Source organism: Xyrauchen texanus, chromosome 3, assembly GCF_025860055.1.
Source record: "Xyrauchen texanus isolate HMW12.3.18 chromosome 3, RBS_HiC_50CHRs, whole genome shotgun sequence".
Classification (NCBI taxonomy): Eukaryota; Metazoa; Chordata; class Actinopteri; order Cypriniformes; family Catostomidae; genus Xyrauchen; species Xyrauchen texanus.
Window position 1 is genome coordinate 13,405,186 of NC_068278.1, and position 288,358 is coordinate 13,693,543.

Below are 288,358 nucleotides of genomic sequence, written 5' to 3' on the forward strand. Positions count from 1 at the left end.
CGAGTACGGTCATAAAAACGCATTTGTGCATGGAACTATAACCAAATGATGCGTCCAAGCCTTAAAAAATGTCACTTCAGAAATAGTATCACAGCTTTTGCTGTTTCGAACAAGTTATTGAATGCGGTAGGGGAGCGGTAGTGTAGCGGTTAGCGCGCTGCGCTACGAACTTGCCGACCTGAGTTCGATTCCCACTCAGCCGGTCCCGGGCCTCTCCTAGGTCAACTCAGCCTAAAATGAGTACCTGGTGCGGTGTGTAAACATCGCCACTGGGGAGACAAAGCCGGACGGGCGTGGTGCTGGCCACCCACCCCCTTGTGTACCGTTCCGGCCTTCATAAGTGCTGGCTAACAGCACTTGCCCCTACAGTCTGTTAAGGCTAAATGGGGGATCTTTGTCTTTGTGTGAGTAAGTGAGAGAGAGAGAGAGAAGGAACATGTGCAATCAAGAGTTGATCACTATAGAAACTATAGAAATGTTTTCCACCATTTTAAACAGCACCCATTGTGTAATTAATCAGTCTGTTGTGTCTCTCAGCTGTGATGAGCCGTAATGCTGAAGTTGTTCGTTTAAAGCTATTTCCTAGCTTTAGTATTGTAGTAGTAATACAAGTGATCACAAAGAGCTGTTTTATGTAGACATTTTGCATTAGCAATTTTCTTTCTCAAGTATAGCGTTAAGTATATATATATATATATATATATATATATATATATATTGAATGTGACAGTTCTTACTAAATAGTATCACGTGGCAGAGACTCCCAGCATGTGAAGGCTAATGCTACTCTCTGCGATCCACGCACAAATTCCCACGCCCAACACTGTGAGCAAGAACCCCTAATCGTGACCATGAGGAGGTTACCCCATGTGACTCTAACCGGCCAATTTGATTGCTTAGGAGACCTCAGCACACCCACTATTCGAATTCACGACTCAAGTGAGGGCATGCCATCTGTTGCAGGGCTCCCTGTTCTTCTGTTCTAATCTATTTGCCACAGGAATGTTTGGGAATCTAAAATGTGTATTTTACAATTTATTATAAAAATATATTTTATATTGACTCACCAAAGCAGAAGATAACCTTCAGACAAATATTTTTGAGAAGCATCTGATATGCCTAAGACTTTTGCACAGTAGTGTATACTGCAGAAATGAAGAGTAGATTGGTAATATGCTAATCCAAAAATATCCAGTAACATATTTAACCTCTTTTTCCTCTAGAGGCAAGTCATGTTGAATGCTGTCACACAATACTGGGAAAAATAATGTTAATAAAACCTCCTCATGTCTGTTTGTTTACACTAATCATCAAATACATATCATAATAAAATAAATACTTAAAATGACTTTAACACCTACCAATGTCAAACACAGTCCCTCAAGTACAGGAGTCTTAATATAATAATGGATATACTGCAGCAGTTAGATCATACATTCATGATTTAAGGCATCCCTAAGGTGTATCCTAGGGAAGGGCAGTTATTTTAAATGAACCTAGCCAAACCTGTTTGCTGTGCCCAATGATTGACTCGATTATATGATTGCGTCTTGCTTCGCGTATTTTCCCATCCCAGTTGTATCCAGAGCATTCTGAGTCTTCCATACACCTGGACTCTTCAGAACAATATGTTGGCTGTACTCTTCATCCTGGGGGCTTTGGTTTTCCCCCTAAACCTAGCAGGTAAAGAAAGAGACATCGGGGATGGGGTGAAAAAAGAAAGTTTAAATGGGTGGGAAATGAAAATATTTCACAGCATAAAAGAGAAAGCCCTTTAAAAAGAATAACTTGATGGAACTACTGATGTGCTGAATGAATGTTGTCAGTAAGTGATATTTAACAACTCTTATTAAGCATTTATTTTCAGAGGTTTCTTGTTTTATATTTGCTTTTTAGAATTACAGATTAGCTTGCTGAATCCTGCTTTAGACGGGGTGATGGCTAGCAAATTCCCAAACTCTTTTCTACTTCGTCTACCTGATTGTTCCACTTATGGAAACAAGATGGTTGAACTGCTGTACCAGGAACGGTCCACCAGTCAAAACAGTATGCATTATATTAATCTATCTGGCATATAAGCTATTAAATGTGGTTAAATGAGCTACAAAATATGAACTCTACATAACATGCAGTGGCAAAGTATTTTTTTGTTCATCACTATGATGGAATAAAACATTAAGAATTATGACTTATTCTTCCTGGTTATTTATGTGTCTGCAGATACACAGTCTTTCAAGGTCCCATCCTGCACCTCTCAAGTTTTGGGTTACCCTCTGAAAGAACTAAAAAATGGAACAACATACAGGTGAACAGTGTGTGTGTGTGTTTGTGTGTGTGCGTGTGTCCTCAAAAGTGAGTTTAATTTGACAAAATCTCCCTTTGAAGTCATCCTCATTTGCATAAATAACTCTTAATGGTTAAATAAAACTTTTTTATTATTATTTTGCAAAGGGTTGCAAAAGGTTAATCTATAGTGATTTTAATTAGCTTTAAATATATATATATATATATATATATATATATATATATATATATATATATATATATATATATATATCATTCTCAAAATGCAAAAGATTTTCATTTAGGGGTAAGTTAAGATTGAATTAGGGTTAGTCTATAGCATTTATAATTATATTTACATAAAAACAAAAGGTCAATTAGATGATCTCGCAAAAGTGTGATGCTTTGTCTCAATAAAAAAATGCCCAAAGTCAAGTGTGTTTCTCTTTCAGCATGTGGTACAAGATTGGAAATGAGATCAGCATAGTCTTGACTGATACGACTACAAACGGTAACAATTTACATTACATTAAAAATATTTACAATAAGTTTCCATTCATTAACATTAGTTAACATGAACAAACGTTTATAATTCTTGGCTAATGTTAATTTCAACATATAGTAATACATTTTTAAAAACAAAAATTAAGTATATATTAACATTAGTTAATGTCAGATATTTCCCCACAGACTGGAGTGATCTAAATCACAAAACATCATACGGTGTTATTTTAACCAGTAAATGGTATACTTCCAGTGATAATAATGGGCAGAATATTCAGGAATCACGTGAAATAAATATGCATGGTGTTTTTCTTTTGGAGCATATAGTAAAGTAATTATACATTTTTTAACTTAAGAAAAATATTAAAGTTGAGCTGGCTTGGGAGTTATTGTGATATGACGGTCTTTTTGTCTTGTCTTTTTCCAGCAATTGATTACCGTCAAATAAATGATGGTCTGCCGGCCCGCAGTGCAGCGATGGTGGTTATCACAGCCATTTTGTCTACGGCTATGGCTCTCCTCCTCATTGGCATCATTGTTACTGTGTTTGCCTCAAAATGAGCTGGATACAATGCACTTTAGATTAAATCACTCCAATATCAAAGACAGATATTTTCAAAATTAAAAACATTTCAGATATACTGAGAACATTTCAGAATTATAATCAAAAGTTACAAATTGTGCCTACAATGTATAAATATATATATTTAATCTACAGTGCATTTCAAATAAATCCTGTACCTGAAATATTATGAAATCATGTCTTTGGTTCTTCAATCTTCAATGGGGTTTGTTTGCATATTGGGGAGACCAGGGCTAGATGTCACAAGGGTAACATCTCAGAAACTATGAGGTTTTAAGTCCAACTTCACAAATGCTTGCTTTCTTTTGTATGCTGATTTTAAACACCTTAAACCTGTTGTTGTATAGCTTTTGGGTTAGAAAGTGAACACAATAAAAACCACATTAAAGCTGAATTATGTAACTTTTCTTTGTTAAAATACTTTGTCCTATCCCAGCTTAATATGCAGCAACAACTATTAGTAAACCAATCATAGGTTAATTTTCTCGAAACCTATAAACGCATTGTGAACACAAATTCAGGAACTGGCAAGGGTGTTCATCAACTGAATATTGGGACACTTAAGACCCTGGCACACTTCCAAATTCCAAATACATGCTTCATACTGCAACTGGGTCACGTCATCAGTAGGAGTTACCAGGAGCTACACCTACTTTTATGCTAACAGATTTTTCAGTTACATTCAGGGTCTGAAATTAACTTTTTAGCCTACCAACCAAGGTGGCTGGTGGATGAAAAAAAAAAAAACTAGCTTGTCAGATTTCCAGCAGGACCATTTTTTTAAAATGAGCAGCTTTTTTTTTTTTTTTTTTAAGAATTTGACTATTATATTATTTATTAAATATTGAAATGGCTGAAAGGCCCTTTAGATATTTTCTTCACTTTCACACCTGAATGTGAAAGTGGAGATTTATAGTGGAAAAAGGATTACAATTTTGATCTGTTTCTCACCCACACTTATGTCTCTTCTGAAGTTATAGATTTAACCAATGGAGTCCGTTTATGCAGCTTTTATGTGCTTTTTGGAGCTTCAAAGTTCTGTCAACATTCACTTGCATTGTATGGACCAACAGAGCTGAAATAAAAAATGTCATTTGTGTTCTGCAGAAGAAAGAAAGTCAATCACATCTGTGATGGCATGAGGGTGAGTAAATGATTAGATTTATATTTTGGGGTGAACTATTTCATGACAACTGTAGCAGGGGTACATTTTATCCAAAGGTTAACCAATAATTTTCATGTCAGGTTGGGAAGGTTGTCACATTTATACTGACACAAGCTATCACAACAGTGTTTTAAATGTAGTTATTAATTACAAGTCATTAATTACAACTTCAGTTGGCCAAAACAATGGTTTGATGTTTGTGTATGTTTCCTTTTATGTTTTTGCTGTTTCTTGAATTGTTTACTAAATTCCTTACTGTAAAAATTTAGCTGAAAAGTCATAATGGCTATACTTTAAATTCAGATATGTTAGAAAGTTTTAGATGTTTTTTTTAAAGATAGTATTTCATAAAAAATACAAAAATAAATATATATATATATATATATATATATATATATATATATATATATATATATATATATATTTTTTTTTTTTTTTTTCTTAAATCAGTGTCAATAAACAGCAAGTTCCCATTGTGACAACATGCTCTGCTAGGGCCACAAAGGTCAATGTGTGTATTATCGCCCTGTGCAATAATGGTGGAAATGTTCCATTTATATTTAGGAGTCGATACAAAAATGTATTAAAAATAAACCTCAACTCACTTTCATTGTCACTACGCCATTACACAAGTGAACAAGTGTGAAAAGCTAATGTGCAGACAGGTCCAGACACTGCAGCCATACATGTACATACAATAAGAATAAGTACAAGCATCCATCTAGCAAATCTCCACTCTCTTCCTAACAAAACGGACTAATTACTTCTCCTCACCCGCACAAATAAGTACTTTGCAAATTCTGCTGCATTGTACTTCATGGAAACCTGGCTGGGTGAAGCCATCCCCGACAGTGCATTCCATCTACTGGGCTAGCAGATGTTTAGAGCGGATTGCACCACGGATTTAACAGGTAAAACAAGAGGCGGTGGAATGGGTTTTAACATCAACTAATGTTGGTGTAAAGATGTAACAATACTGAAGACGATGTGCTGTCCTAACTCTTTATCAACTGTAAACAGTTCTATTCGCCGCAGGGGTTTTCCTCGTTTAAACTGGTGAGTATTTACATTCGTCCACACGCACTGCAACAGCTGGCTGATCACATCACAGACATGGAGCAACAACACCAGGACTCACTTATTATTATTCTTTGAGATCTAAAAAAAGCTAACCTCATCTGTGAACTGCCAAAATACAGACAGCACTTTACATGCCCCACCAGAGACAGGAATATACTGGATCATTGCTACACAACAATAAAGGATGCATATCCCTCTGTCCCAAGAGCAGCTTTGGGACTCTCTGATCACTGTCTGGTTCATCTTCTTCTGATCAGCAGGTAGGTGTGTCTTTAAGACTCAGCCTATACAATCTAGAGGGGGTCCAGTAGAATCAATGTTTCATCTTTCAATCTACATGCAAAAACTAAAATCTACTAAACCTGTAGTAAGGACTGTAAAGCGATAGACCAATGAAGCAGAGCTGGATCTACAATGCTGTTTTGACTGCACTGATTGGAGTGTTTTTGAAGCTGCAGACACTAATCTGGATGAGGTCACAGATACTACGATCATATATCAGTTTCTGTGAGGACATGTGCATTCCTACTAGGACGTATTTAACACAACAATGACAAGCCATGACTTACAGCAAAACTCAGGCAGATTCTTTAGGCCAAAGAGGATGCTTACAGAAGTGGGGATAAAATATTGTACAATCAGGCCAAAAACTGTCTGACAAAGGAGATTAGAGCGGCTAAAAGAAGCTATTCTGAAAAAACTGTTTGAAGCTGCATCAGTGTGAAGAGGCCTGAAAGACATTACCAACTACAGGACACCATCCCCCAACACTGTAGGGAACCAACAATTGGCTGATGGCCTACAGGTGCTTTAGTGTAGTGTTTTACCAGCTGTGTGTATGGTCTTACGTAAGTTGGGATAAAAATTCACAATAAGGGCCAAGTAACTTCTAGTAAGTTTGTAGTAAGTTAGTGCTTAATTTGGTTGCACCACCTGTTCTTATGGCAAGACTTAGCTAGTAGGTCGTAAACTCTCTGTAATGTAGTACATAGTTGCATAATAAGACGTTTACCTGTATTGATCCAATAAGCAGCCTTCAAATTTGTACACAGAAGTGTTAAAAAACCGTGAACTTCCATTTGATCTTGTTACAGTTGATGTTCAAACCTTGTTTGCTAATGTAACTGTCTGCTGTAATAAACTATATCCCCATTAAAATACGTACACTACCATCTCACAGGACCTGAAGTGGGAGATCCACATAGACTCAATTTTGAAAAAGGCCCAGCAGAGGTTGTACTTCCTTCGCCAGCTGAGGAAGTTCAACCTGCAGGCGCTGCTGATCTAGTTCTACTCAGCAGTCATTGAGTCTGTCCTCTGCACTTCAGTATCTGTCTGTTTTGGTTCAGCTACCAAGTCAGACATCAGAAGACTTCAAGGGATAGTTCAGAGAGCTGAGAGGATTATTGGCACTCCCCTACCCACCCTGCTAGAACAGTACACATCCAGCGAGACAGAAAGAGCTGGTAAAATCACTCTTAACCCCATTCACCCAGCACACTTCCTCTTCAAACTGTTGCCTTCTTTCCAGCGATACACTGAGCACCAGAACAGCCAGACACAGGAACAGTTTCTTCCCTAACACCCTTGTTGACCGTTTTATGCTCTTTTCTATGGTAAAAAGCGTAGAGGTTCATATCCCTGTGTTGAGAACTCTGACAAATGCATTCAAAGTTTTACCACAGTGAATCACTGTTTGCAGATACCATACAAATGAATAGGGAGAGCCTGAAATTTGATATCACAGTTTTTCTCAAAATAAACAATTTACACGGAACAAGGAAATCCATTTCAAAATTTTAAACGATGTTTATCCTTCCAGTGAATTTGTACGACAAAGATTTGGAATTGAAACTAGTAATTGTGTATTTTGTGATGAGATTGAAACTACTGATCATTTATTTTTTCATTGTATGTATGTAAATGCTTTATGGCTTGATATTCATGAGTGGCTTTACCCAAAGGTTTCTTTTCTTGAAGTCTTCTCTCATAAGGACATTGTCTTTGGACTTATGAACAGCAACAAAGACGATTTTCTGGTTAATAACATCCTTATTTTTGGGAAATTTGATATACACAAATCCAAATATTTGAAAGTGAAACCCAGGTTTTCTGTATTTCACAATGCGTTTCTTTCTTATACAAAGGCCTTTAAAATTATGAAAAGTAAAAATGCACAAAAACGTTTTGTTTTGGAAAACAAACCCTAACTTTTTGGTTTTATTTTATTTATTTATTTTAGTTGATCTTTTCCTGCAATGCAATTTTGCACCTCATTTCATTGTTATATTGCAATGATATACGATTGTTGCCATGCTGTTTGTACAATATATTGTTCAATAAAAAAAAATTAATAAAAAAGAATGGGGAGAGCCATAAACTGACACGTAACTGTCGCAAAATTGACCGTGTCTTCTCTTATAAAATAGCGATTTATCGTAGTAAACTCCACACACAGGTCAGTCTAAATGGACTGTTTAGTGTAAAACATTGTGAACAGGTGGCCGTTTTATTAAGTGATGAATCGTCTCTTCATTCAAAAAGAATGAATCGCCAGTGACGCGCTGTGTTTTGCTGAACTTGACGGTAACTTGACATGGCGTCTAAATATCGCAGACGCTGAATAGACGTCGAAGAGGCCAGTGTGTTCACAGCACAGACGGACTCAAAAACGTGTTCACGTCCACCTGATTCATAAAATATACCTTGAGATTATTTATTTTTTCCTATTAAGCTATACTGCAAAACCATAAAATGTACAAACTGCACAGATTCATGTTTAAAACCATTCGCGAAGACTCCGATGCACTGTTGAAGCCTAATAATGAAGCATAATGATGATCACCTGCCACGATAATGAGCGAAATCTTCTTTATTGATATGACGACAACAGTTCGTCGAATAAATGCGATACTTATACAGTCCTTTAGGAGTCTACGTGTAGGTGACACAATGTACCTTCAACTTCAATCCAAAAGTAAATTTCTCGGCCTTCATTTAGCCACCGGTTTGCATGACTGGGATATGAATGAGGAAATAAAATTAACGACAACTACCGACCAGTTTTATCACGGTAAAAATGATTGAATATCTCAGTCGAGCATGAAAACTAACTGGTTTCTCAGCATCATAAAATCATCCTGGTTTCGCAGATGACAAACGGAGTGACCAGTATTTGGCGCAGTGGCATTACGCGAGAATCTCGAGAAGATCATTACCTGGAACTGACAGCAACTATCAGCTCCCTCACAATGCCACAGGTGCGTTTCTCTCTAGTGGGCTCCCATCCCAGTCCTAATGAGACTTACTGAGGATTACAACATTAAACAAAAATCTCCTGTATGATTTTCAGTTTATTCAGTAGGATTTTATTTGACCCCCATTAGCACTCTGATAAGTGACTAATTAAATCACAAAGGAAAACATATCTAAATATTTTGTATGTATTTTCCTCTCTCTCTTTCCACATCTGTCAATTTCAATAGAAGACAAAAGTGAATATTTGTGGGACTTGGTGCATCATCAACTTTTGATGAACATGTAGAATTCTAATGAGGACAGTCATATAAATATATAGGGTCAAGGGTCACTGATGGTGGCGTGGATGTAACATCACAACCTGAATGGTTGAAAATGGCTTTTAAATATATCTAGTGAATGCACTGTTTCAAATTATGACAGAAATTCCTATACAAATTTAGGATTTTTTTTTTCTTTAATAGAAAGCTTTTCTCTACAACAATGTTGTCAAACTTTCAATGTTACACACCTGCACACTTCAACTGTAATGTTTCTGTTTCTTATAAAGAGCCTGAAATACAACCTAATCTATGGTTGATGGTGAATCCCAGTTTAGCCTGTCCTATAAAGTACCCTACTAGTTACCCCAAAACACCAACACCCCCAAAACTGGCAACTCTGGGAGCTGTGCCAAGACTCACCACACCTGTTCTCGAACAAAGTTTGCGCCCAGTGATTCTACCTGATGAAACCTGCCTGAATGAGTCAGTGCCCAACACCTCCCTCTCCAGCGAGTATCAGGTATGAGTAAAGCCATTATATATAGATCTCTGGTAATGCGTTGTTTGCAAATGGATTTTTATATTACAGTATGTCATGTTAAAGGCCTGTTTTGGCTCCAAATGAGAGATGATTTGTGTCAGGGAGAAAGGAGCTGAGCTTAAAGTCAACATAATGTCAAAATGGACCCTGTATTTACTTATATACACTCACTGAGCATTTTTTAAGAACACCTGTACACCTAGTTATTTATGAGACTATCAGATCAAACAATAATGTGGCAGCAGTGCAGTGCATATAATCATGCAGACAAGGGTCAGGAGCTTCAGTTAATGTTCACATCAACCATCAGAATCCAAATAACTTTACAGATCTTTATTGTAAAGGATATAAACAATGTTTTCCATGCTTGTTCAATGAACCATAACCATGCACCTGTGGAACGGTCGTTAAGACACTAACAGCTTACAGACGGTAGGCAAGTAAGGTCACGGTTATAAAAACTTAGGACACTAATGAGGTCTTTCTACTGACTCTGAAAAACACCAAAAGAAAGACGCCCAATGTCCCTGCACATCTTTGTGAATGAGCCTTAGGCATTCTTCATGGAGGCATGAGGACTGCAGATGTGTCCAGGGCAATAAATTGCAATGTCTGTACTGTGAGACACCTAAGACAGTGCCACAGGGAGACAGGAAGGACAGCTGATTGTCCTCACAGTGACGGACCACATGTAACAACACCTGCACAGGATCAGTACATCCGAATATCACACCTGCAGGACAGGTACATGATGGTAAAAACAACTGCCCTAGTTACACCAGGAACGCACATTCCCTCCATCGGTGCTCAGACTGTCGGCAATAGGCTGAGAGAGGCTGGACTGAGGGCTTGTAGGCCTGTTGTAAGGCAGGTCCTTACCAGACATCACCGGCAACAATGTCGCCTATGGGCACAAACCCACCTTCGCTTGATCAGACAGGACTGGCAAAAAGTGCTCTTCACTGACGAGTCGTGGTTTTGTCTCACCAGGGGTGATGGTCAGACTCGCGTTTATCAACGAAGGAATGAGCATTACACCGAGACTTGTACTCTGGAGCGGGATCGATTTGGAGGTGGAAGGTTCGTCGTGGTCTTGGGCGGTGTGTCACAGCATCATCGGACTGAGCTTGTTGTCATTGCAGGCAATCTCAACGCTGTGTGTTACAGGGAAGACATCCTCCTCCCTCATTTGGTACCAATTCTGAAATGACCCTCCAGCATGACAATGCCACCAGCTATACTGCTCATTCTGTGCATGATTTCCTGCAAGACAGGAATATCAGTGTTCTGCCGTGGCCAGCGAAGAGCCCGGATCTCAATCTTATTTGAGCACCTCTGTGACTTGTTGGATCGGAGGGTGAGTGCTAGGGCTAGGGCCATTCCCACCTGAAGTGTCCGGGATCTTGCAAGTGCCTTGGTGGAAGAATGGGGTAACATCTCACAACAAGAACTGGCAAATCTGGTGCAGTCCATGAGGAGATGCACTGCAGTACTTGATGGGGAAAATGATGTCAACCGATAGTCAAATAAATAATGCTGTAGGTAATGCAGCCTTACTAAAATGTTGCCAAGATATCAAGTGGTAATTTAATGCCAGGTAGCCGTATATTGAAGCTTCCAACAACAATAGCAAATCATACACTTTAAAAAAAATTTCCACTGGGATGTATCAAGATGCTCTTGAGGATTTTGACATCAAGTGTCCAGGCCACCAATTTGGTTCCCAACAGATAAAGGCTCAAAAAATATGGTGACAAAAAATGTCATCCTCTTTACTATCGATTGCAAACACTCATTCAGGTCTAGGTGCATTCTAGAATGAAATGCCCACTTTCCAAATCAATTCTAATATTCCTGATGGATAAAATCAAGTCCTGCCCTACCTTTTTGTATTTAATCACTCAGAAATGTTGCGAGTACAACAGAATTTTCATATTTGGGGAAACCAATCCTTAGCCATGATTTCACAGAATTAATTCACTTTTGCCATTTGCTTTGGCAATAATAAAAAACAAAATTAAAATTTGTTTAACTGGTCTGAAGAATACCTTGTCTCTTGTCATAGCTCACAGATGAAGACGACGCTTCCTCTGTAGATGTGCCCGTTTGTCATAAGGTGAAGGGTGCTCGAAAGGTGAAGACACCAAGACAGACCACTCGCAAGCTTGGTCTTACACAGAACCGACGGCTTCAGAGAGCCCTGCAGGACAGTATGAACCTGAAGAGCGGAGGGTGGCCTCGGCCACCTGTTAACTACTGCATCCTCATCGCCGTGGCGCTCAGCAGCAGCCGGTCCGGGAGTCTTAACGTGCAGCAGATCTATAACTTCACCAGGTCCCAATGTTCTTTTATATGATAGTAGTGGATGCTAAAACAAGAATCACTATTACTATTGTGAGAAATACTAAATTGGGGATTTGAAACATTTATGTTTATTTAAAGCGACTTTCACACTGAAATTGTTGCATCCATCTGCTCTGTTTTTCTATGTTATCTTTCTCAAAACAGACGTCTTTGACTGTTGTGCCACATCTTGCTGGTTTTTCAGTGTCTTGAGCTGGAGCGCTGCATTTTTTAGATGTCATGTCAAATTAAAAAGAACCTTTGAAAACTCATCTCAGAACACCTGAGATTGCAGAAGTGTTCCACGATTCATAAGGGAAGCCTGTTTTATTTTCCGGCATCCAGTGTTTTCACTTTTAGCAGATAATGTGATGTAAGCTAAATAAATATGTAAACATTTTGTGAAGACACAAGTGGCTCCCTCCATCCAAATTCAATACTTTACTGAGTCACGATGACCGTCTTTTTCGCAGTGCCTTACCCGAAGAAAGCACACAAAGTACCTAAGCTACCACCTAGCAAAACGATGGCAACATCCTAACATCTAGGTGGTGACAAAATCCCTTTCAAGGCAAATCAGTCCACTTGGCGGCCATCTTTGGAATGCTCCTTGGCAGCTATTTTATGTGAATAAGAGCATAAGAGTACAGCTCCAATCTACGGTACTTGAATGGGGAAAAATCTGACCACATTGGTATCATAAATTGCGCCATTTTAGCTTGGGTGACGCCACAAAAACCGCTGTTTTCCAGGCTGGTTTAGCTGAGGCGCATGTGTGTTCTCAACATGACTAACAGGAGATGTCTGGATCTAAAAGGTGATTGGCTCTTTTACCTCTAAGGCGGGACTTCCTTTTCCACAGCCGTTGGGTGTTGGCCATTCCGTTTCTCCCATTAATTTTTACACCAGTGGTCCGTCTCTGGTAGTGAACACCGCTCACCTTGTCTTTACTGTTTTCCCATCCATTCTTAATCTAATGACATGAATAATTTTTTATTTAGTGTTTCTCAGATATTTTATTCATTGTTTTCTCTCTCTAGAGAGCACTTCCCCTTTTTCATTACAGCTCCAGATGGGTGGAAAAACACAATCCGCCATAATCTGTGCTTCAGCAACAGTTTCAAGAAGACCCCACAGCAGGTGTCTGGAGATGGGAAGAGGAAGTCGTGTCTGTGGCACCTCACACTGGACGGCCGACAGAGGCTGAGAGATGAAATCCACTCGCTCTCAGGAGATTCCTTCAGAATGCTGAAGAGAAGCATGAACTATCCAGGTGAGGAATTGCAGCTTGGAATATTAACCCTTTTACACTTATCAATAGAAAACCCTGTTTCATCTGTTCGGGTCAAATTTGACCCAAAACATAAAATGTGGAAACCCCAATATTTTTTAACGAAATGTAATAACTAAATCACTTAAGTAATGTTTTACATCACTAAAGTAAAACATTAAAGTTGTGCATTTTTGGGGGGATTTTTATGGTATTTTTGACCTTATTTATCTCTAAATATCTCTAAATAATGCTCCATTCATGTTCATATAAAAATTAAGCAATTTTTTATTTATTTATTTATTTTATATACACTCACCTAAAGGATTATTAGGAACACCATACTAATACTGTGTTTGACCCCCTTTCGCCTTCAGAACTGCCTTAATTCTACGTGGCATTGATTCAACAAGGTGCTGAAAGCATTCTTTAGAAATGTTGGCCCATATTGATAGGATAGCATCTTGCAGTTGATGGAGTTTTGTGGGATGCACATCCAGGGCACGAAGCTCCGTTCCACCACATCCCAAAGATGCTCTATTGGGTTGAGATCTGGTGACTGTGGGGGCCATTTTAGTACAGTGAACTCATTGTCATGTTCAAGAAACCAATTTGAAATGATTCAAGCTTTGTGACATGGTGCATTATCCTGCTGGAAGTAGCCATCAGAGGATGGGTACATGGTGGCCATAAAGGGATGGACATGGTCAGAAACAATGCTCAGGTAGGCCGTGGCATTTAAACGATGCCCAATTGGCACTAAGGGGCCTAAAGTGTGCCAAGAAAACATCCCCCACACCATTACACCACCACCACCAGCCTGCACAGTGTTAACAAGGTATGATGGATCCATGTTCTCATTCTGTTTACGCCAAATTCTGACTCTACCATCTGAATTTCTCAACAGAAATCGAGACTCATCAGACCAGGCAACATTTTTCCAGTCTTCAACTGTCCAATTTTGGTGAGCTCTTGCAAATTGTAGCCTCTTTTTCCTATTTGTAGTGGAGATGAGTGGTACCCGGTGGGGTCTTCTGCTGTTGTAGCCCATCCGCCTCAAGGTTGTGCGTGTTGTGGCTTCACAAATGCTTTGCTGCATACCTCGGTTGTAACGAGTGGTTATTTCAGGCAAAGTTGCTCTTCTATCAGCTTGAATCAATCGGCCCATTCTCCTCTGACCTCTAGCATCAACAAGGTATTTTCAGCCCACAGGACTGCCGCATACTGGATGTTTTTCCTTTTCACACCATTCTTTGTAAACCCTAGAAATGGTTGTGCGTGAAAATCCCAGTAACTGAGCAGATTGTGAAATACTCAGACCGGCCCGTCTGGCACCAACAACCATGCCACGCTCAAAATTGCTTAAATCACCTTTCTTTCCCATTCTGACATTCAGTTTGGAGTTCAGGAGATTGTCTTGACCAGGACCACACCCCTAAATGCATTGAAGCAACTGCCATGTTATTGGTTGATTAGATAATTGCATTAATGAGAAATTGAACAGGTGTTCCTAATAATCCTTTAGGTGTGTGTGTGTGTGTGTGTGTGTGTGTGTGTATGTATGTGTAATATATATATATATATATATATATATATATATATATATATATATATATATATATATATATATATAACCTTCATTTCCATTGTCAAAACATCAAACTATGTCATGCATTGGGGGTCTCTGGTGACATCTGCTGGAATAACATAACAATTACATGAAACCATAACTATGGCCATTAGATGGCTTCAGTGCTCCATGCAGTGGTTGATTTCTATAAGCCAATGTTCTAACAACAAACTTAATTTTATTAATCATAACTTAATCTTAATTTATGTATTGGATATATTTAGACAATTGTAGCGTGTGTGTGTGTGTGTGTGTGTGTGTGTGTGTGTGTGTGTGTGTGTGTGTCCCATTAAGTTTGATAAAACCTGAACTAATTTAGTCCAAATTCTTAGCAAGTTAAGTAGTCACCAAGCCTTGTACCACTCAATTAAGGAAACCATTTTTTAAAACCAAAAATGACCCGACCATTAATAAAGGGTTAAATCAGGGTTTTTACGCTCATTTAATTATCAGGGAATTTTACAGTGGTGATTTACATGTATTGAAAAGTCATTGGAATTTAATACAATTCTATGAAGCAATGGCAAATTCATGGACATTTCAATAGTGAATATATTTTTCTAGTTCTGCTCCGTTTTCATAGGCTAGAAATTGCAATTTGTGATTTTACATGGAAATGTATTGGTTTAAAGAAGTGGAGACCCATTCAAAACGCCTTGAATTGTAATTTGTGTGATTTCACTTTTAAATGTGCCTGTTTTACAGATCTGATTCTAGCACTGTTGGAGCTGTGATCCAGTTTTGTCCCCTGACGGGAAATCATCAGGCTGGACCACTGAAACCGCCATGATATAGTTTTCCTTCATGAACTTAACATAAGCATTTTTTTGTTCCTTGAATTTTGTCAAACTATTTTCATTATGTAGTTGTTTTCTGTTCGTGGGTCTGTTTGTTTCCTTTTTTCACTTCTTTTTCTTGTAAATAAAATGCACGCAAGCGTTGCAGATTTGTTCACTTTTCATCCCAACCACAAGCGGTCAGTGTTGCACACGTGCTGTCTTTCACCGCCACACAACGTCACTATTTACAAAAATATCACATGCGGAAAGCCTTTTGCAGTCTCTGAATACTCACGACCAAAGCAGACAAATGGGTGCATTTTACTGTTCTGTCTGCAGAAAAACTGATTTTTCAGGAAAAGGACACATCTATGGGAAAAGCCACAAGAGCAAGCTTAAAGTCGTCATCGTCAAATTCACGGAGAAGGTAAGTGTGGTAACGTGATAGCAGCAGAAACAGCCACAGAAAAGTGAAGCTGGTATTGACAATCGACTACTGAAGTTTTGGTGTTGTGATAATTTATAGCCTTTATTGTACATGGTAGATCTTCCTGCAATAAATTATGGCGATGGAGTCTTTTCTTTATACGTGACATTGAAAAATGATCATATGACAATAGCCTCTTCCCCTATCCAGTGCAGTTTACATTTCAAGTTCAAGGAAATCCACCGTTAAAAATAAAAGTTTTTAAAAAGGTTCAATAAATGCATGTTGTTTCCGAAGTCCATGAGCAATCGTGTTAAATAATCATGATCTCAATATTGACCAAAATAATCGTGTTTATGATGTTCGACATAATCGAGCAGCCCTATAGTCATTAATTCTTGTGTTTTTTTTTTTTTTGTTTGTTTTTAAATATTTATTTTTTTTGGGGGGGTTCATTGGGACGGGGATGATGGTGGGGTGTTTGCAGCAGCTGGGAATTTAGGTCGGAGCAGGTGTGGGGTATGAGAAATCTACACTAAAACACATTTAGGTCATCGGCCAATTGTTGGTTCCCTACAGTGTTGGGGGATGGTGTCCTGTAGTTGGTAATGTCTTTCAGGCCTCTCCACACTGATGCAGGGTTGTTAGCTTCAAACTGTTTTTTCAGAATATCTTATTTTAGCCACTCTAATCTCCTTTTTCAGACAGTTTTTGGCCTGATTGTACAAGATTTTATCCCCACTTCTGTAAGCATCCTCTTTGGCCTAAAGAATCTGCCTGAGTTTTGCTGTAAGTCATGGTTTGTCATTGTTGTGTTAAATAAGTCCTAGTAGGAATGCACATGTCCTCACAGACATGATCATAGTATCTGTGAGTTCATCCAGATTAGTGCTGGCAGTGCCAATCAGAAGACAGGACACAACACATGTTTTTTAGGGATGTGTAAAGATCCAAGAATTTTGGTTGGTGGTTCAGAAGTTTGTGTGAGGTATCAGACACTGAATTTTCATTTAGCCTCAGTGTTTCCTGGGTGATGGACTGATGTTAATATTGTGGACAGATATTTAAAAAGTTGGGTCCTAGCCGGAGTCATGACTGGTAGAAAAATCATCCTCCTGGGATGGAAGTCGGCTGGGGCACCCTCATTTAGGGAGTGGTGCGGGGAGATGGGCGAGGTGGTGGCGTTTTAGATGGTTTTTTTTTTTAAGAAGGCTGGGGAAATGGGATTTGTTTGTCAGGAAATGGAGGGGTTATTTGTTTTTTTGGAGGTTTCTTGAGGAGGGGCTGTGGAGAGGGATTTGTAGTTTAGTTGGGTATTTGTTTTATTGATGTTTGAATATGTAGCGCTTTTTTTATTTATTTTTTTTTAAATGATTTTTTTATATCTAGTTGTTTGTGACCACAGTAGTACATGTTTGTGGTGGGGATAATTTATTCTGTTTTTTTTATGTTGTGTTTGTTTTATGTTTGGAATCAATACAATTGTTAATAACATCCCTATTGGACAAACTGCACTGCATGAACCGTAAGGATTTTTTTTCTGCTGGCCCGGTCTGACCAGTAGTACAGATTTTTAAATAGTTGAGGACAAAGACTTTCATTAGTTAGTACACTGCCTCTTCTTTTCTTAAATATGCAATACCTTTCTATATCTCTAATTCTATTCATTAATAAAAAAATAAATAAAAAAAGATGAAACGCACAGTGTATAGAGAGTCCCAAAGCTGCTCTAGGGATAGGGCGATATGCATCCTTTATTGTTGTGTCGCAATTATCCAGTATATTCCTGTCTCTGGTGGGACATGTAGTGCTGTCTGTATTTGGGCAGTTGACGTGTGAGATTTGCCTTGTTAAAATCTCCAAGAATAATAATAATATATCTGTATGTATTCGATAGGATGCATGTTATCCAAACCATGCCGTTTACAATAGTCATCATTTAAGTTTGTGGACCAATGGGTACAAACGTGCTTAAAATAATATTCCCAAGTGTTATTGCAGGTCAAAGAAGCACGGCGGACCATCAAAAATCCTCAGGTGGAGAAATACAGTCCCGATCATGATGTTAAATTTTGGTGTTATTGTTGCGGGCTGGAGGTGCAGAAACACGTGTCTGACAGTAACATCACTGTGCTGCATGGAGGACTGCTGGAACATATGAGCACGTAAGATCAGACCACACATGAGGAAATAAACAGACATGCAGTTTTTAGACTGAACTTACTGAGCTCTTCTTATTTCAGGCCAGAGCACCGGAAAAACACACACAAGTTTTGGTGGGACAATAAAGCAGATCCTAAACTGAGAGACAAGTTCATCACAACAGAAGAGGAAACTGAGAGGTAGACTGGCACATATTTGTGCAGAGCACAAAATAAAATCACTATAACGTGGTACTGACGCCGATAAATAAATGAAGAATGCATGTGTTTTTTGTAGATTCAAGTCTGAGGTTGCCAAGGCTCTTGAACAGTTTGAGGAAAAAGAGGATGTGTTTATTAAAGAGGTAAAAGTGTAATTTCTTGTAGTACTGAAAAGTAGTTTGAGTCCAGAATATTAAACATGTTTAACCATGTCGGACAATTCTGTTTTGTTTATCCTCAGCGAGCTGCAGTGATCCGATCTCAGGAGCAGCACAGACTGGAGGTCCTGCAGGCATTATCAGAGGTTTGTTTTCCTGCGATGCTCCAAGTGTATCCATATCTCAGTACTCATCCGTTTGGTTTGCTTGATGAAAATGATAATTGGAAAATGTTTGTGATGTTATAAACTTTGAAGGTTCTGAGTCATCTTTTGAAAACAGACTGTATTTGTCCAAGTATTTCTCTTTTTGGGAAAATTATGTTAAAAAGACTTTGGCCATTACTGTTGACTTTTCCTGAATCAAACTTAGCCTGATCCAGAACTGCTACAGCCTGCTGAACTGGGCCAGCACAACAATGAACATACTGCCAGGTAAAATAACTACATGTTTTGTCTTTATTTGGGATGCACTGATATCAGTACTGTCATTTACTAGTACTCAAACTCTTTATGCTCTGATACCAACAGGGTCTGAAATGAACTTTTCAGCCTAGAAATTTACCAGCCAGTTAGATTTCTTGCAGGCTTTTTTTTGTGTGGATTTGATAGACATGAGACAAATCAACTATACTGTATGCATGTTAAAAAGGCAGTTCACTTTTAAAATAATTGTATTTATACATATACATTTTATTTTTTCCAGATTATATACTTAATACAACAAAACTCAATGTATATTTTAAACTACATGTTTGCATATGAACAATCATTAAGTAATTAAATCTCATGAGCCGTAATTACAGTAAAGGGGCGGTCACTCTAGGGTTTGAGCACGCACATTTTTATTGTGCAACAGGCCAGGATATGATGTCATGTGGGAGGACTTCTGGTGTAAAAAAAAAAAAAAAAGAAAATCCCATAAACAAATAATATTATATTAAAATATTTTGTCTACTCACTTTCCTGCACCAATAAATCTCACAGCTTTGAAATATGTATCATTTGAATTGAGCCAAGAGGTCAGCGTGTGACGTTTTCATCTCCTATTGGTATGTGTGCTCTTTTGCAAATTCAGAGTTCACAAAGCTTGAACTTTGGTACGCAGTGCAGCATGACATTTCTTCGCGATGATTTTGCGTTTCCACTCGTTCTTCCACTCGTTCCGCTACGTTCAGATGCGTTTGAATGGTGTGCAAAGTGTAGTGTGACCGCCCCTTAACAGTTCTTGATTTATTTCAGTCAGCTCCAACTGATGTCTTTTTTATTCACTAAAAAGAGCCGACTCAATCATTCCTTTGGGAATAAGACAACACTGATAGTGCTGTTGATTCTCTAAAAATAACCTCTAACAACCGCTCGAGTCATGCATTATTTATCGTGATGTAAATTCAAAAGAACCGGCTCAAGAGTCATTTGTATGAGAATCGGATTACACTGATCACACATTATTTCACGTGCTGTAAAATAAAAAATTACTGGGTTAAAACAAGTAATTTGTTTGGGAATCAGGCTGCACAGATTGTGCATCATTTCTCATGCTGTAAATTCAAAGAACTGGCTCAAGAGTCATTTGTTGGGGAATCGGACTACATTGATTGCTCATCATTTCTCGTGCTTTGTCTCACGCTTTAGATTCGAAAGAACTTGCTCAACAGAGTCATTTGTTTGGGAATCGGACTATAGGGATCGTGCATTATTTCTCATGCTGAATATTCAAAAGAACCGGTTTAAGACAGTCATTTGTTGAATCGGATTACACTGATCGTTCATTATTTCTCATGCTGTAGATTCAAAAGTACCAGCTCGAACGATTCATTTGTTTGGGAATCAGACCACACTGCTTGCACTTTGTGTCATGCTGTAGATTCAGTAGGGGTGTTGCAGCACTGAAAAACACTGTCCGAGTATTTTAGTCCGGTTTTCTGTCCACTTCGCCAGAAGCTTCTGGTGACGTTCAAGAACTATTAACAGAACCGAAAGTCATGAAAATCACTTATTTCTGGTAAAAGAATGCTTTTTTTCTTCTTTTTTTTTACCAGAGAATTTGTGTATGTGGGGGTGGATAATTAAAATAAATTACATCAGAGCCCCATTAAGGACAAAACTGGAACGTTTTCCTTTAGCTGACACAGACACACGTTGATTGAAAGGAAAAGGCAACCGCCACAGTGGCGGGTAACACTGTGAAATTCACCGGCCAAATAGAAAATTTACCCACATTTGGTACTTGGTGGGGGTTAATTTTGGACTCTGGATACATTTGTGAACCCGATTAATTTGAGGGCAATAAAAATAACCATCTGATATGATTCCTGTTTTTATTGCTATATCAATTAGTTTAGGAATAAAAACTACTTAATTAATCAAAACACATTCTTAACTTCCAAGGCCGAAATATACTCAAGTATGTGATGAAGACTGTTCTAGCCATGCAAACCCAATTTCGTGCATTGTTGCAATCCAGAATTTGTCAGACCACAATGCATAACACAACACAAGTACATGTTGCATTCTCACAGTTGTCACAAGGGGCACTATAGTGGACATTAGAGGTAACTGTCCACTTCTGCAGTGTTTTCTACATCAAATCAAATGTCATGGCAGAGCAAAATTTTGAAGAGAATACTGAGTGAGGAAATGCATTTACAGCAAATTGCCAGAATGATAAAACACCCAGTTTAATGGCACTGACTATTGACGGTAACTCCAGCGCCCCCTTGAGTGTTGAGGTTTGTTACTGCCACAGTAACACAAACATACGTTTTGTATTTTGAACCGGACCGCTCATTGGCCATGTGCTCGCATCTTCATGTGTATCATGGCCGTGATTAAGGGGGGGCTTGTGGCCCCTCTCCCAGAAACTTCTGATGCCCTCCCCCTCAACTCCAGACCGACGGTAAAACGCAAACTAGGGGGACCGGCGAAGGGCAACCAGTTGCCTATCCTAAAAATAAAAATGCCCACCAAAGTTCACATCCTTGTACCACCCCTTGTATGCAAACTTGCGTAAAGAAGTTTTCTGGCCGTAGTGTGCAGTTATGGCTTCCTGTGATGTGTAGCGATGTTAAAAGTGGAATCAGTTGTTGATTTATTATAAACATACTGTCTTAAGCAGTTAGTTTCATCGTACTTGAATGTCAGTCTGTTTTGGATCTAAATCATTTTTATGATTTGACTCTCTAAAGTATGATTATGTTTAAAAATAAGTTCCCACAGGGGCACTTATGAAATGGAGGCACGGCCAGAGCCAAGCCATGACAATCTGCCATCACACAGTCAATGGAATGAGGCAGGACTGGGATTAACTTTAATTGGTTACCAGGTAATCTCTTGTCACTATGTGAAGGCAGTAATTACTGATTGGATGAATGAATTGGATCAGACATGACCTTGATTTGGCCATTTGCTTCCCTTATTTGTAGGATTCTTCCAGGAGTGGCAATGTCCATTCTGGTGAGTAAAACTGATTTTGTATGGTTTTTGTTTTATTCTTTGAGAAGATGCTGACCAGAAGGACGTGATTGTGTTGTATGTATTATAGGAGCTGTGCCGCCATGGCTTCTGGAGGAGCCAGATGAGGGTTCAAGCAGTGTCCAGCAGGAAATGGGTCCCTCACTTCAGGAGTTTCTCAAACACAGTATGTACTTCTCTAATTGTGATGCTGTTTGTATGTTTGGCTTTTTTGACTGTGTAGAACACTTTCAGAAAAAAATTGTTATCCTCCTGAGACCCGAGTGTGACTGCTTTGTGCATTTTCCATTTCCCTTTTTGATTTGGAATTGGTAGCAACTACAACAACATGCAAACAAAACAATTTTGTTTTGTTTTTTTGGAGCAAATAGTTTTACTAAAAATGTTTGTCCACATATGTGGAGAGCAGGACTAAGTTGTGAAATTTTAAATGATACCAAGCTATAGAAAGTCAAAAAATGAAATGTCAAATTATTTATTTTGTTTCTAGGAGTGTTGGTTATTAATGTTTTTCAGATGTTACAGACATTACATCCAAATTAATTCAGATTCAAAGTAACGGCCATCAGCATCCAATCACTGCCAACCATGTTAAAATAAATGTATACATTATAAATTCTGAATCTATGTACTGATCACCATTGTCACATGTCTGCCAAACACGTTGAGTGTTCCAAACATCATCTGCAGCCTGAAACTGAACCTTGGGTTTGATTTTAGGAGTAAATGCACTAATTTGCATTGGAAAGCTCCCTATTTAGTGAATGACTTATCCTCCAGGATGCTGTCTATCTGCACTGGTCTAAGAACAGTTCGAAATGCACCTTATTTTCATCCTAACTTCATATAAAGACATTTTTCAGCTTTTGAAAGAAACCATTGATCCTCGATGTGATAATGCAGTTAATATACAGGATTTCTAAGGAAACAATGCGCTAAAGTACACAAGTGTACATTGTGTTTAGCAGCGTTGTGATTCGCGAAAAATCCCTCAAATTTAAAAAATGTCATATCGGATTAACCTAGAAACTCTCAAAGACAAGCTGTCATCGGCACCATGTTGTTTTGTCACATGACCGTGTACGTAAAAAGTTTAACTCTTAACTGACATCAGTCTCTTGAACTGAGATCAGTCGGTTTAAATGAAATTAAATTATGCGTTGTGTATAGCGAAGCCCAAATACATTGTCCACGCATGTGTACGAGGGGGTCAATACTAGATTACTAAACGGTATGTGAAACAGTATGATTTATGCAACACTGTTCAAACGGAGCATTCTACATTGATAGGTTTCCATCCAAATTGAGAAAAATCATGAAAACAAAATTTGCAAATGCAGCAGCATTTCCGTGCCAATTTGCACAAAGCAGAAATAGAAATGGGTGAACCCATCATTTAGTCACATGACTTGTTTAGGCACATCTAGGGATGTATTTAATCAATTCTTGTTTTAATATTAAATTTTAATGCAATATCCCAAAATTTGCATACAAATATATGGAAGTTGGCTACTGTCACATGATCTCATTATGTTGCATGTTTAATGTATCTTGTTAAAAATAGAAATGTCAACTTTTTGGTGCTCTGTTGTATATTGCACATCTTTGTAGTATGATATTATGTACATGCAATGTATTGGCATGAACTTGATGGCAATTTGAGTTTTCTGGCCATTGATTTGTATTTCAGTTGTGCATATAAAGCTGCTGTTTTTCTTTTTCTTCCACAGAGGAACGAGAGAAACTCAGGAAGCTTCCTCCCAACCGCGTGGGGGCAAACTTTGACCACCGCTCGCACACTGATACCAACTGGCTGCCATCATTTGGACGTGTGTGGAATAGTGGCAGGCGCTGGCAGTCTAGGTAAGCTTTTCCTCCAAACTACTGCAAAAAAATAAATAAATGCAATTGCCAAATTTCTTTGTTTCTGACTTTTTTTTTTATCCCACAGGCATCAGTTCAGAGAAGAGGAGGCCAAAACCAGGGGCAAGAGAAAGTGGGGAGATAAGAAAGGAGCCAAGAAACAAAAAGGCCTCAGTAATGGAGATTTATGAAATGTTAATTTTGTTTACTCCTGCAGTCCTTGAATGACAAATGTTATCCTGACTACAGCCAAGCATAGCATCTTAATTTAACAACAAAGGACTTCAGTTGTGGCAGGGAAAGTGTTGGTGTATATTGCTTATCTCATATTGAGAATTACTATATAAAGTCATTAGCATACATTCATTTAGCTCTAAAGATTTGAACGTTGTAATATTTCAATTTAAGCTCATCTTAGTGTTCACAAAGTATCGATTTGGACAAGAAATGAAATACAACGTTTGTGTTTCCAGTTTATTGAATAAATTTGCTACAGATGGAGTTGTGTATTTTCTTTTTTGGTCATAAATCCAAAACAAGTTATCCTCCCAGCTCAAAGATAAATGTGATAAAATGAAGACACAATGTGCAATATCTTTCCACCTTGAACAATACATCAGTCAAAATTTAATAAAATCTCATCTATTTAGAGCTATTCATGTTCTCAACAGAAAGCCAAGACCATATTAATAATGCTCCATAATAATATAATAAAATAGCTCAAACGTCTAGACAGATAATAAAAATTCAGATTACATTAATATTAAAGAATACCTTGCAGTCTCTTTATTTTTCTTTTTTTAGTAGTTTCTGTTAAAATAATACATGACTGAATGCTTTAGAAAGCAAAAGACAAAACAAAATCGGGTCTCTGTAAGAGATGCAGTGTTGGTCATAATTGTACAATACATTACATTTCAAATAGACCCTCAAGAGTCTATCAAGTTCCTGCATTGAAGCTTCCATTTAACTTCATTCTCAAAACCAAGGAAATCCATAAGACGGGTCAGGCGGAGCCCAACCAGATGACATTATGAAAGGTCCAGTTTTCTCAAAGCCATAAGCCAGAGAAAACTCTTTCAGTAGCTTCATTTAATAGAATGTGGTTTATATAAAGAGGAAGAATGAGGAGCACAACAATCCTCAGACTCATTATGATGTCACAATACTAGCATTATGCAGAGTTTGGATTTTACATGCCTTCAATGCCAGACAGCATTTTACTCAGCATCATGGCAAAAGCATCAGCCAATCCTCTTGATTCTCCCCTAAGAGATGTCTGATTTTAAGAAAGCTCATGATTAAGATTTTCGACACAATTGGTAGTTAATGGTATCTAAACCTTTACCTCGCACATACCGCATGCAAATAGTTTTTTGTTTTGTTTGGCACTCAGTTTGTGTAAAAATCGAACTACTCTGCCATCTTTATGAAGCGTGGATGGCTTTGAATTCACTTGAGACAAGGTTAGGTCAAAGATCTGTAAAAGATACCACGTGACACAATACATGCTGTATTTTCATTGGCTAATATTGAGGGAAATCATGGAGAAGTAGAGGTTTAAGCTCTATCATCTTGAGGCTTTCCTTCCTTATAACCTTCAAGAAAATTCTAGTTTGGGCTAAAAGGAGGCTTTCTGAAGGAATGATGCATATGGTTGTGTGAGAGGCGATGACGTTTCCTTAAATGGCAATCACTGTTGGAGTACCATGATTTTCTCTGCTGATTTGGGCCATCCTGTGTTGCGAGTGTGCAAATAGAAACTCCAGATCTCCTGTCCATTCAATCTCTGTCTTTGTGCATGGCTGGTGTACAGCATTAGCGTTGTATGAGGACTTTGCTGGAGCAGGGCTGTGGAACAGCACTTTCAGTGTCTGTGTGTCTCCTCCGGTCTCAATTAACAGATGAGAGAGAGAGAGAGCCCCACTTCACTAACGTTTATCTAAAAGAGAGAGAGAAAGATGGTTATATTTTCTCAAATGTGAGTGGTGCTTGCCTATTTAAAATTTGGCACCACAATGTTCTGGGTGGTTGCTAGATGCTCTGGATTGTTATTTTGTTTTTTACTGTCTAAGCTGAAAGAGCCCACCCCCCACAATATTTTATATTCTTGTCTCTAGATATGGCTTGGGTCCCTCCTTCAACGTAAGTTAATATTTGTTGTTTTGTTGTCATTTTATCATCTGCCAGGTGATAATCATAACTCCTAAACAAGCCACAATATTTGAGGCATTGATGTCTGCAGAATAAGCAGAACAGGAAAAGCTGTGCTGAAATGTAATACTCAGGAGGGGTTTGTTCAAACCCTTAGCCCAAAGTATGAGAAATAATATTTGTAAAGCTTGCCTAAGAAAGCATATCTAATGAACCTAAATAGTTTGTGTAACATTAAAATACACTAAACCTACCTTTGTTTTCCTCTGTGTCAGTAGCCGTTTCCTCTGATAGCCTTTGGTGTTGTTGGTTATACTTGATTTCTATATCCTGAAAAGCATATAGCATTACTTCAATTTGGTGCAAGAGAGCTGCAAGTTTGAAGGTACTGAATCTATTTTCTAAGATTCAAGGCCAATTTTTTTTTTCACTGATAAGGGCATTTGCACCTTAAAATGTGATTTGTACAACCTAGTCTCATAGAATGAACGTTACTATAACTACATATTTCAAACTTTGTTACTCATGTAACCCCAGTTCTCTGATAACACGGGTGAGGTATCTCACTATGGGAATTTGCCTCAGGCGTATCCGACACTGGAAAGAATGACACCACGTCTGTCAGATGACAGACCATTAACAGCAGTGATAAGGGAGCCCCAACTCCCTATACAAGACACCGCCATAGGTCTCTTCTTCATTCACCGCATATCTCTTCTCGGTGCAACTGCAAGGAGGGAAGTGTGCCAAGATACCTCACTCCTGTTATCAGAGAACCAGGGTTACACAAGTAACCTAAATGTCTCCTAACATTCATTCGATATCTCACTATGGGATATAACCAATCCCATATTGCAGATATACTGTCCGAAGTAGACCATCAACCAACTTTTAGTGTCCAATGTACACCCACCTAATCAACTTGCAAAGAATGGATGGGGGGATTGAGTACACATTGCTATACTTCCTTGTTGTTGATTTGTGCATGTATATTTTTACACGTCGGCAGTTTGTCTACCTACACCAAGGACTGAATGAGCCAATGACGGCTCTGTACCATCCAGTCTGTAAAATCGGACAAAAGTGAGGCGACGCCCAATTTGCAGCCGCACAAATGCCCTGTACTGAAATACACTTAAGCTGCGTTCACACTGCCAGCTACTTTGTTGCTGCATATTGGCTGGCGGTTAAGTGTGGTGTGTATGGAGAGTAACCTTTCCTCCATCTTTCCATCACTGCAGGAGCTGAGAGAGAGAAGGATCACGTGAGCTATACCATCTTCTCTCGTATTGGCTGTTGTGCCCAAAAGTCGCTCATCATTTGCATAAAGTAAAACATTTCTCAAATTTCTGGTCCACATCTGGTCGCAAACAATCGCAGTCGCTCATGTCGCCAGCTCTCATTGAAAATTAATGAGATGAGGTCGTTGTGTCGCTGGCAGTGTGAATGCAGCTTTAAACAGCGCCCATGAGGTAGCCATGTCTCCAGTAGAATGAGCTCAAGCACTCCGGAGGTCACAACCCCAACTATACTCACTTAATATAATAGCTTCCACTACTCAATTTGCCAGGCGCTGTTGTGATATGGGTCTGCCTTTAACAAGAATCAGCCCAAGAAACAAAAACTGATTACTCTTCCTCAATGCCTTCGTTCTCTCCACGTACAAACGTAGAGTACAAACTGGACACAGACAATAAAGTCGTTCGTCCTTCGTTCTGTCCATGTACAAAGGTAGAGTCCAAACTGGACACAGACAATAAAGTCGTTCGTCCTTCGTTCTGTCCATGTACAAAGGTAGAGTCCAAACTGGACACAGACAATAAAACAGTTCGTCCTTCGTTTTGTCCACGTACAAACTGGACACAGACAATAAAGCCGTTCATCCTCCGACGAGGAAAATGGCGGCAGGTGAAAAGCCAGCTAGTCCAGCGGCTTGCAACTGATCGAGGAGTCATTCACCTTAGGCACAAAAGCTAGATTCGTTTTAAGAGACACTCTCGACAAATGCAATGCAAAGACCATACAAGAGTGATGTACTGACAAAGCATGGAGTTCACTAACTCGCTTTGTGGTCGTCAGAGACAATAACAAAGCTGTCTTGAGCGAAAGGAGCTTCAAATCCATACTTTCAACTGGCTAAAAAGGAGGCTGAGAAAAAACATCAAAGAGGGCCAAGCTCAAAGAGCTACTCGGTCTGGGTGAAACATTTCACCCAGTGCTTGCGACAGCATGCCCCTGTGCAGCAGGAGGGGCAAAGGCTGGCTGTACAAGAGTTGTAATATTTCTGCCAGCCACAGTTTCCCCGGCCAGTACAGGGCGATCAGTATGACTGAGTGACCATATTCTCTTACTCAAGATTTGGAATGATTAAACTCAGTGGGGGAAACAATTAAAGTGGTGCGAATGGCCATGGATGCACTAGAGCATCCCACACACATAGTCTCTAGGACGAACAAATTTAGAGAACGTTTTGAGCATGAGCATTTTGAACTTGTACCGTCTGAGGTGTCTGATGAGGTTCCGCAAATCCAGAATGTGACCCTCTCTTGGGGATGATGAAATACCTTAAGTAAAAACCCTGATGGCTGTCCTTCACCGCCACCACCACCACCACCCTTATAGCTCTTTTGCTCAGCAAATTGGCTATTTCTTCCTCCAAAATTTGAGCGGACTCCCCCTCTGCTGTTGCCATTAACTCCTTGTTGAAGAGAGGTTGCTTTACAGCGGTGTAAAGGCGATAACCCCATTCTATTGTAGATAAAACCCGGGGGTGGTCTGTGCGTGCGTGCCAAATTTCTGCGTGAGCAGAGAGGGGCCTGCTGTAGCTCTCGCTCACCGATGGTGCTGTGGCCCCATCTAGCGGCGGAGCTGGGGATTGCAGCTCTAAATTGGACATTATTTGGGAGCTTTTTGTTTATTTTCACACATTGCTGAACTTCCTCGAATTGCACTTCTGCCGCATCATAGAAAATGTAGCCCCGAAAAGGGCTTATGGCTCCACTGGGGCGTCCAGGAAGTCTGTATTCTCTCTCTCAGGCAAACTTGACAAACATCCATCATCCATCCTATGCACATCTAGCCCAGAGAAACCTTCAACAGGCACTCTGTGAGAAAATGGCTTGTCCCAAAAACGACGCATCTCTCCGATGAACACTGGGACGCCATTTACCGTCATACAGGTCTCTCTCTGCACACTGGCCCACCTTCTGTGATAGCCAGTCGATGGAGGGTTTGGCTGCTGCCGTCTACACATTTCAACTAGGTCCATCTCTCCCTGGACTGTTCACCTTCATTTTTTTACACTACTGGTTATGTTTAGTTTAAAGTTTTAGGTTGGGGACGTCCATTTTACTCATTAAAACATCCATCTAATGTTCCCCTTAAAAAGTTATGTGATTACATCATCCTTTCACTCGATTTTGGTGCCCCCCGCTGGACATTTATCTTGGAAACTGCTGCCAAATGTTTCTGAAGCACATCATTTTGGTTTGCAAAAATGCTGACATTGTTGCATAAATTTCATGAGATCAGGCTGGATTTATATTAGTGGCAGACCAATATGGGTTTTACCAATTAATCGTTGCTGATAGTGGCTTTTTGGAACTTTTGGTTAACGGCACAATCTATGCAAATAGTTTTTTATATTTTTTTATTCCTCCATGTTCCTCTTTGTCCAGCGCTGAAGGATTCTACAGTTAAAACAGCTTGATTCGACAATATAACAGTAGCCTCTAGAGATAAAACAAAAACAAATCACTGACTGATTTGCTGTATCAAAATGATATATTTTGCTATTTTGATTAGATAATCAAGTGTTCTGAATTGAAGCGAGGGCATGCAAAGAAAAATTCGACTACATGGAAATGTACCCCATCAAGACATACATCGCATCTCCAACTTCATATCTTGTCAATAATAATAAACTTTACTCCACATAAACTCTCACCTGATGAAAAATCTATTTTAAAAACCCTTAATCTGAATCTATAGGCTATAAAAACCTTAATTTGGTAAAAACTTAAATATAGATCATTGTAATGGAGCCAAGTCTCCGTCATCTCAAACGGAGTCCCTGGTGTGTTTCTGGCTCTTTTAAAGTTAAAAGTCCCATGTTATGAACATCATCATTTTTTATGGTTATTATTGCTATTTTGGTTACACGATAAGTAACCTTATAGTCTTAATGTCTGTGCCAGTCATAGTAAAGAAAGACTAAGACAATTTTTTAACATTCAATCAAATCAATTTTAAAAACTATCAGTGTCTTTTTCACCATTTTATAAAATCTAATATTTGTCGACCTCAAAATTGTATATTGTAGCTAGCTCGGTTTTTGTTACCTTCAGGTGCAGCAGGCTGGCCTGTAGTAAACGTATGTGAGTCATAATTTGTCTGTTGAGGTTTGGTCCTCCACTGCTCTGGGACGAGGAAGAGAGCAGCTTCTTCAAGTCAATGCCTGAGTCTCCACCGGCCACTGGCTCCCCACTGCTGCCATGTACATCATCATCTGTGCTGCTCTCACCAGAGCCTCCGTACACCTCCAGCACCATAAAACTGCCTGCTGAGGCGGAGAATGAAATAGTTAGATGATATGGCATATTGTTACGTCAACAGTTAAAGATGCACAATAACAAAGCTCCATAGTACTAAATAAAGCTCCAAGTATAACAGCTCCATAATAAAGTAAATTGAACAATAGAACTGCATTTTTTCTGTTTGATTGTAATGAGGAAAAACTGATATGAACTCACAATTTTCATGTTTTTCTTGAGAAAAATGTTTGTCAGCACTCAAGTAATTTAAATTTGTATATCACTTTTCACAATAAACAGTTTCAAAGCAGCTTTATAGAAAGTCATGACTTAATGTCTTAAAGCCCCCAGTGATCAAGCTAAAGTGACCATAGGAAGGAAAAAACTTAATTCAGTGTTATTTAGTGGTGAAAAAAACCTCCAAAAACATGAGGAACCTGACCTCTGTTTTTACAATATATATACATAATCCAATATTATTTAGCAGCTTGAGCAAAAACCAGTCAGCACACGTAATTTTTTTTGCCTCTTCCTACATTTCACGTTGTATGTAAACTTTATCTGCGTTATTACCAGCTTAAAAACATGTGTTGTGCTCATACCCATTTATATTTCGACATCAAAACCAGAGGGAAAAAGTGTCATGTATTAACAGGTTTCTTACGTTATCAGAATTTTGAATAAACTTACAAGTGTCTTGCTCAGTGTCATGCTCTAACTGTCAGTTTATGCACCAATGTTGTTTCATCAAATATCTTGGCCTCTGAGTGGACTAGAAGCTCAATCTAGGTGTCATTAGAAAGCGGAGATCCTCTCCATTGTGATGATATACAACATGCTATCAATAGTCAATAGCATACAGTATATTGTTAATAACATTTTTAGCATGCTTTTCCTGCTGGACCGCACATTTTGTTCTGGACATTTAAGATATAACAATGGATTATTTTTATAGACAAGTAAAAAATGGCTAATCTTTTTGAAAAATCCCTAAGGTAAACCAGATATTATGTTTTAAGCTATTTGGGGCTTACAGCAGCAGTGATCGGTGCATAAAATAGACATTTGTATTTCATGACTTAAATAAATTATATTTCACTTTATGATTCTTTTGAAAATCTTATGAACTGTGGTATTAATCTATTTATGTCCAATTTGAAAGTTTTTTATATTCATATTTCTACCACATAACCTGTTTTTTGCAACACAAATGTTTTGAGGCCTTATTTTGTATAAATGCAGAAGTTATGGATAACTATAAAAAGTTCAGATTCTGAGCTTTCAAACGATATGTCATATGCCTGACTTATGTATTCAGAGACTTCAAATTTTTAAGCGTAAACTTTTTTTGTGACATAGCGCCCCCTTCTGGACCGGCCCGTGGTCTGCAGAGTTGAAGGGGTTAAATCAGCTAGTGTCTCTATTTACCATACTTTTCCTAAAATACTGTTAATACAACTAAAAACTATATTTTCAATGTGAATTAAGTTATTATGAAGAGGTTGTCACAAGAGGACAACCACACACCACAATCCTCAGGCGTCTCAAAGAAGCCGGTGTCTCCAGAGGGCAGTTCCTGTGCGTTCTCTAATCTGTTCTCGCCTCTGTCTGTCCTGTCGGAGCCGTTCTCAACTGATGATGCATTTACAGCGTTGTCCTTTGTCCCCTGCTGAGAGTCTGTCCTCTGCACATGCTGCTGCTGCTGCTCTGCTCTTTCAGTGCCTCTATCTGTGTCCTCCTGACAGGACATGTGGTTGATCAGGAGCTGTCTCAGTGCTGCCACTAATCAAACATGAAAGGGTGAGAAATAAATGGATCTGAAGGGTTAGAATGTACTTCAGTATGTATTTCAGTACATCTTCAGTAAACATAAAAAACTAAATTGTTCTACTTCTATTCTACTAGCAAAAAGATTTTTGGGGAATTTAAAAGGGATATTTCCTATTGACACTAAATCAGAAGATATAAAATAACCGTCTTAAGACAAATATTTTTGTGAAACATCGTATGTGCCAAAGACTTTTGCACAGTACTGTGTGTCATGATTCCATGGTGGTGTTTTGCACTCACATGTTCTGAGAGATTCATCCGCTCTGAGTGGCTGGAGCTCAAAGGCTTCGGCCTCGTCCTCATCTATGGCGATGCCCAGTCTCGAACGCTGCTTCAGGAATGTCAGTCTCTCAGTCAGATCAGCCACTACGAATGCTTCATCATCTTCACCCTGATCCTGTTGTGAGATTTCTTCTTCCTCCTCTTCCTCATCTGATTTGGTCTCAAAGGGATTGGTGCTAATTGGCGGGGTTTGCATGACCTCTGTGTCATCTTTTTCTATACAAAGGAAATATACAACAAAAAATATTCTGAACAACTACAGAAATCACTCTATTTGCACAAAGTTTGGCAGGTTTAATACATTTTGTTAGAGGCACTTAGTAAGCAAGTAAACTAGAGAATGTTTTGAATTATGCTTGTGAAATAAATAATATATATTACTTCGGATAAACAGAAGTCTACACACACACTGTCGACAAATTCTTTGGTATTGACTGTGCGACTGTACATGGAGACTGATGTGCCATTAGTTAAATTAGCAGCCACTTCATTACTTGCCAGTCTATCATTGTGGTGCCATTTATTTCAGATTTATCTTTATTCTTTTAAAAAATGATGTCATTATTTACTCACTCTCATATTCAAACTCGATGACTTCCTTTTTCACTTAACACCAAAGGAGATATTGTGGATGTTATATTGTAATAGCAAAAATGTTTGAGTTTTCCATACAATGAGAGTAAAAGGTGATTTATACTGCCTATATATATATATATATATATATATATATATATATTGACCTAAAGATTGTCAATGAATAATTTAAATTTGATTAAATTCTTCACACAAAGCTAATGAATGAAGACCCATTTGTGAACTTGTTCGAATGAATAACAATAAAAATATAAAATAATGATATTATTATATATTGCTTTTTGGTTTGTTTTGGATTATATATATATATATATATTATTTTTTGTTTTTTATTATTATTTTTTAATTTAAATCAATCCTAATGAATCATTCAGATAATTTTTTTTAACCAGTCAGACCTATTCATTTATGAACTGGTTTGATCCTTTTATTTATTTTTTTATTAAAAAAAAAATAATAATATATATATATATATATATATATACAGCCTCAGACGGCACAGACCGCCCACAGTGCTCTCATTAGTTAAAGGTTTAGTCAAAGTTATGGCTATGCAGACTAGCTTGAAACTAGCAAAAGATGAGAACGCGTTCTTGTGTTCAAACACAGCTGGACGGAGTGCGATCCCGAATGCATGGATCTCGAGACATGATTTTCTACGTTCTACGATACAGTAACCTAAAAACACTGTATTTTATGTGACACAACCAAAGAGAGATGCGAAAAACCATCCATCTGATGTATGTGGACATTGACGCGAATTCAAAGGACCCCTTTCACACTTCCGGGTTTTGGAATGCGGAAGTAAACAATTGCAGAGTGAATGGGAGACCACGGCAAATATAATTTTTGCATACACATTAGCTACAACTTAAAAAGAAAAAGCCAATAGTAAGTTTCCACAACTTTCCAAATCAAGAAAAAAATATAGAGTGATGGATTATGACAGTCAGAAAAGTTACTGTCATTCCCCAAGCAGCTGTATTAGAAACCTCATTGCATCTGTGGTAGGTGCGGTATACTAATTATAATAATTATAAAATTGTAATTATAATAATTACAAAATTACAAAAAAAGTGTGTTTTTACGGTGCTACATAAGGCGGAAACGTGTTATCACAGTCTGTGAAAAGGGTCCAATACAAAAAAGATGGCTGTGAACTGTAGGCCAATAAAAGTCTTACATTAATAATATGGAAATAAACAATATATTGCCTTCTAAAGCATTTTATTTGTTTCATCAATGTTTTATTCATCTGCCACAATCATTTAATGCATTTAAATTGTTTGAATTATAATATTTTAGAATGTACATTACATTTATGACCAAATTAATTTGATTAATTCATCGGCACATCATGTAATTCATTCTATTAATTTTAATCTATTGACAGCCTTAATAAAAACAAAACTGTGATTGTCAATCAGATGATTTTTTTTCTATCCAAGTGGACAGAATTATTTAAAGAAATCATTCACCTGGAGTTTGAATGCTCCCTAAGGAAATGGGCTCAGAGTCTTTAAGTTTCTGAACACCAGAGTTCATCAACTCAACCTCTTCACGTTCCCCACTGTGAAAACATGTCAGAAATTATCCCGTTAGTAAAATAGATGGCTTTAAAGTTCTCTCATGAATGATGGAGGGTACTTAAACTCACTCAGTCTGAGGTAATGGAATGATGTTTTGTAGTTTGGTCTGCATGCAGTCTGCTCTTTGTGTTATAAGACACTGCCACCTAGTGATGAGAAAATCAATCAAAATTCAAAAATGTATTAGGTTTTTAGAGGCTTTTTATGCCTGTAACAGCAGACCTAAACTCTTTACAATCCCTTAAGATAATATGCAGAAGTCCAAAACATCAAATCTTAACGTAAATGACAGCTAAAAGGGAATCATGGCTTTAAAGTGCAGCACTTACGTCCTCTGCTCAGATACAGTCTGAGCCATTAGCTCGTAGATCTGGGCTCCGTTATCAGACATAGAGATCACAAAGAATGACCTGTTGTCTGTAACACATTCACACAATACATTTAGTCCAACTACACTCTTAAATGTGCTAGCCACTGAGTCACATCATCTTTACACACAGCTGTTTGAGTGTTTTCTGAAGGCAGTGCTGCTTACCAGTGGCGACCGAGCGCACCATCACTGTGCTGAGTTTGATGATGGGGCTAAAGATGTGTTTGGTCTCAGCAGTTCCTGCCAGATTCTTACTGTGGCATTTTAAGATCAACTTCTCATCTTGCCGCTGAAGTAGCACCAAGATATCCTCCAGCAGCAGTGTATACAGCTCTGAACACACACACACACACACACACACACACATTAGTAATTTAATATTATTATTAAATTAAAGGTGCCAATTTATAAACTTTTTTAGCATTATATGGCCTGAATAATTGTGATCATTTTGTTTAGGAGTGGTTCACCCAAAAATTCTCTCATAATTTTCTCTCCTTCATGCCATCCTAGATGTGTATGATTTTCTGTCTTCTGCAGAACACAAATTATGATTTTTAGAATAATATTTCAGCTCTGTAGGTCCATACAATGCAAGTAAATGGGTACAATTATTTTGAAGCTCCTAAATGTGCATAAAGGCAGCATTAAAGTAATCCACACGACTCCAGTGGTTTAATCTACTTAAATATTTAGCTGTTTCTCACCCACACCTATCATATCGCTTCAGAAGACATGGATTTAACTACTGAAGTCTTATAGATTACTTTTATGCTGCCTTTATGTGCTTTTTGGACCATCAACGTTCTGGTTACCATTCACTTACATTGTATGGACCTACAGAGCTGAAATATTCTTCTAAAAATTCTTAATTTTTGTTCAGCAGAAGAAAGAAAGTTAGACACATCTAGGATGGCATGATGGTGAGTAAATGATGAGAGAATTAAAATTTTTGGGTGAACTATCCCTTTAATATGTGTAATGAGAACTAATGGCCCGATCAAGTAGCTGAATAGTGAAGAGGCGCTAATATGTAAATGTGGGCAGTCATAGGTTAATGTGCACATGTCAATGCGATGACGAATGACCCCGTTTTTGCAGCGTAGCCTCCATTAATGGCCATAGTACAACAAACTCTTTAATTTCCTGTTTTCCATGAATTTTTAAATTAGGTTTGGTCTATTGTGAATTCTGAGACTAGGCATACCCACCAATGGTTTTGTCTTTGTTGACTTTCCAGGATAGGGGTCCTTCATGCACCATTTTCCTCTTAGTCAAGTCCAAGTTCTAGAGGGAGGGTAGAAAAAACATTTATTGATAACAATAGCTCACCGACAGATAATGGTTAAGACCAAGAGTAAACATTCACTGTAAACAAGACTTTGAATTGAAACAGTCATGTACATTGTGCATTTCTTTGGACAGGGATGAAATTCAGATACATTCAGGATGAAAACAGAATGGGTAGTTTTTTTTCTTCATCTGCCAAAACAACTCACTGCCCATATGACATGATCATTATCACTGTGAAATTTGTGTTATTAGATTATACTTTACATTAAGCATGTCAGATTTGTATGGTCAGATTGGCATTAAAGAACAGAATGACCAGGTCGCTTTGTTTTTTGTTGTTGTTAGTGTGAACAGGCCTTTTCGTGTCTTATATGTAATCTTTAATCACAGAAATGCAAGGTCTGACCTTAAACTCAGCGATCATGGGATTCTCGCTCTGCTTCAGTGAGGACAGGTCCAGTCGTCTCTGGTAGTCCTCTAACCTCTGAGGGCAGCGGAGAACAGTGATCAGCCCAGGATGCTTTAGTTTCATCACTGATCTTTCAATCTGACCCGAGGCCACTTTTCACTAAATCACTTTTATTTACTGACCTGTTTGTTCTCAGCTTCTTTCACCTCCTGGTTGACGTGAGTGAGAATCTTTCTGCAGCACTCACCAGCCTGTTTCACTTTATTTCTCTCCTCTGGGTTCTCTGCAGTCACAACACATGACCATCAGTCACACATTTCAATAACAACATATACATGAGTGTGTAATTAAACCTGTCGCAGTTATTACACAATCGCCCGATCGTTATTTGATCCAGGGGTTGTTAACTGTTAATTCTCCATCGTTTACCAATTTTTGAAACACCGATGGATAATTCCAAATGCTGTTTGTCATTGTGACAGATAAAATAGAAACAAGAAAACCATTTTAACTAGTGCATCAGTTTTGATTTCCCTCTATCTCTCGCCGTGTGTGCGCCATTTATTGCATGGTATTAAAGATGCGTTTCGGGCCAACCGATCACAAATGGACAGGTGCCACTGCCATACTGTAGCAGGTAATATGAGTCTCTTTTGACCAATTGTGTCCGGATTTCAAGATGGTCTCTGATTTCTTGACTGCATTTATCAATCATTAAGTCAGTGTGTAAATGCATTGTAATATAGCACAAAAAAGTATAAGAACAAAAAGAAAGCAAAAAAAACTTTCTGACAATACTTGCAATTAATCTAAGTGCACACACGTTATGTTAGAGCAGACATGTCAGTAATTTTAGTGGAGTACCTGTAACTGAGCTTCAGAAATGTGTGTGCTTCTCATCTGTATCACTTTATGTTGATATCACGTACACTGTAAAAAAGTTCCATGAACTTGTGTATGCATGTATGCGGTTTAACCAGCAAAGTTTAAAAAACTTGTTTGAGTGCAGCGGTTGATTGACAGGTAGAACTTTCACCCTAGAACTCACTGGTTTCACCAGACTTGCTGAGGGAGTCAAAAATCTATTTTATATTCACTGTCATGTATATACCATTATTCTATGGCCATGAATGTTGCCCTAGTAAAAAAAATGAAATGAAAACCAGTATGACAGATAAAAATAGACCAGGACAGAAATGTTACAACTCAGTCCCGCAGAATGACGGATAAAGATTTTTTTCTAGCGCAACTCTAATTTGATCCAATTATTATTTAAGCCAAATAAGACAATTTCAATAATTTTGGTGCATTTAATTTGCTGACAGTGAATTGCTGCTAAATGTAACAATAAAAAAGCTCAATTAACTAGCATAAGAAGGGCCAACGTGGAAGGACCAATGCAACAATCATTTTGTAATTATTATACGAGCTGAAGACTGACAGTTTGCGACGTCACAATGTGCATAAAGATAAATCGACATTGCTCTGCCAGCTACTCTATTATTATGTCTTGCTCTTAGGGGCTATATGCAACACCTGTACAATACTTATTCATGCAGTTATCTAATCAGACAATCATGTGGCAGCAGTGAAATGCATAAAATCATGTAGATACGGGTCAGGAGCTTCAGTTAATGTTCACATCAACCCTCAGAATGGGGGACTAGTGTGATCTCAGTGATTTGGAGCGTGGCATGATTGTTGGTGCCAGACGGGTTGGTTTGAGTATTTCTGTAACTGCTGATCTCCTGGGATTTTCATGCACAACAGTCTCTAGAATTTACTCCGAATGGTGCCAAAAACAAAAAATATCCAGTGAGCGGAAGTTCTGTGGACAGAAACGCCATTTTTATAAGAGAGGTCAACAGAGACTGACTGGTTTGAGCTGACAGAAAGGCTACAGTAACTCAGATAAACACTCTATACAATTGTAGTGAGCAGAATAGCATCTCAGAATGCACAACACATCGAACCTCGAGGCGGATGGGCTACAACAGTAGAACATCATGTCGGGCACTTTATTAGGACCATAGTGTTCCTAATAAAGTTATAAGTGAGTGTAATTCTCTATAATATTATTTACTCTTCTTAAGGTGTATGTGTCTTAAGGTTACAAAAAACTAAAAAAAGACAATCAATTGCCTAAACGATTCTTTAAATGACAATTAACCGGTAACAAAAAACAAAATAATTTAAACGTAATATCAGCGTTTAATAAAGTGGCTGCAGAACCTGTGTATTTGGCGATGTTCTCCAGCAGAAGAGGATACTTTGTGAGTCTCTGCGTCTCCACAGGAATAATATCCTTCAACTGCAGCCTGCGGCAATTTCGGTTACTCTCCGCTTCCTGCAATCCAAACATCATTATATTAAAATGACATTTACTCTCTTGTTCACAGATATGCTCTGTATTTCAGGCATCTAAGTTTGTGGAGAGAGAGAGAGACAGAGAGAGCGAGAGAGCTGTAATTGGATATTGGGCTGGCATGGAATAGGGTTTGGGGCAACACTTTCTTTTCATCTCGTACACATCAGTTAATACATTTTAAGTAGGGCTGTCATGATTATGAAATTTGGCTGAAGATTAATTGTCAAACAAATAATTGCTTTATAATAGTTTTAGGGCTGTGACAATTAATTGTCATATATATTGTCATATTTCTTAAGGTGTATGTGTGCTTCATACAGTACACCTTAAGAACGCATGTTTAAATATTTAACTTATAAATCAAATAATAAAATAGGGATATATAAATTTACTTTTAAGGCTTTAACAACTTATGTCATCATTCATCAAATATACAAATATTTCTAAATACTTCAAATATGTCTCTCTTTTTGGTCAACTTTAGTTTTGGTCAATTTACATGTACACGGTTATATTTTCACGGGAAGATTTTTTGATGAGAAATCTTTGAAGTAGTTTAAGAAGTTCAGGGTTAGGGTTTCAAATTGTAATAGTACATTTTCACATCATTAATGTCCTGACTATACATTGTGCTCAGTTGAATGCCACTTTGGTGAATAAAAGTTCCAATTTACTTCCACGAGAGCAAAATCTGTACATTATTCCAAACTTTTGGCCGCCAGTGTATATTTGGCCATTAAAATGTGATTGGAATTTTAAGTGCACAATAATTGAAGTTAGACCAACTAACCGCACGATCAGATGATTATTTAATAATCACAACGGGCCTAATCTTCTAAAGCTTACACCACTCCCTGGAAACACTTTTAGATTCACGCATTCAACAATAGGACTGTTGGCACCGTGATGCATATATTTTGGGACGACCCGCCATCTCTGTACTTTGGTCCAGTGTAGCCTCAGCTTTATCTGACACTTTGGGCCACAAAATCATGTCATCACCTTCTCTGTTCTTATTAAATGATAAATCATTGTTGCAGCTCTTGATCACACATCGCAAACTTTTCTCCATGCATGGTTTCCACTAGAAAATGCATGACTTTGAATTTGTAATTTATTTTTACTTTACTTTTACCATACCCTGGATATATAACACACCCCATTGACCTTTTTTTTTTTAATAAAAGGAAAACAATGGTTACCAATAAAACTATATTTACAGGTGGATATTTACGCTAACTCAATCCATTAAATAATTTTGTTCGAACAACTAACTGTTAAACGGTTGACACACTGACCTGTATGAAGGAGTTGAAGCGCTGGTCTTTCTTCTGTTTGCTCTTGATGAGTTCCAGTGCAAAAGGCTGATTACTGCAGTATGTGCCCACTGCTCTCTTGACCTTCTCCTCCTCTTCCCCACTGAACTGTGTGTAAAGACAGGAGTGAGTGTGGAACTTCCTTCCTAGAAAATCTAAAGGTTTTAGATGGTTTCTAGCATCAGAAACAGAAACAAGCTAACTATCATGTTCAAAACCAACATGACCGACTACTACAAACTATTTTCTCCAGCTGGAAATTCTCTTCAAAGAGCCCATGAGATCAAAATAGGCCTTTTATTGCTTTAAATCCATGTCTGTTAACTTTGAGGGCAACTATATGCCAGTGTAAACATTGACAAAACTATCATGAAGCAAAAACAGATGTTTCTATTCTACATTCTTTCTATTCCATAAAACAAATATGTCAAAATACTGATGACTCATCTTGCATTCATAGCATTATGCAAATCTTTGTCCAATAAAATACTCTTTAGGATGATACCACCTGCAAATAATGGTTCATGGCTGTAATGTAACTAAAGGCCTTCAATACATCCTGCTCCAACTTCTTGTTTCAATAGGAAATACATCAACACAGGAAAGAAATATGCCGTCCTCAAGGGAGTATTTAATACATGTATTTTGCTGAATATTTTTCTAAAATCTTTCTTTCTTACCCAGGACAGCAGATCGTCTCCTATTGAGTCAATGACCACAGTCTCAGTCTTTTTCCGAACTGCTGTCATTTGTTCCATTAAGGATACTGAAGACAGGCAAGAAAGAAGAATTTGTTTAGGAGAAATGTGTGTTATTTCAGACATTTCAAAAATGAAGTGTTTAAGTAAAGTTCTAATGAGTTTTACTGTGCAGCTGAAGGATCTCGTCGAGGTTGGTGAAGATGTTTTTGATGTCTGCAGGAGGCAAAATGGTCTCTCTGCTCAGCGGCTGGTGAAACACACTATCCAGAACCCTCAGCATCCTCACATGTGCTCTCTCAGTGTAGAATAACTCTGTGATGAACATGAGACAAAAAACTAATTGTATTCTCATATGGGTATGCATGAGTGTGACTATGTTTACATGGAAACCAGAAAGCGGCTTATTACTTTAAAGTAACTTCCTATCTCAAATTCCCTCTTACGTCAAACTCCGGGATTCCTCCAGGGCACTTAAGCACATATACACGTGCGTGAGGGACAGACAATATTTTACATTAGTGTTTATAAATTAGTATAGTTTATCCACCTTATTTTCCAATGTGGAAGTGAGCAGCAGCTGCATTTCCAGCGATTGTGTAAAACATCCTCTGTTATTGACTACAATGTAAATAAATAGAAGGATAATAGTACCAGAATTTAGTGATACAAGTTTAAAAAATATCCCACAACCACAGATGTACAGCAGAATGATGGCCCAATGTTTGATCATTTCTAACTTCAGCATTTATAGTTAAAGTAAATCATTCACATGTTGCTGTGTGTTGTTGTACTGAAAAGAAGGTAATAAATCCTGCTTCTTACTTTACCAAAATTGTGATGATGCAGTGTTTCTTGTCTCCATGTAAACCTCCATTTCGATAATTCCCTACATTTATATAGTGCTTTTCTAGGCACTCAAAGCACTTTACATAGTATAGGGGAATCTACTCAACCACCACCAGTGTGTAGCATTCACCTGGATGATGCGATGGCAGCCATAGCAGGGTATATGCAGGAATCTTGAAGTTAATTTTAATACCTTTTCAAGACTTTTTCAAGAACTTCTCAATATTTTTTAATACCTCACCGCCACTTCAAGCTGTAACCATTTACATCAGTGATACTTTTAACTTAACAGTTTTAGTTTGCGATAAAGACTATAGACCACTCTGATACAAAAATATCAAATAGGCTGGGATAGTAAATCAAAGCAAAGTTTATTAAAAAACAAAACAAAACTTTGCTCCACCCTCAACAACAATCGTGCTGACATGTGCCTCAGTTCTTCTGATTTTGTTCCCAGCAGCTTCTCAGTTTGGACCAATTCGTTCCGTTTTTCTTTACTACGTCTTCTGAGGATGTTGGACTTCGTGATCAGTTGTGCCATTAATGTCCCAAATTTCCCCTCTGCCGTTTGAGTTCAGTGAATGGTGTTTCTCCGTTGTGTGGAGACACCACAACACCTCAGCACGCAGTGTTGCTGTGCCCCCCAGAGCCACTCTGATGTCGGCTGCAGAAGATGAGGAAGCAGAGACAGCCCGGGTCGTAGCTGTAGCTTCAGGTGCGACTGCCGGTGGTGTAACGACGTTGGCACTAGGTTGTGGTGGTGCAACGCGATTACCACAGAAGCCAGCGATGGAGAGCTGCCACTCTCGGCGTCTAGCAGCGGCTTTGTGGCTAGCACAACACATGTGGGACTTTAACGAGTTAATGCCCATTGACACAATACTTATTTTTTCTTGCATAATGTACAATATGCCTCCCTGACATTCCCTCGACTGGCTGCAGCCACTCTTTGAAGTCCGGCATTTCCATCCAGGACGCTGCAAATTTGCACTTCCCCATTCTGTTCGTGAGTTCACCAACCTTCTCTTAAAACATTTCGGTGCGTTGTAATACGCACTGGGAACGCCAGAGCGTACATTGTGCTTTTGAACTTCCGCCCGCCTGCCCTCTCTGGTGCTCTCAGAGGCAATTTACGAACACACCCACAATAGCCTAGTTTTTTATGTACCTGTTCGTTTTTTTTAATAAAAATGACTAAATTCACACACTTTTATGATGTTTTTGGGACTCAAACTGTTGGACAGCTAATTCAGAAAAAATAATTTCAAAATTTAAGACTTTATAAAGCTGTGATAAGACTTTTTAATACTTTTTAAGGGTCTTAATTTTCCCAAAATTGATTTATCACCTTTTAATACTTTTCAAGACCCCGCGGATACCCTGCATAGTGCACCAGGACGCCCACCGCACAATAGCTATTGGTGGAGAGGAGAGCGATGTAGCCAATTCAGGGATGGAGATTATTAGGAGGCCATGATAGATAAGGGCCAGTGGGGGGAATTTGGCCAGGACATCGGGGTTATACCCCTACGCTTTTCAAGTGACCTAGGATTTTTAATGACTACAGAGTGTCAGGACCACGGTTTAACATCTCATTTCTCATTCATTCTGCCTGTGCAACAGTGTGATACAACGATGGCAAAATGCAATATACGGTAAAACTATATGCATTCAAAACCAATGAGTTTATGAAAATCATAATTAATGATGATATGACGACATACATTGCCAGCCTGTAATATAAAGCAGCATAATGTAGTATTTTGTATCGATAAAATAGCTGGAAGTGGATGATACCGGAAATGGTACAATTTCAAGGTTGATAAATGGCGGCGCCCTAGTTTCTCTGAAAAATAAAGTGGATAGTCAGGGTCCGAAATGAACACCCTCTATTTGGCCAGTGAGTTTTGCAGCATCATAGGCCACTCTGGCAGGTGCTTTTTTCTTTTCAAGGGGGCTCTGCATGTCTACATTTCTGAATTTCCAGTGGATGTGGGTGTAATGTGAAATTACCCACCAGCACACATTACAAGTTCTCTGGTAATGATCGCTTTATAATTCAAACTGAATGATATTCATGACATTTGATTTCGATAACGGTTCTATAACGTTCATTCTTCCAGCAATGCGTACAGAAAACCAGACTAAAACATTTTGTGTCTCCTGTATAACTATTAAGCACAGCAGCAACTATCAATGCTACTGTATCTACAGCTTGAGATGAGACAAAGTGCTACTCACTCCAAGTTAACAGAGAACCGCTACTGTGTTTAGTATACTTTAGACTCATGAGACCCACTCGTTCATATGACAACATATAGTTTATAATACTAATTTAGTTATCGTTGTATTAAGTGAATAATCTGAAAATGTATTCTAAATGGACTATCTGGTAATCAAATATTTCATAAATAATAAAACAATAAAATTCTTAAAAAAAATAAATAAAAAAAATCACTTTTAAACAATTTTGTCTCCAACCAATTTTTTTTCCAACCAAAAAAATAAATAAATAAAATTGGCTGGTAAGAAATTTGACTGGTTGGTAAATGTTTTCATCATCTAACAGCCACCTTGGCTGGTGGGGTAAAAAGTATATTTTGGACCCTGTTTATAGTGTATGTGCTTCTCCCCTTTCCCACTGCACTCCCAGTAATGTTGAATTCTTTGTGATGTATTGACTTGTTGATATGATGTATGGCTCCATCCTATGACGTTTGTTATTCGGTCTGTTCAAGCACATGCACACTCTTCAAAAACCTGTAGGAACGCAGCTTATGCGTTAACATGACCACATAAGCTGCATTCTCCGGGAGAAACCCAGGTGTGTAAAATCGCTTTCTCTTAGTCCCTTAAACGGCATAAGAAAATCTACGTTCTTGTTCCAAAATGCCGCTTTCTGCAAAAACCCTAAAATAAAACTGTATTCTTATGGACATGTAGATGTGGTCAGTGTGTAGTATAAACATATTACTTCTTCCCTGTAATGATGGAAGGACCTGCCCTACATTGTTTCAGTAGTCCAGTTACAATTGCTGTTCTCTTGTTAATTACGTTGGTTCATTTAAAACCTAAATTAGTGTATTTTAAACGGTTAAAAGGCTGATATAAATTTGAGAGATTGTGTGATGAGATTACTGTTCAAACAGAGTAATTAGTGTAATAAATAATTCCAATATAGTCTAGAAAGTCATTCGTTGCTTATTACATTGTTTAGAGTAACAACTTCACCACTGTTCATACAATGAACCACACGTCTCCACAGCGAATGCTCAGGGTGTCACTTACCATTGATGACTTCCTGTCTCTTGATTTCCTGAGGGGTGAGTGTGGCCAACACATCTCTGCTCACCAGCGTCTGCCAGTGAGGATGCTCCAGCTCCACCTCAGCTACCTGATCATCTTCACTCTGAACATCTCCAGAGCTCAGCAGCTCCATTCTGCTGTACAAACACACTAAATAACTAAACACAAACTAAAATGAACACATCAAAAATCCAAGTGAAGAAAAGGCACAAAACCGAAAAACACATCAACCCTTTACAGTAAGTGAAAAGTGACAGTCAAAGCTCTGCCACATAGTTCCAAAAAACTGACGTATGGTTGTACATATAAGAGTAGTGATAGACCAATATATCAGTCAGGCCAATTAATCGGCCATTTTTGTATGCTTTCCCATGCAAAGTTTGGAGATTAAAAAAAAGTGATAGATTCACCTGATTCTGAGAAAATATTTAAATGTCAAATAAAGTGCAATAAATGTAATCATACAATTTAAGCAATTTTGTGAACTTCCCATTTGCTGTTAAATACACATTGTTGTGTAATGGAAATATTACAATTATTTGGCCTATGGGCCATCTTGCTGTCCTGATATTGGCATTGGCAATATAAAACCCCCAGATAAATTAAAAGGGGATGAAACACCCCACTCATATATTTAAGGAGATTTCATTATTTCCACATTTAAGTAGATAGGAGCTGTACTTGCATGACTGAAAACATTGTAGCGGCCCACACACGTTACAAATATGGCCCCCGAATTACCTAAAAAGGTACTCAAACTCCATATCGATAAACCACTCAAAGAGATCACTCACCTCCGGTCAGGCCTGGGGGTCCCTGTGTCTTGTGTCCTGAAAGGTAAAACACAGTCCGATTACCCTACAACACTACCAACACCTTAAACAAACCTTCTAAAAGCCCCGTGTCATCATCGTTACTCCCTCTGTCTCCTCCAGAGCCCCAGTCATGAGGTAGCTCCTTACCATCCATCTTTACAGAGTGTCTGTCCTAATAAGATCACTTATAGAGGAGAGCACTACACTACAACCCTTTGTTTCAACCTCAGAGACAGAGAGAACAGATATAGCTGTGAGGCCTTTGGCATGGACGCTGAGAGATAGACAAGACTGTTCTTACTCTAAACAGCATGATTTTCATCAGAGAGCAGCTGCTTGTCAGTATCTTCTGCAGGAATGTTTAATGCAAATCCAAAATAAAGAAAAGCTTCCAAAATTAGAATGTTTTAAGGGTATGAATTCTGCCAATTACAAGGATGGATTAGGTGACTTAGTCTGGGACATTTAAATTTATGCAATTAATTGTGATTGTCACCCGAACACTTCAAACCAACAAACGATATAAGGGCACAAAATGACGACAACCAAGCTAGAATATGGTAACGTTAACAGATACGCTTACAATGGAGCAAGAAATGTAAACACCAGGGGCCTGATGTATATACATTGGGTACGCAATTTCAAACATCCACCCCCCTGTACCTGATCCATTTTTAGGGGTTACGCCCACAAACCTCTTTAGTATTCCTCAACCTTTCTTTTCTGAATAGTGTAGTGAATTTTAGTGTATAGGGTCAATAAAGACCGGTGTTGATGTTTTTTTTGTTTTTTTTTTACACTTCCACAAATCAAATTTTTATGATAATTTCATATCTATATAAGTTTACTATCACAGGATATATATTTATTTGTTTATTACATGACAAATGAGTACTAGATTCATACAAATTACTACTATATCACATTGATTTTCTCTGTGACAATGTTGAATTTTCCAAACCATTTAGGTACGAGGTCAGAAATGTGATTGTAACATCAGCTTAGGATCAATGCCTTTTACATGCATCGATAATCGGAAGATTTTCCCTTTGATTATCAATTTATATATCAGGATATATAAATTTTTTCAGATAAAAATAGGGCTACCCATTGAGCAATAGTCTTTGTCTTTTCAAACATATTTATCAACACAACTTTAAATCTTGTAGAAAATTAAATCTGAACTATATAAAAAAATGTTTTTGTTAAAAATGAACAAATTGCCAGTACTGATCAAGCACATATACAATCAGTGTTCAAAACAATGTCCCTACTTTTCCCCAATTCACTAAGGTAAGCCTATAAAAATTATTTGTATTTTGAGCTGTCGGGTTCGATTTGGTGTGAAATTGCTGGCTTATGACGTTCATCCTTATGTCATTACATCATGTCCGCACACACAGGAAAGAAGTGTCGGTTGTCCCGTGTTCCGGCTGGAGAAACTAACTACACTGTTCAAATCAGTTCAGTCACACTCACACAGTTCAGGGAAGCATTGCTGCAGTCTAGATGGATGTTTATCTGTTATCCGTTTGGCAAAGTTGTTTACCTGCTGTAATGCTTGGATACGTTTTCTGGTAGGGTTGATGAAGCTAATATTGTTTGTCATGCTCTTATGAATCAAACATAACTCTTGTGTTACCCGATCGTTGTTGTCTGGTGAAGTTACTGTGACGTTTAATATGTATGACTTCTGAAATTGCCTTCTTGTAATTGTTATATTGCATATTTAAGCATATTATTTGTACATATAACAAAGTATATTTAATCCCCATCATTAATGAATCTTCATTTTTTGTTTTTAGTTTATGGTGTATAAAAATAATAAAGTCTTCCATTGAACGTCCTGTGCAAGGAGCTCTAAAATACCTGCCCTATGTTGTGATACCTGTGCCTTGTGACCTACTTCAGTAAATGTTATATCACCCCCTTGTGGTCTCCCAATGCTATTATGCCAGACATTTAACAGAAGCCAAACTGAGTGAATTGGACAGCATGCAAGTTATACTTCTGATTTAAATGTCATATATGTTAATATATCTATGCCACAAAAATATATTGATAAAATATCGTGCCAATCAATAATCGATATATTGATATTTTATGACATACCTAATTGTAACCAATGATTATATATCTATAGTTATTGACTAGTCTCGATTTAAGCACTTACAAAACAGTGAAGATTTGAAAAATAATTAGGAATTTCTGGATGCAGATTGGCTGACTCACTTTTCCATCTCAGGCTCCTCTTCCTGCAGATGTTCCAGGGTACAGGGGCTGAAGTCAAAGTGAGTGTTTGAAGACGACGTGTCCTGCGGGTCTCCTGAGACAGCACTCTCTCCCAGTCGGGGCAGTGCTGAAAAGGGAACTCCACCTGATCCACAGCCAGAGACACAACTCGTATCAGAACAACATAAGCTATCAGCTCTCAGAATTCAGCGCAGAGGAGGGGGAGCTTTGTAAGATAGACTCATCTTAAAAATGGCCTTTGCTGGTTATTAATGTTTTGACCATCAACATTGAAACAAAAAACACCAATTGCTTTATTTACTGATTCCAATTGTGCATTCAAAAAGAAAATATTAATATTACAACATCTAAGAAAAAAGTTCTCCATCTTAATCCAGCAAAATAAGACCTCCAATTTAAAGCAAATTTGAAAGAAAACAGGCCAATTATTTCCTGAAAAGGACGAGTTTGTGGCAGAGCAGAAATGCGCGCTGCCCCTTTAAGGATCCACCACCACAAACTAAAATGGCTGCTCGTCATATTAACAGGTGACAACAATAAGGCAACTATAAATGTAACCAGGAAGATGGTTGTTGACGGCCCAAAAAGAAAAGAGAGATTATGAGACTGGTTTAATGGGAAGTTAAAGTGTGCCAAGCTGAGGAAGGAGAAGGTTTGATTTGTGTACTGTGATATGGAATAGGGACGTGATCGGAGAAGAGAGGCCGAAACCACAAGGGGAGAAATCTAACAGTGCTTATCACCAGAGAGTGAGGCCTGGATTCTCTTCATAGCCGTTGTTAGCACTTCTTCAGTGAGAGTGGAGTGGCATGGGTTCGTGGGATCTGCAACTGCCGAAGAGCTCCACGTTCATAGTGTGACGGTGAAATAAAGGTCTATAGTGGAAGCGCCAGGAAATACCTTGATTTCTTCTGACTTGCCTTTATTCCCTTGTGTTGGACTCTCGCTCTGTGTCCTGCAGCATTGCCCACAGTCACCAAACAGGTACATGCAAAACTCTCCGTAAACCATGGTATGGTATTTTGTTTGAGTCTTTGACTCCTTGCCTATTTGTTTACTGTTTTCTTTATTTAAATACAATTATGCTTTGCTACACCATTTTGTTATAGTTTTATTTTATGTAATTGGTGGCTTTTAGAGCTATCTGGGGCAAGCTATTAATTTTGACAGGCCTAAACCTGTCTGGCACCCGAATTGTGTTATTTAAAATTAGTACAGGGGCCGCCACCGTTACAAGTTAGAAGCAGATCTGAGCGGTCGAACCGTGACCCTGAAAACAAAGACTAGGAGGGCTTATAACAAAGCAGACAAACAAATATGTCTTAATACATATCTGGAGATTGAGCTGAAATATGAAAGGGAGGGAGGGAGTGGAAAGAGAGAGAGGAAGAGAAAAGATTCAGGACAGTCAAGCCTCTATTAGCCCTTTGCCACCGACATGGTTCGGGTGCGGTATCCTGTGCCGGTGCGAATTCTCGAACCGTTCCACACATTTCCACTGCAGAAAAGGCAGTTCCGGGGCCCGAAAACCTGGTTTCACATTGACCCCAAAAGCATGCTGGTCTCTACGCAGGAACCGATTACATCAGGTGACAGAAGGCGAGATAATGTTTTGTCACCATGGTAAAGTTTTCCCGGACAACAACAGTAGCTACCATCTGCAGCAACGAGTACTTCTTCACTCTATAACAGCAATAAAAAAAGTCACATCTGACCACAACACTTTCACCCAGTTCTCCTCTGAATCATTCAGATGTTCTGTCCGGCGCTGCAGGATTTCAGTCCTTCACGGCGTAGTGCGTTACCAATTGATTTCTTGGTGACTATGGTCCCAGCTGCCTTGATATCATTGACAAGTTCCTCCCGTGTAGGTCTGGGCTGATTCCTCACCGTTCTCATGATCATTGCAACTCCACGTGGTGAGATCTTGCATGGAGCCCTAGACCGAGGGAGATTGACAGTTCTTTTGTGTTTCATCCATTTGAGAATAATCGCACCAACTGTTGTCACCTTCTCACCAAGCTGCTTGGCGATGGTCTTGTAGCCCATTCCAGCCTTGTGTAGATCTACAATCTTGTCCCTGACATCCTTGGACAGCTCTTTGGTCTTGGCCATGGTAGAGAGTTGGAATCTGATTGACTGATCGCTTCTGTGAACAGGTGTCATTTATACAGGTAACAAACTGAGATTAGGAGCAGTCCCTTTAAGAGTGTGCTCCTAATCTCAGCTCGTTACCTGTATAAAAGACACCTGGGAGCCAGAAATCTCTGATTGAGAGGGGGTTGAATACTTATTTCCCTCATTAAAATACAATTCAATTTATAAAATTTTTGACATGCATTTTCTGGATTTTTTTGTTGTAATTCTGTCTCTCACTGTTCAAATTAACCTACCATTAAAATTATAGTCAGATCATTTATTTGTCAGTGGGCAAACATACAAAATCAGCAGGGGATCAAATACTTTTTTCCCTCACTGTATATGTTTAAATATGTCCTCAAAAACAAGAGTAAAAGCTGTATACATACACATTGTGGCGCACCAGGTTTCTTTATGTTTGAGGCAGTCACGTTAAACTACCATGTAGACAGTAACCTGTTCGTCACCGTTCGGCTCTCAGGTCAGTGGAAAAGCACGGCCGGTTTACAATAGACTCCAGATTACCCAGGCCATGAACCAGCCGAGCACATGCTCAGCAAGAGAATAATCGCAATTTCGTTGGAAAAGGGTTATATGATATTATGGTCCCTAGTTATGGCTCAGGTTCCTCTCTCAAGGTTAATCTGTGGGACTTTTTCACCCTTTTTATATCGTCCACCGAGCAAATATCATAAATCTGATCTGATTTACTTTTTATCATTTAGCAGATGCTTTTACCCAAAACTAATTAAAAACAAGGAACATCACAAGCAATTTATATCATACAAGATCCAACAATATTTGTAGTGTCACACTGATAAGATTTAAGAGTAAGCTAGAAGCTGATGCTGGAGAGGAAGTAGAAATGCACAATAGTACAGAAAAGAGGGCTCGTTTAATTTATAGGAAGTGCTCTAGTCAAGTGCTCATGCATTCAGTTGCTTTTTGAAGGTTGTGAGATTGCTTAGAAAAGTAATAGCACAGCTCTCCTCAGCAAGATGCAGTATTTGAGGTATCAATCACAAATGGTATGGGAGGAATTTCGCAATGGGTTTGAAACAGATTTTTTAAATATCCACAAGCATGAACAATAGTAATAGTGATTTAAAAAAAATGGTGTGTAAAAGAGCACTTGAAAGAGTGGATGAGGAGGACAACAGATGGTCGTTACAGCATCTCACCAGTGTCAGAGTCTCGGCTGATGCTGTCTGTGCTCTGTGCTGCAGGTGCACTGTGAGGAGGTGATGTGATCAGAGCAGCGTTGCCATCTGAGCCCTCACTGGACTGACTGCCCCGTACCGAAGGAGATGACCCGTCTGCTTGCTCCCCAGCACCCAACGGCAGCTGAGGCTTCTGCGAGCGCTGTTTTGGCTCCAGAGCCTTGCTGACTGCAGCGACAGAGAGAGTGTTACTCTCATTCTGATTAAGTTATCTATGCAAAATCCAGAGTCCCCTCACCATTTGACCAATTACTTTCAATTTCCATAAGTTTAAAAAAATATTTTATAGAGAGAGCATACACATCTGGGACGGCATGAAAATGAGTAAATGATGAGATAATTTACATTTTTGGGTGAACTATCCCTTTTAAATATTATAAAGCCAAGAATAATGACTTTAAATTGAAGACAAAAATTCCCAATGTTTAAGATTCTATTCATTTCCATGACCATTCCAGGCCTGGAAATAACCATTTTAATATTCTTTGATCCTTCAAGCATTTCTTTGACCGTCAAAGCCGGTTACCCTGAAAATCTATATGTGTGTGTGTGTGTGTGTGTCTACAAGCTAAATGTAAACCACAAAAAGGGAATTGACACAATGCTTTCACAAAGAATTCATTAATGTCAAACAGAGATTTCCCACTAACAGAAACCAAACCAAAACTGCAGATGAGAGGCTTTTCATAAGAAATGATCTGGAAGAGGTCATATTGTGTATATTTTGTTATATTACACATCTTTTGTACATGTGTACCATGACTATTTCTCACCACTTTCTCTGACCCTTAGAATTAGAAAAACATATTGTGTCTACATAGTATATTGAAACAAAATCCTGTTTTCCATAACTAGTTCCCTTTAAAGAAGAGAGGTAAATAGCTTATTTATTTAATAACTCATTTAATATTTACAAGATAATGACTAAATAGCTGCAAAGACTTGGTGTACCAGTATTTACACATCATTTTACTATGCTACTGTAAGACTTTCAAAATGAATCGATCAACTTACGCGATGAAGCGTCAATCCTGCTCGGCCGTCTTGGAGGGAAGACACTAGAAAATCTTGGTTTCTTGGATTTCTCCTCGCTTCCATCTTTCTCAGGTTTTATACTCTTCTGTTTAGGGGACACAGAGACTGGTTTGATTTCACTGGTTTCATGCAGTCATGTGGAGACTGAGTGAGGATGTTTGCTGAGTTTGTACCTTTATTTTAGGGAAAAGGTTCATTAGTTTGGGCTTGTGATCCAGCCCTCGAGACTCCTTCACTTTTACACCCAACTGCTTCATATACGACAGTATCACAAACTGCATGGTGCTACTGTTAAGAGAAAATGCAAAAAAGAGACAGAGAGAGAAATATTTATCTCAACATTTCCCTGGTTTGTTTGCTTGGTGACAACAACTCCCTGACCCCAAAAAATTACTTTTGCATCATGTGCAAGGAACAGGCACTCAAAGCTATTGATATCAATGGTCTACTGATATAGACCATTTTGATATATACATTTTGCTTTCATTCAGCAAAACTATACTCAAACTGATGAATATTTGTGACTTTTTTTAATGCCACAAATTGCAGCAAATATTCCTCGTGGTTTTGTGTCACTTTGCTGCATTGCGCTTGGTATGAACAGGCCTTCAACAGTGCCAACAGCAGCACAGAAAAAAAATTACTTGCAAATCAAAGACAAAAACTTACGAAGACCCTTAGAGGATTTTTTTTTTCTGAAAAAGTTTTGCCTCGCAATAAGTTTTGATTGCCCTCTCAATAGTTTTGCGTTCCCTCACAATAAATGTAGCATGGTTTTACTATAGTAACCATATTTTAACCCTGAAATTGTAGTAAAACCATAGTGATAATAGAGGAAAATGAAAACTATGGAAATATAATTCAGAATTTTGTGGGTTTTATGGTTTTAATACAAACACCATAGTATTTGTAGTAAAGCCATAGTAAACACAAGAAATACCATTGTAAATCTACAGTAATTTAATACTAGAGGGAATGCAAAACGTATTGCAAGGGAACGCACACTATCGTGAGGAAACGTAATACTTATTGGGAGGAATAATAACTTATTGCAAGGGAACGAAAACTATTGCGAGGGAACGCACACTATCTCTATGCTCTTGTGAGCCATCTGAGAGGACATACAGCACCTTAGTCTCCGCTGTCGCCCATAAGGGCTCCTGAACGGTCACATGCTGCAGTAATTACACACCACTAAATACCTGAGCTACAGAGCTAGTATTTTGGTTTTTAAGCTTAATAATGCCTAATATACTTTCAGGGTTTCTGCAGGTTTTACATTGAAGACTTTAAGACCAACTAAAGAAATTATAAGGAATAAATTATAAGGAATATAAGGAATCAATTGAAGGGAACACAACACGTCAATATGTTCTTTAAATGTATTTGTCTAGAGTCATATATTTATTCACAACTAATTTTACAAAAAGTATCTTAAGGCTTGAATACCTCTGCTCCCAACCACCAGAATGTGGAAATAACTTTTACCTTCTGATCAGACCCATTCTATCAGATATATTCCTCTACAACACTGCTGTGTCACTTACTGACAGATGCAGCAGCACATAATACCACCTATACAGTATACTGTTCAATCAATATTTAGCGATCTAATGTAAGCTGTGTGGTGCAGAAGTTAGTCCTAGGCTTCACTCTAAAATAACTTAAACAGGGTGACCAGACATTTTGACACATATATTCCACAAGACAAAATAGTAACTGACTGTACACACATTATCCTGCTCAGAAGTTTACATTCCCTTGGTTTTTAATATGGTGTGTTGCTTTCTTGATGATCAATGACTGTTTGTGTAATAATTGTTCATGAATCCCTGCTTTGTCCAGAGCAGTGAAGATGTCCACTTTTCTTAAGAAAAACCCCCCAACTACTGTACAATTATTTGGTTTCTCAGCATCTTCTGCACATTTTAGTTCTTCAGTAGCTATATGATGAGATCCAGCTTTTGACACTTGGGACAACTGAGGGACTCATACACAACTGTTACAAAATATGCAAACAATTACTGGAGGAGGCAACACAAGAACCACCAAGGGGTGAACAGGATGATTTGGTGTACATAAGAGTACATTTTGTGTTATGTATCTTTTGAAGGGCAGTACTACATTAAAAATGTATAGATTGTATCTCTTAATAGGCTATTTGTATCCTTTCTGAAAGGGGTGTGGAAACTTATGCACTTAACTGTATAGGCCATATAGTTTGTGAAAATGTATATTTGATTTAAGATTTAACCACATTTTAGCTTTTTTTTTTTTTAAGTACAAATTTCACATAGCCTATTCTATCCATATGATGTCATATTGCATGTGTAAGTATGAAATTACTTGTCATGTCAGGTACATATTTTAACACACAATTCACAACATTGTAACCAAAAAATCAAAATACAACCCACACATCTCAAAATAGAAGTCCTTGTACTACATTAAAACTGCAGTGTATCTGTCTGAATCTGACATTGACTGATTTACCTCTGTGCTCATGGGGAAATGAACATTAACAGTGACTGAAAATACTCGCTTACAAATTCACGAGTTACACTAAGAAATTGATCGGTTTATTTCAGCTCATTGTTGAAAACAAATTTTTATTGGTGCATTTATTACTAGCGCTGACTGACAGGACGACAAAGAGCACGCGCCAATCGCATGATGTCATTGCCGTAGTAACCAGATACATTTCATTTGTTGAAAAACTAGAAGGAAAGTATCGTCAAATCAATGTGCATTGATTTGACAATAAATACATTGTTTAGAGAATTGTCGGGACACACCTGGTCAAAAAAATGGGACACCTGGTCACCCTACTTAAACACAAAGAGAAAACAATCCCTCATAACATTAAATGACATGACCTTATAAACATAAGACTTGTTGCTCCGACTGAACCTTTTTAAAGCCTTAATTTGCAAAAAGGGCGATTTAAGAAATTTTTTGATCTTTTTAAGGCCTGCAGATCCCTGTACTTTGATGTTTTTCTTTTATTGCTACTGTATATGAAATAATGATATCTCACTTTAGGTCAGTGTACCCTTAATTGAAAGTACTGTCTTGTTACCATGGTATCAGATTCTATGGTACTTTTTTGCAAGTGATATAACATGGTACAGAATATTTACCATATAGTACAATACCCCAGTATTACATAATACTAAATAATACAGTCTTTGGTTTAATTTTTTTTATATTATATTGAGTTTTAGTTTATGTGGCAGTAGTGTTTACTCTGAGATGATGTAATGTGTCGGTCGTGGACATGAGAATTCCCCTTACCACTTATCTTCCTCTGTGGCCTGTGACGTCAACCTGAAACAAAACACAAGCCGCCGTTTACCAAAGTATGAGAGATTACGCACACACACACACACAAGACTTTAAGTTCACAATTTTAGTACTTTCATGTATTTATTTTTTGCCCTCTTTTGATTTAAACCTGAACCTGAGTTTACTCACAATGCTATCATATTAGTCTGTTTAATCTTTTTTCCCCTACAAAATGAGTGCCGTTTGTGCCTCTCACATTATCAAAATATCAGAATGAAATACATTTCTAACAAGTACATTTTAATGTACTGAACTGTAATTGTGTCAACCCTGTTACCTCTCTAGAGGCATACATGCCAACATATATTAATACAGTATATATATATTGCTATAGTAATATTAATTAAGCTTACTGGCACAATGTATTTGTTTAGCAAAACACATCATTTTCAAAATCGAAAAGGTGCCCGTTTCATAGAATGACCCTATTTGATTTCTCGCAATAAAAAGCAGCTGATTGCGATGGTTAAATGTTATTGCGGGAGGTTAATGAATAAGATGCAGGTTCTAGTGCTGAAATACCATGTGCAACTGTTTAGTGAATTCACTCCAGAGTGCTTTCATTTGGTTAGAAAAACATACACCCAGGGGGCAAATATTGGCTTTATAGAAAAGTTCATTTCTGACACTGGTATATTCACACAAAGAGAGACGTCAGTGTGCATGTGTGCACTTACAATACGTCCTCTATCTTGGAGATGATATGCTCTGCACAGGACCGCTCTTTCTCCAGAGCCACCCGGTCTTTCATTCTCTCAGTGTCCAGACGGGTCAGCTCCGCCTCAGCAAGTGTCAGACCCATACTGCGCTTGTGCCTGAAACAACACAACAAAACATATCAAACAAAATACTTGAGAAAAGAGGTGACTATACATTCAGGGAATCTACCTCACTGGATGATTGACACTTGTGCTTGTACATTGATATTGAAGAGTGAGTGCGTGTGGAGGGCTTTGCCATGTTCTATATCACGTGTACGTGTTTTAGACGAGTTTATCTTACCTGAAGTCCTCTAGGTTTTTCTGGATGTCAGGTAGAAGTGTGTCCTGCAGCTGCTGAACATACTGTCTGTGGGTGTCCTCTGAGATAGGCTCGGGCCTCCTCCTTTCGGCATTAACCGAGTGTGCAGTCCGCTCTACATTCACATGCACATCCACAAAAGTTGTTCTCGTTACATGCAAAGCAACTAAACTGAAATGTCATTCTGCACTGACAAATGGAAATGAGATGCGTGACACTTAAGACAGGGATTTGATGAGAGCACATCCTAGATTCATTACAGACATATAAACATGTCTGGTGTCTAAACATTTCTATTGTTTTATACTGTATGATTTAAACCCTAACAAACGTCTTTGTGAACTTTGTTTTGCTTGAACAGTGTGCATGTTCTTTCTTTCATTTAAATAAAAGCCATTTGGTTTGAAATTTTGGTATCTTATGCAATTACATGTATACAATGAGGCTAAACGTCCTCTGTAAGATCAATCAATGATAAAGTGATTAAGGAGATAGCTGTCTAACAACATCAGATCAATACTGTACATCAGTTCAGAGGTCTAATCTTACCCAGGTCAGCTATGATCGAATCAGGCACAGTCACTTTCAAACTCTGTATAAAAACAACACACAAAGCTCATAGTTATAGACCATTTCATCTACACAAAGCTAAACAAGCTGAGACTTTTATAAGGTTCCTCACAGCTGTTTTGTCTACGAAGAAGGTATCCATGAGGATTCGCCGTGTCTCTTTGGAGCTGGTCTGCTTGTAGAGTTCAGCGTAGAGGTAGCACAGCTGCAGGATGAGAAAGAGAGATTATTGATGTAATTTTGTGTTTTGATGTCTTGATGAGGAAAAGAGACGGCTGCATGAGACAGCTCAAAAGAACTGGAACTGTAAATGATTTTGTGTTGATAAGGGGCAGACATTATACGTTTTTACTTCTTTCTGCTCCTTTTCATTCATGATAAATGCTGTCGTTGTATTTGTTTTAAATGAATGAAATAAATAAATAAATAAAGAGACACTTAAGTAGTTTGACTCGTCTGATCTGAGACCAGCATACATAAATACACATAAACAGCAGCCAGCAAAATAAATAAATGGCAAAAAGTAATTTTATTTCGTTAGATGGTTGGAACATACATGTCTTTGTGAGAGGGTTTGTGGGAAAGAGGTGGGATTGGTCTCACCAGTGGCGCAGGGTCAAACTGAGAGACCACATGATGGACGAAAGCTGCCAGGTGAGCAGGCCGAGATTTCAGGAGGTCTATACTCTGAAAACAGCTACACTGGCCATTCATCTAGAGAAACAAAGAGAACAAAGAGAAATGCATATATTATTCAACTTTAGGGCAGAACGTGTGAACATGTCAGGTACTTTAACACATTAAATTATGAGTAATCGATTACTTTAAATTTGATCCTGTTTTTCTTATTACAAACTGAGCACTATGCATAAAATACATCTTGATTCAAAAATGACAAAACATTTGCACTCACACATAGAAACACATTTTAAGTCTTCTGAAGCCATACAATCACCTCAAATACTGATTGAATTTTCTTTTTCGGTGAACTATTCCTTTAGTAATGTCATGCATCCACAGCGCCAACCAATGCATGGAGTTGTAATGACAAAATTTAGGTGAAAGTGGGGCCTGGGTAGCTCAGCCAGCAGACGCTGACTACCACCCCTGAAATCGTGAGTTCAAATCCAGAGAGTGCTGAGTGACACCAGCCAGGCTTCAATAAAAGCAACCAATTGGCCCGGTTGCTAGGGTGGGTAGAGTCAGGTGGGTTACCTTCCTCATGGTTGCTATAAGGTGGTTCTCGCTCACAGTGGGGCTTGTGGTAAGTTGTGTGTGGATGCTGCAGTGACTAGCATGAGCCTCCACACACGCTAGGTCTCCGCGGTAACAAGATGCATGAGGCTGACTGTCTCAGAAGCGGAGGCAACTGAAAACTCGAGTCACTGTGCAACCATGAGGAATTAAAACACATTGGGAATTGGGCATGCCAAATTGGGGAGGAAAAATTCTGTGAAAGAAGCAGTTTCATTGTTGCCCACAGCAGGCAAAGGCACAAAGACAAATCGAATTGCAATATTCGTGTAGTGATTTTACTAGACGAATATTTAAAGCTGAATGAGTATTTGATTAATTGATTACTCAGGCACATCCCTAGTCATATGTACTACTTAAACTCTTAAATGCATGGGTGTTTTGTGTATTACATACGCATCTTTAGCAACTCAGCATATATATATATATATATATATATATATATATATATATATATATATAAAGATATATCTATTACAAATGGATCTTCAAAATGCCAAGATAGTGAAAAAAATTTTTTTCAAGACAATTAGGAAAAAAGGAATACAATACATTCTGATATATTTTGATGTTTGATTTTTCATTCATCAAAGAGATGATGCAAGAAATATAGAAAAGGATTCATTACTTCAATGCCAAAATTTCATGAGGCGCAACTGGCTGTCAAACACGTATCGAGTTACACATAACACATAAGATACACATACTCAGGGTTGGGAGTGTTACTTTTTAAATGTATTCCTCTACAGATTACAGAATACATGCTGTAAAATGTAATTTGTAACGTATTTCATTAGATTACTCAAGGTCAGTAACGTATTCTAAATACTATTTTCAGCACTGGTAGATTTTTTCACTTGTTTTGACTATAAAAACTGCTTAGCATAAAGCTGACAATTTACTCAAGGTTTATTTTTATTACTTCTGCTCCAAACTTACTTGAAACTTACTTCTCTGTTTGCTCGTATGAATGTAACACATCATAAAAAGTGTTTCACTGCTGTTCAAATGCACTTTGGATCGCATCAATTATATCTATAAATGTTTTCCATCTGAAAGGACTAAATATTAAATGAAACAAATGACAATAAAATAAAAATACTTTTTGAAATGTAACTGTATTCTAATTACCAATGATTTAAATTGTAACGGTAGTGGAATACAGTTACTTATATTTTGTATTTTAAATACATAATCACATTACATGCATTTCATTACTTCCAACCCTGAGCATAGTGTATATATTTTCTCAGGCAATTATTGAGTCTAAATAACTTACATAATTTCAGTAATACACCAAAATGACAATAGTCATATCATACTATTCATGTGTTACACTTGTTATAGTTTACATTCACATTGCTGCTTTGTCAAATAGCAATGTTAAATGTAAATCAAATTGATCACTGACACATCAGCGCCACCTTGAGTAATAAATAGCATGTAAATTATGTTTGTGTACACGCATATGGGACACTGATAATTCAACACTGTCACCAGTGTTGGGGAAGCTACTTAAAAATAGTAATCCACTACAAATCACTCATTATTTCTATAAATTGTAATCAGATTTCTTTACTAATTACTTAATTGAAAAGTAGTCACATTACTTTTAAGTTACTTTCTAAAACATTTCCACTCAACAAATTCAAATAATGTCTCTATTCAAATTCAAATAATTTCAAATTCAAGCACCACACATTTCTCCTTCACAATGACTCGTTAATTCATGTATTCTACATAAATAATATATAAGAAATAAGCATAACCCTATAATGTACTTAAAAGTCAGTCACTGTAATCTGATTACAAGTATTTAAAATGTAATGCATTGCACAAATTTATTCAGTTACAATAACTAATTACTTTGTAATTGGATTACACCCAACACTTTTTGTTGGACAGAAAATTAACATGATATAGTAGTCATTTGTATGAATATGGTACTCATTTGTCTTGTAATAAACAAAGAAATAGATATTCTGTGATAGTAAACTTATACAGACTTTACAAGACTTTGATGTTAGCATGTTGCCAAGCTCCAATAATCACAAAACATACATAGCACACATAAATTAGGTTCAATAGTTCATTTCTAACTAGATGGAACTTTTTTCTATTAAACTTTTCAGTATGGAATAAAATATTATAGTTAACAGAAAATATTGAAATGTTCTACAACTGAAATGGTGCTCCTATGTTACCAAGGTTGATGTTGTCAAGGTAGATCACTAGGATTTGGAACAATAAAAATAAAAGAGACAGGAATATGGACACCCCTACCTGTTCCTGCTCTGTGTCAAAGTCATCATCCTCAGCACCAATGATACTTGGGACCACATGAGAGGAGGGGCTCCCCACACTTGACTGAGACTCCTAAATGACAAATGCACATTAAACGCACAGAACTACACATGACGGCACGAGGTGAAGAGGTTACTCACTAGGTCAGGCATGTCTTCAGCATCCGGTGAAGGGCAGGAGTTGAGGCTGTCTCGAGGTGTGGTCTTTGGGCTGTGGCAGGGGGTCTCTCTTTGGCATGAGCTCTCTGGGACAGGACTAGGAGTAACCTGCATGGATTCAGAAGAACCAGTATCAAAGCACATGTGTGAAATGTGGAGGTTAGGACTGATGAAGATCATTGGATCTGGAGGAGTACTGACAGGGCTCATTGTGTTGTCGGTCCATGACGGCTCTGCTCCAGCATCGCCCTGCAAGGAAGGGGTCTGATCCGAGTCCCCCCGTCCATCCTCTAGCTCCCCTTCACCTGGCCTTGGAGATAAGGAGCCATCCTACAACATATTTGGGAGATGTCGTCTCAAATCAGGCCACAAAAAGATGGCTTATGGGTTGCAGGTTGAGTACCACAGCAGTAATGTAAGTGTGTAAGCACTTGAACTTACCCTAACCAGAACAATAAACCAAACAAATGTTACCATTAAAATTCCAAAGTTTATATTAAGTTCACTCATTTCTTGAGACTTCTATAAACTGAATAACTGAGAGAGAGTCAGAGAGTGTGTGTACATATGTGTGTACCTGTCCAGTCCCCATGGGCTTGCTCAGCTGTTCCTGGAGCTGTGGAATGTGCTTTTTGGCTTCCTGGATTTCCTTCAGTAGTTTAGGAGTGGGGTTCCTGCTGTACTCCTCCGTCATGGCCTGTTAGTAACATCATAAACAGATTATGATCAAACATCACAGTGCGCTCTGAACGCTTATTCATTTCTTGTCATAGAGGAAGTGAGATCGAAGACTCTGAGAACTGTCACAATGTCACGTGGTTGATGTGTTTGCACTTATGCGAATGAGCTCAAGTCATGAGGTTGAGTAAATGATGAGAGAATTTTCATTTCTGGCTGAACTACCCCTTATAATGGAAGGGGTAGTTATAATGGAAGTTTAGCAAGCAAGTGGGCCAGAGGATTTAAAAGCAGAACTGTGAAACTTCTATTTTTGTGGAAGCACTTTACATTAATTCTTCAGTAAAAAAAAGCTCTTGATTTTTCACTACCAATGTGATTCCTGTGGGTGGGGTTAGCAGAGCTCATCTCCATGTAAACAGTTGCTTTATCCGAAATCGCTCACTTGCCAGTCACTATTTCCTGTATAGTGGATGTCAGTGAGTGCACTATTTCAGCAAGGAGTAAACGAAAATAGTGAGTGAATTTGTATGCTGACGTGTACACCGTGCTTCAGAGAGACAGAAACAACTGTCACAAATGTACTATTATCTTACATGTAGGATAATAATAATAATAATAATCATAACAACAACAATAACAATACTTGTTATTCGTATAAAATGATATATGCTGCATACAATAAATCATCATGATGTTTGTCAAGTTTAAAATATATATAATATTTATAATGATTAAAATAATAAAAAAAAACTGTCATAAAGAATAAATACATTTAAACAAGCGAAAATTATTGTATTTATTATTTTTTAATATCTTGACATTCTCCAATCCAAACTGGACATCATTTCTGAGCGCAATGAAGAGATGACGTGCTCATAGTGCCCTCATGCGACTCTAATAAAGTAATTAAGTTATCGATAACATAACATTAATTGGTAGATGAAGACGTAACATACATAACCGAATATTTGAAAAAGTTCCACTGTGCACTGTCCTCTAAATAAACGAATCCCTTGGCATTATCGGCAAAATAAAAATCAACATTAACCTCAACTAAAATCATTTTTTACTTATCTTTATAAATTGTCAAATTTATCTGTATAATTTTATAACACTACACTTTGTTATTTTAACTAAGTAATGATTTGTCTGATTATGAGCAATATAGTATTGGCGAGTGTACATCAGCTGTATACTCAAAATAAGAGTGCATGGTGGGTAAGAATGAGTTTAAATGTGCAAGGATACAGTTGCTCACTCTGAATTCGAATATCAGAACAAAATGGACAACACCCAAAAAAAAAAAGTGTACTTTATCGTGAATAGCGGGTGATTTCGGCCACAGCTCTAACTTTACGGATAGTTACATCAACACCACTAAAATAACAGATGATGTGTTTTTGCTTAGATTAAAGTTCAACTGCATCACCAGTTTTTCATCAAGTCATCATGAAATCAGAGATCCTGCCCTTGTTATCCCAACACATTTAGATGTATGAATAAATGGATGTACGCCACTAAGAAAATTGTGTTTTACACAGTAACGGCTGTATTTCTCACAAAGCATCACGGGATGTAGGAAAAAGGTAGATAGCGCTACAAAGACACCGTGTTTACAGATTTCAAATTGGCTTGCTTATAGTTTTATCTGCAAAATTGAGGTTGAATAAACATTTTCACTAAAAGCAGTCTCAATTCAGTACGGTATTATTACGGCTGTATTACTGGGTACTGTCAGAATACTATAACTACCCCTATAGAAATAAGGTGTTAATAAAATTACATTTATTTTGATTTTCCACTGCAACTTGAAGTAAAAAAAATAAAAACAACTTATTTGCAACTACATAACTACATCATTGCAATTATGTAATAAACCAACTTTGCACATGTACATCATGACCGTGTACATCAGCCACCATCAAAGACCATTTCACACCCAGGAAAAACTTTGGCTCTGAAAGGCTGGAAATGAAGAGGATATATAAAGGTAAATCAGCAGCAAAACTCAAGAGTTTGCATATTTGGATTGGAGAACTTGTACAAAAAATATTTGTACTTGTAAGTTGAAATTTACACTCACAGTTCTGATGTGAAAACTTGCTAAATAAAAATGTGAAGTTGAATGTTGCAATCTGCACTCACAGACAATAATTCAAAGCTTCTGTCACAAATGTGTAAAATGTTATTCACATAAATACAACTACAGACACAAACTTGTATTACACATAAACTTCATCAGCACTTCATTTTCGCAGTACAACCACAAATCGGCACTTACAACCTCTCAAATCTGGCAATACAACTTTAAATCTTCATGCCTTGATTTCCTGGCTGATGTCTTGAGATGTTGCTTCAATATATCCACATAATTTTCCTTCCTCATGATGCCATCTATTTTGTGAAGTGCAACAGTCCCTCCTGCAGCAAAGCACCCCCACAACATGATGCTTCGCAGTTGAAATGGTGTTCTTCGGCTTGCAAGCCTCACCCCTTTTTCCTCCAACCATAACGTTGGTCATTATGGCCAAACAGTTACATTTTAATTTCATTAGACCATGTCTTGATGTCAAGCAAAGAGGCACTGAGTTTGAAGGTAAGCTTTAAATGAAATCCACAAGTACACCTCCAATTCAGTACACCACAGAGTTTTGCTGCTAATTTACCTTCAAAACAAAAGGAAAGCAGACGGGGAAGAGAGAAGGAAAGGGCAATGTTTTCAAGGGAGACATACACAGAGGACGCTAAGGGGCAGATGAGTGAGTGATATGTTACAGAAATGGAGATTTATTGCCTGTTTATTGCTGCTCTTACCCATACAGACAGAGGGGCTGGTTTGCGCTCTGAGGGGCTGGGCGAGGAAGAGGAGCGGTCTGGAATGATGGGTCCAGGGGAATGAGGGGAGGTGAGCAAGGAAAGAGTCCCCTCTTCACCCTCACCGTCTGACAGGGGGATCTGAGGCAGTCCCGGTGGTCTCCCCAACACGGTCAGGGCTACATAGGAACCCGCTGTTAACACACAAATTGAGTAAGACAAATAAGAGGTTAATGGCAATTAGTGATAGGAGAATAATTGGATATTTGTTTACTAAAACTATCAATGGTACACTATTGTATTTCTTAAATGGCCAGTACAACAAAAAATTACATTTCTGTCATAATTTACTCGCACTCTAACTTATTTTTCCTGTGCAACATAAAAGATGTTAGGCAGTATGTTAGAGTCGGTCACCATTCACTTTAAATGTATGTTTTCTTCATTCAATGAAAGTGACTGGTGGCTGTGGCTAAAATTCTGCCAAACACCTTTTGTGTTCCATGGAAATAAGAAAGTCATATAGTAATGGAACAACATGAGAGTGAGTAAATGATGACAGAATTGTTTTAATTTTAAAACTATCCCTTTAACGATGAATTACTTCAGTCGAATGATTAAAGTGAAGGATAGGCTACTTACATTTTATTAGCTTTACGACTTCTACATGATTTGAATGCGTTACTAATGTCCCATTGACCTGTATAAAAAAAGAAACATGTAAAACACGCTGATCATATTAAATATATAGATGACACCCAACAGAGCAGAATGCATTAATAGTCCATTAGAGCAGCATTAAGGGTTTACAGAGAATCACTGCAGTATGGGATGCATTTATTTAAAGGTGCATAAAGTATGTTTTTGAACATTAAGTTTTGGCATCGCATCTTTGTTTACTCTAGAACGCATATGTACATAAACTGGACCAGCTGTGGACCAGTTAATTTTAACATAGAATAAACCTGTAAGAATACAATGGGAAGTTTTTCAAAACATTGGCTTTTTCATGAAGCTACATTGCTCCATGCAGCCAGCAGGTGGCAGAGCGAGGCACCATAGACTTCCTGTCCACATCAGGCGAGCCTGTCAGGAGAGCGAGCATCTGTGTATTTTTGCTCCAGGGCTTAAAGACACAAGCCCTTAATAAGAGTATCTAGGGATTGTCTGAAACAGTAGGCTGCACTCCTGTTGAGCTGAATCTTTGACTATTGACACTCTATTACATCTATTCCACAGATTTATAAAACTGACGATGACCGTGATGATCTTCACCTTTATGATCCGGTCGCCTGTCTGAACACCAGCTCGCATGGCAGCTCCATCTGTTTGCAAAAGAAGAGAAAGAAAGATCAAACCTTTTTGCTGGAATGAAAAATGTTAACCAGATAAGTGCATTTGTAAACAGAAAACAGACATCTTACCATTGCCATAGCATTCTGTAAAGTACCGCGTAAATACTATTACATATTAAAGGGATAGTTCACCCAAAAATGAAAATTCTCTCATCTTTTTCTCACACTCATGCCATCCCAGATGTGTATGACGAAGATTTTTAGAAGAATAATTCAGCTCTGTAGGACCATACAATGCAGGGAAGAGAAAAAGTAGTAAAAAAAGGACTTAAACTCACACCTATCATTTCACTTCTGAAGACATGTATTAAACCACTGGAGTCTTATAGATTACTTTTATGTTGCCGTTATTTGCTTTTTGGAGCTACAAAGTTCTGGTCAACATTAATTTGCATTGTAGATCTTTGAATCTTTGTGTTCAGCAGAAGAAAGAAAGTCATACACATCTGGGATGGCATGAGGGAGTAAATGAAGAGAACATTTTCATTTTGGGTGAACTCTGCCTTAATATGCTAATCAGTTAGTACCGTAGTATATGTCGAAGTACCTTGGTATATACATCTGATACCACCACAGCACTTTTGTGTAAGGGTGGTCACCAGTAACATGAATACAGTCTTGCACTGCCTTGCTGCAGTTACCAGGCAAAGTAACCATTTATTTAGCGCTGTTGATCATAATTACACTGTACTGTAGTCTTACATAACTGGCTAATTATCCAAGCCTGGGTAGTTAAATGAGACAAATGTGTGTTAATGTCAATCATAAGAATGATATTTATGTGTGATCAAGTTGCAAAGGGCCAAACAAGGACAACAGCAAAAAAAAAAAAAGAGAGAGAGAGATTTTCTTTCTTACCCTCTTTTACTAGCTGAACAAACACAGGGTTATCTCCACTCACTGTCAGCCCAAAGCCATTCTCATCTTTCTGGATGATAACACAACGCTGCACAAGCCCTGTGAGAGAGAGAGAGAGAGAGAGAGAGAGAGAGAGAGAGAGAGAGAGAGAGAGAGAGAGAGAGAGAGAGAGAGAGAGAGAGAGAGAGAGTGTGAGTGTGTGTCAGTATTAAAGGAATGGAAAGATTTGGAGTGCTCAGGAGAAAGGGTGAGGACTCTCTGAGTACCACTCAAGGAGCTGGATAAAGTAGAGTGTGCTATTTCTGGTCACACATAGTGGATATGTGGATGTGGACACACTAACACAGATTTTCCTAAAAGGCCTTGAGCATGCCATCTAAACTCTGTCATAAAATAGCCTTTAAATTACACAAACATTAAAACTGTTTATTTTCCTGTTCACAACCATGCTCATGACTTTGTGGGAAGTCTATGTAAGAAAACTATAAAACTGTTGTAAACATATACACAGCACACCCGACTTCATTAGGGAGTAGAAGAATGCTCAATAAAAGTGTCAAACATTTAGTATTAAAGTAAACATGAAAGGGTGTTCGAAGTGAAACAAGCTACTCAATGAGAAAAGGATTTGATGCATTGGAAATTGATTGAATCATGAAAAGTCTATATGACAGATGGTTTGAGTGTGTTTTTGTCATGTTTTTCCTTATTTGTTCCTGAAACATACATATAACACTGACAATGACATATCGTAACTTCGCAGACTATCCCGATTCAAACGAGCCCAAACAAAACATAATATGATAAGTAGATCTTGACATATTCCTCAAAGAGTGTACATGGAAAGACGATGCACAAAAGGGCGCTCAACACACGTTGTGTGTGTGTTTGTGTGTGTGTAGGTACATGTCCGAGGACTTTGTGTGTGCAAACACACACCCACATATGTGCTCATCTAAAGGATTGGGATGCTCCTGAACACTTACTATTTCTGTATTTTGTAGTCTAATCCATTCATTTCCAATGGACGGTCATTTCTGACCGGGAACACAACAGGTGTAACATAGAGAAATAAAACCAATAAAATGTAAAGAAAATGGTCCTAATACTTTTTGTGTTTTCAGATACCACATATGAACAAATTTAAAGAATTGTATTCCAATTGGATTAAGTAAACCGGAACACAACATAAGGGTTAAACAAGAATAATGTCATTATAATTAAGGGTTTAGACTAAAAAACATCCAAAGCATAAATGATACAACACATCTGCAGGAAAGAGCCATGGTGATGATCCCAAAAGCTTGTGAACTTACAAAAATTAAAGCTGAAGTATGTAATTTCTGCAACAGAATTTAAAAAATTATCTTTTTCTTCAAAATAATTTTCTGAATACGCCCCCCGTTGGCCGTTGACCAACCAAAGGGATAGTCCAGCCCCCAACTCACGCCATTGGTTGAGTAACGTTGTTGGGGCAGGTCTAATTGGGTTGCTCAAAACAAACAGAGCAAATTTCAAAGCCCAACAGAAACAGTGTTTACAGTTTTCGAGAAAATGAACCTATGCATGGCTTACTTATAGTTGTCTCTGCAAATAAAGCTGGGATAGAAGTATTTTAACTAGGTCTGTCAATCGATAAAAAAATGTATCGAATTAATTACATGGTGTTCCGATTCATTAATTGCGATTAATCACAAATATTTGCCGAGAAAGCCCCTTATTATAACAATAAATCAATATATAATGATTATACATATTTATATCAATATATAATTATCATTTTTTTTATATTTAATGTATATATATATATATATATATATATACATAAATATTCAGATAATTCAAATGCATTACATTCTTGTGATAGAAGAGTTCATCATTGATGAGACAATACTAAAAGCAGCTTTAGAATAAAATGTATTGTTTGCTACCATATTATTGATCATAAGTCTTCATATTGAATCATATTGATCATATTGAACTGTTGTCATTGGCAACAGTTCACAGCAATCCATTTCACAAGTGAATTTGTCAATCAGTGGGGGATTTATTATGAGGGCTTGTTTAAGGGCCCGTCAATTTACACCTAAGTCAGACGTCTCGGGTGCGTTTTTTTAACGCGCTATTTTTGTAAAATCAATCGCATTGAATTAATGCGTTAAATCGACAGCCCTAATTTTAACACAGAAAAAGTTAGCTTTAGATCTATTTTGTGCAGATCATGGTGTATCTACAGTTTTGTAAATCTGAATCTACACAGATTCTACCATTCAGGATCTGCCTACACAAATGTTTAGTCTAGAAACAATCAAGTTTAATGGCTGAGCTGACTGACAACTTAAAAACAGTTTTTACAGGGACTGTTTTTGTGAACAAGTATCTCACCAGACCAGACCGGATCAGTCTGCAGTATGTTTACATGCATAGCTTAAGAGTAGCTCTTAAAAGTAAGTAATTTATCGGTATGTTACCCATTACTATTACTAACACAAAAACACTCTTAACTGAGAGCGTGTGCATGTTACGTTGGGCTAGTGACAGATCAACAAATGGGGGATTTTTAGCCAATTTGAATTTATTGCACACACTGTGGACTCCAACAACTCCCAACATCAGCAACAACCTGCCCTTAGTATTGGAGCTGAGGTGTACCAAAGTTTGACTTCTGTTTAATAATTCGGGACCAAACCGAACTAGCTTAAGCCTGTGGAGTGTAGTAGTTATGTTTCTCTTTTTAAGTTCTTTATTGGAGATCACTCCAAGCAAATGTAGGGAAATGTGTTTCTTGAAATAATTAATTTACCTATTTTCAGAAAATGGGCAACCTACTATTGTCACAATCCATTGTACGTAAACTCCCAAGGGGCAAAGAGAAGTGGACTGTCACAAGGCTCCACCAATTCACCAATCCACTAGTGTTAATCTAATTTGTCTAAAAGAACAGCTTAAAGTGTGTTGACACAATCTGGATCACTTTTAAAATGACTCATTTTCTGCTTGTTACTACTTAGGATCAAATAGTTTTCAATGTACATCAAAAAGTGTTACATTTATAAACCAAACCCCCACATGGGCTATGGTGATGCCCATAGCCCATGTGATAAACAATACAAATATTACAGAACACTGGGGCAGTTACTCATCTCTTATATCCTGTATGGAAACTATCATGGAGCATGAATCGAGGATCTATTGCAAGCTTTGTAATAGGTAGGCAGAGCATATCTGAAGCATACAGTATATGAAGACTGTGTCTCCGTAAAGAAATGTCCAGCCACGTATCAAGTGTAAAAATTCAGTATAAAATGGTAAAGTGAGCATTGCTTCAAATGGAGCTGGAAACGTTTTATTTTAAAAGCAGCAAATTCTCAGACATTTTTCTTTCAACTCTGGATGCAGACCATGGTACCACATTCCTAAAGTGACTGGATGGGGAATTTGCAACAAGGGGCATGGATTTTCTAATAGAAGAGCTGTCAAGGTACCAAAAGTATATGCTTCTGTGAAAATACAGCACAAAATGAAGCTTGCGTACCCAACATCTGCGACAAATACAGTCAATAAAACAGAACTGAACTGCTCTATGGATGAGCCAAACTGGCATGACTCATACATCTTTTAAACCTCATTGCAGTTCATGGAAAATGTCCTTCTAAAATGTCCTTGGGAAGTCTGGTTCAATTTAGCGAATTGCTCTTTTGAATGGCAAGTTTCAACAAACTGGTTGAAAACTATTAACTAATTAGTTTGAGCCAACAATCAAAATTGCTCTTAGAAGTCAATTACTTCGATTTTACATATACAAATAATAATATTTGTAGCATTTTTAAGTCATGTTTTAGACTCTAGCATATAATCATGTTTTTGACTGAGCTATATAAATTAGTTTCACTGGTTGATTTAGGGTAAACTTATATGTTCTAGTTTGTTGCTGTCACTCTAATAAAATTTTTGATTGTGTATGTATCCAATAAACAACAGTTTAGGAAATGATGAAAAAAGTCCCTTCGTAGACCCACCGGGTCAATTTATATTTGGTTAATATAAAGACTTGCAAGAGGGTAGTACAGTTCCAAAAAAATACACTCATATTCACAATTGCACGCACATATTCATACATTCTGCTGCTGTGCCCAAATGATTTCCTCTCTCTTTCCCCCTCACAAACTCTCCATACACGCAGGCACACACACACACACACACACACACACACACACACACACGTTGTGTTTCCATGTTTTATGGGGACTTTCCATAGACATAATGGTTTTTATACTGTACAAACTTTATATTCTATCCCCTAAACCTAACCCTACCCCTAAACCTAACCCTCACAGAAAACTTTCTGCATTTTTACATTTTCAAAAAACATCATTTAGTGTGATTTATAAGCTGTTTTCCTCATGGGGACCGACATAATGTCCCCACAAGGTCAAAAATTTCGGGTTTTACTATCCTTATGGGGACATTTGGTCCCCACAAACTGATAAATACACGCACACACACACACACACACACACACACACACAAAGATACATACACAAAACGTTTTCAAATACCCAAAAGTGTGTTTGAAGACAAATAAAATTATATAGATGACACTTTAAAAATTTTTTTTTAAAAAGTAGAAATAACGCTAATTGAAGTTTCTTATGAAAGAGAAAGCAGGACTTGTTTTTTTATTTGCATACAAATATCTGACTTGCTATACATAAATGTAATGGCTGAAATATGCACTTGGAAATTTGTAATAAGTAGGTTAATGAATCATGACCAATTTTTGGTGGAAAAATGGCAAATGCAGATTTGCAGAAATGCAGTTGTAAATAATAATGGATGTCAGTTGACTCCAGCCAGGTCTCCTAAGCAACCAAAATGGCCCGGTTGCTAGCGAGGGTAGAGTCACATGGGGTAACCTCCTCGTGGTCCCTAAAATGTGGTTCTCGCTCTCGGCAGAAGTGTGTAGAGTTGTGTGTGGATGGCGCAGAGAATATTAGTGACGTCTCCGCGGTAACATGCTCAACAAGCCACGCGATAAGATGTGCAAATTAATGGTCACGTTGAGGCGAGTCACAACGCCACCATGAGGACTTAGAACACATTGGGAATTGGGCATTTCAAATTGGGGAGAAAATAAAATGGATGTCAGTTTGACCCGGTGAGGTCTACGGTGGAAGCACCAAGCAACGGTTAAATAAATTCCATGTTGTTAGCAATGATTTTTTTTTGTAGATTGTAGTGTAGCTCAATACTTTATCAAAAGACTTGACTTGGCTTGGCTTGACTTTGATTCTTTGACTCTGATTGGAATTTTCTGGGTTTTTCCAAGTTTGTTAGTCCAACTTCGCAAAAAAAGGACCGATCTTTAAAAAGATGAATTATTATTTCAGGATAAATTCAAACTTTAAAGTGCATGTGAACACTACTCTGAAGTGCTACTGAATGTGAGAAACTAATATTCAACTTTGTGGGGATTGTCAAAATAGCACATGAAAGTTAATATTCTTATTTTTTTTAATTACATTTAAATCTTAATTAACAACTTGGTGTACTTGATCAACTAACCACAAAGAATTGGCAAAATTAAATGTTTCAAGCATTGCATTTCTGTTCAATGATATTCAAACAGATGTTTACAAAGGCTTAACTTAAAATTGAACTCCCTCTAGAAATGATCTAAAGTGGCTAGCAGAGTGTGAGAGACACTGTAGTGAAAAGGTTAAGGTGTGTGAGGACAACAAGGCATGTTGTCAACAAGGGGCTTCCATGGTAGACAGCATCATTGATTGTTACTTACATCATGCATAAAGCTCAAGATGACCAATAATTAAACATGTCTCTGAGTGGACCCATTTAGTTCCTGCACTAAGATACAGTCTGCCACAGAGACATGCCACAGAATAAGTGCAATAAGTGTGTTTGGGGGACGGTGAATAGAGGAGAAAGAGAGAGGCGCACACACACACACACACACACACACACACACCACAGCAAAACCCCATAGCACCGGCAGTGACTCAATGGCTCTTACCACATGACTCTGGCCTCCCGTCGGCTACTACACTTTGAACAGTCAGATCTGAGAGCAGATAACATGCACATGTAAACACAAACAGCAGAAAAAGCAAAAGAAATAATATGATTAATGAAGAAGACCATTGAAAAAGAAAGAAGTATCTTATGTATACAGGTGTAGTTCATCACATTAACTATGGACTGTTCCACTAATGTTTTACCAGACTGTGTCTAAAAAAAGGTTGTCTTAATTTTGAACAGTATATCCATTATTCTTAATTTACAACAATATTCTTTCTGTAAAATGTTTGCCTTAACAATTGTGCTTGTGCTATTCTTTAAAAATAATGCCATTTTGATATTTTGTTATCTAATGCAATGGCTTTCAGATTTTTAAGTCTGAATACTTTTTGTGACCACTGTAGGTTGTATTACTGATGTAAATAAATGCATTGACACAAAGAAAAATAAATGTGCAAAAAAAAAAAAACATTAAAAAAATGTCAAATGTAAATGAATACAGTAATATTTTCTAGAATTAGACTGACTTTATAAACTCAAAAGATACTGTGTTCACGAGACACACAAGCTTCTACCAAATTATTAGATAATTTGTCCATGCCCAACAGACACCCATTCCTTTCCTCCTGAATCAATTTTTAAAGCGATGACTCAAACACATCTGAGGCACACCCTGTATATCCTCCTTGATGACTCAGCTAGATCCCTTGCTAAAACAAACGGCCATCCTCAACTGAGAATTCCCTCTGATCGTCGCACATCTGTGCATCCCTACAGTCTCTCCGCGGCAGGAAGAGTGAGAGAGGGATTACTGCCCTGTGACAACATCCGGAGCTTGGGATGGGTTGGGCCCCCAACATAATGGCATAACCATAACACTGAAATCATTTAAAGTCCAAAGCACTGGAAATTCAAATGTTATTCTGCCAGACCGCATAGCAACATGGGTTCTGTAGTGCTTGATTCAATCATTTCAGTCATGTCTAGTTAATCCTATCCAAGATCATAGATTAAAAATAAATCCTGACTTCAGATCTGGGTTTGAAACCCAGATACTAGATGTAGTCAGAAAAGTAAGGGAAATAGTTAATGCCCTATTTAAAGACATTAAAAGGGTCATGACATGAGGAAACATATTTTCCTTTATCTTTTGACATATAAGAGGTCATTGTACTATAAAAACCTACTCTAAGTTTCAGAACTGAAAACTTCCTCCTTATTAGAAAAAGAGCATTTATTTAAACCAAGCTGCAAAAACGTCTCATTTGGAATACGTTGAAATTGTGATGTCACAAGGGCCAAATACATCTGCATATGCAATGCATATTTTTCCGTCATTGCACCCTTGGGTCCTCAGTCAGTCACACAGGTGACGAGGAGAGAGATGGGGCTTTTCATGGGAGATTCATCCAAAGTGGACTTACACAGGACACCTTCATGTGCCTGTAAGGATTGAAATGTTTTTCTACATAACATCCACAGACAGACGTCTTTGAAATCTTGATACATATCTCAGGCCACTTTTAAAAGATGCGGTGTCAAGTTACAACTCTGAAGAGAAGCAGCTCTCTTTCTTGCTGTTTTGAGCACAAATGATTCACGGACACGTTCTTTCGCACATCTGCATTATTTTTATTTGTTGGTGTATGAAAACATGATGGAATGATACTGGAAACTGGATGTGTCTTCAGAGTATTTTAGAGTCGATTGAATGTTCGGCTCATATCATACCAGTCATAATATGATTCAAACTTTGCAAAGGAACATTTATTGAATGTGTTGGATGTACGTTATGTGTAAACCCTGACATTTTGGTGCTTATACATTTTCTTTCAACTGAGTTTAAAAAATGTCTCTATTCGAGGGGCTGCACAGTGTTAGCCAATCATAACAGTGGGCATTTAAGTTGAAGTTTTAAGGAGGCGCTTAGGACAAAACCAAGCATTTCAGACAGAGGGCCAAAAACACAGTTGAAAATGCAAAAAAAAATTGCTTTTAAATATTTCTTTAAACAAGAATCTAATCTATATTGTCAGATTAGTTGTATTTTGCTAGATCAAAGCATATACAGTATATAAGTGCAGTGCATTTATCTTTTCCAGCATTTCACTCAGTATGGATACTTTTGATAGGAATTTTTACCAGTGATTTTCGCTGCATGGATCTAACCATCAAAAGGAATCAAAAGTAACCTTAAACAGAATGCAGGTTTTACAAAATTCGGCTGCCAGAATCCTTACAAGAACTAACATACGAGACCATATTACTCCCGTTTTGGAGTCTTTGCACTGGCTTCCCATTAGGTTTAGGGTGGATTTCAAAATTTTGATGCTTACTTACAAGGCACTGCATGGTTTGCCACCTCAATATTTGACAGAGCTTTTAACTCCATATACTCCAAAACGTGATCTTCGTTCTTCAGATACTGGTCTTTTAACTGTTCCCTCAACCCGTTTGAGATTAATGGGAGATAGGGCTTTTCTTCATTAGCTCCAAAACTTTGGAACTCTCTACCGATTGAGATCAGGCAAGCCAAATCTTTTGGAATCTTTAAATCTCAGCTTAAAACTAATTTTTTTAGGTTAGCTTTTAATTGATTTATTGTCTTTTATGCTTGTTGTTTTTTATGTTTATTTTACTGTGTATTATGTCTATTTTGTGTGTTGTATCTTTGCTATTTTAATTGTTTTTGTACAGCGCTTTGAGATGTACATTTAAAGGCGCTATAGAAAATAAAGGTTATTATTATTCTTAACCAGTAACAATGCAATCATTTCAGGCAGCAACCAGCAAAATGTCTGTCCACAATGAGGATGAAAATGCTGTGCAAGAATCACTTTCAAAACTTGAAGTTTAATATACAGTTATGATGAGAAGGAATCCAGACCATTTCACTAGAGATTTCACTGTAGGCAAGGATACCCAGTGTGATGCTACATAAATAGAAACCAAGCAAACAAAATGTCCTGTTACTTGTCACAGTTGGTAAGGAGAAAAACTCAAATTTACATGAAAGAAGTGGCTTTTATTGCTTGTCACTTTATTGTGTAGAGTCTGGTTTGGACACTGTGTTAGTGTGAACAGGCCTTATGGGTTGCATTACTGAGCCTGATTCATGAACATGTTATTCAAGTGGCAGCCAAAAGTCAAAATCAGTGTTAAGTGCTTAAACAAGGTGCTATTCCAGCATATAAATGATGATTGAGGTCCCTGTGGTCGCTTTGATGTCACAGGCCTTTACATGCTCCTGGTGCAATTATCTTAATGCAGAAAGAAGTAGTCCAGCAGCAGCTGTTCATATATACATGTCTGGTCTGCATTCAATCTCTCAAAAATCCATAGCCATGCTGTTCTTATGCATTTCATGCATTGTCTTTAGAGCAATGTGCACAATATCTGCTAAATATACAAGCTGTCACAATCCAGAAACATGAATTTTGCTCTGAATAATCGAAGTGAAACCCTGTTTGTTGATTGTCTAAAAGGCCCTCCAAACAAATAAAACATAATAATTGTACATAGAACTAATTACAAATGCAAATTCAACAGTGACAAAAGGTATGCTCTCGCTCTAAACCATGCAGGCATGAGTAACAAGATCTCATTCAGTTCCATTTTGTGTCATTTGGGCCATCATTGAGTCTGTGTCATGTACTTGGCGTCATCTCCTGGTGGCCATAAGTAATTAGAGTGAACGATCCTCTCTGCTCATATTTGGATGACTTCCACCTCTGGTTGCAGCGGTCTTAATCCTAATACTATTGGTTTAGCATTCCATGATGGACAACATACTATATAATTTCTGATGAAGTCATCTGATCCAGGAAAGCTAACGTGTTTTTAGGCAGATAGCACATTATGTGTTGTTTTTACCGATTACAATAATATGTACAGTGCAAAATTATTAATAAATGATCAAAACGGTACACTTCTGATTTTTCTGCAAATTTCGAAGCACTTGTTCAGTTTTGGTTATAATGCCTAGATGCATTGTAAAGTACAGCTTACAAGCTTTAAAACGACACCTATTTTGTGTAGGTCAAGACTGCGGTTATTAATATTTTCATAAAATAACATTTCTCTGCAGGCTCACCCATGGTCTGAGCTTAAAGGGTTAATATTGAGTCTAATGATAAATGACATTTGGTGGATTTCTAAATAATTGCACCCAACACTGGTATTACATCACAACAGGAAACAATGTCCAAATGAAAATTAACTTAATATATTAATGTGTTGTTTGCATAAATTATTTGATGTAACAGACAATTATTCACCTGTTCACGCAAGAACTGGATCTGTTAGCGCTAAAAACAACTACAGTTAAAGAACACGACTGCTACTGTGAACGAGCTTCTCTCATTGCAGTTATGATTGCGTATTGGCCATGATTTTTGTTATTTCAATTATTAAACTTTTGGGTTGTTTCTCATCTAAACCTATTGTATGTCTCAAGAAGATTTGGAATATGACGTTCAAGTCGCATGGACTACTTTTAGGATTATTTTGGTACTTTTTAAGCTGTAAAGAGAGTCACTATCACTTGCCATTGTATTGAAAAGACGATCTTCTGTGGTCCGTAAATGAAAGTCATATGGGTTTGGAATGATATGAGGGTGAGTAATTTATGACACAATTTTCATTTTCTCTTAAATTGATGTTTTTATTGCTGTAGTGTATGATTGTTTAGTTTATTATTGTTTTTTTTTTCAAACAAAATTGTTTCTGCATATCAGCTATCGGAAAAAAATAGACGAAAAATGTCCTTTGTCCCAAAAAATATCCAGTTTTTGTCTTCACCAGTCATGACATGTTGCTGATCGCTTGGTTTTTATTTGGGCTGTGTTGTGCTGGGTAGCTCCACCCATGCTGAAATGTCATTGGCCCAAACATTATATTATTTTGATATATATATTGAATATTAAAATAAAAATGCTATTTTTGCGTCACCAATCAATTTTTCACTGTATACAGGCAAATTACTTTTCATTGGAAACATGTTACATCATGTTAGGTTAAGACACTGTGCAACAGTTTGTCAATTACCTAGAGCTTTCAATTCGAAACAATTGAAACATTAGGTTTTGCTTCACAAATGTTTTTTTCTAAATATGAGAGAGAGAGAGAGAGAGAGAGAGAGAGTGACAGAGAGACAGAGAGAGAGGGCTATGCATTATTTAAGAGATGTCTTCAACTTAGAAGTGCAGACAAACAGGCGAGTTCTTACCTGTGGGGTCAAACTCATGCGAGGTGGGGACTGACGCCTTGTCGCTCTTGGGCTTCTTGTCTGGGGGATGGTCCTTGCTGAGAATACTTCCTGTCCTGTGCGCACACACACACATACACACACACACACACACACACACAATCGGGAAAAAGGTCGCCATCAATGCCACATCAGGCTATTCTTATTCAGCAGCACACTAATACTAGACAGGAAATGTGGATCCACTTACAAAAAGGTCACACTCATGCCCCCTGTCCAAAAACAGGCCCAGAGAGACCAGACAAAACATTTTTGACCAACACAATGCAAACTATCATTCTCTGAGAATTCAACAATTTATTACAAAGACTTATAAATACGGGTGGGTGTTAGGAGCTAAATCTTACATTACGGTATGAGTAATTTTATATCACTGTAACTGTATATCTCAAATATTTATATATTAAATAACCATGTGGTAATGCCTATTTTTGGATAACTTCAAAAACATGGTCAATTTCCATATTTATGTTAAAACCTCACTGTTGTGGCGTTAATGTTGTGAATCTGAGCATTTAATTTCCCATTGTGTCACACTTATATCAGCAGCAGCATCAGTGTTGTGTCTACTCTCACCAGCCCCTATTTCTGTCTGCAGAAACCAGCATTAGATGTCTGTCGGGCGGCTGTGCTTTTTGTTGTAATGGCACTATGAGGGTGTTCAGATTCTTTTGCTAAAGAAAGAGTTACAAAAGGAGGCAGTGCACTCACCTGCTCGCTTTTTTGGGAAACCTGGAAGACAAACAAAGTTGTTTTAAAAAATGATGAAACAAATAATGCTCATATGCCAATTCTAATAAAAGTTCTACAATTAGTATTTTAAAGCCATGTGTTCCCTCTGGATTTTCCAAGGGTTTTTATCATGGCAGTTTTGGAATTAGGAGTAAAATTAGATATGTGGTATTAAACATTACTTTAAGATATTTGGACATGTTGTTCTAGAAAATGAAGTATATGCAGTCATACTCCAAATGTGAATTTTGAAGCTGCTGTTTTTGTATTAAAGGCGTTAAGTCATGAGGAATCAAATTTTCCTTGATATATTGACATATAAGAGGTTATTCTGCTATAAAACATACAGTACATTTTAGAACTCAAAACTTAATCCCCAAAGCAATAAAAACATTTATTGAAACCAAGCTGCAAAAAATGCCTCGTTCTCTACTTCTGCGACTACACTAAGACACAAGGGGTACATTAATTCATGACTGCCTCTACAGCAAAAACCTTAACGCACACTTAAAATCATCACACCTTTGGCCCTGCCCACTGGCGCTTCGGTTCGTACTCCAAGAAAGAGAGCAGGACAAATAGGCCTACTGTGGCCTCACTATTCCTGAACACCAAAGGGGACCCATCTGGACTATTCTTTATTATTTTTGTATATATAAATGCTCTAGACAGACATCTTTGACCGCTTGATGCATATCTCGGGCCCCTTTAAAAAGGTATTTCAGCGTGGACTGTATGATATTTTAGCTCATATCAGCATAGATTGCTAGTGAACCAGTCATAATACGATTCATTCTTTGCAAAGTAACTACTATTGAAGTTTAGGGCAATTGGACCTGGTGCAAAACAGTGTGTAAACAGTTACATTCATGAATTTTTCAAATGTCATGACTCAAGACTGTTTGATTGTTTATGGTACTGAGTGTTAAAAGATGTGCTTGAGATGAGCAGTTTAATATCTTTGCATGCAATATGTTGGATGTGCGTTATGTGTTAACTCTGACATTTTGTTTTATAATGTCGAGGGGCCAGAGGGGCTTGTTCATTCTCTTCCGATTGGGTTTCAAATATGTCTGATTTCGAGGGGCTGCACACTGTTAGCCAATCATAACAGTGGGCATTTATGTTGAAGTTTTAAGGAGGTGCTTCTGCCAAAATGGAGTGTTTCCGACAGAGGGCAGGGTGGGAAATTATCATATATTACAAAATTATTTTAGTGCAAAAAACAAAACTTAAAATTATCAGTGAACCTCAGGGAAGATAATAAAACTATTAAAAAAAAAATAGCATTTCAAGACTCCTTTAAAAGTATGTTGCTCACAAGTTGTCCCATCATGCTTGTGGTATATGTAGTCCTTAACTAGATACTCGTTAGCAACATACATTTTTGTCAAACATGGCGGCCTTAAAATTCACATTTGAGGTATGACTGTGTAATTTATGTTGTAAAACAAAACATGCAATTATTTTTATAGAAGGTTTACCACAGACCTTATTTTACTCATAAATTGAAAAAACTACTTTTTTCATAGGAAACCCATAGGAAATTCACGAGGGAACCCATGGAGAATTAGCCTTCCTGGTTCGCCTACAAATTGACATCATGGATTACCAGCTCTGCTGCAATTATTTGAAAGTGTGCATGAAACAATATTATTTCAAAATATGAATTTTTAAAGTGAGGTGTATAATTTCTGCATCACTAGTGGCACCAAAAACAATTGCAAAAATTGGTGCTTCCCTGTGAAAAACTCACTACGATGCTGCTAAGGTGTCGTAACAAAACTTAAACCCTCTCCTGTGTGTGGTCATGAGTGCATGAAGCTCGTTCACACATTTAAACAAGAACTTGCACTGTTTTTGCTTCTGTGAGGTTTAAGTGCGAGCCACTGTGAACCAGTTTCTCTCATGAATGAGCAAAGGAGAGCAATAGTATAAGAAAAACTATATTTTCACTGCTTAATTACTTAAACATTTATTTGTTATTTCTCACTACAACCTACTGTTTGCCTTCGTAAGACTTGGAATAAGATACAAGAGTCACATGGACCACTTATGACACTTTATTTAACATAAAAGTGATTAACCATCAACTGCTGTTTTCCTGAAATCAGCAAACGAGACATTTTTCCGAAAGACGGAAAAATTTTTATTGGGTGAAATATCCCTTTAATTTGCACTTCATTATCTGACCATTATGTTGCAACCACCTACAGTACACACTGGATGCATTTGGTGGTTTTAGTGTTGCATAATGTATTTTTGTTATCTCCTTAAACTTTCCCCTGCCCCATTCGTTGCTCATAATCAGTTTGGTGTGTCTTGCCAATGGCTTCATGTACATTTCCAGCTCAGGATCTAATTCTGCTGTCCCTCGTGACCTGACTTTATCTCTGTCAAACTTTACACTGCTTTCAAAACATAAGACAAAAGGGTCACACACTGTCCTAGCTTGTCAAACAAGTTTGGAACAACATGAGGGTAAGTAAATGATGTCAATAGTCATTTTGGGGAAAATGAATCCTTTTTATAAGTTAATATGGCTCTTGGGTTGGATCACTGCGATAAATCTGCCACCAAACATGCAAGAGCTGCAGTATCTCATCAGGCTACTCTTGGGGAAGAAGTGGAGGAGCCTCTTTACAGAAATAGCTCAGACTTCTTGTCCTCCCTCCCTCTCAGCTCCTTCCGAGGGTGGATTTTGTTTTTGTTGCTGTTCCTTCCCCTCCACAATGGAGCCCCGCATGGGAACAATGGCTTCACGTCAGAGCCGGCCCACTACACAGCAGCCCTGTGGGCCTGATTCCCGGAAACAGAAAGGGCTTCTGGCAGGGTCTCCCGCTTCCTGAATGTGTGAAGGAGGGGGTGTTGGGGTGGGCAGCAGTGAAGGCAGGGGGCAGGACTGGGCCAGAAACAAAAATTCTAAGGACTTCGCTCCCTCTCGTTTCCAACTTTTCTCTTTTTTCCAATGCATTGCTCTATCTCTGGAAAATTTCTTTTAAAAAGAATATTTCACCAAAAATGACAATTCTGTCATTACGTACTCACCCTCATACTGTTCCACACCTGCAAGTTATTGTTTTTTTTTAATGGACCACACAAAGATAATTTTGAAGAATGTTTATGCAGCTCTTTTCTATACAATGTCAGCTCCTAGTGGCCATGTCAAATTCCAAAAAAAGAACACAAAAAAAGCCTAAAAGCACAATAAAAGTACTCCATTTGAGTAGTTTGCTACCAAAGTCTTCTAAGAGAAATAAGATAGCTTTGTCTGACAAACAGACTGAAATGTCAGTCAATAAGATCGAACATGCCACCATAGATGTGTCTCGGCCGGTTTGATGTCAGTGATGTCACAAAACACACTAGAACCAATGATGTTGACTAGACTGTATGACGATAGTCAAAATCTGGCTCTACAAGACTACTCATGCCACACAACAATTTCAAATGAACTAAAACTGGAGAATTATGCTCAGTTTTTCAATCCATTCAAACTAGGGCTGGGCGATATGTCTTAAAAAATTATATCTCGATATTTTTCAGCCTATTGACAATATTCGATATATCTCGATGTATTTGCTCTAAAATGGCTGAAAAGTGTTGTTGTTTTTTTTAATCAGAGGAACCATTTCATCCAAACAGCCATTGTAGCCAAGAAGATTTAATATTATAAAGACATTACATAATTAATGTTTCATTAAATAAATTCAAGGGAGAATGAAATTCAATCATTTTCATTGATATGCACTTTATGTTTATATTTCATACACAATGATATCTTATATAGGTAGCTTATTTACCTTCAAATGTTTTTACTAATACATTTTTGTGAATGAACGAGGTGTGCAAAGCTACTTCACTGACTTATTTTTGAAACCCCAGTTGAACATTGCATAATACTAAATTATTACTGTGGAACACGTCAGGTTGATTATTATAATATAATTCTGAATTATCATTATTATTCTGATTATTAGATTTGCATTATACAAAAGTAATATATTTCAGTCCTGTTTACTTTACCTTCACACGCAGGCTTTTATTTTGACACTGAAAGTGCTGTCGTATTTTCTTGAACTTCACAAGGAGCTTTTATTGTGACAAAGAAAAGGCCATGTGTATTTGATAGTTTACAATGTTCAACATTTCCTGAAACTCTGTAATCTCCTCCTTTTCTGTTATTCTGTGCCACATTTGTAGATTGGTATAATAACTTCTAACTTTTACAAATGTTTGGAATTGCACCAATGCTTACTTTGATTTCACAATGCACGTGAACTGATCTGAGAGCGGCTCCATGATTATGGACAGGTCTTGTCTCTTTCTAAGAAACAACAACAGGACTCCAGACTGCGACTAAAATGGAAAGCAAATCTGTGATTTGGCGACTAAAAACAGCCATTTGTCTGCTGAATGTTTCAGTTTAGGAGCCAATGGCTCCGAAGTCATTTTTTCAGTCTGGAGCTCTGACTAAGCCAGCTGAACTTGGAACTGAGAAACAATGTTAATGACTCTACAATGGCCGTAGACTTGTAATATGATTCCAGTGTAATAGAGGAAATAACGATTAAGCAAAGCTGCTCAGAGCACATTTTGCACCTCATTTTCCCTCCATTTGACAGCCAACGGCAGTCTTTGGATTAATGTGTAATTTGCAGGTTTTTGGTATTATTTGAAACAATTTGTTCATCTTTGCCTCTCTAAGCTCTAAAGCTTGTTAGTACGAGACTGGAATTTCACCAAACACAAATGATCAATGTATTGCAGCAGAGGGAATAAGAATGTCATTATTGAGTCTATGCAGTTTAAAAAAGTACCATGCCATGTTTTTGGAAATGGTGTCATGGTAGCGGTGTATTTTGGACATATATATATATATATATATATATATATATATATATACCTTGGTAATACCATATTTTGGAGGGGGGAATATAACATGGTAATACCATATTTATTTGGAAATATAACAAGGTAATACCATGTTTTTTGGCCATAAGGTATACCATGTTATTTTGGACATGTATCATGGTAATACCACTTTTTTATGGAAATATATAATGGTAATACCATGTTTTTTGGCAATAGGGAATACCATGCTATTCTGAATATGTATCATGGTAATACCATGTTTTTGTACATTTATACCTTGGTAATACAATGTATAAATGTACAAAAACAAGTACCATGGTCTAGGCATGTTTTTTAGACAGTTTAATGGTAGCACCATGTTTTTTAGACATGTACCATGCTAATACCATGTTTGTTTTTACTTGTACCATGGCAATACCATGTTGTTTGGGCTTGTACATCTTTTTGGACATCTACCGTGGTAATACTATGTTTTTTGGACATTAATAGCTTGATTCTACCAGGTTTTCTGGACATGGTACTATGGTAATACAATGTGATTTGGGTATGGTACAATGGTAATACCATGTCTTTGGATATGTATCATGGAAATGCACTGTTTTTTGGACATGAACTAAGGTATCGCCATGGTTTTGGACATTGTAAGTCTGTGGTTTCTGGGCATGGTACCATGGTATTCTTTAAAGTACATTGGAGTACGATGTTAATACAACAGGTCTAATACATAAATATGGTAATCTTTCAGTACAAATTATGATGGTATTAACACCTGTACCATGACTGTACGATGGCAGCGCCTGTATCATGTACCATGGTATTATATTACACTGTACTATGGTAGTACTTTTTTGTCAGGCTAGATTCCATTGAAGTGATTTATGCACCTAATAAGCCTCCTGTTACCAGAGAGGAGGACATTTAGTCTAACCAATTGAACAATGAAGAAATCAGTTAATGAATGAGAAAATTGAGATCCAATTGAGATTTTTTTAGGTGCCTTTTGTTTCAAATCTAGTTTGTGGATTTCCTTAAATCTATTTGTTAGCAAGTTTTTTAATATGTATGATCATGGCAGAACACGAATCAAATGTATAATGTTAACAGTGGCCACACCTACTGCCCCATTGCCCCCCTTTCACTGTGTATCACTGTCTGAAAGTGCTTGAAGGATGGGGTCTCATCTCCAGGGCGATCTCTCCTTCTGCCCCAATAAACCCGATGAGAGCGACAGAATGGTGTGCTCAGGGATGCACATTTCTTTACGCTACACTGTCTCTTCACGTTTTATTATGATTAGGCTGGGCTGGTGGGGGCAGGGAAAAGAGAGAAAGAGAGGAGAAGAAAAATATACATGCATGCATCGTACATTGAGGGAATCTTGTTCCCCTAATTCCCTCAATCTATTGTTTTGTGGTAAAGGTTTTAAAAGGTGTGCAATTTTTTCAATGTTAAAATACTTTCTTCTCTTTAATGTGCAAAAACTATACAACTATAAGTTTGTCACCAAGACAAATTCCTTGTATGTGTAAGCATATTTGGCAATAAAGCTGATTCTGATAAGTAAGCAATCATGCATTTTTTTTTTTCCTGAGAGTGATTGAGCAGCATGACGTCAACTTCAGAATCAACCAATGGTATGAGTTTGGGGCAGGCCTTATTGTTTGTCCAAATAATGGAAGACAAGAGCAAGGCAGAAGGGTCCGTATGAATGTTTGGGAAGCTGTTTGGAAACACTATTTTTGCAATTCCATTTGGTGCCATTAGAGGCGTAGAAATTACACCATTTAACTTTAAATTGTATCCCTGATAAATTCACCACAGGGTTCAAAAACACAACAGTTACTAACCTATATTACACAAAGTGGGTAGAGAACAAAAAAACAACAACAATAAAAATCACTACCAATCTTACAGGTTACTGTCGTTCCTCTCAAATCAACTGTATTGAAGAATGCATCATTAAGCTAAATGACGACTACATAAAAGGTATAGGCCTACCCTGCTCATATGCATGCTCAAGTCAAGTATATCAAGTCCATGCCCTGCATTTATTTGAATACTATGAAGCAAACATCTTCCATGACACGTCCAAGACCGCTGTTAAGTCTACATCACCTTAATCTGTGTGGAAATTTGGAGTGCATCTGGACAGTGAGCTGTACTTTCGTCCTCTCCTCAATGAAGTGCGAGCTGAAGTGCTGCTCTCCTGCGTCATCATTAGCATATCAAAAGATGTCATGTTGTGTTAAATGGAATAAGATGACTATTCGACAACGAAACTTTTTTTTGACTAATCGTTTCAGCCCTATCCACCACCGCACCATTATCTGCTGAGCTGCAAAAAGATGCTCTGATGTTTACTTTTCAATCTGCTGCATTACTGACTGCACTGACAAACTATAGCTAGCTAACATAGCAAACAGACATGGTTGTCAGGGACAGGGTTAATGTTATAATAGTTATGTTGAAAAGAGAAAATGATGGGGTCATTTTTTTAATTAACTTTCCAGAATGTATTTCACAAACTAGTTAGCAACCTACTGAAAGACACTGCTCAACTCTGCACCGTTTAACTCCGCCATGTCTGAAGACTGCACTAATGGACTGATTTTTGGCAACTTTGTTCCAGAGTGTAGGTGGGAAAAAAAGTCCATACTGCAGCCATCTTGAGTTCCACAACAATGACAAAGAGAAAGCAAACCATTTTGGGCAGAGAAAAGAGTGGAAAGCAATTGGTTGCAGTTAGCTTCAATGTCAGCAGAACATCTGAGAAACACCACAAAAATCTGACGTCCCAAGTTTGGTTCGGTGTGCTAACGTGCACTGATTAAAGCACCCCAGATTCATTTTAATTGCATATTTGCATAATTTCTCATATGTCTGGCTGCAACAAATTACTATACAAATCTAAAACAACCCCATGACACTGGGTTTTTGTGGACAGAAAGGGAGCATTTTACTGCTTTAAAAGGCTGTTGTCAAATATATTTCTATAATAATTTCTTAACTTTATTATTACTACACTGCCTGTCCAAAAAAAAAAAAAAAAAAAGAGTAGCTGATTGGATTTAAATAAGCAGATCCTATGATTGGATCAATATTACAGTGATTAATATGTTTCAGCTGGCAAATTTTTTTTTAACCCTAACTGATGCAGTGTGTAGCTTCTCATTCTTAAACATTCATGTCGGAAGACATATCCAGTGATCGTGTAAAAGATGCTACGGTGTTTCAGAAGGGGCAAATTATTGGCCTGCATCAAGCAAAGAAAACAACCAAGGAGATTGTTGAAATCTATGGAATTGGGTTAAGAACTGTCCAATGCATTATTAAAGCCTGGAAGGATGGTGGTGAACCATCAGCTTCACGGAAGAAATGTGGTCAGAAAAAAATCTTGAATGATCGTGATCGGAGATCATTAAAACCCTTGAAGTCACATCATAAAAAACCGACAGTAGAACTCACGGCTATGCTTAATAATGAATGTAAGAGCATTTCCTCATGCACAACGTAACGAGAACTTACAGAATTGGGACTAAACAGCTGTGTAGCTACAAGAAAGCCATTTGTTAGTGAGGCTAATAAAAAAAAGAATAATATTTAAATCTTACATTTGCTAGAGAGCATTAAGATTGGACTGTGGAGCGATGGATGTGGTCTGATGAGTCCGGATTTACCCTATTTCAAAGCGATGGCCATGTCAGTGTAAGAAAGGAGCGATACACCCATCATGCATAAAGCCCACTGTACAAGCCCCTGGAGGCCGTGTTATGATCTGGGGTTGCTTCAATTGGTCAGGTCTAGGCTCAGCAACGTTATGTGCCGATAATATGAAGTCAGCTGATTACCTGAATGTACTGAATGACTAGGTTATCAATGGGGTTTTTTCTTTCCTGACGGCACAGGTATATTCCAGGGCAAATATGCCAAGATTTATCTGGCTCAAATTGTGAAAGAGTGGTTCAGGGAGCATCAGCCACCACAGAGTTCTGACCTAAACGCCATTGAAAGTCTTTGGGATGTGCTGGAGAACATTAAGGAGTGGTTTGATTCTCCCATCATCAATACAAGACCTCGAACAAATATGAATTAACCTCTGGATGGAAATAAATGTTGTGACTTAGCATAAGGTTGTCGAAACAATGACAAGACAAATGCATGCCATAATCAAAGCTAAAGGCGGTCCAACAAAATATTTGAGTATGTAACTTTATTTTTTGGTCAGGCAGTGTATATTACAATAATAAAATATTCAAGTTGGCTGGGTTTAAAAACAATTATGATGAAAAGTGTGCTGACCCTTTTAAAAATTGGATAATTTGATAGCAGACAGATGCAAAGTGATTGTGATACTTTTTTCCTCTGTGATTCATCAATTTATTTATTAATTTATGTATTACTCAAATGTGAACACTCTTTCCACAAACAGTATTTCCGGTCGCAAGTAAATAGTTTCATTTTTGTTAAAAGAAATCACACATTTAATTTTAATGTTTATCATAATCGCAATATTTTTTTAATTGAAATTTTTTACCAAATCGTTCAGTTTTAGCTAACAACCTCTATATTTATTCCTCAAATTATGCACCTCATACAAGCAAATCTGTTAGCAAATGCATTTGACTTGGCAAGGCATATTTTCCAATAACAGTGTAAAAGATGAGTGTCACTTTTATACACTTGGCTTTAGTCAAACAGTAGTCTCTCGACTTTAGATGTCACACTTATCTAAAGGCACGGTCACATTTCCTTCAGCATGGTGAAATTTCATGGAGAAAATACAGTCATCTCAATGGGAATCGGAGCAATCATGAAATTCTTTGGGATGGACTTCCGGTCTTGGAAGAATTTCTCCTCATAAATTTTGCATGTAGTTCAAGTTTAGTGAACACTGACAGACAAATACACTGCATTAACCACAAGGAAGTTGCTTGGTCTGGCAATGACCTCTTTGTGGGCGTTGCTTCGTATACAGCTACACTGAATATTCACAATGGACAAGGCTATAATTTTAGCAGTAAATTTCTTTCTAACTACTGTCATCGAGTATAAAGCACAGCATTAAAAAGAGGCTGCTTGGCAATTCGTTTTTTTGCTGGTTTCACACGCGCTAAACTACAGTCTTCTTTGCCCGTGGAATTTTGCAGTGCAAAGCTAAATGTGACTGCACATTAATGCATACAGTACACAAAAATGGCAAGACAAAATTACAAGCTCCAATCTGACTGGCTGGTTTCTACGTAACAGAAAAGCCAGGTTCCAGGGACAAGGTTTGAAAAGGTTTTTAGCAATCCACCTAGAAATAGCAAAGCCATGATTATGACTGGATTTGCCGAAAAATGCATTTATTCTGCTCTGAGTTAAGTCTGATAAAAAAAATGTATTGTGAACTGTTTACCATTTAGTTAAAAGTCTGACTATACGACTTAATCACTTAATCACTTAAAAGGAATGTTCCGGGTTCAATTCAAGTTACGCTAAATCGACAGCATTTGTGGCATAACATGAGTTTAGTTCCTTTGTTGCCATTGTCAACATAGGCAAATGCAGCAGTCAGTGATTTATACAGTACAACGCTCAAAACACATCCAAAGAAAGCTGAATAAGCACACTAGATGTCTCATGAAGGGATAAGCTGTTGAGAATGATTTATCCATGAAAATCTCAAGGATGACTGTCTGATTTCAATCAATGATGACAGTTCAAAGCTAGTGACAATATTGATGCTGAAAAAGGAACAGAGATTTAAAAGTCTGAGGATTTAAATAAGCAGCATAAGTCTAACCAAACAATATGAATTTGCCTTACGGGGCTTTTCCACTGCACGGTACAACTCAACTCGACTCGCTTTTTGGGGGTTTTCCACTGTGGATAGTACCTGGTACTTTTTTTAGTACCACCTCGGTCGAGGTTCCAAGCGAGCCGAGCCAATAATAAATGTGACGTCAAAATCCTGCAGATCACTGATTGGTCAGGGAGAATCGTCACTACCAGCGTCACTGGATTTGCGACTCGGGACATCAACCCGCTAGTTTTAAAGTTAGCTACTGCAATGGCAGTATCGTTTGTTCACTTGACTTTCGAATTGCAAAAAGAAATGGCTGTGCGCAAAACCACACCGTGGTCAATATACAAGGTGCAAACGTTCCTCTCGTTAGGGAAAAAAGAAACTAAAAAGTATTTCAGGAAGTGTCTCAGCTGTTGGATGCACACAGCTACCACCGGACCTGTGAGAAAGTTAAAAAATAAAAAATTAAAAGTGACTACAGAACCAAGGAAAAGTGGAAGTGGTTCGACTAAATGGACACTATCTTAACCGGTGAGCAATGGGAGGGAGAGTGCCCTGGACTCAGCCACAGCGTTGATGGAATCCACGATGGAGGATGATACGTTAACTCTACACTCTTCTTGAAAGCTTCACTTTATTTAGTTGACCAGCTACAGGAAAGCTTGCTTTTAAAACAACAAGGCCAATTTAACTGTTACACTTGTGTAAATCACCATGCAACAAATGATTTATGCAGCACAATGAGCTAATAGCTAACAGCTAGCAGTTGTGTTAATAGTTTTGGTCAGTTTGTGTCTTGTTTAAGATGTCACGGCAGTAGAGCCGGCGCAAATATGACGATCAGCCTATAATCCCACCTATGTTGAGGCGGCACTAAACAGCAGTGGATAGCAAGCTCAGAAAAGTAATGCGAGTAGAGTCGAGCCGTAACGTTAGTCACAGGGGGAAAAGTATAAAACTACTATAAAAAGGACAACGCGAACTGAACATTAGCGAGTATTTGTGCGATAAACCTGTACAGACTTTTGCACAAAGAAATCATCTCACTTTGTGCATCAATAAATTCACACTTAAATTTATTTTTAATGTACGATAAAATGTAGAACCAATTGACCCCACACATGCTCAAAATCCACAGACTGTCAAAAAATTTAAATAGATTAGAGAGTTGTGTGGAAAGTAGAATTTGACCGATAACCAATTCATTGGCTGAAATAATTAAAAAAATAGATTTATAGAATGTTAAAACATTTTCCTAGTCTTTCCTTACTATGATGGGCATAGATATATAGTATTCAACTAAAAAGTTATCACCTATAAGCCAAGACAAATTGAAAATTTGAAGAACACCACATATGGCAGGTCAGAGCCTGAGGTCAAATGTCAAAAGATCAGGATGAACACAAGCCGAGGCTAACAGCTGACTCACCAGACCTGCCCAGTCTCGAACCCACCGCTATCGGCTGCATTGCAGTACAATCCCAGACATGAGCTTCTGCCTCCAGACAACAGCATTGCAGTACTGATCACAGACAAGCGTCACTCACCTGAATTCTCACTTTTATAATTTTAAGAACGAGTGCAAAACTGCAGCGGGAGCTCCAAACAAACAGGATTTAGGCCTACACTTCTGAGGTTACAGACTGGCCACAGCAGTGTGAGAATGATTTATAATGTTGCGTGTGATTGTAGAAAGCTTAGTGTTCAAGAAATTCTTGGAAGCTCCCTCGGGGCAAATGCTTTAATTTCCATGACTGAAAGCATACATACATTAGTGACGTTTGACATCATTCAAGACTTGCTGTATGTGCCACTCAATGGAGAGTTCCAAAAGAACATGTATTACATTATAACTATAATAGTATATTACCACTTGAGATTTTTTTGCAAATTGCATTAAATTACATTAAACCACAGTTACACATTTCCATGTTAGCTAACCATGTTAGCCAGATGTTGTAATAGTATTCAAATTTCTAAACACCCAGAAGCTGGTTGTTGAACAACTTTTAATGACTGAAAAGAAAGAACATTGCTGTATAATTTTAAAATATGAGGAAACAACCGGTAGCAGCATGAATACAGTACATGTATGGGTAAAATAGGACTTGCCAAAAGAGACACAGAGGGCAACATAGCTAAAAAATTACATCTTGACATTTTTCAGCATTTTGATGACCTACTAAACTGATGTACACTGATGAGCCAAAACATTATGACCACTCACAGGTGAAGTGGATAATGTTGATCATCTCCTAACAAAGCCACTGTGACAGGGCGGAGGGTGGGGCCGGGTCGTGATTTTATACACCCGGCCCCTTATCAGGCTAATCAAGCCACCGAGAGGGATAAAGGCCGACTGCGGACAGTGGTGCGGCAGAGAGAGAGCGTTTACGGGCAGCTATCCGACATATGTGTGTGTTTGTGTTTTTTTGGTTTAAGTTCTTAATTAAATATAATGTATATTGTCAAGCCGGTTCTCGCGCCTCCTTTCCATTAATCCCTTTACAGCCACATGTTAAGGTCTGGGTAGATTAGATGGTAAGCGAACTATCAGTTCTCATATTCAACGTGTTGAATGCAGGAGAAATGGGCAGGAGTAAAGACCTGAACGACTTTGACAAGGGCCAAATTTTTAATGCTCAGAGCATATCTGAAATGACAAGGATTGTGGTGTGCTCCCAGTCAGCAGTGGTGAGTACCTACTGACAGCAGGTACAGGGTGTTGGGTGCCCGGCAACAGGGTGTTGGGTGCCCAAGGCTCATTGATGCGTTAGGGCAACAAAGGGTATCCCTTCTGGTCTGAACTGACAGAAGGTCTCGTCTGTGGCACAAGTCACAGTAAATTTGAATGATGGTTATGGGAAGAATGTGTCACAACACACAGTGCACCTGCTGCGTATGGGGCTGCGTACCCTGTCCACTGTCGAAAGCTCCTACAATGGGAACACAAGCGTCAGACCTGGACCCTGGAGCAGTGGATGAAGGTCGCCTGGTGCTGTTTTGGCAGGACGCAAAAGGACCAACAGCATATTAGGCAGGTGGTCATAATTTTGTGGCTCATCTGTGTATTTATGTATTTGCTGGGAAATGGCTTAAAGAGTGCTTATTCCAACAGCAATTTTCATGGCAAAATGCAAGTGGGCGAGGGTGGGAGTGTTTGTATGTAAATGAAGTGGCGCAAAGCACAATTTGCTGATTTCCTGAGAAATAGGTCACTGCGCCAAGATGTTTCAATACAACATACAACAGAGCGAAAGAGAGAGAGAGGAGCACAAGGCCACTTTTCAACTGAAATTGAAATATTAAATTTTTATATAATAATAAAAGCAAGTTAAAATAATAATAAAAAAAGAAAAAAAAAATCACATTGTTGGTTAATTTTACAACACCAAAATTGTTTATGACGCAATTTTGTGTATTTAATAACAGATGGCTGACACGCATTTCAATTACACACTATGCTGATACAATGACGAAACAATTAAAAAAAGAAAGACACGGTGCTTCCATACTCCAGCTCTTTGCCACAGCAGTGTTGCTAACTGTCTCTGTTGTAAGGCATCAGAGTTTGTGATTCCCCACATCATTTCACAGATCAAATTTTAAATATGCTCCAATTACACAAGCTCAATTATATCCGTCTAAACCCTATTCATCCAGACGGCTCATTAAACTAGTCTATAGTGCCCAAAATATTTTACAAATTCAAAATATTATCCAGATTATCCAGGCTTATACCTCCCAAACCTCAAAAAGAGTACTTCAAGAGAGAACTTTTCTTCTAAATGCAGAAACCTGACGTCTCTGAACTTGTTCTCTAGGTGAAAATACTGTTTCTCTATGCTAACAGCTAGCACAGCTCTATCAACAAGACACAGCACTGGAGCACTTTATGTCAACTCATTAGATTTATGGTAAACACTGAAAGTAGTACTATCTACCACAAGTGACAGCCAAATGCAAAATCATAGATGATTCTTGGAAATTAATTTAAGTTTCCAACTAATATGGCCATTTTTGCAACTGAGGTTTATATCAGAGATGCTTTATATCAGAGATGCCCACAACAAAAGATGCTGAAGACTATACCAATCTGTAAATATTTTTGGGAGACCACAGTTGTTTTTCTGCACCTGGCAACTTTAGTGAACAGAAGGGAAAACCCCTTCTCTTTGCATAGGCTAGAATAATATCTTTGCTATGGGAATTTTGAAAGAGAGATATGTGCCACCAGTCATTAAAGTTGCCATATTTAAATAATCTTTACATAAAGACTGGGAACTGATAATGATTTCCTGATTTGATTCCAATTCCCAAGCTCTCGATTCGATTCTGATTCATTTGGGTATATTTCAGTTATAATGTCCATTTCATATCTAAGAAATATATAACAGCTGACAGTAAAGAACAGATAGGATATCAAAACAGTAGTGCTGTCAGTCGATACAAATTTTCAATCGTGATTAATCAAATCATATTTTGTAGTTAATTGCGATTAATCAAAGATTTTAAAAGTGCTGATATTTGACACTATATATACTTATTTTCTTGTCAAATTTCATTAATTTCCATCTTAGAAAAGAAAACAATATGTAACAATAGCATTAACATTTTCCTAACAAAGCCTTCCACAATATAAAGACAAATGCATTTAAATATCACCAACATTAACATTAACATTAAATGTTTCCAAATGTCTAAGTAGGAGGTTGACTAATTTAAAAAACTAGTCCCACATAGGTTGCATATTCATTGCAATGGACATTAAATACCTTAAACTGTCATCCTCCACAATATTAATATATAATCTTATTGCTGTATTAAGACATCTCTGGGAAAAATCTGGGAATTAATGGGTTGAAATATGACATTAGTGACATAAAAATAACAAAATAAGCGGGCACAAAACAACCCTTAAATGCGCAATCTTTAGGAGATGTATTTGCTAAAAAAAAAAGCACTTCAAAATCAGCATAATATACACAATGTTGGGTAATTTTACGCAGCCATCAAAATAATATAAATAATGAGAGAGAGAGAGAGAGATACAGTGCATTCAGAAAGTATTCAGACCCATTCATTTTTTCACATTTTGTTATGTTGCGGACTTATGCTAAATTTATTTAAATTATATAAAAAATAATAATTCCACATCAACCTACATTCATTTTTGTGAGATTTTGTGAGAATGTGGTGGGTTGACCTAGGACCCTCTAGGGGTGTCTGGGGCATGCTCCCCCATAAGAAAGTTTTGTACAATTTAAAGTAAAATGCATCAATCTGGTGCACTTTGAGAGCAAAATTAAGAGGTAATATCTATTAAGAACTTTGTGCCCTAGTAAACAATTTTGTGCTCAAGTAGTAATTTAATCATATAAATCAGATAGATATGTATGGTGATGACACAGCAAACAGTTCACACCCACAAAGCATGGTAAACGAGACGCAATTCAGAAACTGAACTGAACCTACTCTGACCTACTGTCCCTTTCTCTGCGGTCAAAATAATATTTTAAGCTTATTATTATGCAAGTTTTAATCATAAATTGTGCTCTATGTTATGCTTGTGTAGGCTCTATAGGTATTTCACTAACAAAGAACACTTATAAAGGGACAGTGATGCATCTTATACAAAATATTATACTAATTTATTCACATTTTCTTTTTGACATCCATTCAGTGGCAATGCAAAGAACATAGATCTGCAAGTGTTTTAAGCACTCTCTTCTACAGTGTCCTCGCTCAAATGGCAACGGGAAGCCCATAAATAATTTCTTGTTTCAATGAAATATCAGAACGAACCAATTAATTATACTTCCCTGTGCAACAGAGGACATTCTGGAAGAGCAGGATCGTATCATCCATGTCTATCAAGAGGCATCTAACCTGATGTCAATCCTTTAATAAATGCATCATTATTTCTGTGTGCACTTCATCATTGGAAATAAAGAGTATTCCAAACTCCTGTTGAACTGCCAATGGATGAAGGTGATGGCAACAGGCAGCACAGAACACACTAGAGGAGACGATGCGCTTTGAATTGCACCAGTGCCCAGAATATGAATTTCATTTCATTTCTCAATAGTGGACCTAATTCTGTTCTATTTCTTAAGAGCTGGACTTTGGGCACCCTGACTTAGTTGAAGCACCTTTCACTTCGATTACAGCCTCAAGTCTTTTTGGGTATGATGCGACAAGCTTTGGAAACCTGGATTTGGGGATTTCCTACCATTCTTCTCTGCAGATCCTCTCAAGCTCTGTCAGGTTGGATGGGGATCATCGGTGGACAGCCATTTTCAGGTCTCTCCAGAGATGTTCAGGCTCTGGCTGGGCCACTCAATGACATTCACAGAGATGTTCATAAGCCACTCTTGCGTCGTTTTAGCTGTGTGCTTAGGGTCATTGTCCTTTAGGAAGGTGAACCAGTCTGAGGTCCTAAGCGCACTGGCCAGGTTCTCTGAATTTTGTTGCATTCAGCTTTCCTTCAACCATGACCAGTCCCCCAGTCCCTATCGCTGAAAAACATCCCCACAGCATGATGCTACCACCACGCTTCACTGTTGGTATTGCGAAGGTGATGAGCGGGGCCTGGTTTCCTCCAGACATGACGCTTGGAACTGAGGCCTAACAGTTCAATCTGTGTTTCATCAGACCAGAGAATCTTGTTTCTCACAGTCCTCGTGAGAGTCCTTTAGGTGCTTTTTCATATGTCTTGCACTGAAGAGAGGCTTCCGTCTGGCCACTCTGCCATTAAGCCCAGATCAGTGGAGTGTTGCAGTGATGGTTGTCCTTCTACAAGTATATCCCATATCCACACATGATCTCTGGAGCCCAACCAGTGATCATCGGGCTCTTGGTCACATTTCTTACAAAGACCCTTCTCTCCTGATTGCTCAGTATTGCAGGAAGAGTCCTGGTTGTTCTAAACTTTTATTATTTAAGAATTATGGAGCCCACTGTGCTCTTGGGAAACTTCAATGCAACCAAAAAAATGTTGTAGCCTTCCCCAGATCTGTCCCTCGACACAATCCTGTCTCTGAGCTCTGCAGGCAGTTCCTTTGACCTCATGGCTTGGTTTTTGCCCTGATATGCATTTTCAGCTGTGAGACCTTAGAGAGGTGTCTGCATTTCCAAATCATGTCCAATCAATTGAATTTGCCACCAGTGGACTATAATCAAAGTGTAGAAACAGCTCAAATATGATCAAGAGAAATGGGATGCAAAATCAGTTTTCTTTTTAATAAATTAGCAACGTTATCAAAATTCAAAAGATTGATGTGAAAAAAATAATTTAAAACATTTTAGCATAAGACTGCAACATAACAAAATGTGGTAAAAAATGAAGGGGTCTGAATACTTTCTGAATGCACTGTAGCTAGATATTATCAAACATCCCAGGGTGCGTTATAAAGTGAAAATACTGTGGCTCTATACTCACCACTAACACAGCTCTATCAACAAGAGACCACACTGGAGAACACTAAGAATCAACTCATTTGATTCATGGTAAACACTGAGAGGACATCATCCTTCATTAGCTACTACAAGCAGCAGCCAAATACAAAAACATCAGATGGCTGTTGTCTTTGAGGGTAGAGATGAACCTTACATGTTTTCCTGGCACTGTCAGCATAGTAACTGTGTTTTCTAAGTTGTGGAAGGTCAGAGAATCAGTTGAAGTAAAAGTCACTGAAGTATGCTTGTTTTATTACTGCATGTACCTGCGCCTTGCTGTGATTTGACCAGCTGAACAACAGGCAGAGTATGCAAAGGCTGCAGTTTCCCTCAATGATAAATGTAATCATACAATATTTATGGTGTTAAGTGGTGGGGAAGTTTATAAAGTGACAGCTCTGAGGTTTGGATTTATCCACAGTCATTGAAAGCTGACTTTCAAAGAACAGGGAAAAATGTTGTCCATTCTGGCCAGCGTGCTTTGAAACATTCAGAGCAAGTAGTTAAGAGCTCCGAAAATCTCTGGAAGTGTCCAGGAACCAGCTCTATTTATAGAAACTTGATTACAAAAAGAAGAAGAAAAAAAAAAAAAGGCACAACAACAATACTTTTATGTCCTGAATGCCAAAAATACCAGACAATTCCTGAGGGGTGATTCAATTGCTGGCGTTTTTTTGTACAGCCAGGCACTGAGTCATACAATTTTATCTACACAAGTCTAAAAGTATCTGATAAAACATACCACTAATGACTGAAAACAAGTAATTAGTGGTATGATGACTATTATCTCATTAGTGTCCTGAGAATAGCATAGGATTTATAGACAATTGGATGTGTTGTTGGGGTAGACCTGACCTGCTAAAAAGAGACGGTCTCCATCCCTCCAGGGAAGGTGCCGCTCTCCTCTCTAGTAGTGTTTGACTCACCTGGGGCCAGTTCAGTAAGGAGACCTACTGGCTAAACCGATTGTCTGCTAGCTGCCTTGAGATTTTAGACAGGGTATATAAACTACAACACATAGAGACTATCACCTAAATATCAAATCGAGACGGTGTCTGTTCCCCAAACTACCAAACAGAAAACCTTTTCAAACTCAAAACTGGCAAAAAAGATAATTAATACATTTGGGCTACTAAACATTTTATCTCTTTCATCCAAAACATTAACTGTAAATGAAATTATTACAATCATAGTTTTAATGTGCTCTGCTAGACAGAAACCTGGCTAAAATTTGGATGAATATATTAGCTTAAATGAGTCTACTCCCCCAGGTTATTGTTATAAACATGAGCCTCATCTGAAGGGTCAAGGAGGTGGTGTTGCTACAATTTACAGTGATGTTCTTGGTCTTACTCTGAGATCAGGAAGCAAATGTAATTATATTGAAGTGTTAAAGTGTAAAAATTTAATTGTCTATAATTCTTGCTACGGTATACAGACCCTCCAGGCCCTAATACAGACTTCCTTAGAGAATTTAGATCTAGTAGTTACTGTGGATAGAGCGTTAATTGCTGGTGACGTCAACATTCATATAGATACATTGGGATTAGCATTTAATGATATTAAATCTCTGTTATAGATTGGGTAGAACGATTTTTTCAACTAGGGATATTTGGAACTACCAGTTTCACTAAAGTTTAAATGAAAGTGTCGGAGTCGACTAGTCTAAAAAGAAAGAATCCCTCAGAAAACATTTAAAATAAAACATTGTGTTTATGCAACCCTTTTAAAATACTTCCAACAGCCAACTCCAAAGCTAAATTCAGCTGAAAACCTGATGAAAAACAGCTGACATTTATCTGTGACATGCTTGCCTTGCATTGTCATCATTGGAGGCTACATTAAATATAGAACATGACACATTTAACCTAAGCGAATACAGGCATATTTATTGAAAACAACTGAATGAATAGTGCAGGACCAACAGCAACCCTAATGGCCTGTTCTAAATGGAAAACACAAAGTAAAAGTTACTCAACATTTTAAAACAATAAGGAAATTGTTGAAAATAATTCAGGAGGTAAGTTATATCTACGAGAGAGAGAAAATGTGCTGCAAAGTTGCACGTATTTCACAACGTGCATTAGTCTATTATTACAGTAATATGACAGCTGTTTGGTAAAAACGTCAACCAATAACATCTATGGTGTAAAAAACAAATAGGTCTGTGAGAATTGTACAATAAACCTAATGTATTGTTCTACGAGAATTTAACCAGTTAAGCAGTCGGAACATCGTTGAAAATAGCCTTGTTGATTAGCTGGGTAAAATAATTTGTATACCTAGGCTAAAAAAGTAATTTTTTTTGTGATAACAAAATCAACATGTCAGCATGGTCCAGTGAAAGACGGTACTGGACTCACCCGAGGCGATTATCCTGCAATTGAAAAAGCCTGCTTGTCGGGAAAATAACTTGCAAGCAAGCACAGATTTAAATTAGACTCATATGTGAAAACATCCATAGCGACTTGTAAGCCAACATATCGGAAATCAACTTCCCGCACAACCACAGAAGTGATTTCTATTGCTACTTTGCTGGTCTTGCGAGAGAAACATTTCCTGCGCACGCCTCCAGTGAGAGTGGGAAGAAGCACTCACAGCCTGAGGTGAAATGACTCTTTGAATACATCTTCTGCAGATATGCTCTTTTTTAATAATATTTGTATTATTAATTATATTTAAAATGTGTAACATTAACATGACTGTCTTTTAAGCGCAGCCTTTGTAATAGCCAAACATAAATGTGTAAAATTGCTGAACAGTTTAATGGGAAAAAATATCGACGACTAGTAATTTCAAAGTTAACTAGCAGCATCAGAACCATTTAGTCGACTGACAGGTTTAGGTCCTTATTATCCGTCCGCCACCACTTTGTGTAAATGACGAGTTTTCAGATCATGTAGAAGTATGGAGTGCCACAGGGCTCAGTATTAGATCCTCTGCTTTTCTTCTTGAATATCCTTCCCCTGGGAGACATTATCAGGAACCATGGAATTAGTTTCACGGTTATGACGACATTACTCAGTTTGATAGACCTGATGAAATATCCAAATTTTCAAAGTTAGCAGAATGTATCAATGACTGGATTGCTTGAAATTTCCATCTGCTCAATTCTAACAAAAGAGAGGTACTAATTATTGGACCAAAAACCTCTACACAAAGATGCTAGAATACATCTCTCGATGGATGTATTGTAACATTATCTTCTACAGTTAAGAATGTGGGTGTTAGCCTAAGTTTGATAGCAATCTGTCCTTTGAAAAGCACATTTCCAATGTTTGTAGAATAGCATTCTTCCACCTCAGAAATATTGCCAAGTAACGACACATGCTCTATGTTTCTGATGCCAAAAAGCTAATTCATACCTTCATGACCTCAAGATAGATTATTGTAATGCTTTACTGGATGTACCACAGGTTCCATAAATAATCTTCAAATGATTTTTGGTTCAAAATGCAGCAGCTAGAGTTCTGACTAGGACTAAGGAATATGATCATATTAGCCCAATTTTATTGTCAATGAACTGGTTACCTGTTAAGTTTCATATTAGTCAATTAGTGCTGTCAGTCAATTAAAGCCAATTTAGCAGGATTAATCGCTTCATTTTTTGTAGTTATCACAATTAAATTGCAGATTTTAAAAGAGCTGAAATTTGACATTTATATACTTTTCTTTAAATTAATTTATTTCCATTATAGGAAAGAAAACAAAACAATATGTAACAATATAATGATTTATTTACGTTTTCCAAACAAAGCCTTCCACAATATAAAGACAGAAATGCACTAATATAGCTCAACACCTAAGACCATATGTTTTCAGCCCAAGTTGCACGGGAGATGGAATGCGGTGCGCGGTGGGACTTCATGTTTCAGGTCACAGCGGTTACGGTCACTGGCTGCGTGCCATACTGAACCCTGCCCATGTAAAAATATGCTGATTTTTCTATAATAAAAAAAACTATTAGGATTGTCCAGCAGCATAATTTGTGGGTATGCTAAGGCCTTCTTTTTCCATTATACTGTTAAAGTTATCATCTTGTATGTTCAATCATTCAGCAATCCATTCAAAATTAGTTTAAGAAATGTAAGGAAATATACGGTTATTCGTTCAAATGTTGATGTAATAACTATTGTTAAATATGCACATCTGTCATGAGAGCTTGTTTTGTTTCAACCAGTATAGAGCTTTGTCATTCCTGTTTGGTCATTTGTTTGATTCATGGCTTATCGGTTAACCGGTTATTAACAGGTTAATACTCGCTTAAAAGTTAGTCGGTTAAAATAATTTTCCAAAATTTGCATCCCTATTGGCATTATACTCATGCTATATAGCCAGAGGGGAACTGGCTCCCACAGCTGAGCTTGGTTTCTCCCAAGGTTATTTTTCTCCATGAACTAACATCTTATGGAGTTTTGTGTTCCTTGCTACAGTTGCAGTTGGCTAGTTCACTGGGGGCCTAAAGACTAAAAACATTTAAGGCATGATTTTCAATCAATTAAGCCACACAATGAAGTGAATCCGCTTGCAACTGTGCACGCGTACCTTCATGAAGCATGCTTCTAGCCTAAAAAGGCAGCTGCCTAAGTAGGCTGTAGACAGCAAGGCAGCTCAGTAAATTTTTACTCATTAGAGCTTTAGAGAGTGTAAGAATTTGAAGTCTTCCCTGTCTCATCAGTTACTGCAGTTTTCTCTAACACAGAAATGCCAAAAAGCTTTCAAAAAGCCATAAAACAACTGCTGCTCGATTTGAGTGAATGACAATTTAAGTATGGATGGAGAGAGAGATCAGAGCACAGGAGATAAGAATGCTTTCAAGACCAGATAAGCACTGCAGCAGGAATGAGATTGTGAACACAGAGCTATACTGAATACCAAAATCGCTTCGTTCACGTCTCGGCTATGAAGCAGTTTCCAAGCAACTCTCTGGTCTGTCAGTAGCCTCTGCCTCCTCTAGTTGATAGATTTCGGTAGCACAGTCATGTACCCAGTGCTGTAACACCGGGGGAGGTAGGCTTGTGCACTTTGTTGGGAGAACAAAAACAAAAGGCTGGGCTCAGCAGTTGCTTTTGTCACTGGTTACTTAGAGAGTGTGTTGAAATTTCAACAGCGCCCTACAGCTGGGGCCTATTCAGGTGTGGCAACATACGACTCACTCTCTCTCAGTTATCTGAATGGTCAGATGAAAAGAAACAATTAGGATTTGATGATTTCCTATATGTGCCTCAAGTCCGATAACTCCAATTAAATCTTATTAAAATATTGTTGAGAAACGCCATGTGAATGATCATACTATAACTAGCCATTTAAACTCCTAAACAAACCAAATTATTTATAATTTTATAGAGCTACATAGTTGACAGAGCAATATGGAAACCATTGATGAAGCTTACGATTACGCAATCTTGATTTATTTTTTACAAAAAATCTAATTTCAGAAGAAATAGGGGTCTTCCAAGTACAACATGTTCCTGGTTTAACATTTTGGTTGGTCCTGGAACAACATTCAAATCAAACAAACATCCTAGTCCTATTACCAAACCAAATAATTAACTACCTCTAAAATCAGAGAGAAACAATTGGTTGACAGGAATGTTGTTTAAGCCCCTAACTCCAGCCCTATTCCTAACTGTAAAATCTGATTGTCCCTAACCCTAGCCCTATTCTTAACCTTGACCATATCATCTGATTGCCCCTGACCCAAACCCTGTTCCTATCCCTTCTGATTAGTTGAGAGGAATGCTGTTCCAGAACCAAAATGGATGTTCCAAAATGGATAAAGGAATATGTGCTACTTGGCAAACAGCAACAACAAGCCGATCAAACCAAAAGCAGAAATTCACAATGACATTTTCTGTTAATTATGTGACACTGCACAATCTGATCAAGCCAGATGTCTAGTCAGGTCTGAATCCCTGAGTCATGCAATCATCTGCTAGAGTCCTCCATAGACAGAAGCAGGCAGACGTGCAGTGCCACGGTCCTGTAGTTGGGTTTGGTAATGGTCTGTTGAAACAGGAAGCAGACTGGCATGGATATTATGTAGAATGTGTAGCAGGGTGGAGTGGCCAAGCCCTTCTTATCTCCCTTACAGGAGCAGATGTTGCCAGCTGTGTAGAGCAGAGATAGTGATCGGGGTGTGTTGAGACTCGCTCCACTGGGTTGGAGAGCAAAGAAGTGAGGGAAGAGAGTGGGATGCAGGAAAACTGCACTGTAGGCCCTAGTGCAGGTACTTGCCTCGTGACCTTCTGAGTTTTCTGGGTCTCATCTGGCTAAATTGGGTACGCAAATCTCCCAAACTCAGAAATAACACAAATCTATTAAGCAACCACAGGAGACTTTATATGCTGTATAACTAGGGACAAATATTATGGATAGCAAATGGCATTATACAAATCCTGAAAAAAGCTATTTTCTATAGATACAAGTGGCATAAAAGTACATCTCCTATCTAGTTAAATGGGGAAAGACTGAAACGGTTCGTCAAGATTACGATTAAATAACATGTTTCAAGTCAGCAGTAAAATCTGACAACAATATCATAATTTGTGCTCCTTTGGCTCAGATCATGCTAAAAATCCCTATTTATCAGGCTGGTCCAGCTAATGCGCATGAGTGTTCTGTAGTTGATTGACAGGTGATGTCTCAATCTAAAAGGTGATTGGCTCTTTTACATGTAAAGCGGGACTTTAATTAAAAGGACTTTACGTGTAAAGTCCTTTTACCATTAATTTTAATACAAGTGGTCCATCTTGGGCTAAACAGTCTCTGACAAAACAGTCTCTGGCAACCTACTCTCAAGGGATCAAACCAGCAATCTTCCAGTTTTCAGTATGGAACATCAACCACTAAACCACCCCTGCTCTGTGCAAGTTGCACAGGGATAATTGACAGCAAACTGGACTGTGCTAATGACTACATTAACTTCTGTGCAGACAACACCATTCACTACCATTAAAGCACCATGGACCAGATCCTTGAAGGTTGAACTATATGTCAAGAAGAGAACCCTTAAGAAGAGGGATAGGAAATGTAAAGCTGGCAAAGGAAACATAAATGGAAGTTGAGGGAGAGCAAGGACAAACTGCAGAAGTACAAAAGGTTGAAGTATCACTGAAATATTACTGGCTTCATACAAACTGGTGGAGTGAAGGCTAATGTGTACTTTAGTTTTCTGATTGCCGCTATGGCTCACGCACCATGCACATAATGTAAATTTCACCATCAACGAAGTCCATGCAAGCTGTCCATGTGCAGCCACATTTTCTAGATATGCTGAAAATAGAAATTTCTTTGCACTTTATCTGTACGTGCCTTGATTTCACAAACAGGTACCACAAATGGGTCGAAGTGTGCATGCATCTAATGTGTCCATTCAGACTCACAGTCAAAAGAGTATACTTTTAAAGGCGAGAGCACTCGAAAAAGTATAGCCTAGTTCTATTGATTTGGAGATGGCCAACAAACTAAACCAGTTCTTCAAAAAGGGTCCTCTGTGGTTCACCACCCAACGACCTTCCATTCCAACTGACTATGGCCACCTATGCACCTGGAGCTACAGTTCTCTCCAGCCATTCTCATAAACAAACCTCACAGCTGTCACCCTCAAAAACCCTCCTCTTTTGACACTGGCATCTCTGATACTCCCAATGTTATGTTAACCAACTCAGTAGACCAGGTTAAGAGGGAGCTGAAAAAGCTCCAACAGCATAGGGCCACAACAATAGATGAATAGCACTGGTCTAATAATTTATGAAGACTCAGGAGAGGCTAATTTTGGCATATCTGAGACCCCTGATTGGCTCGTCACTATAGCCTCCTCAGTTTACCTTCCAGCCCCAGTATGGATGATGTAATCACCTACCTGCTACACAGGGCCAATTCCTACCTGTGACAGGGCTAGCTACACCATAACCATAATGATCTTTTTGTTTTCTGCTGGAAGAAAACCAGAGGTAACGCATGGAGATGCCTCTATGAACTTATCAAATTTCTCATGGGCAGACCAGCTTGTGAGACTTCAGAAATGTGTGTCTAAAAGGTACATTTACATAGGAGCTCTTCAAATGAACATTAGTCAACATTATCAACAACGTCGACAATAAGAAATTGTCAACAAAAATGTTCATTGTCGAATAGTTGTTTTATCCCATTTAACATAACATGAGATCACATCAAACTGTAATGATAACTCATGAGAGCAGCACTGCAAGACTGAGGAGAGGAAGAATTTCACAGATCACAGTCTAGATGCTCTCTAAATTTTCCAAACAGCTTCATCTTATGTAGATCACAAAGTATGAGGGAATTACACAAAAATACCAAATAAGTAAACACAGAAACACTCTCGTTGTGGAATAAGCGGAGTCGGAGCTCTTTAAAGGAAACACCCCAGCGTTACATCTTAAATGCAGTTATATTTAATATGTTATAGCTTTATTAAAGTTAAAATAATACAGAAGCAGGTCATGTATTTAACTTCAAACTCCGAAACTGGCATTTCTCTGTGCAGTCAGCGCCTCTTCTATGAGTTGCGTGAATGTCCCGATCTAAGGGGGAGAGATTGATACTGTATCTGATGCTGATACACTCCGTCACGGGGACGCTCATCCCTCGAGTGCGCACGCTTGCTGCAGCTAGATTATAACATGATGGCTCGCGACTTATTGAATCATAATACACTGTGCATTTCTAATCGTGCTTAATTGGCAATACGCAGCTTTATTAATAAGAGATAGGTTTTTTTTTTGTGAGTTAATGATGGATTGAAGTGAACAGAAAGGAGAGGAAGTCTTCTCCCCATTATACACTGCAATAAAATACATTTATGATTTGTTTTGGCTTGTTTTCCAATAAAAAATATCTAAAATAATGCACATTTACTTTAGGAACTATACTGCAGAAGAAAAAATTGTTATCTGAGAATGTTGAATATAATATTAAAAATACAAATATTTGTAAATATATATAAATCCTTTAATAAAAGATGCATTCACCTGAGAAGCAGCATAGAACATATTTATACTTGCTTTTAGAGAATAGACCTTGAATATAAGTATTTTTTGTCTTTACTGCACTCGCATATACAAATTACTCTTATATATTCTCTTAAATCAAGTCTAAATAACTTATATGTGGCTTCTCAAGTAAATGTATTTAATTTTAAGGATTTTGACCATTTTAAATGGTTTTTGCAGTGAATTCCTTTACTGAATTAAACTTAATAAAAAGTATTTTTCGCTTTAATTCAGTTAATGTCATTTAGAGGTATTTTTAAAAGATGATTTTGTCCTCTTTATTGTTTGTAAGCACGTTTAATACAACCTTTTAAGTCAGGACACAAGCTGAATAATCGGCTAAGAGCTAATGATTAATCGTTGCAATAGTCGCCAAATAGTTTAATAATCGGTCGAATAAATCGACTATCAAAATAATCGTTAATAGCAGCCCTAAATGGACAGTTCTATCTCCATTACTTTTCACCCTTTAAGCCGGCGTCTCACTAGCCAACTATAAACAACTCTATTTTGTCAGAGGATGTCACACTGACCAACTGAAAAAAGGAGTTGTGTCGTGGATACCTTATTTTATTAGTCAAACCGAAGGAAACTTTTATTAGCAATTTTTATTTGAAAGCATGTAACCACAATCCAACAGTGTCTATCTTAATGAACTCACTGTTACTGAACTCTATATAGCCTGACATAACACGACGCTAAGATCTCTTAGGTAACAAGACAGAGATTTTGACCTCTACCATAACAGTACAGCTAAAACCACATCATGCAATTAGTCAGTGTCATGAGTCTTTCTGGCTGCATATTGGCATTCAGAGGCACTAAAGTCTCTTGGCTTTGTCTGCACTTACTTCGGTCTCATATAGCATGGGTGACCTTTGCCAATCCATAAATTCTCTGACTCTGAGGCCAATGCTTCTAATGGAATAAAGCAGCAACTCAAAGCTCATTTCTCAAAAGCTAATTTTTTTCTTTCTAATATTCTTGCACATGTCTAGCCTATGTTATGTTAGACATTGAGTCATTCCATCCCTCTTTAATGACATACGCTTTCATCAATGCTTTATTGATTAGGACAACCTGAAGTAACTGTCCTTTCACAAGTCTGGCACTCTGGCACAAAGTTCAAGCATGACACAAAAATGATGAAAGCCTCATATGGACAACAAGGGAGCAAGATGTTTTAAAAAGTTGGTCTTTACAGTGATTATCCTTCTGAAACCCCAATATAAAGCATTCTATGAGATCAGCAGCAAGGGGCCATTCACACAGGACACATTCCTGTGTGAAAAAAATCAAGATGCGAAACAGAATGGAACAACATGCAAGTCTCAAGACGTGTTTGGAAAAGTTACACTGTTTTTAACTCAGCACGATGTTCTTATAACATGGTGAATGCGTCCTTTGTGAACAGCCCCTAAACGTTAAAAAGCACCTAATTTTGGAGACTGTAGTGTGGCAAATGTTTGCAGCAATAGGGAATGGTGAGTCAGCTGTCAACACGTCCCAAAGTCAGATGTGAGAAGATTTTTTTTCCTAACTACTCTTTTGGCATGGTAGGATTGGAAAGCTGCAACGACATTACTTGCAGTTTCCAAGGTGACGCAGCTGAGAGAGTCAAAGGGCTTATCACGTGTGTGTAGCACGAGGACTCTGTGTGCTGTTCTGGCCCCAATAACTCCAGCCTCCAAAAGCAGCTACTTCCTACTTTTTCAACACGGGTCTTTAACCCCCTGTCCCTGTCTCTCTCGCTCATTCTCTCTCACTCACCCTAGCCACACTTCCTGTGGGAACTGTAGGCAGCCAAGCTATTTGAGACATTAACAATCATAGTGTTTTCACTTTAAACAGGCCTACTACTATAGTTATTAAACTAATATTGCTCTATTAATAATTTTGGTACCACCAAGTATGAACATTGCCTATATTAAAAGTACATTCAAAACGTATGCTCAAGAACCATAGGAGTTGTGGTGGCATAGTGGGCTAAAGCACATAATTCTTAATCAGAAGGTCGCTGGTTCGATCCCCACAGCCACCACCATTGTGTCCTTGAGCAAGGCACTTAACTCCGGGTTGTTCTGGGGGGATTGTCCCTGTAATAAGTGCACTGAAAGTCGCTTTGGATAAAAGCTTCTGCCAAATGCATTAATGTCAAATGTAAATGTTATTTTATGTGATGGAGTGCACACTGAATCATAAATATAAACACTATATATGTATTATGATTTATAGTAATCATAATATCAGCCAGTATAATGGGATACAATATTATACATCTTCAATAGGCTTATGTATCCTAAAATGTACATGAACAACAAGGACTCATCCCTCATTTATTTAAAAACAAAGCAAAAATTGTAATGTAGCTCAAAGTAAATGTGGCTAGTCCATAAATGTTAATATACACACAGTTTCAAAAGTATAGCTGCAAGATGTAAACATTAGGCTAAATTAGTGTGATTAAATCTCAGTTCTACACGATTTTAGAATGATAAAATCACTTGCATCATGGCAAGAAGTTGCAATATTGGATAACACTGATAAGGCTAGAAAGCAATTTTATCACAAATAATGTTTACATCTTGTGGCTCTCCTTTTTGGAACATTATGTATTTTAAAGTTTATGGGCTGGCCCCATTCACATTCATTTTACAGTTAGTGCCTTACTGTAACTGATTTTTGAAATAAACAAGGGACAAGTCAAAATAATATGTTTGGTGGTAATAATCATTATACCACAAATGCTGTTGACTGAGCTAAACTTCATTTAATGACACAAGAAATGTGTGTTTCTGATGCAAAACCAACAGTAATCATGTCAGACATGTTAACAGTAAAAAAAATCACGGTACTGCTTTGCTCATATCCTTTTCAACAGTGCAGTGTGGAAGAACTGCAAGTAATACTGATCATATATAAACACTGGTGAGAAATCCCAGCCTATAATTTAGCCCAGTTTAATTAACCGCAACATGTAAAACAATGACATTGTGTCACTTCCTGGTGGGCACTAGCTCCGTTCCCTCCCCATCTATTTCTGTTCCCTGTGACCACAACGTGAGAGATAGATCTCTCTTTTTGTTTTACTAATCCTGCCCAACTCTCCTATAGTCAAAACTGGCCAACAGCCAATGCCTAAACAAACATGCCTAAATATAAAAAAGGTTACAGAATCATGTGTTTATTACTCACAAATGTGTGCTGCAGAACATATGAGAGTGAACTTTTCTCTTCCAGTGTCTTGCCTGCCGGGTGTGGTTCGTGATTAGAACAGGTTTCTATCAGCTTTGCAAGCCAGAGCATGTCAGACACACTGAGAGGGAGTATTAAATTAAATTACATTTGACAAGGGCCAAAATGAACATTTGAAATTGCTCATAAAATTCTTATCCTTAATCCTCAACACTTGTGTGATGAATGAACCAGAAGTAATATTGTTCTGGGATTTTTGTTCCGGGATTTTTACATCTTCATTAGACACATTAGCCTATTTGGTCATTTTTATTAAACACTGGACTAAACAGAACAAAACTAAAATAATAGTATAAAAACTGGACATCACTCGTGGAATTAAACATGCAAATGTAATAAAGGTCATGCGACAACAAAGCAACACAGTTGAAATGTATAAAGTTAAAGTTGAACAGGGTCACGACATACCACAGTTTTAAAAAGAGACTGTAATCAAACCGTTGAGATCTATAATTCACGTTACTGCATTTACAGTATTGCTTGATCATTTATTTACTAAAATCCAAGTAAAGGAATGAAAGTTTCCATTGTAAACATCAGATAAATTAAGAGAGAATCAATTAAATTAACAGAGCATCATATAAACTTAATGAAATAAATCTCTAACTTGCAACATCCTCCTGTTTCACTCAACCATCACTTTGTTTTAAAAGCCACACACGTGAACTGCACAGCCGTTCAAAAGCACAGACACAGAAAAGCACAAATGCTTGCCATAAGTATGTGAGTGGAGTGGCAACAATTTCCCCTCCGTGCTCAAAGCATTCTTTAATCACTCCGCTCCAGCTCCACTCCGGGTTGTCCATTTCCCGCTCCTCGCTCGCTCCTGGATTAGAGGAAACCCCGCTCCGTGTTCGCTCCATGGCAAAATTAGCGCCCAACTACCTCTCCACTGTGAAGTTATTTCAGTATGCTTCTTAATATCACAACCTTCCATGCAGAATGTGTATTAAATGAAAAATTCATACACAATACTAGAAGAAAAGCTACAGTGTTCTTTATTAGAACACTAACATTAGCCCAAGACTAAATTAAATCATTTTTATAGCTTACTTTTGAAACATATCGGCAGCATTATCTAGGTTTGATCAATTCAATAAATTGCTAGATGCAAAAAAACAACAAAAAAAAAGCATTACATTAAAAATGATAAATTACCAGAACAAAAACAAAACATTAAATTAAATTAATAAAAATATATATATATATATATTATTAGGCCTATGTATTATTGTCTAATTATTGCCTATTATTTTCTGTTATTGCACTTCTTATAATTAATTCTTTGAATGCGCTACACTTTTTTTTTTTTTCGCATCACAGATAGATTAATGAATGAATAGAATGCAAAAGGCATACTGTTTTACTCAAGACTAAAACATATAGATCTGTATTTCCTTAGGTAATTTTATCTTCATAAAGGAGCGTGTCTGTTATGTTATGTTATGTTATATCCTTATACTAAAATGCTTTAAAAAAAAAAAACATTTACATCAAGCTACATTCTATACCCCATAAATGGCAAACACCAGATTTTTGATAACTTTGAAAACTTATTAAAAAGAAAAAAACTTAAATATCACATTGACATAAGCAATCAGACCCTTAACTCAGACCGATAACAGCCTCAAGTCTTTTTGAGTATGATGTGACAAGCTTTGCACAACTGGATTTGGGGATTTCCTGCCATTCTTCTCTGCAGATCCTCTCAAGCTCTGTAAGGTTGGATGGGGACCTTCGGTGGACAGCCATTTTCAGGTATCTCCAGAGATGTTCAATTGGGTTCAAGTCCAGTCTGTGGCTGGGCCACTCAAGGACATTCAGAGTGTTGTACATAAGCCAATCTTGCATTGTCTTGGCTGTGTGCTTAGGGTCATTGTCCCATTTGAAGGTGAGGTCCTGAGTGCTCTGGACCATGTTTTCATTAAGGTTATCTCTTTATGTAGCTGCATTCAGCTTTCCTTCAACCCTGACCTGTCCCCCAGTTCCTGCTGCTGAAAAACACCCCCACAGCATGATGCTACCATCACCGCGATTAGCGGTGCATGGTTTCCTCCAGACTTGACGCTTTGGTCTTCAGACCAGAGAATATTGTTTCTCAGCTCTAGGAAGAGTCCTGGTTGTTCCAAACATCTTCCATTTAAGAATTTTGGAGGCCACTGTGCTCTTGGGAATCTTCAATTCAGCTGAAACTTTTTTGTAGCCTTCCCCAGATCTGTGCCTCGACACAATCCTGTCTCTGAACTCTGCAGGCAGTTCCTTTGACCTCATGGCTTGGTTTTTGCTCTGATATGTATTTTCAGCTGTGAGACCTTTTATAGACAGACGTGTGCCTTCCAAATCATGTCTAATACATTGAATTTGGCACCGGTGGACTCCAATCAAAATGTAAGCGCGTTTCACAAGACTAAGCTCAGCACCACTCCAGCCACTCACGAGGCGCTCACTTTCTGCTCCAAACAAAATGCACAACATTTCACAAGTGGCCACATTAATATGTGTGCTTCTACACTGACAAATGTTTGGTGTTGGTGGCTGTATTAGATCCAAGATTTTAAACAAAGTGGATTTTCAGAGATGAGGCAGAGTTTAAACTGTGATTTGAGAGCAGAGGTGCTGATTCCAACAACAGACTACAGTGAGGTGAGAGTGCAGTGGCAGTTCAAAACACAGATTAGTTTCCCGTATACGTCTGTAAAGTAAAATAATTTTATTAGGCTACCGTGGATGTCTGTAAGGTTTACTGTTGATTCGCACGGGATAAGCGATGTCTGTATAAATCACAGAGATGAGAGTGTTGACTGTATTTACACACTGCTGTCAAGCTTAACTGACCATCAGAAAATTTATGTTATTTAGCTGTGGTGATTAATTATGACGTATTAAACATATATCTGACAAAATATAACAGAACTGGTTACATTTGCAAGCCAGTAATGCTACAGTATACTCCTCAATTAAAAATATAGACAATCTTTTCACATTATGTAATTTTATCCGTCCCTCCAGAAAATATGTTGTTAAACACAGGGCTCAACACAATTTTTCCCATTCACTCCGCTCAAATCACAAAATTAACACTTGTGTCTTTTTCTAATTTTCCTAATCAAAAGAAATAATGTTTGTTTGTTTCTCATGCATCAGTCAAAACGCAACAGCCAGCGTTACATGAAGTTGTGAAGCGTGTATTACATTTTCTGGTGTCTTCTCAATGGCCAACATCCACTTCAGACACTTGGTGAACTTTAGAAACAATGAGTTAAAGGGTTCACAGGCTGGATAGTGCAGATTCACTGGCTTTTTATCAACATGTCAATTCACATGTGATAAGAATTACAGGGTTTATTTTTACAGAGCGTTTGATAGACAGAAGACGCTATTATCTTTACTGGCGCGGGAACGCGTAGCCCGTAAAAAGTACCCTGTCCAAATAGGGCAGAGATAACAAGGCTATTTCTTTTAAGCAGCCTACACGAAGGCATTGTTTGTGCTGTTGTTATTTGTGCAATTAAATATTAGGTCGTATGGCAATATGAAGAGGGATTTTTTTGTATATGATACAAAAAATAAACAAGAACAGTTGAAAAAGAACATTATGCCCAATTTCTTTTTCATTTCATGCCAACATCGCTCTCGCTCATGAGTGCTCGTAACTTTTAAACTTGAGTGTTGGAGTTGAGCAATCGCATGTCAACTTACTTCACTCTGATCACATGCTCAGGTCATATAGCAAAGGGTCTGAACACTTATGTCAATGTGATGTTTCAGTTTTTTCTTTTTAAAACATTTGCAAAATTATCAAAAATCTAGTTTTTGTGCTAAGTGACTCCAGACAGCTCTCCTAAGCAACTAAATTGGCCCGGTTGCTAGGGAGGGTATAGTCACAATGGGTAACCTTTTTGTGGTCGCGATTAGTGGTTTTCGCTCTCAATGGGGTGTGTGGCAAGTTGTGTGTGGATCGTGGAGAGGAGCATGAGCCTCCACATGATGTGATTCTCTGTGGTGTCATGCACAATGAGCCACGTGATAAGATGCGAAGGTAACCGAGTAGGGATGTTGTGATTACCCGACTTCAAAATTAACCGCATGTTGTCTATTTTAAAATAATGTACTGAAAGTGAGTCTTTCGGTGTGGGTCTAACTACTTGCCCCGCACATGTGTCATGGCCTCTGCCTGGTTGGTCTGTGAGGCTGTTAATATGGTAATGGAGTTCACAAGGTGATTCTCAAGGGTAAGGCGGGACCGTGAAGAACGTGAACTTTCAGCGCATGTGAAACTCTCAAAATGAAAACAATGCGATCTCCCAGAGTTCTATCTGCAGAAGAAGTGAATTAAATTTTGGTTATCTAAAAATTGACACAGGAGTTGTTGAAGATGGGTATCCAGTATGCAAAACATGCAGACGAAAAGTGTCAGCATCTAATATGTTCCAGCACCTGAGGGATCACCAGCCAGAGATTCAACTTAGGAGTAGGAATATGTTAACTGCATGTCCTAATGAATGCTGCAATAAAACTTAAGTTGTGATATGTTTGTGGAGGATTTTATTGTCGCCTAATCGGTCAATTTGCAGATAATCATAAAAATGTTGATTTTTTTTTTATCAGACAACAATCATACCTTCAAAAATTCACATCGTGACATCCCTACAACTGAGACTTGTCATCCGCCATCAGAACATTAAAACATCTAGATCAGATGACTTCATCGGAAACGCTGTAGTAACTTGTCCAGAGTCATGGAATGCTAATCCCTATTAGGATTCAGAGCTGGAAGTCATACAAATATGGGCAGAGAGGATCGTTCACTCCAATTACATATGGCCACCATTAGATGGCACCAAGTACATGACACAGACTCAATGATGGCTCAAATGACACAGAATGGAACTGAATGAGATCTCGTTACTCATGCCTGCATGCTTTGGAGAGAGAGCACACCTTTAGTCATTGTTGTATTTGCATGTGTAATTACATCTTATGTACTGCACAATTATTGTTTTATTTGTTTGGAGATGTTTTTGGACAGGATAAATTATTTTTGTAATGCTATAACGTTTGATTGCTTCGTCCTCTCAACACGAAATCGATACTCATGTACAGTTGACTTGACTGGGAACAATACAAAAGCAGTGTTTCGGAGCTACCTAATTTACATTCTGAGATATACATTATAAAATTAAAATAAGAAAAAAAAAAGTTAATTTTAGGCTAAAATTTCTTAGGCTGAGAGTCTCAGAATTTATTATAATCTATATAATTAAAACATATATATAATTTTTTTTAACAATGATAACAAAAACTTGACCATCCTTGATGTTGTTGTTTTGGTTTTGTTTTTTTCTTTGGTTTTTGTCAAGTTATAAGCCTTTAATTGTGGGTATGCCACTGAAACAGGAAATCTTTAAAAACACCTCCAGAGCTTAAAAGGGTTAAAAACTATGCACACCTTTTACGCTTCTGTCACAAGTCTAAAGTTATGAAATTGCCAATGACTGGTTGTAATACAATGTAATACAGTAATAATATTTATTGTTATTAGCAGGCAAAAATAGATGTAATTTAGATACAAATAATTAAGAACACATCAACCGCCAAGAAAGAGGGTTCTTCTTTTAACCACACAATTTTCCACTGGTTCCAATAATTAATTTTTATGCAAAAACTAAAAAGTAACAATCTTTTGATTAATTGTGCATTCATACTGTACATTTATTTTATCCCAAATGTGTCAAATCTGTGACATTCCGCATTTTATAGTTTATTCCTTTTTATGACTGGATTCAGCGATTCCGCTCGTGTTTTCCACATCATGAAAATCATAGGGCCCTACTGGCAGGTTTAAAATCATTGACCCTTCAATCATTTTTGCAGATCATTAGAGACTACTCTTACCGTAAGATTTCTATAGGAATTTTCTAATCGTAAAAGGTCTGGTAAACAGGTCCTACTGTCTTGATTAGCATCTTGTGATTTCAACAGAGCTCTATGCAGAGAGACAAGTCCAAACCACTTGAAATGAGAAGAAATACAAAATGACAATGTCATAAATAAAGCAAAGCAGCTTAAAGCCGTCCCATGATGCACTGCTGGTGGCCAGCAGCTCTGTCAGGAAGAGCTTGTGGCCTGGTCGAGTTGACAGACATTGTTTATTAGTGATGTCACCATTTCCCGAGAGGGCATCAGGGGTAAAAAAAAAAAAAGAAAGAAAGAAAAGGCCACAGATCAGCGAAATGCTGTGACAAAGAGCAAGCTACATCATGGCACAAGCTTTTGCAAATGCTCAGTGCTGTCACACTTGCCACATGTTTGAGAATCCAGATGCTACAAATAAAAATTTATACATTTTATGAAGTATATTCAGTAGTAGCATTTCAGAAATTATTTTTGGTGCTTGGAGGTATCGAGGACTCAAGCTAATGTTTGAGATAATGCTTCATAATATCCACTGAATAACAAAAACATTACAAACTATGTTAAGCCATGCAAAGCAGACTGAAACATAATTCAAGTCTTTTGACTTATTCTGTAACCTTAAAATAATTATAGGTAAGCAAAATTTTCCCTCAAAAACTTGAATTTGAGATCTAAACAAAGGCGTCGAAAGAATCTTAATTATCACTAAGCTAACAAATCCAACGCAAGTACGTAAACACGCAATGCATGGATTTGAGCTTGCAAGAAGTGTTTCTTTGGAAATTTCACAACTTGAATGGCTTCTTCATACTTGCACTATTTTAAAAACACAAAACAGCCTTTGTGAGGGCTTTGTGAGTAAAGTGATGACATACAAAAGATTTCCACAAGAAAAAGACAAAATATCACTGCTGTCAGAAAGACAGTTATGCAGAAAAATAATCAGAGGTGAGTGTAGAAAGCCTAGAGAGATTTTTATTCAAAAGCAGCCTGTAGATTATTCTCCAAAAATGTCAACATGCCACATGTCCTTTTTACTAACCACCAAAACTCCCAGACTGAGCTTCCAAATGCACAGCAGAGGAAACCATTCGATCAATGCATCACATAATGACCTTTGAAGCAACAAAACATTCACTGTCTGTCCATTAAATAAGCTTGGTTCTTATATTTATGATTGGAAAATATCCTGGTCATATTTAACCCCTTATTAATAGGTATATCATAAAAACATATCAATTAAATAAAGTGCCGATCAATAATCAATATATGATAGCCTATATTAACATTAGCCAACATTTAAATTATAAGCCTAACTTGCATGCTTTCCAATTCACTTAGCTGGGCTTCTTTTAAATGTGTGGCATAATAACGTTGGGAGACCAAAAGGGGGTGATATAAGATTTACTGAAGCAGGTCACAAGACACAGGTATGACAACATAGGACGGGTAGTTTAGCGCTCCTTGCACAGGATGCATACACACAAAGATGCAAAGGTTTTTGTCCTTCTAGAGTGAAACTGATGTTGATGAGTTTGCAGGTTAGTGTATGAAACTGGTGTAACTTCGCAAACTGAATGATTACAAATTATGCAATTTCTCTGTAGGTATCTTTGAAGAGGTTTCATTCAAGCTGTCAAACCACAAAAAGACATACTAGTCACTGAAAATATATTGTGTAGGCTATATGAATGATACATATACACAATATATAATCCAGTGATGCTAGAGTAATAATCTATGTCCTTTGATAATGATTTGGTACAAATTTAATGGAAAACTATGCAAGTTATGCTCCAGAGACGGCACTGTGTATGTACCTTCATAGAAAATAATTTTTCAACTTTAGAAAGCACCATGTCGTCCGTCCTGGTATATATTGATAATCACCGGGAAAAAAGGCACCGATCCGAAGCGTACAAATTAATAAAAAAATTAAGTACATAGCGTAAATGAAGCCTGCATTTAGGGCAATTAATATTTTTTGCATTGTGACATTATTTTAATGATACTTAAGCACATTTTATTGCCCAAATCTCATTACCATAATGCACCTGGATGTTTTACTTCTACTTTTCACATTGTTTTCAATTATGATTCTCATTACAGTAAAAAGATTATAATTATATTCTTTATTTCTTTTGATTTTGGAGTAAAATAGGACCAGGACATTTTCTTGACAGGTTTTGTGAGAATCACCCATATGTTTACTATGCACCCTGTTGTTCTATAACTGTTAAAATCACAGTTAAAATCTGATCTTGTGCTCAAATCTGATTGAAGTATATACAAAAATATTCTGGTAATCTTTATTTTTCTTACATTACATTAATCTGCATCCATATTAAAAAAAAGGCAAGAAAATACTGATTGTCACATTAGACAGACCTTCCATGGCACTGCAAACATATATTTTTAAAAGACTGTCTGTGCATATAAGCCAGGGTGGGAAATTAGCACCCGCCACCAGCCAATGGCGGGTACTTTTTCAAAGTGGCGCGTGACTTTGCCTTGTATACCAGCCACAGTGGCGGGTAGATTGTAAAACATATTTTTATTGGTTACTACTTAAAACATACCTTGTAACGGATTGGACAGCTTTTGTCAAAGAATGCTGTTGCTAAGTAACAATAATGCACTTTTGTCGAGTAACTAATTTGATTGTTTTCAGTGACACATATAGCTGAGCTGAGGTAGGCCTACATACAGTACAGACGAAAGGAAAATTAAAAAAATGTGGCGACATATACCCGGTGTTAAGAGGCCCACCGCGGAGTCAGCAGTAGCTGTACAAACTGTTGAGGGTGAAGTAAATAAAAAGAGAAGGTACTTTTCGAACAAGTGGCGCATTGATGATGAAGGGAAAACGAGGGAATGGTTAGCCTACTTTCCCGTCGAACAGTCCATGCACTGTACTTACTGTTGAACCTATGCGTCGTCCGAAAATGCAAACAATTCGTTCATTAGAGGAACAACTAACCTTAAAATAGAGTCAATAAAAGAGCACGAGTCATCCAAGTCTCATATCAAGTGCACTGCCATACAGCTGGCAAAGACGGGACCCCAGGAGCAAAGTGTGGCAATAAAGGCTATCTGCTCTATGCAATCTGCGCAGTTGGACCGAATGAGAATTCTATTCAGAAATGTCCATGCGATCGGCAAAAAGGGCAGACCTTTTCGGGACTACGTTTGGATGTGCAAGTAAGTAACGTTAAATTACTAACTTGAAGTTGTGTGTTTTGTGATGGCTAGATGGCTATCGTTTTTTTAGTTTAGCGATAGTTTTAGCAGCCGCGAGGATAGGAGCCGATAGCCTACCGTGGGTGCTCCGGAGCTCGATTGCGTGTCAGTTAAACTTTTCATCTCCTACCCCATCTGTATTTGCTTTATTATCGAGCTTTCATGGAAAGAGGAGCCAAGAAGAGCCAACTTGAAGATGAGAAGGAGACATCTGAAGATGATGATGACTCTGAAGAAGACTAAAGTGACTTTTTTCACATCAATTTTTATTGATTTATTATGTATTAATTTTTTATTAATAATAAAAAAATGATTGAAGCAATTCAAAATATGCTAGTGCACTTTCTTTTATAAATTTGAATTCCGGAAAAAGTGGCTAGTAAAAAATATAAGTGGCTGGTAAAATTGGGCATCCACCAGCCACTGTGGCTGGTGGGCAAAAAAGTTAATTTCCCACCCTGATATAAGCAGTCAATTTAATGTACAATATTAAAGAAAATATGTGCCAGCTTCAGAGGCAACCAGGTATGAAGAAGAATCTTCACACATGTGACACTAACTGATGATGCTCATCTGATCTTTTGTTTTCCAAAAACAAAGAGGTCTCTGATAAGTTTACGCAAACAGATGTGCATGTGTGTAAGCCTGATAGTAGATGGGTATGTTTACATGAGAGCAGGTGGCCTGTACAAGCCTGGGAAGGAGAAGGTAACCTGTCTCTCCGGTTCACCAACAAGGAGGATCACCTCACAAAACCAGAACAGACTCAGACACACAATAAACTGAGAGATAGCCTTTAGACCTGCTGGTCAATACATATGCAGGAGGGATATATAAAGTGCAGAAAATTGTTTTAACTTTTACACTTTAATCCTATTACTTACAAAATGAGGAAGGATACAACATAAGCGATTCATAATTTACTGTAAGTGATCCATTCAAAGTCATATTCCAACACTTCTGAAGTCCTACGATAGCTTTGTGTCAGGAACAGACCAAAATTAAAGCAATTATTCACTGATAATCTTTCCCATCAGTGGACTGTTAACCACTGATACAGGTTCATTGAGTCAAAAGGATCAGAAAACGAGAATCGTGAACGAATCATTCAGAGCCGGTTTTGTGAACTAGATCAACCGATTTGACTCAATAGAATGGTTAATACAAGAATAGTTTTGTGAACTGATCATATAATTCAGTAAGAACGATCTGAATCAAAAGAACAATTTATTCGCTAATCAGGCATGGCTACCCTTTTCATGAGCTCCACCAATGAATGCACCAAGAAGAAGCTAGGACAGATGTAATGGTCGAACAACAACCTAATGCCATATGAACCACTTTCTTTAGACTTGGATTGTGCTTTTTTGGAGCTTGACAGTCCAAGTCCTTATATACTTTCATTATATGGAAAAGTATTTTCATTTTAGAAATGGGTGTTACCAGTACACAGATTATGCCAGTGAAAACGATAAAATGCCAAAATTGTTAGCTTACACAGCATGCTCTTTGGGTCTGGTGTGGCCACTATAGTAATACAGGTAACAACTCAAGATGTGGAAAACCGCAAGAAGAGACATATCAAACCCGCAGGGCCTTGCCGGCATTACTAGAACACAGCAAGCTACCTGAGTGATATACTGAGCACATATCTACAGGGCTTCTGTCACAACAACAATAAACAGCCCATGATACACATCAATCAGTCCACTGTGCTCTGAATGACCAAATCACTGGCAAACAAATAGAAAACATATCACCCTTTCAAACAAAATTAGCTACTCTAAAACACATTTGTTTTGAAAAATGTTAGCACACACGTACAAATCGAAAGCAAAAATGACAGCTTCTTAATAAATACAATATTGTTCGACTGCTTATGAGGTAAAAGTATACTGCCAGGTCATAAGGTCATAATCCGTTGCCTTGTTTTTCAACTCTACAAATTGATGAGATTCTAATGGTGGGTAAACAATATATATTAACTTGAAAACGATACGACTGCACATGGCCAGAGATTATATTTAAACCGAAACGGACTTCATCATCACGCTTAAACAGAGCACCAAGTCACAATAAAAGCTGTCACCCATCATGCTCTTTTAAGATCAGCAAACACATGAAGTATGTGTTCTCCAGGAAAAACGAGGGGACATCTGTTCTGATCTTATACAGTCCAATATCATCAAGTGTATCTCTCTACATTTCAGCTCTTTAAAACACAATCACGGTAGCATTTTACTATTGAGACAACTGTACACCATTGGGTCAAGTTGATACAATGCTTCAAAACACTGACTTTCACAATAAAATATCTTGGGAGTAGGACAAGCCTGCAACAGTCAGTGTAATTAGTCTAACTGCCAATTACATAATTTGGGAATGATGCTGACCGTTATCTTTGGATTCCCTTATGAAGAAGTGACGGTACCCTGGTACAGTGATGGTATCAAATGGTAATACCATGGTATTTTTGTTTAAATATAGTTAACCATGGTTTTACTATAGTAGTAACATGATTTTACTAACCATGAGTGTTGTAACCATGGTTAATTTTGTGGTTACAATGGTTTTACAATAAATACCATTGTTAATGTAGCAAAACTATGGTTATGGTTAACTATGGCTAATCATAAGGGACATAATAATAGCATCACCCTCAAAAAAAGATTTTTATTGCTTGTTCAATTTACTTAATATAAATTAACTAATTAAAATTTTTCCACAACTTAGTTTCACTGTGTATATCCAAATACATTTGTAAATTGGAAGTTTACTTACCGGTAATCCATTTGAGTTGGGGACTACATGAAAATGTTTTGTGGTGTTAATGTAGCATTGATGAAACTGGGCAGGGGATTTCCATTTCCCAGATGCTTTGCATGGGACTCGATAGGTTGAGTAAATGGTCAAATTGATCACGTTTAATGTTTTATGTTGAGATGGAGAAGAGTTTTTGTTCTTTTGAGTTTTGGGGGTTACCATTATAGTGAATAGTAGAGCTTGAGCTTACGATGAGGACAGGTAGATGTCACACGTGAAACGTATTGCTCGTTCGTCACTCCGTTAACCAACTGCTGTGTTAACCATAACATAGTTACTCAACTACACTCTGTAGTGCTTCCAACCAGCATGTACTTAGCATGCTAACATTCAGTTTCACACGTCAGTTCATAAGAAATTAAAAAGATATATTTGAGTTCCATTGACTTCCATTGACAAAGTGCTTGTGTTGCGATTAATTTTTAGTCAGTCATTTTAAGTTAAGAAGACTCATTTCAAACACGTGGATTGGAACCACAGTCCACAATTAAATCAAGTTCAGCCAAAGAGCTATTTTTTGGAGTGCAAATGGGAATACCATAATACTCCGAAACATACCATGCTGAATGATCACCATACATACCATGGTATTACAATGGTAACCCAAGGTGTTTTAAAGAATGCTATGGTACAAATAATAATAATAATTTAGGAATTCCAAAAGGTACTGTGGTGGTACCAGAGTACCCCTTAGGAAAATTAACCATGGTTTTACTATAGTAATATTTTAGTAACCATGACTTTAGTAACCATGTTTTTGTTGGCAGAAACCATGGTTTTAATACAGTAATACTGTGGTATCCATATAGTTGGCAAGGTTTTACTATAGTAATATTTCAGTAACCATATGTGTCGTAACCATGGTTAATTTTGTGGTTACCATGGTTTGACTATTATTAAAATATGGTTATATTCAATTATGGTTAATCATTAGAGACATTGATAGTATCAGATGATAATAACATGATACTCTGAAATATACCATGCAGAATGATTACCACATTCACATACCATGGTATTTACATGGTACTCTAAGTACCATGGTATTACCATAGTGCATGTCCAAAAAACATAACTGATTTCCATATTCATATGCAAAGTTGTTTACATATGGTATTTCAAAGAATACCACGTTATTCCCATGTCCAAACATTATTAAACTGAATTGTTTCTGTGTGTATTATATTCCCAAGAGAACAGTGACTGTGTTTATGCCTGCCAGATCCACCTGAATAATACAATGTTTGGCAAATGGATAAACAGTGCCTTAAATCCCATGAGACACGTCACTTAAGCAAAAATTATAGTGTAAAAGATTGTCATCAATTACCTCTCAGCAAGCGTGGGCTGTGTGCCGCTCATTGGGCTTTCCTTTCTTTGATTTTCTTCAGCTCTTATCCAATCAGCATTTTACCATGGTAAAACACCTTTGCGTTTGAAACAACAACAACAACAACCGGGTGTCGCTTTGACAGTTCGTCTGTATATGTGCAAGAATGTCTTCTCCTCTTGAATGAAAGCACTGGTTTATGTGTTATATTCCCACGGATTGTCTGTCTTGGTTGTAGCCGTCTGAGTCATTTGCCTGTGGCCCTTCAGTGAGAGCACAAACGCAAAGGAAATCGATGCTAAACTCAAACACACATTCAGCAGTCTTCAGTCTGAATGCACACTCGTATTGCACATATATGATCAATGGAGAAAACTCTGTCAGTAGCCTAGAGAGAGAGAAGTTTAGTCATTTTCCCAGCCAAAATGCCTCCACACAGACCGACAGGCTTCCCCCTCGCCTGTGTGGATACAGTCGCCTTTGTGATCCCAACCGAGCCTGGAACTGGAAGTAAAGACAGCGGAACAATCTGCTGTTAATATTTAGCCTTTTCAGTTCAATTAAACAGATTGTCCGGTTGCATTTCGAGTCCAAATGGTGTTCGGTCACTCAGCGGAAATGTTGCCGTCCCAAATGTTACTTAGTACGTCTCTCGACGGGTTTCTCTCATTTCCCCCCACTGAAATACTCCGGCATTCCAAAACGGAACCTAATCCCATACGCGGAGTTCTCCGTACTGTAAGAAACACAGTTTGCCGTACTGACTGTCCCACCAACTCAGTTTGTACAGTAACACTAAAGTAAGTTGGTTAACTAAATATACATAATTTTTAGGCCCCTAAACACTCTGAATTCCCCAGGGGAATGTATCTGGCCAGTCCAATCTGTGTAAATTCACTCCAAGAACTGATTTAAACATTCACACGGTCCAATCTTTCATTGTATTTCCGTCCCGGACTAGTCCAACTTCCAAAAGTCCCACATTTTCCGTTAAACTTTCAAATCCTTTGATGTTTGCGCGAGGGACAGCGGTGTAGTTCCCAATTCAGGACTTCTGTTAAAAAAGGCTTTGTTTCAAAACCGCGATGGAATAAAAACCCGATTTGACGAACTTGCTACGCATATTTTCCTCCACCTTGCTTCTGGAATTATTTATTTGGAAACCTTGGCTCAGTCGGGTCCTTCCCTGCTTGTCTCCATGTTTTCCGAAATTCCGTAGTTTTTAGCCGTTCTTTTTTTTTTCACTAAAATTTGAAGACAACGAATTCTGTGTCCCTAAAAACGCAAAGACAGGAAACACACACATATGTGCTGTCACATGTGTCAGTTTCGCGCTATACGAAGATTAAACCCAATAAGGAACAGCAACAACAACAAAAAATCGCAAAAATCCAGATAATTCCTGACTTTCAGTAAAATTACATCCCGGATTCCTACGCGTGCGCCTCGCCGCCCACTTTTTGGGGGTATCCTTCCGCTGACCCTTCAGTACTATCGTCTCCCAAGTGTTTGCACAATACTATTTGTTGATGGCAATTTAAGATTATTGTTCACTTCACATAAACAAGTAAATCAAGTTGCGTAATGTATACATTAGAATCGGCATAAACAATAAATTATTATCATTATTAATAATAAAATAACACATGCAGATGATGTGTTAAAAAGCAGGTTATTAGTCAAATGAAAGAGACGGGATGTTTTGAGGATGTGTAAATATAGTATATAAACACGTTCAGCTGTTTTAATATCAGTATCTTGTCTTTAATCATGGTCATCTATATTGTGTTTTCCATCATGGAGCAACAGAGACAAGGACTAGATTTATCAGTTAAATGTCATTATCATTAGATAAGTATAACAACTATACAGAAATTAAATGGAATCAGATTTTGGAGAAATGTATGCACTGATTCAAACACCAGTAGAGCTGTGATTTATTTAGCTCAACATTTGAATCCAGTTTAAATCTATTGCTCCATCTAGTGGCTACAGCTTCATTAGATGAAACAGCCATCAGCCCTGTTTACAAGCTTTTCACATCTATGAATGATGATAATTGCAGTGTTTATAATGGTCATATTTCTCTAGGTCTGTGTAAAGGATGCTGTTATTAGATAAGATATGAAATAAATAAAATAGCACGTATAGTGATAAAAAATTAACACAAGTGAAAATATAAAGAATTTCCAAGATGAAGGCGTAGAGGATCTTTTAAAACAATATTAAGTCTTTACACTATAATTCCCTTTCCTAATAATCAAGCCAACAAGAATGAAGTAGTTATCAAGTAGCATAATCAGCTGCACACATATGTGTAAGTCAAACTGATTTGAACACTTTTTATCTGAATAATCAAATACACATGTATTTGCTTTTTAATGCAGCAATGCTTTATTCGTGTGGACTTATGCATATTTTACAAGATATCTGCATAATACTGAACCTCCTAATCACATTCTCATGTAAGTGCTGCCCGAGTCTGTTCTGTAAATATTGCCCTCAAAAAAATATAATATAAAAATAATATAATTAATGGAATACCATCAATTTCCAGCTAAAGTTTTTAAGTGTTTTTAAAAATCAAGTAATTATTGTAATTTTTGTTTTTGTTTAAAAAGCTCTTTAATAAAAAATCTTTTATGTCCATGTTGGTTTCATGAATTTTTGATAAACACTTAACACACATAGCATTTTCTACACAAAACAAACAAACAATATATACATACATACATATATATATATAGTCATCGAATTAATTACATGGTGTCCCGATAAATGAATCGTGATTAATCGCATATACAATTATTTACTGAGAAAGCCCCTCATATAACAATAATTCAATACATAATTATACATAGTTATCTTTAAATTTTTAAAAGTATTTTAATATTAAAAAGATTTATACACACACACACACACACATATATATATATAAATATTCAGATAATTCAAATGCATTACATTCCTGTAGCAGAAGAGTTAATCATTGATAAGACAATAATAAAAGCAGCTTTAGAATACAATGTATTGTTTACTACATATTATTGATCATAAGTCAATCATTGGCAACAGTTCACAGCAATCCATTTCACAAGTGAATTTGTCAATCAGTTGGAGATATATTATGAGGGCTTGTTTAAGGACCCGTTAATTTACACCTACAATAGACGTCTCGGGCGTGTTGCGTCATAAACTTTAAATGTTTAGGTCACTGTGTCAAGTTAAATATAGTTTAATACTCAATCTTTAAACACATCTTGAGATCCCTTAGATTGCTTTTGCGCTCAATCAAGTGTTTTAAACGCAAGAACGTAACCCATGTTTGTGTTGTTCTGCCTACTGAAGTGTTTTCTTCGCTGTATAAACTACACGTTGCTCATACAGCTGGAATTTCACTTACTGCCCTCTGGAGTAAACAGGTGGTACTACAAGCTTGAATTTCTCAGGAATCATCCTTATTGTGGTCCTTCCTTATACAGCCCTAATATATATATATATATATATATATATATATATATATATATATATATATATATATATATATAAATAAAGACTGGTGTTATTATCAAGTAAAATGTGTTAAAATACTTTCCTTGAATACATATGTGTATACACAACTTAATTATTTATTTATTTCCAAATATCATAATTTTTTTTTGTTGTTGTTGTTGTGTTTAGGGTTACTCCATTTGACCTGAACAAAATGTGCTTCAAAAATTTTAAAAATACTTTTCATACACACAAATGAGGGTATAAAGGGGTTTTTCTCTGTTTTTATTTATTTATTCAAATGTTTATATTACATTTTTATGTATTTAATTGTTTGTTTATTTTACACTTAATCGTTTTATTTTATTTTGAAGCCCCAGAATTTTTTTTTTAAGTAATCGAATTACTTTGAATTCAGAAATTAAAAACATGTTCATCATAGTAGAGGTGTATTCAAGTCATTTTGTATTAATTAACTTTTTGGATAATTTAATAGATCCAGATGGGGGAAAAAGAAGAGTGTCACGTCATTGACCTAATGCTTTTTCTTTCTAACAAATAAAATATGTTCCTACAAGCAATGTTTTTTTTTTGTTTGTTTTTTTTTTGTAGACCAAGTAAACATATTAGCAGGACAAAAACAAATCAACAACTGGCCTAAATAAGCTTACATACAAAATTCAGTAGCACTTTACAATAAGGTTAACATTAACATTACTTAACAACACTCGTTGACGAACAAACACTGAACAATAATTTTGAAGCACTTATATTAATCATGAATTCCAACATATCTAATACATTTTAAACATTAAAAGTTGTAGCCTATATGTTAATTTTAGTTAATGCACAATGAACTAATATGAATTAACTAACTTCCTAAATTAGCATCAGCCCAAATTAATAAATTGTGTAAAAAAATATTCTTCAGGAAACCTTGTGCATTAAATAATGTTAACAAATGAACCCTTATTGTAAAGTGTTACCCAAAATCCTTTTTATGTACTTTGGTTAGGTTTCGTGGTAATAACGTCTAGCTACACATACATCAACAGTTATGCAAATGTACAAACACAAATGCAGAACGACCTATTGCACTTTAGCAGCAGGTCCTCTGACATCATCCAGTTTGAATTGTTCTGTCCATCGCCTGTATTTGGCTCGAGTTTTCCGGCAGGCAAATCGTGCAATGTCTACCATGAAGATCCACGAGAGGGAGTAAATAGCCACCCCACCTACTTTCACAATTAGTGATGGCTTTGGGGAGGACAACTCACAGTACAGCATTCTGCTCCCAACACCGATCCTCACAGAGGCAAATAGGACAATGAAGAGCAGGTCCACAACATCTCCAGTCAAACTGTCATAGCGGCCCATACGCTTCAGGAACCAGCGAGCCTGCAAGAGCGGGTTGGTAATCTCGCTGCCGAAGAGAACGGCACAGGTCTCGATGCCCGACTCACCCAGTCCAAGAGCAAGCAGGATCCCAAGGATGCTCATGGTGTGGTGGGCCAGCATCACCGGACCCTCTGTCCGGAAGTACACACACCAAGCCATGTCAAAGAGGAAGTATCCCAGGCTGAGCACCAGAGCCAGGATCTGGTGTGATGTGTTTTCAGTGCCTGGTGGCAAGAAGTCAGATCCAATTTGGAAGGGTTTATTAAACCTGACAGACAGTTGTAATCAATTTAGAAATGAACCTTTTTATGAAAGGGCAATATTTGTCTTTTGAAAATGATTTTATTTTTATGAGCGCTTAGTGTTTCTCATACAACACACAATGTGTTGTCTGTCCATTTATGTCCAATATTTAATCATAAATATCAATAAAATGTAATCAATTCATTGAAATGGTCTTTAAAGAGACTAAAACAAACATATAGTGTAAATTGACATGCGTAACTGAGACCTAGAATAGATTATTATGAAAAAAAGGGTGTTTCTTCAACTACCGGCCCTTTCTGCCCTGTGAATTTCCCTGTGAAGTAATCATTAAAAAAAATAAAAACAATGACTCACACTCTCGCTAGTTTATTTTATTTGTCTTCTAGCTATGTCCAACATGTACATGCATCACAATACAGAATTTGTCATTTTGACAAATTCTGTATTGTATTTGATGGAATTCTGTGGTGAAAATGACAGTGATAGAAATTAAATAATTGTATATTTTTGAAATACAAAGGTAGACTGTCATGCTGAGGCTAATTACATAACTAGCATTTTATGTATCCTAAATAAACAAAATAAAATTATATTTTCACACTTTTTGTATAATTAGGCAAAATTACAGCTTGATCAACCCGATCTCAAGAAAAGTCGTAGATTTAGGAGGCGGCTATTTCGTGTGATGTCGCACGATTTTGTTCGCATAAACGCGTACGACTTCATCACGTGCAAGTTGTCGGGTGTCAAATGCGGAAGAAAGCGCGAATTTCGTGCACGAGGCGTTAATGACATGCGTATTAATATAATGCCCTTACCCAAACCCCTTATCTAAACCTAACAAATCAGTAGAGTGTATAAACATGATAGGAAGCTGTTGTGTGTGACAGAAGCATGTAATTTTCACGTATTAGATGTAAACGATGTCCAGCGACGTCATTGGTTGCAGTGAAAGGCGCGGGAAACGATGTAGCCGGATAGTCGCAGGATATCATACAAATTAGCCAAATTTAGAAAAGGCGTACGAATCCTGACGATTTCGCTGTGAGAGTGATTGGAAATTACGCCCAATAAAAAAAAATACTCAACACACAAGTGATATTAACCTTGAATTTTCTTTGCTTTCTAAGCATGCTCTTCTGTGACAATTTTGTCAACTTTGTTAACAAGAACACTAAGTTTTATAAAACGTTATTGGGGCCAAAAGTATTTGGTGTGGTGGAAATGATGCCACAACATGAGAGTCGTAACTTAAAAACATTTTTAGAAATATTTTTCACAAAAATATTTAAATGCTTTCTTTATTTGAATATTTCTTTAGATTATCATAGTTTTAATCTTGCAATAATTTGTATTTTGATATTATATTTTAATAGTTTAATATTGAAAGTCTGGGTCTAAGACAAGGCAGAACACATTAAAATATATACATAAAAGGTAGTTGAAAAGTACCCAAAGAAATACTGAAGCCCTGGTAAAGTTTCCAAATCAGTTTGAATAAATATTAAAAAAGAAAATAAGTTGAAATCTGTTGGTTTTATTAAAAATCACCACCTGGGACATGAAATTGTCTGAAGGCGAAGAATCATACTGTATGAATTCATTTCAGGGGCATTTTTGTCACTTTTGGAGGCATTTTTGCCCTAAAGTCTGCAATAATTTTGGACTCTGGTTGTAATGCCTTTACAGTATTATCAAAAAATCTTACATGGATAAAATAGCAATATGTGAATGCAAATCTTGCTGTCTATGGAGTTTGTCAGGGTGTTGGAACTGTATGTATGCATCTCTTTTGGATTTTTAAATCTGTTTTACAATATCATCCGATCAAGCCAACCCCACTTAAACGCTATAGGTCCATTGGGGAAAAATAAGTTTACGTTATAGTTTTAAAAAATAACAACAAATAAACCCACACTATAAGCAATAGTAAAAGTGATGCTTTCCATTAATAATTAGTAAAAAGCTTAATAAACATCAAAACAGGGCAGGAGAACTCACCTGGGTGTGTGAAAGGCCATGGCCCAGCAATAAACCCAATGTAGGCAGTCACACAGACTATCAGGATGCCATGGATCAGAGTTACCAGTCTGCAGTTCCACTCATTATCTTTCTCACCATTCAAATGACACAGCAACACATACAGAAAGAGCCAGCCAATGAGGCTGCAACTTGTCTCCACAAAGAATAAGGGCATCTCTGTACTGGAAATTAAATGTTTTCATGTAAAAGTCAATCAGACTGCACACAATCAATAGACTTGCAGATAAATGTATCAACAATTTTGACTTCGACACTCGTTTGACACTGATTCAGATGTAATATCTCAAACACTAATGAATATAATCTCAACTAGGTGACTCAATTGCCCATTTGTATATTGCAGAAATTCAGTTTACAAACCTTAAATAAAGTTCAATACATATATGAACCGAAACATCCTTCGAGCTCAATGCTGCATGTCAAGTCCATGAAAGTAGTTCCAGTTTTTACCTCATCTCTCATTCTGGCATTGCAGCATTGTCAAGTCATCCAGTTGCAAGTGACATCTCCAGACATGCACTCAGCAACCTATTTCAACACAAAACCCCTTCCTGTCTGAGAGTGGCCTGACACAGCAGACACAATCACAGCCTTACAATGCTTCTGATCGCTCACTTCCTCTTCTCTATGGAGCTTCAAGCAGCTTGAGCCTCTTATGAGATAATACTCTTTCCTCCCAATATACCCCATCCCAGCTAAATTCCTAACAACATGGAGCCATTCATCGGCCCATCCTATGAGCTAACAGTGGGAAGAAGGGTACTCTTCAAAACCTCCAAAAGTTTCATTTCATTCAAGCTCCAACGTAGTGTGGGAAATGGGCCATGTAAGGAAGTATTGTGCAATGTCATTGGCAGGTAATAGCCTTAGGAAACAGGATTAGTGTGATAGACAGCGTATTAACAAATGAGACTGAGATGCGCTTCTGCTAGTAGTGCAACACAAACAGGCAAGTAACATACACATACTATTATTTAGAAATGAAAATTCTCTCATCATATACTCACCCTCATGCCATCCCAGTTTTGTAAGACTTTCTTTCTTCTGCAGAACACAAATTAAAATTTTAAGAACAATATTTCAGCTCTGTAGGTCCATACAATGCAAGTGAATGGTGACCAGACCTTTAAAGCTCCAAAAAGTACATAAAGGCCACATAAAAGTAATCCATACAACTCCAGTGGTCACTTAAGTGATAACCATAGCAACACTGCAGCGTTTGTGCATGTGAAACATGAACGGCACCAGGTTAATCCGTTTTGTGTTTGTTGTTTTGAGTAAAGAGATTATCCACCACAGATATGTTATAATTTGAGAATGTATCATTAACTGCCGTTGACAGAATCGGCATGAAAAATTACTGTGTGCACCTTTAAGGTACCATGGTACATGAAAGGGAATCATTCAGTACCATCCTATAGTTTGAAGTATGTATACCAAGCTACTATACCGATCACTGTAACATGATACTGTTGCTTGCCACAGTACATTTTGTAAGGGTTGTTAAAAACAATTTGACTGAAAGAAAATTAGAAATAAAAAATTTATATTACATTCAATTCCTTTATAAACTTTACAAGATTAATATCTGGATAAGTGATATTCCATTAACACTTGTGCATCAATAAAAAACGTTGCTCAGATGACCTTAGAGGACAAAAAAGTCTCAGTCAAAAAAACTGCCATATTAATATTATATATTAATATTATTTTCCACTTTCAATTAGTTAATTTTTTAAGCAGCATTGTCAATGATCATAACTACAAAATATTCATTTTCAGGATTTTAACTCTTTAAATGCCAGTTTCTTTATATAATGCAACTGTTGTTTTTATACACACACACACACACACACACACACACACACACACACACACACACACACACACACACACACACACACACACACACACACACACACACACACACGTAGTGTTTCCATGTTTTATGGGGACTTTTCATAGACATAATGGTTTTTATACTGTACAAACTTTATATTCTATCCCCTAAACCTAACCCTACCCCTAAACCTAACCCTCACAGAAAACTTTCTGCATTTTTACATTTTCAAAAAACATAATTTAGTATGATTTATAAGAAAGGTTTTCCTCATGGGGACCGACAAAATGTCCCCACAAGGTCAAAAATTTTGGGTTTTACTATCCTTATGGGGACATTTGGTCCCCACAAAGTGATATACATCACACGCACACACACACACACACACACACACACACACACACACACACACACACACACACACACACACACACACACACACACACACACACACACACACACACTCAATACATCCATACCAACACACCCACACAATTTTAGCTGCATATTTTTTTCAATTGGACTGCAATGCTCTATAATACAGCAAACAGAAAATAGGAAAAAAGCATGTACTCCATAGGCAAAACAAGAGGGGGAAATGGCGCCATCTGGTGGATATATATATATTTAAATACAATTTGAGGCCACATTATAGGTGTGTATATAAGGTGAATTATATTATCATATAATTCATGATTTTATGCTTTGATGGACCTGGAATCATATTGCCGTTTAATGGGTTTCAATGGGGACATTTTTGTCCTTAAGGTCCTGAGTGTAACTATTTTTTGTACACAGTGTATTATAGACGTATTTAGGAACTGAGGTTGAAATATCAAACTTTCCCCCAAAATACACACTTTTGGCTAAATGTATGCCGTTGGTATTAACACAGCCAAAATGCAATGATAACGAAAAACACAAAAACGCCTTTAAGGTCGCACAGGGGTTAAAGTGTTTAGCTGGAAACATATTTCCAGTAGTTTCCAACCGTATGCTGGATGGCTAGGCGAAAGTTTGCTGGGGGAAACGTTTCATACAAATACAAACATAAAATGTTGTTATAATTTAATTAATGAGACATGAATAAGAAGTTGTTATTAAATGCTGCAAGAGTTGTTTCACGACGGCTGAAAGATAAAACAGCAGTTTAATATAGTTCATGCTCTACTGCTATGCTAACGGCGCGATAAAGAGCTCCCATTGTTATCAACGAACATCACTCGAGGTTTATCTGAACACAGATACTAACGTTTAAGGAAAATAAACAAAACAAAACGTTCAAAGGGAATGATGATCCAGTACAGCTTCATTGCTCGAGCTGTGTCTGAACTTAGTGACAGGTAGAGGGCAACCTTACTCTCTTTTTCTATCAATTATACCCAGTCTTGAAACAGAAATGTCTGACACGTTGAATTCATGCTAATTTTGACGTAATTTACTGTTATGAGTAACAGTGGCAGAATGTCAGTGACACAATCATGTTGTTTTATGTGAAGCATCCTTCTGCACATTGTGAACGACAGTGCTAATGTTTAATATACCCTTCACTGACATTGTGTGTGCATTGTGTCCTATAGACTATCAAAACAAACTTAGCCTACTATGTGACTAAATGGAACAGTATAAAATATAAGCTACAGACACCTTCAAATAGGCCTTGTAGTTTATTTGTAATCAAATAGTGGCTATTCATTACCATAGAAATGTATTTTAGAAATATAACACTGCAATTAAGCACACTTTAGAACATTTTATAACAATAAAGAACAGTGTATTCTGTGACATTGAATGACTGCAAATATATTCAGGCAGTGGTCTCAATAAAAGATACCATGGAAACAGCAGTGTAGGAAGTGTTGGACAGCTCACTTTAGCAGACTCTGTTAAAACACTTTTCTGCACTTCTGAATTAGTGCACCAAAGAAAAGAACTGGACAAAGAGTTGGCTGACCAGGCTTGTGTCATTTAATTTTCTATGGTTTCTACGGTATCTAAAATCATCCATCACAATTAATCTTTCCAAGAAGCCTGATACAGACATTGAATGTAACATATCTTTATTTGTATTTTTATTTATTGTTTTTGGCCAAAAAATGAGAAGCAAATATATATAAAAATGCAAGCATCAAACCACAAGTACTTAATTTACAACAAACATGAAACATGACATTACTGTGTTAGTGGACACTCTACAATGATAATGATAGTTTGCACTTTTAAAACATATTTTTCTCACATGGACAGGCAAGGAAAGGTCCACAGGCCAGTGTAATAAGCAGAGGCTTAACAGTGTTCTGACAATAGTCTCAAATGGCTCGCACTAATCTTTAGACAACACAAAGATTGCTAAAATAACATTTTAACAATGCAACTCATGCAAACAAAAAAGGTGCCTGTGTTTCTCTGTTACATCCATTATTGTAAAAGTAACTGTTGTTTTTAAGTAACCATGACTTGTGAAGGACAATAAGGTGAACACAAAAATGCTCAAAATCAGTCAACTTTTCAGATTTTTGGAATTTAACCATAAGATGTGCAGCTCAAACAATGCATGAGTCCAGCCATAATGAAATGTGGTTTGTGTAGTTTAGGGGCTGGCAACAACAGTCAAGTATGTGTTGTACTGTATTAACAAATTCAACATCATGTCGGTGAAACTGTATAAATTATGTACATGAAAACATAAGATAATAAGTAATGCCTGAATGACAAGTGAAACTGCCTCAAAAATGCACTTTTCCAAATCTAAAACAAACAAAACGACAACAAACAAACAAAAAAAACCCTACCAAAATAAAACACTATCGATCAAAAGATTTCTTTAAAGCGATAGTTCACCCAAGAATTATCTCATCATTTACTCATCCTCATGCCATCCAAGATGCGCATGACTTTCTTTCTTCTGCTGAACACCAATAAAGATTTATTTAAGAATATTTCAGCTCTGTTGGTCCATAAAATGCAAGAGTAATTCATGTCTTAAGAAGCGATAGGTGTGGATGAGAAACAGATCAATATTTAAGTCCTTTTTCACTATAAACTCCCTACCCAGTAGGTGGTGATATGCACAAAGAATGCAAATTGTCAAAAACAAAAGAAGTATGTGAAAGTGGATACTGACTGGGCAGGGAGGAGAATTAAAAAAAAAAAAGGACTTAAAAATTTATCTGTTTCACACCCACACCTATCATATCGCCTCAGAAGACATGGATTAAACCACTGGAGTCGTATGGATGACTTTTATGCTAACTGTGATTTTTGGAGCTTCAAAATTCACTTGCATTGTATGGACCTACAGAGCTGAAATATTCTTCTAAAAATCTTCATTTGTGTTCTGCTGAAGAAAGAAATTCACACATATCCGGGGAGGCATGAGGGTGAGTAAATGATGAGAGAATATTTGGGTGAACTATCACTTTAAGGGGTAAAACCTTTTCAGGCAAAAACATAATGCTTTTCTTTATAAAAATGTACAAATATTCAAGGCATTCTGAAGGAATCAAAAATTTCCCCTTCACCAAATACACAGAAATGTTGAAAACAAACAATACACAACACAAGCTTTCAGTGTAACTAACTTTGATGTAAAATGAAGACACTTATCCTCAGGCACTGCAGTTGAGGCAGAAATAGAGGGAGCTGCAATTCCCCTCAGCAGTCAAAACACAAAAATCTACAATTTCCTTTCCTACGACTATTTACAAAGAGTACATGAGCTCTGCAGTAGTTTGATGAAGTTGGATCATGTATCAGCTTGCTATTGGTTGAATCCCTGACTTGTTTATCTGCTTACAGGGTTGGACAGGGTTTCTTATTGTGAAGGGCTATGGGTATATGATATGTTGTTTGGGCATATCGATGTTATTCTCAATGTCTATTAGGTAATGTTTTCCCTTAAATTACAGCATTTATATTTAAACTAACACTGAACTGCTTTTTAGCTGTTATGAAAGAACATACACTAAAATAAATGCTGAATAGAGCTTAAAAAAAAGCACACAAAGGTCACAAGTAGGATCAATAACTAAATATATTTATAGTATATACATTTTTGATGTCTAAAACTGACATTGTGACATTGGGACTCATTCATAAAACAAGCAAATAGTTTGTAAAATCGGTCTTGCGTAAATTATCGCATTCAATTCAGTGAAAAAATTGACATGAAAATGGTTTTACGAACAATTTACACAGGAATTCCTTCTGCTTGTGTTTCATGAACATGGTCAAATGTCTTTGAAAAAAAAAAAAACATGTTGAGAATCAGTAGAAAAAGGAGAGCGATCTTCCCTTTTGGATCAGCTCGCATAAGTCCCATTTACTCAAACGTGAATGCTGCTGCTTACAAACAAGAAAAAGAAGTACAGTCCACTTTATCCAGAAGAGATGACTGCTCCACAAGAAGTTCTCCAGGTCAAAAGACTTGATTGTTGGGCCAGCAAGGAGGCACAAAATAGGGTCTTTAATCGCTGGTAAGCCTCCGTTTTATGAGCTAAGAGTAGTGGTCTTTACCCCAGGAAAGAGTAGAAAATAAGACTGTTAGTTCAGGTGAAATAAAGACAAAAGAAATTACCTTTGTTTTTCAGTTTAGTATGCAGTCAACTTTTAAGTATTCACATTTTAAGGTTGATTTCACCAAAAGTGAAATACTGTGGCTTTATCAAAACATTCCTCTGTTTGTTTGCGCAACCTATCCAGTCTGACACAGCAACACTGGTTTAACGAATGGTGTGAGTTTGGGGCGCGACTATCTGTTTGTCAACCAATGGAAAACAGGGGGAGTTTTATGGAATCTGTCTGAAAATTGATTATTTTGGGCAATTCTGTTGGCATAAGTAGGGGCAGAGAAATTAATAACTTCAGTTTTAAATAGTCTTTACCTATTATGATCATTAATCTTTGACTAATGATTTAGTTCTTGAAATCTCAGTATTCATAGTTACCTGGTCAGTGGTTGGTTTATTGTCACCGTTGACTCCCTTTAGTAGCACAGACTCTTCCATCTTTTTTGCCTTCATCTCTACCACAATGTCATCCTTGTTAGTCTTCTCCTTGGTGCTGTAGGCATTAATGCTGTAGAGATTAACATACTGATACACCAGAATGCAGCATTTGGTACCACAAATTATTCAATGATGTTTTAAGGAAAATATCAGTGCTTGCTGGGAAGAATAGAGTTTGCATTATAGAGGCTTTGCCGTGTCAGAGTACAGGAAAGAACAAACCCCTAATCAAAATGTTAGAGGAACATCAATGCAGATCTCCCTCGCAAGCACTGTAATAAAGACTATGCTATCTGGGAGTCTTTTCAAGTTACATTTACAAAAAGCACTGTGGCACTACCGTGGTAAAATTCTAGTTTTTGATGATAATACCATGGTACTTTGACGTCCCATGTTCTGAATGATTACCATATTCATGTACCATTTACATGGTTCTCCAAAGGTACTTCAATGTCATGTCCAAAAAATAATATTACCTTGGTAATTGTAATAAAAACATGGTACTTTTTGTAAGCTATCCTTCAAAGCCATATTCATTTATTGAACTGACACAGTAGGGATAGAAATCATAAAGAATTTAACAATCCCGGATTGTTAAAAAGAACCAGCTCATAACAGTCGATCATTCGGAAATCAGACTACACCGGTTGTGCTGTTTGTTTCGCGCTGTAGATTCAAAAGAACCAGCTCAAAAGAGTCGTTCATTCGGAAATCATACTACACCGGTTGTGCTGTTTGTTTCGTGCTGTAGATTCAAAAGAACCAGCTCAAAAGAGTCGTTCATTCGGAAATCAGACTACACCGGCTGTTCTGTGTGTTTCACGCTGTAGATTCAAAAGAACTAGCTCAAAAGAGTCGTTCATTCGGAAATCAGACTACACCGGTTGTGCTGTTTGTTTCACGCTCTAGATTCAAAAGAACCAGCTCATAACAGTCGATCATTCGGAAATCAGACTACACCGGTTGTGCTGTTTGTTTCGCACTGTAGATTCAAAAGAACCAGCTCAAAAGAGTCGTTCATTCGGAAATCAGACTACACCGGTTGTGATGTTTGTTTCGCGCTGTAGATTCAAAAGAACCAGCTCAAAAGAGTCGTTCATTCGGAAATCATACTACACCGGTTGTGATGTTTGTTTCGTGCTGTAGATTCAAAAGAACCAGCTCAAAAGAGTCGTTCATTCGGAAATCAGACTACACCGGCTGTTCTGTGTGTTTCACGCTGTAGATTCAAAAGAACCAGCTCATAACAGCCGATCATTCGGAAATCAGACTACACCGGTTGTGCTGTTTGTTTCGCGCTCTAGATTCAAAAGAACCAGCTCATAACAGTCGATCATTCGGAAATCAGACTACACCGGTTGTGCTGTTTGTTTCGCGCTCTAGATTCAAAAGAACCAGCTCATAACAGTCGATCATTCGGAAATCAGACTACACCGGTTGTGCTGTTTGTTTCGCGCTCTAGATTCAAAAGAACCAGCTCATAACAGTCGATCATTCGGAAATCAGACTACACCGGTTGTGCTGTTTGTTTCGCACTGTAGATTCAAAAGAACCAGCTCAAAAGAGTCGTTCATTCGGAAATCAGACTACACCGGTTGTGATGTTTGTTTCGCGCTGTAGATTCAAAAGAACCAGCTCAAAAGAGTCGTTCATTCGGAAATCATACTACACCGGTTGTGCTGTTTGTTTCGTGCTGTAGATTCAAAAGAACCAGCTCAAAAGAGTCGTTCATTCGGAAATCAGACTACACCGGCTGTTCTGTGTGTTTCACGCTGTAGATTCAAAAGAACCAGCTCATAACAGTCGATCATTCGGAAATCAGACTACACCGGTTGTGCTGTTTGTTTCGCGCTCTAGATTCAAAAGAACCAGCTCATAACAGTCGATCATTCGGAAATCAGACTACACTGGTTGTGCTGTTTGTTTCGCGCTGTAGATTCCAAAGAACCAGCTCATAACAGTCGATCATTCGGAAATCAGACTACACCGGTTGTGCTGTTTGTTTCACGCTGTAGATTCAAAAGAACCAGCTCAAAAGAGTCGTTCATTCGGAAATCAGACTACACCGGTTGTGATGTTTGTTTCGCGCTGTAGATTCAAAAGAACCAGCTCAAAAGAGTCGTTCATTCGGAAATCATACTACACCGGTTGTGCTGTTTGTTTCGTGCTGTAGATTCAAAAGAACCAGCTCAAAAGAGTCGTTCATTCGGAAATCAGACTACACCGGCTGTTCTGTGTGTTTCACGCTGTAGATTAAAAAAAACAGCTCATAACAGTCGTTCATTCGGAAATCAGACTACACCGGCTGTTCTGTGTGTTTCACGCTGTAGATTCAAAAGAACCAGCTCAAAAGAGTCGTTCATTCGGAAATCATACTACACCGGTTGTGCTGTTTGTTTCATGCTGTAGATTCAAAAGAACCAGCTCAAAAGAGTCGTTCATTCGGAAATCAGACTACACCGGCTGTTCTGTGTGTTTCACGCTGTAGATTCAAAAGAACCAGCTCAAAAGAGTCGTTCATTCGGAAATCAGACTACACCGGTTGTGATGTTTGTTTCGCGCTGTAGATTCAAAAGAACCAGCTCAAAAGAGTCGTTCATTCGGAAATCAGACTACACCGGTTGTGATGTTTGTTTCGCGCTGTAGATTCAAAAGAACCAGCTCAAAAGAGTCGTTCATTCGGAAATCATACTACACCGGTTGTGCTGTTTGTTTCGCACTGTAGATTCAAAAGAACCAGCTCAAAAGAGTCGTTCATTCGGAAATCAGACTACACCGGCTGTTCTGTGTGTTTCATGCTGTAGATTCAAAAGAACCAGCTCAAAAGAGTCGTTCATTCGGAAATCATACTACACCGGTTGTGCTGTTTGTTTCGTGCTGTAGATTCAAAAGAACCAGCTCAAAAGAGTCGTTCATTCGGAAATCAGACTACACCGGCTGTTCTGTGTGTTTCACGCTGTAGATTAAAAAAACAGCTCATAACAGTCGATCATTTGGAAATCAGACTACACCGGCTGTTCTGTGTGTTTCACGCTGTAGATTCAAAAGAACCAGCTCAAAAGAGTCGTTCATTCGGAAATCAGACTACACCGGTTGTGATGTTTGTTTCGCGCTGTAGATTCAAAAGAACCAGCTCAAAAGAGTCGTTCATTCGGAAATCAGACTACACCGGTTGTGATGTTTGTTTCAGCTGTAGATTCAAAAGAACCAGCTCAAAAGAGTCGTTCATTCGGAAATCATACTACACCGGTTGTGCTGTTTGTTTCGCGCTGTAGATTCAAAAGAACCAGCTCAAAAGAGTCGTTCATTCGGAAATCAGACTACACCGGCTGTTCTGTGTGTTTCATGCTGTAGATTCAAAAGAACCAGCTCAAAAGAGTCGTTCATTCGGAAATCATACTACACCGGTTGTGATGTTTGTTTCGCGCTGTAGATTCAAAAGAACCAGCTCAAAAGAGTCGTTCATTCGGAAATCATACTACACCGGTTGTGCTGTTTGTTTCGCGCTGTAGATTCAAAAGAACCAGCTCAAAAGAGTCGTTCATTCGGAAATCAGACTACACCGGCTGTTCTGTGTGTTTCACGCTGTAGATTCAAAAGAACTAGCTCAAAAGAGTCGTTCATTCGGAAATCAGACTACACCGGCTGTTCTGTGTGTTTCACGCTGTAGATTCAAAAGAACCAGCTCAAAAGAGTCGTTCATTCGGAAATCAGACTACACCGGTTGTGATGTTTGTTTCGCGCTGTAGATTCAAAAGAACCAGCTCAAAAGAGTCGTTCATTCGGAAATCATACTACACCGGTTGTGCTGTTTGTTTCGCGCTGTAGATTCAAAAGAACCAGCGCAAAAGAGTCGTTCATTCGGAAATCATACTACACCGGTTGTGCTGTTTGTTTCGCGCTGTAGATTCAAAAGAACCAGCTCAAAAGAGTCGTTCATTCGGAAATCAGACTACACCGGTTGTGATGTTTGTTTCGCGCTGTAGATTCAAAAGAACCAGCTCAAAAGAGTCGTTCATTCGGAAATCAGACTACACCGGTTGTGCTGTTTGTTTTGCGCTGTAGATTCAAAAGAACCAGCTCAAAAGAGTCGTTCATTCGGAAATCAGACTACACCGGCTGTTCTGTGTGTTTCACGCTGTAGATAAAAAAAACCAGCTCATAACAGTCGTTCATAAGGAAATCAGACTACAACGGCTGTTCTGTGTGTTTCACGCTGTAGATTCAAAAGAACCAGCTCAAAAGAGTCGTTCATTCGGAAATCAGACTACACCGGTTGCGATGTTTGTTTCGCTCTGTAGATTCAAAAGAACCAGCTCAAAAGAGTCGTTCATTCGGAAATCAGACTACACCGGTTGTGCTGTTTGTTTCGCGCTGTAGATTCAAAAGAACCAGCTCAAAAGAGTCGTTCATTCGGAAATCAGACTACACCGGCTGTTCTGTGTGTTTCACGCTGTAGATTAAAAAAAAACAGCTCATAACAGTCGTTCATTCGGAAATCAGACTACAACGGCTGTTCTGTGTGTTTCACGCTGTAGATTCAAAAGAAAAAGCTCAAAAGAGTCGTTCATTCGGAAATCAGACTACACCGGTTGTGATGTTTGTTTCGCTCTGTAGATTCAAAAGAACCAGCTCAAAAGAGTCGTTCATTCGGAAATCAGACTACACCGGTTGTGATGTTTGTTTCGCGCTGTAGATTCAAAAGAACCAGCTCAAAAAAGTCGTTCATTCGGAAATCATACTACACTGGTTATGCTGTTTGTTTCGCGCTGTAGATTCAAAAGAACCAGCTCAAAAGAGTCGTTCATTCGGAAATCAGACTACACCGGTTGTGATGTTTGTTTCGCGCTGTAGATTCAAAAGAACCAGCTCATAAGAGTAATTTTTTTCCATTGCTTCATGTGTTTCGCACTGTAGATAAATTAAAAAAGGCTTTTAAAAATAATTTGTTTGGAAATCAAAATACACTGGTCGCGCTGTGTATTTCGTGCTGTAGGCGTAGTAAAGGAGCAGCGCTGCTGCTGAATAGTGCTACAAGAAACTCTGTCAAGAGTATTTTAATCAGCTGAAAGATGTGTGCTCATGAAACATTAACAGAATAGAAAGTCATGAAAATCATTTGGTTCCGGTATTTTTTTAAACATGGAACCAGTTCTGAATAAAAACGGTTCTAGATTCCCAACCCTATGACACAGTGATATTAAAATAGATGAAAAGGAAAAGGAATACAGTATTACATACATTTCTTGCTTGCCTGAGCGTCCACAAGGTAACTTGCCCTTTTTGTACAGGAAGTAGAAGACGCTGCCCAAGATGGCCAGCAGCAGTATGCTTACAATAATCACCACAATAATCACACCACTATTATCCGCTGGAGAGAGAAAATGAAAGATTGAGAAAACTGATATCTGATAACCAATGAACTATTATCATTTCAACAAGAGACAATTAATCCATGCTGAAATACAATAAAAGAATACATACATTCAACATAAGTGAAATATCATACGAGATCACGTTAGGGTAAGGGCAATGAAGGACAAATTGTGCAGCACTTTTTTACATAAACAATGGCTGGAACACTGACATTTAAAATGTGTGCCACATGACAAGGACACATGACCTTATAAATAAAACAAGCTTGGTATGAACTACGTGAAACTTATAATTAGAGTGTTTTAGTAAGGGACGAGTCCTAAGAGTCATATAAAGCAAATGAGGAGCACAATTCTAAGGAAGCGTCATCAAATAAATATAAATAAACACATAAAGAGAACACAAACCATTGTCTGGGAATGAATTTTATGAGTTAAATCTACTCAATAAAACAGCAGGCCGCTACCACAATGTTGACCATAATTGTGGCTCCTGCACAGCACTTCAAAACATTTGTTAAATATTCACATTGAACTAATTATACATTCATCTTGGAAAAACATTTGGCGCCAGGTCTGGCCCCATTTTTCTGAAGTAATGTCTGCTTCAGTTTTTGCTTTTTTATTTTTTTTTATTTTGCTATATGACTTTTCTTCACACAGAATATTAAATATGCCCAGAGGCCAGCACGAAGATCCAAAGTAACCGAGTTGCTGCGGAGGCTTCTCCATATAAAACCAATGAATTATTCAAGTACATCAGCTGATCATTATTTGTTTGGTTGGAATGAGCTTTGGGATTGGTTTTAAACTTGAAGTTGGTTTAAAACTAGCAATCCATTCTGACTGACATACTGAACAGCAGATCAAAGAATTGTTACCTGAAGTTTTTCTCGCCGTTGGAGTCTGAGAGAACGGAACTGGGGGAACACGAGGGACAACATTAGCATTTTTAATTGACCCTTCGCTAAGCCCAGCCTTAAAAGGGTTTCTGACCAATCCTCTCTTAGCAACTGTTGCCGTCTGCAATTTCTTTGCCAAATATTAACAGTCAAATAAAATACATTTGAACAAACTCCTTTGTTGTAGCTGCATTGTCTAACCGACACCTTATTTAAAGAGTTTGTTCACCCAAAATGAAAATTCTCTCTTCATTTACTCTATACCATACCAGATGCGTATGACTTTCTTTCTTCTGCTGAACACAAACTTTTTAGAAGAATATTTCAGCTCTGTAGGCCCATACAATACAAGTGAATTGTTGCCAAAACTGTGACGCTCCAAAAAGCACATAAAAGCAGCAAAACAGTAATAAAAATGACTCCATTTTGGTCATTTGAAGTGTTGCAAACTCTTTGGGTTAGAAACAGATCAGTACTTCAATCCTTTTGAAAGTGGGAATTTATAGTAAAAAAGGACTTAAATATTGATCTTCTGAAGACATGGATTTAACCACTGGAATTTGATGGATTACTTTTATGTTGCCTTAATCTGCTTTTTGGAGATTTTACAGATCTCGTCACCATTCACTTGCATTTTATGAACTTAAAGAGCTGGAATATTCTTCCAAAAATCTTCATTTGAGTTCTGCAGAAGAAAGAAAGTCATTCACATCTGGAATGGCTTGAGAGTGAGTAAATCATGAGAGAATTTCCATTTTTGGGTGAACATTTTCTTACTTCCATGCAACAAAAATTGATACATTTTGAAGAATGCTCTTTTCCATGCAATGAAAGCGTATAGTGACCAGGGGTTTTTAAAAAGCTGAGATGTGAGAGCAATGACAAAGAAAAATATTTTATGTTAATAACAGCATATATTTTGTTTAGTTCCTTAAAAAGCTATCAAATCATATCTTAAATATAGTGCATGTACTGTAGGTTTGGAATGACTTGAAGTTCAGTTAGGAAACTATGGTGCAAACTTTCAAAGTAATCTTGGTAGCCAAACAAACTGTTATTTCAAATTACATCAAAGATTTAAATAAGCAAGGTGGTCTCAATATGCAAGCTATGAGAGTTTTCTTAGTGTTTACCCACCTCCACCCCAGTATCACTTATCTAGACCAGCTTCTTGGGAAACTAATGTGTGTTTTATTTCAGCTGTAGCAGCATGTATTGTATACTGTTCGAGCATGTCTGTGTATTTCTTAGCAGTACCAAGTCTTTGCACTAGACTTGCTATGAAGTCCTAATTTTCATACCGGTGTGTATCCACGTTCAAAACCGGTTATACCGGTAATACCGTTGGTTGGACACACAGTAGTGCTATGGTGTAATTTTTACAAACTTCAGTCCCTATAAGTTTTCATTGTATGGAAAAAGCAGCAAGAGCATTCTTCAAAATATGAAATTTAATGTTCCACATTTTTAAAAATGTTAACAGAATTTTCATTTTGCTATGAACTATCCCTTCAAAGTTAAAAATACAGTAAATGCTTTGGTAAAAGGCATCATAAATCTGATGATGATACATTTCCTAACGTTTTTTGAAACAATTCATATATATATATATATATATATAAGATAAACGTCTAGGTTACGTATGTAACCTCCGTTCCCCGATGAAGGGAACGAGACGTTGTGTCGGAGAAGCGACACTAGGGGTCTCTCTTGAGCGCCGATATAAACCTCTGTTCCATGAAATAAGGCCAATGAGAAGTTGGCAGACGGTATTTGCATATCCCGCCCCCGGACATACAGGTATTTAGGCAGGGCAAATATGGGAGTTCATTCAGGATTTTTCTGAGGAGCCGGAAATGGTCCGGCCACAAGAGTGGCTCGGCTCAGCGATGTGCCGGGGAAGACACAACTTGTTATGCGCCCCGCCTAAATCTTCTGCTAACTCCTCACTGGCCTTTTTTCATAGAACAGAGGTATATATCGGCGCTCAAGAGAGACCCCTAATATCGCTTCTCCGACACAACGTGGAGAGACCGACAGAAGGGGAACCAGAGGTACTCTCAAAAGCAGGCTAGAAAATAATAATAAAAAAGCAACAACAGACAAAGCCAAACTTTCAGTGTACATAAAAGAAGAACATCGAGACTTACTGCTTCTGATGCTGTACGTCTTGGTCTCTATTCCAAAGTCATTTGATGAGTTGCAAAATGCTACAGTGTCAGCACTGACTTTAATCGTCACAACACTGTAGATTTGATCCTCCGTCTCTCTTTTAACAACCTCACGCCAGCTCTGAGAATGCATCACACACACATTTAAGACAAAGGTGCAAATCCAAAACACCCTGTAACATGAGCAGAGGTCAGAGAGCTGATAAATAAGCTATGTACATATATTACCTGACTGCCAGTGATGCTCCAGGTTATGACGGGTTTTGGGTGACCTCTCACCTCACAGGTCAAATTGACCCACACCCCCACTCTTTCTATCAGCTCAATCTCCCTCTCTGCATCATTCATCTGAGGCGCACCTGGGGGGAAGATATCCAGTAACAAAGCTTTTTATATGCCGGATTACACAAATGAGTAGACTGCATTCTGATCCTGAATTTCATCTGTTTTAGATACTTTAGATCTCTTGTTTACCTTGTACAATGATATGGACAGAACCGCTGGTCTGCAGGCCTGGGAGAGACGGTACAGTCACCTCACAGTCATATTGTCCAGCTGTGTCAAACGTGGCATCTTGAAGCTGCAGTACATGTCCTCTTTCGACCTCAAGCCCATCCTGCACACGCAAATGGATGCAAACAAATATAGAGAAGATACTGTAGGATGGGCTGCAAAAAAGCTATTAACTCAAAGCGTAAACAGAAAGTGAATGGGAGTGTCTAGAATGCTGAATCGGGGTGTGAATCTCTGAATGGACAATCCATTGCAGTCTTACCTTAAACCAAACACTAGAGGTCTCTAAAGATGACAGGGCATTGCAGGTGGCTGTTAGACTCTCCCCTTTCAGCATGACCTCGGAGTCTTTGGGCACCACCACAGCTGGGTCCAGATCTGCACAAACACACATAAACAGTGGAAAATTAAGAGTAAAAACCTAGCTGTGAACCTTGACATGAATTATACCCAAGTTAATTTACTTAAAACCTTAAAATCAACTTTAAAGGATGTGTTCTCTTCTGACAGTGGATACTATCAATGCTTTTGTGTTAAGACCTTAATTCTCTTTGTATGCACTCCATAATAATATATAAATAAATATAATTGTGTGTTGGCTCTAAATAGCTACTTAAAGGGGTGTAAATATTTGCTCTGACAATAATTCAGTTCGATAATGATTCTTTGCTAATTGATGCGATGCAAGTCTGAAACTTGGTCACAATTTTGTGGCATTCTTCAGTGAATTATGACTTTTACATTTATTCACTGAGAATTAAATCCATGACCTTGACATTGCCAGCGCCATATGAGTCGAGCTACAGGAACAGTAAAATATTTTAGTATAATAACTAGGGCTGTCAATTGATTATGATTTTTTATTGAATTAATACCATGATGTGCCGATTTATTAATCGAATTTACTACATATAAATGTTTACTGCAAAAGGCCCACAAATAAATATAATTTAGTATATAAAACTCAAATAATTATAATATATAATAAATGTTATAATTTAGATAATTCAAATACATTACATTAAATATATATATTGTGTCAGCAGACAAGTTAAGCATTTAGACAATACAAAAAGTGGCTTAAAAGTATAAATACTGTTTGTTTTATTTCCATATAATTGAAAATAGCGCTATTATTGCCGACTTCCCTCTGAGCTATTTTTAATTGCTTTTGGAGCATCTTACTTTAGTTGTGTTGCATCTCACTAGTTTTCAGCGCCTCTAGTCAATCAGATTGATTTATTTGTCCTTGGTGGGTGTGATCTTTAGGATATGTCCCGGTCGGGGCCTTCTAGCTGGCCTTGAGTGACGCAATCACACTTTAAGAGAAAGTGTAAGATCAAGCTGTCTGGCCAGTCGACTGTCATAACATTGAGAAAGAGATCCTTATGGATTTAAAAACACGAGATGTTTTGCATGGCCGTGTGTATGCTTAATTTATTAATCAGGTAAGGAGGACTGATTTTCACTTCAAGTAAATTGGTAAGTGCTTTTTGCGTTGTTATAGCAACATCAGGAGTTTTAATTAGGCTGCTTGAGCATTCAGTATCAGTTTTGAAAAGTAGTGCTGCATTCCATTCAACTCGGAAAGTCGGATTTGACAACTTCCTACTAGGAAAAGTTCAATGGATGCATCTTGAAGTCAGAATTACAACTTGTAGACTTGTGCAGAAATTCTCAATTCTGATTTCACCGAGATGCAGGGGCATGATGTCACACAATTATGTCAATACTCAGGAAGATATACAAAGTAAGTGATAAACATTCACTTTATTATGTAATATCGATAAATGAGTTTGTTTCCACATTACATGATTTTAAAGCTTGTTTAACAAATGCCTGCATTAACTGGTTTTATAACAAACAAACATTATAATCTCTTTTGATAATCGTACACCTGAAGCACAAATGCTCGCGCTGCAGCATTGTTTATCAGTTGGGTTGCTAGGAGACATCTCTAATGAGACTCAAACCTCTGCTAAGCTAACGGGAGAGTTGCAGTTCCAAATATCGGGGAATGGAACACATTTATGGTCGGAGATATCAAGTAGAAATATCCCAAATCCAATTTTAAAGGAAAGCAGCATTATCGTGTATCCTGACAAATTAAATTTATTGCAAGCAACATTTAAATCGCAAATATTATTAGATAGATTTTTCCAGGTATTATAGACCTCCTTGGTAGATTCATATGAGAAAATATGATTTTGAATGTCTGTTCGGGAGACGCTCATTTCACAAAACAGTCATGCTGCAGTTACATTTAGGCTTGCTTGTGCTTTTCATGTTCTTGCTTTCGTGCGTGGACGTGTTTATAAATGTAAATTGGTATTATTAGTTTGCTGCGACATAATTTATGATGCCCAAAGGCACAGGGTGTTTTATTCATTGTGAAACTGTGTTTTCTTAATGGCATGAATCACACTGAAGGCCTAGACTTTTAATGCACGGCCCGCCACTGATATATATATATATATATATATATATATATATATATATATATATATATATATATATATATATACACCATGGTTCATGTTCATAAGGCTAAACATAACAGGAGTCTAATAATTTCCATTTTAGGCCAATAAATGTAAAACAAATTATGTTTAAAATTACAAATGTTTCCCAAGAATTTGCAAAAGAAAAATCAGTTTAATAGAGGTATTGGTGTTGGTATCTGCAATATTGGTCTTGATAATACTTGGTATCATATCAAAAAAGAAACTAAGTAGTTCCACCATCCCTAGAAGGTACACTGTAAAATGTAATGTTTACTTTAACAAAAGTGAGGAAACCATTTGCATTAAAACATTTAAGTAAATATACTTATTTGGCTCAAGTAAAATTGACTGTTAGTTCACTTTACTTGAGCCAAATAAGTACATTTACTTCAATCAAATGGTTTACATGCTTTTTTAGATTTTACCGCGCAATGTCACCCGGCTCGTTGGTTTGAAGTGGCTTGTTGCCTGTACAGCTAGAGCGCTGACTGCCCCCTACTGCCCCCCTACTGAAGCTGTTGTGTGCGATAGAAGCAAGAATTTGTCATCTATTAGATGGAAACGATGTCCAACGACATCACTGGCCGTAGTGAAAGGTGCGGGGATTGAAACGAGTGCAGTCGCACGATATCATACAAATTAGCCAAATTTAGAAAAGTCGTACAAATCCTGATGATTTCGCTGTGAGAGCGTGTTGCCCTTTTCATACAATAGACCTTTTTCAGGCTCCGGGTTTTGGAACACGGAAGTAAAAGTTTGCAGGGTAAACTTCGACCGCGGTGAATGGTAGTGAATGGGAGACCACAACTAATATTATTTTCACTTACCCATTTGCTCTATGACCAGAAGAAAAAATACACTATTACATTTTAATGAAATTTATTGTCACTCTCTCAGCAGATGTAATAGAAACCCCCTCGATGCTGTGGTAATTCATTTTTTAAAACTAATTCCAGGGTAATATAACACAAAGCATAATGTTATAAACTTGCATTCAATGTTTCAAAAAATTATCATATAAAAAAGTTTGCTAGATTTGTATAAATAAGGCAGAAATGCATCATCACATTCTGCAAACGTCTGTTAATCCATATATTTAATAACCACTCTTCTCGCATAATAAAATTATTTAAACTCAAATCAATATTGCATGTCCATTTATTTTGTAACTAAGGAGCCATGTAATTAGCAGGATAATGTACAGTCAACTGGTCATTATTACGGCTGACCAATCAGAATCATGTACTCCAGAGAGCCGTGTAATAATATGTCATGATGACTGTCCAAAATCCTTACCTTATTAAATTCATATACAAGTGATTATACAAGTTAAATAACTCACAGTGTACAGTGAGCTGTATGGTTTCCACCACCTCATCATGATCCAGCGCATCCAGGTCCAGAGAGTGACATTCATACACACCACTGTCTGCCCGAGACACCTCTTTCAGAAACAGCAGACCCTGATCGGAATCCAGCTCCACATTGGACTTTTACAAACACAAAACACACAGTGTGAATGTCTATTGTACTGAAATTAAGATGCATTCAATCTTTTGAGGTTCCCTTATAGACCCTCTAAACTTAATGTTTTCTCCCCAAATTGGAATGCCCAATTCCCAAAGCGCTCTAAGTCCTCATGGTGACTTAGTGACTCCGGGTGGCGGACGAAATATCTCAGCTGCCTACGCATCTGAGACCCCGGAGACCTAGCGCACGTTGAGGCTCACGCTATTCTGTGCGGCATCCACACACAACTCACCTGAATGGAGTCACTCTGCACACCCTGATTTACTGATTTAAAGTCAGTTGCATGTATCTAAATTGCACCTAAAACATGCCACAATGTAATGCAGGCTTAACAAGAGGCTGTTATTTAAGTGTATTGGAAACAACAGCAAACTTGAAACCCGTGAGCAAGCATTGTTACTCATTTCATATTGTTACAGCATTTTCATATAAGTTTTAAGTGGACCTCAATGGAAAAATGATAAGAAAATGTATGACATAACCTTTTAAGTTCTTCAAGGAAGTCAATATGCTAAACTAATCATTTAACGGCCACATTTAGAAGTCATTTTACAGTCATTTGCATTTAAGATACGAAACGCACACATAAAGTTGCATTAAGTCAGTACTGGTACTGTTAACTCTGTGCATATCAAGCACATTGTCTGGGCCAGATGTCGCCTATGCATGCTTTTCTCAATGCTTTACAGCTACCCATCCAGAAAGAAAATAGTCAGAATAAAAGGAGGGTGGAAAAAAAAAAAGAGCCCATTCTCACTTGTTCTCGGTTGAAAGTGATGGGTGCTGGGGGGTTCCCGTTGCCTTGGCAACGGATCTCCACTGTGTCCCCCTCTTTGACCAAGCCCTCGGGCGATACTCTCCATAGCTCCATGCTGGTCGTGGGGTCTACAGGACATACGCACATACACAAAGACCCAGAGGCCATGAATCATAGTGTATTCAGACAAGTCTCACTAGGGCAACGCAATTCTCACAAACAGTTATTTAGTCAACACTGACTAAGTAAAGTATTTTGTAGCCATGTCATGACAAATGCAACCTTTAATCCATCACATGTGACATAAAACATGAAACTATTCAGAAAATGCAGGTGCTATTTTGTCAAAACCAGACATGTTGCAAACTTTCCAGTGTCAAATCAGTTTTTAAGTGGAAATGCTGTGCGAAGTGACACATCACAGCCGATCAGAACATTTTTGATGGATCAGGATCACTGTGCACAGAGCTACCTAGCGCAACGTGAAAAAACAAAAAACAACTGACCAACAATACTATATGTCTTTTTGCTTGTCGTGGTCAAACAGGACACAACTCAGATTAACATGGAACACAATGCTTTTTGGGGTTGAGACTGGTTAGAACACGGCGTAACACGTTTTGCTAGAACATATGACTGACAGAGAACATCCAACCAGAAAGGGACTCACAATGAACAGTGATGTTGACGCCTTTGGATTCGGCTGTCCTGACAGCTTCTGGGACAAAGTAGCTGACCTCACAGGAAAAATGGGCATCCTTGTCTTCCTTAATCACTTTATAATGCAGATCACTCTGAACGTTATACAGACCACTGGATTCCCTCGTCACTAGAGTTACAATGTTCACCACTGAGATAATCACACACACAAACAGACAAACACATCAATGGCAACATTAAAGAAGTAAGAGCTTGAAGGGTTAGTTCACCCAAAAATGAAAATGCTATCATGATTTACTTACCTTTAAGCCATCCCAGATATGTATGACTTTTTTTCTTCTGCAGAAACAAAGTGAAGATTTTTATAAGCACATTTGTCCATACTGTCCTTCAAATGAGATGTTAAACCGAGGCCTGACTCTCTGGTAATTTAAAACCCCATGGCACTTCTTGTAAAAAATAGGGGTGCAGTCAATTGATCGACTGGAGTTGTGTGGATTAGTTATATGCTGCCTAAATATGCCTTTTGGACCATCAAATAGCCAGCAGCTTGATGGCACCCATTCACTTGCATTTTATGGAGAAAAAGAGCTGAAATGTGCTTATAAAAATCTTCACTTTGGTTCTGCTGAAGAAGGAAAGTCATACACATCTGGGATGGCTTAAAGAGAAGTAAATCATGAGATCCCCTTTTTGGGTGATTGGGTGGGAAATTGTGATATAAAGGTGGTAAATTCTTTTTTTTTTTTGGAGCACAGTAGCTGGTTTTATGCTGGTCCAAGGTGAATTACCAGATTTAATGAGATTGACCAAGACCAGCAGTCCAGCTCATGAACCATCTAGACCAGCTTGAACCAGCTATTGACTACAAATGACCAGCTAGGACCAGCTAGAAACCATGTAAAACCAGCTACCACCTAAAAGTCAACATGAAACCATTGAAATATTTTGAAAAAAACATAGGGTGGGATTTGAATTTCTGGATCATGGTTGTATATTGGAGGGGAGGTTGAAAAGTGAAAGGGCTAGTGAGTTTAGCAGAGCAAGTTTTTTTTTACATTTTTGATTAAAGTTTTACATGCATCAATAAATCATTCACAGTAAGACCATGGGATGTGTATTAAAAAAGTAAATTGGGTCAATTCTGATTTCATTTTAACTTAAGCTTTTAAGTTTTTGCTTGATTTTCCAGCAGGGATCTTTGAACAGCCATAGCTGTTTTTGGGTCATGCATATTAGCTTTAATGAGATTGACCAAGACCAGCAGTCCAGCTCATGAAAAAAATACATTTTAATTTACTCATCCTCCTGCCATCTCAAACTCGTATTTCTTTCTTTCTCTTGTAAAACAAAAACAAGGATATTTTGAAAGATGTACAATATGATGTGTTTTTGTCCATACAAAGTCACTGAGGGTTCAAAACGTTCAAGCTCCAAAAAGGACATAAACGTAATCCATAGGCAGCATAAAAGTAATCCATATGACTAAAATAGTTTAATCCATGTCTTCTCAAGCAATGCGATCACTTTGGGTGAGAAACAGACCAAAATAAAGACCAAAAGTCTTTATTCACTATAAATCTTGATATCTTGCCCGACTGAAACAGTGCAGGCTTCAAAATAATAATGCTTTTACGCTACATGCAGTTAACTGGTACTCAATCCCAGGATCATTACACATTAATAAGCAGTTGTCATTTTCATTTTTTTGTGTTTATCATCAACATTGTGGTAGCTGCCATACATTTAAAAGTATCCCCAAAAAAAATCAAACACTGACTCTATCATTTTAACTTGTGTCTACATTTTCAAAACAACCCAACTGGATGCGAAAACCATGAATCTGGCAACATTGTGTCTAAATTGTGTACAGCGGTCAGTGCATGTATCAAGCATTAGGAAGTGTGTGAATGAGCTATAAATAAACACAATTTATAGTGAAAAAGAACCTAAAGTTTGGTCTGTTTCTCACCCAAAGTGATCATACCATTTCAGAAGACATGGATTAAATTAAATGGATTCAATTAAATAGTATATGATTACTTGAGTCGTATAGATAACTTGTATGCTGCTTTATGTCCTTTTTGGAGCCCGAAAAATTTGGGTCCCATTGACTTACATTGTATGGACAATGTCATGCATCCTTCAAAATATCTTTGTTTATGTTCCACAGAAGGTAGAAAGTCACATGAGTTAGATGAAAAATATGTAAATTTGGGGGTTTAAGTTTAGGACAAGGTCCATGCAAAACATATTAATGTTACTCACAGCCATTCACAGGGTGAATGGGGATGTGATCACGGTACCATGTGATGTTTGGTTTGGGGAAGCCATCTCTGGTCTCACAAGATGCAATCTAACCAAATAAAAGACAAGTCAGCTTAAACTCACCATACTGTATACATTAATGACTTGGCTATTCATAAATATGCTCATATGCTCGTATGACTTACCTTAGCTGGAGAGTCCTCAGACACAGAAACTCCAGACAGAACACCTTCAATCACAGGAGGCTCTGGAGGGGCTGAAAATGAAAAGTTGTTGTTTATGCTATATGAGCATAAGGGGGAAAAATTGCAAAAAATAAAAAACTTTTTACACTGCGTCTTAAACAGGAATGATGCATCAAGTTTTGAGCGAAAAGTAATTTTACTGTCCACACTGAGAGCGAAAATGCTGTGTGATGTGACAAAATCACTCATATCACAGTTAATCAAATCATATTTGATTTGGGAATTTGGGCCAATGAGATTTTACTCCGGGTGGAGCTATAAAGAACGGTAACCAGAGGTAATATTAGCCATGTTTTTCCCTTTCTTGACTCATTATTTGATTGGACTTCCAAATGTTAAAACTAGTGCCATCAGTCGATTAAAAGTTTTAATCACGATTAATCGCGATTAATCACAGATTTAGAAAGTGCTCAAATTTGACACTAAATATACTTAATTTCCTGTCAAAATGCATTTATTTACATTTTAGGAAAGAAAACAAAACAATATGTAACAATAATAATAATAATGCTTTATTAACATTTTCCAAACAAAACCTTTCAACAGTATAAAGATAGAAATGCACTAAAATCACACCAATTCAAATAACAATAGAAATTTCCTAAAGTCTAAGTAGGAGTTTGACTAACTGAAAGAACTAGTCTCCCCACATAGGTTGCATGTTTATTGCAATGGGCTTTAAATCTCTTAAACTCTCATCCTCCACAATATGAATCGGCCAGGTGACAGTGGCTATCCCCTTTCCTACAGCAATCATGAAGCTGCGTTCATGATTCATGTCAGGGTGTCAACACCAGTGTCAAGCCACATGAAGAGCGCTTGCAGACAAAAACTTCTCATTCTGCATTTTGAAGATAGATAAGATTTAGTGTGCTTCAGTGGTAATTAAAATGAGCCTTACATAGGCTGAAAAATACTTGATCCCAAGTCCCATCTGGGCTTGTTTTTTGCATCAAATAGTGCTAAGAGCTCCTTTCACCATAATTTTATCACTTACACAGAAGACCTGTTTTGTGTGTGTTTGTGTTGTCCATCAATTTACACTGCATTTCAGTCATAGTTAGTTAGGACAGAATCTCTGATTAACATTGAAGTTATTGGACTTTTTGTTTATTTATCACGTCATAACTGGTTAGGACACAGTGTTAGGGAGAATGTTCTGAAACACAAGGAAGATCCTTACCAAAAACCTTCAGGAGCGTCTTGCCCTCACCATTGCCTGCTGCCATCCCACTGACCTGGCAGAAGAACTCTCTCTCATCAGACAGTTTAACATCCTGAACCGTCAGAGTTTCTCCATCACTGTTTGACCTGACAGTGATCCGATTGCTATAGCTTGTGTTTGCATCCACCTTCTGCATAGTCAGGTCACTGTAGGAGATCCTCACACGATTACCTCCAGGAGCCCGCTGAGGATGACGTGAAATGGAATTGAATGTGGCTATGCATTGCCCACTCATAGCAAGCACTACTATATAGGCAGAGTGTACAGACTGAAAGCGTGTGAGAGGTTTTTGGACTCACCACAAACCACTGCACCATCACTATACTGGGGTCCTCGGTGAAGGAGTACAGGCAGGGGATCTCTGCAGTCTCATCCATATAAACCTCTACAGTGTCCTCCATCTTCAGATCCACCAGCGCCCAAGCTGCCAAAGACAAATACATTGAGCATTGAGCAATCACAGTGCTTCAGGCAACATTAAAACAAAGGCTGCATTATAAACACAACATTAATCTAGCTTTCAAAGCATTTCATTCAGAGTGTGTACTATTGTTTAATTCACAGCCTTTAGAGTAAACTCAATTACACCTCTATTAATGAGGTAAGCACCAGTCAAACACTCTTTCTGTTGAAGTTACCCAGGGTTAGTTGACATCTGTAAATAATGTCTAGACCCACTGAGAATCTGTGCAATTATTTTCATATTTTCTGCACTGATTGTAGGGAAACATCTGTGGAATCTTGCATAATTTCTTTGCGTAATATGGCGTAACAGAGCTGAGACTACTACACTTTTATTGGTAACTGAAAGAAATGCATTCAAAACTCTTTTAAAATCCAGTTATAAGAAAAAGCACATTACTTGAAACAGCATTTTAAAACCCATTTAAATTCTGTAATGTGATGTATTTCTGAAACAAGCTATTCAGCGAGAAGGATTTGATCAATAATTAAATTGATTTGATCATGAAAAGTGGGCATTCCATACCAGTTTTCAGTTAATTGTGAAGGAGTACTCCCCTCCTTAAACACCACTAGCTGCAATTGGCTGAAATTTAAGCAGCCGAAAAACAAATTGTCGCTGCGTTGCTTGAACAACGCTTGAAAGTCGACAGAGAAAGTCCTGTATTTTTAGGCTGGTTTCAGGTTTCACCTGACTCTGACTGGACCTGTTTTATGGGGGTTTCTTCAAGCGGTTAAAGGGGTCATGATATGCCTTTATATTATTTTAATATGTTCCTTAAGATTCACTTATAACATAAATATCCACCCTCATTCTGACCATCTGTCAGAAACATTGAGTATAGGTACTGCTTCTCTTTAATACTTGACAGTAAATGCCCACTGTTATGATTGGCTCTCTTCTCTTGACTGACTCTCTATTTTTGCCATCTCACTGCTCAGCACTTCTGGGCGGGCTATAGAAGCAATTAAAGGTAAAGTAGGCATTGATGTGTTGTTGTTAGGGGTGTATTTTTGGAAAATTTCCTTTGTGAATGGGAGACAAAGGAGACATTTCATCTTGCATGAATCCTTACTAACTCCACTAAAGGAAAATAATTCTGAATAATAATACTCAAACCAGCTCATCTGCCATCAACAATCATCCATGCGGTTATCTAATCAGCCAATCGTGTAGCAGCAGTGCAGTGCATATAATCAAAAATGTGATCTCAGTGATTTGGACCGTGGCATGATTGTTAGTGCCAGACGGGCTGGTTTGAGTATTTCTGTAACTGCTGATCTCCTGGGATTTTCACGCACAGCAGTCTCTAGAATTTACTCCAAAAGGTGCCAGAAACCAAAAAACATCCAGTGAGCGGTAGTTCTGTGGACGTAAATGCTTTGTTGATGAGAGAGTTCAACAGAGAATGGCCAGACTGGTTTGAACTGACAAAGTCTACGGTAACACAGATAACTGCTCTGTACAATTTTGGTGAGAAGAATATAATCTCAGAATGCTATTCTGAGATACGGGTTGGCACTGTTTTGGCGGCACGAGGGGCACCTACTTAATATTTGCAGGTGGTTTTAATGGTGTTGCAGTGTATATTAAGAAAGTACTTGGGATGTAATAAAACATAGATATACTGATCATTGATCAGCACTTTATTTTATTGATGTATGTTTGAGGCATTGATATATTAAATATATTTAGCTAACATTTAAATTAGAAGCCAAATTGGTGTGCTTTCCAATTCAGACATGTACCAAGTCTGTTTTATCTTTTCACGTCTCAATCATTTTCATGACTTTATATGAGAAATATGAGAAAGTCAGGGAGTCACTGGTCTTTGTTGTTATCCTGTGGTGATTGCTTTCAGATAAGATTACTTAAATCAGGCCTGCATCCAGCTCTAAGACACAAGGTGGGTCAAGTGCTGGACAACTGAGTTGGTTGCCAGGTGGGTCAACCTCATGACTGGGTGGGCCAGAGGAGGGTCTCTCCCTGTGGAATGGATGCCCCCTGAGAAGCTGGAACTGCACAGAATAATTTTATGGTTAAATGTGCTCAGTGGAGCTGAAGGTTCTAAACTCTTATTGGTACCTGAAAGCATTACCTAATTAGGCTAGTCAAAGTCTATTTACTAAACAAATAATGCTGTTGAATTTTATGAATGCCAGTCATTCAAATTCAGCTGCGGGTGAAGATTCCATGCAGGTCTACTGCTGACTCACATTGATCTTGCAGTAAGCTCTGGCACAACTTCACTAGGCTGGCAATATTTGGTTAAATAATGTACCAGGCCACCATACCAAATCAGCACTGACTATCACAGAAAAATACTCCATACAAGTTAGACAACCACCAAAAAGATCCAATCTACACCAAGCTGTTGAATATTATGACTTTCAAACTCATTTTCATGGATGGGATAAAACATGGACCATTAATTTGCTTCATAACACAAAGTGAACAGTCTGTGCATGAATCTATATATATATATATATATATATATATATATACATAAAAATTAATATGTGTGTCTGAACCATACAATAAAAGCTTTAAATGGATAGTTCACTCAAAGATAAAAATCCTGTCATCGTTTACTCACCCTCATTGCAAACCCATTTGCCATTTCTTTTTCTGTGAAACACAAAAAAAGAATGTCCATGTTTTTTTTCTCCATTCAATGACAAAAACAGTCATAAAATAGACATAAAATAGCTGTGCGTGAAGAGAAAATGGCAATTTTCTTATTTGCACCTCTACACATGCAAACTCAAGATGAGCTTTGGCAGATTTCACATTAATGATGTCAAACACGTTGTGAAGTTTTGAATTTAATGCAAATACGAACATAAAGTAGCCAAATTGACCCGGTTGCTAGGGAGGGTAGAATCACATGGGTTAACCTCCTCGTGGTCGCTATAATGTTGTTCGTTCTTGGTGGGGCGCGTGGTAAGTTGAGCGTGGATGTTGCGGGGAACATAGTGTAGGCGTGAAGCCTCCACACGCGCTATGTCTCTGTGGTAACGTGCTCAACAAGCCACGTGATAAGATGCGTGGGTTGACGGTCTCAGACGTGGAGGCAGCTGGGATTCGTCCTCCACCACCGGGATTAAGACGAGTCACTACGACACCATGAGGACTTAAAAGTGCATTGGGAATTGGGCATTCCAAATTGGGTGAAATAAATAATAAATAATTAAATAATGACTTTCAGAGTTTTTGTATGCTTCTCACACAAAGCTACGGTTTTTGAACAGTTGAAATACAGCACACTAAATGTATGAACTAATTTTATTGTGCTTTTTTTGTCATTTATGGACCTCACCAGTCCCAGTCCCCAATCACTTTTATTGTATGGAAAAGAGTGGCTTGGAACATTTGGCTAAATTGCTCCTTTTGTTTTTCACAGCAGAAAGAAAGCCACAAGTTTGGAGAGACACAAGGGAGAGTAAATGCTGAAAAACTTTTCCATTTTTGGACAAACTGTTCCTTTAAAATCCTCCATCTACTTACTTGCTGGGTGACTCTATTGAGGCAACATTGAGGTTTTGAGTGCAGACACAGAACAGCCAGTGGCTGCCACCACAGAAACTGAAAAAACAGACTTCTGTGTGTGATGATTATATGTGAGCAGCTCCTCTTTGCAGCACATTTCTAGTGACATGCATTGAAGAAAAGCATTTTTAAGGAGCATATTTTGTGAAAATCCTCTTGTAACTCAGACATGACCGATTCCATTCATCTTCTCGTCTTCCAGTCCTAGCTCCGATCAAAACAAATGTCCAGCCACTATGAATTTCCAAATGTCACTCTCTGCCCTAAACAGTCTTTTTGTAACAGAAGAAAGAGATGTCTTCTCCTCTCACCCTCTCTATCTCTCTGCAAACTGCTCTCTCTCTCAGCATACAGAAAAGACTGAAAGGCCTCTTTTTTAATTGGAAACATCTGGGAAGCAGGGAGTTGGGCTTTTGGGGTGCCGTGGAGACGGGTTATTGTGGGATTTCCATGTCCTTGGCGAATGACAGGTGGAAGAGAGAGACCTTGGCGAGGGTTCAAGGGTGAAGCGTCTACACCAACCCCATCACTCGTCACCCCCTATATGCCCCCATCCCCCCCACCCCCGCCCCCTCTACAATATGAGGTCAGTGGCACAGCTACTACAGGGAAGGACAGGGGACTTGTTATGTCAACAACATCCGAAATGGGTTGCCCTCCATGATCACAGAGGCGTATATTTTTGTGCAGTTTCAGCTCAACGCAGCAAAACATCCTACTCTTAAATGTAAAGTGTGGGATTTTAGTTTTTTGTTCAAATTACTTTTATCCCATCTTACTGTGTAAAAAGACAACCATGAGAAAACCTAAGTTTGTAGGTTTGAATCCCTCCAAAAACACTGTGGCTCTATGGTGCTTTTAAAATAATGCTCTGTTTGTTAGAACATCCCGACCAGCACACATTGGCTTTGCTAATGTCGTAATTTTAGGGCAGGACTATCTGTTTGTCTAGACTAGAGCTGCATGATAATGGTTAAAATGATAATCATGATTATTTTGGCCAAAATTATAAGCATGATTATTAAATCACTATTATTGAGAATTTGTGTCATTTGAGAAAAAAAATTTGAACAGATTTATTGCAAACAAATCAAAAGAATATAGTATCACTGTAATTCAAAACAATTAATCAAATTAATAAAACAGTGAAACACTGTTCATAGTTTTTTTGGAATCCAGTCAACTTGAACATTATATTATTGAAATACACACACCTAAAGGATTATTAGGAACACCTGTTCAATTTCTCATTAATGCAATTATCTAATCAACCAATCACATGGCAGTTGCTTCAATGCCTTTAGGGGTGTGGTCCTGGTCAAGACAATCTCCTGAACTCCAAACTGAATGTCAGAATGGGAAAGAAAGGTGATTTAAGCAATTTTGAGCGTGACATGGTTGTTGGTGCCAGACGGGCCGGTCTGAGTATTTCACAATCTGCTCAGTTACTGGGATTTTCACGCACAACCATTTCTAGGGTTTACAAAGAATGGTGTGAAAAGGGAAAAACATCCAGTATGCGGCAGTCCTGTGAGCAAAAATGCCTTGTTGATGCTAGAGGTCAGAGGAGAATGGGCCGACTGATTCAAGCTGATAGAAGAGCAACTTTGCCTGAAATAACCACTCGTTACAACCGAGGTATTCATCAAAGCATTTGTGAAGCCACAACACACACAACCTTGAGGCGGATGGGCTACAACAGCAGAAGACCCCACCGGGTACCACTCATCTCCACTACAAATAGGAAAAAGAGGTTACAATTTGCAAGAGCTCACCAAAATTGGACAGTTGAAGACTGGAAAAATGTTGCCTGGTCTGATGAGTCTCGATTTCTGTTGAGACATTCAGATGGTAGAGTCGGAATTTGGCGTAAACAGAATGAGAACATGGATCCATCATGCCTTGTTACCACTGTGCAGGCTGGTGATGGTGGTGTAATGGTGTGGGGGATGTTTTCTTGGCACACTTTAGGCCCCTTAGTGCCAATTGGGCATCATTTAAATGCCACGGCCTACCTGAGCATTGTTTCTGACCATGTCCATCCCTTTATGGCCACCATGTACCCATCCTCTGATGGCTACTTCCAGCAGGATAATGCATCATGTCACAAAGCTCGAATCATTTCAAATTGGTTTCTTGAACATGACAATGAGTTCACTGTACTAAAATGGCCCCCACAGTCACCAGATCTCAACCCAATAGAGCATCTTTGGGATGTGGTGGAACGGGAGCTTCGAGCCCTGGATGTGCATCCCACAAATCTCCATCAACTGCAAGATGCTATCCTATCAATATGGGCCAACATTTCTAAAGAATGCTTTCAGCACCTTGTTGAATCAATGCCACGTAGAATTAAGGCAGTTCTGAAGGCGAAAGGGGGTCAAACACAGTATTAGTATGGTGTTCCTAATAATCCTTTAGGTGAGTGTATAATACTAATAATACTTTTTGTGATAATTTTTATAACCTTACATGTTGGAAAACTGAACTTAAGACTTTTTAACGATCCAAGGGAACCCTGATTTAGTCGTTGTATTTGCAGGTGTATTTAGCTCTTATGTACAATTATTATGTTTTGGTGGAGAGGCTTTTGGACACTTGAAGACGTTTTTGGATACTAGGATAAATTATATTTGTAATGGTATAACTTTTGATTGCTTTGACGTATCAACACAATATTTTACTGACATGATTGGAAACAAAACAAAAGTAGTTTTTCGGAGCTACCTTATTTACACCCTGCGATATATCAAATCAAACAAATAAGATGGGCTTTTTTTTTTTTTTACTTTTCAGTGTTTTAGGCTGAGTCTCATAATTGATCCTAATCTATTTCATAATTTTTTTTTACAAGTTTTCTTTATAATCATACCAAAAAATTGACCCACTTTTTATTTGTAGAGTTATGAGCCTTTATTTGTGGGCATGCCACTGAAACAGGAAATATTTATAATAACCTTTAGAGCTTAAAGGGATAACATGTATGGTGCAAAGTTGCTTCTCAGCAGGGCTGGGTAAAAATCGCGATCTTAAACCATCCTGATATGGATTCTTAAAGTCCCAAAATGAATCTTTAATTCTACGCCTAGTCACTAGCTGCATGTAAATGTACTGTATTTGTATAACACCTCCCAATTGGCAGATGTCACGGCATCCTGATGATCCAAATTAACTCAACAAACATATACTTTGAATGTAACAAATGGCAGAACAATGGTAAAACTGTCCTGCACTTGAAGAACATATGGGCCCTGTTGTTAATTTTTTTATTAATATTTTCACAAATGTACCAAGATAAAATGTTCTTTCATATGCAAGCAAAATGGACATATAATTGTCACTTTGGATAAAAGTGTCTGTTAAATAAATAAATGTAACATACAAACAGAATACTGTATACCCAAATAAAATGAATCAAGAGCTTATGAATCAGAATCGGAATTGAATCAATTCGGGAAATCTGTATTGATACCCAGCCCTACTTAAAAGGTGAACTGATCTGGTTTTAAAGATGTTTAGATATTTTAACTGGAAAACAACAATGATACCGATTAAGAATAGGATTTTTTAAGTGAATCAAATCACCAGAACTGAACTATAATCATCATACAGTCACAACTTCCAAAACATCATACTGAGTATATAGAAAACATGAAAAACCTGTCTGTAGCAATACAGGTGACTAGTCAAGGTGAGAAGGCATACCTATAGGAGGACATATCATATATATATAATCCAAACCTTATCTTTACTCCTAAAATCACTTTTTTCATTGATAGATTTATAAATAATTTTTACCTTTGAGGACATCCCCAAAGAGAGGTTTTGTAACATTTAGCTAGCTTCTAGGGACAAATTTGTCCCCAAAGAAGTAAACCCACCCACGCACAAAGCCTTATTAAACTCAGTCACATCCCGCTGGTCCCATTCTGGGTTCACACCCCATTTTCGGGGCTGCTGCCTTTCTCTCTCCCTCACTCCCTCCCTCTATTACCCCACCCCAGCCGCGAACAACCGCCCCACTCATTGTGACCAAGACGCTGGCCCTATGCACTCTGAGCTTTCTGTCTTCTATCACAGCTTCACTGAGAGTGCGGAGGCCCCCCGCCTGCATCCATCCGCCCATGGCCTTCAAACACTAGCCATTGTTTTCACACCTGGTGAGCAAATCTCCTTCTCACTGACTGTCTCCATCTAAAGCCCTTATCTCAGTCCAGAACAGTGGTTCTACAGTGGTTCTCAACTGATTCAGGACAGTTTTTACCTTGGACATCAAGTGATGATCCAACTGTGTCGTATTTTCTTTTAACTTGCATAGTTTTGCATGTCTGTGTTGGCATGTGACAGATGAGAATGAGAATCTTGTTTGACTGGATGCACAGACTTTATGTCAACAACAAAAGGTTCCGTTCCCTTTTAAAAGTTGTTATTCTAACTATACACTACAATATAGTGAGTCACATTTAATTACTTGTTCTTTCCCTGACTCGGCAACCCTATCAGAACAAACCACTGTCCTAGAACATCCCAAATTAATCCATGTCTTCAGGTAAACACAAAGCTTACCAGAAGTTCATTGTGTGTCCTCAAGTTATGCTTTCTAAATCTTCTCCAGCACAAACAAGTTAACAATGATTTTGATCTTATACACGACTGGCTAATCAGATTAGGTGCAGAATATCTTGTCAGATCCCCCTCAGAGGGGGTCTAAGCAAGGGCCCGCATTATTATTCTAATCTGGAGAAAAACAGAAAATGAAAGAGAGTGAGAGAGAAGAGAGAAGAGAGACAGAGACCTTAAGCCCACTTTTGTGAAAGCACAGCGCTGTGTTAACGTTTGGGGCAGTTGGCCTACATACCCTCAGCAAACCCATGGCTGGAAACCACTGGTGAATATTTGGAAGTGCTGACAGAGTTTTAAATCATAAGAGTAAGGATGCCTGAAACCACATTGTTTTCACAGGATGACGACTTAGCTTGTGTGTGTGTGTGCATAAAAGGGCAAGGTACAGAAATTGTGGAAAGCTGAATCAGATTTTTTACCACTCCTCTAAAATCCAGGGCTATAAACCGAACTGGACACTAATTAAACCAATTTTAACTAATTAATTCCACAGTTTTCTGTGATTAATTGTGACAAATCATGTGACATGGTGCATTTAAACAAACATTAAAATATAAATCAGAAATATATTTACTATAGATAGATACATTTTTACAGGCAGAAATCGTTGATAACAGTATAAAGTATATGTTTACATGCCATAAAAACAGTGGACATTCTGTTATTAAGAGTTGGACAAAACCTTCTGTCATTTTCCAGTGGACTTTTTTGATAATAGGATCAAATGGGTAGATTAAATTCATATCAAGCTTTATTGGCAAGAGAAACGTAAGTGTGCATTGCCAATGCATTATTAGACACTAAACATACAGAAATAAAACAAATTGAATGCTTAAGTTTTAAATATAAATCGATTATTTTCTCTGGCTGCCATTCAGCCTCTATCGCGCATCTGCTGTTTTGTTTTTCACACTGGTTCAGTTGACAGTGAGTGAACGTTTTTGGGTATCTCTCCCACACCTGGCTCACCACTTGCGGGGTTAAGTCTCCATTCTCCATAAAGTGGATGGATATGAGTAAAACATTTATTAAATATAATAAATAAGCATGCACTGCTCCATGCAATCAGTTCCTGTGCTAAGATGTGCAGTCAAGTCGAGCATGTAATTCTTTAAAATTTATATATGCTAATTTTAGCCACAGGAAGTGAGGAAAAATATAAGTGATGTTTCAGGGAGTGAAAAAACAGATAATGCATTAATTGCGTTTATTGCTTAAATTTTTTTGCCGCAGTAAAATGTAAGCTATTAATGGAAGAAATATTTGCATTCAATTTCCCAGCCCCACTAAACAAATTATATTATTCAAAGTGGCAAAGTACATAAACACCTAAACAATAGAAGCACTAACAATGGGGTGCAGTATATCACCCTGATTACAGTGCCACATATACATTGTGTCTCTGACATTATTCAGTCACAACATCAGTCTGTCTGCTTGGTAACAAAGCAGATGAACTTCTGTTTCGGCTTCAGCTGAGATAAATTACATCTCCAGCTGTTTCATTCTTGCTGTGTGACTCTGTAAACTTCAAACAGACAAACGCAAAATCTATCAAGCAAACACAAACTGCCTCCCTTTTAAAGGTGAAACCAGTGAGCTCTGAGAGGTATTCAGTGACCTGTGATAGGACATTTTATTTTATCACTGACTTTATCTTTTGCATTCAAAGGGCTTTTTGTTGCCATTATAAAAGTTAAGACACTGTAGTCTAGTTAAAGGGATCATTGAATGTGTCATTATTTACAGTGAAACCAATACAGTAGTACAGAGAATTTGTATTCTATATCCCAAGTCTCATTATATTGCTTTGAATGAGGTATCTTGTGACTTTAGAAGACTTGGAATGTAGCACACAAGGTTTTTTTTGTCAATTAATGGGCTCAACAATGTAAATCACCATCCATTTTTATAGTATTGAAAAGAGAAACGGTTCTTTTTTTACCGGTTATCCAGGTATTGCGAGTCATCTTTCCTACCTTTTGGATCACTTTGCAATCTCTACAAGTTAGCTAATATATCATTTGAACTCATATGGATATTCCATGTCCATTTATTTATTTATTTGGCAAGCAGTCTTGTAATAAGCTTGACAATGTACAAAATAAACACCAACAGAACTCTGACGCAATACGGAGGTGCAAATTAGCTGTTCAGCGATTTCTTTCATTTCACATATAACATAATTTCAACACAAATCAATAGTTCATGTGCACTTATTTATTTATTTGGTTAGTAGTCATATAATAAGCGGGATAATGTACAGTCAACCATTGTTATCGCTTCACTTCGGGAACCTGATCACCCTGTCTGGGTTTATTTTGCGATAGCAACTGGCTGAATGTACATTATCCCTTACTAAGATAAACACTGGATTGTTGTTGATTTTACAATCTGTAGTTAAAGTTAAACATTACAAGTTTTGTTGTAATTAGGGGTATTTAATTAAAAAGTCTATGTCAACACACCTTTTGCAAGCATTGTCTCCTCATTTGTTAACAGGCTTTTGATGGAAATCCATTAAGAATTGCATTTCTTATTTCCAGATTTTTCTTCCTCAAAAATACTAAAATGATTGTTAAGTAACCATAACGGAATCTGAATCAGAACTAGAATTGTTAATTTCGTTATGATTGCCATCCCTATCTCTGTTAACTTTCAACACGTTGCCCTACCCCTTTGTTTGTGGCCCAGACTGCCACTAATGTGTCACAACAGACCTCCCATATAGATCACATTAATACCACAAGGCACTAAATGAGCTTCAGTGTTTGATCTCAGTGTTTTCTCAAAGATAACCTCCATGTTGAAGGATTCAATTATCTTTGACCATCTTTGTGTCTATACCTGGCTTTTGATCTAGAAATCCAAGTAAAGTTTGCTAATCTACAGTTTCAGACTTCTAAATCGAGGAGTCTTTCACCTGTTTCTTTAAAGTCTGCAGGGTTAGGAACCCATAAGCCTTGCAAGAGAACGGCAAAGAGCACTAGAGAGAGGCAAGCATGACAATCTCTCTGAAAGGCAGGGAAACATCTAGCACACCCCACATATACCTGAGATCAAAGAGGTCAATGAGCCACACCAAAGTCCATTTAAAGCAAGTCATTCAGCAGCCGTTTTGGCAATGCTCCCGGGCAGCTATTTACTATGCAGGCATTCAAGTATAGCTTGAATCTAACCCGTGAAAAATCACTTTCATTGGTGTAACCTAATTACCCAGGTTTAGTCATATTAAATAACATTTTGTACTTGAATTAAGTCAGTTAATTTCGATGTGATCCCAATATGCATGTTTTTTTGGTTACCTGACCGAAGCAACTTTATTTTACATTCCACTCAAACGCATGCAATGCAATAAATGTTCACCTTAAGGCTACACCAAAAAAAACTAGTAAACTAAGTAAAAAGGTAACAACTGCAGAATTGCACATCTGTAATAGCATAATAAACCTCTAGATGTACCTTATACTAACACAAAAATATTTAAATCTAGTATAAATGACATCCAATATACTTCTCACAATGCAACTACACACACACACACACACACACATGCACGTATGCGCACACACACTGAGCCGTGTGGCCTCCTGATCTGTGTCTTTGTGAATCAGAACAAGTGAACTGGCACAAATCCTCTGAGAGGAAGCTTCCTAAGATGGTCATTCAGTGTTTGCCGCCTCCCTGCTCCTTTCGACATATAAAGCCTGATCCTCTAAAAGCCCTGCTGAAATCTGCATCACTTCACAGCACACATGAAGGCAATCAAACTCCCACAATCTCTCATTTACATGTGTATATGGACAGGCGACTTCTGACATTGCATGTACAGTCACAAAAAGGAAACATTAAAATTTGTTAGAGTGGGGGCCTGGGTAGCTAAGCAAGTATTGACGCTGACTACCTGACCTGGGGTCGTGAGTTCGAATCCAGGGTGTGCTGAGTGACTTCAGCTAGGTCTCCTAAGCAACCAAATTGGCCTGTTGCTAGGGAGGGTAGAGGTACATAGGGTAACCCCCTCATGGTCACGCTTAAGCAGTTCTCACTCTCAACGGGGCACGTGGATTTTGCAGAACAACATGTAGGTACACAATAACTACATTGTTTTGTATGTATTTAATGTTCATACAGAGTAGTTAAAGACACCTAAATTAAAGTGGGATCAGTTTTCTTAGACGTGTTCTACTAAAGCAAAACGCATAAAGATTCACAACTGCGCTTAAGCAGCTAACATAAGTTGAAGACAAAGTGAACATCGTTCTACTAAAAGTCTGTAGACCATAAAATCAGAATTATTTGCTGTTTGTCATGACAAGTTTCACACAAATATTGCTGAGCGTGCTGTTTTTTAAAGAGCAAAATTACTCCCACTGGTGCAGCATGCCTCCCCATGAATATTTCACCAGCCTGCATACAAGCTGAGCCCCCTTCAAATGCAAGTTTTATTTAAAGACAACACTCTATAAACATGCTGCAGAATCAATATTTTCTAGTGCCTACCAACATGATCTGCAGTGTGGATTTAAAGGGATAGTTCACCCAAAAATAAATAAGCAACCAAATTGGCTTGGTTGCTAGAGAGGGTAGAGTCACTTGAGGTAACCTCCTCGTGGTCATGGTTAGTTGTTCTCACTCTCAATGGGACACGTGGCAAGTTGTGCATGGATCATAGATAGTAGCATGAGCCCCAACATGCAATGAGTCTCCGCGGTGTCATGCACAGCAAGCCACATGATAAGATGCGGATTGACAGTTTCAGAAATGGAGGCAGCGATTGAGGTACAACAAAACTACATTTGCATTTTAAACTACATGTTGTCATATGACAAGCAAGTAACTCTCATGAGTCTCGTGAGCCTTAAGTACACATAACTCACTAACAGTTCTTCATTTATTTGGAGTGATCAATTAATTCAGTCAGCTCCAACTGATTCATAATATGTATTCTCTATGAAGTGAATTAGCACTCTGCTTGTGGTCATCTGCTACAAACAGAGCATGCAAGTGTAAGCTAAGGAGATCATAAGAGCAGCCGGCTCCACACATACAAGTACATGAGCGTGGTATCCCTACTGCTAACTGAGACTTTCAGTGAGGAGTGGGACTAGCTAATGAGAGCTGTTCCATGTAAAGACCTGCACCTTGCTGACTGAAGACCTACAGAACCCCGTTGATGACAAATCTGGAACATGTTACATTATTTTACAAGCTGACCGTGAAAAAGCACCCGCCAAAGTGGCAAATGACACCACGAAATTCACCAGCCAAATGTATGTTATGTAAATTTCGGACTCTGTGCCTCATGCCATCCCAGATGTGTATGCTTTCTTTTTCTGTTGAACACAAACAGTATATTTTTTTAGAAGTATATTTCAGCTCTGTAGGTCTATACAATGCAAGTGAATGGTGACCAGAACTTTCAAGCTCTAAAAATCACACAAAGGCAGCATAAAATTAATTCATACAACTCCAGTGGTTTATTACATGTCTTTTGAAGAAAACTGAAGTAGAGAAACAGATCAATATTTATGTCCTTTTTTACTATAAATCTCTACTTTCAATTTTACTTTCAGAACGTGAAATGTAATGAATGTAAAACCAAAAGCATTGTGTTGCAAACTTTTGATGTATCCATCAAACAACTTCTGGATGCGTTGTGTTTAATTGTGATCTCTAAATAGCATTTCATAAAAAGGCCAGTGAACTGGTGACAACACTCACTATTATACTCTGAAATAGGCTGATTATGTTGCATGCCAGATCGATGTCCCAAGAGGCCAATCAAAACCTAATTTACATAACAAAGAGGGAAAAATCAGGAATAACCCCGCCAGGCACATTAAATAATAACTGCTCTATTACAAGCCCCTGATTAGCTGAGAGTGTGAAACTATTTGACCAATGTGGCAGAACCACAAGTGAGAATTCCACTTTAATAATCATTTCCACATATGTATCCCTCAACAGGGGAATGACTGAATTATTTTAACAAAGGCAGTTTTGTGCAAATATTTAGTAAAAAAAATTTTCTGAAATATATTTAAGTTGTTTGTGCATGCAAAAGTTGCCGCCACAATGCAAGTGAAGTATGGGTGGTTCACAGGGCATTATTATGCAGCTGTTGGTGATTGCATGGTCATTGGTATGTGGTTGCATACTGGCAAAAGTCACAAGCGCACATCCCCAAGTCTCTATGATAATCTGGTTTTGGGTCCCTTCTTTAATATAAGCCTATGGGAGTTTCTTATGTGATTTATTTCCTGGTGTTATTTTAACATCACCAGGCAAAAATCAGACAGACTTTTGTTTTTTTAAGTCTGATCACTTAAGTCTGATAAAACGATACAGAAGTGTTACACACTTTACTTTAGATACGTTTAAAAGAATAGTTGACCCAAAAAATAATTTCTGTCAACATTTACTCAACCTTATGTCATTCCAAACCTGTACAATATTTGTTTCATCAAGGAACACACAATTTTTTCATTTTGTAATCTTTAGGCATTTTTTTTGCCATAAAATGAGAGCAAATAGTGACTCTGTGCTGTCAAGCTCCAAAAAGGACACCATAAAAAAAGAAACTCCATAAAACCACATTAAAAGTAGTTGATGCAACTTGTCCACTATTTTCCACATTTTCAGAAGCAATACAGTCACTTTGTATGATGACCAGACCAAATGTAAGTAATTATTCACTTACAGCTTGCTCACTGGGGTTATTAATACAATTATCATTTAATTATTTTTAAACACTATTAAAAATCGTATTTTATCTAAATTACACAATGATGATTAATCGACTTTATAGACATTACAGTTTTATCGTCTGTTAATGCTGATATTCTGTAAAGCTGCTTTGAAACGATGTGTGTTGTGAAAGGCGCTATACAAATAAAATTGACTTGACTTGTATACAATGTCCAAAACATGAAACCTTACTGGTCCTTTTGCGATTTGTGACCACATGGCATGATGTCATGACACAAGAACCAATGAGGTTTCATGTTACCGAAGTGTCACGATATCTGATCCTGGCGCTGTATACAGGATTTGATTTGAGAGTAAATGACGACTTAAATTTCAGTCTGTTCATCACAAAAAGTGACTGTATGCTTTCAGAAGACTTTGAAAATAGTGCACGAGTTCGCATGGCCTAATTTTGGATGCTGTTTCCATCACTGTTTACGCGTCTGTGACCACTTGTTTTCAGATTTGGAGAGGGTCTCTGTTTCATGACGACATACATCAATTACTATGTCAGTGTGTTACTGCATGATAATAAAGTGCAACAAAATCAGAAAAGACAAAGTAAGTGCAAAAAAATGGTGGCTGTTTATCCCAGATGCATTTGAAATTAAATATAAGCACAAACGCAACATGTCAAGCAGAATTATCCATTATTTTAGTGTATTACCTGTATTAAAGGAGCTTCAGGTGTTCGTGCTTGTCATCTGTGTTGATATCAGACACACTAAAGTAGATCCGTGAAGCTCTTGTGATTGTGTATGTATCCACTCTTAAAAATTTTCAGATTGGACAGTTATTTCCTTTTAAAGCCACTCGTAAATGGCAAAGTTTAAACTCTTGATTTAGTGCTGCAGTTGATTGACAGGTGAGGGGCGGCGCTGTGCTACTGGGATATATACAGGACCCTGAGTTTTTATTGATTCCATACATAAATAATACTAACATAACATAAAATGTTGTAGAGCTTATGGACTGATGAGAAGAATGTATAGTCCCTCCCAGATGGGTTCAAAAGTCTCCAAATATTTGTAAGACCAAGAATTTTACACAACATGTGAAGCATCAGTGTTGCTCTAGGGTGCTTACAGTTACACACTTTTGCTTCACTATGATCAAGGAGTCCATCAAAAGATTAAAGTCTCCTCCCAATAATATATCATGAGGGATGCCAGCGGCTTGTTACATCCCTTCCAGATCTATAAAAAAGCTCTCAAAAAAAAAAAGCATCAACGTTAGGTGCGTAAATATTAGCCAAAATAAGACTTTGCCCCTGAATTTCTGCTAAAACAATAATGACTCTTCCTTTAATCTGTTTGAGACATTTGAATTGTAGATGTTTACTTATCAGTGTAATGACTCCCCTGCTCTTACTTGAGCCAGCATTAAAGAAAATATGTCCATCCCATATCATCCCAAATTTATCAGCTTCCTGCGGGTAAAAGATGTGTTTCTTGAAGAAACACTATATCACATTTGTTATGTTTAAGAAAATAAATAACCTTCCTTCTTTTTATGGGGTGCCCCCCCCCATTCACATTCCACGTGGAGAGAGACAATCCACTCATTTTAATATTTGATATTTAGGCTGTGTGTCAAAAATTAAATTATAATGACCACATTCCAACATTACCACAACTATCAAATCCCAAACTTCCCCAAACAACAAACAAAAAGGAAAACATGCGCATTAAGCCCACTCACGACAGCGCCAACTGGCGTCCATCCCTCTAAACCCAAACCGTCAATGTACGCTTATGAGAGCCTCCACGACAATTTTGCCATCAGATTGCTCAAGTCTGGTGCTTCTATACAAATTTTGTGAGACAGAATTAGACAACAGAAAATATTCTATAAAACAAACTCCTGCCAATAAGCGGAAAAAACACAAAAATCGTGTAGATTGCCCCGAAGGTGTGTTCCTCCACAAAACAAATTCCGGCCGCTAGCAGAACTGGCACACACAAAAAAAGAAAAAAGAAAAAAAGAAAAAGTGGAGTGGTGGTGGAGTAGTGGGCAAAAGCACTAAACTGTTAAGCAGAAGGTTGTCGGTTCAATCCCCACAGCCACCACCATTGTGTCCTTGAGCAAGGCACTTAACTCCAGGTTGCTCTGGGGGGATTGTCCCTGTAATAAGGGCTCTGTAAGTTGTCAGCCAAATGCATAAATGTAAATGTAAATGTAAAAAAGGGGGCCATTCAGTTCCTCAGGCAGTCAAACAAATGTTCAGTGAGACGGTCCATTCGGTCGTTCCACAAGTGCAACACATGCCCTAATCACTCAATGTCCTGCAAGAAATATTCCACAAAACAAACTCCAACCTATAGGAGGGATAAGCACCATGAACGTGCAGATTCATCCACAACTGTCCCAAGAGAGTGTTATTCCACAAATCAAACTCAAGCCATTAGGCAGAACCAACACACACACACACACACACACACAAAATAAAAATAAAAAAGCACCCATTTTCCTTGGACAGTCAAGTGGATGTTCAGTGGGTCAGGCCAACAAGGCAACAACATGAAAATCACCAAATGCTTACTCACTTGATTGTCTTTATGAATGACTTTGCTTGCTGTGGGTATGTAAATATTTTGTGGCCATCTTTAGTGTCTATTCTTAATTTGGCAGGGAACATCAGTGTAAAAGCGACCTTCCATTGATGTAAGAGTTTCTTCATTCCTCAAATCCATCACGTTTCTCTCTTGTCGAATTCGCAATGTCTGGGAACAAGAAAATGCTCTGGTTCTTCCAAGAAAGCCTTCCTTTACTCCTCACCTTGCATAATACAAGATTTTTATCGGATGATCGAAAAAATTTGGCCAGAAATGATTGGGGCATGTCTTCCTCAGCGGATCTCCGAGCCAGGACTCTGTGAGCTCCCTCGATTTCCAGCTTATGGCCAGTTATGTCGAGCAGAATCGGAAAGAGTCTGCTCTTCTAAGAATTTTACCATATCTCGGCTTTCTTCATTCGGAAAATTCGGACGTCGACAATTACGATTCTCTAAATCCTCCAGTTTTTCCCCAGATAATCGATCCATCTCCCGATGTCCGCAACTCTTGTAAGCATCTCAGCGATCGATGAATTATAGATCCTCCAAGTCAGCAACGACATATTCATCAATTCATGCCGGATTTCTTTCAGTTCATTGTTCGAATTATGTCCGGGCTTCCGGCCTGCCACTGAGGGGAATCAGCTCACACCTCCACAGCCCGAGGTTTTTGAATTCTTTGACATATTGTCTTCTCAAAACCATTAAGGATCAATGTTTATCGAATCTCACCGGTTGTGACACAAATATTATTAAAACTAGCAAAGTGCGCAGAGCTCGCAGTTCACACGTCCAGCCCTCGCATGGTGCCCATGAGCCCCCTTAGACCTGTATTTAGGGCTGACTACATAAGATCAGATCAACTGAAACGCATCTTAATACCAGGTAGAAAGGAGGTCTTACTATGGTGTTTTTTATCCTTTATGAAGCTTGACTGACCGGAGTCACTATTCACTTTCATTAAGTTACTAAAATCTTTTGTTTTCCACAGGTCAAATTAGTTTGGAACATCATGAGGGTAAGTAAATATTTAAAGTATTTTCATTTTCAGGTGATCTGTCCATCTAAGACTTGTGGTCAGGTTTTTGAAAACAATCTCTAACCATAAATATGAGTAATAATAATAGTTATATTACCACTAATAACACACACAAGTGACAATGTTGAAGGTTGTGTGCATTCTTGGAATTATTCTCATGGCCTGAATAATCCAAAGTTGCTAAAGCAATTAATACCACTTAGAATAAAAGTCATAAGTACTAAAGGAAACTGTCAATGAGAGAGTCTGGCTGGTTTACAGGAGGCGAGGTTGGAACTGGCAGTTGTGTCCTCATTAGCGATTGAGTGAACATGTGATCACTCTGCAGTTCTCTTTGAGGGCATCAGACTGTCTCTGCAGGGGGTGGGAGCGCATGGCTCAACGCTCCCTCGCCTTAGTACAGTAAGGGGTACATCTACGGCCCCACCCCGACCATAGCTCTCTGATGGGTGTGATGAAAGGCATGATGGATTTTGGATCCGGCTTTGTTGTGGGCTTGTTAATATTTTCAGTTTGCTGAGGGGCGTTGGGAGTAATGCAGACGGCGATCATCTTGATACCTTCAAGCGACAGAGAGTGCAATGATTGACTGGGCTGTGGCATGCAAGGACCCAAGATGGCTCTCAATTGTAAAAAAAAATTAAATAATTATCTTCCAGTTGCTTTTAACTTCTTAATGCTATTCCACATGAAAGCTATAGCCCATAAAAGTCGCACTAGGTTTGTTATGAAATATGCAGTAGAGCAGAAGCATTGATTTTTTTCCACGCTGTGAACGTGGCTTTCTGTTATTTTTAGAGAGTTCCTTCTCACACACTCTTCCTCTCACACCGCTTGCCAATCCATCACACTTTTGAGCACACTCCTCCAGACAAGAGGGGCTTTTGTTAAGGTCTTGCTTGTCACAAGAGTTGAGGTGATACAGGTCCACTATTTAAAGAACTGTAATAACAACGAGCCAGAATGGCTGATATAGGTTTCGTCTTAAGTCTCATTTTACCTGACCTTCTCTGTTAAATGTCAGCAAAACTTAGCCTCCATGGTGTGATTTTAAAGACAAGATAACATGGAAAACACCCTCACTTTCTCCTGAAATGCCACTTTGTGTGACTTCTTCAGAAAACTGTAGATATAGTGCCATATGAAAGGCACTAGTGTCTTTTGGGCTGTTTTCTCCAGGGGTTTATGGCTTCTGTTTTTGTGTGTAACAATCAGTTTCGATTTTTATTTTAATTATGCAATTATATGAAATTTAATAAAGTTTAAATTCAGTGCAACAAATACTCTGATTAAGCATAGTGTACACTTCATGACTCAAATAAATCTCCTTTGATGTTTTGAGTCTGCCACTGATCTGCGACAAGAAGTCTCAGATCTCACGACCAACGATTTTATAGTGTGCGCACTCGAGCGACAAGACCCAACAAGTCGCAGATGCTACGACAGATTTTGAACCTGTTGGCATGTAATTCTGAATAAACTGTGTGAGTTTCTGCCCTAAAATAACTCAGAATTATGTTCTAAACATCACATTTGTGGGGGTGAATAGTCGTGTAGTTGATACACCCAGTCTGCAATCAGTAGTATATTATGCGCACCAGCACGATGGAAAACAAGACTGTGAGTCGCAGGGCAGTGCTTCACACCACTGAAAAAGTGGTAAATTGCAGTTGTTAGGCCAACTCAAGGATCTATTTAAAAAACTATATTTTTTTGATGAAACATTATTTGTCAGTTATCTGTAAATGTAGTCAGATTAAATAAAAATTCAGCTGAATTGAACCAGTTAATTTGTATGTCACCACATGAAACAGGTTACCTGACATATCAGCGAATCAAATTATTTTGATTTGTATAGCACTTTTCCCAACACACATTGTTTCAAAGCAGCTTCACAGAAAATCATGCATGAACAGAAAATGAAACTGAAAATTCTATAAAGCGAGTGTGTTTACGTCCACACCAATACAGTGATAACTACCAGAAATCCGACAACGCAAGAAAACGGCATTTACATGACACTTGAAATCATCAGGTTATTCTCTGATATTGACGTCAAAACATAAACAGTAATCCTCAAAACACTTGCTCGCATTGGACTTGCTCGCAAATCTAAGTGTGCTGATCGGTTTATGCTTAAACCCTTTATGACCTTACCCTGATAAAAGAAAACGTATCGGTTACCTAACGTAACCTCGGTTCTCTCTAGATGAGGGAACGAGTATTGCGTAAGCTAGCTTACGCTACGGGAAAGATTCATCTTTTCTGAGATATTGAAACCAAAAAATTATCCTTAATTTTTGTATCCATTGTCAACGCAGTGCGGCAGCTGCAGACCTTGAGCGAGCTAGCTAGCGAGCTCATAGGTTGCTCTGCGGCAACTGCTGCAGCCTATAGACGAGCTTGGGCGAACTCGCATCCAATGAGAGGCGTCCGCGCGCTCACTGCATCAAAGCCCGCCAAAATTGGCGTGACTAGAGTGCATATAAGCGTAGTTCGTAGGCTGGAACCCTGGTTTTCATTGACTGAAGCGAAAAGTCGCTCGTGGCGCGAAGCACGGCCGGCTTACGCAATACTCGTTCCCTCATCTAGAGAGAACCGAGGTTACGTTAGGTAACCGATACGTTCTCTTCACGAGAGGTTCTCTCGTATTGCGTAAGCTAGCTTACGCTCACGGGAACCCATTGTCAACGCCGTGCGCTCAAGCATCCACTGTATGAGCCCCAGGGAATTAAGGGGGACCCGGGGAGCCCTTATGAGTGGGGAAATAATATTTGGCCGGCAAGAATGCGGGTCATTGATTGTGTAATACATAAGCACATAGTAGGACGGGAACGACAGAGCGGCGGTGCCGGTCTGTGTGGAATGTGTCCCATCAGTGCAGCTCACCAGGGGAGCTGTAGCGTATTAAACCGCTAGTAGTTTTGCCTGCAGAGCGGGCACTTCCATATTGTAAAATCTGACAAAGGTGGAGGGGAAGTCCATCCGCTGCCACACATATGTCGTGAATGGAAATTCCGCTGGACCATGCCCACGAGGATGCCATGCCTCTAGTGGAGTGAGCCCTAATGCCCAACGGGCATGGCAGGTCTTTTGACGCGTATGCAGCAGCAATAGCGTCCACTATCCATCTAGATAGTGTCTGTTTCAGGCGGCGAGACCTTTGGTGCGCCCTCGAACGAAACGAAAAGCTGCTCGGAGCGTCTGAAAGCAGCGGAGCGCGCAGTATACAATCTCAGTGCTCTGACCGGGCAAAGGAGATTGGCGTCGCGTTCGCTATCCGGTGCTGGCAGCGCCGATAGGGAAATGACCTGTGCTCTGAAAGGAGTACCGATCACCTTGGGAACATAGCCATGTCTAGGCTTTAAAATGACCTTGGAGTCACTTGGTCCAAACTCAAGACACGCAGCGCTGACAGACAGCGCGTGAAGGTCTCCCACACGTTTGACTGATGACAGGGCAGTCAGAAAACGGTTTTGAGTGAAAGGTATTTCAAATCCACGGATTGAAGTGGTTCGAAAGGGGGCTTTCATAGTTTCGAGAACTATAGAAAGATCCCAGATAGGAACCGATGGGGCGCGGGGTTCATCCTTCTAGCTCCCTGAGGAAGCGGATGACCAGCTCGTTTTACCCCATGACTGGCCGTGCAGGGGTTCAGCGAACGCCGCAACGGCCGCCACATACACTTTGAGTGTGGATGGGGATCTGCCCTTATCCAGCAGCTCTTGTAGAAATACTGAGCAGCGACGACACCCCACATGTCCGTGGGTCCAGGTCTCTGTCGGTGCACCATTTTGAGAACACAGACCATTTTGACGCATAGAGTCTTCTCGTGGAAGGGGCTCTAGCGTGTATGATGGTGTTTATTACTCCTTCTGGCAGAGCAACGGGTAGTCGTTGATCACCCACGCATGCAGCGCCCAGCTCTGGGTGGGGATGCCAGATTGTGCTGCGAGCTTGAGAGAGGAGATCTGCTCTCACTGGGATGGGCCACGGCGCTGTCAGTGACAGCTGCGTAAGCTCCGGGAACCATGTCTGATTCTCCCAACGCGGGGCTATGAGGAGCACCGAGTGACGCGTTTCCTGATCCTCTGCATTACCTGTGGCAATAGCGAGGCGGGAGGGAAGGCGTAAAGCGGGCGTCTGGGCCAGTCCTGGGCCAGCGCGTCCTCGCTTCGAGAAAAATATTGGGCAGTGAGAGTTCTCTTTGGGCGCAAAGAGGTCTATCTCTGCTCTGCCGAATAGGTGCCATAGCGTCTGGACTGTTTGAGCGTGCAGGGACCATTCCCCTGGGGAATATTGTCTCTGGACAGTCTGTCCGGGCCGTCGTTCAGGTGGCCTGGCACGCGCGTCGCCCTCAGCGGCGCAGGTGGCACTGGGACCAACTCAGTATGCGTTTTGTCAGATGGAAGAGGTTCCTGGATCTGACACCGCCCTGACGGTTTAGGTAGGATACCACAGATCTGTTGTCCGAACGGACCAGGACGTGGTGACCCTGAATGACCGGGAGAAAGCGCCGGCGGCGTACTCGACCGCTATCATTTCCAGACAATTTATGTGAAGGAGCTTTTCCTGAACTGACCATAGGCCGAAAACCGAAGAGCCCTCGCAGACCGCGCCCCAACCCGTGTTGGACGCGTCTGTCGAGATGACTTTTCGGCGAGATACAGCTCCCATTGTCACTCCCGCTGATACCATTCGGCCACTGTCCAGGGCTGCAGAGCTGATATGCAGGTCTGAGTCACCTTGATGGGCTGGCGGCCTGTGGCCCAAGCCCGGCGAGACGCGCGGTGTTTAGCCAATGCTGAAGCGGCGCATGTGCAGTAAACCCAGCTGAAGTACTGCTGCGGCTGAGGCCATGTAACCTAGCACTCTCTGGAATTTCTTCAGAGGCGTGAGGCTGTTCATCTGAAAAGATGCGGCTAGTCGCTGAACACGGCGTCGCGCTGTGTAGATAAGCGAGCCGTCATTGCCACGGAGTCTAGTTCTATTCCCAGGAAGGAAATGGTCTGACTGGGCTGTAGTGAGCTCTTGGTCCAATTGACTGCAAGACCCAAACTGTTCAGATGGCTGAGGAGAACTGCTCTGTGAGACAGAAGCTCCATATGTGACTGAGCCATAATCAGCCAGTCGTCCAAATAGTTCAGAATTCGCAAACCCTGACTCCGCAGGGGTGCGAGCGCCGCATCCATGCACTTCGTGAAAGTATGGGGTGCTAAGGACAGGCCGAACGGAAGGACGGTGTATTGATAAACCTGGCCGTCGAAGGCGAATCTCAAGAATGGCCTGTGACGGGGATTTATCTGAATCTGAAAGTATGCATCTTTCAGATCGAGAGAAATAAACCAGTCCCCTGGCGCACATGCGCGAGGAGTTTCCTGATTGTAAGCATTTTGAGCGGTCTTTTTGCAAGCACCTTGTTCAAAACCCTGAGATCTAATATGGGTCTGAGGCCGCCGTCTTTCTTGGGAACAAGAAAATAACGGCTGTAAAGCCCGACTTCGCTCAGAGAGGGTGGCACTTTTCTATGGCCCTTTTGCACAGAAGGCTTGCTATTTCTGAGCGAAGCATGCACGCTGCTTCCGTGTTCACAGTGGTTTCGAGCAGCGCTCTGAAGCGAGGGCGGCGATCGAACTGTAGCAAATAGCCCTGTTGTATTGTGCTTAACACCCACTTGGATATCCCTGGAATAGCTTCCCACGCTTTGAAGCGTAGCGCTAGAGGGTGAATGGCCAATTCAGCTCTGATTGCCGCACACAGAGCTGAACAAAATGTGTGGCTGGCGTTTAGTGTGTTCATGCATGATTGCTCGCAGACAGCATGAACAGGCTGTTTTGTGAGTGACTTCCGATTGGAATGAATGGGGAAAGAGTCACATCTGTTACGTGATGCGCAAGCATAGTCATGGGCACGGGACTTACGCACAGAGGAATGGTTGCTGGCCGTGTAACAGAGCGGGCAGAGAATGGAGCGCCGCGCGCATTTGTGGGCGCATTTATTGACTCTAGCGCTCGGCGGTTCAGTAACCGCTTTATGTGAGCGTGCTCTGGTGGGGACCACGAGACATGCAGTGCTTGTGTGCAGAAGTGAACACTGGATTGTGGGCACATTTTCTACACGTAGGGCTGGTCGTGTGACAGAGCGGGCAGAGAATGGTAGCGCGCGCGCATTTGTGAGCGCCTTCATTGACTCTGGCGCTTCGGCGGTTCAGTAACCGCTTTATGAGAGCGTGCTCTGATAGGGGCGCGGGATGTGTTATGCTTGTGTGTAGGGGCGAACACTGGGTTGTGGGCACTTTTTCTACACATAAGACATGTTTGCTCTTTACAAGATTTATTTGGGTCGCCGTGAAACGGCGTTTGAGTCTGAGCAAGCGGGCAGTGTCACCGGCTTGTTGGCTGCTAAATTCACCACTGTAGTAGCCTGAGAGAAGGGGACTGACAGGGGTAAAGCTTTGACAGTGGTCCGGCCGCGGCGGGACTGAGCCGTCGTTTGTTCAACACAGTTAGGAAGACTTCGGCTGCTCGGGTTTCAGCGTTACCTTAGATCGAGGCCCGCGAGGCGGCGGTCTGCGGCGGCTGTCTGAGCGCTGATCGAGGCGGCCGCCCTGTCGACGCTGAGAAGTCTGAGATTGTTGAACTGGGCGCTGTGAAGAGGCTCGTGCAGGAGGCTGATCACGTGAGCGGCCTGCAGAGGAGCTAGCGGCGCGGCAGGAAGAGGTTCATGGCTTGGGTGGCTTTCTGGACTTCTGAGAAGCGGTCAACAATGCCACTCACCGCGGAGCCGAAGAGACCGGTTGGAGAGAGCGGTGCGTTGAGGAACGTGGAGCGCTCTGCTTCTCCCATGTCGGCTAGTGTTAGCCATAAGTGTCTCTCGGTCACAGTCAGCGAGGCCATGCACTTCCCTAGAGCTTGGGCTGCAGCTTTGGTAGCCTGAAGGCGAGGTCTGTCGCGCCAGTAGATCAGTAACAGCCTCTGGGTGCCTGCCTTTCTCATCCCACTCCGAAGAAGGTCTGCTTGTAGGATCTGTAAAGCGGCCATTGAGTGCAGAGCAGATGCGGCTTGGCCGGCGGCGGAATAGGCGCGGCCAACATAGGCGGAAGTCGCTCTACAGGCCTTAGACGGGAGCACAGGCTTGGAACGCCATCTCGCGGAGGGCGGACAAAGGTGTGCTGCTACCGAGTCCTCGACCGGGGGATGGAGGAGTAGCCTCTCTCAGTGGCGCCGTCCACCGGCCGAGAGAGGTGGAGGCGTGTGAGCGGGTCCTGGCTGAAAGCGGGCGTTCCACGACTTTGCAAGCTCCGTATGTAATTCCGGCAGGAAGGGGCGGCCGGGCCGCGGGTGTAGAGCGGTGATGGCTTTGAAGAAAGCAGCCGTCGAGTCTGTTGGGTGCCTGCTCAGGGGCAGTGACCACTCGAGCCCGAGGCGGTCGGCGGCCTGTGTGAGGAGGCGTGTTAACTCCCCTTCAACTCCGGCGCGGGTCCTGCTGGATTCCTGGGCTGAGGAGGAGGCTTGGGAGCCTGTCCACTCCTCGCTGTCGAAGCCATGATGGAACAGCGGCCCTTATCCTCCGCTTCGTCATCCGAGATGGCAGCAGTCGCGGCCGCTCGGCGGCAACTGCGCGTCCGAGGCGGGGAGGGTGAGCGATGCTCGAGGAGAGGCTCGGCGAGGCAGTCGCTTCAACCACAGTTTCCGGCAGCCTTTGTGGCGGCGCTTCTTCCTGCGTGGCTGAGGGTAGAAGCGCGGCGGTTTCTGCTTTGACGGCTCGAGTCGAGCCCGCAGGGTCGACATCGGTAGCTCCTCGCAGAAATCGCATCCGCCCTCAGTGAGGGTGAGCTCTGCGTGCCCCAGTCCCAGGCAGAGAGCGCCAGATGATGTGGCGGTCTCCTGTGCTGAGAAGGGCGCGACATGAGGCGCAAGTGGAGCGAGGCATCTTGAAAAAGACGCTCGTACTCTTTTGTGAATAGTTAGTGAGAACTAGCTTGCTTAATAAAAGGATACGTCGTCGGATGGCGTAGCTTCGCAGGATGGCTGAAGGTGGCTGAGACGGCTGGCTTCTTCTAGCGCTGTCCACGCTTGCTAGATGCCCCTCAAACGGCGACGCGGCTTCCAGGTCAGCGATCGCGGAGAGCTTAGCTGAAGAGATGAAAATCAGGGTTCCAGCCTACGAACTACGCTTATATGCACTCTAGTCACGCCCATTTTGGCGGGCTTTGATGCAGTGAGCGCGCGGACGCCTCTCATTGGATGCGAGTTCGCCCAAGCTCGTCTATAGGCTGCAGCAGTTGCCGCAGAGCAACCTATGAGCTCGCTAGCTAGCTCGCTCAAGGTCTGCAGCTGCCGCACTGCGTTGACAATGGATACAAAAATTAAGGATAATTTTTTGGCTTCAATATCTCAGAAAAGATGAATCTTTACGCAATACGAGAGAACCTCTCGTAAGAGAACAATTTAAGGCATTTAAATGACAAGTTGTCAGCGTATTAAGCATAATCAGTGTAAGATTGTAAAAGTGCTAATTTTTTAGTGTACCAACCGGTTAAAATCACAAACCTCGTTGCCGTAATAAATCTAAGGGTGACTGTGCCTTTTCTGTGATAGGTCCTTATCTATGGAATAGTCTCCCTTTACATGTGAGCTCAGCTTTCTACTGCCACGATCATCGCTTGAATTAGTCATTAGCAGCTCTAACTGCTAAGGGGCGCTAAAACCATAGAATTTCAACAGATCAGAGCTAAATGTCTCAAAGCTCTTTCTCCCAACATCACGACCATTCAGTTTGTGGCAGTAATGCATGTTAAGCTCGTTTTGCCAACAGCCATAAAACATGAGCTATCTAAGCTATAACTTTTATTCAGCCATTCATTTTGCATTGTTAGATTGGATTTAGATTGGATTTAGAATTGTTAGATCACCAAAAATACAAGAGTATTAGGCTTGATAATTTAAAGTTTTACTGCACACAACATTCAACAGTGTTCTACTGTTTTATGATTTCCTCCAGTGCAAGATCAGACAATTCGTAGCTAAGATCAGACAATTCGTAGCTTCTGGAAAAGGGAAATTGAGAATAATGGTGATGGAAGTAATCACTAAGGGTCCTCTATATTGGTCACATCAGTTCAAAAACATACCTGTTGAAACAGGAAATAGTATGACTCATTCCTGCTTTTGCGTTCTATGCCCCTCAGGTTAGTCTGGGAGTAACAGATATTTCAGGGTAATATCTATACATTAACTCGGTGCCTCACGGCGTGAGCAGCAATATAAACTAATGTTTCTTTCCTAAAGCTGCTCTTCCCCCGAACTGAGATCATTTTATTAAACTAGCCACATTGTGAACTCTTGTCCCCTCTAGCTCAATCTGCAGCAGTCTTCAGCAACACACTGATAAAACAAGAGCGAATCCCAATCTGTACTCACAACAAATCGACACTGTTTCTCATTACAACACAGGCTTATAAAGAAACTGCATATCTATTCACCATTCTGTTAGGGCAATACAATTCACTCTGTGCATCGAATCCAAAAACTAGGAATAAAGGATTTGCTTATCTGTTTAAAAATAGATAGGTGGAACGCAACCTAATGAAACCTAATGTAGGGGTCTCAAGACGTACACTGCCTGGTCCAAAAAAACAAGTTGCATACTCATCAGACCACATTACCTTTTTCCATTGCTCCACAGTTCAATCTTTATGCTCCCTAGCAAATTTAAGTATTTTTTTCGATTAGCCTCACTAACAAGTGGCTAGCTTGTGGCCACACAGCTGTTTAGTCCCAATCTTAAATTCTCGTTGGACTGTGCGTGTGGAAATGCTCTTACTTGCTCTTCGTTCCTTCTTTCTATAAAAAAACACTCCGTAAACATTAAAATGCACACTGTTTCAAAAGTATAGACACAACAAGAAAACATTATACATATAAACATGATTTTAGTGTGATAAAATTGCTAACAGGGTTTATATGGAATTAAACAACATGAAAAAAATTGCAGAGAAGGAACGCAAGAATGCATCCTGTGACCTGTGGCCATGATCCCCATATTTTAAAGATGTTGTATCAAGTTAAAAGAAGTTATTGGGAAAAACACCTGCATTCTGCTCCATTCCATTGTGTTGCTGACTTGCTGTTTTTGAAAGGACAGAAACTGTGTCTTATTCTACTTTTATGTGACACACGTAATTCCACAAGAGCACTATCATCAACACCTTTTCTTGTTTCAAAGTCACACTGAGGCAACAGCAGCATTGAGAAAAGATTCTATTTTGCCTTTACTGTGTTTACTGCCTTTAAGGTGCACTGTGAAAGGGCTTTATTGGATTAAAGCAGTGTTTAAGAGGCAGGGTGACCCTGACATGACACAGAGTGGCAAACAACAGCCGTATCTCTCTGATTCCCATGTAAAGGACAGACACAGCTGGTCAAAGGGAGTTTTCTTTGTGACACCTGTTGCTTGCCCATTTGTTCAGCGATTTATGGTATTGGTGGGATTGGTGAGAAAGCAAGTGTACAGGCAGGGGGTGGGACCACACAGCATAACTGACAAGCACAGCACCTGTTTTTCCCTCTCTTTATCTTTATGTCATTTAGAAACCGGTAGCCATAGGCAAAGGCATGTTTCCTCCCGCCAGTGGATGAACACAATCCAGCAGCTCATTCATAGGTTTTTTCACAGCCCTAAAGTCATGGAATCCGAAAGCGGATGGCATGCCTTCTCATAAAATGTCTGTTTTTACTTCACACACAGTAATAAGAGTCTAAATGGGCCTTCTCTGTTTCATGTTTTTTGTAATATGAAAAGAGAATTGCTTTGGCATGTTGGTTATACCACACTGACTTTGATTTGGTGGGCAAATAATTTTCAAATATTAATATTTAAAACAATAAATATATATTGCAATATATTAACAGTATATACAGTGCATTCATAAAGTATTCAGACCCCTTCATTTTTTCCACATATTTTTATGTTGCAGCCATATGCTAAAATGCTTTAAAGAATGTTTTGCCACACCTGAATTTACACTCTATACCCCATAATGACAAAGCAAAACTCAGATTTATGATAAACTTCCAAATGTATTAAAAAGAAAAAACTGAAATATCACATTGAGACCCTTTGCTAGGATACTTGAAATTTAGCTCAGGTGCATCCCATTTCTCTGGATCATCTTTGAGAAGTTTCTACACTTTGATTGGAGTCCACCTGTGGCAAATTCAATTGATTGGACATGATTTGGAAAGGCAGAAACCTGTCTATAAAAGGTCTCACAGCTGAAAATGCATATCAGAGTAAAAACCAAGCCATGAGGTCAAAGGAACTGCCTGTAGCACTAAGAGACAAGATTGTGTTAAGGCACAGACCTGGGGAAGGCTAAAATTTTGCTGCATTGAAGGTTCCCAAGAGCACAGTGGCCTCCATAATTCTTAAATGGAGGAGGTTGGAACAACCAGGACTGTTCCTAGAGCTGGCCGCCCAGCCAAACTGAGCAATTGGGGGAGAAGGGCCTTGGTAATGCCTCCTACACACTACACGACTTTAAAAGACGTCGGATGCCAATGTTCCACAAATTCTTCCTCCATTTCTTTGGTCCAATGAGAATTTATTGATACCGCAGCCATGCTAGTTGATCTTCTGTTGCATGTACATCAGGACTCCTCCCACTGAAACTTCCCATGCCCGTTTCTTGCTCTCTCTCATTGGCTGTAGGTCAACGCTGCAGTTGTATTCAGTCAAAACATATTTCACATTGCACGATTTGGAATTGCAGACTGGTCCAGATATTTAACATTCTAGATATCTCACTGACATCGGCGACACGTCTGAGCTTCTCTCAAATCGCGTCTTTGATAGTTCACACATTGCGTTGTGTCCCTGAACAAAGGGGGCGTCAAAATCAAAAGTAAGTAAGTATCTGGTGTGGCCACCAGCTGCATTAAGTACTGCAGTGCATCTCTTCCTCATGGACTCATGGCCAGATTTGCCAGTTCTTGCTGTGAGATGTTACCCCACTCTTCCACCAAGGCACATGCAAGTTCCCGGACATTTCTGGGGGAATGGCCCTAGCCCTCACCCTCCAATCCAACAGGTCCCAGATGTGCCCAATGGGATTGAGATCCGGGTTCTTTGCTGGCCATGGCAGAACACCGACCTTCCGGTCTTGCAGGAAATCACACACAGAATGAGCAGTATGGCTGGTGGCATTGTCATGCTGGAGGGTCATGTCAGGATGAGCCTGCAGGAAGGTACCACATGAGGGAAGAGGATGTCTTCCCTGTAATGCATAGTGTTGAGATTGCCTACAATGATAACAAGCTCAGTCCGATGATGCTCTTCGATGAACACTTCCAAATTGATCACACTCCAGAGTACAACCCTCGGTGTAACTCTCATTCCTTTAACGATACACGCGAGTCCGACCATCACCCCTGGTGAGACATACCAGTCTGGCCATTCTCCGTTGACCTCTCTCATTAAGAAGGCATTTGTGTCCACAGAACAGCCGTTTTTTTGTTTTTGGCACCATTCTGAGTAAATTCTAGAGATTGTTGTGTGAAAACTCCAGAAGATCAGCAGTTACAGAAATACTCAAACAAGCCTGTCTGGTACCAACAATCATCCATGCAATTATCTAAGCAGCCAATCGTGTGACAGCAGTGCAAAAAATCTCAGTGATTTGGACCGTGGCATAATTGTTGGTGCCAGATGGACTAGTTTGTGTATTTCTGTAACTGCTGATCTCCTGGGATTTTCACGCACAATAGCCTCTAGAATTTACTCCAAATGGTGCCAGAAACAAAAAACATCCAGTGAGTGGCAGTTCTGTGGATGGAATGTCTTGTTGATGAGAGAGGTGAACAGAGAATGGCCAGATTGGTTTGAACTGACAAAGTCTACGGTAACTCAGATACCAACTCTTTACAATTATGGTGAGAAGAATATAATCTCAGAATGCTGTTCTGAGATGCGGGTTGTTGCTGTTCTTTTGGCACGAGGGAGACCTACAAAATATGACGCAGGTGGTTTTAATGTTGTGGCTGATCGGTGTATATATACAGTACATTGCAGACCATGTAAAGTGACAAAGAGAGAATTGATCTCATAAATCACAAAGCTGCAGGTAATTTTCACAGATAATTGTTTGAGCATTTGCAATCTTAACAATTTTGTGTCACTTTGCTATACAGCTTATCTTATAACACCAACTAATACTTAGACAACGTAGAGGCATGTGATATTTAGTTATCTCTTTTAAACGTCAATTTCAAAGATAAGACCAACATTGATCTGTGGGCCAAAACAACCCATACAGGAAAAAAAATACGTCATAGCATTCCTGCGTGTGTGTCGCCAAAAACGGAATGTCATCCTTAATCAGATCTGCTTTGTCATCAATTCAGAGTGTCTCTCTCAAGAGAACTGACAATACTATCACACGTACTGAGAAACTAAAACAATGTATTGCACGGTATCCTGGTGACATGTTAGTAGTAGACGGAAGTCCAAAATCGCAAGCTGCAAAAATACTGGCAGTGCCACAATATTTTTTTAATGGTAGTTTTGTAAATACAGAAGGTTTACAACTGTACATATAGCTGCTGTAGCAACTATTACTTTGCATAAACTCTTATTTAAATTAATGTCATAGTCATGATTTTGTCAATATTTAAATAATTTCCCATGCTTAGAAAAAAAAGTCAAGTCTGAATGATTACACCATCAGTATGTTTACATGCACTTTAAAAGTTTGAATTCAGTTGGACTAATACAATCATTTGTCTTTCTAAAATGTCATATAAATGCTTTCTGACAGAATTCCCATTTTTGCAAAGTCTTTTTTGCAATTATCTTTGTCATACACATTAATCAGACCAAAACTGGCCCTGAGTCATAACCAGGTCTAATGCACAAAGCCAGTAAGAGATAAAACATCTTACATGTAAATGAGCCGCAACCAGGTTAAGCAATAGACGTAGATAGAAATTGCTTCAGTGGTTGTGCCTCATGAAATGAAACATTGGTTTTGTAATACTACTTGGAACTGTGATACTTTAGTTAATATCATATCAAAAGACATAATAAAGATATTGTGACAACACTAATAAAACAAAGAGCAATGACTGTGTTTCATTTCACTCTAAAATATTAATTTTGAATTCAGCTGTGTCATTTTAAAAGGCTATATTAGACACATGAGACAGAGTTGTAGGATTAGCACAGATCTTTCAATACTGACAGTCCAGCAATATATCCGCAAATATGCAGTTTGTTGGCATTCCAAATCTTTAAAAAATATGGCTGGCACTTTGTCTTGGAGGTCTTCCTGTGAAGTCTCGCCAGTTCATTTAGACTCTGTCAGTCCCAGTGTCAAATTCATTTGACACCCTGCTGTAATGGAGTGAATCCAAAGAGCTGTTTGGTAATACTCAAAGCTGAAACATGGCTATTCTCCAACACTTTTGGAATGTGGAATTTTAATGACACTATATTTACTTAATAATTACCGTATATTTACAATAATTTAATAAATTATTCTCGAACAATCCTAAATCTGATATGTTTCAATAGCAACAGCTTCAGAAATAGTCAAATATTATCTCACTTATTAAATCAAATATTTCAAAGTTTTCACTTTCAGGTCATCAAATTACAGATATACAGAAATAAAATTCTGTGGCCAGTGTTATGCTCCACAACAAAGCCTTCAGACAGAGGGAAAATAACGAAAGGGCCAAAACCCTTTTTGAAACATTCAACTGAACAGCCAGGCCAGGCTGGGAAGCCCGCTAACCATCCAGCATGATCTTGTGAAATTTACGTGAAAATGGCACCATTTTTGCAAACCAAAATTTTGTTTGGCTGCAGTTCCCCAGTGAAATGACATTTTTGCAAACTGAGTTTTACATACCACTTTCTACATTTTCCTGGTGAAATTAACACTAGATACAAATTAGTCCATGTATTACAGACCCACCTACATTTACACAGTTATTCTAACATGATTAGCTTGCGCAGTAGCTCACCTGATAAAGTGTTGGACTTTGGACTTGGAGGCCGAACATCATGACAATGACACTCAAAATGAAAGTGAAACGAAAGTGCTATAGAAGCAACACGAAATGATGTCGTTGCTTCAGTAAATGTACTTTTAATGTCGAATTTGCTTTTAAAACACTATCGGTTAGGTTTAGGTGTTGGTTTTTTGGTAGGGATGTGTTTTGTTCACATCTCATTTATCTTTTAGGACACTTATGGTTAAGTTTAGGTTCAAGTTTAAGGTTGGAGAGGAACGTTTAACTCATTAAAACATCCATTGAAATTCTCATCTGATAACAACATAATTTCACTCACTTTTGGTGCCCCCGCTGGACATTTCACTGGGAAATTGTAGCCAAATGGTTAATGAAGCATGTAATTTTGGTTTGCAGCATTTTTGTCATCGTTAATTCATTTCATGAGATCCGGCAGACTTTTTTAGGTGGAATGCCTGGATGTGTTACTGACTTATTTCTGTGGGTGGATTTTTCACATGGAAACAGTGCCTTTCTTAAACGTTATGCCATGTTCCCTGTGTTTTCCTTCCTGGTATCCTCACACAAATGTTATTTGCATGTTGCAGAGTTTACATGGTCATGATATTTATTGAAGGATTGAAAATAACTTTGCTCAAACAAAGCTTGATAAGCGATTCTTTTACACTAGTCTGATGCTAACACGTAAGTTTATAGTTATACTTTTGAAACAGAGATAGTTGCTTATTTTAAACAATTATTCACAGTTCTGTACGATTGAACATGATCACATGAGAAATCAACATATTGCTTTCTAATGTTTGTATACCCATTCTGCTGACTTAGTGAAAAACGGCATCCCCCATCAGACATTTTTGTATAAATTCAAACATGTTCACGTTCCTTTTTCACAGCTCTACTTTGAAGCAACGTCAGATTTACAGGTTCTGGTACTATGGAAACCAGGAAGTAAACAATGGTGTTTACATAAACAATAGTGAGCGAGATTCAGAGGTTTTATTTTCACCCTAAAATAAAAACTGTACTCCACTGATGGTTAGGTTTGGGGTTGGGGATTGAGTAAGTTGGTAGGGTAAATAAAATATGCATTCATGTTTACTGTATTAAATCATCACTTTCAATTTTGTCCACTAGGGACAGTGGTTCGAATTTCAGTAAGCATAGACCGATTTCAGCAGCAGAACTTTCTACCTACTGTTGCCGAATTCACAGTGTGATAAGTCTGGTGATTGCCTGCTAAGCTTCCAGTTTTCATTAGCTTTAAAAACTGATGGACAATTTGAAAAAAAAAAAATCTGTGGTTATCAACAACATGCCCAAGCTGCATTTAACCCAGAATATTTCTTTAGCATTCAATGGAGTTTCCACGAGTGTCCCATGGTGTTATCACTCACAACACAGTTAAACCGCTCAAATACTGATGCTACTCCTTCAAATGAGTTTTCCACTGCATGTCCCATTGGTGAATTGTGTTTCCTGTACCTGTTAATCTCATCTCAATAATTAAATGCCTGATATCCCTCACGTTGTGTACTTGTTTTGGTTATTTCGGCCTGTCAATGTTTCAGTTCCTGGCCTCAGCTGTGAGAGCAGATGCCAGTCGGTTGGAGGCGGAGTTGACTTGCTGCGCTGCGAGTACTCCCACACTGGAGGGGGGGCACTGACTCATCTTCCTCACCAACTTGTTGGCCTTTTGCAGAAATCAATACCCCAGGCTATGGTGAAAAATACTTCTTTGTATCTATGATAACACATTAAGAATGATTCAGTGCTTCATTACAACTTCTTGTTTAATAAAGACAAAAAAATGTGTAGGATAAGAAATGTGCATGAAACTGTGCCTGCTCAACCACAGGATAAAAGTCTTGAAGTGTCAGGGATCAGCAGCAACTAACTGTGCTCCAGAAGTTAATTATTTAACAGTTGTTAACAATCACTGTGCTCACTTATGTCAATACTGTTACACAAGATCTTTCACAGCTTGCATGAGTCTCTGAATAATGTATTAATAAAGGTAGCAATAAATTGAAAAGTTATGCTGAGACAACTGTCTATGCCCACATGGAATCTGCACACAATTTTCTCACTTAGTGCACTGATTGTTGGGGAACATACTTTGTCACAATTCTAAGGAATTGGGTGCGACATGTTGAAATGTGTTGAGGGACCTATAATATAATTGGCAGCTGAAAGCTGAAATTAACATTTTGCATTTTACATAAATAACATTTAAGAACACTTTTAGAATGCCATTATAATATGGAAAAACAAACTTGCAGGATTTGGGATATGTGTATAATTCTGTGAATACCAGATGTTTGAATTCTGAGGAAATCTGTTGCTACAGATCCATTCAGGCTGATAATGACATAATGGTTGTTTTTAATTTCTCTTTACAATCATTGCAAAAATGATTTTTAATGAATAGATTAATCGATTAACACATACAAATTAACTGAAGGTAACCCCAGAGTAAAATTCAGTTCAGATTAAACAGAATATACTCTTGGCAGGATTCACACTGGAAATAGTGAATAAGAGGACAATAATCTCCTCTCTCTATATACTCACAAGTATCTATGATACATGTAACATGACTGAGTGGGATTTTATGCATATATTAAGATTAATCTAGATGGACACAGCTGCTATAACATTATCGTTGTAATCAATCTCTTAATCCTACCATTTGTGATGAACTAATTCATGAGCAGTTCATAAGGAACACAGCAAATTTTAAGAGTGACAGGTCAAAATATCTCAGGAAGATAGGAAAATAAAACCATTGCCAAGGTTTCCCACCTTATACTGACTTATCTGGCAATATAAATAAATGAACAATAAGCCTTTCCTTTCCACTTCCATTTAAACATTTGGAAATGTGTAACTATTAGAATGTGGGTTTAAAAGCACAGCAGAAATTTACCTCCAAAAAGATCTGAATAAATTGAAAAGCACAATCTGCATGATCACAAATTTGGGATAATCAATGATCAGCAAGATCCTTGATTATCCCAGTTTCAATATGCAAATAAATTACATTTATGAGCACCTTTAATTAGAGGAAATGGGATCTAGACCACAAAGGTTACAGAAAGCAAGTCTTCAAAGGCCAGATAAGAAAGTTTTGCTAGACTTTGTTCTTTCAGGTTTTAAACTGCATGCTGATCTGTGATCACTTGAAAATACATTCTCCTGGGGACGCTAACTACCACACCTGGAGTCGCAAGTTTGAATCCAGGGCATGCTGAGTGACTCCAGTCATGCTTCCTAAGCAACCACTTGGCCTGGTTGCTAGGGTGGGTAGAGTCATGTTGAGTTAACATCCTCATGGTCGCTATAATGTGATTCTTGCCCTCGGTGGGACACGTGGCGAGTTGTGCGTGGATGTCGCGGAGAATAGCACAAAGCCTCCACACGCACTAGGTCTCTGCGGTAACACGCTCAACAAGCCACGTGATAAGATACGTGGATTGACTTTCTCAGATTTGGAGGCAACTGAGATTCGTCCTCCGTCACCCGGATTGAGGCATGTCGCTATGACACCACGAGGACCTAGAGTGCAGTGGGAAATGGGCAAGCCAAATTGTGAAAAAAAAAAGAAGATATATATATATATATAAAAATTAAAAAAATATAGAAAATATTTTCTCCTTTCCCAACTTATATGCAAAGTCAACTTTAAGTAAGCCATTAAGTTGATTACCCTGAAAAGTGTAAACACTGTGGCAGAACATTGCTTTCTTTGTTTGAGCATCCCGACAAGCTAGACAGAAAAAAACAGAGTTTTGGGCAGGACTATCTGTTTGGCCAACCAATGGCAGAATGGGGAAACCTAGGAAACTTGTTTAAAAACATTTTACCTTTACGTTTTCACATGTGTCAGCACTCCAACAAAATCAAGGGGGAAAACTGGTCCTATCTCATTTTGAAAGATATTGAGACAGTTGGAATGGGAAAACTAGTCTCTGAGGAGGGCCTGATATCCCAACCACAACCATAGTCATGATTAATTGGCACCCTGTCATTTGCTAAAAAATATTTAAAAGAGAAGTATCAAAGTTTGCCATTGTGCAAGAGCAGAGCCAAGACGGACAGCTTAGTCTAGCATATCGTGTATCATAGAAGATCTGATAGTTAGGTGTGAAATCATACTGCAACCAGGTCACTCCAACCAAGATACTTAATACACTTTCAAGATGTAATGAGGTGTGGGGCAAAAAGATTAAATAAATTGTGAGCAAATATCCAATTTATTTAGTTTCTATGATGAGAAAAACCACACTGCACTCACAGAAATGTAACCTTTGGAAACATAAAGGGGAATACACCAAGAATGATACATAGTTTACAGTACTTACAAGCACTTTCTGTCTTGTTTTAGCACCTAATTCACTAAAGGCATTATGTAAATCAGGTGACAGTGCAAGCACACACAAAAATTGATTGCTGAATACAATTTCCATTAATCAATCCACGATCTTGCAGATCGGTTCTGAGCACTAGGTGTTGATATGGAATGCTTTACCCACACGATTACACAGGACATCAACATGCTGCTTCCATGTACCCTGAAATCGACACCATTTTGCTGAATTACTGACAAACGACATCTCGCATCAGATATCTTTCCATCAATTCAAATTAGTTTGCCTTTTCCTGTGGCGCTACTTATCTTGTGTTGCGCAAACAGCTTCAGAGACACAGGTTCTGGTCATGTGTAGTCACGTTCACATAAACAATGTTAAGCGTGATTTTGAGGTTGCATTCTTTCCTCTAAGATAACATTTTTACTCCACTGATGGTTAGGTTTAGTGTTGGGGTTTGGTTAATACAACATGCATTCCTATTGACTATTGTATCATTTACAACTAAAAATACAACAAGATTTGGTGGCACTCTATGGACATTTCACTCAGAAACAGCACATCCAGCTTCAGCCACTGGGGGCAGTGATTCCAATTTTGGTAAGCACAGACTAATTTCAACAGCATGAACTTTCAACCAACAGTCGCCGAATTCACCTTGAGATCAGTCTATAAATTACTGAGATTGCACAGAATCACTTCACCTCTTAAAATGGCAAAAGCACACTTGGCAACACCATGCGTCTGGATATATGTTTAATTATAATGCTCTTCTGCATCATTAGATAATCATTTAATAAATTGCTGCTGTAAAATGTACACAAATGTTTAAATAACCTCTAAAATGACATTAGACACTACATTCAGTGGTGGTTTTAAATTCAAATTTAATTGCACCAGGCAAATTGTGCTTATATTTGTGAATACGGTGCTATCTAATGTATAATAAACCTACTTTACATAGAAAGTATTAATAAAAAAATTCAAATGACATTTTAAATGCTAATGACTATTTTAGCGCCTGGCGAAGTTGGATTGTGGTGGTTAGTAAATAATACACATGTTTAGTAAATTCGGCCAACAATATGCACACGTTTGTCACAATAAAGTGCGCAGCAAGAAAATAAACATTAGCCTCTATATACTCAATACAGGTCTCGGAATCGGGTCCAACACCATGCTCATTTACTTACATTATTTTGGAATATGCTGTGAGGTTCTGTATAATATCCCTTCATTTGAGTATCGGTACTCATTTTCACACCCATTCAATTTGTCTCTATAAAGAGTAGAAATGTAAACTTTGCAAATGTAAAGTGTGTATGTGATAAGGGAGCTCCAGACTCCTATGGTCAATTTTGAGGTAAATTTCTTAAAGCAGATCATAAATCTGGCCCTTATGGGACAGTAAGGGGCCAGTGAGAGTGACTCTGTAAGCAGACACTTATAGGGTGAGAGGTTAAAGACATCAGACATGAGACATAAATACAGGACTCTAAGACCCACCAGGAAGACTCCCAACTGCAAAGAGCAACAAAGAGCAGCGATGTTGCTGTCTGTGTAATTTGTGGGCATAGGATATGCTCCCAATGGCTGCACTTATTCACCAACAACAATAATTTATATAGTATTCTACTGCTGAATCTATTTAATCTAACATAGTTGCACTCCCTGGCGGTTTTCCAGAGGCATGTTTTTGATTCAATCTGACATGAACAGTTTAAATGCATCCATGAGTGTGTTTTTCCACCTGGTTGAGGTAGCACTGAGATGAACAGTCATTTAGTGTCTCCTGATGGTCTTAAAACAAGGGTCTCCTTCAAGGTGGAGGGAAAGGCTTGACAGCTGAACGACAGCTGCATCTGATGATATTTGTCACTCATCTCTTCTGCTAATACTCAATTTCACTTCTTTCAATGGGCGTGTGCCTTCTTTTTGATCTAGCTTTGATGTTCACTGATTTCATTTGGACAGAATAACCAAGGGAGATTTAGACGTATGAAAATGATAGACCTATTTTGACTCAAGAAAGTGTATAACTATCATATTCAAGGACAGATCCCCTGCATTGTGATTTTGAATCTCCAATATTCAATACTGTCACTGTATCATAGAAGAGTCTACATATGAAGGAACCAACCAATGCATGTGTATCTCAGCACCAAGATGAACATTTCATTTTTATTGCCCATAAGTTGCTCTTTCTTTGCTTATAAGACTTAAAGGAATAGTTCACCCAAAAATGTAAATTGATTGCAGACTTTGGTATGATGGCAAATCTAAGTACAGTTTGAGACATTGTTGAGATCTCCTGTGAAACTCTAAAGGAGCAGGAGACACATGAGAGGTTACCAGGGTTATTTCTTGAGAAACATCTGAGAAGCAGGAATCCATTTAATCTTAGTAGAGGTCTTAAAAAGATCTCATTTGTGATTTTGATCCGCAAAAGTTCTGAAAAACAATTATTTGACATTTTTGGACACGTTATGCCTGGTCTGATTGTCACGTGGCATCATCGTCCCATGTCTATCTTGTGTTTTGCTGTCTGTCTTTGAGTGAGCACACAGTTTTGGTTGTATTCCTTGCCATGCACTCTTCAGTCTGTCTTGTTTCATGTCTGAAGTATGGTGTCTGGGTCCTGACTTCCTGTCTGGTTCGGTTTTGGTCTCTGTTGGGATTCAGACACTCATGCTCCATGTCTGTCTGATATTGATGTGGGTGCATCGTGCTTATGTCAGCTTGGCAGCATGCACTTGTTTCAATAGTTTATGTCTGTCACTCGCAAACACTTTGCGCCTCGCGTCGTGCTCGCCCGGGTCGCAAGCTGTCTTCATGTTGTGCTGAGGTTCGGTCACTTCAGTCTAAGGTGTCAGGTGTGTGTGTGGCCGAACTCTCGCACAGTTGTCCTGTCTTGATTTGTCGCCAGTTGCATGTATCGCGTGGCGTTTGCGTCGTGATGTATGCTCAGGTTACATTTAGTGTGAGAATGCGAGGCATTTCTTTGTTTGGTGTTGCTACGCATTCTCTCGTCTTGTTTGACTGTTGGCATGGGCATACATTGCCTTATTGTCTTGGCGATGTGAGCTCATGCCATTCGGGTGTTTTGTTGTCTAGTGAGAGCATGTGGATTTGTTTCATTTCTGTATCGCCACGTGTCTCTCTGTTTTATGTTATACCCTGCCTCCTTGTTTGCCCATTATTAGTTTATTAGTCACACCTGCCCTGTCTTGTTACCCTGTTGATTTCTCTTCCTATTTTGTCTCCTCGTGTGTGCTGTCCAGTGCCAGTTCTTCTTGTGTGTGTGTATTGTATTCAGTCCTGTTGGTTGGACTTGTTCCAGTCGGTCCTGTTCACCATCCAGTCGTTCCTGTGTGTTTGCCCCGTTTTCCCGTCCAGCTCATTTACGTTCGGCAACGGCCCGGCAATCGGGCATTTTCCCTGTGGGCCGACGCACTTTGGGGCCGATCAGGGGCTGACTGGCCTGCGGGAGAAACGAGAGGGCCAGTGGGTCGGCCGCGTAACATACCGAATGGGCCGCGATAAGCAAAAATGAGCCCCCGCGTTATGCAGAATGGAGCACAAAACGGTGCCGCGATATGCAGAAAAGGACAGCAAACTCCCAGCCCACCCACCCCCCACGCTCAACAACTTTTGGGCCAATTGCCATGTAAAATCCCGAGCCGATTTCTCTTCCCAGTCCAGCCCTGCCTCTGCCCAAGCCTGGACACCTTTTTCCCCTATAGGGTAGTTTATGTTTGTTTTCATACTTGTGGGAGTTTTGGGTGAGTTTTTTAATCCTTTATTTTTGTACTTAATAAATCACTGCTTTTTGAACTCTGCGATTGGGTCCTGTCTCTGCATCCGTGACACTAATATGCTTCTCTCAGTGAATAACAGGACTGAATAAGACGTCTCCTCTGGCTTAATCCAGCTGTTCTTACTGGTAACCATTTCCATGTGAGTAATACTGTCTGGTGCCCAGCGTATGAATTGTTAACATTGTCTGTCTTTCTCTGTTATAAATTGCACCTTAGCTCCAATTAACACATGAAAATGTCAGGAATTTTAGGGTACACAGCATTAAAATAAATTACAGTGAATCATCAAGCAGAATAGTGCAAATACTCAAATGTCTCACACCATAACACCACATTTGTTGTGTAATGTCTGTGCAGCCTTCCAATTTAAAAAATTATCCCACCACAAATATTATATGTAAAATATTCACCATATAATATTACCTTACCTTGCCAGAGGAAAATGATCATGTCAACAAAGGATAAAATAGCAAATGTTGCTTCCAGAATCCAAGGGGAAACCTTGGAAATAAAGTGGCCACTGTCAAGAATTGATTTATACGTTTGCTGCAACCATCCAATTTTTCGTGGTTTGAGGTTGCTGCTGTAAAATATGCTATGCTGTCATTAATGATCCATACAGAGTTCAGTATAGAGCTGCTAGTGTACACTTTAAATACACTGAGACAGCTGGCGGTCACAGTACAATCAGGTTAATGAAAAAGTAGATCTTGCATTACAAAAAAGTTGGGCACACCTGGAGTAGCCAGTGTCTTTCAGTTTAATTTATAAAAAGAAATATATATATATATCTGCATTGGGTGACTGATGGCTTAAAATATTGAATGTATCATCGTTTTATTGTTGTTATTCAATCATAGAGTACATAAAATATTAGGCTAATAGGGGGCCTGGGAAGCTCAGAGGTCAAGACGCTGGCTACCACCCCTGGAGTTCGCTAGTTCGAAACCCAGGGCATGCTGAGTGACTCCAGCCAGGTCTCCCAGGCACTAGCAACAAATGGTCCCAGTTGCTAGTGAGGGTAGAGTCACATGGGGCAACCTCCTCATGATCGCTATAATGTGGTTTGCTCTCGGTGGGGCACGTGGTGAGTTGTGCGTGGATGCCGTGTAGCCTCCGCACTCGCTGTATCTCCAGTGTATTTATCAAAGCCGTGAACACAGGCTTGGTCACCATGCTGAGGGGCACAATTATCTTTTGCGATGAACTCGTTACTGCTTGAGAAATTTCAACGTGCCGTTTTGAAGTACGTTCATATGGAGTTACGCTTAAAAACATTTCGGTCAGTGATCCCTGTCGGGTGGTATTTGGCTTACTTAACACACTGGTGTTCGGCTTTTTAGCCATGCAACTATCGTACATGGCTTTGTGGTGTTTTTTAAGTGCTGATACAGGTTAGTAGTGTTGCCCTGTGAGGTAGCAACGTTAGAATGGCAGGTTTTGCACAATACCTGACGCTGCGCAGCAGCATCTTTTTTAAAGCCAAAATAGTCCCACACAACTGACATACTGTTCCTCTTTGACTTGAATGTTTCAACAGTGTCAGGTTCTGTCGAGCCTGAAGCCATTGTACAACAGGTCAAGGTACAGCTTAGCTTGCCAAGTTGATGCTTCCTCTGCAGACTGGTTTACTCTCGCATGTCACATGACCAGTGTGTAATTGCAGCCTTTGCGGTTAAAAAATCTTGTTTTATCATATTGCGATATTATCCCAAATGCAATTAATCGTGCAGCCATAGTTACAGCCCTAAACAGCATATTTTATTGTAGTCATATCTCATGAAAATGTCATGAATTCTGTGACAAAATGTTTTCAAAATGATTTTTTAGTTAGTCCTTATACGTGTTGCAAAATATCCACTGTGTGGCGCTAAAAGTAAGTTACATTTTCTCTTATACAGATGAGGTCAAATAAAAGTCATTGTTGTTTTAGCACCTCTAGTCTTCATTTCACCAAGAAACTGCTGCCGTAAGCTACATATAAATCATTTAGTAAAAATGCCGGTATAGTAATGTGTTTTTATGAAGCCAGGAAGCAAAATCTAGTTATGAATCAAGATCAATTTCTTCTATTGAAAACAGGAATGGGATTTTTACTTCCAGAACCTGACTGTTGCTCTTTTTTGTGGTATCTATTTCACGTAAATCCCTCCTCCATCCACCTCAAACAACACTGTGGCTGGTCACTTTACTGGTCTGTCAGACAAACATTTCCTGTCTAAATGGGTGATTCAGACCAAATTGGACCAGATTTTATGTTGATGGTCAAAAATCTGGCTTTCCGAAACATGTACATGTACAAATGACCATGTCAACTTGGCCCATGTGCAATTCTGATCATGTTTTAGAATACATTACAAACAATTCTTCTTACCAACTTTATTCATATCTGCCTGCTCACGTTTTGACCTTTCATGCTGATTAGCTAAACATAATATTCCTGTTGTAGAATTTATATATATATATATATATATATATATATATATATATATATATATATATATATATATTCCTTCTCAAAATGTAAGTAATATGTAATAAATGCACAAAGAAACATTAACTTTGTTTAGAGTCCATTCAATAATAATGCTGCTTATCAATGCCTATAAATTACAGTACAATTCCACCATATTTCATACAGGCCTTCATTGCCAGACATATTCCCAGCTGAGAGCAATGACAAAGACGTGCATTACCACAACAGCAGGGTTTGAGAGGGGCTATGCATTGTGGGTGTGCATTATTGAATATGCATGTGCATATGCACACTCTCAGATACTGAATGTGCCAGTTTAAACCCACTATACTTGATTATCAGATCTACAGGGATCAGCAAAATAATGAAGAGAGGGCTGCTGATGGCAGGATGTTGGCAATGTGCCCACATTGTAGGTGTGGGGAGACATTACCCCTTTTAACAGGTCTGTGATCAGTTTTGCAGGTTAACTTACATAGTGTACAAAATGTTGGTAACAGTTTGGATAGGGGACACTGAGCATGAATCAGTCTAAAACAGCAAAACGTTTGTTCCACTCTGTAGCATATGGGCTTTCAATATGGCACTCTTTTGGTTAAGCAAGGGCAGTTCCAGACAAAGAACATCCGTATTGGTATACGCATCTATCACTCGTCCAGCCAAAAGAACATTATTTGGCCACACAATCTGGTGTCTGAAAGAACATATGCTATAGGGAGATGCTTAAAGGAATGTTCAGGGTTCATTACAAGTTATGCTCAATCGACAGCTTTTGTGGCATAATCTTGATTAGCACTAGGGATGCCCTGGTACCGATACTGGTTTCGAAATCGGATCCGATACCGTGCTCGTACTCGTATTCGTAAAAATGCTCCGATATTAAAAACTGATACCATCTGACGTACGAATGTCCTTACGTAAATATTCAGCGCACAAATTTAAATCTGTTATACCCTAGTGAGAATATTTTACAGCTGTGATTTAATGATATAAATATATATCTTGCATGAGCGGCGCACAACAAATCTTAGCACTTGTGAATGTGTGGAGAGAGTGTTGTGCTGATGCCAGCTGCACGTAAGTTTTAAAGCTCCACTTTGGCACATAAAGGGAAAACCGTCATGAGCACTGAGCACTCTGTTTGTAGCAGATGTCAGTGAACAGAGCGCAAATTCACTTTGTAGCGCGAGGCACATACAGAGTACATATTTATTTATTTAAATAGCAGCCCTTTGTGGTTTAATAATCACTTTGATTCACATAGTGACCAGCTGTGAGAGCTCATTGGTCATAACAACACAGACACACTTCAAAATAAAAGCTCTGCAAAAATAAAACCTCAATTTAAATGAAAACGTATGACAGAAATGTAATATTCACTGTTATAATAATAATAATAATGATAAATCAATAGTAATTGGTTTAAGCGATATCTTATATCAGTGATGCTCTGTTATGCAGCATTTTGATGAAAACATTTAATAAACTGTTGATATGCAGTAAAACAAACAAATAAAAAGCTATCAGACACTGTATCGGCAAGTACCAAAAGAAAAAGGAGCAGTCCTAATTCTCAGCCTAAAAAAAAACCAAAATGGTATCGGGACATCCCTAATTACCACAAAAAAAAAACATTTAAAATTCAATCATCCCTCCTTTTCTTTAAAAAAGCAAAAATCAAGGTTACAGTGAGGCACTTACAATGGAAGTGAATGTGGAAAATTTTTGCCAGAAATGTAAAGCTTGTAATTTTATACTTACATTAATTCTTCTTTCAAAACTTCTGTATTATTTGAGCTGTAATATAAACTGTAAGTTTTACAGTCATTTTAGGTTTTTAGAGTTTGTTAAAATTACATCGTCAAAGCAACAAAGTTGTAAAATTAGCTATAACTTTACACAGAAAAGGTAAGTGATTTTATCAAATCATGATTAACATGATTTTTGATCAAATCATGTTAACACACATATTGTTTATGTCTTGTGTCTAAACTTTTGAAACAGTGAGTATTTTAACATATACAGATTGTCCCCATTCACTTCCATTTTGTAAAAAAAAAAAAAAACATTTTTGTGGTAATTTATATTATGCCACAAATGCTGTCGATTGAGCTAAACTTGACTATTTAACTATCATAGATGTTAAAATACATTTTCTTACTCCTGCTTAATATTCAGAGACAACTATAAGTAAACCGTTCATAGGTTGACTACCCACTGTTATCGTTGCTCTGTTTCTTTGAGAATCCTTTCTTCCCATCATATCAATATTGCTTAAAACAATGGTGTGAGTTTGGGGCAGTACTATCTGTTTGTCCAACCAAATGTTGGGAGTGTTTGGGAAACCTATTTGTAAACAATTATTTTTTTTGCAACTATTTATTTATGCTAGTAGCCCAAAAATTACCCACTTCACCGAGTCAGTCCATAAGCTATGGTGAGAGCAGAGAACAAAAGATTGACCAAAGTATAACAAGTTGGAGGACAAAAATGTTAAGGGTGTGGTGGTTCTGGAGGAATTTTTGCCTTCGGTTATCCACGAAGGAGTGCAATGAATACCATGACAGTTCCTTTGTCTCAAAGATACTCGAAAAGAGAAACGAGACAACATATATCTTGATCAAATTTCAAAAAGCACTGAAATACATCTCATGCTGTTATACCACATAATAAGACAGGATTACATGCCACTCACACCTGATGATCTTATCATATATCCAGTAGGCTATATTTAAAGCTGAAGTGAATACTAGAGACACCAACAGAATTGCAAAATTTCAAAAAATTTGATTTTGGTGTTGTTTGCTCATGCAAAATTCGGGTGTTGTAGGTAAATGCTAAGGTGTACTCTGTGGTTGCTAGGTGTTGCTTACAGACAAAATCAAGAGTCCACCCCCATTCTCTATGATATTCGGGTCCCCAGCTATGGCTCAGGTCCTTCCTTTTATGTAAATCTATATTTTTTTTTTTTTGTTTGTTTTTGCAGTATTTTAATCGTCTGATAGGTGAAAATCATAATCCGAGAATATGGAATTAGTAACACCTAATGCTTTATCAAATCAGTGCAATACAGCTAACAAGATTACAGGATTACTGTAACAGCGTTTACTAATATTGTCTAAAAACAATCAGTTCCCTCCTTCAATGTAATTCTATAGGATTATTTTCCTGCACTGAAAAAAGCTGCATGATTTGACATCAATCAAATCATCCATATTGTATAGCAAAAACTTTATGTGAAGAAGTTACATGCCAAAGTTTAATACTTAATTCTTAATGCCTACATTTGTTTGCCTTGGCAAGCACAACTACTGATTGTTTCAAAGTAGGGATGTCAGTTTTAATAACATGTACATGTTGCCTACTGTTTTAATTTTAATTAACACTAGAGGTCGACCAATAGTGGAATATCTCATCAGTTAAAGTTTAATTAGGAATAACGCTTATTATAATTCATTAGATTTGAAGTTGGAGAAACAATGTATGTGCTGACGGCGCACAATTTCATATACTCTCACTTTGCATGCCTTTGCTTCAATTTAGATTACTTTATTATCTCATCAAAATAGTGGCGGCCACAGAGAAACATGAAGATGAAGAAAAAACGAAATAAAAAAAACAATCGGCATAGATTTTTGCCAATAAACGATAGTTCCGAAAAGCAACTATCAGCACTGATTAACTGGTAAATCCAATATATTGGTCTACATCTAATTAATACACTTACGAAATGCAAGTATTGACAATTTCCTTTAAAAGTATTCTTAGTTAAGTGTATTTAAATACATGAAGATTTTTTTTAAATTGTGAATTGCTTAATTACTGCTAATGAATTACTGTTAATTATAACTTGAATACAAGATATATATTTAATTTCCTTAAAACTACATGTTGTGGATTGTAGGTTATTTCGGATTTTGGACTTATTTCAATTAAATCATAAAGTACACAGTAGCCTACTGTACATAACATATAGTTTCTCTGGTGCTGGTGAGATGACAGCTGTATGTGCCTTCGTGCTTTCCAGGCGACCACTGACATAATTGCAGGTTGGAATGAAACAGTGCTTGTTACCATGATGTACTTTAACACACTATCACAGTGTGTGCAGAAAACATAATGGCATACTACCATACTATTTTCTATTTCTGCCATAGATATATATGGCAGAAGTAGTAAGAGTAGTACACCATTCCAAACTCATCCAATGTTCATTTACAGGGAAATGCTCCAACACTGCCTGTGTCTGAAATCATTCACTTGTTCACTCATTCACTATTTCCTATATAATGAATGGCAGTGAGTGAGTGAAAAGAGTCAGTGAATTCGGACGCTGACATATCCAGCAAGAGTGATGGAGCTGATGGAGTGATGACTTTATCACATATGTACTTTTATATTGCATGTACATCTGATGTACACTAAAAATCAGTGCATTGTGGTTCTTGTTCTGTGATGCGGACAAAACATGACATGCAGCATGCAAACGCCCTCTAGCAGCGGATGACCACATAGGCAGCCTTATCAACGCCTGCTGGCATGATTACTGAATGCATTTGTCCTGAAATTAATTAATCGACGATTAAAAAGCTTAATCAATCAAATTATTGACAACAATTAATTGATTATCGATTAATCGATTATCGATTAATCCCTAGCATTCCTATTTCCTAGGAAATATGGAAGCCCAAAGAAAGCATTTATCATTATTCTTTTTGCTTTTGTATATGAACAAAGTTCATATAATTTGTAACTTTTGTTATGTCAAGATCATGAGAAAACAAGACAATACTTCATGGCCACTGTGGGCTACGATGCTTGGTTGTTATTTTTGCAATTTTGCCTGATGTTGCCAGTAAAATACACACTTTAACTTTAAATAAATTATCACCATATGGTTTTTATAGATTGAGGGTGGGACCGAAGCCATTTTTATGTACTAGAATTGAGGCTCTTCATCCAAACTATTCAGTGAACTCGACAACAGAGAATTGCCTTGAAACTACCTTGAAAAGCAAAGACAGCAACTGCAGGAATGTCTGCAAAAATCAATGAAGATTTTGGAGTAAGTAAAACACATAAAGGGGCTGAAGCCCCTGGCTCGCTCTGAATGGGATTGTAGCCAAGACTGAGCGAAGGGCATATGAGCATGAGGGAGATGCATGTGGGAGGAGGCGTCTACGACTGTGGGGGATGGGGCAGACAGAAATACTGGAGGTGCTACTATTGTGGAGTATAACTTCTGTAACATGAGCAATGTACTAACTCACACACATGCATACGCATCGCAAAACTCACTTCCAGAAAAACTCATGCACATCTGCCTGACCAAAATGAGTTAGCTACCAAGTGTGTGCAGCTGTCTGAGGATTTGATCATAAACAGAGAGACAGAGACAGAAAGCGACAAAGACAGACAGACAGATTTGGGGGGGTTTGGAGAAGACATTATCTAAGGACTTCCAGAATCAGACTCGCATTGTGAGGATTTCTGCCAGATCTCAGATCAGTTCCTGGCCAGTGATGTGCACCACAGATGGGGATTCACCAAATATGACAGGCCGTATTCAACCATTAGGATATTGCATCTTGGAAGAGTGCACTAAGCTGGTTATAAGCGTGGAGAATAATAATAAGATAAAGCTAAAGTATCACAAGGGACATGGTTTACAAAATTAAGGCTTTTATCAGTACATCCTATATCCCATTTATTTTAGTGGTATTAGCAAAACTGGCCACGGTAGCATCTGTAATGCCATTGCATGAAGCATAAAATTGCTATTGATCTAAAACGGGATTATTTTGAATTAATGGTATAAGTGTGAAACATTTTCTTTTACTGTCCAATGCATCGCATCTTCATTTGAACGATCTCGATTCTTAAATCACAAGATCGATCTTTTATGCTAAGCGCAACCCTCTACTCTACTGAGAGGAAATCGCTCACATTAGCAACCAAATTTCACATTATGGGACTAAAATGTATATTGGCAACTGACAGGTAAATGTTAACATTTCACTCAGCAGAAATTGTGTATTATTGTGGTGGAGTATTCAGCATCGAAATCCTTTCACAGCGTGTTGAGAGTAAAAGTTGTTCCGTGTAATGTGTGTCCAAAGAAGAGATCCACGCGACCCATCTCTTTTAATTCCCTTTCTGTTCTCTACAGTCAGTTGTTGATAAAAACAATAAAATAGAAACCATTAATTCTAATCACACATAGGGCAGATGAGATGCAGCCATTCAAGTCCTCTCTCATTAACATGCGCTCATTTAAAGACTCCGTTTACAGAAATGCCGTCTTTCTTAAAGAGACTCTTAAAGAGGTTTTTAACACGTGTTTTACAAATCAATGTAAATACCTGTAAATAGTACTAAAAGTTATGCTATTAAACAATAAATATGTAACAAAACATTATATATGAAATATAATATCAGATTTATTGATTTAAAAGCTAAAATGTGAACAGAATTATGAAAAACTAATAAAACTGTAACGTTCCTGTGTTGTCTGCCCTATGTTCTCTGTTTCACCCATCACGTTTATGTCATGTTTCCGTGTGGTCTGCTCCGTGTTTTCCATTTCACCCATCACCGATCCTGTTCCATGTCACGTTTTCCCTGTTGTCCACCCTGAGTCTCACTGTCTGTGTAGAAAACTTCAATTCCCACAATTCCCGGCCTCCCTACTGCCTGCACTCATCATTGTTCTCACCTGTGTCTCGTTTAGTCTTTATTGTGTCCTTGTGTATTTAAACCCTGTTTGTTCCTCCATTCCCTTGTCGGTCATTGTATTTGATGTTCCATGTTTCCAATGTTTTATGCCTGCTCTTGTTCCCTTGTTTGATCGTTCGTGGATGTTTCGTGTTCGTGTGTTTATTTCATTTTCCCATCGTGGACCTTTAATTTGTTCCAGTGTCTTGTCTCTCGTCTGTCTTGTCCAGCTTCCACACCATCCGTGACAGAACGACCGACCACAATGGATCCAGTGGTTCAGCAAGCCAACTATCGCCTGCTCTGCCTGCGGCAAGAGGAACGACCGGTGAAGGATCATGTCGGTGACTTCCTCGAGCTGGCGAGTGTCTCTGACTTCCCAGACTCAGCCCTGGTGTGCTTCTTCCGGGGCAATCTTAACGCCTCACTGAGAGAGTGGTTGCCACCGGCAACGCGCGAATGGACTCTGTGCGGCTACATAGAGGTGACTTTGCGGGTCTGTGGCTCACTGTTAACCGTGGGCGTTGCTGAGGACGACCCTACCTCTCCCCCCTCAGGGATGACTCTCCAGTCGCCCATGGCGCTTCCTGTCACGCCAGCCCCATCTGTCAGCGAGCGCACCCCCACGCCAGTCACTTTCTACGAGCCAGCGCGGTCCACTTCGTCTGCCCGGAGGAGGAGGAGGAGAAGACGGGCTTCCGCCTCCTGGCCCACGCCAGCCACGGTCTGCGAGCCAGAGCCCACGCCAGCCACGGTCTGCGAGCCAGAGCCCACGCCAGCCACGGTCTGGGAGCCAGAGCCCACGCCAGCCACGGTCTGCGAGCCAGAGCCCACGCCAGCCACGGTCTGCGAGCCAGAGCCCACGCCAGCCACGGTCTGCGAGCCAGAGCCCACGCCTGTAGCCTCGACCGTCCCAGAGCCAGCGCCTGTAGCCTCGACCGTCCCAGAGCCAGCGCCTGTAGCCTCGACCGTCCCAGAGCCAGCGCCTGTAGCCTCGACCGTCCCAGAGCCAGCGCCTGTAGCCTCGACCGTCCCAGAGCCAGCGCCTGTAGCCTCGACCGTCCCAGAGCCAGCGCCTGTAGCCTCGACCGTCCCAGAGCCAGCGCCTGTAGCCTCGACCGTCCCAGAGCCAGCGCCTGTAGCCTCGACCGTCCCAGAGCCAGCGCCTGTAGCCTCGACCATCCCAGAGCCAGCGCCAGTAGCCATGACCGTCCAAGAGCCAGCGCCAGTAGCCATGACCGTCCAAGAGCCAGTGCCTCCCGAGCTTTCCAGAGCTCCGCCTCTCAAGCTTTCCAGAGCTCCGCCTCTCAAGCTTTCCAGAGCTCCGCCTCTCAAGCTTTCCAGAGCTCCGCCTCCAAGCTTTCCAGAGCTCCGCCTTCCGAGCTTTCCAGAGCTCCGCCTTCCGAGCTTTCCAGAGCTCTGCCTTCCGAGCTTCCCGAGCTTTCCAGAGCTCCGCCCTCCGAGCTTTCCAGAGCTCTGCCTCCCGAGCTTCCCGCGCCTTCCAGGACTCCACCCCTCCAGACTTTCGAGCCCCTCGAGCCTCCCTGGGCTCCACCTCTCAAGTCACTCGAGTCTTCTAGGGCTCCGCCCCTCAAGCCTCTCAATCCTCTCGGGCCTTCCAGGGCTCCGCCTCTCAAGCCTCTCGAGACTTCCAGGGCTCCGCCTCCTGAGCCTCCTACGGCTCTTCTCCCCGAGCCTCCTACGGCTCTGCCTCCTGAGCCTCCTACGGCTCCTCACCCAGAGACTCTAAAGCATCCTATGGCGCCGAATTCCTCTGCTCCGCCTCCTGAGCCTTCCAGGGCTCCGCCTCTAAAGAATCCTACGGCACCACCTCCCTCGGCTCCACCTCCAGAGCCTTCCAGGGCTTCGCCTCTAGAGCCTCCTACGGCGCAACCTTCCTCAGCTCCGCCTCCTGAGCCTTCCTCGGCTCCGCCTCCTAAGCCTCCCTCAGCTCTGCCGCCTGAGCCTCAAGAGCCTCCCTCAGCTCTGCCTCCTGAGCCTCCAGATCCTCCCTCAGCTTCGCCTCCAGAGCCTTCCAGGCCTCCGCCTCTAGAGCTGCCTACGGCGCCACCGCCCTCAGCTCCATCTCGTGAGTCTCCCTCAGCTCCGCCTCCTGAGCTCCCAGAGCCTCCCTCAGCTCCGCCTCCTGAGCTCCCAGAGCCTCCCTCAGCTCCGCCTCCTGAGGCCCCAGAGCCTCCCTCAGCTTCGTCTCCAGAGCCCCTCTCAGCTTCGCCCCCGTGACCTGTCCCTGTCCGATGGCCGTCTCCTAGGCCTCCTGGACCTGTCCCTGTCCGATGGCCACCTCCCAGACCTCCTAGACCTGTCCCTGTCCTGTGGCCACCTCCCAGGCCCCCTGAACCGGCCCTTGCCTTGTGGCCAGCTCCTGGGCCACCCAAACCTGTCCTTGCCCGGTCGATACCTCCCTGGCCTCCTAAACCTGTCCCTACCCGGTGGACGCCCCCCAGGCCACCGGACCCGGTCCCCTTCACACACCCCCAGAGACTGCTTGCCTGCCCTCTCGGCCTCCCAGGTCTACCTGTCTGCCCTTTGTGCCCCCATGGACTGCCTAATTGCCACTTGTGCCCCGTGGACTGCCTATTTGCCCCTTTTTTCCCCATGGTCTGTCTCTGTGTCCCTTGTGCCTCCTTAGTCCGTCTTTGTGTCCCTTGTGGCCCCTTTGGTCTGTCTGTTTTCCCCTTGTCCAGCCCCCTCTCTTTGAACATTTGTTTATTTTTTCTATTCTGTCTCTTCTTAGGACCGTCTGGAATCCGGTCCTTTTGAGAGGGGCTATGTAGCGTTCCTGTGTTGTCTGCCCTATGTTCTCTGTTTCACCCATCACGTTTATGTCATGTTTCCGTGTGGTCTGCTCCGTGTTTTCCATTTCACCCGTCACCGATCCCGTTCCATGTCACGTTTTCCCTGTTGTCCACCCTGAGTCTCACTGTCTGTGTAGAAAACTTCAATTCCCACAATTCCGGCCTCCCTACTGCCTGCAGTCATCATTGTTCTCACCTGTGTCTCGTTTAGTCTTTATTGTGTCCTTGTGTATTTAAACCCTGTTTGTTCCTCCATTCCCTTGTCGGTCGTTGTATTTGATGTTCCATGTTTCCAATGTTTTATGCCTGCTCTTGTTCCCTTGTTTGATCGTTCAGTGGATGTTTCGGTGTTCGTGTGTTTATTTCATTTTCCCATCGTGGACCTTTAATTTGTTCCAGTGTCTTGTGTTCCTCTATTATTTAATAAAACCGCTTTTGGATCCGCACCTCTCGTCTGTCTTGTCCAGCTTCCACACCATCCGTGACAAAAACATAATTAGTAACATTTATATTTTTGTAATGTACCAAGTTAAAAGGTCCCCTGTATAATTAACAGCATTAGGTGGGAGATAATTTATTTCATATGTCAGCAAAAGGGACATTATTACTGAAATATACCCTTATTGAATCGAATCGAGAGCTTGTGAATCGGAATCAACTCTAATCGAGAAATCTGTGTCAATACCAGCCTTGCAAAATAATACAGTGACCAGGGGCTGTCAATATCCAAAAGGTCCCATAAAAGTAGTCTATACAACACTATACTCTGCTATATTCCAAATACAATAGCTTAGAGTTATAAATACACTGAATTTAAGTCGTAATCATTGTTAATCGTCTTCCCCTAAGAGATTTGAGTGCCACGGCAGAGCTGAGGACAAGATTTTCAGTGAATAATGACTTAAACTTCAGTCTGTTCATCTATACAGTACAGTCCCTGTTCACTATATTCATTCATTGTTCAGAAAAGAGCAGATTGGAAATTTTATTCAAAATATTTCCAGAAAAAAGAAAGTAATTCGTTTTAAAACAGTAAATGATGGTACAATTTTCATTTTTGGCTGAAATATACCTTTAAGTTTAACTGCATTTTTGTCATTAAATAGCCTGTAACAAAAAAGCTGGCACAATTTAAGTGTGACGAACCTAATTTAGCATTTCTTTTACAGCTTTCTAAAATTAACCGTTTTTGTCAGTGAGAAAGTGAGGGAGAGGGACAGAAGGAGCTGGCATCCATCCACCGTAAATTCTTCACCCCCTTCGTTGCATTTGGATGATTGTTATTCATTCTCATGCTTCATTAATATGGTCAGTCACATCTGACTTCGATAAACAAGCAGTCACTATAGCACACGTAAGCCCACAACTTAAATGTATTCCTTAGTCAGATCTAAACTTTAAATGCTTAATGTGCTACTAAAGGCAGGATGTGGCATGAATCTACATTCATTTTTGAATGAAATAACATAATAGGCACTGGTTGGCAGCTCTTAGTGCCCTTGCCTGCCCATGGCCACAGCAAAATTGACTCTGTTCCCAGACCAGAATTAAAATGAAAAATGTTCAAGCGCACAGCCAACAGAAATTGTCAACATTAAGACCAGAATATGTTGGTCTGGAATCCATCACACTGTGGCTAGACAATGTGTTCTATATTCTTGAAAACATTCAGTGATTTAAAAGGTATCCATCTTTTCAAACGCAGCTCAGATTAGATGACAAAGACAAACACGGAGCCACCTCCATTCAAAGACACAATTGGTGAAGTCACAAAAGGCTTTGATAAGATCACACTCATCAGATACAGGACTAAACCTACAAACCCCAACTGTGGACCTCAGACACACACACACACACACACACACACCTCCAGCTACCTTCCCCCAGACTGCTTCCTCCAATAGATATGGGGGCATTTATCTGAGGAATTCAATGCCATTGTTTTGGTTGAGTCTTAAACAGGTGATTTACAGGTATGGCCTGCGGTGCTGTCATCAAGCCTGTGTCTTACCTCATCACTATCGAAATTTTAGCACAGGATCAGGTCCAGGTAACATGACTTTAGTGATGTGATCAAAATACCTTAGCAGTGTCTGGTTGACCTCAATGCAGTTCTTAATTGAATGATCAGAGAGGCTCCTCAAAGATTTGACACAATGAATAGGCCTTTTTTATATCTCATTATGAATGAAAGGGTCACCAGTCACCACTGCTCATGGTAAATGCCTGACGTTCCAGAACTTGATATAACGTACATGCCTACTGCACAAATGTTCTTTTCCCCTACACCCTTAATAGTAAAAAAATGTACTGACATCTTAGCAGCTTATCTAATATATGATTCTTTTTTATGTATTTGCATCCTATTTGCATGAGTTTGAAATTAATACAGATCTTTACTAAAAAGATACATTACGGGAGCTTTCTTTTGAGAATCTGAGACAGGAATGGCCATTCTTCTTGTCAAGTTATAGGTACAGTTCACCCAAAAATGAAAACTTTGCCATTATTTACCCCTCATGTAGTTCCAAACCCATATGACTTTCTTTCTTCTTTGGAACACAATAAATGTTGGAATGTTCTCAGTCACTATTACCTTTCTTTGTATGGAAAAGCGTTCAAAGAAAGTGAATGGTGACTAGTTGGGATGGGACAATATGGTTATCTCACGATTCAGTTTGATTAAAGATATGAGATATAATCTCTATTCGATATAATAACACTTAAATGACAAAATATTACACAAAATGTTTATTTTCTGAAAAGAAAAAACTCTTATATTGCAAAATGCTCATTATAATTTCTTTAATTAGGAGATAAAGTTATTTAATACACAATATAAATGCTCAAAGTTTAAATAATATGAGATGCTAGTATAATTTTCTCTATAAGAAAAGATCACAAACATATAAGATTAAAAAGAATACTGGGGTACATTCAGGCTGATCAGGTGCAGAACAAGGAATAGAACTGAACATAACCTGTCTTGAATTTTTTTTTTTTTAAATGTCTATTTTAATTATTTGTTTGACCATTATTATTATTATAAAAATGTAACTTAAATTTTACAAACTTAAAATACAAATATTCTACATTATATTAATTAATATTATATAATGAAATGGTATATATAATAATGATATGAGCTATCAGTGTTTGAAATAATGTGTACTATTAACAAGTAATAACACTGAGTTTACATGAATTTGTATAAGAAACTCTAAAAAGGTTCTGTCACTTTAAGAGTTCAATAAGCACCTCAGAGTGTTCCGCTTCAGCAGAAACGCTCGGTTTCATTAGGGCATCCATGCTGTGTGAGATTACATTTTTACTCTTTTATCTGACTGTAAGAACAGAAAGGATATTAAGACACATTATTCAATGAAAGTGGAATCGTCTCATCTTTGATGGACACACATTACACAGAGGAAACTTTAGCAATTTAGTTTAGATTTTCTAGGAATTCCAGTCCTTACAGTTTAAAGTTCTAAAAGCTAAATTCAAGCACTTTAAGCACTTCAAGGACATTGTGTAAACCCTGTAAACAGTGTAGAAAAAAGGCCAATAGGGTTAAAATGAAGTGATAGAGAGATTATAATGTTTGACGAGTCATACCATTTATGATCACGTGGACAGAAAACAATATTGCTAATTTCTAAATATCGAGTTATGCCACGATATGTTTCATAATTGTTTTGGTCTGTGACAAATCGAGATTAGATATATCGACCCATCCCTAGTGACTAGGCCTGTCACACTAATGAAATTTGGCTGATAGTCAATTGTCAAATTTTCAAACAAATAATTGCGATAATAATGATTAATCGTCTGTTTTGGGGATCTCACATTTATGACGATTATGACGAATAGCTCCTCTGTGTTACTGTGTGTTTGAACCCACAACGACAAATAACATTTGCCATTACACGATCGTTAAATGAAAGTGAAACCAGAGTGCTTTGCCTTCACTAAAATCCTTGTTTATATTTTCACGGGAGTTTGGCGCAAACCTCCGCAAATGGCATGTGCTTCACTTCACTTCACTTCACGTCCGATTCTGAAGCAGTTAATCTTCGAGCTCTCTGTAGGAGCTACACTTTGTGTGGCGCAGTGCGGCTCAGTGAGACATCCAAGCTCAATTACATAAGACAATCAAATGGGCTGTTCATTCCCTTACTTGGACAGTGAAATATGATTGGAATTTAAATTGCACAATAATTATAATTATAATTATTATTTGAGATAACTGCGATCATACGATTATTTAATAATCGTGACTGATAATGGTGACTGATCAGTTAGGGCTGGGCGATATGACCCCAAAAAAATACCTCTATATTTTTTCCATATCGTTCGATATCGATATTTATCACGGTATAAATTTCTTACCATTAATGGAGGCAGAACTGCATTCCACATCTTTGTTAGACCTCAAGAATGAATTGAACATAACTTGTTTGTTTACAAATCTACCTTTAAAGTATACTAAGTTTAGGATTGAATCCCACATAAGGTGTGTGACCTCTTTTTGATTCAATTTGAAAATCAGTCAAAAGCTGTTTCTTTGTCAGTGTTGTCTTGTTCGGCACACAACTATATTAAATTAGCCCAATAGCTAGCTGTTAGCTAGCGGCTACGGAGCCTCATTGTCGGTTTCATTGACAGCGTGTGTGCCTGCTAACACTTCTTATTGGCTGATTTTGTGACATTACATTGATTCAGTTAGCTAGATATGTGTATAACTTTGCCGAACTGCTTGCATTTGTAGCGACACATAATTGATCTGATCATTTAGATGTACAGCTATATATTGAAATTTACTTAAAAGTTTATCACTGATATCGAAGAAAAAAAAATCAAATAAATATCTATATTGTTTTATCGACCCAGCCCTACTATCAGTATCCAACATTCTGCCTTCCACAGAAGAAAGATGTGTGAGTTTGGAACAACATGAGGGGGAGTAAAAGAGGACAGAATTGTCATTTTTGTGTGAACTGATCTAGGAAACTGGCCCTAGATCAGTGCATCTTTTGACTGATCAATATGGCATCCGCAGCTTTGCACTACAAGCAACATTCACATTTAAATGACTACACAAGACAGTACACCACAAACTGAACTTGGTGAATATGTGCTATGTAATGAAATGGAATGAGGGGCTATGGAATTTGTTACTACTGTACACGTTTACGATCAATAACAGAAGTTAAAATGCTTGGTTTTGTCCAGTTAATTTCCAGCTGCCCTCTGCTGGTTAAGAATCATTAAAGGCTGAATGTCAAGGGATTAGACTGGAGTTTACAGAGATTAACTCTTAAACTCAAGATGGATCTACCCATCAGTCAGCCAAAGACCAGAAGCTGAAAAAGCACATCTAAAAAGAAATGTTAAATTTACATAAGTAATAAAAGTCCAAAGTAATGCCCCTGCTATTTCATATTGCATTGTACCCACAAGACAGAGAATTTAGGATTATAACAATAGACTGTCACATACAGTTGTTGCAAATAATGAAAACCTAAAACCAGTTATGAAAGGGTCTTATCTAATCCACACGTTGTTGCTCACTGAGGCTGAACATCACACAACAATACAGATTATACCAATGCAGTGCACCACTAATTTGCACCTTCTGCGACACCAAATAAAATGAGCCCATAGGCTTTAACATGACATTCACTGTCAAGAGTGAACCCAGGATTGTAAGGATACAACCCCCCTACAACAGGAACAGCCACTTAATTGTATTGTCTCCACTCTGGGTCATGAGCTGCTATGGGAAGCAGGAAGTATAAGGCATGGTATTTTTGTGGCTGGCACACAATGCAGCTGGTATGATCTTGAACTTGAGGAATTGAGTATGGAATGGTGGGGAGGGGGTAAATATGTACATTATGGAGGATGCCTCATATTGGGACTTTTTACTTGATCTGGTGCTAGTCCTTTTAATATTGGGTCGTGCATGGTACATTGTATGAAGAAAAGTGCAAAAGTCGGTTTTAAAATGCGAGGGTCTTGTGGGGGTTGCCTGGGCATTGCTATGCGGTGGCTAAGGTGTTGTGACTGGCGGTTAGTGCATTGCTATGTGGTTGCTAGGGTGTTCATGGTGGTTGCTAGGTGTGAAAATTGCCCACAAATCTTTATGATCCCTGTTCTGGTTCCTAGATATGGTTGGGGTCCCTCCTTTTATATAAATCTATGGGCCTGTTACCCCGTTTATCAAGCATTATTCAAAGTCTAATTGCTTAAAAAAGTAAAAAGTACTTTTTAAAAATTACATTTAGCATCAACTCAAGCACTAACATATGAACTGATATTGACTGTATTTCATAATTTCAAACTAAAAATACAACTCGCTTTTGGCACCCCTCTGTGGACATTTCATGCCCAAACTGGAACTCACAGTGCCTATACATTTAACAACACTTCCAGCTTTGGCCACTGGGGGCAGTGATTCCAATTTTTGGTAAGGTCAATTATAGCAACCGAATTCACAGTGCAATCAGTCAAAAGATTTTTGAAGAGTTGTAAGACTAATCTTGGATACAATTTACAAAAAAGTACACTTTCCAAACACTGTTTTTCTCTGCTGGTCTCTGAGTCATTAAATGCACACATTCTTCTAAAAAAAAAAAACATTTAATTTATGAATTATTAACAAAGTAACATTTTGTGCCACTATATCAATTATCAAAGACAGTTTTCAACATACATTCTTTCATCGTCATTATATGGTCACTATAATTTGTAAGGATGGATGCCACTCTCAATGTCCCCCTACAAAGAGGAAGCAAGGTGACCCTTCTTAATCATAGGGGCTGTTATCTAACGGGGTGTCCAGTCAATAATCCCAGAACAGACAGCTTTGGTTCATCTGCTGGGAAGAGGGAACCTAATTAACACAAGGTGAACAGAAGGGAAAGACAGGCACTTGTTAAGACCATTTAATGCTGGAGCCAGCATAACAGGACACTGCTGGACAATTTGGGGGAAAATGTAAAAAGAGGTGTGGAGAGATAAACTATATGATTGGAAATAAAGAGAATGGAAGGGTGCACACTAGGCAGTAAAGAAAATCTAGCTGGACAACACAACAAGGGATAGATATAGACGGACAAGGAGAGGATTATACAGTGGGGGTCTATCATCTGTTCCCTCAGGAGAAGGGTTAATTCACTAGTTGTCTGGGTCATGTACTAAACCTATAGTGCAATAACATAAGAGCATACAGCAGAATGAGACGTAAAGGGAATATTGTACTGAAAAGAGCGTGATCAGTGTTTTTACATCATATATCTAGGTCTACAGGAAGTATGATACAATACGATTTATTTACTGAATTTTGCTCATTGTGAAAAGCTGCCATATCTCTCAATCTCTCATATCTGCACATTTCTGAGCGCCCTGAAACAGAGTTCCACAGATTGTATCTGAGCAGAGACACAACAAAGCTTGTATTTGAGTTCACAGACTCATGATCTGTCCCACTACAGACACAGAAATGCTGTGTGTAACCAGAGGCAACTACACACTGGCTAACTATGAATCATTTGATGTATAGCACTTGCATTGTTGCATTCTTTGCTCTATTAAATATGTTGAATGTATTCCTGAGTTTTTCGCACGTGCATGGTGTTTTGATGACAAACGTAAGTCATTTTAAATGCGCGAACAAAGGCAAGGTGAAAACGAGTGACAGATTTGATTAGATTTAATGAAAACAGTTTGCATCCCTCTATAACGAACTTAAGTGTTAAACAGAGCAGTTTAAACACAATACTCTCGGATTATAACCGCAGCATCCATAAACATCCGTGTCCGCGTGCATCCCATTCAAAGGCGCGATACCCGCTGCTCCGAAAAAAGTTTCTCACAGGAACAAAATACAACTTAAACACAACCGCGTGAAAAGATAAGGTGAAAAGCTCTCACCTTGCCAAGCCGTGGCGCAGATTTGAAGAACCAAGAGTAAAAGTGAAGTGTTTCTCAGAGCCATGTTTCTGGAGATATCAATCCAGCCGTTGAATGAAGCGCACTGAGGGAGCACAGCAGTGTTTGGATGAGAGAGAGCGCGAGAGCGCGAGAGAGAGAGAGAGAGAGAGAGAGAGAGAGCACACACACACTCACTCACTCACACACACACACACACACACACACACACACACAAACACCACTGAAAGTATATACACTGTTCATTTTATTTATTTATTTTTTCTCTATTTTCCCCACACTTGTTCAAATACAGAATTTGTTCTACTTTGTTAATTTGTTATTTTTTCATGCTCATATAAATGCTTTTGCAATACATTGTACAATTTGTCATGCCAATAAAGCTAATTTGAATTGAATTGAGAGCGAGCGAGAGTGAGTGAGTGAGTGAGTGAGTGAGAGAGAGAGAGAGAGAGAGAGAGAGAGAGAGAGAGAGAGAGAGAGAGAGAGAGAAAGAATGCAAAAAAAAAAAAAAAAAAAAAAAAATTCTTGTGGCGCTGACAACATCTTAGGTGAAATGCTGAAACACAGCACACCTGACCTGCAGATGGCCGTGCTCAAATTATTCAACCTTGTACTTTGTTCAGGCTGTTTCCCTGACATCTGGATCCAAGGACTTATTACCCCAATTCACAAGAGTGGGGACAAACTGGAATAATTTCAGAGGCATTTGTGTGAGCAGTAATCTGGGGAAGTTATTTAGTAGTATTTTAAATAATAGAATTGTAAACGTCCTTAACGAACACAATGTCCTGAGCAAGAGTCAGATTGGATTCCTTCCAAATTATAGAACTTCGGACCACATTTACACCCTACACACCATAATCAATAAACAAACCAAACAAGGGAAAATATTTGCATACTTTGTTGATTTCAAAAAAGCATTTGATTCTATTTGGCATGACGGATTATATTGAAAATTATTACAAAGTGGAGTAGGGGTTAAAGTTTATGACATCATTAAATTGAACAATCAGAGTTCTTCACCCAGAGGAGAGGAGTGTGGCAGGGCTGTAGTCTGAGGGGGCTTTCACACTTGGTTCGATTGCCTGTTCCGAACCCGAGTTCGATTGCTCCCCCCTCCCCCCTGCCCCCGATGGACTGTGTTCACATTATTTGTATCCGAACCGCGGTACACTTGCGTCATCAAGCTGCAGCTGGTGCGTAATCGTGTTGCTTGATAACCGCGAAATGAAAAGGTGACGCGTGTGAGACTGACGTCCACATTATACGTCATCAATAGCGGTTCACTTCCGCGGTTTGGTTCGATTGCGTTCATATCAGCAGCGAACCGTACTGGAGTTCACATGAACCGTACCCCAGACCACCTTTTTAAGCGGACCCGAGTACGGTTCGCGGGTGCGCACCCGAGTTCGGAAGACAGCGTTCACATCATCCAAACGAACCGAACTCTGACGTCATTCGAACCGGGGTGCGCACCAAAAGTGCTAGTGTGAATGCCCCCTAGTCCAACACTCTTCAACATTTACATGAATGAATTAGCGGTGCAGTTGGAACAGTCTACAGCCACTGGACTCACTCTGCAAGACAAAGACGTCAAGTTTTTGCTCTATGCAGATGACCTGGTGCTGCGGTCACCCACCACACAGGGACTACAGCAACATCTGGACCAACTGGAGAACTACTGCCAGAACTGGGCCCTGGCAGTAAACCTGAAGAAGAGAAACATTATGGTCTTTCAGAAAAAGCCCAGATGTCAGGAACAGATACCAGTTCTCTCTAGGTAGCACCGTCCTAGAGCACACTATGCAGTATACTTACCTTGGGCTGATTATCACTGCATCAGGGAGTTTCAGTAAGGCAGTGAATGCACTTAAAGTAAAAGCTCGAAGAGCGCTATACACTATTAAGCTAAAAGTTCTATAATATTGAATTACCAATTCCAATCTGGTGTAAAATCTTTGATAGTGTTATACAGCCCATAGCGCTGTATGGAAGTGAGGTATGGGGTCCACTCAGTGATCAGAACTACACTAGATGGGACAAACATCCAACAGAAGCCCTGCACACAGAATTCTGCAAATACATTTTCAAATTACAAAGGAAAACACCCAATAATGCATGTAGGACAGAATTAGGACGATTCCCATTGATTATTAACATACAAAAAAGATCTCAAAATTTTTGGATGTGTTTAAAATCAGTCCCACAGAATCGCTACATTATAAAGCGCTACAAACCCAAGAACTGAACCCTGAAAAAAGTCCACTCAGTCAGCTGGTTCTGAGACTCACTAACCCGGTTAACAGTACTAACACTAACCAGCCTCAGACCAGCACTGCTTTACAACCAAACATCAGAATAAATCAGATCTCAAACAATCTTAAGAGAGAGAGAGTACTTATTATAAAGTACTTTAGTTTGGTTATGTAGAAGGCCAGATGTACAACTAAACAAGAGGATAAGTACATCAGAGTTGAGAAATAGACTCCTCACATGTCCTCAGCTGACAGCTTCATTGAATTCTACCCGCTCAACAACAGTAAAGAGAAGAGTCAGGGGTGCAGGTCTTATGGGAAGAATTTTTGAATCAGAAACACAAAAAGGAAACGTTAGAGTGGGCAAAGAAACACAGACATTGGACAACAGATAACTGGAAAAGAGTATTATGGATCTTAACCCCATTGAGCTTTTGTGGGATCAGCTAGACTGTAAGGTGCGTGAGAAGAGACCGGCAAGACAGCCACATCTATGGCAAGTGCTACAGGTTAAATCTGGCTGCTGGGTTAAATGCTCTCATTGGATTTATGTATACTATATGGTGGTATTTTTACCATCTGAGAATAAACGAAGAGCTAATAAAATGTGTAAAGGAGTCAAAACAGCGGCAGGAATTCCTCCGTTGCACACACAAATGAAGATATGCTGCAAGGACGGCTGACGGCAGTTCCGATGCCTGTACTGAACAGTAAAGGGCAACATAGCTCCTATGATGAGAAGAACCAGGTATGCTTGAGGTCAGGAAGGCAAATTACTTTCTGTTATTGGTCCATTTGGACGTCTTTGGTCCATGCTGAGTTCGTATGTCATTCGAACTGCACCAGATTTTGTTTGGAAGCAGACCGAGACCCACTATTCAGGGGGTCTCAGTCCGCTTGTTTGGTGCGCACCTAGTTCAAATGAACTGCGCTAATTCAAATGAACCGCACTACAGAGCAATCGCTCCAGAGTTCGTTTTAATCAAACCAAACCTGCCAAGTGTGAACACACTCTAAAGGAACCAATTACTTTCCAAAAGAGCAAAATCTGTACATTATTCCAAACTTTTGGCCGCCAGTGTAAATGAAAATGGGAAAGTTGCTCCATTTTAAATTTGTTCGCATAATATGTGTATGTCAGGCAGAGAGTGCAAATGAGTTGAAATTAGAACAAAAGCTGGCAGTAAACCAAATCCAGGTCAGTATTATACAGGGGGTATATGCACACGTGCACATTGAGGCTGCTGAGGGAAATCATATTTGACCAAAGAGAGAAAAAAGAGAACCGTAAAGCTTTGATGTTGACTCAGTCAGAATCCAGATCTCTCTCTCTCTCTCACTCTCTGCTTTCTTGTCTTGTCTACAACCATTTTTCTTCCCTCTAAGACTAAACATAAAATAACTTTACACGTCTCCATTTATATTGTTGACCTGAAATAATTTTAAAAGTTGACATAACCTGAAGTGTGACATTCTTCTCAGTGTTTTATTTTTTTAAAAAGACATTTAATTCATTTTTTAATGACATTTCATGTCATTAAAAACTTGGGAGACTACACAGAATACTTTTATCTTTAAAAAAAAATTACCATTCAACAAAAATGGTTTTACAGATATACATTTTCCCTTAAATATTCATATACTGTATTTGGACACTTATGTCAAAAATGTATGAATGTTTCTGTATTAGCAACATACCGTATGTGGGTGTTTCTGCAACTATGGGCACTTTTGACTATCCCAATTTAAAAAAAATCAACCTCTATGAATTTCAATTTTAACCATCACGGTCTGTAATACATATAAAAATGTACACAAAATAGAATGTAGTCGTTAAGATTTTTATCTGGAACATGTTTATTTTTTATGTTTTTCGGTCATCTTCTTAAAAAGTGTCCTTACCATAACGTTACAATAACATTCATTTTATACATTTTTCTTTAGTAATTTCTATTAAAAAATGTATATATTTAAATAGATTTTTCAAATTTGATGCAGTTTTGTAAATACTGATATAAAAAAATTATATACAAAATAGGGAATTTCATGTTTTTTTCTATGCCATGTAAAAAATTACAGTAACCTTAGATGTCAATTGTTTCCATACACACAAAAGATAACATATTTAACTTTTTATGACAGATGTTGCAATTTCAATGTGTTAATCATCTCAGCTTAAGTGTAAAAAATGTTTTTTGCAAATGAAAATGTGAAAAAAATGAAAATAGAGCAGTGCTGCGGTAATGACATCTTGCTGTCGGTAAGGACACAATGTTCAACTGCCACAAAATCAAAAACAGGCTACTGTAGAGAACAACAGTAAAAGAACCAGAAAACAAAAGATATTGCATGTGTAAAAGATAGTAGCAGTTTTGCAGTAAATAACTATTTTAATTAACTCTTACTCTTTTAACTGCTTCAAAAATATTGTCTCCTAAAGTTGATGTTGCACCGAACATTAATAATATACTAAACTAACACAAACCCATAACACTAACCGCATCTCACCATAACATTACATTTTTGTACCATACCCAATTATTTCTCATTTCAGACTGAGAAGTAATCTCATTGCAACATTTAGGCTTTTGGTACATGTACAGGTAACTAATTAAAACGAGAACAGAGTTCCTTACAAACTGAGTCGGTAAGCTTCATGTGTCTTGATGTCACTGGTTGTGGTTCTGGCACAAGCCCAACAACATTCTCATGAGTGTACCAGATCACATCATCCTTCATTGGCCAAAAAACCTATTGGCCCCAACCCTGTGCATTGTTTTGACGAAAGCACAACTTTGAGTATCAACATCTTGGATGATGCCTGGATATGGGTCATTGTCATACACAATTACACACCATTTACCAATCAGCCCCTCGTTTACATCAGAAATTTTTTTTATCGCATTGACTTCCTGGAATGACGGATGATGCTGATGGAGGACTCCTGTGGAATCTTTCCTGCAATCACTTTTGAAGGGATCTGCTTCTCCTTGGGGTTGGTCAGTGACTTGTTACCCTCTTTTAGTTCTGACATAATGACATTATGAAACAGTAAGACCCGTTTAATTTGGTGTTGGGATGTGCGAATCTGGTGGCGAACTTTGGTTTGGGGTGAATCTGTTGGGGACAGTTTTTTTGAAAGCCTGAAACAACGCTTCCTGTATTTTTCAACTGAGGCCACTGACTTCTTTAGCTTGTACTTTGCATCTCTGAGTTCGCAGTACATCTTTGATTGACACTTTTTACTTTTTTACGCCCCCTCTTAAAAGCAGCTTCCACATTAGGTGAAGGTTCTAGTGGAGCAGCAAGTCCTCATCAGATGGGGATATTGGTGATGTGTTTGTTGATACAAACTTATTTGAGGCATTCAGTACTTTTTGTTTTGCCCTCTGGTTTTTTTTATTTATCCTCCACTGCCTACTTTTCAGGTTTTTCTCTCTTTTTGTTAGCTGGGAGACAGTTTTTATCTGCCCACTTTCCTTTCTCTTTTTGTAGCGCTCTTTTTCCTTCTGCAGATATTCTGCATATCTCTCTGGGTCTTTTTTCATTTCCTCTCTGCATTTTTTTGATCGTAATGTTGATAAATTTGGTGTCATCTAGGGTTAAAAAATGGCATGTTTATATATATACTAATATATATACTAATATATACTTCAGTACTAATAATATACTGAATATTTGTAATTTAATATACAGTAAACCTTGAATTTGTCTCTACCACTAACACAAGGTCTTTACCATAACACCTAAATTTGCTGCGGTAAAGTCATGTTATGGAAATGACATTTTTGCTAATATATTAGCTAATTGGCAGTTAGCAAGGCCTACCACATTAGTTTTGACTCTTAGCATCTTAATATACATGAATTCAACAGTAAAATAAATTATTTTTAAAATGTAGTTCAAAATACACAATTATTAAGCTGAATGGTAAGGACGCACAATAAATACTAGAGCAGAAAAGATGATGTTTACCTTATTTTTTTGGTATCTTGTGAGTGAGGTAGTGTGGTGGCCTAGTCTGTCAGCAATGTGCTCAAGAGATAATTTCTGTTTCCATAGAAACTAGACTTGTTTGCGTTTGATAAAATTTCATAATAAAAGCTTTTTTTCATTGTTGCGGTAAGGACTCAAAAGTGTGGGACAGGCACATTTATTTAAAAAAATCATAAAAATGATCAGTAAATAATACAAAGAATTTTAAGATGCTGTAAATGAATCTGTATATTAAACAATTCCATTTGAAATAATGTCAAATTGTAATTAAATTAGCTTATTTTATGTATCTCAACATTGAGACCACAGGTGTGGGACATTAACAAAAATGGTGTTTTTAGCTATAAATGCTTCATAATATTATATTTAATCACATTAATCAGTAATTATATTTTTTGTCAAGGTGTGTAATGGCACTGTGAATATATTTATGAAACATCAAATGACAAATTTTAACATAAATCTAAAATTTCACTGCTGGGACTTAAAAGTGCCCATAGTTGCAGAAACACCCATATATCAAAATGTCAAACCAAGTGGCATAATTGTTTGCTTTTGTTTTTTCCCAAAAGAAATAAATCACAAGCATGAAAAATGCTTCATATATATATATATATATATATATATATATATATATATATATATATATATATATATATATATATATATATATGTTTAAGGAATATCACACTCACAATCTTGCTATATGTCCCTAATTTAGTACTGCTGTGATTTGGCCATAGGCACGAGGCTGTAGGCCGGGTACTGAAGGCAATCATACACATCTGGGATGGCATGAAGGTGAGAACATTTTGAAAAAAAAAATAATAATTTCTGGGGGAATCCCTAAAAAGTCACTTTTCAGTGAAAATCTTGACATCCATTGATATTCATGAGCACTATGTGAGAAGCTCGTTCATAGAGGCTTATGTGTTTACACCAGCACTTGCATTGTTTAGTGCAAAAAACAACACAAGTTCTTGCATGAACATGCGACTCTGAAACAGCTTTTCACATTGTACTCATGCATAAGCCATCAAGATATTCAAACAAAAAAATTACTTACATTTCGAGTAGTTTTGAACCAAAACCTATCAAATGACTTGAATGAACTACTTTCATGTGGGTGCTTTTTTAACCTTTAAAATAAGTCATACAACTCAACTCAACTATTATGGACCGGGATATTATTTTAAATGTGTTCCGCATAAGAAAGAAAAATCATACCAGTTTGGATCAACATGGTAGTGTGTAAATTATGACAACATTTACATTTTTATATGAACTATTCCTTTAAAAAAGTGATGCGCTCTTTTGCCTTTGAAGATTTCAGCTTGAATGAGTGGCTGTTGCATGGTGTTGCATTGAAGAATGAGGTCTTAGATAAAGTGATGAAAACTTGTTTGGGAAAACTTGAAGATTCAATCTTGGAAAAATTGTTTGTCTCCAGCAAAACAGTTTGTATCAGCCAACATGCTGGATTGTCATGTTGTAGCATGACTGCAGAAGTGGTGAAGTTCAAGCTAATCCACCTATTTTATTATGTGTATTATTTACGTGCAAAAAAATTACATAATTTATTATTTATGTTATTAAATTAATTAGTAGATTAAATCTGTTTCCAGCACAAAGCTATCCTATGGCTTCAGAAGTCATATGGATTACTTATATGGTATTTTTATGATGTTTTGTGTCCTTTTAGAAGCTAAACACCCCATCATAACTATTTACCTTTATAAAAGAGTATAAAGTGTCACTGTGCTTCTCCATGTTCGTGGCTTTCCAAATAGTGGAGGGAATTTTGATCCATTGTTTATTTTGATTTCTTTCCTTGACTTGTTCAGTGAACATGTCTGGAGATTTACTCCAGTAGGTGGCGACAAATGATTGTCTTTTATGTTATGAGTGAGTCATTTAATCATTGACACACTGCTTTGTTAAAAAACACAGAATCGTTCACTAAGCAAACAATGGAAGTGCACAGGAATGATTCGTACCTTTAAAAGTTTTGTTCAGAAACACTGATTCAAATGACACACCACTAGTTTAAAACAGAGTATTGAGAGCAGTGCTGAGAGTAGAGTTGTGCTTGATACTTTGGCTTCTTTTAGAAGTATTTTTGCTGAGGAGTAGAAATGCTCTCTTGCCATTTTCTTGTCTAAAACGTTAATTATTTAATATTATTTATTTGTTTGTTGAACCGTTGTATAAAAGTAATATCACACTTGCAATTGTGCTGTTGTTCCGTATATCAGCATAGCTGTAAATACCTGCAATACTCTTTTGATTCAGTTTAATGTTTGCATGGAATAGAGCAGCTTGCAAAACATCTCCTTTTGTGTTCCATGGAAGAAAGAAAACTACACGGATGTGGAGCAAACATGAGTTCTCATTTTGTTGAACTATCCCTTTAAATGTCTACCCACCAAAGAAAAATAAACCAGATGTTGAAGGAATTTTATCTCCTGCCAAATTCATACATTTTCATCATGTATTAAATCACGTGTGTGTGTGTGTGTGTGTGCGGGTTTGGGTGGTTTACGAGGACATTTTTTAGGTTATAAACTAGTAATTACAAGGGTATTATGCTATAAATGTGGTTTATGAGGACATTTCTAGTGTCCCCATAATTTAAATAAATTAAAAAACATACTAAACTATGTTTTATTGAAAATATAAAAATGCAGAACGCTTTTTGTGAGGGGTAGAGTTAGGGGATAGAATCTATAGCTCATACAGAATAAAAATCATTATGTCTATGGAGAGTCCTCATAATGATAGCTGCACCAACATGTGTGTGTGTGTGTGTGTGTGTGTGTGTGTGTTCACCTCACAAAGACTAGATTCCATGCCCACCAGCACCTGCAAACCCCACCTGGGTATACAGTCACCCAACACCACCCCTTTAGGCTAACACCAGATCTACTGGTATCATTTCTCATTGACAACATGACAAAAATATTCCATTCTCTTCTCATTGTGATTTCAGACCTGTATTGTAGCTGGGTTTTTTTTTTTAGTTTTTTTTTTATGATGTTTGGTGCCCATGTTTATAGTTAACAATAGCTTTCTTTTTATTCACAATAAGGTACCACGTGTCTTTAACTACTTTGTACTTACTTTAAAATGTATTACAATGTGTATTGTGTACATGCATGTTAAACTGCACTGTAACCATATGTAATAAACTTTTTAATTACACTGTTGTACTAACTACTGGAAATGGGCTACACATCTTAAAATGCATAAATGGATTAGTAATAAATACTATAATAACATATAATATTCTAATAGTATAAAACTAACATAAACTGTTTGTATGTTTTGATTCATAGAAACAGGAGACAGAAAACGATGGGCAGAAGAGAGAAAGGGGGGTGGCTTGTTATGCAAAAAGTTTTGAGGTAATACTTTAAAATAAGGTCCCATTAGTTAATGCATTAGGTATCATGAACAAACAATTAACAATATATTCTTTACAACATTTATTAATCTTTATTAATGTCAGATAATAAAAATACAATTGTTCATTGTTAGTTCATGTTAGTTCATTGTGCATGAACTAATGTTACCATATGCAACATTTGATTTAAAAAAATATTTATATATGTTGAAATTAACATAAAATAATGAATTAATAAATGCTGTAAAAGTAATGTTCATTGTTAGTTCATATGTTACCAAAAGTGTTATCAGTTTTGCAATATTCATACACAGTACATAGTTAAAGACACCTAATAAAAAGTGACCCATAACAATAATACCATATCCAAGCATTTACCTTTGTCATTGCCATAGCACTAGGGCAAGGCTAGTGTGTAACAACATTGTATTGTATCAGAACATGTCTTGCCTTATTACCTTCAAATAAAAGCCAATGATTGTGGGTTAATGTTATGAGAATGGCTATTCTCCACCTCATGATCCGGGGCAGAGGCAGGGCATAGACTGTCATACTCACCAGCTCAGATTCACAGACTGAGGAGCAGTGAGTGTCACTACAGGGGTGTCAGACTCACTCCAGCCAAATGTTAAGATGAAATATGACTGAGAGAGAACAATTCTGCCACAATCGCCCTCTGGGTATGAAAGGTTATTTATGTATTGCATGTCTGGCTTTTTTGGATCAGCAAGAAGTGATTCCTTCAAGTCTGTAAACGTCACTTTCATAAAGAATATGGACATTTAAATATTATAGGAATATATATATATATATATATATATATATATATCCATATATATATATATATATATATATATATATATAATAATAAATTTTTTTTTATAAAAATATATACAGTATATAATTTTTTATGACATTTTCAATACAAATAAAATACATATTTCCCCATTCTAATTTCCATTATGCTTCACTTTACAGTTTTTTTGTAAATCCTATTATTTGGAAAGGGGATTCTCATTAGGTTCTCATTTCTGTAATACAGAATTTTCTTGACTAGTAAAAAATAAAATAAATTAATACTGTGATACAATGATTTAAAAAAAAAAAATCAGATAATATATAAATAAATTAAAGTCAATGCTTAAAAATGCAACCATGATGTATAAATACATTCTGAATAATTTTAGTAATAATATATAAAAAAACTTCACATTACAGTATGGGAATGAGATTTTTTCCCCTGTGTATCAGTAATGAGAATACAGGGCAGGGGCTGCTTAATTGTCATGAAATGAATGTCCTAAAACAGACTTAATTTAACTTTAATCAACATGATAATTCTTATTTCTAGACTTTTTTTTTGGTGAAATTCATTGTTTTGTGGTCTCTGAAGTTGTGAGTATGTGGTTGAGAATACATAAACCACTGTGTGAGGAAAAGCTATAGATTTATTTGAATTGGTGTGGGTGAACTGTTCAGCTTTAGGAAATAAATCTATTTACAGAGTCCATTACATCTAATAAAAGTGTTGGATACAGTACCATCTATAAAAGGCTCAGAAGGAACAAAATGACCTTGACTTGTTTGAACCCATTCCTCCAAGGTCATATCAAACTCAATATACATCTTACAAAAAAACAAAAAAAAACATTCTCTAAACACAATTTCTTGTCAATGTAAGTAAATTAGTTGTGTGAAATTGGTAATAAAATTTTTTTATTTAATAAATAATTTAACACAACATTTTATGGAATGCAAAAATGACATATTTCTTCATATTGCTTCAAGATTATTCAAGCTTTTTGTCCTTTTTCGAGCTTGACAGCTGGTTACTGTATGTTTTTATTGTAAAGAAAAGTTTCCCTTTTTCAAAACATCATCTTTTATGTTTAGTTTAAATATTTTAGAATTTGGAATGACATGAGGGTGAGTAAATAATGACAGCATTTTAATTTTTGGATGAAGTATGCCTTTAAATGTCTTCCCACCACAAAAAATACGACAGCTATTTAAGATAAGCCTTTGTTGTTGTGATACTGTAGCAGTTTCTATGTTCTTCATAAACTTTATTGATGTAAAATTCCTTTCATATATTTTGTCTCATTGTGCAATAACACCCTTATTGACAGAGTTGTCTCCTGTGAGCACACAAGTGCATCTCAGTAGATAAATTAGTGTGACTGTTTGCCGAAGGGGTGAAAGGTGGTCTCTGGGGGATTTTGGTGCATGAGTGTGAGTTTTTGTATATGTGTGTGTTAGGAGGGAGTGGAAGGTTTTCAGAGACATGACTTGTACTTAGACATCTTGGTTGACCTCTTGTAGCAGCCGTTGCCATAGCAGCCCTGAAGCGGTAATATTTGGCTAATGAATCACTGTGGAGGACCCCAACTGACACACTCGTATCTGAATAGTTGAATTTGGTAGAGGGCTGAAGGCCACAAATTAAAGGGGGTGGGGCATCAGTAATGGTAGACACAGTGAATTGTTGGTGGTGTCTTAAGACTCAGGACGGGACATTGGAGGGACCCAGGTGGCTACTTAGATGGCAATATGAAGTATTAAACAGTATTGGCACCTTTAAATCTTCATTAGGCTGATGGACAGTTTACCTTCACCTCACTAATGCTGTACTGTCCCCTAACCTAGAACTCACACTTGATATCTCACAAAGGTGATTTGTAAGAGGTGGAAACACTTCTAAATTCATTTTAATCATTAATTGTAAAGTTCAGCTTATAAGCATTAAAAGACACCCATTTTGTGTTGGTTGTTGGGAGGTCAGCACAGGGCTTCAAAGAATGGCAAAATATTTATTTATAATTATTTAAGCGACTTAAGAGCAAGCATATCATATATGACTTATTTATTTATAATAAATAATACACTGTGTAGCTTAATACAACTTACTTTGCTGAACTCCTTTTTAATGCCATAATAATTTAAGAAATAATTTTCATTCTACGAATGACATTGCTTTCGAAATAATTCTCCATTCTCTCAAAGAAGCCTGCCTACATGCGAAGGAAGACGTAGACCACCCCCCCCCCAGGAATCTAAGCCCCTACTCTTTGATGATGCTAGCGGTGTAGATATTACACACAGAAACCACATTACTAGTCCTTGTAAATGTATTTTGAAAACCTCTTTTACAATGCTTATGCAAGACAAACAGCCAAAACATTTAATTATAAAAAGACAGTATGAGGTATACCTGCTGACTGGACTCCTACGGCACTCTTGCTTTAACCCATTAGAAGAGAAAAGGATTGGCTGCATGCAAAGGTCAACCCATGTAGGCAGGCTCCTTTGAGAGAATGGAGACATGTTCCCCGATTTCCCTACTCAACATCAGTAACAAAATCAGCAGAATCCCCCCTCCAGCTCGGACCATGAGCATCAAGCGTGAAAAGCAATTAGAGCTCAGCTGTTCCGGGGACATGGTGTGCCACAGACGCACGAGATAACAAATTCAGCAACTAAATATGGCTAATATTACAGTCTGTGAACTAGTGACAGCAGTGATTGCTGTAAGTGCTGCCAAGGGGCCTGCAGGCTATATTGTTCATTAGCACCCTGTGCTTTAGGGCTTGTGAACTGCCCCTTTACCTAGGTCTATTCAATCTCATTCAGACTTCTTACTGAGCTCAGTGAAAATTCAGACTCCTGAAATTAAACTGCAGATGGATAGTTTGGTATAGGCTGGCTGCATGTCAAACAGACACACCCAATGATAGCAGGCTCTTCATAAAATGCTTTTGATGGCAAACATACCTTGACCACTCAAGATGTTGTAAAGTTCTTCACAATTTCTTTCAGCATTTGCTTTCCAAAGCTGAAATTTACAGGTCAAACTTCAGCATTACATTGTGTCCTAATCAGATGCAATGCAATAAGATTTCAGAGACAAGCAATTTGTCTGTCCACACTGAACACAAAACTGTTGTGCAATGAACAAATCTGAAATTTAAACCAAGCAAACTACAGAATATCGTTTGTTGATGGTCAGCGCTGGTTAGGAAAAAAATTCGGATTAACCTTTTAACAGTTGTTAGTTTGAATTTATCAATCAGGAATTGATTGGATTATGAAAAAGGGGTGTTTCATATTAGGATAAAGCAAGACCTGTCCTGGGGTGAGTTTCAATGATTCAACGACGTAACTTATTGCTTAACCAGTACGATGCATTGTTGAAGAAATTAACTAGCCAGTCTCGACTGTTTCCCGAAACCGTAGTAACTAGGTCGCACAACCATCTTTCAAACCATGCTGGTTCGACCCCAAAAGCTGTCAATAATGATCTAACTCAGGGGGTGGAGTAATAAAATCTGTGAATATTAAATTATAAAAGCTCATTTACATGTACACCAGAATGCTTAATGCGAGAAAGCTTCTGAAGACAGGAAAGCTGCATATACTATGTAAATATCTACCCTGTAATAGATAGGTTTCCCTCTACATCAAACTTTGGGGTTCCCCCAACGTATTTGAGCACATACGCTTATGCACACTTTTAACAAACATGTTAACACCACACATGTATTAACATAAACATATAAAAGCTGTGTTCTCCGACAGAAACAATGTGTCATAAAGCACTTTCTCTTAACAGCCTTTAACCTTTAAACGGCTGCATTCACGTTTACATGACGTTTCAGAACAGCGCTTTTCTGCAAAACCCAGAATGCATGTAAATGTGGTCAAATTGTTGACAGAATGAAAGATATATATATTGAATAAAAAATATAGAAGCCTCAGAGAAGTCAAATGATATCCACACAGCAAACTAACAGGGATCTATGCTTCTAACCACAGGTGGACAGGTGTTTGGGTTTCGGGAAACACCGAATCGTTGAACTATGTTGGTAACGATGGAACTTCCGACCATAGTTGGCTAACAACGCTTCTGGGAAATGCACCCCTGAACAGGAATTTCCCTAAAAAGCTATTTGGCTGTTAATTGTTTAACATTATTCAATAGCAGTAGTGCCCTTGAGATTTATGAGATTATAGAGCCATGATAAATGGAATATCTTGTTTAGTGCATTTGAGACAGTCAGGAATATAGGGGTTGATCTGACAAAGAATGGTGGAGTGAATCATGGATAGTTTTGTGCCATATTCACATGGTAGCCCCTAAGAGGGGAGCAGCTGCTATGGGTGGAGACAAGAGAGAAAGAGAAAGCGGGGGAGTGGAGACACGGAGGCAGACAACAGCTGTCCAAAAAACAAATTTGGGAGGTAGAGCACGATTTTCAAAAATGCCATGCAAATGTGGATATACTGTGTATATTTGTTTTTGATAGCAATGCATTTTAAAAGCACAAACTATTTACATTTTCTGATTTTAGTGCCACTTACCATGCAAAACTCGCCGTCACAATGCTAGGATGTTTAGTGCATCGCAATGCATTTACTAAGATTTATATTTACATTTATGCATTTGGCAGACGCTTTTATCCAAAGCGACTTACAGTGCACTTATTACAGGGACAATCCCCCTGGAGCAACCTGGATTAAGTGTCTTGCTCAAGGACACAATGGTGGTGGCTGTGGGGATCGAACCAGCGACCTTCTGATTACTAGTTATGTGCTTTAGTCCACTACGCCACCACCACTCCATTACTAAGATGTATGGACGGTTGTTTAAAAAAAAGCCCACACACAAGTTTCTATATATTCATGATCTTATGATATTCAATGTTAACTTGTGGATTATTTTGCTTGTTTTATAATTGAGCAGATGAAAGTCATAATACCCTTTGCTTAGAAATGTAATAGCACACCTCTCCTCAACAAGCCATGTGATTTGAGGTATCAGTCATGTCCGTGGAACAAACAAATGTGTTGCGAGTTATTCGCCAAATTTGAATACTAAAGTGTTTTGAAAATCCCTAACCCTAAGAATGAGCAATAGTGATAAAAATGCTTGCTCTAGCATGCACCACTAATGCCCTTCTACATGTCTAATGCAGAATTTCAAATCATTATGTCCCTGTTAGCAGTTGCTGTGTGGTTTTGATTGGAATGGATGAACATAAGAAGTTGGGTTTTTTTATCTGCAGGCTGACTGCAGGCTTGATCTTGTTTGGATCAAACATTAAAGCATTCTGCGGAATGGCTGATATGTAAACACTCCATCTTAGTAGGCAGGGACTATTTGACATGCAGAAAAGTCCCTTCCATACAATCTCTTCTTTGTGGAAAGCATTTACTGTCTGAGAGCCATGTTTCTTTGGGAGATGGAACAGAATGGCCCTTGCTTTCAGGAGACAGACTCAAACAGTCACATGACTGCGGTATTCAAAAAGGCACAGCTAGCAGCCACAGATTTGGCTTGTGCGCTTATTTGATAAGAGCTTTGCCAAAATGAGCCAGCTTTTCAGAAATGTCATTTTGTGAGGGGGGTGGGAGGCATGTGCTGTTGAAGGGAGGTCTTCAACACTTTCATTAGAGACTTCCTCGGGGCAATCACACAAGATAAATCATAAATCACTAGCGTGAGGCTTGATGTCTTTTCAGACTCATAATGTGATAAAGACTTCCATTAGCAAAGCCGACTCACAATCTCAATGTTAACATAATGAACTTCCAGCAAACTGTGTTTTTTTTTATCTGAGGTGCATTAGCTCAGCTTCATACACTGTGAAATTCTTGTCTACATGCATGTAGATGATGGTTTAACACTTTTTATGATTTCTGTATCAAACTAGATTATTACAGATTATTTTCTCTAGGAAAAATGAGTCATGTTTGCCTACGCAAAAGTCACCTCCACATTGCTAAGGTGCTCTGAGTGATTTTAGTGCATTGCTTTGCAGTTGCTAAGGTGTTCTGGGTGGTTTCCAAGGCATTGCTAGGTTTTGCTAGGATTTTTAAGGGTGGTTGCTTGGTTGTTGCTTACTGGCCTATGTCTCTATAATACTCTGGTCCCTAGATTTAGATCAGATCTTCTCGCATTGGATTATTTGCCTGTTTCATCATCCACCATGTGAGATGTCGTAAGTGTAATTATTAAGAAAAATAATAGCCCAACTCTGCCAACCAAGCTACACAATTTGAGATATCACTATTGCACAAATGAGATGGGTGACACCCAATAAACTCTTAAGTTTATTACTTAAGAGTTAGCGGTTTATTTAAATCCTATAGAGTGCTTTTGTCTGGTTCCGGAAGTAAAAATCCCATTCACTTATCCCATATACTAATTGATTTTCAATGATAAATTTTAAACCTTTAAAGACAGACCTACCGTAAGCTACAAGGTTTTTCACAGTTGATATATGCTTCCATTGAAGCCATCCATCTGCGTTATTTCGACTTTATTGTTTAACGATTGTGTTTGATAGCAGAATTCATGGTAAACAACTACATTACCCATGGTACAGTAGAGAAAGATCCACCAATCAGAGAATCGCTAAACGTGCCTCAGAGCGACGGCATGCTCCCATGACGCACTGTGAATAACGTAATGGAGTCGGTCTCCTTTCACCCTTGAACTAATTATATATTTGTATATATTGGAATATTTTGCATTAAACAAAATATACTGTTTCTATACTTACAATCAACAACCTAAAATTAATAGTTGTATATATTAACACCATTTTTTTTTAATTACATCATTCGCAATGCTTCATGGGATTGTAGTGTGTGTCCTCTTGAAAGATGGTAACTACACAACCTTGCAATTTTGTCTTTATGTCAAAAATTGTCTTTTTAAATACTTTTTTGCCCCCGAAAAAAGTTTGTGATGTTGTGATTCTCCTCGGAGCTGGTTGGTTTGGTTCATGGCTTACAACTCTTTTATGAAGGATTTTATAAAAAGTCTACGAATTTTTTTGGATGGCTGAAAAAGTGGGTGGGAACTGTTGCACTCAATTGCTTTGTTCTAATCCTAAAATTGCTTGAACAAGTACACTAAATGGGCATTACTACTATTTTTTTTATCTCTGTCTCTCCTATCATTTTCATTCTCTGTGTGGCACTGCAGGGAGCATTAAAATTATTTTGGTGTCCTGACAATGATGATATGCAAAAATGCGTTATAAAGTTTAGACAAAAGAGATCACAGACTTAATTACACATGCTGGAAAATAAATGAAGTGGACTATATTCTTTTACACTTGTGCAGCTTGAAGCAACAGAGCAGAACAATTACATTAATCGAATTACTGAGTCATTATGTGTTAAGAGGATGACAGGAGTGGCAAAATACTCACACGATTGAGCTGTGTGAAAATACGAATATTCTTTCACTTGTTAAGTATCAGTATACTGTAAAAATCCTCTTCTTAATCAGTATCTTTGTCTTGTTTGCCAGGATTTTTTAAAAACATCTTTAAAACATGATACCTTTCCATAAGAAGCAAACAAAAGTTAGAAAGACTTTTTATTAAAGAATGCAGCTTGAATGAACATTTGTTTTTTGACTTGTTCCGTTAGCAGCTTTTTTCAGTTAACATGATCTAGCATGCAGTGTTCTTTATTTTCTTGACATTGCAGTACATATCAGAGCAACACCTGGTCAGCTTTTGTACAGTTTACTTATTTAACCCAAACCACAGCTCAAAGCTATTGGCTGTTAATAGAGATCTCATTCTTAGGTAGGGCATGTCTTGAAATTGCCCCATTAGCTGTCAGTGCCAAAACTCTACAGATGGTGTCAGCCTGAAGACATTGCAGTACTGACATTTACTAATGTTTATATATATATAGAGAGAGAGAGAGAGAGAGAGAGAGAGAGACTCACACACTGGAATAATGTACAGATTTTGCTGTTTCGGAAGGAAATTGGTACTTTAATTCACCAAAGTGGCATTCAGCTGATCACAAAGTATAGTCAGGACATTAATAATGTGAAAAACAGCACCATCACTATTTGAAAAATGTCATTTTTCTAGACAGGCCCCATTTCTAGCAGCCATCACTCCAACACCTTATCCTCGAGTAATCATGCTAAATTAATAATTTGGTACGAGAAGATCACTTGACATTATATTAAACACAGTTGAAAGATATTTGGTTCATTAAATGAACCAAAAATGGCAAAAAAGAAAAAGCTTTCTCTAGAAACTCATCAGTCAATGATTGTTTTGAGGAATGAAGGCTATATAATGCTTGAAACTGCCAAAAAAACTGAAGATTTCATACAAAGGTGTACATTATAGTCTTCAAAGACAAAGGACAACTGGCTCTTACAAGGACAGAAAGAGATGTGGAAGTTCAGATGTAAAACTAAACAAGAGGATAAGTACATCAGAGTCTCTAGTTTGAGAAATAGACACCTCACATGTCCTCAGCTGACAGCTTCATTGAATTCTACCTGCTCAACACCAGTTTCATGTACAACAGTAAAGAGAAGACTCAGGGGTGCAGACTTATGGGAAGAATTGCAAAGAAAAAGACACATTTGAAACAGAAAAACAAAAAAAAAATGGTTAGAGTGGGCAAAGAAAGACAGACATTGGATAACAGCTCATTGAAAAGGAGTATAGGTAAAACTTTATAATAATGGTCCATCATTAAGAGGTAACTATGCAGGAATTAATGCAGGATTAATGAGTAGTACTACATTAACTATGGCTGTACATATTTAAAGAGTGGACTGTCTAGAGCGGAAGTACACATGTGGAATCGGCCTGATACTGCACGCTGGTTTTCTCTCTGTTTTCTGATGAAGTCATGTGGAGATCAACACACTTGTCCTTTAGACACATAATTTTATTATTTTACTTTAAGCACCAGCAATTAAAAGCATTATTCTGCTAAAGGTTTGTAGTCTATGTTTGATTAAATTAATAAAATGTAGGAACAAACACTTTTTGTGTATGAGTATTCATTACTAAATGAAAAGTAACACCTCAGTTACTATTGATGGATTATAATGTGTTTTCACTTTATAATAATGGTCCAGATACCCTTTAACTCCCTAGGAAGGAAACAGTAAATTGGCACAAGCCAAATAATGCATTACCATAACCCTCACTTTAAAATAATGGTCCAGATCATTAGTAATTCCTTCATACTTAAGTGGTAACATTTGACTCATTACTTATGAGTTACCAGAATTATTTAAAAAAGACCTTCAGCAATATAACCCCCCACTAATGAATAATTATTGATTACAGTGAACTACCTCAAGTCATCAATTCGCTACTACTTACTGATTGGTTAATCATGTTTCCATATTAGTTAATAGTAAAGTATTAATGTAGTACTACTCATTTGTCCTGCATTAATTCCTGCACAATTACCTTTAAATGATGGACCATTATTATAAAGTGTTACCAAAGAGTGTTATGGATCTTAACACCATTGAGCTTTTGTGGGATCAGCTAGACTGTGAGAAGTGCCCTACAAGACAGCCATATCTATGGCAAGAGCTACAGGAAGCATGGAGTGAAATGTCACCTGAGTGTCACCATCTAAAAATGATGGGTATTTGAAATCTGACCTTAATGCATATCCATGCAGAACAAATCATGCTTAACTGAAAAATTATGGTGTAGGAAATGGTTTGTCGCAAAGTCCTTTGTTTGATATTTACTTTGTGCTGATTGTGACCTGTTCTGATTTCATCAATAGAGGTTTGCCAGGAGCCAGGTGGCAGGAATTAACCGATAAAAACTGTGCACAGAATTTGATGAAGAGCAGAAAACTTTTATTTGTAACCATACAATTGTAATTCAGTGTTACGTTTAGCAGGAGGAGGCAGATGAGGAGTGAGGATCTAAACGCGGGTTTTTTATTGATCAAAGTGAAAGCAAACAAGACTGGAACAAAGGAAACGTCCACGATGGGAAAATGAAACCAAAACATGAAAACATCAAGGGTACACGAACTGGGTAGACAAGGCAAAACTTCAACTTCCAACATCCACAAACAACGATAGACAATAACTGACCAAACAACCAGGGTTTAAATACACAGACACAATAACGACTAAATGACAATCAGGTGAGAACAATAACAAAGTGCTGGCAGTGATGAGGGCCGGGAATTATGGGAGTTGTAGTCTATGACGGTGACAAGAGAAACACGGGGCAGACAACAGGGGATCGTGACATTCAGTCTAGTTTTTCATTGAAAAACAAACCGTGGTACCCTTGTACTTCTTTTAAATAAATTTAAGGGATAATTCAACAAAAATGAAACTTTTGTCATCATTTACTCACCCTCATGTTGTACCACTATGACTTTCTTCCATGGAACCCAAAGGAGAAATAATGAGGAACATTTTTTTAGTTTTTAAGCTTCAAAGAAAACATCATAGAAGTAGTCCAAATGTCTCATGCGCTGTATTTCATGTCTTCTGAATTTATACAATACTGTAGCTTTGGGCAGGGGCGGACTGGTACTAAAAAGTGGCCCTGCACTTTCTGGCCCAGAGCGACCAACCAAACCCAGCCCATAACACACCACACGACTCATTGATTTAATTTTTCAGGTAAATTTCAGATTTCTGTGTTGAAAAAAATGTATTTCAATTGACTACTTGTCATGATAACAGGCCCCGCCAGTGCAAAAACCGTCAACTTTAAAACATATTAAATCACTGTTAAAGTGATGATTGAATTTTTTTTTATAGAGAAAGCACTAAAATAAGCACTATAGCTCACACAAATAACATGTCCTTTTTATCTCAACATGCAGATGTTAAGTTAAAATGTACATGAGTATAAGGGAAAGTGTGTATTTTAGGAGCTGGAACAAGTCAGCATTTCTTCAAGTTTTTAAAGATCTTAATGACCTTTCAACTTTTTTCTGTAAGTGCAAATAACCATTGTCTTAGTTAATACGAGATCATAAAATCTTGTTAAAAATTGTTAGATGAAGAAAGTGTCACACAGCAGGACACTGATGAAAGTGCTTTTCATTTAAATTACCCACATAACGGTGTAAATGTTTATTTACAAAACATCTATGAAAACAAAGTTGGCCAGAGTATGTACATATATAAATATAAACAAATATAAATATATGTAAAAAAAAAAAATGTTTGTGAGATTGTTGCATCTTTATATCGGCAGTGTACATTTCTTTTCCCAGATTATTCATGAGGAAAAGTGAAAAGCCCAATCCTTTGAGAAGTGCATCAGTTTCTGCTATTCTTTAAACAAAGTAAGCCTCAAAGTAATCAAAGTTCCCCTTCTGTCGCTCTCTCCACGTTGTGTCGGAGAAGCGACACTAGGGGTCTCTCTTGAGCCAACGAATATACCTCTGATCTATGAAAAAAAGCCAATGAGAAGTTAGCAGTCAGTATTTGCATACCCCGCCCCCGGACATACTGGTATAAAGGCGAGGCAAATACTAGAGTTCATTCAGAAATTTTCTTCGGAGCTGATGGTCTTGTATGCTCTCTGCTACAAGTTACACACACCTGTGTATTCCTCTGACGATCTGCATGCTGTTGGATTTGACGCTGCATAACAGCGGCTTTCTCCTATCCTGTGCACGGCTGTGCATTGTTGCCCCTGGGCGCTTTGACAGCGCAGATAAATCGCCCTGATCCCGATGTGCTGCAGGAACTGCGCTCAGCTACCAACCTCGCCCTCAGAGCCACGAAGGTCACAGCGCAGTCACTCAGGCAGGCAATGGCCACCCTCGTGGTCCAGGAACGACACCTGTGGCTGAACTTGGTCGAGATGCGTGAGACCGACAAGACTCGCTTTCTCGACGCCCCAGTCTCCCAGTTCGGCCTCTTCGGTGACACCGTCGAGGACGTTACCCAGCAGTTCTCAGTGGTGAAGAAACAGACGGAGGCGATCTCCCAGATCCTGCCCCGCCGCAAGTCTGCTGCCTCGGGCCATGCCCCGTCTGCTCGCCGAGGGCGTCCCCCTGCAAAGAAACAACAAGCTGCTCCGCCTCAACCTCAATTGGGCCCAGCTCTCAGCCCACGCGTCGAGCGCCCCGCAGGAAGCCGACGTCCCCCCGTCTCATGGACCCCCTCGAGGACCCGGAAGGCTCCCAGGCGCTGCTTAGACGGACGACCCAGAGCCCAAGACGTTAGCTCCGGAGATGGTAAGACCGCTCCGTCCCCTGGTGGAGGGCCGGGAGGAGAATTTTGTTTTGAATGCATTTAATTTGCCGCTCCCCTTAACCGGGGCAGCGGTACCCAAATTCTCAATAAAAGAGCTATTTTCTGGCCCACACATGCCGTTCTCACGGACGAGTCCAAAGGACGCCACCATAAGACCTCCTCCTCAGTCTAACCCGCCCCCTGCTGGGTCCGCAGAGCATGGTAAGTGCTTCGAGTCTTTTCTCAGCACCAAAGCCTCAGGACGCACCCTCGCATCCTGACGGCACATTTCCTACGGCTGCGAAGCCCCGCCGGGTACGTAGAAAATACTCCCCTTGGTGCCCCTAGCACGGAGATTGGATGCGTGGCTTTCACTTCCCAACCTGTCACGCTGGCTGGCCCGGACCATCCGACTCGGTTATGCAATTCAGTTTGCCAGGCCCCCGCCCCCCTTCGCGGGCATCCGCTTTACCGCAGTGCACGGCGAACATGCCCAATCCCTGCGCGCGGAGATCGCTAATCTTCTACTCTGTCCCTCCAACCGATATGAAGAAGGGTTTCTACAGCCCTTACTTCGTTGTACCCAAGAAAGGTGGCGGCTTACGACCAATCTTGGACCTGCAAGTTTTAAATCGAGCACTGCTCAAACTCCCGTTCAAAATGCTCATGCTAAAGTGTATCTTAACAAGCGTCCGGCACCTAGATTGGTTCGCAGCGGTAGACCTGAAGGACGCGTACTTCCACGTCTCAATTCTGCTGTGACACCGACCCTTCCTACGGTTTGCGTTCGACGGCCAGGCGTTCCAGTACAAAGTCCTCCCCTTCGGCATGTCTCTGTCCCCTCGCGTCTTCACGAAAGTCGTAGAGGCAGCTCTTGCCCCACTCTGAGAAGCCAGCATCCGCATACTCAACTACCTCGACGACTGGCTCATACTGGCCCACTCCCGAGAGTTACTATGCACTAACAGAGACCAGGTGCTTGGGGCTTCAGGTCAACCGAGAAAAGAGCAAGCTCACTCCGGTTCAGAGCATCTCCTTTCTCGGCATGGAGTTAGACTCAATCTGAATGTCCGCACGTCTCACCAACGAGCGTGCACAGTCGGTGCTGAAATGCCTCGCAATGTTCAAGACAGGCACAAGGGTCCCTCTAAAACTCTTCCAGAGGCTCCTGGGGCATATAGCATCCTCCGCCACAGTCACGCCGCTGGGGTTGATGCATATGAGACCGCTTCAGCACTGGCTTCAGACTCGAGTCCCGAGACGAGCATGGCGCCACGGCACGCACCGTGTGATAATCACCCCTGCATGCCGCCAAACACTCAAACCCTGGACAGACCTCTGCTTTCTACGGGCAGAAGTGCCCCTGCAGCAGGTGTCCCGACGCGTCCTGGTCACTACCGACGCATCCAAATCGGGTTGGGGTGCCGTTTGCAACGGGCACGCAGCTGCGGGCCTTTGGAGAGGGGTCCCGCTGCGCTGGCATATCAATTGCCTAGAGTTGTTGACTGTTTTCTTTGCCCTGCGACAGTTTCTCCCGTTAATTCGAGACAAACATGTCCTAATCAGGTCAGACAGCACCACTGCGGTAGCGTACATAAATCGCCATGGTGGCGTACGCTCCCATCACATGTCACGACTCGCCCGTCATCTCCTCCTTTGGAGCCAGCCAGACTCGGGTCGCTGCGTGCCACTCACATCCCCGGCAAACTCAATGTGGTAGCGGACGCGCTGTCATGACAACGCTTGCCCAGTGGAGAGTGGAGGCTTCACCCCCAGTCGGTTCAGCTGATTTGGGAACGATTCGGCAAGGCCCAGGTAGACCTGCTTGCCTCCCGAGAGACCTCCCACTGCCCGCTCTGGTATGGCCAAACAGAGGCTCCCCTCGGGGCAGACGCGCTGGCACACAGCTGGCCCACGGGGGCTGCGCAAGTACGCATTTCCCCCAGTGAGCCTTCTTGCACAGGTGCTGTGCAAGGTCAGGAAGGACGAGGAGCAAGTCACACTAGTGGCTCCATACTGGCCCACCCGGGCCTGGTTCTCGGACCTCGTACTCCTTGCTACAGCCCCTCCCTGGCGAATTCCCCTGAGGAAGGACCTTCTTTCTCAGGGCCAGGGCACGCTCTGGCATCCGCATCCAGACCTCTGGAAACTCCACGTCTGGTCCCTGGAAGGGATGCGGAAGATCTAGCTGGCCTACCACCAACTGTTGTAGACACGATCAATCAAGCCAGAGCCCCTTCCACCAGGCAGCTCTACACCCTGAAGTGGCGCTTGTTCGCAAATTGGTGTTCTTCCCGGGCTGAAGACCCACAGAGGTGCGCAGTTAGGTCAGTGCTCCTATTCCTGCAGGAGAGGTTGGAGGGGAGGCTGTCCCCGTCCACCTTGAAGGTGTATGTTGCTGCTATCGCGGCCCACCACGACGCAGTAGATGGCAAGTCCCTTGGTAAGCACGACTTAATCATCAGGTTCCTAAGAGGCGCCCGGAGGTTAAATCCCTCCCGGCCAAGCCTGTTCCCCTCCTGGGACCTCTCGGTAGTTCTCACAGGCCTCCAGAGACCTCCCTTTGAGCCACTAGAATCAGTTGGACTCAGGGCCCTCTCTCTTAAGACTGCCCTGCTGATCGCGCTAACCTCCATCAAGAGGGTCGGGGACCTGCAAGCGTTCTCTGTCAGCGACACTTGCCTAGAGTTCGGTCCGGCAGACACTCATGTGATCCTAAGACCACGACCAGGCTATGTGCCCAAGGTTCCTACCACGCCTTTCAGAGACCAGGTAGTGAACCTGCAAGCGCTGCTCCGGGAGGAGGCAGACCCAGCCCGGTCGTTGCTGTGTCCGGTACGTGCTTTGCGTACCTATCTGGATCGCACGCAGAGCTTTAGACACTCTGAGCAGCTCTTTGTATGCTTTGGGGGACAGCGGAAAGGAAACACTGTCTCCAAACAGAGGCTTTCCCACTGGGTAGTAGATGCCATTTCACTGGCTTATCACACTCAGGCCGTGCCCCCCCCTGTTGCGTCCTCGTGGGCACTGGCCAGGGGTACCTCCCTGGCAGACATTTGTAGAGCAGCGGGTTGGGCGACACCCAACACCTTTACGAGATACTATAATCTCAGGGTTGAGTCAGTTTCATCCCGTGTTTTCTCAGGTCCGAGCCAGTAGCACTCGGTAACATGCTGATGGGCTGGCCGGGTGAATCGCTTGCATATAGCGCCCTTTCCCTCGCTTGAGGTAAACCGTGTGTCTTTTTTCCCAGGAGATTCCACTCAACCCGAATCCCTGGTCGATGCCTCCCTAGCCCTCATGGGTCCGCAGTTCGGCAGAGGAACTTGCCAACCCAATCCTCTGCGGGTACTCAAATCTACCCTGTACTGGAATAGGTGCTCCACAGGGTGAGGACTCCTATGCGGACTCCCCCTGTGTGTATTTTCCGCGATACAGTCCCCTTACAAGCAGACCCGCGTTTTCCTTGGGTAAGTTTCGGCTGCCCTTTGGTCGCCGTGTGTAGCAACTCCCCCTCGCTGAGGCAGGATCTACCACCGCGCCACTTCCACGTGTCGCCTAAAAACACATGTGATGTATTCACCACCTTACCTCCCCAGCTGGGTAGGGGTGGTCTCTGCAGGGTCTTTTCCCCCTGAAAGAATAGTAAATTGGGTAAGACCCCCTTCCCTCAGTGCTTGTAAGGGCCCCGGCTGTGTATTGTTCTATGCAAGAAACATAGAGAGAAAAGAGGCCCAGCCAGGCTTGGCCCATTCCCAGGTTGGCAAGCGTCACCTTGTTCCCCTGTCAGGGTAACCAAAAGGTTTCCGATGACTTTTGTGGGACATTGGGGAAGGGTACATGTAGTCTGATACAGCTGGTCATCTGGCACGTAAAAAACACCTGCCCGCTCCTGTGTCAGACCACGTACACGGCTCAGCGCATGGCGTAATTTAAATTGGACCCCTAGTGTCGCTTCTCCGACACAACGTGGAGAGAGCGACAGAAGGGGAACGTCTAGGTTACGAATGTAACCTCCGTTCCCCAATGGAGGGAACGAGACGTTGTGTCCTTCCCGGCCACGTCGCTGAGCCGAGCCGCTGTAGTGGCCGGACCATTTCCGGCTCCTCAGAAAAATCCTGAATGAACTGTAGTATATGCCTCGCCTTTATACCCGTATGTCCGGGGGCGAGGTATGCAAATACTGACTGCCAACTTCTCATTGGCTTTTTTTCATAGATCAGAGGTATATTCGGTGGCTCAAGAGAGACCCCTAGTGTCGCTTCTCCGACACAACGTCTCGTTCCCTCCATCGTGGAACGGAGGTTACATTCATAACCTAGATGTTATATTTTTCATTACTTATTTTCTGCATTTTTATCATGTGTGAGCATTATTCATCAAGCCGTATTTCAGCTCCCAGTAATGCTTTGCGATGTGAATAAATTATGCAAATGACTATGTACTGCTCATAACTTTACAATTGTACTGCTCATAACTTTACAATTTTTTCCCCGATTAACATTTTTTATTTAGATTTCACATATATTCACAGAATCAACATTTAACCCCCACTATTACCCCTCTCCTCCCAATCCCCACCCTGACCCTCAACAAACATCCCTGTTGTCACACATGATTATACACACACAACTAAATATATATAAACTCAGCAAAAAAAGAGACGTCCTCTCACTTTCAACTGCTTTTATTTTCAGCAAAATTCACATGTAAATATTTGTATGAACATAAAAAGATTCAGCAACTAAGACACAAACTGAAGGTTTCACAGGCATGCGACTAACATAAATGGAAAAATGTGTCCCTGAACAAAGGGGGTCAAAATCAAAAGTAACAGTCAGTATCTGGTGTGGCCACCAGCCGCATTAATTACTGCAGCGCATCTCCTCCTAATGGACTGCACCAGATTTGCCAGTTCTTGCTGTGAGATATTACCCCTTTCTTCCACCAAGGCACTTGCAAGATCCCAGACATTTCTGGGGGGAATGGCCCTAGCCCTCATTCTCCAATACAACAGGTCCCAGACGTGCTCAGATCTGTGCTCTTCGCTGGCAATGGCAGAACACTGACATTCCTGTCTTGCAGGAAATCACACACAGAATGAGCTGTATGGCTGGTGGCATTGTCATGCTGGAGGGTCATGTCAGGATTGGTACCACATGAGGGAGGAGGATGTCTTCCCTGTAATGCACAGCGTTGAGATTGCCTGCAATGACAAGCTCAGATTGATGATGCTCTGACACACCGCCCTAGACTATGACAGACCCTCCATCTCCGAATCGATCCCGCTCCAGAGAACAGTTAAAAAAAAAAGTATAAAAAACTTTTTATAACTGTGACCATAATTGCCTACTGTCTGGAAGTTGTTAGTGTCTTAACGACCGTTACACAGGTGTATGTTCATTAATTGTTTATGGTTCATTGAACAAGCATGGAAAACATTGTTTAAACCCTTTACAATAAAGATCTGTAAAGTTATTTGGATTTTTACAAAATTATCTAAAATACAGTTTATTTTTTAGCTGAGTTATATATATATATATATATATATATATATATATATATATATAATATCACACGTTTAAAACTATACTTCTCTCTCCACTGCCCCCCGAGAGCCCTCCAAGAACGCCAAATAGCTGCCCCATTTCCCATTTGTATTAACCCCCCTCACAATCCACTCTGACCTGCTCGAGGCAACATTTCAATTTGAAATTAAACACTCTGGAGATTTTTGTCCATTCCGAGTGAAAATGTGAGATAACAGGGTGTAACTTAACTTCTCAGATTATTTTGATAGAAAGGCTTTGCAATGGCAAAATAGGGGCAAGAACTTCCTGTTCAATACAAAACCAGGGAGGGGCTCTCTCAGGTGGAAGTGACCAATGAACCAAATGCCTGAGACTGAATGCATGCTAATAAAACAAATTCTTGGGTAGTCCTAGCCCACCTTTGTCAATCTGCCTATGCAAGGTTATTACCTTAACCTTCCCAATCATAGATAAAAAAAATGAAAGCCCATCTGCCCACATCGCTTGAAAACCTTTTTATTAAAGGGTCAAAATTAACTAACTAAAATCACACAGATTTGCTGGTAGTTTGCTGTCAGAGCCAAAGCTTCAGATTTAGACCAATTAACTGTGTATCCCGAGAACTTAGAAAATGAATTAATAATTCTGTGGAGGCATGGCATAGACCTAGAAGGGTCGGAGACAAGTAACAAAATATCATTGGCATAAAGAAAAAGCTTACGTGCCACACCTCCCACCACCACCCCTGGAAAACCATTCTCCTTTCTTATCACAGCTGCTAATTGGCAAGACAGAACAATAATAGGGAACAATAACGGGTGCCCCAACCAGAGTAAATAATCTGAAATTAATCAATTTGTTTGTACCACCACTACCAGGTGTCTATATAGTAACATAATCCAGCCAATAAAAGTATTCCCAAACCAGTACATTTCCAAAATCTTAAAAAGATAATCCCATTCTACCATATCAAACGCCTTTTCGGTGTCAAGTGAGATGGCAGCGATCAGAGTATAATCATTCGCTACTGACCACATGATATTGATGAAACGCCTAATGTTATCATCAGAGCTACGGCCCTGAATAAACCCCACCTGATCAATATGTATAAGAGATGTCATAACTTAATCTGTTAGCTAAATATTTTGACAATATTTTAACGTCTAGCTGGATCAGGGAAATTGGACAGAAACTCTTACACTCGCTTGTATCTTTTTAAGAATCAGACAGATCAGGGCTTGTGTCATAGTTGGCAGAAGCTTTCCATTCTTTTTGAAAAGTTTTTTTTCTCCACAATATTGAATACCCAATTCCCAATGCACTCTAAGTCCTCATGGTGGCGTAGTGACCCGCCTCAATCCGGGTGGCGGAGGACGAATCTCAGTTGCCTCCATGTCTGAGACAGTCTATCCACGCATCTTATCACGTGGCTTGTTGAGTGCATTACCACGGAGACATAGTGCGTGTGGAGGCTTCACACTATTCTCCGCGGCATCCACGCATAACTCATGACGCACCCCACCGAGAGTGAGAACCACATATTATAGCGACCACGAGGAGGTTACCCCCATGTGACTGTACCCTCCCTAGCAACCAGGTCAATTCGGTTGCTTAGGAGACCTGGCTGGAGTCACTCAGCACACCCTGGATTCGAACTTGCGACTCCAGGGGTGGTAGTCAGTGTTTTTACTCGCTGAGCTACCCAGGCACAGCTTTCTATTCTTTAATTTTTCCTTATAAACTTCTAGAAAAAGTAGAGCCAATTTTGTAGCATAAGATCTATAAAACTCAGTGGCAAAGCCATCTGTCCACAGAGCCTTGCCTGTAGGCAAGGCCTTAATTACCTCACCAAGCTCCTCCAAGGTTATCTCAGAATCAAGAGAATGTTTTTGCTCAGCTGTCTTTTGAGGAAGTTCTAATGGTTCCACAAATTTCTAATATCCTCATCTGAATGAAGATGTGGAACTATAGAGATCAAGATAGAACTCTTTAAAGGCATTATTAATATCAATGGCTGAGGAAGATATTTCACCACCAGCAGATTTCACTGAGGGAATGGTAGAAAAAGAATCTTATGTTTTATATGCAGTATCTATAAGTTTTCCTGCCTTGTACCCCAACTCATAGTATGACTGTCTTGCCCCGAGTAGCCAAAACTCCACCAGCCACAACAAAATAGTGTTATATCTGTATTTCAATCGGGTAAATTCTCTGAGGCCATCAGACAACATTCGGCACTTCAGATCTGCCTCGGCACTTTTAATATTCCCTTTCAACTCCACGAGTTATCGTGCTTTGCATTTTTTGGTGAATGAGGCAAACTGTATGATCTGGTCCCCAAGAACCGCCTTAAGTGCCTCCTAAACCATGCCCACAGAGGATACTGAGGACCAGTTGGTCTCCATATAAACATTGATTTCAGTTGCAAAAGGGATACCTTAAAGCGCCAACTATATGATTTCCTTTTCTCCATTTGTGGCAACACCTCTAAACACACCAGGGAATGATCTGAGACTAAAATGTTTCCAATTGAGCAATCAACAGTAGATGAAATGAGGGACTTAAATATAATTAAAAAAAATATTCTAGAGTAAATCTTATGGACTGATGAAAAAAAAAAAAGTATAGTTCCTAACAGATGGGTTCAAAAGCCAAATGTCTTTCAGACCAAGATTTGTACACATCCTGTGAAGTGTTAATGTTGCTCTAGGGGGCTTACACACTTTTGCTTCACTATTATCAAGGACCATCAAAAGATTAAAGTCTCCTCACAATATTATATCATGAGGGGTGTCAGCGGCTTGTTACATCCCTTCAAGATCTATAAAAAAGCTCTGATCATCAACGTTAGGTGTGTAAATATTAGCCAAAATAAGTCTTTGCCCCTGAATTTCTGATGAAACAATAATGACTCTTCCTAATTTATCTTTAATTTGTTTGAGACATTTGAATTGTAGATGTTTACTTATCAATGTAATGACTCCTCTGCTCTTACTTCAGCCAGCACTAAAGAAAATATGTCCACCCCATATCTTCCCAAAGTTTTTAGCTTTCACATTTATTGAAGAAACACTATATCATATTTATTATGCTTTAGAAGAGAAATAACAAAGTGCGCAGAGCTCGCTGTTCATACATCCGAACCTCGCATGGCGTCACGTGACTCCCATAGCTTTACTGTTTGCCAAATGTATTTATGCTGTTATTGTATTTGTTGTAACTTGAAGTTATTTGTAATTTTGTTACTATTCAGAGCTCATCTTATACTTAATATGTTGTTTTTGGTTGTCACCATTATTGTGATTTGTATGTGAAATAATGAAGTCCAAGTCCATGAGTTACGGAGCAAATACGCTTAAACGGAAACCGCTCCACTGTGGAAGCAATTTCAAAATAAAAGTCATTACACAATTTCAAAATAAAAGCCAGGTGTCATGACCGTATTTAGTTTATTGAATTCTCGCTCTGTTACGGCTTCCTGTGCAGCCATGCTGGAGCCATGCTGGAGCCCAGGGCGGTTGCCAATATCGCCTGTAGGATGGGCCAGTACTTGCGCAGTACCAGGCCAGCCCAAATTGCCCAGCGGCCCACTGGAAAAACTCCCAATGGCAAGTCCACCCCTGGGTTTGTGTGAGAAACAGACTAAATTTAAATCATTATTCATTGAAAACCTTAGTACCTGACCAAACTCTCCTTGGTTTGTGAGAAGTATTTATGTCTGGTTTGTGAACTAATTGTTTAGGGGTGCTTTTCCCATATAACAACGTATCTCACTTCTTATCCACCATAAGTGCTTCGTTGGAAAAATTAACTAGCTAGTCACGACTGTTTCCTAAAAACCGTAGTAACTACGTCACACATCCATTGTTTGGACCACGTTGGAACAATAATATAGAGCTGTCATTAATGACATTATGCAGAGGGAGAGTAATAATTTTTGTGGATATTAAATTATAATTGCTAATTTATATATCCTCAAGAGAGCTGTTTATTGGAGCTGCTGAAGACACAAAAGCTGCGTGCACCATGTAAATGTGACAGATACATTGTGCTGCAATAGAGGAGTTTCCCTCTACATCAGACTTTGGGGTTCCCCCGAAGCACTTGGGCACATACACACATGCACACTTTTCAAAAACCTGTAAACCTTTTTCTTAACAGCCTTTAATCCCTTAAACAGCTGCATTTGCATTTACGTGACATTTCAGAACTCCGCTTTCTGTAAAACCATGGGATAAATTATTTTCTTAAGGGCATGTAAACGTGATCAAAGTCTTGACAGAATTAAACATATATATGTAATAAAAGATATAGAAGCCTCAGAAATGTCAACTGATGTACACACAGCAAACTAACAATGAACTGCTTCTAACCGCAGGTGGCGAGCTGTAGTTCCTACCACACAACTTTGCGATGCTGTTAGCGAATGTTTGTTGGAACTATGGTTTAAAAGCTCTAGGTCTCATTCATTGTAATTGAACATAAAAGAACAACCAGTACATTCTTGAAAATATCTCCTTTTGTTTTCTGGAGAAGAAGAAAATATTTTTATATCATGTTTGGAACAACATGATGGTGAGTAAATGTGCCAAATCTCAATTTTGTAACTATTCCTTTAATGTTTTCTCAGGTCGTGGAGATAAAATTCAAGTTTGACAGAAAGACTTTAACTATTCATTCAGCTTCCCTATTTCGCTAACATTTGCAATTCACAAACAGCATATATCTACAACTCAGAGCATGACACACAACTAAATAAATATATCCTCTGCCAGGAGCTTTTGAAACAGGAACTGCTGAGTTGCCAAAAAAAAAAAAAGAAAAAAAAAACAATTGTCAGTGCGAAATTAAATTATGCAAATTGACCCACTCTTCCAAACACTATGCTGTTGCAAACTGAACTCTATTCTGTTTTTTATTGGTATGCATTTTGGTGGCATATGTATTTCAATTACTGTAACTATAGTGTGACCTCAAGGAATAGTTTTCTTTTGATATTTTGTATCAAGCATGCCCAAAGCAAAAGGAAGTAAAAGACCACCACCTCAAAACAGCACATTCCCAACCTAACATACCCCTATTCGACCAAAAAACAAACACAAGGTTACATATGAAATACGATGTCACTTATAGGATAGTTCATCCAGTAATGAAAATTCTCACCCTACTCACCCTCATGCCATACCTTCTGTGTATGATTTTCTTTCTTCTGCTGAACACAAATGAAGATTTTTAGAAGAAGATCTCAGCTCTGTAGGTCTATACAAGTCCTTCCAAAATTTGAAGCTCCAAAAGGACATAAAATCAGCATAAAAGTAATCCATAAGACTCCAGTGGTTAAATATATATGAATATTACCCATAATTAAGATTAAAAAAATGCAGTTCAAAATGGTTAATTGTGAGACTATGGTACTTAATGCTTCAAACAAACATAGCCTTATTGTAAAGTGTTACATATTGAAAATTAAAAAACTAGTAAGAACGTGGGAAGTGTTTTAAGTCCACATGTAGTTGAGGAAACACTCATGAGCCCAAACACAAAGAGTCACATTTACTAAATACATCCCATGAAAAATGGCATTACCACAACCATTTTCTTGTGTTTCATAATGCACGTCCATTATGATTTGCTATTGATTCTTAAATGGTTCATAGCATGGCGTAGTCCAGACTGACATTTGTGGAAGCCTTTGCCTTGTCCTGCTTTTTTCACTTGTAGCTGGAATGGTGCCAGTAGGGTTGTCATTAAGCACTCTTTGTTAACTCTGAGGGGGGATAATTGTGCAGTGGGATATTGCTCTGTACCCCACTCAGTGAGTGACAGCACATAGAAAGAGCCTACACCACTTTAGAGAGGCTAATTACTGCTGCTGTAAAGGCTGGGTCTGCCCCTCTTTTGTGGTGATGGATAGAGGTGTGTTTATTACCATCCACACCCATCCTGCTGAAAATATCAAATTGGTTTTCATTGAGTTTCCTTGCTGGCATGGTCTGAATTTTGCTGGTTAGTATTGGTTTGGTGCTGGTCTAGCTAGTGAAGGGTCTTTTATTGAAAATGATGCAATTTGCATCTAAAAAATCCATTGTTTTTGATGTTATTTTTGTATCATTTCATTTGAAAAATGCTATGCTTTCAAGAAAGCATCTTTTTGCACCTCAGGCGCAAAATACTAGGAAAATACACCCTTAATATTTAGATTAGGGGTGGCTGTGGCTCAGTTGGTAGAGCGGGTCGGCCACTATCGCAGGATTGGTGGTTTGAATCCCGGACCACACGACTCCACATGCCGAAGTGTCCTTGGGCAAGACACTGAACCCCAAGTTGCTCCCAATGGCAGGCTAATTACTGCCTTGCATGGCAGCTCTACTGCCATTGGTGTATGACTGTGTGTATGAATGGGTGAATGTGTTACAGTGTAAAACGCTTTGAATACCGTTAAGGTTAAAAAGGTGCTATATAAGTGCAGACCATTTACCATTAGTGGTCAAAAATATGTGGGTTTCAATGGATGTTTTTTTTTTAACTATTACCCTCAGTCTAAAAATGTTGTTTTATTATTTGTCGTTACTAACTTTAGCCTAATACAAGAGAGCAACATTATTTCAACATTATCTCTATCACACTAAGTTTTGAATTCTTATGCTTATTGTTGATAATTAATAAAACTGATTAAATTATTATTCATAGCTGAGGTGCCTTGAATAAATCACAATTAAAAATAATTTAAAAAGAATGACAAAAATATACATAAACCATGACATGATATCTAAATCTATCAAATAACAACATGTTAATAGAGCGTAACAGTGTCCGCCATTTTTTCCCATTCATTTCCCATTAGAATTTCATACAATCCTTCATAAAAGCGTTCTAAGCCATCCTAAGATCCTAAATTGTCAGTAACAACTAAACAATAATGGAGATATTGGAGATATCTACCATAATAGAGATACAAGTGTAATATAATCATGATCATTAATGTGTTTCACATATCACTGGATGAGATATCAGTTCACCCAGTGTTTGTACAAACATCTAAAGGTCACAGAATCTCTGCACGCATTTTGCTACCTGGTGCCAATATGTTATGTTCAGTGACAGAAAAATGTGGAGGACAATAGATAAAAAGACAAGACTGAATCTCAGGCTTCTCAGAGCCCAGTAAGGCATGGATAAGGTGACCTCTCCCTGACTGTGCCGGGCTGTCGTCCTAAAGAACAAACAGTCTGTCACCAGCTGTCCCTCAGAATATGCCAAGACTGCTCTCCTTCCCACAATGCACTCCTTTTGCTCATGGTAGGAAGTCCAAGGGATGGGCACACTGGGAAAATGCTCCTCGCCCAGATTTTTTGGGACTAATAAAGCTGCCTGGGAGGCCCCAAATATCTCTCAGCTACTAACACTGTAAGTCTTACAAGTGCTGATGCAAGAGAATGCACACTGCAATTAATGATTCTTCACAATCAGAATATGAAAATGATTCATGCATAAAAAAATCAACATCTGTTAATTTACAGATTACAGTGATTTGTGAACAACACTGGTTAATGCTCGCCAACTTTCCTGATTGGGAACTTGTTAGTATTGAAAACAACCTCAGGCAAAAGGGAAATAAAATCTAATTGGTTTATGCTTTAATTTGACTTTGCAACACAGCATAATGTAACACTAAATGTTTAGTCATATGCATTAGTAGAGGCCTCATTTGGCTGTTTTGGAAAGGTCAACAATGTCTTCATCTTGTTCAACAAGGGAAGCCGTTTCAATCAGGGGTGGCATAGACGAGCTGACTGGTCAACTATAACTAATGTAGTTGACACTATCCGCCTGAAGGCTAGTCGCTTTCCACATGATTTACAAAATGCCTCTGCAGGAAATAAAGTGGGTAGAGGATTTACGAATAGTGGGATGTCATGAGAGGACTCATACATATTAATGAGAAAAGCTCTACCTGGTTTGTTAGGCTTAGGTTTAGGGGTTGTGTTAGAGTTTCTCTGACCAATCAGGAAGCGCTTTCCTTATGAATATTACTGAATCGTTCAATCAGTTATCATTTTCTCATGAATATACTGTATAAGACTCTTCCTCTGCCTTCCTATGTTTTGGAAACTCATCATCAGGTGTGGAAGCCGATGGCTTTGTACTGAAAATGTGAAGTAGCTCAAATGTACTTTGATGAAGATGACACAGATGCTACAGGAACCTCCAATATATGCAAAGTGGCCTGTAAATATAACAAAGTGCTATGCATAATAAGCAAGTTTGCAGCAAATTTGCAGTGAACTCTCATTTTTGCCATGGCAATTAATGGGACCCCAGACACATTACATGTATTTAATTAAACCTATTACATTGTAGCGTACTTAAATCTGTCTATACTTTAATATTCAGTGGGTAAGTGAGTGGAATTTCTACAACACCCATGTGGGTGATGTCACGATGAGTCGAATTCGACTAAATTAAAGGGCTCAACTAGTCAACAATTTAAAATCAGTAGACGTGCAACCCCTAGTTTGAATGGAAGTCAATGGAGAAGGTGCCTCAGAGTGATGTATAATCTGCTTTAGTGTGTAAACAGTTTATCATATAAAATATTTGCCATATAATAATTTGTATAGGACTTAATTTGCGGTTTGAACAACGAACGGCATTGGGAGGTTTACTTTTAAAATGTATACCACTACAGATACAGAATACATGCTGTAAAATGTAATTTGTAACATATTCCATTAGATTACTCAATGTCAGTAATGTATTCTAAATACTTTAGATTACTTCTTCAGCATTGGTAGATTTTTTTCACTTGTTTTGACTATAAAATCTCTGCCAGTACAGTAAGACAAAATACACATGTTAAAAATACATTCTCTGAAAAACCTAAATATCTTATGCAGAGTTGCTTCTAAAACAAGATAAATCAACTATATCTTGTTTTAAAGAATTTTAGATATTTTTACAGGAATACAATACAAAAATTATCATCGAGAATATAATTTCTGCCCTAATATCGAAGGTCATAATAGTAAAAATAAATTATGATCCAACATGAATTTTCTTAATAAAAAAATATGATCATGTCTGGTAACATGTGCATGTAAAATGGCTAGAAATAGCATTTTAGCTTAGCGTAAAGCTGATAATTTACACAAGGTTTACTTCTATTACTTCTGCTCCAATCTTCAGATGTACTTCTCTGTCTGCTCGTATGAATGCTTTGGATCGCATCATTTATATGTATAACACATCATAAGAAAGTGTTTCAGTGCTGTTCAAATGGACTTTGGATCGCATCAATTATATGTATAAATGTTTTCCATCTGAAAGGACTAAATATTAAATGAAACAAATAACAATAAAATGCAAAGTAATCTCTTCAGTAATCAAAATACTTTTTGAATGTAACTGTATTCTGATTACCAATGATTTAAATTGTAACTGTAGTGGAATACAGTTACTTTTGTATTTTAAATACGTAATCCTGTAATTCATGTATTCCATTACTCCCCAACCCTGAACATACAGTACTCCTTTATTAAAGAACTAGGCTAATGAGATTTGTGTAGTTGCCATGATTATTGAACGCTTACCATGGCTACGAATAAATCCTTATTTAAAACTTAATGAATAATAATATCTGTGCAATACAAGCTCATTTTATGGTAATATAGATTAAGTTATATACTGTAAGTATATACTGTAAATTGCACTGCAATTATTTATTATCTCAGTTTAATTAATAATTTGGATTAATATCCCAGTTTATTATAATACAAATCAATATAATGTACTATGTAAGCTTACTATTGGTAATATCAGATTTACTAGAAACTACTTCAGGACCCCAGAGAGCAGCCCTTAACAAAGTCAGTCTCAGTAGAAAAAAAAAATCAATAGTTTGACACTTAAGAAGTTTTGAACAAAGACTTCCGTTCAAAACACACCCTGAGTAAGCAACCTAGATGTGCTGTTTGGGCAGAAAAAACAGACTATATTTAGCTCAGATATGACACACTTTATCCTCTTTGAGGAAATCAATAATGTTCATAATCTTTCATTTCAAATAACTTTGTGCCCCTGCCTCAGATGATTCAAACATCCCCAAAGCCTGAAATATCTGTTATATCAATGGTTTGATACAATGCAATTGGAATAGAAGGGGTGGTGCTCTGTTTGTTTCAAAGATGTTTTGTATTGAATTTGGATTTTGTATTGAAAACTTACTTTGAATAATTATTTTGTATTGAATACTCTGGTATGTATATATATAAAATACCAGATAATAAAATCCCTAATAGCCCCTTTTTTTTTTAAGGAAAATCCTGAGCTGTTTTAAACACATGAATAATTTGTATGCAGAATTGATTCAATTTGACAGTGCATGCTGTAGATTTGCTGTTGCAAGCAAGGTTTTCAAGAGTCTCTATTGATTGCCCACCAGAGCCGTTTAGCTGTATTGATGTCTCTCACAGTCTGATCTTACCTTAAAAAATACTATAATTTTAATGTGACCAATGTAAGATGGAATGTATCTCTCACACACCCTTGCACAAATGATGTGGCATTCATTAATCAGGAGGGAAACTAAAGTTTCATATAATTTTTTGCTGTTCACCAAGTTGAGTGAAATGAAATGGATTCAGTCTTTTCTCTTTCCCCATTTGTACCACAAGAGAAAAAAAACTGCTTTGAACTTCATACGCTCGAGCATGTTTGCCTCTGGTGAAGACAGTCTTGCTAGATGAAAATCGGGGGGAGTGAGGACCTCTCTAGTGCATATTTTATTTATTGTCGCCTGCAGTACTTTATGATATAAAGATTTCAATCCAAAACTGAAATGATCACAAACCTTTGATTTTTACTTTCAACAGCTATCTTTCATTTTAAAACGCTCACTGCTCACAGTATTATGCAAGTTTAGTATGCAGGAGAAATAGAAATAGCATTTATTGAGCTACTAGTAATTAGTAACACTTTACAAGGTGGTATAATGTCAACATAGTTAAGGCACACTAGGTATCATGAGCAAGCAAAAGGAATAAAAGGATAGTTCGTAAAAAAAAATAAAAATTCTGTCATCATTTTCTCGCCCTCATGTCATTCCAAACCTGTATGACTTTCTTTCTTATGCTGAACACAAAAGGAGATGTCACTAAATATCCCGGTCTGTCTTTCCAATACAATTGAAGTGGATAGTGCCTCACTTTAAAGTTAAAAAGGACCCAAAAGTATAATAAAATAGCCCTTGCATCATATTCCAAGTCTTCTGAAGCCATACAATTAGTTTAGGTGAATTGTTTTAAAAACACAACGAATCTCATGGACTACTTTTATGACATTTTTGGGGGGCAGAATTTTCAGCTCAGTGCAAGATGAAAAAATATATAAGATATACTGTATATGGTATATTAATAAAGTCAAGAATCAAGGTGTAAGCTTATGGCTTATCCCTAAACTATGCATTAATAAGTCACCTTTCTGTTGGACAGAGTGGATTGTGAGGGGGTTAATACACTTTGTGACCTATATGAGACTGGAGTGTTGAGATCCTTTGAAAATTTGGTTCAACATTTTTGAATTCCCCGATCTCGGTTTTTCACATGCTATGTACCATTTTGGGGAATAGCAGATACTCTAGGAGTGGTGATTACTGCTTTTGGAAAAGGTCATGAGGCATCAGTGTATTACTCCCTGCCAATTCAGAGTGTGGGGGACGGAGCCTCGACCACTCAAGAGATTATGGGAGAGTGATTTAAACTTGGTATTGGAGGAGGGAGTGTGGGCTAGGATTCTAAAAAACATAAAAACTGCATCTAGAGATGCAAGGTTGTGCCTTATACAATTCAAGATTTTACATCAGTTCTAGTGGACCCTGGCTTAAAGACACACGTATAACCCATGTCTTTTGGGGGTGTGCTTGGATACAGTGGTTTTGGTTAAAGGTTCAGAGCCTGGTGTGTGATGTGTGATGTGATGTCTCGGGTGTCATTTTGCCCCAGACTCTGTATCTGGGGCGATGGGGCGGTCAGCGACATTGAAAGTCTTAACCAGTGTCATGATCGCCAAGTAGATTATTTGAAGGGGCTGAAGGTCGGCTGAAGCACCCTCTTTTCAGAAGTGGTGCTTGGAGATGTGAAGGGTGGCGGCCTTTGAGGAAGGGGCATTAAGAAGAATGGGGAGGTACAACATGTTTGTGGAGAAATGGGGTAGGTATTTGTCTTTTATGAATATGTGATTATTATTATTGTTATATTTATTAATTTTTTTGTACATGCATGTGTGTGTGTCTATATCGTTTGAGACCACTGTGATGTTGTTGGGGTCAGGGTGTGATTGGGAGGGGTAATAGTGGGGGTTAAGATTGACTCTGTGTATATATGTTTTGTTTTACTTTTTTTCATATATGTGAATCAATACAAATTGTTAATCTGAAAAAGAATCAAGGTGTAGATTTGGCTTGAAAATTGGGGGTTGCAGCATGAAGCATTTACTCATGTTCCCATTGATCATGGCATAAATAACGGGGGTGGTACTTGCTTGTTTTTATTATCAGGGGTTACCTCCCCCAATCTACGCCCCAATTTACCAGAAAGCTTTAGATTGCATATAGCCTAAACTGTAAAAGGGGTCATTTTTACATTGATGTAGTTCTACCTGATCTATGCTGGTACAACTTAATGTAATCAGGTCGATTCAGCCATTTTAAATTATATTTTTTTATTTGAAAAAATTATAATAATAATACAAATAAAAAAGCAGTTAATTTAATTTAGAGTTAGACCAATATATCTGTTTTACTGATTAATCGCTGCCGATAGTTACTTTTTGGAACTATCGGTTATTGGAAAAAAAAAAAGATGACGATAGTTGATGATAGTTTTTCATTTTTGATTTATTCCTCAGTGTTCCTCTGTGGCCGGTGTTCTGAAAGATTCTACAGTTTTGGTTCTACAGTATAACCGGGGACTCTAGGTGAAATAAAACAATCAAGTGGGGATTTGCTGTATCTTTCATCATTGACAATATTGAGCTATATTTTTATCCACATAATCTAATGTTCGAAATTGCAAAGAAAATAGAATATACGGAAACGTGCCTCGTCAGCACATGCATTCAACTTCATATCTTGTGAATAATAATTAACCTTATTCCTCATTAAACCTAATCTAATCAAAAATATATATATATAAAAAAACGTTGATCTGTTGAATGTATATGCAATAAAAATCTTAATGTTGTAAATTGTTACATATAGAGCATTGTAACAGAGTCATGTCTCCGTAATTTCAAAATAAGAGTCCTGCGTTATGCACCAAATAAACAATAAACTGCTTCTAGGATTTTGTTCGTTTTGGACTCGTAAAGCCTCAACAGTATGTCTGTACCCGTCATAGTAAGGAAAGACTACGATTTATTTATTTATTTTTACATTCTATGAATTGATAAATGATTGGAATCTGGTCTCTTTAGATAAAATGTTAACCTAAAAATGTGCTTCATCTGGTGACATCAAAATTACTGTTAGCTGGTTTGATTGAAGTAAAAATATGATTTATCATATCTGAATTAATCACACAAGGCTACACAAAAAGCAGACTTTAAGGGTTAGATTAAGTAGAAATAGATCCTTAAGGTTACAATAGCAGGTTACAACTTTAACGTTTTTATTTACAGATATACACGTTTGCCTTATGAAACATTTGTGGGGTTTTATTAAAAGCACAGCCTTTAACGATTTTAAAGGGCAACAGTCAAATGTATGACATGTTGTAAGGTAAAGCCCTCTTGATGACCTGCACATGTAGGTCAAGGGTAACGTACTAAAATATAACCTTTCAGCACCACATTCCTGTTCTGTGACATGATGGGATACCGTTCAAGGGTTTCGACGTGTGCAAACATAATCAATGTGTCTCAGTGTTAATCAGCAGAGCTCAGCTTTTACCTTATTAAATTTAGCATGGTTCCACTCGGCTTTTCCCTCATAACTCACCATCTCTGTATCTTAAGGCCAAATGGGGCTTTCTGACTCCAGCTTGTTAGTGGGTGTGTGGAGATAAGCAGCCTTTATTGGTAGACCCTCGTAATCTGACTTGGCGGGGGGGGTTGAGGGCAGGCTGTCCAGATTGTGACGCCTCCATCCAGCATGACTTTTTGCGGATAGCCTCAGCTGCACTGCAAATGCCTTTAATGAGTGATGAAAGAGACCGGATTCAATCTGGACAGGTTTTTAGGGGCCTCCCTCCTCTAATCCACCCACCCAATCTTTCAATGCCTCTCTCTCAGCCCTTGTTTATCTGCATGCCCTCCAGCAAATCTAGATTCTACACTGTGCATGCTGATTCATTTTAACATGAGAACAGCATTATCCTTTAGGTTTTGACCTTGCACAGGGGGGTAATGATGTGAAAGGTATTTGACGTATTCATATATTTATTAAATATTTGTGCTTTTTTTTTTACAATTGATATTAACCTGGTGAAAGATTAATGTCTACACTCCAATAATAATAATAACAAAAAAAACCTATACTTATTCAGCTCCTCTATTTTGTTTTTAAATCTAGTTAATCAAGTGTCTGGTTTAAATATCACGCCATTCTTACAAGATGAATTTCCACATAAAGCAACATTTCTTACATTAATAATTATTAAGTATGAGATGGTGAAATCCAAAGCTATCACACAACTTGGCTTGTCCAAAAAAGTAGGAGTTTTGTTGATTTCTAGACAAACCAGTCAACAAACAGAATTTAAAATCTATACAATACAAGCATAAAATGTTAGCTAGCCCAATATACGAAATAATACAATCTTAAAAATGGTGGTAACCTATGACAGAATTAAAAATTTTGGGTGAACTATTATTTTAATATCTTTATAGGTTTGTTTTTAGGATGTTTAGATATGTTTACTGTTCAACAAGTCCAATATACTGATTTTAAATATGATTTACATTTAAAGTGTCATAATATGTGTAGTGTTAGCAGGGTTGTGAGGGTTACTTTTAAAATGTATTCCACTACAGATTACAAAATGCATGCTGTAAAAAAAAAATAAGATTACTTGTTGTCAGTAACAATCGAAATAATTTTGATTATTTCTTCAGCACTGGCAGATTTATTTATACAAACAGCATGGCAACAATCGTATATCTTTGCAATATAACAATGAAATCAGGTGCAAAAGTGCATTGCAGGAAAAGATCAACTAAAATAAATAAATAAAATAAAACCAAAAAGCTAGGGTTTGTTTTCCAAATCATATTCCTCTATTATTTCAAAAAGTTTTTGTGCATTTTTACTTTTCATCATTTTAAGGGCCTTTATATATATATAAAAAAAACGCATTGTGAAACAAACCTGTGACTGTTTGGAATTGCCAATGAGTATGCAGGATAGATGCACCTTGATAAACTATCCATATTAGTTAAAAAAAAAAATGATTCCCAATAAACTAATATCTCTTAATAACCACGAGTTAAGTTTAGTTTGGCACATATCAACAACTTTCCACAGATTCATATTTTTGTGTTCAATTGAGTCTTTGGAAACATATATTCCTAAATATTTCACTGTTTTATAGGGATGTTGTAGGTCTCAGTTAATTGACATTGATGAATTGACATTAACTCACACTTGTTCATATTTAATTTTAAGCCAGAGGCTTTAGAAAAGGTGTGAATCATTTGTAGAATTTTCAGAATTTCTGACAGCTCCTCCATAAAAATGGTAGTGTTGTCAGCTAACTGGCTGACAATTACTGGTTGCCCAAAAGCCTCTAATGGAGCTATGTTAAAATTTTTAATAAAGATAGAAAGCAGCTCTGTAGTCATTATAAAGAGAAATGGGGATAAGGGGCAACCCTGTTTAACTCCACGTTTGATAGAGAATCTGGGTGATGTACACTTCCAGTTTGTATTGAAGCTACTGAGAAGTTGATCAAAATGGATTATGTGTGGGAGCACTAAGTATTTTTAACCAAGAGTTGATGGTGTGATCTACACCACCACTTTTCTATATGAAAATGCTTGTGAGGTGTTTTTTCTGATACTCTAAATGTTTGTTTTTTTCCCACACACGTGGAGGTAAATTGGACCTTGCTGATGGCATTCGGACAGCTAAGACACGCTGCACTTTTTCATAATACAAGCGTTACATTTTTGTATGTGTAATTCAGATTTTTTTTATTTCAACTTAACATAATTTGTGTAGTTGATTTGACATTTCCAACAATGACAGCTCGTATTATTACACAAGATCAACAATTAAAAAAATTTTACTTTTTAAAAATAATGTCACCCTAAATTGTTTTAGAGGCTTAAATGTGATTAAAAGTGTTTGTAACACCTCTCACATGAAGGAAGACAGGAAACAAGTCTTCACCACAAGGTAAGATTTGAATTCCCGTTGTTCTTACAATATATCACTATAACATATAATACAATATCAGCGCACTGAGTTAGCTTGTCGTCTCTCTCTCTCTGGAGGCCCTCTCGCTGCCCTTTTATGATGCTCTCCCCGTGCTCACTGAAATTAGAGACAGGTGTTAGACATAATTTAGCTCAGGTGTAAGCGCCCTTACCGCTTTTCTCTCCCAGACGGGCGCTTGACCACGCCCCCGCTGCCACAGTGTTGTAAACGGATTATAAAATAAAACAAACTTTCACATGTTTACTTGTGTATAAATATAGTTGCACTGTACTAGAGCTGAACATGTTGCGGCCTAGATGAGTAGCTCATGCTGTGAATATGTGGGGGAAAACAGAAAATGAATACTAGAAAATGAATAACTGATCATAGCATTTGACCCATTTCTTCAGACTTTTCTGACTGAAGGACAAGAACACATCGCTCGTACCTCGAAACTCTGAAGTTGTAGAGTGGCCAAGTTTTACAATGTCTTGTTCCCTTCATCTCAGGTAACCGAGGTGACGTGTAACCGGAGAAGATTCATTTCACTCGACATTGCAGTGAAACGCTTTGGTGAATGTCCCATCATGCCGCACTACGTAGCGTCATACCCTAAGATGCAGCAGGGTATAAACACTTAGAAGTATATGTATATGAGGTCACGGGGTCATCAGGCGGTGACTTATAATATGTTTTTAAGTGTGTATGAAAATGAATAACCCCACATGGTGAAAACTGGGAAATTAATATTAATCTGAGGCTCTATGAGAGTATATAATACACACACAGAATAATTTAACCTCTTCATAAACAGAGGTAGGCAGGGAGGTTTTATTCTAATGGAAGTGCTTGTGACTTCTAGTGGGAGTAAATTGGATAGCAGCCTAAACAGGCAGCTGTAATAAATTATAACCGGTAGCCCACCCATAATCTGTAAATTATTGGTGGGCTACCTGGGTGTTGGAATAGTAAGCTTTCTAGACAGAGAGGACTCGCAAAGCGATGGATGCCACATCTAGGTTATAAATCCTAGCAAATGTGTTCTGCGAAGACCATCCTGCTGCAAAGCATATATCCTGTAGGCACACACCGTTTGTCCATGCCTATGAGGAGGCCGTGACTCTAGTTGAATGTGCTTTTACGCCAATAGGGCATCTCATAATAGAGGGCGATTGCATCAACAATCCAGCGAGAGAGCCTTTGTTTGGAAACGGACATGCCTTTTGTGCGTCTTCCATAACAAACGAAGAGCTGATCTGAAAGTCTAAACTGACGAGTGTGCTCCACATACATGGGGCATAATAATTGTGCTAACTTCTCCTCATCCGAATTAGAAGGTGGGGAAGAGAAAGCTTGTAGGTGGACTATCTTAGCCCTAAAGGGTGTGGAAAGCACCTTAGGCACATAGCCTTTTTTGGGTTTGATGGTGGCTTTTGAAAGTCCCAGACTGAATTCCAGATAGGAACTGTCAACTGGCAGCGCCTGTATATCACCAACCCATTTGATTGAGGCCAAAGCCAACAGCAGTGCAGTCTTTAGAGAGAGCATACGTGACTCAACGGATTCTAATTGTTTGAGCGGGGGACTTGTGAGCACATTCAGCACAAGGTTTAAGTCCCATGTTGGAACCGTAGCCGGGTGAGTGGGGTTCAAGCGCCTCGCTCTCCTAAGGAAATGTATGATCCGATCATGTCTGCCTATAGAGGAGCCAGCCTCTGGGGTGTGAAATGCAGAGATGGTCGCTACATAAACCTTAAGTACACACATGCCATTTTAGTGCATAGAGGCGTCTTGTAGATGGAGCTCTAGCCTGCAAAATGGTGTTCATTACCGATTATGCCAATTCAGGCTTGTTCGCTGTGCTCCGTTCAGGGCCCATCCGTGTAGGTTCCACAGCATTTGGATTCCAAATCGTGTCCTGCGCTTGAGAGAGCAGATCCCTCCTCAGCGGTATATCCCAATGGGGGCCATCTAATAAATCCATCATTTCTGGAAACCATGGCTGGTTGGGCCATGTTGGCGCAACCAACAGATCCGTTTCCTTATCCTCTCGGACTTTGCTGATGACAGAGTGAAGGAGACGTACCAAAGGAAATGTATATTTGTGTTTCATCGACCACTTGTGGGCCAAGGCATCCACCCCCAGTTGGGCTTAGGACATGGAACACCAAAGAGGGTAGTGGGCTGTTTCTGCGAGGGCGAATGGGGGGCGCATTCTCCCCCCATCGGTCCCTGGCATGACAGCATGTCCGCTCTGCAGTTCAGATGGCCTGGAACATATGACGCGTGCAGGGAGAGGAGATGGTGTGTGCTCCACATGAGGAGGCGTTGTGCAAGGCTCATCATTAGTAGTGATCGAGTGCCGCCCTGGCGATTTACGCTACCTCTGACATATTATCAGACCTAATCAGAACATGATGATTCACTATGTCGGAATGGAAAGCCTCCACAGCTAAGAAGACGGCTAGCATTTCCAAGCAGTTGATGTGCCGCGCCCATTTTGTACCTGTCCAAGTGCCAAAAGACAGGCGTCCACCGCACAGCGTATCCCAACCCATATTGGACTCCTTCGTGGTCATCACTTTCCGCCTGAATACCTGACCCAGCATAACTCCCTGCTGATAAAAGTTTGGAGCTGTCCATGGTGCAAGAGCAGCCAGACAGCAGTGAGTCACAGTGACGTGCATGTGCCCCTGTGCCAGACGTGACGCGATACGTGGTGTTTGAGCCAGCACTGAAAAGGTCACGTGTAAAAGACCTAACGGTATGACGGTGGCTGCTGCCGCCCCAGTTTCAACTGAGAGACACTGATGAATGGTCAAACACACTCACTTGTCAGGTGCACATGCATGCTCATGGAGTCGAGTCGAACCCCTAAAAAGGAGATTTGTTGGATGGGAGAAAGTGTGCTTTTTTTTTTTCCCAGGTGACACTGAGACCAAGGCTGTTCAAATGGTGAAGTAGTGCCTCTGATTGGGCCAGTAATAGCCAATCGTTGAGGTAATTCAGAATGCTCACGCCGTACATCTTCAAAGGGGCGAGCGCCGCATCGACACATTGCTTGAATGTGCGCAGGACCAGAGACAATCCGAAGGGGAGGACTTTGAATTGATATGTCGTTACCTCGAATGTGAATCTCAAGAACAGCCTGTGATGCGTTACAAAACTGATATGAATGTACGCGTCCTTTGACGCAAACCAGTCCGATAAGATCGGATGTGTGATAAGATCTGTTTCTGAGTTAACATTTTGAATGGCCGTTTTGCCAGCGTGCTGCTCAAGTATCTCAGATCTAAAACCGGCCGAAGCCAGCCACCTTTTTTCGGAAAGAAAAGGTAGCAGCTGTAAAACTCTTGGAGGGCGTGGCAGCTTGGAATAATCTCTATTGCTTCTTTACGAGGAGATTGTGAATTTCTGCAATGGGGAAGCAAGGCATATTCTCAAGAATGGCCTGAGCCAAAGTTAATATATATACACTAAGTTATGGGTTATGAGCGTGCAAACATAAGAGAGAGAATTGTTTGTATGTGATCATTATGAACAGAACCCAAAGAGGGCTCATTTGACACTTGGACGGAATATTACATTGATATATATATATATATATATATATATATATATATATATATATATATATATATATATATATATCAGAGGATACAACTGCTGCCTGGATGCTGCGGGAAGCGATTAATCTCACTAAAGCAAAGAAACCGATGCCCGCGATGAGGCGGAGACACTCTTTGTACTCTTGAGGGGTGGGTGAATCTTTCGCTGCAGGCAATGAGAGTAAGAAGAAGAACATCCTGATGCATCTGCAGGGCAATCCCGTCCACTGGAAGGTGTCCATCGATGGCGAAGAGAGGGCTGATGAAGACGAGATGATTGTCATAGTCAAGATGAGATGATGTCGATCTTAAAGGAAGAAAATTCTGAAGAAATGGTGATTGAGCACCCGCTTATATATGGCAAATGTGCACCTAAAATGGCAGGGCTAAAACACCATTGCCAATCATAAGATTGGCAATCATAAGATTGGCAATCAACTAAGTAGTGGAAAAGGAATTCCACAAAGCGTTTCACTTCAATGTCAAGTGAACTGAATTGATAGAGAACTAGAACAACATGCAAAAAATCTGGCAGCACAGTAAGACAACATACACTTAATTAAAAATATATTAATTTTCTAAAAAAAACAAAACAAAAGCTAACTTGCTTACATTCGTTTGAGAAGGATTTTTTAAAATATATATTTTTACAGGAAAACAATACAAAAAAATCGTAATAAGTGTAGGTCTTACTAGAGTGAAAAACAAAACATCTAACAAATATTTTCTTGATTAACAATTAAATGTGCCTGTTAACAATTAAATGTTAAAAACATTTTACCTTGGCATAAAACGAAATGTCGAGTGAAAGTTCTCCAATGCCGTCTTTTTTCACTCATTATAGTGTGAGAGCGTCCTCTGTCTGCTCGTATGAGTAATACCAGAGATTAATAAGTAGAGGGCCACTTCTATTTAGAAGCTCCCAACGGATGTAGAAAAGTCCCGCCTTAAAGGTAAGAACCAATCACCTTTAAGATAGACAACCCCTGTCAATCATCTCGAGATCGCGCATGCCCATTAGGTAAACAACCTGGGAAAATTGCGTTCTTTTTTGCGTAATCTGTGGTTAAGCAGCACAATTTATGATACCAGCGTTGTCAAATTCTACTGCTGATTTGAAATGTTTTCCAATTGCATATACTAAATATTAAATTAAATAAATGAAAATAAAATACAAAGTAATCTCATTGCAAATACTTTTTGAAAGTAACTGGATTTTGATTACCAATTATTTAAACTGTATCTGTAGTGGAATACATTTATAATTTTTTTTTATATGTAACAGTTACATGTATTCCGTTACTTCCCAACCCTGTGTGTTATTGACAGTGTTGGGAGTAATCTGAATACAATTAGTTAGTTGATGTAATGTAATTACACATATAATTAATGTAATCAAATTACAGTTACTGACTTTCAATTAAGTTAATTACTTTTGAGTACATGGGATCCACATTTAAAAAATAATATTAGTTATGTAAAATACGTTTAAAACATGATTTATGTTCATGTACATCTGTTAAGTGTTTCTATGACAGCTGAAGGGACAACAACTACAAGCGCGGAAGAAATAGACATCTTGAGACATTTTGAGTTCTTTGAGAGGAAAAAGAAAAACTCTTAAAAATTGTTTTAGAAAGTAACTTAAGTATTTAGTAATGTGATTACCTTTTCAACAAAGTTATTACTTAAATAATTTGATTACAATTTTATGGAAGTAATTTGTTGTGGATTACTATTTTTGCGTAATTGACCAAACACTGGTTATTGAATCACAATGCATGCTGAGTTGACTTGCTTTGACCTTTACAATTATGCTGACAAAGCTGGACAGTCGCATACGCGAGTTTAAATTACTGCGTGGAAAATGATTTGGGCAGGACTGACATTTGACACCTTAACTTATGAACAATAGTACCATCAGAATAAATACGCATGCACACAAAATACTTTTAAAAAGTATTCTTATACTAGTTATTTTGCACACAAAAAAAAGAGGCTGTTTTCGCACTAAAATTTTGCTGAGAAAAACGAGGCTGATTCCAGCTCTTCTATAGCATGTATGCTGGCGCGCTCTCTATTCCTCCCTCTCTTTTCCCTCACCACGCATGCGTGGACTGCGAGAAAGGCACATAAGCAGATATACCACATAAAGATGGTTTAAGCAGAGTTTCGTGCTTGTTTTATCTGTCTAAATGACAAGACAGCCAACATATGAATGATCTGTCTTATGTTTTTAAATAACGTAAATGATAATTTAAAAACATATCGATATCCTGTGCAATGATCAAATATGGCCGATAAGCGCATGTTTTACATAGAAAACATGGGAGTTCATTTGTTGGACAATGCAGCGTTTTTCCTGCAAATGTAATGATATTCGTTTGGCGCTTTATTTGCGCAGAATATGCTTCCTCATCTGAAACTAGCGCTTCTCTGCATCTAGTGCTTTGAGCTCAGAGCACGTGTGACATAAAACAGTTTTTAACTGTTAAAGTCTAACATTAATCTTCGACTGTGCTCCTAAACAAGAATCTTAGGAGCACTAGCATGCCTAAACAAAAATGTTATCGTCGAGCCCTGCCTGTGCAAATTTCTTACAGCAGGCAGTGGATTTGGTTCATACATAAAAAACAGCAACAACATAAACACAAAAATTCATTTTATTGCCATTTACAAATTACAATTGTACAATTATGGTCAAAACAAGTAGGTGAGCCCTCATTCCATTTATTTCAAATGTTGACTTTCCAGACTGACACTGGCTCTTAGCAACCCAATCCAAGTTTGCATTTTAGGATGCAGACAGTATGTACAGACTTTGGGCCTTTCCCTGCAGGGGCTGATGCTCTTTACAACCCAATCTCAACTTGAAACCTTTCTTCTCTGAACATCAAGGACCTTAAAACTTCTCAAACAACATAAAACTTGCTGCTCACATGTAAAACCAACCAAGCTGTGCAAGACATCAGTTTGGGCTAATCTAATGCAGATCTGACTGTACTGAACATCAAAGGGACTGAATCGTAAATGAGAAAAACCCAATGACTTTGAGGAGAGGAGAGATGGACTGCATTTTAAACATCCAAGAAAAATTGCTCGATTACAAATGTACTGCTTTGAAGCCAAATGATCCCAGCACTTGTATGTTATGTATGTTGTACTTGAAAATCTTTGCACACATACATTGTGCACTGCTTCACCCTGGTGGATGGGTCATTAATTACACCACAGTCTTTTGTATGGTCCTAAAACTCAGAAGGAAATATAGAACAGCTCTATTGACAAATCATTAAAAACGATCTCTTATGATTTTTGCTTGTTGTCTTGAACACTATGTATAAACCATCACAGTTCATCCAGTCCTTTATTCTGCTTGCTAATCTTTCCAATAACATCTTGCAATTGGCCAACAGTCTCCATCATGTGTCGGATACTGTCTTGGACACTACCCATCCCCTCTCGTCTCCACGAGAGCCGCAGCTCCTCTGTCCATCTCAGCACCTCATCCAACTGTTTCTGCGTCTCTTTCTGCTCCTCAAGTTCAGCGAGAAGCGCTTGCTTGGCGCACACCTCAGCTTGATAAGCCTGCTGCAGTTTTGCAATGGAGTCCTGCATCTTCGTGAGGTCTTCTTTACCGTCGGGATATTTCTGGTGCAGCTGGTCATTGGGCAGTAATATGTTATTAGGAATGGAGAGGACACGGTCCATCAGCATCCCCTTCATGCGCTGAAACATAACTTCAAAGCGCTCCTGGAGGAAATGTCGCAGCTTTTGGGTGCTCTCTCTGGCTTTTAGCCGGAGCTCGGCAGATGGCTCCTCCCCTGAACACAACCTCTTCACAAATACAGACTCGACAGCAAGCAGTATGTGATTAAGGGAATCTCGAAAGGCATCACGTACTCGTGAAGTGCAGGTCTCAGGTGTGAAGCCGAAGAACTGTGCTTCATACAGCTGAAGGGATTCAGATCCCATTGAATCTAATTAGATAGGAGACACAAATAGTTACTGAAAACTGCATAAATCAATAGGTGAAGCTTTGTTATTTGAGAAATATATGGGTCAATATATATTGGTCATATTTCACTTCATAATCGAGAGATTCTGTAATGTGGAAATAATTATTATATATTATAGGGCTGCACGATATTGGAAAAAACTGACATTGCGATATTTTGTTTTTCTGCTATATATATTGCGATATGACAAAATACAAGATGACTTCGCCAGATGACATGAATAGCTCTATTTGAGAAGAATTAAATATTCTAGAATGATCGGGGTTATTTTGTAGGGAACTGCATCTTCATGTAAAAGAAACTGAAAATGACTTTCTATGTTTTGACTTATTTTGGGTAGATTATTTTATTATAATAATTAATACTTTTTAATTCACCATGGTTCCATTGTATTCATGTAATACTCATCTATCAATTCACCCTAAAGTCAATGATCTAACATGTTATGATATTAATAATGCATGTTGCTTACCCTAAAATAAAGGGGCTCATTTGTGAATGAAGTGTGGTGTCTAGAAGGGATTCGGGAGATTACAGGAGGCTTTATCTCTGTACTTCAACCAGGTTAAAACAGAGCATTACACTAAGGAAGTTTCATTATCACAATAGGGCATTAATGTAACATTTTATTATATTACAAATTAGATTACAAACCTCGTTTCTTTTTTTTTAAAGAAATGTAAACAATAAATATCTTTTAATTTAAACCCTTTGGGGGGAAAAGTGCAGCTATACACCAACCCTGAGTGGTTTACAAAAATACAACAAAAAATAAAATGTTTCTAAAAGAAATAACTTTAAAAATAGTTGCGTGATTGTATCACATACCGCTTGTCAAGCGACCGGATCATGTTTTTAAAACCCTTTTGGTAAACATGTTAATTGGTACCATGTCTTTCGCAAGGTGAAATGTTACTGAATCTGTGATTATTGTTTTTTTCTGCCGTTTGGAAAATTTCTCGTATGGTGTGACACTGGCAAAGGCATCTGAAATAGTTTTTTGCTTTGGACGGCATTTAGATCTGGCTTTGCACTCGACATACAAAGATTTGTGGCGCTGACTTAAATGATCAAACAAATTGGTCGTGTTTCATCGTGTTGTGGCAACAATTACAAGACAATCTCGACAAAGTACCTGTTTTTAGTCAACATCATCCTGTCTGTAGACAAAATATTTCCATATAACTGACAATGCATTTCATTTTGCAACGAAATCCTCCATTTCTTTTGGCGCAAGCAGCGCCTGCAATGAACTTTTTTTTTTAAATGATAATAAACACTGTGTATCTATGAACCCATAAATCGGAGTAAATTACGTAATATCAGACAGATATAATGCTACATTTCCTATTGGGAAAAAAAATTATTGTAGACTATATGTTTATCTTACTACATCGCACGTTCTGCGATGTGACTATTGCGGATGCGCCCATCGCGATGTCGATGCTGAAACGATATATTGTGCAGCCCTAATATATTAATTTACATTTTAAAATAGGCTACATTTGCAAAGTACAATTGTTATGTATACAGAATGGTAGCATTTGTTATACTGAAATACATTTATGCTGATTATAACCATATACACCGGCAGCCAAAAGTTTGGAATAATGTACAGATTTTGCTGTTTCGGAAGGACATTGGTACTTTAATTCACCAAAGTGGCATTCAACTTATCACAAAGTAAAGTCAGGACATTACTGATGTAAAAAAACAGCACCATTACTATTTGAAAAATTTAATTTTTGATCAAATCTAGACAGGCCCCATTTCCAGCAGCCATCACTCCAACACCTTATCCTTGAGTAATCATGCTAAATTGATCATTTAGTACTAGATCACTTGCCATTATATCAAAAACAGTTGAAAGATATTTGGTTTATTACATGAAGCTTAACATAGTCTTTGTGGCATGTCTTAAGGTCAATATTAGGTGGCAAAAAAAAAAGAAACCGCTTTCACTAGAAACTCATCAGTCAATGATTGTTTTGAGTAATGAAGGTTATACAATGCTTGAAATTGCCAAAAAACTGAAGATCGCATACAAAGGTGTACACTACAGTCTTCACAGACAAAGGACAACTGGCTCTAACAAGGACAGAAAGACCACATGTAAAACTAAACAAGAGGATAAATACATCAGAGTCTCTAGTTTGAGAAACAGACGTCTCACATGTCCTCAGCTGACAGCTTCATTGAATTCTACCTGCTCAACACCAGTTTCATGACCAACAGTACAGAGAAGACTCAGGGGTGCAGGACTTATGGGAAGAACTGCAAAGAAAAAGCCACTTTTGAAACAGAAAAACAAAAAGAAAAGGTTAGAGTGGGCAAAGCAACACAGACATTGGACAACAGATAATTGGAAAAGAGTATTATGGATCTTAAACCCATTGAGCTGTTGTGGGATCAGCTAGACTGTAAGGTGCGTGAAAAGTGCCCGACAAGACAGCCACATCTGGCAAGTGCTACAGGAAGCGTGGGCTGAAATGTCACATGAGTATCTGGACAAACTGACAGCTTGAATATCAAGGACTGCAAAGCTATCATTGCTGCATGTGGAGGATTTTTTTAATGAGAAATCATCTCGTCAAAATGTTCAAGTTCTGAAAAAATAAAAATTCTAATAGTAATTTTTCATGTTATTAATGTCCTGAATATACATTGTGATCAGCTGAATGCCACTTTGGGGAATAAAAGTACCAATTTATTTCTATAAGAAAAATCTGTACATTATCCCAAACCTTTGGCCGCCTGTGTGTGTGTGTGTGTGTGTATGTGTGTGTGTGTGTATGTGTATATATATATATATATATATATATATATATAGTCTGACATTTATGATGAGATAAGAAAATAATTTCCAAATTCATGAAAAATGTCACGATATCAATAATGGCCTTTGGCTTCATTTTCTTTATGTTGTAGTGTGAAATGTGTCCTGGCCATTTCATCGTGATATAATTAACACATTAACTTTATTTGAACTGAATCCAGTATTCAGCGGGCAGTTTCAAAGGACGAAATAAGCCACGTTTGTCCAAACATTAAAGAAATACGAAACTGCGTACAACAAAACGACAAACTAACGACATTTCACTACATGCACTACTTACAATGCATCTTTTGTAACATAACAGAAATGAAAGTGACATAGATAAGTATTTTAATTCCCTTTCTTCAAGTAATGTTTTTATATGTTATGTTGTTCGTAGTATTAAAAGTTTTACCTCCGCTTTCCGCCATTTCTGCAGCAGCCCGCGCTCAGTTCAACCTGCTTCATGTGTCGGTACGGGCGGATCTCGAAGCGCATTTTCTCCCTCTAGCGGTTAGGAGCCTGTTGCTTTAAACATGAAACAAGCTGGTCCACAGGCGTCAAAACCCTGAAATTCAATTCAACCTAAATATAGGCCCAAAAGTTACACACTAAACCCATCCATTGTTTGAAGGACTTTCCTAATGTGAAACCTTAGGCTGAAGAGGTCAACAACAACAAACGGGAGACACAAGGAAACCCCATACGACCTTTTTGCTTTAAACTTGCTGTTTAAAGTAGTTTTAAAGGAAGTATAGTATGCATGTTTTTGGGAGAAAATTAAATGAAAAGTGACTTTAAGCCCGTCTTTTTTATTATTGCTGCTGTCGTATGTGTTATCACTTTCAGTTATTTGTGGTCTTTTGAAATATTAAGAGCTCGTGTTGTATCCAGAAATATAAATTCTTTCTTAATTTACTCACTGCCATCCCAGATGTGTATGAATTTCTTCTGCTGAATACAAAATAAGGTTTTTAGATGAATATTTCAGCTCTGCAGGTCCGTACAATGCAAGTGAATGGTGACCTGAACTTTGAATGTCTAAAATCAGCATAAAAGTAATCCATGTGTCTCCAGTGGTTAAGTCCATGTTTTCAGATGTGATATAATAGGTGAAGGTAAGAAACAGAGCAATATTGAAGTCCTTTTTTGATATACATTTTCACTTTCTTCTTCTTTTATTTTTGGCAGTTTGCATTCTTTGTACATATCACCACCTACTGGCAAGGAGAAGAATTTTGAATATTAAATGAACTTAAATATTGATCAGTTTCTCACCCACACCTGTCATATTACTTATAAGATATTAATTTTACCACTGAAGTCATGCGGATTACTTTTATGCTGTACTTATGTGCTTTTTGGAGCTTAACATTTTTGGTCACCATTCATTTGCATTGTATGGACCTACAGAGCTGAAATATTCTTCTAAAATATTTGTTCATGTTCTGTAGAAGAGATAAAGTCACATCTGGGATGGCATGAGGGTGACAAAATCATGAGAGAATTGTTATTTTTGGGCGAGCTACTTCTTTCAAGTGGTTTGTGGGCTAAATATTGAGGTTAAAATGTGTCTGTAAACAAGATTAATTATACATGTAATTAATAAGAACTGGGTGAGGCTATCACTAAAAATCAATGTCTCAGCATGCCATTTTGATATAGCTGCATAAGATTTAATACATTATCACAGTAATAATGTAAAGTCTAAAATTATAGAAATCAAAACAAAACAAAAAAAAGCATAAAAATGTAATAATGGGGGGGCTTCTTTTGGTGTGTTAGTTGTGTATTTAGCAGCACAGGGGCTCAAGTGCACCAGAAGAAAAAAACATTGATACACCAGATGAGAATGACAGGAAAGTATATTTCCTATTCATTTTCATATCTAACAGAAATGTATATAAAATTGATGATAATGAGCATTAAGAATCAAAATAAACAAATATCCTCTGAAGTGTTTTGATCAAAGTATTTATATAGGTCGTACGCTAATATTATAATATCAATCCATTTCATAGGAGAGGGCGGAGTGGAGAAAAGTTAGCACCCGTTCACACCGAACGCGTCTTTGTGCGTTAACACAATAATCGTAGCCTACACCTGAAGCACAAATGCTCGCGCTGCAGCATTGTTTATCAGTTGGGTTGCTAGGAGACATCTCTAATGAGAGTCAAACCACTGATCTATATATATCTCTCTATATATAGAGAGAGAGAGAGAGAGATATATAGATTAGTGAGTCAAACCCCTGCTAAGGTAACGGGAGTGTTGCAGTTCCGAATATCAGGGCATTGAATGCATTTATGGTCGGATATATCAATATATATTTATAATTTATAACTTGATATTTATAATTATAGACCTCCTTGGTAGATTCATATGAAAAAATATGATTTTGAATGTCTGTTCGGGAGACACAAAACAGCTGCAGTTAAAATTAGGCTTGCTTGAGCATTAAGTGTTGTTTCATGTTCTTGCTTTCGTGCGTGGACGTGTTTATAAATGTAAATTGGTATTATTAGTTTGCTGAGACATAATGCATGATGCCCAAAGGCACAGGGTGTCTTATTCATTGTGAAACTGTATTTTTTAATGGCACGAATCACACTGACTGTAAATGCACGGCCCGCCACTGCAAGTTTCACATCCTTAAAATGGTCTAAAAGGAAACCCTATATTCTCCCATTCAAAAGCGAAATGAAACTATATTTTGAAACGTTGCAAGGACTTTCAAGCCGTAAAGCTATCAGGACGCATCTACAATCACCTTAAGTTTAATTTGATTGTATATGTATACCTCTCTTTTCTTTTTTGTATATGTATATTCCTTATTAATATGAATGATTATATTATTAATGTTCTCTGTGTTTGTTATGTGATGTTAAATATATATATATATATATATATATATATAATTTTTTGCTACGTTTTGCACGCTATAATGCAATAAATGTAATAATACAAAATAAATAAAGGAATAAATGTCTTGATAAAACAAATATAATTCGTTTTTAATTAAATGTATTCCTGAATTTATTATTGTATGACTTTATTCATTTATTATTTTCTATATTTATTTTTAACTTTATTTTTATTCTTTTTAGCTTTTAATTATTTATTCATTTTTTTTTGCATATTTTTTTATTTATGTGTTAATTTATTTTGCATATTTATTTATTCTCACATATATTTATTTCCATATTTATATATTCCCATATATATTTATTTATTTATACATGTATTTATTTTTACTTTCCTGTGTGCAACATGGAAATAAGGGAGGCGGTCCTTGCGGAGCTCCAGTGCATCATTGGTCGAGAGCTCAATAGTGCAGATGGACGTCCCACCGTAGCACCCTTTGACTCGTTTCGCAGAGAGTTTAACAATCCAGGATGTGCTTCTACATTCATACCGGCATACAGCTCTCCTAAAACATCAATAAGCACCTCTACTCTAAATGAAATGCGTGATTATCCACTTCATTAGCATGTCGCGCAACTCTCTAGATATATGTGAAGCGTCAGCTATAGATATATGCATAAACGATCAGGGAAATGAAGCATGGTTGTATCTTTTACAGTGAACAATCATAACAACAGAAAACAATTTTATGGATTTGCAAACATCAAAATATGAAGTTATATACACAGTAAAAAAAGAAAAGGACAAGGTTAAATCATATCATTTATGAAACTTGCTCATTTTGTGGTTTTGTTTAAGAAGCAGCTCCCCATTTATTTTGTGATTGTAGTATAACCAATAAATCTTGGCTTTACTGAAGCTCTTATGTTTATAGCCCCACAAATAGCTTTAGTTTACACGCGATATGGCTATGACCTAACGTCACATCAAAACAATTCAAGAGTAATCGAGCACACGCTTCAATCTACAATAAACCAATGGTGAGCAGGACACGCCCACATAATTATCATACAAGAGACAGAAATGTAAGAATAAATACAAAAATAAATACATGTGGGAATAAATAAATATAAAAATAAATGAATGCATAAATAAATAATAAAAAAAAAACAAATCAAAGAATAAAATGTTTTAAAGAATAAAAATAAAAAGAGAAAATAATAAATAAAAAGAGAAAATAATAAATAAAAAGAGAAAATAATAAATAAAGGAATAAAAAGTCATACAAAAATAAATTCAGGAATAACTTTCATTAAAAACGAATTATATTTGTTTTATCAAGACATTTATCCTTTATTTATTTTCTTATTATTACATTTATTTATTTATGTATTTATTTATTATTTTTGCATGTTTAGTCCTCCATAGACTGGTGGTCACCCAGTGAAACTACAAGATTGACATATGCCGAATTACTATATTCACCAGCCAATAGAAATATGCCATACTGTCAATGACTGGGACAAAGTCGTGATTGATACTTCAGAAGACCAATCGTTGCAATGAGGGCTGACCAATGGGAAACATCATAACCTGAAATCGCCTCCTTCATTCGCTTGCTGACTCCGCTGAGGTGATGACGTGTCAAGAAGGTGCCGGAAGCACCCTTTTTCCTCAGAAAAATGGCTTACCAGACGATCCGACAGGAATATTTACAGATTCCAGTGGTCACAAGAGCTTACACGACCGCCTGCGTACTCACGACAGCCGCCGTGGTGAGTACAATTGACGAATATTTCAGTCTTAAGCGCTATTTTGTTCTGTGGCCTCGTCAATACACGGTGAAAGCATGGCTAGAATCCCCTTGCCGGTTTACAGCACTACAAACCTGCCTGCAAATATGTAAATGGAGGTTAGAGAAATGTATCCATTGCTTTCTTCGTGTTGACATCTTCCCGTTTAGACAGAAACCTCAGGTGTCTGTCTGTAACTTCATGTTTTGAGTTCATATACTCTCATTGACCGTGTCTTTTGCCTTTAATATTAATTTAATATTTAAATAGTGCTTGTTTACCAACATACATCACGTGCAGCATGTCATTCTTACCTGATTGTGTGGTTTACTTTATGTTCACAGCAATTAGAACTCATCACACCTTTCCAACTGTACTTCAACCCTGATTTAATATTAAAAAATTATCAGGTAAGTGGACCATAAGTTGGGGATAAATAAAGCCTTTTTTTTTTTTTTAAAGAGAATTATGTCTTTATTTCCAATATTGCAACAAGTTATTACTAGTGTTTTCTGTTGTTTTCTGTCCACAGGTATGGCGGGTAATAACCAACTTTTTGTTTTTTGGTCCGGTGGGGTTCAACTTCTTATTCAACATGATATTTTTGTATCTTTATTATACAATCTATTTACAATGTATTTATTTCAAATAATTTTGTCTTTTCAAGGGATTGAACAATGTTGTCATCGTTTACTCTCCCTCATGTTGTTCCAAATCCTTATGACTTTCTTATGTGGAACACAAAAGGAGATTTTTTTTTCTCTCTCTCTCTCTCTCTCTCTCTCCCCATTTGGAATTCTCAATGCGCTCTTAAGTCCTTGTGGTGGCATAGACTCACCTCAAGCTGGGTGGTGGAGGACATATTTCAGTTGCCTCCGCATCTAAGACCGTCAATCCGCGCATCTTGTCACGTGGCTTGTTGAGCACGTTACCGTGGAGACATGGCGTATGTGGAGGCTTCACGCTATTCTCAGCAGCATCCACGCACAGCTCTCCACATGCCCCATCAAGAGCGAACCGCATTATAGAGACCACGAGGAGGTTACCTCATGTGACTCTACCCTCCCTAGCTCCCGGGCTAATTTGGTTGCTTAGGAGACCAGGCTGGAGTGACTCCGCACGCCCTGGATTCGAACTTGCGACTCCAGCAGCGGTGGTCAGCGTCTTTGCTCACTGAACTTTCCAGGCGTGCCCCTAAACCCCCCATCTTCTTTTTATTTTTTTAAATTAATGAACGAGTGACTGAGGCTGACATTCTGATTAACATGTCCTTCCACACAAGAAAGAGAGTCATACCGGTTTGGAGCAGTGTGAGAGTAAATTATGACGGCATATTCAGTTCTGTGCAAACTATCACTTTAAGGTTTTTTCAGTCCTTAACCTGAGTCTCACAGGTATAGGTACTGCCGGATGCTGGAGGAGGGATCGTTCAGAGGAAGAACTGCTGACTTTGTCTTTATGTTCCTCTTCGGTGGCCTTCTTATGACTGTATCCTTCACGGAAAAAAAGTGTTCTCCTAATTGTAGACATGAGCAATACAGTATGCTATACAGAGTGATTTTCAAACTGGGGTCTGTGGAAAAAGGTAAAAATATCCCACTGAAAATCCATGGCAAGCAATACAGAGTGCAGCAGTGACCCACTTTTCTAGGCATCTTGTTTCCAGTAGTACTTTGTTTTAGCCTTTTCAAAACATTTTCGAGCAATGGTTTGAACTAAGACTGTCAAATTAAAATTTGAATGCTTAAATGAGCAGTCGAAATTTGGATGCGTGACCAGCACTGATGCTGACTTACATTCTCTGGCTAAAACATGCACAGTGCAACGAAGTGTCTCAATACACGTTTTAAAAGTTTAATTTACCTTTAAAGTGACACAACGTCTAAACAAATGCATCATTACTTTGCGAGATGCTGAAAAAACAGCGAGACATGCCACAACAGTCAAAGATGTCTGTGTAGCACATGCTTAGATAAAAAAAAAAGACAGACTAATTCAGAATGAACGGAAGGTGGAGGACTTTAGCGGTTGTGTCTTGACCATGCAATGCACTGTTATCAGTGTCTCACTGCATAAGCATTAGATATGGGCATACAATTTTTTTGATGAAACTCACTGTGGTACCACTGGTATTATTGAAGCTTGAGTCCATGGTATTACTATGGCACTGGTATAGTCTAATGTCCAACACTAACTTAACATAGAACCGTCTATTGAAGATTTCTTTACTTAAAATTTGAAAATATGAACTGGTTAAATCTTTTGACTTTATCATTTTACACACTTTTGTTAACAGCCAGATATGTTATATGCAATAAACAATCGCTACAACACGGTGCTGATTGGTTTATATCAAGGAGCTCTAGAGTTTTGCCTTCTTGTGGACGTAGGAGACAATGAGCTTGCTTACATGCACGTTCTTATACCTGTTATGATTAATTAGCCAACAACGCGTGTGGTCATGTAAACACAACAAACCGCATTCTTTTATTGGCGTAAAGGCCATAAACGGCTTATGAATAACCTGATCAACACGGGTGGATTTTTGCCAATTACGCTGATTTTGCATGCCATGCCGGTGTTCTTACCGACTCATCCAATGTCTGCAAGTGTTAAGCATTTAAGTGTTTCAAATTTCATTTAAATGTGGATTTCTTGCCTTGTCAGATTTTTTTTAAATAAGCCCTTTTAAATAAGAGTAATCAGCATATTGGTGTGCAATTGTGCATGTAAGTGGGCTCATTATCGATTTAAAAGTTGAATGTATTTTAGATTTTCCCGCTACCTGAAATGTTTTTAAATTTCTAATTTAATTCAAAATTTGGTAATATATCAGGGTAAACTTTGAATTGTGTTTCCCAGCCCAGTTGACAGCCCTAGTTTAGACCCATCCATCAAGTACCAAGATAAATCGCAAGTTTTGAACGAAGCATAAAATTATTTGAGAATACAAAATCATGAGAGGGTCCGAGAAGTTTGAGAAACCCTGCTTTAGATCATTTGTAAAAAATAATATTGGGATCTTTAGGACAGGCATGTGCAAGTACAGTTCTCTACCTCTGCTAGTTAAACCTGCACTTCAAAGATGAGTGATTGGTGGCCAAATATGTGACTGTGGGATTTATGAACTGCTTAGCTGATATTTGTTGTGAAGCAGTGGCCATTTGGGCGACGTGTTTTCAGTGAAGTGTAAAGGAAATGCATCATCTGCATACTTCCTATGAAGTGACGGGTGTAACGTAATTTAGAACAAAATCTGTCAGAAATAATGTGTTTTTAAATTAATGTCGGTGCTTCGTAACAGCTCGCCTGGGCGACCATTTAGAAAAACTTCTAACCGGCTGCTAAACACTTTCTTTATGCCATTGGTACACATCATCGGTAGGTGTGACCTGAAGCTCCATCTATTTGAGGCCAACAGCTAATTTTGTTAACGTTGTTCAGTCAGTCAAGATTAGTCCACATGAACACACTGGTGTGTAGAGTTAATGGCAGACTGGTGCAAATTTACTGTATCTGTATGATCGCTCGTGTAGATACATTTTACAAAAACATGTCTTGCATTTGTTTTTTTGTTTTAGTCTACAAAAGAATCAAATCTACTCAAATACTCTTAAGTGCCCACATTAACACTCTTTTATACACCAATATTTGCAGTAGTATCAGTGCCATCATAAATTACAATAACAGAATGTAATCGGCATATATTATGGCTGTGTGTAGCACATTAGCTCAATAGCTCTATGAATTCAGATTGTAAACAAAACAAAGTAAACATTTTCTTCTGAATATATAGTAATTTAAATGATAATTGAGTGGTTAAAAAAAAAAAAAAAAATTGAACTTTTATTGATCTAGTGTAAATTCTACTATAGAATGAGGCATAAAGTCAGTGTGGCCGGTTTGCAAACAGTATGTAGTTGCTCTGCTGTTTCGAACTACTTTTTACTTCTGAACTGAAGCGTGAATAGGAACTTTGTAAGTGTGCTGGGGCATTTAGGGAGTGTTGGATGAGACTTCTAGTAGCTGATGTCTTTTGAGAACCTGAGTTTTGTGAAGTACCATGGGGAAGAAAATGCTGAATGTATTCTGCTAGTCAGTGGAAAAGATTCATCCCTCAATGCAACCTGAAGATGACCAATATAGCAGTAGGTCGATCTTTATTAAAATCATACGAAATTTAATGTTGAGATTTGCCCTTTGCAGTCAAAGCCCAGAAGATCCATACATTTTTGAAGTGTAGCCGAAAGTCCTTAGAGATTGTGCTTTTTATATATATGTGTATGTGTGTAGTATATATATATATATATATATATATATATATATATATATATATATATATATATATATATAATGTGCATCTAGACGAAAAAAATTGCTTTTCTGTTTACCTACATTTTCCCTTAATGTACTTATGTACAGATATTTGGCACGTTTGTCAATCTTGTGTTCTTAGGTCAGGCTTTTACCATTATGCTGGTGTACATCTGGAGCAGACGAAACCCGAACGTGCGCATGAATTTCTTTGGCCTTTTAAATTTCCAAGCGCCCTTCTTACCATGGGTGCTGATGGGATTCTCTCTGCTGCTGGGAAACTCCATCATTGTGGATCTTTTAGGTAGATATTTAACTGTGCAGATTCAAGGTGTTTGGTCAAATTCATGCTACATGATTAACTTTTTTGTTTCAGCAACATTTGACTAAATAAATGTATTTACTTAAAGCTTTAATGGTTTATGTGACTACAGTTAACAGATTTAAAACCCCCTATGTGCATCTTTCCCTAATTTATATATTGACCCTTTTTAATATAAGGCATTGCTGTGGGACACGTGTACTACTTTCTGGAGGATGTGTTTCCCAACCAACCAGGTGGTGGCAGATGGCTGAGGACTCCCTCTGTTCTGTGAGTGGTAGTTACTTGTGTTAAGGAGCTTTTGTTTGGCAGGTTTTTTACAAATATAGTTTAGAGCCTATTGTTAAACTGATAGTTCACCCAAAAATGAAAAATCTCTCATCATTTACTCCCAGATTCCACCCCAAATGTGTATGACTGACTTTCTACTGCTGAACACAGAGAGATTTTTAGAAGAATAATTCAGCTCTGTAGATCCATACAATGCAAGTGAATGGTGACCAAAACTTTGAAGCTCCAAAAAGAACAAAATGGCAGCATAAAAGTAATCCATATGACTCTAAAAATATGGTTAAATCCATATCTTTAGAAGCAATCTAATTGAACTTGGACTGTAATAGACCAAAACATAACTCCTTTTTCTCTTAAGATCTTGCAATTTCAGTATCCAGGCACAATCATGATTTCAAGCTTCGTAGTGCTTGACGAATGTGTAGAGTGTATTCGAGCTTGAAATCAAGATTGCCATGGAGACTGCCGATGTTAATATTTATAGTGAAAAGGGAGTTATATTTTGGATAGGGGTGCATCAATCGATCGGCCACCGATCTAAATCGACAGATCTGCATCTTCAGTCTGTGATCGGCCGATCGTGCCTAGAATCAGGGCCGATCTTTTTTGCAGCATGCAGGGACCACACATACACTGCTACTCTAATGAATGAGCACTTTCAGACATACTGTTATTCAGATGAATATGCAGGTTTGTTTTTAAAAATGTGTAAGATTTACACATAAGAATATTTTTCTTTACGGTAGTATTTCTGACTCACTGCACTGTGAGCACAGAGAGGATAGAGAGTATAAACTGTATAAAAATGAAATTTACAACAAATAAACATGCATATAGAAATCTGAGTACACTTTATGTAAAATGATTCATGACAATCAAACGTTGTGTTGAGTGATAGACTGTTTGAGCACTTTCAGATTCACTCTCTTCAATATGTTCACTCACGGTGTCAATCAAACATGCAGCTCTGCAGGTGCTCCCAATATCTCATCAGTCACTCATATCACTGCTATTCTGTGAGGATCCCAATTGAAATCAGATTCATGTTTGTTACCACTTATCACAGCAATTACATTTGAACCATAACTGCACCATGTCTTCACGCATTTGTTTAATAATTATTGATTTGTGTTACAGCACAATGCCAAAGTCAGTAAACAAATCATTGATGTTAATCATTTCTCGAAACTGCTCCAGTGAACTTGTAATGGATATATTTTTCTTATTTTTGAAATCATCTCTGCTGTGAGTGATGCTCTCATGTTTTTACTGCTTACCAGTATGTCACAATGACCTTTTGATATTGACAACATAACTATTCATAACTGTTTCAAAACAATTAAATGTTAGTGTGGCAGCACCGGTGGGGCAGAGCGAGGCCGAGGTGTTCCCCTGGGACGAATGATGCATGTAAACAATAAATATATGCATATACAGGAAATACACTCACCGGCCACTTTATTAGGTACACCTGTACATCTGCTTATTCATGCGATTATCTAACCATCCAATCGTTTGGCAGCTGTATAATTTATATAAAATCATGCAGACATGGGTCAGGAGCTTCAGTTAATGTTCACATCATCCATCAGAATGGGGGAAAAATGTGATCTCAGTGATTTTGACCGTGACATGACCGTTGTTTTTAATTTAATTTAATTTAATTTAATTTGACCAATTGTCACACATTATACATACATTTCTGCATATACATGGTGAAATTATTTATTTTTCACATATCCCAGCTAAGCTGGGGTCAGAGTGCAGGGTCAGCCATGATACGAGCCCCTGGAGCAGATAGGTTCAAGGGCCTTGCTCAAGGGCCCAACAGTGGTGTCTTGGTGGTGTTGGGGCTTGAACCCACGACCTTCTGATCAGTAACCCAGAGCCTTAACCGCTGAGCCACCACTGCCCCTTTTTTAGCCAGATGGGCTGGTTTGAGTATTTCTGTAACTGCTGATCTCCTGGGAATTTCACACACAACAGTCTCTAGTGCAGGGGTGGCCACACTTTTTTGTGTGATGATCTACTTTTAAATGACCAACTCTATAAGAGACAGTTTCATTTAAAATAAGAAATGCTTGTTGGGACTACTGCATGTATCCCTGCATGGAATTCATCTTCTAATTAATAAAAAAATATATAATAATGTTCAATGTTGATCTCATTCAGTTTTAAAACTAAACCCAAAACACCTACAGCACAATAGATCAAAAATAAGCCAGGGCATTTACCTTATTCTAATGACTTGCACTGAATGGAATCAGACAGTTTTGCATAATCCAGTAGCATCGCAATTTCGCGCTCTGTTCTCAGAAGTCCTTGGAAGGCGCGTTGTCATGCGCCTTGACAAACCTAGTTGTCATGGCAACTGAATAAACAAAACCTCGCCTGGTCAATATTTACTCGTCAAGTGCAAGTCAGACAGAAATTAAAGGAAGGAAAGACATTATATTTATTTTTATAAAAATTTAACCAAAGTACATTTAAATTTTGTGCGATCTACCAGCATTGCCTTTGCGATCGACTGGTAGATCGCGATCGACATATTGGGCTCCCCTGCTCTAGTGTATATAGAATGGTGTGAAAAACTAAAGACATCCAGCGAGCTGCAGTTCTGTGGATGAAAATGGCTTGTTTATGACAGGTCAGAGGAGAATGGCCAGACTGGTCCAAAAACTAAAATGATGACAAACTAGTGACAATATAATATTTTCGTAAGATACCTAGTTAGAAGGTCCCCTGTATAATTAATTGCATTGGATGATAAATTATTTATTTTGTATGCAAGCAAGATGTATATTTTATTTTAAATATACCCAAATAAATCAGAATCTAATAGTACTGAAATCGGAATCGAACCAAGAGCTTGTGAATCAATTTGGAAAATCTGTCAATAGCCAGCCCTATAGGTATTCAGTTTTAAGTAACCCCCTTTTTTTTTTTTTTTTTTTTTTTTTTACACTTTCCAGGAAAATGCTCTTTGATACACCAGAGGACGATGCCAACTACAACCCACTTCCTGAGGAGCGTCCAGGAGGCTTTGCCTGGGGTGAGGGTCAGAGACTCGGAGGCTAGTCTAAGCACTCTTGTGCCTGTCACTCCATGGACATCTCTGAGAACAAGGAAAAATGTGTTTCTCTTGTACTGTACAAAAGAACAGGAGCTCCACTCACAGAACTAGAGAACATCTTGCTGTTTGGAAATCATCTGCCTCAAAGTATCTGCGAGACACATACTGCACCTCTGACTGTGGATTTAACAAAGGAACTGACTTTTGATATGTTGCTGTGGCCATTTTTGTCCAGCACAACAGTGATTCTAAATGGAGCAGCTGCGGAAGGAAAAATATCTATTGATAACCACCAGGACAGTTGTAATTTTACATACATTATTTTTTTTTTAAGTATAAATGTATGCTAAAAAAACAGTGTCTTGACTCCTTATTTTAATTTTGTTTTTTATTTAAAAAAAACAGTTGATTTACTAGGATTTCATAGACAAGCATAACTACCTCAAGAATAAGGCGTAATACATGAAAAATATTAGTGTAAAAAAAAAAATATATATATATATATATATATATATATATATATATATATTAGTTGAAGTCAGAAGTTTACAACAAAAAAAATTTTAACCACTCCACAGATTTTATATCAGCAAACTATAGTTTTGGCAAGTCATTTAAGACATCTACTTTGCGCATGACACAAATAATTTTTCCAGCAATTTTTTACAGACAGATTGTTTCACAGGTGTACCTATGGATGTATTTTAAGGCCTACCTTCAAACTCAGTGCCTCGTTACTTGACATCATGGTAAAATCAAAAGAAATCAGCAAAGACTTCAGAAAAAAAATGGGAGCAAAATGTCTTGGGATTAATTTCCAAATACCTGAAGGTACCACGTTCATCTGTACAAACAATAGTACGCAAGATTAACCACGATGGGACCACGCAGCCATCATAGCGCTCAGAAAGGAGACGCATTCTGTCTCCTAGAGATAAACGTAGTTTGGTGTGAAAAGTGCAAATCAATCCCAGAACAACAGCAAAGGACCTTGTGAAGATGCTGGAGGAAACGGGTAGACAAGTATCTATATCCACAGTAAAACGAGTCCTATATCGACATAACCTGAAATGCTGCTCAGCAAGGAAGAATCCAAAACTGCCATAAAAAAGCCAGACTACAGTTTGCAAGTGCACATGTGGACAAAGATCTTACTTTTTGGAGAAATGTCCTCTGGTCTAATGAAACAAAAATCAAACTGTTTGGCCATATGGACCATTGTTATGTTCGAAGGATAATGGGTGAGGCTTGTAAGCCAAAGAACACCATCCCAACCGTGAAGCATGGGGGTGGCAGTATCATGTTGTGGGGGTGTTTTCCTGCAGGAGGAAATGGTGCACTTCACAAAATAGATGGCATCATGAGGAAGGAAAATTATGAGGATATATTGAAGCAATATCTCAAGACATCAGCCAGGAAGTTAAAGCTCGGTCGCAAATGGGTCTTCCAAATGGACAATGACCCCAAGCATACCTCCAAAGTTGTGGCAAAATGGCTTAAGGACAACAAAGTTAAGGTATAGGAGTGACATCACAAGCCCTCACCTCAATCCGATAGAAAATTTGTGGGCAGAACTGAAAAAACATGTGCGAGCAAGGTGAACCTGAAACAGTTACACCAGTTCTGTCTGGAGGAATGGGACAAAATTCCAGCAACTTATTTTGAGAATCTTGTGGAAGGACACCCAAAAGTTTTACCCAAGTTAAACAATTTAAATGTAATGCTACCAAATACTAATAAAGTGTATGTAAACTTCTGACCCACTGGGACTGTGATGAAAGAAATAAAAGTTGAAATAAATAAGTCTCTACTATAATTCTGACATTTCACATTCTTAAAATAAAGTAGTGATCCGAACTGACCTAAGACAGAGAATGTTTTCTACGATTAAATTTCAGGCATTGTGAGTTTAAATATATTTGGTTAAGGTGTATGTAGACTTCTGACTTCAACTGTTTATGTTTTGCACATCGTGATTGAGGAACAAGGTATTGCTTATGATCATATGACTTTTCCAACATTTTATAAACTTGCATAACCACCTCCAAATAACATTTCGCATGATACTAATTTCAACAGAAAAATTACATTTTCGTTTGATGTTTCCATGAGGCGAATTGCAGTTCCAAGAAACAGAAGTGAAAGTGTGATTTAAATGAATAATGCTAAACATGCATGTATTGGGTTACAAAGTATTAGTAGTATTTGTTTTTGCTTGATGTACAATAGTAAGATATTGTTATATCTCAACTTGATGTGATAGTGGAAACAGAATGGGTTACAGATTCAGTTTAAGCACTAAATTTACTGTCAGAAAATACTGTAGTTCATGGTTGAGAACTAATCAGATTTTTGTGTTTACTCCAAGTGTCCAGCTGAAGGTGATGGAAAGCCATTGTTGATTTTTTAACTTTTATCCTACTTCATCATAATCCTCACTGTCAGAGTTGGGGATTTCAACATCGTCATAATCAGGTATGCTTTCTAGGTCTTGACTTTTAGTCTGAACTGTGGTGAAGGATTGTTGGGTTACAGGAAAGGTCGATCCCTCAGCCACCTTGTATTCTGGCACACACTCCAAATCCTCATAACTCTGATTCACTGCAAATACAGATATGATCACAAACTGGTTACAAGTCTGTTGTATAGAGCATTGTTTCAAAAGATATTGTTGATTAAGTTCTTTTTTTTAATAGTGCAGTAAGTTTGGGGCATGGGTATCTCAGCGAGTATTGAAGCTGACTATCACCCCTGGAGTCACGAGTTCGAATCCAGGGTGCTGAATTACTCCAGCCAGGCCTCCTAAGCAACCTAATTGACCCGGTTGCTAGGGAGGGTAGTGTCACATGGGGTAACCTCCTTGTGGTTGTGATTAGTGGTTCTTGCTCTCAATGGGGTGCATGGTAAGTTGTTCGTGGATCACGGAGAGTACCATAAGCGTCCACATGTGGAGTCTCCGCGGTGTCATGCAGACGAGCCACGTGATAAGATGTGCGGATTGACTGTCTCAGAAGCGGAGGCAACTGAGACTTGTCCTCTGCCACCTGGATTGAGGTGAGTAACCGTGCCACCATGAGGACCTACCAAGTAGTGGGTATTGGGCATGCCAAATTGGGGGAAAAGGGGATAAAATAAAAAAATATTGCAGTAAGTTTTATTTT

The 288,358-nt window shown here is 38.6% G+C and overlaps 8 protein-coding genes across 18 annotated transcripts; 4 read left to right on the forward strand and 4 right to left on the reverse strand.

The window, feature by feature from the left end:
* The first annotated feature begins 1,533 nt into the window (after positions 1–1,533).
* On the forward strand, positions 1,534–3,782 carry zgc:194948 (uncharacterized protein LOC796981 homolog). Its single transcript, XM_052111416.1, has 5 exons — positions 1,534–1,683; positions 1,897–2,046; positions 2,221–2,305; positions 2,736–2,794; positions 3,215–3,782. Exons 1-5 carry the CDS (start codon positions 1,629–1,631, stop codon positions 3,346–3,348), a joined length of 483 nt encoding a protein of 160 aa, XP_051967376.1. The 5' UTR covers positions 1,534–1,628; the 3' UTR covers positions 3,349–3,782.
* Positions 3,783–8,567: 4,785 nt separating this feature from the next.
* foxr1 (forkhead box R1) lies at positions 8,568–15,848 on the forward strand. The gene is made up of 6 exons (XM_052097720.1): positions 8,568–8,688; positions 8,768–8,875; positions 9,424–9,656; positions 11,743–12,011; positions 13,061–13,293; positions 15,626–15,848. Exons 1-6 carry the CDS (start codon positions 8,568–8,570, stop codon positions 15,652–15,654), a joined length of 993 nt encoding a protein of 330 aa, XP_051953680.1. The 3' UTR covers positions 15,655–15,848.
* A 67-nt stretch (positions 15,849–15,915) lies between these two features.
* Positions 15,916–24,220, forward strand: cenatac (centrosomal AT-AC splicing factor). Its single transcript, XM_052097708.1, has 11 exons — positions 15,916–16,126; positions 18,128–18,291; positions 18,370–18,468; positions 18,566–18,632; positions 18,731–18,793; positions 19,020–19,081; positions 21,857–21,971; positions 22,072–22,102; positions 22,191–22,286; positions 23,851–23,983; positions 24,072–24,220. Exons 1-11 carry the CDS (start codon positions 16,010–16,012, stop codon positions 24,172–24,174), a joined length of 1,050 nt encoding a protein of 349 aa, XP_051953668.1. The 5' UTR covers positions 15,916–16,009; the 3' UTR covers positions 24,175–24,220.
* Positions 24,221–25,778: 1,558 nt separating this feature from the next.
* Positions 25,779–124,572, reverse strand: arhgef12b (Rho guanine nucleotide exchange factor (GEF) 12b). 8 transcript variants are annotated; one of them, XM_052097647.1, is made up of 40 exons: positions 123,131–124,572; positions 79,408–79,428; positions 78,658–78,752; positions 73,426–73,473; positions 67,395–67,493; positions 66,457–66,506; positions 65,824–65,881; positions 65,182–65,375; positions 62,264–62,383; positions 61,888–62,016; positions 61,669–61,794; positions 61,508–61,600; positions 58,574–58,684; positions 58,083–58,175; positions 57,950–57,992; positions 57,383–57,515; positions 57,058–57,195; positions 56,330–56,362; positions 53,209–53,323; positions 53,015–53,120; positions 51,962–52,168; positions 48,621–48,765; positions 46,368–46,403; positions 45,556–45,707; positions 41,587–41,733; positions 41,401–41,486; positions 40,703–40,828; positions 39,269–39,383; positions 37,219–37,319; positions 37,034–37,111; positions 36,546–36,621; positions 35,500–35,667; positions 35,294–35,381; positions 35,033–35,110; positions 34,854–34,945; positions 32,740–32,997; positions 32,197–32,451; positions 30,478–30,698; positions 26,392–26,467; positions 25,779–25,925 (listed from the first exon to the last, which is right to left on the reverse strand). In XM_052097647.1, exons 1-40 carry the CDS (start codon positions 123,160–123,162, stop codon positions 25,915–25,917), a joined length of 4,353 nt encoding a protein of 1,450 aa, XP_051953607.1. In that variant the 5' UTR covers positions 123,163–124,572; the 3' UTR covers positions 25,779–25,914. The 8 variants fall into 8 exon arrangements, with proteins under 8 accessions (XP_051953607.1, XP_051953641.1, XP_051953617.1 ...); XM_052097681.1 differs by having other exon boundaries at positions 30,478–30,695; positions 32,272–32,451; positions 45,556–45,710; XM_052097657.1 differs by having other exon boundaries at positions 30,478–30,695; positions 45,556–45,710.
* A 2,577-nt stretch (positions 124,573–127,149) lies between these two features.
* tlcd5b (TLC domain containing 5b) lies at positions 127,150–131,029 on the reverse strand. Of its 2 annotated transcripts, none has more exons than XM_052111846.1 (3): positions 130,691–131,029; positions 130,289–130,486; positions 127,150–128,244 (listed from the first exon to the last, which is right to left on the reverse strand). In XM_052111846.1, the coding sequence occupies exons 2-3, from the start codon at positions 130,482–130,484 to the stop codon at positions 127,712–127,714; spliced, it is 729 nt and encodes a 242-aa protein (XP_051967806.1). In that variant the 5' UTR covers positions 130,485–130,486; positions 130,691–131,029; the 3' UTR covers positions 127,150–127,711. The 2 variants fall into 2 exon arrangements, with proteins under 2 accessions (XP_051967806.1, XP_051967800.1); XM_052111840.1 differs by having other exon boundaries at positions 130,289–130,491.
* Positions 131,030–134,220: 3,191 nt separating this feature from the next.
* Positions 134,221–217,576, reverse strand: mcama (melanoma cell adhesion molecule a). Of its 2 annotated transcripts, none has more exons than XM_052112412.1 (16): positions 217,463–217,576; positions 155,626–155,750; positions 155,285–155,510; positions 154,042–154,112; positions 153,857–153,944; positions 151,599–151,778; positions 150,929–151,056; positions 149,984–150,131; positions 146,400–146,515; positions 146,099–146,240; positions 145,853–145,983; positions 145,604–145,745; positions 143,433–143,471; positions 142,418–142,547; positions 137,117–137,231; positions 134,221–136,679 (listed from the first exon to the last, which is right to left on the reverse strand). In XM_052112412.1, exons 1-16 carry the CDS (start codon positions 217,524–217,526, stop codon positions 136,659–136,661), a joined length of 1,866 nt encoding a protein of 621 aa, XP_051968372.1. In that variant the 5' UTR covers positions 217,527–217,576; the 3' UTR covers positions 134,221–136,658. The 2 variants fall into 2 exon arrangements, with proteins under 2 accessions (XP_051968372.1, XP_051968363.1); XM_052112403.1 differs by having other exon boundaries at positions 137,117–137,246.
* A 50,803-nt stretch (positions 217,577–268,379) lies between these two features.
* mis12 (MIS12 kinetochore complex component) lies at positions 268,380–272,999 on the reverse strand. 2 transcript variants are annotated; one of them, XM_052111220.1, is made up of 2 exons: positions 272,955–272,999; positions 268,380–269,685 (listed from the first exon to the last, which is right to left on the reverse strand). In XM_052111220.1, exons 1-2 carry the CDS (start codon positions 272,968–272,970, stop codon positions 269,054–269,056), a joined length of 648 nt encoding a protein of 215 aa, XP_051967180.1. In that variant the 5' UTR covers positions 272,971–272,999; the 3' UTR covers positions 268,380–269,053. The 2 variants fall into 2 exon arrangements, with proteins under 2 accessions (XP_051967180.1, XP_051967188.1); XM_052111228.1 differs by lacking the exon at positions 272,955–272,999 and adding an exon at positions 271,898–272,036.
* A 4,031-nt stretch (positions 273,000–277,030) lies between these two features.
* On the forward strand, positions 277,031–285,669 carry derl2 (derlin 2). Its single transcript, XM_052105603.1, has 7 exons — positions 277,031–277,179; positions 277,542–277,607; positions 277,730–277,803; positions 278,592–278,685; positions 281,620–281,815; positions 282,013–282,103; positions 285,097–285,669. The coding sequence occupies exons 1-7, from the start codon at positions 277,087–277,089 to the stop codon at positions 285,200–285,202; spliced, it is 720 nt and encodes a 239-aa protein (XP_051961563.1). The 5' UTR covers positions 277,031–277,086; the 3' UTR covers positions 285,203–285,669.
* Positions 285,670–288,358: the final 2,689 nt, after the last annotated feature.

Excerpts from the sequence above, each read along its gene's own strand:
- zgc:194948 (XM_052111416.1), top strand. The coding sequence starts at position 1,629 with ATGTTGGCTGTACTCTTCATCCTGGGGGCTTTGGTTTTCCCCCTAAAC. Across the intron at positions 2,047-2,220 it reads ACGGTCCACCAGTCAAAACA|ATACACAGTCTTTCAAGGTC; the intron begins GTATGCATTATA and ends ATGTGTCTGCAG. Across the intron at positions 2,306-2,735 it reads AAAAATGGAACAACATACAG|CATGTGGTACAAGATTGGAA; the intron begins GTGAACAGTGTG and ends TTTCTCTTTCAG.
- foxr1 (XM_052097720.1), top strand. The coding sequence starts at position 8,568 with ATGTACCTTCAACTTCAATCCAAAAGTAAATTTCTCGGCCTTCATTTA. Across the intron at positions 9,657-11,742 it reads CCCTCTCCAGCGAGTATCAG|CTCACAGATGAAGACGACGC; the intron begins GTATGAGTAAAG and ends CTCTTGTCATAG. Across the intron at positions 13,294-15,625 it reads GAGAAGCATGAACTATCCAG|ATCTGATTCTAGCACTGTTG; the intron begins GTGAGGAATTGC and ends CCTGTTTTACAG.
- cenatac (XM_052097708.1), top strand. The coding sequence starts at position 16,010 with ATGGGTGCATTTTACTGTTCTGTCTGCAGAAAAACTGATTTTTCAGGA. Across the intron at positions 18,794-19,019 it reads TCCTGCAGGCATTATCAGAG|CCTGATCCAGAACTGCTACA; the intron begins GTTTGTTTTCCT and ends AATCAAACTTAG. Across the intron at positions 23,984-24,071 it reads GGCAGGCGCTGGCAGTCTAG|GCATCAGTTCAGAGAAGAGG; the intron begins GTAAGCTTTTCC and ends TTTATCCCACAG.
- arhgef12b (XM_052097638.1), bottom strand. The coding sequence starts at position 123,162 with ATGAGCGGCACACAGCCCACGCTTGCTGAGAG. Across the intron at positions 61,795-61,887 it reads CCGACAACACAATGAGCCCT|GTTACTCCTAGTCCTGTCCC; the intron begins GTCAGTACTCCT and ends GAATCCATGCAG. Across the intron at positions 30,699-32,196 it reads TGAGACGCCTGAGGATTGTG|CAGGCAGTTTTATGGTGCTG; the intron begins GTGTGTGGTTGT and ends TCTCCGCCTCAG.
- tlcd5b (XM_052111846.1), bottom strand. The coding sequence starts at position 130,484 with ATGCCCTTATTCTTTGTGGAGACAAGTTGCAGCCTCATTGGCTGGCTC. Across the intron at positions 128,245-130,288 it reads ATGGCCTTTCACACACCCAG|GCACTGAAAACACATCACAC; the intron begins GTGAGTTCTCCT and ends TCTTGCCACCAG.
- mcama (XM_052112403.1), bottom strand. The coding sequence starts at position 217,526 with ATGGCTCTGAGAAACACTTCACTTTTACTCTTGGTTCTTCAAATCTGC. Across the intron at positions 153,945-154,041 it reads CTGAGGACTCTCCAGCTAAG|ATTGCATCTTGTGAGACCAG; the intron begins GTAAGTCATACG and ends TTATTTGGTTAG. Across the intron at positions 145,746-145,852 it reads GGAGCATCACTGGCAGTCAG|AGCTGGCGTGAGGTTGTTAA; the intron begins GTAATATATGTA and ends ATGCATTCTCAG.
- derl2 (XM_052105603.1), top strand. The coding sequence starts at position 277,087 with ATGGCTTACCAGACGATCCGACAGGAATATTTACAGATTCCAGTGGTC. Across the intron at positions 277,804-278,591 it reads TTATTCAACATGATATTTTT|GTATAGGTACTGCCGGATGC; the intron begins GTATCTTTATTA and ends TGAGTCTCACAG. Across the intron at positions 281,816-282,012 it reads CATCATTGTGGATCTTTTAG|GCATTGCTGTGGGACACGTG; the intron begins GTAGATATTTAA and ends TTTTAATATAAG.